This window comes from Phodopus roborovskii, unplaced genomic scaffold (assembly GCF_943737965.1).
Source record: "Phodopus roborovskii unplaced genomic scaffold, PHOROB, whole genome shotgun sequence".
In the NCBI taxonomy this organism is placed as follows: domain Eukaryota; kingdom Metazoa; phylum Chordata; class Mammalia; order Rodentia; family Cricetidae; genus Phodopus; species Phodopus roborovskii.
The window spans coordinates 22,599,672-22,873,278 of NW_026126434.1; the positions used below are offsets into that span (position 1 = coordinate 22,599,672).

Sequence of the window (273,607 nt, forward strand, 5' to 3'; positions counted from 1 at the left end):
CTACCAAAGGCCAGCTGCAGGCTTAGGCAGGACTCAAGGGAGGGGGCTTCCTGGAAAATGACAGCCACACTGCTGCCTCACCACCTGGGTCCCCAAAGCCCACCCTCAGGGGCCTGGAGATGACAGCCAAGCATTCCTGCGAACAAGAGTCACTTCCTGTCCTGCTAACCCTGGGAAGCTGTTGGAGTTGTGGCATGGGGGATGGGCTAAGCAATACCCCAGAAGTTCTGAGGAGCCAGTAGGGACAGAGCTTCAACATGAGATCTTTAGAAGGCTCAGGACCATGTTTGGGACCACCAGGTCTGGTGTCTGACCTCCTTGTCTATCTTCCAGCAATCATAAAAGTGGGTCCACATCCTGAGTCTATAAGTAATGCCCTAGGGACTAGAGCCCCAACCCCACGTTTCAGTGACCCAGATTGCTGACCACAGTCAAGATCACTGCCTTCTTCAGCCATAGTGGGTGGGCTGGGGAGCAGCACTGGGTGTACATCCTGTCTGGGCTCTGTGTCTCTGCAGAGACCCTGGTACTTGGACTCACACTGTCCTCACTGGGATAGGTGTCCTCCCAACTGCCCCCAAGACTGTTGCCTGGAAAGCTGCTACAGCCTGGTCACCTGAGTTCTCCTGGGGACAAACCCATTCAGAGGAGAAATCTTCCTCACCCCACTCTGCTTAGGACTGGAGAGACCAGGGCATTCTCTCCCCTCTGCAGGGAGCCAAGCCCAGGGTGTTTCAGGCCAGTTTATTCACCTCAGGCAGCCAGAGGATTTCCACAGAGAACCTCCATGTATGCAAGGGGCTGCTAAGACCCTTGGTCTCTGCTCAGCCACACTGGGGTGTGGAGAATCTGCAGCCCAGTGCTTTAGGGAGGCCTGGCTGGCAACCTTGTCCTCTCATTGCATGGACCTTACACCCAGCCATGAGAACCCCCAATCCCTGGTCCTCTCTGAAGATGTAGAGGAGATCAAGGGACCCAGGGTTGGCCAGGGCAGCAGGGCAGGCTATAGGAGGAGGAGGTGGTCAGGTCTTTTCTACCTTCTGTGCTCTAAGCTGGGGACCTAGGGACACTCAGATCTGGGTTGGTCCCAGCTCTGCCATCTACTAGCTCTGTGACCCAGGGCCAGGAAAACAAGCAAAAAACTGTTGCCAAATGGGCAGGAGATATCCCTCTTAGTTACTGGGAGTTTGTGATGGAGTTGGAATGGCAGTCTCAGGGCAGGACAATATCAATTCCTTAACAGGAGGCCTCAATCAGCAGGCCCCTGTGCAGACTCTGTCCAGGTAAACACTGGGCAGATGTGTTAGGCCAGTGGTTCTTAGCCTTCCTAATGCTGTGACCCTTTAATACAGTTCCTCATGCTGTGGTGACTGTCAATCATAAAATTACTTTCATTGCTACTACATAACTCATTTTGCTACTGTTATGAATTGTAATATAAATATTTGATTTACAGAGTATCTGATATGTGATCTCTGTGAAAGGGTCATTTGGCCCCCAAAGGGGTCATGACCCACAGATTGAGAACCACCATGCTAGGAGGTACCCTAGGATTTCTTATTTTCATTGATTTTTGCTTGATTTTCATTGCCCCAGCTTCCCTGAGGAGGTCTCTTGGCATGCAGATGTGCACTCTGGGTCACATCTGGGGTTCTTAGGAACATCTGAGTCTCCATGACTTCTCCTACCTATCAAACCCTGGAGCAAGTGTTGCACTCGCTGTTCTGTCGAAAAGGAACCTTGTTCTCACTCCATGATTTCCAGGGACTGAGGGAATGTTCAAGAACTTCCAAATAGGATTATCTTTAAGAAATAAAAGTATTGTTGACATTCATATGCCAACAGAATTAAAACCCATAGGGAGTGAGATGCCATTGTCCCTGTTCGGGACCTGTCTGGAGTCTCTGGGGGGCAGATTCAGGTCCTCCTGGCTACATCCTGCCTGTCTATTGTCTAACATCCTTATTCATCAACCAATAAGAGAAACATACATTCACAGCATACAGAAGGACATCCCCCATCAGCTCAGTTATCATCTGCCCTGGGAGGCAGAGTCCCCTAAATTCAGCACCAGGACTTGGGGTGCATGTGGGTCCTGGGTTATGCCAGCTTCCTCCCCAGCACAGAGTGCAAACTTCATGTTCTGTGGTTAATATCTGGAGGGGGAGAGATGGACATTCAAGCCCCCTCATGAGCCCAGGCCTGCATAGCAATTGTGCTGAGGCCACTAAGGTGACCAGCATTTGAAGCTGAAACCTCTCTGAGAAGGGCCCAGGGAGCAAGCCCAGGGAAGCCTTCATCACCAGGACCAGTAGCCTGAGCATCTCAGCATAGAGTTCAAGGGCACCAGAATGAGTGTGCTGCCAGGCTCTGGGACTCTAGCGGCTCTTAACATAGTGTGAAGCCTTCTGGGAGTTCAGGCCAGCAAACTAGCACCACAGCCTAGCACAAGCAATGTATGGGGAACAGTGGGGACTGCATAGCACCTGAAAGTCTGGTACCTGTTCTTGAGCCTCCTCTCCCTACTCTAGAGTGAGGGGTAAGCTGGAGATACAAAGGCTAGAGCAATGAGGTCCAGAAAGACCAATACACCGGGCTTGGGCGCCCTCTGCTGTTCATCTGGGCACTTTTGCTGGATGAGCCCAGTGGAAGGAGACTGAGCAGCAAAGAATGGTAGTTACTGTTGCCTTCCTCAAGCCTCTGGCTTGCCCCCGGTACCTGGATTGATTGAGTGTAGAAAACAGAAGATGAGGCTTTAAGAGAGATTCATGATGTGTTCTTCAGTCTTCAATCCCACTGAGACACATCATGGATGCCCTGTCTTGACATGGGTAGAGGAAACTTTCCTGTCAGAGGTTAGCCCCTGTCATCTGGTAGGTTCAGGCCCAGATGCAGAACAATTAGGCAGCCTCAACTCTGGGACTAGCCCAGCTTCTCCCAGACTCTGCTTGCCTGTTCCAGAAGTTTCTAATCTGCCTGAGGCTAAGAACTCTGTGTACAGAGGAGATGGCCAATCCTTATGCCTTATTTGAACTCTGGATATCCCAGAGCCTGGACCCATAGTCCTGAGCCATGATAGTGTGTTCTAGCAGCTAGATGGGTATCCAAACATTATCAGGACTTCCTATGGGAACTCCTAGCCCCAGAACTAGAGTCATAACCAAGGGAAGGGAGTCAGGGCTAGGGTTGATATTAGGTAGGTTAGACTTAGCTCTGATGAACACCTTGTTGCTTTGAGAGCCCACATGACAGAACCCACCACCAAGCCACTCCCAGTGGCCAAGTCAGTGAGAACGTACCCACTACTCCTTGGAGCTGCCCCAAGAGCTGAGGGCAACTCATTCAATCTTCTTCCTTGAAGACAAAGGTTTAGGGCCTCAGGAAGGCTACCAATGCCTCAGGGCCACAGTTAGCACCTATCCTGGCCTCTCTTCTGCCCACCTGGTTCTGAGACTCTGGAGCATATAGGCTACCAGGTGGAGGCTTATGCAGGTCAGGTCCTGGACAGCAGTAGCCATAGATTCCCTGAGTGGTGGCTGTGATGGGAGACCCAGACTGCAGGGCAGGCATGACAATGCTTGGCTTCTGGTTGTGTGCTGGTTTGTGGAGGATGAAGGTAAGCAGGGACTGAGTACCCATTGCCATTCCTCCCAATTAGACAGACAAACCTCACCACAGCCAGCACTTCTGTCTTCATGGCAGGCCTAGACATGGTATCATCACTGTCATTCATTTATGAAATCAAAGCACTCAGAGGTAATGCAAGTTGTCCTGGTAGCCAGATCCAGGACTCGGGCAGTCAGGAACACAGTGAGAATATGAGAATCTAGTTTACAGGCCTCCACCAGTAACAACAGGAATACTCAGGGAAGGGGCTGGATTTAAACTGTGGGGCCTGGACCTCCCAGTGTGTAGACTGTCTCAGGCAGTGTTGAGTTTATACCCATAGACACCTCTATCTTCCTGAAGTCTGCTGACTTTATATGACTTTACAACCTTAACAGGATCATGTCCTCCATTACACCCTCTGGATTCTGTTAATTCCCAAATATTGATTTTATAACCTGCTGTATCACAAAAATTGTTTTAATTCCTGCAAGTTTTTTTTTATTGATTCAGGTTTGCAGTGTTATAATTGAGTGGTATCATATATATTTTCTTTCCCAGTTCTCCTCTAGTTTCGTTTTCCTGTCTAATTGCATTGGCTAGAGCCTCTGGCACTATGCTAGGAAAGAGCCAGAGGGGCCTGTGCCCTTCTCTTGGTAGCTTGCATCCACACCCTAGAGTCTGAGCTTCTCATGGAACACCCAGAAAGCAGCAGGAGCAAAAGAGCTCAGTGGTTATGTACCATCCTTGTGTAAATACTCCCCAAATAAATACCTGTTAACTCTTAATCTGGGTGTTCGTGGACTTCCTTTAACGAAGACCGAGGTAGTCATTTACCATCATTGTGTGAGAACGTGTGGTAGTTATCCTTCTGAGCTTGGACCGCCTCACTCATACATCTTTTCAGTTCCATCCATTTCCCTGCAGATTTCATGAATTCTTCTTCTTTTTTAATGCTGTGTAGTACCCCATTGTGGATAGGTGCCATATCTTTATTATTCAATCAGTTGATGGACACTAGTTTTCTTCTATTTTCTAACTGCTGTGATCCACTTGGAGTTGAGTTTTGATACAAGTATTCTGTATGTTGATTCCAGATTTTCCAGCACTTAGTGAACTCATTATTGGTATAGAATAGCCACTGACTACTATATGTTGATTTTGTATCCTGCTGCTTTTCTGAAAGTGTTTTTCAGTCTTAAGAACTTTCTGGAGGAGTCTTATGGTCTTTTAAGTATTGGTTCATGTAATTTGCAAATAGGGATAATATGATATTTTCCTATTTGTATCCATTTTAATTCTTTTTCTTGCCTACTTCTCTAGCTGAGACTTCAAACACCATATTGAATAGGAGTGAAGAGACTGGACACCCCTGCCTTGTTCTAAGTTTTAAAGGAAATCTGTCAGCTTTTGCCTGTATGCTAGCTAGTTTTATCCAACCTGACATACTAGAGCCATCTGAGACAACAGAACACCAACTGAGAAAATGCCTCATTTTCTTAATTAGTGATTGATGTGGGAAGGGCCAGCCCATTGTGGGTGGGGCCACCCCTGGACAGGTGGTCCCAGGTTCTATAATAAAGCAGGCTGAGCAAGTCATGGGGAGCAAGCCAGTAAGCAGCACCCTCCATGGCTTCTGCATCAGCTCCTGCCTCCAGGTTCCTGTCCTGTATGACTTCCTTCAGTGATGAACAGTGATGTGGAAATGTAAGCCAAATGAATCCTCTCCTCCTCAAGTTGCTTCAGTCATGGTGTTTCATCACAGCAATAGTTACTCTAACTAAGACACATTGGTACCAGGATAGTGGGATATTGCTGTGACAGACCGGACCGTGTTGTTTTGGGAAGATTGTGGAAGGACTTTGGAGCTATGGGCTAGAGGAGTCATTGAGTGTTGAGAGCTCAGTGGGCTGTTCTGTTGGATGTTTGAAGAGAGGGGGATGATTGAGGCCTGGCTTGTGAAGCTTCAGAGGGAAGCAAAGACTCTCCTGGGCCTTTGTGTCTGGACAACTGGAGCTGAAGAACCTGCTGTGATCAAGAGACCAGACCACTAAAGAAAAACCTTTATTTTACTGAGACAATTGATGCTGGTCAGCTGGAGCTGAGAAGTTATTGATTGATGAGACCAGCACCACTGAAGTGTAGTCTTCTGGGAAGTGTCTCCTGAGAGTCAGCACACGGAACTTGCTTTTCAGAAGCATCCAAGGCTGTACCTTCTGCTGGCAGCCGGACCTGGTAAGAGTCACCCAGGTGGTGCTGGTTTTGAAGTCATGAAGGGGTCATGGAGAGCAGCTGAGGCTTGGCACGATGAAAAAGAGCCCAGGAGAGGCTATGGGTAAAAGTGCAGCCCAGTTGCAGAAGAAGATGCTAGCATTTTGGAGATGCCAGTATTGTGGCAGCAGCACGGAGCAGAGCCTGACATGTTCAGGAGACAAAGTGTGCGCTGCTGTGGATGGAGCCGGAAGAAGTCCCTTGGAGGAGCCCAAAAATCGTGAGTGAATCCTAGATACTGGCAATTGAATTGTTTGCACTGTTGGGGTGTGGCTTTGCGTTCAGATTGTGAGTGATCCCTGGTTCTTCCTCTTGAGGTAAAAGTTTTTATCATTTTATTTTATTTATTTATTTATTTATTTATTTTTTTGTCTTATAGAAGCCCATAGTTGAGAGACTTTGAACTTTTAAAAGAGGTTTTGGGTTTTAAAAGTTTGGATTTGTACAGAGACTAAACTTTTAAAGTGTTAGAATTGGTGAGATTTGGGGGAGGAAGTTGACACAGCCTAGAGTTATGAGTATTGTGTGTCAAGTTGACAAGGGGTCAATTGTGCTGGTTAATTTTATGTCAACTTGACACAGCCTGGAGTCATCTGAAAGAAGGGAACCCTCACTGAGAAAATGCCTCCATTTTGCCTCCCATCCATAAGATTGGGCTGTGGGCAAACCTGTGTAAAGGATTACACAAGTTTTCTTAATTAGTGATCAATGGGGGAGGGCCCAGCCCATTGTGGGTGGAGCCACACCTGGGCTGGTGGTCTTGGGTTCTATAAGTAAGCAGGCTGAGAAAGCTAGTAAACGGTGCCCCTCCGCCCCTCCTTGGCCACTGCATAAGTTCTTACCTCCAGGTTCCTGCCCTGTATGAATTCCTGTCATTAATGAAGTGTTGTAGAACTGTAAGGCAAATTGACCTCCTCCTCCCCAAGTTGTTTTTGTGATGGTGTTTCATCACAGTAATAATAACCCATTTAGCATACTGTTGGCCATAGGTTTGTTGTATACCGCCTTTTATTATGTTGAGGTGTGTTCCCAACATTACTGATGCTCTCAGATGTTTCATGAGGGAATATTGAATTTTGTTCTGGTTTCTGCATCGACACAGATGATCATGTCTATTTATTTGCCAAATTGCACTTGTTAGTAGATTATATATGTCTTGGATATCTTTAGATTCATTTGCTGTACTGTGTTGTTTAGCTTTGTAGTTTGAGTTTCAGTTTGGGTGACATCTAGAGATGACAATGGGGTATAAAAGCCAGACACCATTATTATTTTAAGTCAATCAGTGTTTGTTTTATGAAATTGAGAGTCTTAGTACTTGGTGTATATGTATTTAAAATTGTTTCATCTTCTTGATAGACTTTATTAATATTCAGTGGCCTTTATTTCTTTTGACTAATTTGTGCTTTGACATCTACTCTATCAGATATCAAGCAGCTTGACAAGCCTGTTTCCAGCTTCATTTCTCTTTTTTTATTAGATTATTTTTAAAACATTTTTACTTACTGACCAAAGTTTCCCCTCCCTTCTCTCCTTCCCCAGTCTCCATTCAGAAAGGGACAGGCCTCTCATGGGCTTGAAGAAAGCATGGCCCATCAAGTTGAGGCAGGACTGAGAGAGAGATGAGGACACAGAAAGAGATGTTGCTGAGTCTGTATCCACACGTTCATGGCTACTGTCTCTGTAACTGCTGTCATTTTTCTGATGATGCAACATCTCTTTAACAAACTGATCCTGGTTAGAGTACAGGCCATCTTGATTCCCCTGATTCCCCCTCCTCTCCTTATCTGTGTTTTAACTTTAGAAATAGATCACATGGTATGTTTGATTGGAACTAGTTGGTCTGTAAGTGCTCATGCAAACTTAGTTGAAATTCCTTCCAATTCATAGTATTTTAACAAACCATTACATTCGTTGGGTAGAACATGTTCCCATGTTTTTGGGACTTTGAACATGGTTTTCTTGTGTTGTTTCTAGATATTCATATTTGCTATGTTTCCTGGGCTTTCATTAAAATATTTTATTTGGAATGAGGAATGTTTTTCTAATATCAAGGAGAAATAAAACAGGAAAAAGTTATACAAAACTTAGGTGTACAGTATAGTTGGGGTAAAGAGAAAACAAATGCTTTTTCTGAAAGTGGGCTATGCATGATAAAATAAAATATTGTTCAACAGGTGTTTTTTCAAAATGCAAAAGGGAAATGAGGACAAAATGAAGACTAACACGCATGTAATAGGAAATTCCATAAAAGATAAAATTTAAGGTGATGTGTGTGTGTGATTGTGTTCACAATAGTTAAAGGTTGTTAAACTTACCTGTGATCCCTGACCTGACTTATTTCACCAGAGACCCCACAGCTGGTATAGACAGGTCCCCTGCTAGGCTTATAGTTACTCACTGGGCTGGCTGAACTGTTGCTTTGTCAGAAAGCTACTGCCTTTGGGGAGGACATGGTCTATTAGTATTATTCCTGGTTAAGAAATTCCTGGTGAACTCTCTAAGTATTGTGAAATCCATTTTACTAGACAAGATTTTAAATCCACTTGTAAAACTTGGCAGGTGGCACAGGACTTTATTGTGCCCACGCCTGCAGCCTCTGGATGGTCAAACAGATGGATGACCCTGTAAACAATCAGCTGGCAAATTAGCTGATGTTTCCTGTTTCCTTAGCCAAAGGCACTCTCATTAATTCTCCTATATCTGAAACCCACTTCTCTTGAGAAGATCGATCATATACTTATGAAATGACCAGGGGCCGAATGAGCCTCCGCTAAAGGGAGATGATATACATGATTGTAAAGAACTTGAAAAAATAGTAACCTCAGACTCAAAATTGGTTATGGAGCCTTTCCACACTGAGTGCCTGGTCAGCAGATGAGCCCTTGGGCTGGGGGGGGTTTTTGGGGGATTCTTTCTCCACCACATAATCCCACCAGGAAATGCTAAATGAACAAGAGCTGAAATGAGCAATTCCATCAACTGGAAAAGATAGAACATAAAAAGGGAAAGGGGGACGTGGGAAAGAAAAAAGAACCTTCTACATTCTTGACAAGGTGTAATTTTTCAAATGTGCCATATATTAAAAACTTGTAATAGAAAGTGAATTTTTCAAATGTCAAGGGGAAAATAACTCTAGACGTGACTGAAAACTTCTGGGCCTGCACTTATGTTCTGGTTTCTTAAGCCAACATCCTGAGGCAGTGGGCCCGGTCCTGACACACTGGTCTGTTGGGTGTGCTCCCTGGTAATGGACTCAGCATCTGTTTGGAAAGTTCTGGAAACCAAACTGGTGAGGAGCCCTTTGCTTACACTGTCCTCAGCATCTCACTGCTCATTTCTGCAGCAGCATGTGGAATGGATGTCTTCCCCCAGCTCTGTGTAGGCCAGGGAGTGCAAGAGACAGGCCTTGAGGTTTCTCAGAGTACATCCCAGGACCAGTGATCTACACGAGGCAGGTACCTTCTCGATGTGAGTGAAACTCTGGGAGCTGCTACCCATGCCCTTGGATTGACCACTACCCATCTCCAAGAGCTCCCTTGTGGACTCACTTTCATTTGCTCTAATGGATTTAGGATACTTTCTCAATATTATTATTTTATAATTTTTAATTATTTAAAACAATTTGTAATTTAACTACATTTTATTATATTCTTTCCCTCTCCTGAGTCCTTCTAGGTCTTCTCCCCCTCCCTACCCACACTTTAGGTTCTTTCTCAAAACAAACAAAATATAACAGAACAAAATATCACTCCAGAGTCGGGCAACACAAACCAACAGAAGGAAAAGAGCCAAAGAGAATGCATAAGAATCTGAGACCCACTCGTTTGCTCAACTGGGAATCCAAAAAAAAACACTGAGCTGGAAGCCATAATATACACAGAGGAGCTGGTGCGGACCTGTGCGGGCTCTGTGCTTGCTGCTTCAGTTTCTGAAAATTCTTATGAGCTTTCCTCGTGTTGATTTAGAGAAGAGGTTCTCAGCCTGTGGGTCACAACCCTTCCAGGGGTTGCTTATCAGATACTGTACATACCAGATATTCGCATTACGATTCACAAGAATAGCAAAATTACAGTTATGAAGTAGCAATGAAAATAATTTTATGGCTGGGGGTCACCATAACATGAGGAGCTGTATTAAAGTGTTGCAGCACTGGGAAGGTTGAGAACCACTGGTCCAGATGGCCTTGTTTCCTTGTTCTCCATCCCCACTGGCTTTTACACTCTTTCCATCGTCTCTTCTGCAGGCATCCCTGAGCTCTGAGGAGAGGGATTTGATGGCAACATCCCATTTAGTGCCAAGTGTTCCACGATGTCTGACTGTGGGCCTCCATATTTGTTCCCATCTGCTAGAGGAGGAAGCTTCTCTGATGATGGCTGAACATTGTACTGATGTATGAGTATAGCAGAATATCATTAGGAATAATTTTATTACTACTCTCTTCCTTTCTTAGACCAGTATTATTTGGTTTTCCCTTAGGTCCCTGAGCTATCTAGTCTCAGATTCTTGGCCACCCAAGCAGTATCAGGTATGGGTCCTTTCACATGGAGTGGGCCTTAAGTCAAATCAGTTATTGGTTGGTTATTTCCACAAGCTTAGTGGCACTGTTGCCCTAGCATTACTTGTAGATAGGACACCGTTGTAGTAGGTAAAGGGTTTGTGGCTGTGTTGGTGTGTCTGTTCCTCTTTTGAGAGTGTGAAGAGTACATTCCTATGCTAAAGATGCCAGAAGGTGAAGGCTCTATGGAGACACCAGCTCAACAACTTCAAGTTCAATGTAGATGCTTTCTTCTGCAATGGGTCCTTGCTACCAGTTTGTGGAGCACAATTATAGTCTTGGCAATGGTGTAGGTTGGAGTTTTCCACATGGCTTCTTTGGCCAAAAATCAATCAGATGTAACCCAGGACCAGTACAAGAAGCTTCATTGGACTGACAAGAGATGGCCAGTTGGGATTCTGTCTCCCCCCATTATTTAGTGATTTCATTTAGATCACCTTCATATATGTATATATTTTAGGAAGTTTCTAGTGTATTAGATTTTCCACACCAATCCTTAAGTGTTCCTTAATTTTAGCTATCTCTCTCTATAATCCCCCCACAAACCCCTTACTTTCCCTTCCCCACCTGATTCTCCCATTCTACCCCTTCCATCCATATTCATCTATTTTGTTTCCCTTTCCTACTGAAATCTACATGCTTTCTCTAATTTCTTGATTATCACTGACTTAACAACTAATACCCACATATCAGAGAATGTATACAATATTTGTCTTTCTGGAACTGGATTAACTTAACTCTGGATGCTTTTTTCTAGTTTCATCCATTTTCCTACAAATTTCATGTCATTTTTAAATGGCTGAGTAATACTCTTGTGTAAATGTACATTTTCTTTATCCTTGTGGGCATCTAGGTTGTTTGCAGTTTCTGGACGTTATGAATTGAGCAGCAATGAACATAGCTGGGCAATCGTCTCTGTGGTAAGATGAAGCATCCTTTGGATGTATGTCCAAGAGTGTGGGATAGCTGGATCTTGAGGTTGATTGATTCCAATCCTCCTAAGAAACCACCACACTTATTTCCACAGTGGTTATACAAGTTTGCATCCCTACCAGCAATAGATAAGTGTTCCCCTTACTCTACATCCTCACCAGCATGAGCTGTCACTTGTTCTGTTAGTCATTCTGACAGGTGCAAAAGGAAATCTCAAAGGTAGCTTTTACTTGCATTTCCTTGATGGCTAAATATGTTGAACACTTCTCTAAGTGTTTCTTAGTCATTTGAGTTTTCTCTATTGAGAGTTCTGTTTAAATCTGTACCCCATTTCCCCCTCCCCCTGAACCTCACTTCAAAGTTGGGTTATTTTTTTTTCTTGATATGTCTAGTTTCTTGAGTTCTCTATTGGATGTGGAGTTCATGAAAATCTTACCCTCATTCTGTAGGCTGCTGCTTTGTTGGAACAGTGGTGTTCTTTGCCTTATGGAAGCTTCTCAGTTTCATGAGGTTTCATTTGTTAAATGTTGACCTTAGTGCCTGTGCTAATGGTGTTATGTTCAGAAAGTCTTTTCCTGTACCAAGGAGTTTAAGGCTATATGTCCTATTGTCTCTTGTACTAAGTTCAGTGTATCTGGTTTAATGTTGGAGATTTTGATTCATTTGAGTTGAATTTGTGCAGAATGATAAGTATGGATCTATTTGCACTCCTTTATATGCTGATATTCAGTTAGACCAGCACCATTTGTTGAAGATACTGTCCTTTTCCAGTGTTTATTTCTGGCTTTTTTTTTAAATAAAAACAAACAGGTGTCCATAGGTGCATGAATTTATTTCTGGGTCTTCAATTCCATTGATCAACATGTCTGTTTTTGTACCATATCATGTTATTTTTATTTCTATAGCTTTGTAGTACAACTTGAAGTCAGGGCTGATGGTACCTCCTGCAGTTCTTTTATTAGTCAAGATTGTTTTAGCTATCCAAAGTATTTTGTTTTGTGTGTATGTGTTTCCATATGGAGCTGAAAATTGCCTCTTCCAGATCTATGAAGAACTGTTTGAATTTTAATGAGGATTGCCTTGAATTTGTATATTACTTTCAGTAGGATGGCCATTTTTACTATATTAATCCTACTGATCCATGAAAACTGGAAATCTTCCCATATTCTGATGTCTTCTTCAATTTCTTTCTTCAATGACTTGAAGTTTTTTAGCATGCAAGTCTTTCACTTGCATGGTTAGAGATACCCCAAGATATTTTCTCTTTTTTGAGGTTACTGTGAAAGGTGTTGTTTTTTTTTATTTTTTTCTCAGTCTATTCGCCATCTGTATATCCGAAGGCTACTGAGCTTTCTGAGTTAATTAATTTTGTATCCAGCTACTTTGCTGAAAGTGTTTATCAGCTGTAGGAGTTTCCCAGTGGATTTTTTTCAGGTCACTTATGTATACTATCCTATCATCTGCAAATAAAAACACTTTTTGACTTCTTTCCTTCCATTGTATATCCCTTTGATCTCCTTTAGTTGTCTTATTGCTGTAGCTAGAATTTCAAGCACTATATTGGATAGAGTGAACAGCTTTGCTTTGTTCCCAATTTTGGTGGAATTGCTTTGAGTTTCTCTCCATTTAAGTTTGTGTGGGCTATGGGCTTGCTGCCAACTGCCTTTATTATGTTGAGGCATGTTTCTAGTATTCCTAATCTCTAGAACTTTTATCATAAAGGGGTGCAGAATTTTGCCAAATAATTTTTCTACTAATAAGATGATCTTGTGGCTTTTGTCTTTTAGTCTGTTTATATGGTGGAATACATTATTAATTTACATATGTTGAACCATATCTGTCTCTCTGGGATGGAGCACACTTGATCATGGTGAATGATCTTTGTGATGTGTTTTTTTAAATTAGATTTGCAAATACTTTTGTTATTTTTGCATGTATGTTATAAGAGAAATTGGTCTATAATTCTTTGTCTGGTCTTGGTGATTTGGGTATCAGGGTACCTGTGACCTCATAAAATGAATGGGGCAATGCTCCTTCTGTTTCTATTTTGTTGAATAATTTGAGGAGTGTTGGCACTGACTTTGGAAGTCTGCTTCATAGGCTGACTCCTCCCTTCATAGCTTCTCTCCTTCACGGGGTGTTTTCTCAGGGAACTCTTCACACTTTCTCTTTCCCTGGTGCTCTTCCTTCTCTTGGCTTCTCTACCTTCTCCACAGGTCTTCTCTTTCATGGGTCGTCTACTTCATGGCCATTCTCTCCTCTGGTGTTCTTCCCTTTGTGGGGTCCCTCCTCCATGGCCATTCTTCACAGGCATCCTCTTTATGAGCTCTATACATTGTAACTGCTGTCTCTTATATCTGCACCATGGTTCAAATGATTTTTAACCCAGGCTCCCCATGTATGGAGGGCACTGCCTTCTGAAGGGGCAGAGGTCCCTAAACTGAGGTCCTTTTTTTCTTGGCTCCAAGATAAATTCCAGGGATCACAAAAAAAAAAAAAAAAAAAAAAAAAAAAAAAAATATGACTTTTCCATGTGCCTGGTTCTACCTTCCTGTTTCTGTTTCCTTATCAAGTTTGACTGGGTGGGGTTGGTGGGGTTGGGTGGTGCAGAACCATAGTAGGAGGCCTCATAGGAAAGGCCAAGCTTGGCAGGAACATGGCCTAGGGCTCAGGACCTGGAGCTATGGTCCTGGCCAGTGCCTTCCTTTCAAGACGGAGCTAAAAAAAAAAAAAAAAGTGAGTTGTGTACTCCTGGCAGAGGCCCTGGGTATCTTTCACAAACATCCTGAGGGACTTTTGTCTAGGGCTTCATTGGTGGTTGTTGTTAGTGGTTGGCATCCAGAAACATTGTAGAGCCAGGACATGAAGGCCAGAATGACCACATACCAGAACTGTCACAGGACTACCTTCAACCAGGAGGAACAAAGTGCACAGCTATCCTTTGGAAGCCCATCACAGTACATAGAGGGCCATTTGTGGCTTTATGTGTATACACAGAGGCTTCAATGTGAAAAGAGTTCTATAGAGTCCTGTAAGTTGAGTCCATGTGAGTCCAACTGGCACATGGTTGTGAATATTCCTGAGGGCATGGGAAGTTAATTCTGTTGCTGATGCTGGGAAATGCAGTCCTGCAGCCTCCTGGCCTGCCTCTTCAATGCTGCACAATTCCCAGGATGGCCCACAAAGCCTCTACTAGGAGTAATCCTGCTTTTCCTTCCTGTATGTAGTCTATTAGGTAAGGCATTGCTGTGAGAACAGCAAGCAGGAAAGGAAGGGTCAGGCAGGGCACACAGGTAGCAGTCCACATCACGACAATTCCTGGGAACCCACAAATACTTCTAGAAATAGCAGTCTTTGGGTACACCACCTTCTCTGATATGGTTTTTGTTGCTGGTTTTTGCACTAGATGCTGGGTAAGCACTCCACCACGGAGCTGTATTTCTAGCTTCCAGGAGGTCTTTGATACTGCCTGGACCAGGTACAGAGGTTGGTTGTAGGTTAATCATTTTACAGCTCAGCAGCCCCCTAAAGCCTGGGCCCAGATAGCCTTAAACTGTTTTTCATCCAAGGCAGGGATCTACATGGGGTTCTGGAAGCACAAGTTCAGTCCCTGCTTCCTTCAACAGAGCTCTCTGGAAGGCTGGAAGCAGGCATGCTTGCTTCTGTAGCCTCTGTAGCTCGACGGAATCACCCGCGGGGGAACCTTGCTTCTGAATTCCCAAGAAACCTAGGGTTTTTTTTTTTTTTGTTGTTGTTGTTTTTTGTTTTTTTTTTTCTTAACAGTAAGAAGCAACGTAGAACCACCGAGAAAATCAGCGGTAACTTGTGGCCATGAAATGTAAAAGCTGAAAGGTCACTGATGGGCCAAGAGCAAGAAGGGGTTTGCCCCTGAAATGTCTGAGCCACAGCCATAGAGGGGAGAACACAGGAAACAGGGAAGGAAAGCGGCCGCAGAGACTTGGACAACCAGACTTTAAATGTTTAGATGAAAAGGTATATTCATAACAATTCCAAACTAAAATTGTAGACAAGGAGAGGAGGGATGATGGAGAAGTCTAATAAACTGCCTGCATTTTACAGCTAGACACATATCGAAATCAATAAGGATAAGCAAGAATTCCATAATTTCAATAAAAATTGAAATAATAGGAGTACGATAATGGGAAATATAAGATAAAATAACTAAAGTTCTAATATTATAACCAATATATTTAACTAAAATAGAAATGCAGAAAATCTTGACCTTAAAAACAAGATCTAATAATCGCCTGGAAGAAAATCCTACCTAAGCTATAAGGAGTTGAAAATGAAACAGTAGATACCAGGCAAATATCCATTCCACGTGGCAGGGATGTCTGGATACTCCATAGGGGAGAAAGAAGAGCGCGAGGTCTCTACGCTGTACCCAAGCTGCAGAGGGGTGACAGCAAGCAGCAACTGTCTGCATCTGATGTTTGACACGTAAGTGTTCAAGTCCCTACCCCATCTGGGCAAGACAAACAGAAACCTATGTGTCTACCTCAGGGCCCTGCTGCCCTAGGACACTGGTTCTCACCCTTCCTAATGCTGCAACCCTTTAATACAGTTCCTCATGTTGTGGTGACCCCCCCAACCATAGAATTATCTTCATTGCTACTTCTTAACTGTAATTTTGAATGTGATATGAATCATAATGTAAATATCTGTGTTTTCGGATGGTCTTAGGTGATCCTGTGAAAAGGTCATTCAAGCCCAAAAGGGGTCATGACCCACAGGTTGAGAACCACAACCTCTAGCAGGGGTCAACACACTTGCAGCTGATACCTATTTCCTAATCAACAGAGGGCACACATTCCTTGTGTTTTAGACATCTTTAGAGCAGCTGGGTCCTTGTGTGACTTACCTTCTATTTCCACCATTAGCTGGTTGTGACATTCTTAGTCAGCCACCCTGTTTGCCCTTTAAAAGCCTGATGATTGAACTGAGCCCACCTGGAAAATCCAGGGTTGTCCCCCTAAAGTCAGTCGAGGAGAGTCATTAACACGACTTGCAATGGAGTGTACTGTGGAATTCACCCCCAAATTAGGCCATCATCACTATGCTCCCAGAGACCAAGTCAGATGAAATTAAGCAAGGATGTTCGAGACAGGACCAAACAAAGCCGACTTTCTCAGCAGGCAGGCAGCCTGTCCCAGCAGACACGTGGTACAGAGGCTCATCACAGGGCTGGTCACAGGGTCCCAAAGTGTCAGGTTCATGTGTTTACAGATACACAACGCAGGGCACTCAGACCAGTAAGGGAACTTCATGTATGAGGAGCTAACATTTTTACCAAGGGCCTCTGGGTAAGGGGGAATCTTGAGGGAAATGAAAAAAACTCTGACTGAATGATCTGTCATGGCTGAATTCATGGGACAGCTAAAGTAGCCCCTAGAAATTTCCAGTATCAACAGGTCAGGTGGGGACTACATCGCAGGAGTCAAGTGACAGAGGAAAGGACAGTGAAGCAAAGCAAATACAGACGAAGGAAAACATACGGGCAAAGAGTAGCAGAGAGTAAGTACTGTTGACAGCAAAAACCGAAGACGGACGACACTTTGAAAAGATCCATAAGATATATTGATCTTGACGAAACAGAGGAGAAAAAAAAGGAAAGGGTTAGATAAAGAGGTTGAAAAAAAGAAATAACTATAAACAGATTGAAAAAAAAAAAACAAGAAAAATGCCAAAATTGGCACCTTTGGGAGTCTTAAGTGCAGGGAGCTGATGTGACAAAGAACAAGTGCTCATGAGATGGGACTTAATTAATTAATTAATTAATATTTATTTTTGTCACAGCAACACAGCCTTTGAGCAACCCACCAGATTATGTTCTTAATGCTTTAGCTTGTGAAACTTGTTCCTGTCAAATAGCTTTGCATGTAATTTATTATTTTCTATAACATCATGCATTCTGGGATCAGGAGTGGACTGCCTGTCTGCATGGCAGCGATAGTCAGCTTGGGTCTTAGCAAACCCGTCCACAGGGTCAACTGTGGTCATTATTCCACACAGCTATGTACCAGGTACCAAGGACTGGGCCTGCAGCATGGTTCCCCAGTCTCCCTACCCTGCTATTGGGAAGATATAACTCATACTTGAGGTCAGTCAGTGCTGACAGAGGATGACATTAGGGCTCCTCTGGGGCAGACTGAGGAGGACAAACAAACTGACCTGCAAGTCTTGGGGAGTTGCCTAAAGTCCAGATGGCAAGGGTAATTCCTCAACTACCCCAGACCCTTTAGTAGACACTGAGAAATGAAAGTAGACACCCAGCAGCCACCCCGGCTGCCAGAGCTCTGTTCCTCTGGGGCCCCTGGCTTCAGTTCTCTACACGTCCCCCACAGGACAGACTGTGCTCAGGCAGGGGGCATGTCTCCTACTTGCTTATCCTCAAGGATGTCAGGTGGCACTGAGATCTCATCATCACGGCCACCTTTTACCTTTGGCACACACCAGATGCAGAACAAGCCTGGCCCAGTGACTTCTGTGGGACTGTGCCCTCTGTGACCCAGATGCTGGAATGTCTCCACAGGAAGGGATGTAGAGTCAAGCTCTGGCTTCTGAGGCTTCACTATCTTTGCCTCTCCTGGCTGACTTGTATTACTATTTGTAGAGAAGGGCCGACTGAGTCTACTACACCAAGCACATCTCTAGCCTGGCAGGTACCAGACTTCCTAAAGCTAGAGTTCTCAAGGGGTGGCCAGTATATGAGGGAGTCAGGCTCCCTGAATGGCACTGCATCCTCTCCATATAATGAATAAGAAGTCAAGCAGTCTCAGCCTAGGGCTGAGTGGAGCTCCCTTACTCCATGGCCTGGCCTTCACTACACATGCCCCTACTGGTGTGCTCTTGTAGCTGAACCCCATTCTGTAGTTCATGCACAGCTGACTCATCACTACCCCCATGCCCATCACCTCTGGGGCCTCCCTTAGGCTCCATCTGATCCTGCTCTTTTGATGACCCTGTGCTGCCTGGGTTTTTTTTTTTTTTTTAAATCCTTATTCACACAATAGCCATTATTTTTTATGGCGTGCGGTTGACGGGTCATCTGCTGCCTCTAGGGGAAGGCTATGTCCTATGAGTCCTTGTCATCTCTCAGACCCTGTGTCTGGGTTCAGTGTGTGGGAATGGGATTAAATCTTAGCCCCAACTTGCTGGGAGTGGAGAGTGGCCAGGGGTGCTAGGTTCATGCTTGCTGCTACATCGTGAACCATCCACAATAGAGAGTAAGGAATGTAATCAGACAGCTGAGTCAGGGACTGCTGGCTAAAATACAGGGCATGGACCTGAGGCATACCTGGTTTTGCCTGGCAGACAGGATGGGGATGTATTCTGCCAAGATGGCTACTGCATACCCCACATCCCAGAGCAGTCCCTGTACCATGGGTGAGGACTGGTTCCAGGACTGATGGCATATGCCAGAGAGCTGAATCTCAAGAAGAAACTGCAGAGTAATAGAGGAATACCTTATCTCCAGGGTTGAGTTGGTCTCTGACAGGGCCTTCTTGCCAGAAACTCCAAGGTCAGAGGTGGGGATAGGTACCAGAGCTCTTGGAGCTAGGCCAGGGGCTACAAAAGCTGCATGCCCTAGGCAGTCTCCACCTCTGCCCTGGCCTGGGTTAATCACCTAAGGGTGGAGTGGAGCTCTGGTTCTAAGTGGCAGTTGTGAAGAAGGAAGCAAGCTCCCTTGGACGGTGGAAGGCTGTGTGAATGGTGCCCTGGCAGGTCAGACATAGGCAGTCTCCATGCTGGGTGGCTTTATAGGTTGGAACCTGGCCCTCTAGAGGACCTGGGCAAGAGCAGAACTCAAGATCTTCTGATTCTGGGGCTGGGTACGGGTGTGTCTCGTGAGTCCGTATGGACACTGAGGACAGAACAGCAGAGAGAAGCCAGAACCACGGGGAGGAACACGACATTTATTGAACTCTGATGGGTGCAGATGAACTTTCTGGCAAGTCCCTGTTCTTAGCCATCTTGGAAGACATATGGGGGCCACAAGTGCCCCCTCCCCGAGATATCCCAGTGAAGCAAGGGTCCCACCCCACCCTCTGGCACTTTGCCTTGCTCCTTGGATAACCCCCAAGTCCCTCCTTTTCAGATGCTCCCTGCAGGTTGCAAGAAAAGTACCTCTGACCCCTGCGTACAACCTAGGGTGGGGATGAGTCAGTAGACCAGGTGAGGGAGGAGGGTCTCTGAGAACAAGGGACAGCAGGACATAGGAAGTGCTGTTAAAGCATCAAACCAACTTTTAAACAGATAGTCACATGGATACTGAGGAATAAATCTCTGAAACATCACATTTGGGAATACGTTGAGCATTAAAGTAAAGAGCTGCATGCCAATGCGTGGAGGCTACACTAATACGGAGCGCACAGGGCCTGAGTGGGCAGACACGCACTATCATCTGTTTGTAAAGAAAACGCTCTATTCATATCTGCAAGGAAGGACAGGCAGTCTGTACAGTGTGCCAGCTGGTGTGGCTGCAGGCTGGAGCCATCCGATGTGTAGAATGGAGGATCTTGGGTAGGTTAGAGTGCACCCATCCCGGTGACCTCAGACGTCAGCCTGGAATGGACAAAAGCACAAAGGACACATCACAGACCTCTTATGAGATGGGCTGGAGATGGGACAGTATGGAGAGGACGCCTCTCCATTTCCAGGTCACCATTCAGTGGCCATGAGCTGGAGGATCCACCACACAGCAGGTGGAGGTCACATCTGTGGAGCTTTACCTGTGCCTGTCACTCCGTCTTGCTGAGTTTGCGTCCCTTTCCTGGCATTGGGCCAGGGGCTAAGCACCCAGCCTACCTCTGGAGGTGGGATCCGACTTTTAAGCAGGGGCTTCATGGCTGTCACAGAAGGATCTGTGACATGGGTGGAAAGTAGCAGTTCGAGGAGTGTAGCTTAGAGTAGATTTGGGGCAGGTGAGGCAGGAGCTAGGCATTTCTCTGGGTCCTACTGCAGACTCACTACAAGTCTGCCAATACCCCTTGCCTGAGGCATATGGGCACAGTCTGATTACTGGCTGGGAGGAAGGAAATGGGACAATGGGGGTGCCTCTCATTGTAGCGTCCTAGTTCCTTGTTGGTGAATGGAATGATGGCCTTTGTCTGTGGAGGCTGACTCCACCATCTCTCTCCCCCGACATACCTGGATTTTTACTGTATCAGTAAGGATGTGGGGCTGTAGGCCATAGCTAGCAAAGGCCCAGATGCCTAAGGATCACTCACCTAGCATTGATGAGATACTGGGCAAGGCTGATGTTGGCTGGGGTCCCTGTGATGGTAATCTGACGCTCTGACGACCCTTCAGTGGCATTGGCGATTTTGATCTGAGCCCCAGACATCTGTCGGATTTCATTGATTTTGGTGCCCTGGCGTCCAATTATGCAGCCTATAAGCTAGAAGAAATGATGGAGGAATCTCTTAGAGAAGAGCCCAGGACATCCCTCTCATGGCATCTATAAGAGCCCTGCAGAGACACCCAGGAGGATAGACCCCCCAACTCTGCCTATAAACTCAGTGCTGTGGAAGAAAAAGGCACTACCAAGTCTTGAACCTGGTCTCTAGGACAATGTGAGAGAGGGCCCAGCTCTGCCTGTTGACAGTCTGTCTTATCGCCTCCACTTAGTGTCCCTCTGGGAAAAGTCCACACAAGACATAGCCACCACCTTCCTGGCTTTTTCTACCTGGTCAGAAGTGACCTAGAGACAGAAGATGTAGACTGAGCGGGGACTCCCACACCAGCTCTGACCTAGGCTGGGTCGGGGCCTTCTGGTGGTGCCCTTACAGGGAGAGCTGACCTACAGGGAGATGAGCATCACAGACACTAGGAGCACCTCAAATTCATTGTTGTTGAAACCTATCCTTTGATGATCTCAGATGAGGCTGAGGACAAATCCGATGTTTGCTTGGTTTAGTGGATGCAGTCAAGGTAGTCACCAGGAGTGAGGGCCATCTCTGAAAGCAGCTCAGGGACAAGTGTGCCCTCTATCCTGGTGGTCAAAATCTAATAGTTGCAGTTGGGTGTGTGCCTCTCAGTCTACCCTGTTCCATGGTAGGAGAGGCCTGGACCCTACAAAAGACTGCAGAGGAGCCAGATGATGTTCCTCAACTTCCATCAGCCATTACATGGAATTCCCCTCTCCACCCACTGCCACTGCACGCTCCCGAGTAAGGAAAGGAACACTGGTCAGACAGGCACCGAGAGCCTGGACGGTAGCCGGCAGTCACCACAGGCCCTAGTGGTCCTGTTGTACCTGGCTGTCTGGGTGCTGGCCTGATGACTAGAAACAAGCTGTTCTTGTGCAGTGAGATGTAAAGCAGAAGGCTGGGCTGGACCTGAGAGGTACAGGAGGGGAATCTACCTCTGGGCCTGCACAGCAGGCAACGGTGCACTTGTGAGATTAGCTCTTAACTTGGAGAGGCCTGAAGGCTGTGCGTTCTGCTCACTGTTAAGGCATTCAGTCTCCTGGTGTCTGTATCACTCAATGAGCTGTGACGATTAATCTTTATGAACACAGAGGACTTAGCAGCCTTCAAGCAGCCCTGTCCAGTAGAGCATGTGTGGGGGAGCCCATGTGCTGGAGGGGCCATTGCACGAGGAGAGAGAAGGGGAGGTACAAAGCAGAGACCTTCTCCATCTACACAGCAGGAGGCAGGTGACATGACACCTCATCATAAAGGCAGCCTGGCAAGTTGGTCCAACCTCCAGTGTTCTGGGAGCTCAAGGCTACACAATGATACCCCCACGGCACTTGAGCTGAATTCTATGCAGGCCTCTACAGACTAGGGGAAGCAGAGCTTGTCAGGTAGCAGGGAAGATGTTTGGGGCCAGTGGCAGTCCCTCTTCAGGATCATCTGCAGCCAGATGGGCTCATGGTTTCTCTCCTGGCCAGCTTGCTTTGCTGCCTAACTGTTGGCCAAGTGTAGCTCCAGTTTTGGATGTCCCCTCAAACTCCAAAATCTGGGTTTCCTGCAACTGGCTCATGCGGGATAGAGCAGGTCTTGGGTCTCCTGCCTTGCTGGTATAAGGAGAGGTCTTCAAAGTTCAATTCTACTGGTCTGGAAAATGTGAGGTGTTTGCCACACAAGATGAGGACCTTAGTTTGACCCCTAGTGTCCAGATATGGTGGCACATGCTTGTAATCTCAGCATTGAAAAAGTAGAGGCGCCATGGCCAGCCGGCCTAGTCTAATGAACCCTAGATCCTGGTAAGAGACTGTCTCGAAAACAAAAACAAAAAGCAGATGGACCTAAGGTTAACCTCTGACCTTCATATGTAAACAGAGATGCACAGGCATAGACATAGGCAGTGTGCAATACACACACACACACACACACACACACACACACACACACACCCGAAGTCTGACTAGCTTTAGGACAGAGAAAGCCTAAATACTTTACAAGTAGGAAAGGGGACATGACCTACATAGAGACTGCCCCTGCCCCTTCTGCTATCCTGGCAGCTATTCTCAAAGTCATGGACTTTCCTTCTCTAGTCTCACTGTTTGGGGGTGATCCACTGATTTGGAGACTGCCCCCACCTCTCCAGGCCCCTGCTCAACCTGGGAGGACAAAGTGTACTGACAGTAGCAGAGACCACAGCTTGTGTTCCCTAAGGCATGGGCAAATTGAGGATGCCAGAGTAAGGAATCCGGACAACCTATGACATCCAATCAACTTCATGTCCCAGAGAACTCAACCCTCCAGTATGGGTCATATCACTCCAGAACCTTCCTGGACCACCCTATTCTCAACATCTCTAAGCCAAGATGCTGCTGCAGTTGCTATAAACTCCTAGCCCAGCCCTGGTAGTGACTTCCGCTTCACCCTGATGTCCTCAGTGCTCCGTTCTTGATTGCATCTTTCATGGACATTCTGTCAGTTCAAGGAAAAGGAAGGGGGAACAGATTCAACTGTGGGGCCAGGGCTGAGGGTATCACTGGGACAGGTTTTGTGAGGACAGGAGGGTGCAGGGGGATACTCACATCATTGGGAATGGTGAGCTCATGAGTGCTGGCCGGGGGGCTGGCATCCAAACCTGGGCACATCAAGGGAACATGGTTAGGCCGGAGGGAAACAGTTCATTGCCATACCCAGACCTGGTCCATATTTCCCTGGGCTGGCTGAGGTGAAGGCCAGCACCACCCAAGGGACCCAGGCCCAGGTGGAATCCACTCTCCGGAGTTCCAACTTCTCTCAGAAGGAAAAAGAGACCCCACACCTTAGATGCATATTCTGGCAGGCCCTGGGCTAAAAAGAAGGCAACCATCACACTTCAGGCCTTCCAATGGCAGCTGAGGCACAGGCAATACAGGTCACATTTACGCAATGCTTGTTTTCCCTGTTTTCAGGGAGACTGTGGGTGCTGTGCCCCACTCTGCTCCACCCTGAGACCTCATGTGGTCCTGCTGCAGGTAGCCAGAAGTAGCAAAAACCTCACTGTTAATTCTGTTCGGCACTGTTCCCTCCAAAGGCCACTGTGCATGGCTGAGCTCAGGTTTTCTCCTTTGCAAGTCTCGCTATGTCTCTAGGTAACAGGCAGCCTCTCAGAGTCTACATGCTAATTCTCTCCCACCTCAGACTGCCACAGTGGAAGGTACAATGGCCACACCTCTGGGAGAGCACATGCTCTGTACACAGCCAGCCCAGATCTGCATGTTCTAGAGCTGATCTCTCACCTCTAGGCCCAGCAACAGCACCCCCTGCATGGGACTGCGGGGTCCAGACCCCAGATACTACCCTTCCAGATGGCCAGTTCTACCCACACCCCTTCAGAACACCCCAGAACCCAGGTCATCGTCTCACTCAGTGATCTTACTGTTCTGCATCTGCTTTTAGTACCATACCCATCCATTTAGCCACGAAACCCAGGATCCTCCCCCAAACCTCAGCGAGCCTCTACTTCTCACGGTGCCTCCTCATTCTCTCAGCTTCCGTCTGGCCTTGTTTTACTCCCTGGGTGGATGGCCTCCTCACAGTCTTGTCTCATGGTTAGTAACTCCTGCCAGAGTGTGACCCCAATGGCAGGTGTCCAGAGGTTAGGGCCAGGTGGAAGTGTTGTATAAACTGATTCATCCCAGCTCTGCAGTTCTGTTCCTACATTGACATCTGACTTTTCTAGCCTTCCTTTTAATAATAGTTTTTAATGCACTTATTTGGCTATTTAGGAACCTATACACATTCCCAGGGCAGAATGACATTTGAAAGACTTCCCTAGTATTACTGGAAAGCTGGACAGGAGTTTCTGGGGCAGCAGGGTCTATCTGTCCAATCTGATATTTGACTGAGTGAAGAGCAGGGATTCTTTCTCAGGACACTGAAGTCAAGTGGGTAGATAAGGGCATATCCACTTGAAGCCCACACTCAGGACAGGGCTTCGAAGCTAGCTGCATTTCACCTGCAGCTAATGGCTGCCTCAGCGCACACCCTTCCCACTGCTGCCATGCGAGTGCACATCCATGTACATGGACTCATGTTGCAGGTCTTGAGGGCTTGGTCAAGTTGTTACACAAAAGCATGGTGGCAGCCAGGAGGCTGCAGAGTTGGCTGTGGGTACTCATGGTGGCCACAGGTATAACGTGCATGATATGGTATTTCCCTCATAGGACCCAGAGAACACTCAGCCCCAGCCTATCTATCACCTTTTCCAGCCACCTCCATCAGTCTCCACACCACCCTGCAGTGTCCCGGGAGCAGGCATTTAAATGAAAACCATTAGAAAGTGTAGATACATCCAGCCCAGATCCATCTTCTAAGTCTGTGCCTATCTCCAGGGAAACCCATCTTTAAAAAGCAGATACCATCCCATGGCCCCTACAGTCATGCTCTCACTATATACCTCTATACACTGCACAGCCAGAGAATGAGTGGCATCTCAGACAGGTCCTCCTCATGTAGGTGCAGACTGCCTTAGACCACCCAACTCTTCACAGGGTGGCTGTGCTGTACGTGCTCAGACCTATCGTTCACCAACAATGGAACCTGGTGGTCCCCATGACTCAGTCCATAGCCTGTGCCCCTGGAAACTGTCTATTGCTAGCAAATTTGGGTGGGTACTAGACACTCAGATGTCACAGGTGTGGGTGCCCTCGTCCTCTGTACGTGTCCCCTGGCCTGCTCACCCAGCACTGTGGTCTGTTTTACCTGACGACTGGCCCATCAGATTTTGAGCTTCTTCGGAGGAGTGTAAAGGCAGCTTTTCTCCTGGAGAGCAAAGAAGAGAGAGGTTTAATGGTTTGCCCTCAAGGAGAGAAGCAAGGTCCCTTCAACTAGGAAAGCTCAAAATATGATTGGTGCATGCGCAGCAACGTGCACGGCCAGCGTGTTTTCACTGGCCATAGCCACCGGGCGGCTCTGCTTCTGTGAGAGGGACACCCTGCTGCAGATGCCCAGGCAGGCTGTGGCCAGTCCCTCTGATTACTTCATCATAGGCCTGGGTGCAGGCCGGCTACCATCAGTGCTATCCTAGGCAGGGCTGCACCAACTAAGGCTGAGGTCACTCCTGCGGTCAGAATGTTGATCTGGGAAAAGATGTGCTCCAAGCGGGGCCAGGTAGAAGCCTCTGTAGGAAAAGCCACCTGGGGATGGACTGTGGGTGACACAGAGCACTGCTATGCACATTAAGACCCTCAAAAGGCAAGAACACGAAAGCCGGGGAGCAGTGAGGTTGCCTGCAATGGGAGGCAGACCAACCCGCCCGGCCTCAGCTGTGAGCAGCCCACTGCATTAACACTGTGAGATTCAGCATTCAGAGCTTTGGCCAGCACCTGTGCTACTCACTACACTGAACAGAGCTCAGAAAGAGAAAGCGAGTCCCCAGGTGAGAAGAGAAGGTCAGAAAAGGGCAGCTGGGTACGTACCGGGGAAAGCGGGGTTGGTCTGTCCGAGGGGAGGAAAGGGGGTTTGCTGCATGGCCAACTGGTGGAGCTTGGTCAACTGCTGGGGGTAGGAGGGACACGAGAGCTAAGAAGGTTATTGTCATCGAGTACAAGTCACACCAAGTTAAAAATGGCAGTAACAGAACTTTGCACAGAGAGGTTCAGAGGGGCCATGCGGACACATGGCAGACACTGCTGCAGGACGCAAGGACTTGGCCTGGGTGGAACCAATGGGCCTGGCTGCCAGCAGCCAAGAGCCTGAATGAGCTGTGCCTTTCCCTTACCAGGCTAGTGAGGACAGGAGGGGCCAGTGGTCCTTGGGGCTCTGAGAGGAGAGTCTGAGGGACATAGAGCAGAGCCAGCTGGGCTCCTAAGGAATGAGCAGATTCAGTCTAGCAGGTCATTAAACCTTGCTGTGGCTCCAGATTCATGCTAGGCTTCACTCACCTCCTGGCCTGCAGGCCTCATTTTAACACAAGCAGTCCATGTGTGCGGTGGGGGAGGAGGGTTGGGGAGCAGCTGGTAGAGCTATGGGCCTGCCCTGCATCTGCCTTCGTGACTTATGCAGAGTGACAGGGCAAGTGAAAGATGCAGAGGACCCTGGGGACAAGGCCATGTCTCAGCTCCCACAAGCCACGTAGCTTCACAAGGCTTGAACATGCGATGCCTCTGTTCATTTTATTTGAGCCTTACTCTCAAACTAATAAAGAGCATCAGAAAACAGAGGGGAATAGGGCTATGAACCACACTACTCTTTTGGGAATCTAGGGCACTGGTACAGGGGCCATGGGCTTCCTCAAGCCTGGCTTCCTGAGGGCCAAGAGCCCATCAGATAGCAGAGCACACCTACAGGGAAGGCAGATTCTTCTTCCTCCAAGGGTTCTAGCAAAGCTGCATGTCATCAACTTGGGCTCCAGAGTCCGGCTGCCTTCACAGTTAGGCGCAGTTAGCAGAGCTGGGAGTAACTGTGACAGAGGACACTATGACTAGCGAGTGGGGCACTCTAGAAATAGAGCTGTTGAGTGTGACCCTCAAACAGAATGAGGGTCCTACTGTAGCTCTCATCAGGATCATGTGGCGTGTCTAGATGTCTCTGTGGGGCTTTCCTGCATTGAGCTTCCTAGGTGCAAGGTACCCTCAAAGTTTAGACCAGTGCCCCGTGGAGACGGGATGGCCGGTGGAGCTGGTGCTGATCTACAAGATGGTTTCTGGGTGTCATCTCTGACAGAACTTTGGCACATAAACCCAAGGCCTTAGAGTTTGTGTAAAAAAGTCAACTTCCTTGGCTTGGTCCTGGGATACCTTTCCTTGTCCAACTCCTCAGAAAGATGGCAGACAGATGGGCACATCCTAATTGTAACTCTACTGGTCTTAGAGGTGCCTGGCTTCTTGGTCTGTACAGGGGAGACCTGGCTGCATCCTGAGTTTGGGGTCAAACTCAGCTCAAAAGTCCCTAAAGAGGTGGTATATGGTTGGCCCACAACAGGGACTGATAACAGTACCTCTAATCCATGCTGTGCTGTGCCAGTGACTCTGCCTAGCCAGACAAAGAGTGCTTTCCATATGGCCTACATCTGTGTCTGTTTTAACTCTGCATCAATGCAGAGTGGGGATGCTTGGCAAAAGGCAGAAGAGCATGTGCAGAAGACCTGTCACCAGGCCACATCTCAAGGATAACACTGTGCCTCCAGGAGGGCTGTGAGCTTCCACATGGAAGGACCTGAGGGGCCGAAGACCCTGCCTGCTCCATTTTGGAGCCTTAGTGAAGGCAGTGTTTCTGATAGACACATACAGAAAGGTACCCTAGAAAGTACAGCCCTATTTGGTTCTGCAAAAGGGCTTGAGTGGAGGTGTTGGGTGTGGAGGTGTTGGGTGTGGAGGTGTGGGGTGTGGCTTGTACGGGTGGATGCCTAAAGGCAGAGTTTCAGCAACCTGTACTCCACTCATATCCACTGTTTCTATGCTTCTGTGTCCATTGGCTGTGATGTTCACCCCAAGGACAAAGCTGTCTTCACATCTGCCTGAATCCCTAGGGACTATGGCGCAGTAGCTGGTTCAAGATGGCAGGGGGGACAGAATGTGGAACAGGGCATATGGGTGAAGTGCCAAGGGAGCGAGCCTGATGGACCTAGTGTGGACCAGCTCTGGGGGGACTCCAGGCCTCAGCGCTCTCGTCTGCATGGCTGTACATATATCCCCAAGGGCTAGTGGTCACTGTGAGTTCCCAAGGATTTCCAGTTGCCCATAGCCCCATGGTTTTGTCTCCTGCTGGTCTCACAGGTGAAACTCATTTAGCCAGGGTGGGCTTCAGAACCTATTGACCAGCAGGGTACAGGAAGCCATGGAACCTATAAAGCTGGTTCTACTCACACCCACACTCTGATGTTCAGAGGCTTAGTGACTCTATGGCCGCTCCCCTACAGACAGACAGATGTGTATATATATATACACACACATATATATACATACACACATATATACAAACATACACAATACATACATACATACATACATACATACATATATATACATACATATGGCTACACTAGCAAATAAATGCAGTGATGTCATAGAACAGGACTACGCCAGTGCGTGACAGTGCTCAGTGGGCGTCTGCTGAGGTGTAGTACCTGTGGGAAGGAAGGTTAGCCAAGATCCTCTTCTTGATATGGCTGTTCTCGTCAGGCTACCTTACAATTCAATTTCTACAACTGTTAAAGGACTAAGTGCTGAAAGGTCTTCCACTTTTGCTTTTTGATAGTTTTGCCATGTAAAAATCAGTCTTGGGGAGCAAGCCAGTGACCAGCAGAGCTGCAGAGGTGAGGCTTCCCAAACCCTTAGGAGCCCAAGATCAATAATGAGTCCCAGCTGCCAGGCACTGAGTTACAAGTTTTAGATTTTCACTGCTGATTTTGGTTTTGCTTTGATCTGATTGTTTTTCTAGCTCAGTTCTTCCCTTTTGGATTAAGAAGTGATATAGCTTGCTTTTATTGGGGGGGGCATTTTATTTTATTTTATAGGGCCCAAAGACTTTGTACTTTGTACTTTTTTTTTTAAATGAAATTGTTGAAAACTTTAAAGACTGTGAGACTTTCAAAAGTTGTAATTTATTCTATATTTTGATAGTAACATGAGATCTTGGGGACAGATAAGAAAGGAAAGGTTATAGCTTAACAGTGATATTTTTGTGTCAATTTGACAAGGAGTAGTGTATTGGTTAGTTTTAATTGTCAACTTGACACAACTTAAAGTCACCTGTGAGGAGGGAATCTCAATTGAGGAACTGTCCAGATTTATAAGAGATTGTCTTGAATGATGACTGATGTGGGAGGGCCCTGCCCATGGGGCTGCACCATCTTTAGGCAAATGGGACTGGGTTATACAAGAAAGTTAGCTCAACATGGGCCAGTAAGCACCACTCTTCCATGGTTTCTATTTCGGTCCCTGCCTTGATTGTCCTTACTGATGGATTGTGAACTGGAAATGTAAGCCAAATAAACCCTTACTCCTCCAAATTATTGACACAGGACATACAGGAAGGAGTGAGAAAGGAAAGATGGGTATCAAGCAGAAGAAAAGAGGCAAGTTGTCACAGAGCAGGAACTCTTTCCACTTTAAGGGTGCTTGAGGATGCAAAACATACTCAAGTGTCCTTAAGTTTGCAGCTCAGTGAATCATGAGGAAATGAAGACAGCGGACCCATCACTCAGGGGCAGATGCACCTACTAATCTGTACTTCATTGCATCTGGGGGAAATAGCTGTGTCTTTCACTCAATTTTCAAACAGGGTCAGTTGTTGCTGATTAGCTGCTGCACAGACCTCTCTGATGTTCCTCTTGAGAGAAGCTGACATTACATCACCATCCCCAGCGCTGGTCTGTGTATTTTCTCTGGGAAACCCTTCCCCGTCCTAGGAACAACAGACCTTCCCCGTCCAAGGAACAACAGACATTTTTCTATGCATTTTTTTCCTAGCCCTGCCACCCTTATCCTCTTGTGGAGTTCTTGATACGTGAGGATGTTGTCATGAAGAACCACTGTTGGATGACTCACCGTTGGGCACTATTTATAGATGGCTCCGTCTCTTTTGGGAGTGTAGTGAAAGCCGGCCAGGACAGGCCTCTTCACCCATTATTGTGACCCTAGAGTAAATCTTTGTATTTACAAGGGCAAATTCTTTATCATGCTCCTTGATGAGACTTTCATGATCATGTTCATTCATGCAACATTTAAAACAGCATAGTTTCCTCTAAAGGTCTTTTGAGGGTCTGGATTTTTATTGCGCTTGTACATCAATCTAGGAAGAAGTGGCACCATTGTAATTCTTACTGTTTCTATCCATGAATGCACTGTATTTCTTCACTTCATGGGATATTTTGGTTGGAACTTTCAACAAAGGCAGGGTTTTTGCTTGGTTGGTTTGGCTTGGATTTTTGAGACAGGGTTTCTCTGTGTAGCCCTGTCCTGGAACTCACTCTATAGAAAGGCTGGCCTCGAACTCAGGAATCTGCCTGCCTCTGCCTCCAGAGCTACAAAAGCAGTATTTTTTGTTCATTTGTTTGATTTTGGACAGGGTCTCAGTTTGTAGCCATAGCTGGCCTGGCTTGAAGTCAGAGAGACCTGCCTACCCACTGCTGCACCCCCCACCTCAAGTGCTAAGGGCAGGATCCTTTTCAAAGCTGCCTTTCCTTATCAGTCTCACACTTAGTGCATTATGACTCCAAATTCTGAAATCTGCTTCATGGTCGAGTATGTGATCAAATTTTGCAAAATTCTCTAGGAATTCTCCAGTTGTGTTGGGCATAGCTTTCAGCATATCATATCACACACTTGATCTGTCACTCACCGAGAGGGAAATGTGCTGCTACTCCTCTGTGGTGGTTGTCAAACACACCAGGTTTCTTTAGAGGGTATTCCCCACAGCCTCTCTCTACTCTTCAGTTAGGGCTTCTCATGCTTTGGGTGTGTCTCTTGAAGGAACACAAATTAAATTTCTGCAGTTTTGCTTGTCTGACAGCCTTTTTTTTTTTTTTTCAGTTAACTGTAATTTTCATTTATTTTCTGCTTTTCTAGGGATTTTTTTTTTTCTCATTTTTCAACTCATCCATTTTCTTCTCTACCACCAGTGTTATGCAACTTACTCCTTCACTGTTAGTGGTCATTTTAAATTTTTAACTCAACATAGGCATTTAAGTTTTAAATCCCCTACCTCAAACCTCCAGTCACTAGAGTCTAGTGGGATGGTACAGGGACCCAACCACTGTTTTAATTCCTCTCACTCACATCCTAATCTTGTGTATGCTTATCTCCTTGTACCCTGGTTCTGAGGGTTATGCCTGGCCCTTGTACATGCTAAGCAACACTCTACCACTACACTACGTCCTCAGTATAAGTGCTTCATATTTCTATATGTTTAGTTCTGTGGTGCCAATCCTATCGATTATAAAGCACTAATAGTTGTAACACTGATTCTGTAGGTTCATGTTTCTCAAATGCCTACTATTTTCTTTGCTTGCCATTCCTTACAATTTCAGCTTCCTCCTGAGGTAGACTTTCTTTTTTCCTGAATGGAATATATCAGGAGGCTGTTGCTGTGGTCCTTCGGCTTCTGGTTTTTTTACAAACAGCTATATTGAAGTCCTTCTCCTGAGTCAGTCAGACTTTAGGACAGTAGCACTTCCTGTTACTACACGATCTCTGGCTGCCAGATTGGTAAGAAGCATCTCTCACTGCTGTCCCTTTTATTACGGTCTTATTCTGTCAGTTGTCTCTGCGGTTTGACTTTGGCCTTTGATGTTAATGAGGAGTTTTAGTTTCTTTCTCCAATGGTATAATGACTGATTATCCTTTTGGAGCTTGTTGGGATAGCTAACTGTGAGGACTGGCTTCTTGTACTGATTTTAGTGTCTTCTGGGCTGCACAGCATCAGATCTGACCTCGTTAACAGTGATTCTTAGGCTTTTATTATGGAAATATGTCACATGGGGACTTGGAAGGCTGTCACTGGTTGGCTCAGCAGTGAAGGGTCCACAAAGGAGAAGAGAGATGGGAAGAAAAGGCTGAGTTTCAGCCAACAGAAGGCTACCTGAGCCTTCAGTTTTGTGAGATTGCCCTGCCTACTAGTAGGTAGAACCAAAAAAGACCAATTGAGCAGCCATGTTCCAGGATAGGAACAGAAGCCAAAAGGCGTGGTGGCAGCTGGTGGCCATGGAGTGCTGTTAGCTCTTTCCTTCCTCACTATCAGTGGTCAGGGTGTTCTCATTCACTCCTACAGGGCTACTGGTACTGATCAAGTTGGAGCAGGGCATGCTAGGCAGCTGTGTAACATTCTGCAGTGCCTGGGATCCTACTCTCTGTTCACCATATTCTATCTCAGAAGGTACCATCACCCTCAAATGCCAGGCTGAAGGGCATTTCCAATGCAGCATCAGGCTACATGCCTCTGCAATTTCAAGATGTACTAACAAAAGAGGTTTTACATTCCCAGGGTGCTTATTGGTTACTGCAGACACATTGGAATGCCAGTTCTCCCACTCACTCTCAATGGCCCTTGTCAAGGGGACCTCTAAGACTAGACCGATGGCCCTGAGGTCCACTTCACAGGTTGGTGCAAGGTGCAGGTTAGCGCAACAAGGCAGAGGAAGCGCACGGGGCTCAGGTGAGAGCGTATAGTCAGGTTAGAGTACAGGCATGTACTCTATCAATACCATCATGCTACTGTTTTCATGTATGTTTGCTTTCAGTACTCCTTTAAATAATGGGGATGCTAAGTAAGGGAATGACCTGGAAGCTGAAGATGAGGTAAGAGATTCATACTTGGGAGGGCAGCTTTGAAGTTCACTATAGACAGTCCTGACTTAGGATGCTCTTGGGCATCAAGAGAAACTGTACTGTAGGAATTTTGATCCTTTTATGAACTAGTAGCAGATGATCCATATTCTCTTATTTTGGGTAGCAGCAATGAGCTACAGCTCCCCAACAGTCCTTCAGTCCTTAGGGTAAGCAGCTGGTATCTGATGTGGCAGAACCCACAAGGAATATTTAGTATGTTAGGGGTAGTCATACTTTTTTTTTTTTTTTAAACTCAGGATACTTTCAAATTGTAATGATTTTATCGGGACAGGACTCCATGTAAACTGAGACCATCTGTGGTTTTTCTTCGGAGGAAGCTAATTTCTCCTTGGTGTGATTGCACTGATGCAAAGAAAGTGACAGAAACAAAAAGTGAGGCTCAAGCGGTCCACCCCATTGCTCACTTGTCTCTCCAGGTTCTGTGTAGCTTCTGCACCACTCCTGTGCTGTTTTCCCTGTTTTATTTCTGAAACCACATCTCACTGAGGCTTATGGGATGCAAAGGTTCCTAGACACTTTCCAAGGCTACAGAGCAGAGAAACGGATGTAAAGGTCCATGATGGCCATTTTCCAAACTTAGTGGCTATTCTAGAGAAATGGACATGAAGGCACCTTCTACGGCCACTTAGTGGCCATCTGAGAGAAGTGGATGTTAAGAAAGGTAGAAGGGCACTCCATAAGGCTTCTGGGTGCAGAGAATTGTACTGGACTGTGCTGGGCTTGGCACCACAAAGTTTCTGCAGTTCAGGGCTGTATCTTGGACTCTTGAGAGCTCAGAAAGCATCCAGAATCCTGAGTAAATCTATCATAAGTGGCATGCAGGAACTGTAGGAGACAGAGTTTTCAGGGTGGGTAATTTCAACATAAGAGTGGATTTAAAACATTGCTTAAAATGGGGTCTGGAAAAGGTGCATGTTTTCATCTGGACAAGAAAACTCAGATCTAAAGATGGTTCTCCTGATAGTTCTCATGTCTGATTTGTGGGCCTGCATATCCAGATAAGTAATTAAGTAGCTAAGTGATCATTGCCACTGCAGTTGATTCCCATTTTCTAATAGCCATATTTGCATTCTAAGAAATTTAAGCTTTAAAAAGTCTCCCCAAGTACTTGGTCCAGATAAAAATCATCCTAGCCTTCATTATCCATGTCACTAAATGATCATTTAATTTTCTTTTATGTGGATTATCTGAAGTCTTCAATTTTGTATGATAGAAAGGTACCTTTAGAAGTTGCACTTTTTGCACACAAATCACACAATCTTGCCAAAGAAAATAGAATAACACTCATTCTATAAGCCATTTTGTGATGAGTAGCCAAGATACTAGATCTTTCTTGCTGTTCTGAGGGATATCTTAGAATGGGAAATTGTCAACAACATAAATATGGAATCCAAATGTCTAAGAACAAGATGGCAGAAAGTTGTGTGTGGTAAGGGCCCCGCTACTTTCCAGAATGGCATATCAGATGCTATGTCCTTATATGATGGAATAGATGCTTTATAAGTCCATCAACCCACTCACTAGGCAGAACCTCAAAGACCCAACTAGTTCATGGCGACTTTGTCTCCTAACACTTAACACCTTGGTGATTAGGTTTGAATATACAAACAGAAAGATACATATATCCAAACTAAAGCATCAAATGCTTCAAACTTTATAGTACACTGGAGGCAACAGCAACAGTTGTATATTAGTTTAAGCTTCAATAATCTATAAACAACACTGTACTGACACAAATCATCAGGAAAACCAGCCATGACCTGTCTCTTGCAAGCATGCCTCATGGTCTGTAAATAAGGTAGACCTGAAATATGCTCCACTGTAGTTTCCTTAGCTACAGAAACCCCACAAGACCCCCTCTCAGGTTGTCCTTGACCATCTGGCTCTGTGGAGGTAAATACCCATAAGCCTGAATCTAGCTCTCCAATAGCCTTCCGGCAGGGGTACTGATGTTTCCCCTTGAGTCCAGAGCTTCACTGAATCCCACAACCTAGTTTTCAGGCCTACATTAGCACATGCATATTTCTCCATGGGTGGAGATGCCCACCCCCAGCACCACAAGAAGACTGGGCCATCCTGGAAGTTATTTCCTGGCCCTCTTTGGTTGCCTTCACTCAGTTCTACCATCCACCCACAAGGGTCACCCTTGTGTGTAATGCGTTCATAGGCTGTACTTCCACTTGGCATCAGCCACTGAGGACAGGATGAACAGAGCCATGGGGGTATAGTTTGCTTGGGGTGAATGTGCTAGTAGGTGCCTGGAGGCCCACAGCCTCAGTCTAAGCAGCCAAGGGCACATCTGCCGTGATGATCAGAGAGCGAGAGACTATGAATTCAGACACAGCAGTTACAGCCAAGCTGTAACCACCAAACATGGCCTCGTGAGTATGGTTATACTACCCAGACAGGGATTTTCATCCTGTGTTTTATCTATTGTTTGTGTGTTGCTTTATCAAAGAGAGAGAGAGAGAAAGGCTGCTTGTGTTTTCTCTACAGGAAATCACCATGCAACAACAGTGAATCCATTTTTCAGATACTTATTTAGTGTTAGTTAATTCTTAAGACCCCCCCCCCCCCCGCCGTGCCCTGCCTGAAAATCTTTCCCTGATACACATCTTGTTCCTGTCCCACCCAAAAGCCAAGGTCTGAGTAAGAGTTACAGCATGACTAGTTCCCTGGCCAGTCTAGCGTGTCTCAGGGCACTGAGCAGTGTACACATGGGCATATCCTAGGTGAGCTGCTAAACCTAGCAAATGTTCACACCAGGTTAAGAGGAGGTGGCTTAGGTTGGAAATACAGGTATGTGGTAGAATACTTGACTAGCAGGCTTGAGGTCCTAGGTTCAACTGCCAATGCTGAAGCTGGACACCTTTCTCCTGCTTTCTCCCCATCTTCCCCAGCATCTCCTAGAATAGCCCCACCCACCAGCATCTCTAAAGCCCCTAAGGAGTGAGCTTCTCTCATGGCTGCTGCCCATCATCTCTTGGTCCCTACAAGCTCAGTGTCGCCATCACTCCAAGTGGCTCCTGTTTTCCCTTTTATACTCAGCTGTCCATTGGAGGTGAGTCAAGGGGCAGACCAGGACTCTCCCTCTGTCCCCCACAGGCTTCCTCAGGAAATTTTTAATCCTCCAAATACAGACCATATATCCACACTGCCATGAACAGACCTAGGCCAAAGAACAGGTGATAGATCTAGCTAGAAAGGTGTGGGTTCAAGCCCAGGAATCCATTTCCACATTTGGCATCTTACTAACTATTGAAGAAGTGAAAGCCTTTTTTTTTTTTTTTTTTTTTTCTGGCTCTCAGCACTTAGGCCTGGTAAATGGGTAAACTCCATGCTTCCATTTTGGGCTCTTGAAAGAGCAAGTGTGCCTTGCTCAGGTATATTTAATGGCACCTTCACAGAATAGTTTTGATAATGTCACCTGACTCAAGTTCGTGTGTAATAAGTGCCTTGCCGGTCCTGGCCACAGATACTAAGCTACACTCTGCCAGGCAGGTGAGCATGTAGCACCCATATTGTGGAGGTGGGTAAGATGTGTGTATGTGGGGGGGGGAGCCCTAGACTGCAGCAATTTGACATCAGGCCAAGTCCTCAACACAAGCAAGAATTAGTGCTAAGAGGTTAAAAAGATATCCAAGGTCATATGGATACAACAGACGTCAGAGACACAGAGAAAATGGATTAATATTATTGTGTAATATTAATATTAGTAGCAATTGATAGCAACATGCAGGAAGGTACACAATAATGAAGAGAAGGCTAGAAGAGAGAGAGAGAGAGTGAAAACTCACATCTGGGTGGGGGATGGCGTACTGTCCCTGGATTGTGTAGGCCTGGAGAAAAGAGTGAGAGAGAGAGAGACAGTCAGCTTGGGATGTGGCAGAACCTCAGCTTGTCAGCCACTGGTGACCCGCCCTAGTATAAAAACCTTCTGGGGACAGTGTTCTCCATCAATGTACATCTCCACTCCTCCTTGCTTGATTAAGATCCAGGGGGCTTAGGAGGTCCTCAATTATAACTGATAAATCCTGTGAAACTGCCCCCTCCCTGAGCTGTGGCCAGGTACTGTTTGAAACCCTGATTTCTTCAAACTTCCTTAACATTATAAACCTACAGATTACCCACTTAATCCCCCAGGAAGAGGGCAACTGATAATCAGCCATTGGAGCAAATACTCGGGCCAGGTTTAGCCCCCAAGATAATCAAATGAAAACAAAAGTTTTAAAAGTGCCCAGAACAGGCTTTGCCAAAGCTGTACTAACAAACCGGTCTAAATCCGTCATAGGACTGACCTAATTTGTTTTTATTACCAAATTTTACGTAGAGTCTCTTCAAATAGGGAACACCCTTGTCTGAGGCCAGTGTGGTCTCCCCAAGGCTCATTTAGCATCATTATTTCCCTTGAGCCAAGCACAGCAACCACCCAGCCTCGCCCTGAACCCCAGGGACAGCAGAGCCCTCAACAGTCCCCTCAGACAACAAGCAGACAACACAGTCAAGGGAGGGCAAGACGACAGACAACTGTCTGGCTTTGGGCAGTATTACACCATCCTGGTGGAGGCACAGACATAAGGACATGGCTTCTATCACCTGGCTGGTCTAGACCTGTGACCACCCTTGAGGTCTCTGGGCTTCTGAGAGAGTTACCTCAGGGGATCATGTGTCAGTCACTTCCATGTCCCAGACCCTCCCACAATAAAAAAAAAAAAAATGTGCTAAGAGGTCTTGTCACAACCAAACTCAGGAGCTCAAAGCCACGTGACCACCTAACAGGGACCCAGCCATAGGGCAGCTTTGAAATAGACACAGTTCCAGCCAAAAAAGGGAACTCTGTGCTAGGATGGCCTGGCTGTGTTAGCAGAGGGAGAAAAATAACTTTATATGATGCAGCAGCTCCATGGAGAAAGAGACAGGTCACTGCTCTGTAAAGGATGGGGCTGGGACAGCCCTGGCTCTTAGAAAACGGGTGCAGGAAATGATCTCCCAGGTGGTATCAGAGGGAGCATCACTCGAGGAAAGGACATGCTATCATCCTGGCCAGGACCACTGTTCTCCCGGCCTTGTATGTCTGAGTTGAACCCAGAAGCTCAGCCATGGTAATTGCTGATTCCGGGCTAGTGTCTAACTGCTTTATGTGGTTGTCACATGTTTCAGTATGTCCTACCTGGGGAGTCCTCAGCTTGGCCAGTATGTAACAGTGGCTTCCAAGTCATCTGCCCCCACCTAAAGTGCCAGACACTTAGGCAGCCTCCTCTGAGTCTATCCCATGTCTTAGAGACATGGGAGTGGGATTCTGGAGGGGCCCTACCCAGATCTAATTTATATCTTCACTTCTGAGTTTGTATTTGGGCAGTCCTACTAGACTGCCTCCTGGCAGGATGACTCCCATATGAGTCTGTCCTCTGTGTATAGCCAAGACAATCAAGGTCAGACCACACAGTCCCAAGGAAATGGTGGTGGGCTTTAAAAGGCTAACACTCTGGGGATAACCTTCACTGTAGTGACTGGAATAGGGAGTACTATTGACAGTGACCCTGGCCATGATCCCTCCTGTAGTGGTTCTGCTCTTGGAATTAGGGCTGTGACTCTATATGCCATGTTGTTTTATAGAACTGACATTCATTTGAATAGGGGCCTTCAGAATACAATTCCATATCTCATTCTATGGGGCTACTGTGGATTTAACAGAGAGATAGTTCACACTGGTTGCTGACCTGTCAGCTAGCAATGAATTTGGGAAGAACAATGGAGACAGAGCTTTGATGGGCTTGGCAATTGGGCTGTGTGACCGTATCTCTGATATCAGCATGGTCCAATGTACTGCCCTGAGCCTCAGTGGCTATGAGACTGGTACCTGCTGTACCGTGGGGTGTGTCATGTGCTGGTCTGTATCAGAGTACAGGGCTCTCTGCCACCAATGGGGCAGAGCTGAGTCAGGAGACTATGTGTGTGTGCACAGTCATGCATGCATATACACACTTTTATGCACATGTGTAAAATAGGGGAGTAGGGAGGGAGATGGAGGCAACAGGTCTGACCCACACATGCTGCTATTGTTTCTCAGAAAGATATAGTTAGACTCTTTTAATAATATGGAGAATGATGAGAAAAAGGTTTTTGATGACTTTTTCTTTTTGAATACTAAAGTAAAACCTTATGTCTATTCTGCCAGCTGGGTCACCTATGGGGGGGTCTCTGACTTAATTCTCCCTTGAACAAAGACACACATCGCGGCCGACAGGACACAGAGCTCTTCTGGGCGGACCCCTGGCTGTCTGTGTTCAAATCATCTATGTGGATGGGTCTCATGGACCTAAGGTGGGTGGGCATCTGAGTTTTGGAGCATGTACGGAAACCATAACAGGGCCTTCTCCAGTCTGTCTCCCTTCCTGGCCAGCATCCCTTATAGACATAAGCTGTCCTCCATTCTCCCTTCCATCCCCCTTCTCTAGGAAACGGATGCCAGCCACAAATCCTTAAGGATGGGTTTGTAAATGTGAGCTCTTTGCCTGTAAGGGTGTCTACTCAGGCAGACAAGGGGATCCCAGTCATAGAGGAACATGGGCTAGCCTGAGGTCACTCATCTCCTCACAGGGATGTGCCTGCCACTCCCTGAATATATGTACTTCAGGAAAATGGAACCCTGGTTCCCACAGCTCTAGAGGATTCAAACACAAGTCATGGTTACCCAGAATTTTTTTTGCATATTAACTACCTAAGCTGTCCAGAAACATCCACAGAGGTTTGACAGGCATTGTTAGGCAGCACCTAAATTGGCATCAGTCTGTAGGTCTCAGTCAGGGATCAGGGAAATGTGCCTATGGATGTAGCTGTGAGCAGCAGTTGTGTCTTCCCAGGGCCCCACCCACTGCCTGGTGTGAGCCAGAGAGCTCGGTGTCCGTCGCAGGGTGGGAGACGTGCACGTGAGAAGGCGAGAAAACCTGAGTGCACTAACGGGCAGCGGCGGTTGCTGCAGTAAAAGGCTGAGGTTGGCAGTGGAGGCCGCGAGCGGGTCGGCTCTTACCTGACCACCTGCAAAAATGACAGGGGTGGAGGCGGGCTTTGGGCGGTAGGGAATGGTGGCACCTTTCGGTGGGGACTAGGAAAAGGGACAGGAGAGGGAGAGAGCGGTTAGAACAGCTTTGCTGTTGGCCTTGGGCTGCCTTCCCATGCCCACCCTTCCACCCCCAGCCTTTTAGATATGGCTCCACAGGCCACAACGGTGAGGGGAGGGGACATCAAAAGGAGATGACCCTGCCCTCAGCACACTGAGGCAGGCTGCATTTTACATCTTCATTGCTTCCTTCCTTTTCCCGGCCTGCACTTGCCACTTGTCCTCAACAGAACCCACAGCTAGCTGGGCAGGAGCAGGGCTCCATAGGCATGCCATGGTAGGTGGACCACCTGCTCGCTGGAAAAGGGACTGCTAGCAGCTGACCCCCACGGGCTAGGCTACTCTCTCTGCTGCCGACCTTTCCTTCCGGTACAGTCCCCATGGGGATCTGACAGTAGATAACAGCAGTGACTTCACGGAGGAGCCGCTTGCATCCTTTGATAAACTTTGAGTCCCTGGAAAAAGCCAACCTTGAGCACACCACTGGCATTGGGAATGATGTCTAGCAACCCAAGTTCTCTGCCTCTCCTATAGCAGTGATCATTAGAGCAGCTTAGGTTCATTCATTCCATGTTACCAGTAAAAAATTAGGTGGCTCGCAGAGGCCAAATGAGATTCTACAATGACGAAGTCAGTGGAATTTTCCTTGAATACCATTGTATCCAGAATAGGTGTCTCCTCTTAGCAATGTGGCCATTGCCTTTAGCAGGTGACAAATATCTACCCTACAGGCCATCCCTGCAAGGACAATGGCTATAGCATCTGAGGGTGTGTGGCCTTGGAATATTCCTTACCCTGGATCTGACAGTAATGGGAGTGCTCATATTCCCCATTGCTGGGGGCCTGAAAAGTTCCCCAAGAGCCTCTGTGCAAACCTGGCTTGCCGAGGCTTCCCAGACAGACCCCAGGTCTGTGGTACAAGATTATGCCAAGAGCTCCCACTGGTTCAGTACAGAGTGTAGCGGCTACATTGTTTCTGCCAAGTACTCCAGATCCTGGCATCGTCATCACCTGTGCTCCAGGGTCCTTCCCTCCCAACATAGGCACTCCCCGTGCCCATCGAAAAGTGACCTTCTGGGCTAAGACCATTAACATCCCCAGATAGGCAAGGTACGCAGGCTGTTCTCATGAGAGCAGGAGGCACCAGAGTTGTGAGGCACAAGGTTCATGAAGGCAACACTTGCTTTCTTTGCAGCCTTCACCCAAGTACATCAGTTGTGGGCACTGCTTTTTGTGACTGGGGGTTACAAAGGGTACCCCTTAAGCAAGCTTAAAAGGCCTTTGATTGACAAGTAGGGCCTGGGCTCCATCTTCTGCCTTTTCTTCAGGTAGAAATGAGGTTGTTTTCGCTGTAATGTCTTCCTGTCTGGTGAGGGGGCCATTCCTTTCAAACTGTGTCATGCAAAGGAGAGTAGGTTTGTCCCTTTTAGGTCAGCCTCTGTTGCTGACATCCACAACTTGCATGTGTGGGCATGGTTTCTCTCACACAACAGCCCCAAGCCATTGGCCCCACTCTCTAGCTGGAAGTCTTCTAGGGACCTCTGACAAGGACTCGTGCCGTCCTGAGCAGCTGGCCATGATGCCCACTACAAAACCACTGTCATCACTCACTGCCACTGAGCTCAGCATGTGTTTCTCGCTGCTTAGGGCAGAAGACAGTACAGAGAGCTGCAAGTCCTTAGTCATGACCCTCAGCCTCTGGTCTCCTGTGATTGGGCCATCCTATCACCCTGACCAGTGTGCAGGGGAAAACTGCATGAGTATAACCCTTTGAAAACTATCTTTAAACTTCAGAAAATATTCCTTAGGGAAATAAAACTACACCAACATTTGTAAAGAGTTGAATGTGAGGTCTGACCATGATGTCGATTACACAGAGCAGATGACACAGCGGCTGGTTAATGGAGCTGGTTTTGTGGAGAAGTGATAATGGTCTTAGCTCGGGCTGTGGGAGGGCGGAGGTCAGCAGTGCTCCACACGGTGAAAGGTGCTGTTTGGGGAAGGGGTCACGGAAGCAGCCTGAGGGAGGACCACAGTGTAGGAACTGCTGTGAATCCTGCTCCACCAACGATCAGAACGAACTTAAGAGGCTGCTGCTGTCCGATGGCTCCTCTTTCTTCTGTCTCTGTCCATACATCTTTCTCTTCAATTGTGTTTTCCTGGGTCTGTACAAGTCGTACCCTGAGCATAGGATAGTAGTTCTTTGGAAGTATGCAGACCTATAGGCCTGCTGTGCTGGATGACCTGACGGCAGGAGACTTCCTCACCCTTCACCACTCCGCCTCTGTCTGGTCAGAGTGGTTACCACTTCCAAGGCTGACACCTCATGATCTGCCCCCACCCCTGCTCTCCCACTCATATCCAGACAATGGCCACAGGCTACCACCAGGTGACACTTTGTAGGATATTCCTTATGCTCACGCCCGCAATCTGCCTGTTCTTGATGTCTGATCCCCTAAGCCCTGGTACCCCAAGCGACTACATGAACCCTCAGGTCAACTGAGGCACAGAAGCCTTAGTGACAAAGTTAGAAAGTCACATGGAGAGTGAGCTCGGCACTGAGCAAGGCCAGCGGTGGCATGCGTTGGCCCATGATATTCATACTGTACCTCTAGCATGACCACACAGATCTGCTTCACACACTGGATGATGGCATCTGGGGTCCCTGAGATAGTCACTGCCCGCTCTGTGGAGTTGGGCAGCATGTCACCTGCCACCTGGACCTGAGCACCTGTGGACTGCAGAGAAGGGCCATTGGAAGGAGAACAGCAGATTGTGGGCAGAACACATACAGGAGGAGCAGCACCTCCAACTCTTGGGTATGCATCCAGGGTGGTCTGCATCATGAAACTCAATCCTTAGACACAGGGCCTTAGCTGTCACAGTGCCTTCCCACACCTTACCATCTGGATGTCATTTTCCTGCCCTCTCTCCTTTGATCCTGCCTCGCCACACCTCTTAGGGAGCTATGACTTCCTGGAAAAGTGCCACCATCTCAGCCAGTGTGCTGGAGGGAGTGTTCTTTCCAACACCAAGAATTCTTCCTCCATTGAAGTAGGTCACATTCAGGCCAGGAAACTGGGACCTGCCTGCTCTTGATGTCTGGTCACCACACCTCAAGTAACTATTTAATCCTCAGGGTAAGCGAGGACAAACCTTAGTGACGATGTTAGGGAGTCACACACATGGTGAACCTGGCATCTTCTAAGTCACAGAAGAGAGCAGAAAGGAATCAAGAAGGGGTGGCCAGCCCCCTCCTGCTTAAGAGAGGGGCTTGGACCAGGTAGGGTGGTGCACAACTTTAATCCCAGCACTTGGGAGGCAAAGCTAGGATCATCTGAATCTGAGGTCAGCCTGGTCTACAGATAGTTACAGAACACCCAGGGTTGTTACACAGAGAAACCCTGTCAGAGAGGGAGAGGGAGAGGGAGAGGGAGAGGGAGAGAGAGAGAGAGAGCACGATTGAGAAGGACTTGGCCTTCCCTAAAGTAACGTTTCAATGTCAAAACCACATCAGGTTCAGACTCCATTACTGTCATCCCAGGATGTAGGACCTGATGGAGATGGACAAAAGGGCATCTCTCAGGCAGAGTGTACCCAGAGCCAGAGAGAACTTGGATGCTAAAACCTGCTTGTCCAATGACCTCCATCCCCATCCTTGGCAGGGTAGGGCTACTCCTGGGACAGGTCACTGTGTGCATGTGTGAATGTGGCAAGGTTTCCCACATCCTATTTTCCACAGGTGAACTGGATTGTCTGTATGTTTGCACACCAGCTTTGAGCCATCAGGCCCTGTGTATCAGCACATACACTATGCTGTGTGGGAGACATGTAATAAGGATAGGCAGTACCTCCCGGATTTCCTTGATCTTAGAGCCACCTTTCCCAATCAGGGACCCGCACTGGCTGGCAGGGACTACTAGTCGCAATGTCACTGGGGGCTTGCTGGTGGCAGGGCTGTTGCTCATGGAATTAATGATGTCCTAGGGAGGAGAAAACAGGCATGTTAGATTCATACCAGTGAGTACAGCAGTGTGGCACACTGGTGAGCACACTGTGAGGACATGTGTGTAGCATCTCTGCCCTTACCTGCTTCACTGTAACTCAAGGAGCCCTCCACATACAGAAGGGACTCAGAAAGTGGGCTTGGCAACCATGGAACCTTCAGAGCCAGGCCAGTCTTAGAAGGAACAGGAGATATGGGCCAGATGGCCACATGTGCCAACTACACACATGGATTTACAGGGCTGGGTGGCCAGTGAGTCACTCAGGACAGGGTATATATCAAGAAGATACATGCTCAGATCTGACCTCAGCATGAAAAATCTATTGGGTATGAGGACTTTGATAGACAGATGTGTGACGTAGACTTGCCTGGAAGGGCATTCCCAAGGGGGTGTTACAAGCTGGTCAGATGAAATTAGTGAGTCCAAAGCCTGTTTCCACAGAAACCCAGAGTATCCTATGCATCAGGGAACTTGGTTATGGAAGAGGCAGCCCAATTTAGGGGAAAGAAGCTAAGACCAACATACACCACCATCCTGGAGAGCCACACCCAAACCTCTGGAGTGTAGGGCTACCTGGCCAGAACTTGGCCTCATGTCTTCCTCATGTCCATCTCCACTTCTAATTCCCAATTACCCCAAAACAAAAACAAACCCTCCTTTTTCCTGGATGATCACCAGGGAAGCTTGCTATGACTGAGCTATTGCTCCTACACAGACGTCATCTGTTGCACCGGGGACAGTGGCTAACCCTTGCCCTATTAGGGCTGCACACACCGATTCAGCTGCTCCATTTGGGCAGCTTGTTTATCTCTCTCCGTTTCCCCCTGTCCTGGACCCAGCCTCTATCAAGGCAGAAGACCCAGAGGCCTCTGTACCTGCTGCTCTGCATCTAGAACCACCCTCTTGGTATTAAGCTTTTCTTTGGTTGCCATCTATGGTAGAGTTGGGGCATTTTTATCAAAACAAGAATGGAAGAAACGAGAAGGTAAGACTTGGCTCAAGCCTTCTGAACCACTCCCAGTGGGGTTTATATATGGTTTCCTGTCTCCTGGATTGAGGGTGTTCTGCAGTTGCTAAAAATGGCTTGGCTTTATTTAGTTTGGGAACATACCAAGTTTTATACCAAATGGCAGGGCACATGCTTTACAGGAGCCAAAACTTAAGAACCCTGGAGGTAGTTACCCATTACTGACACTGCCTCATTACCACAGTGTTCTGGGAAGCTGGAGGGATCAGTGGTAATTAAAATTCCCAGCACTTCAGAGCTTGGAGTGTAGTTCAGTGACAGCATGTACTTAGAATGTATGAGGTTCTCAGCTTGATCCTTGGCATAGAACAAAACCAAGTTTCCAGGATGTCCTGAGAGCCTTAGGCCCAAGACAAATAAACCAATTCTGTGACCACACTGCCTTCTACTTACAGATATTTTTTTCCTGTGATTGGTCAGTCTGAGTTTAGGGATTCCATGTTGACAGTACACTTGTCCTGCTACAGGCAAAGGTGACAACTTATTATGAGAGGACTCAGGCTGCCCTGTCTATCACCTCCAGCCTGAGGCTGCTTCCCAGGCACCTCTTAAAAATCATCCACCAGGAGGAGCTGTCTCCTCAAGAAGAGCAGCTCTGGAGCCTCATAGAAAGGACCATCTCAGACGCTTAACAAAAATGCAGTGATGAAACTCCACAGAGTTTTCCATATAGTAAAGTCATTCCAGAAGACCTCAGAGATTCTCTAGGATCAGCAATAGAGAGCTAAACAGACAAGCACTGTAATCTAGGAACTGTGAATGGTGAACTGTCACCTCCCGAGATGGCATTCCAACATCCTTATCTAATTCATCTGCTGTGGTTTCCATCTGGGACATCCTCCAGAGGTCCAGGTGTTAAACACTTGTTGCTTTTGGGAGACATGAGGGTAAATTTTGATGGTCAATTTGACAGGATCTAGAATCACCTGGGGCACAACTCTAGGTGTGTCTGTGAGGAGGTGTCTAGATTAACTTGAAAAGATTCACTCTATTTCAATGTGAGTGTCACCATGGCCTAGAGTCCCAGACTGAATAAAAAGGAGAATGTGGCTGTAATAGCAGCATCCATTTCTTCTTTGACTGTAGTTGTACTGACTAGATGCCTCCTGTTCCTGCTCCCTGCCTCCCCTGTCATGATGGACAGTGCTCTTGACCTATAAGCCAAAATAACCCTTCCTGTCAGATATTTTACCACAGTGACAAGTAAAGTAAAATAGGAGGCAATGGAACTCCAGGAGGTGGGGCTTAGCGGGCGGCTTTAGTTTTGAGGGTGTGTCTATCTCTTATTTGTATCTTGGTTATGGGGTGAATGGTTTTGCTATATCATAAGTTCTTGCCATGTTATGCTGAAACTCCAACAACCTGGGTCCTAAAAGCAATGGTTACACTAAATTGTGGTGTGAATCCTCTAAGTCTATGGGCCAGAATAAGCCTTTTCTTTATGAGTTGGCTTATCTTCAGTAGTTATGACTGTAATGGGAAACTGACTTGCAAACGTAGGTTTTGAGGAGTGGGGATATTGCTGGACTACCTTAATAATGCAACAGAGGCTTTAGAACAATTTTATGACAGGAGTTTGAGGAACCAGTCTAGAAATGGCACAGAATGACTGAGATGGAGCTTGAACATGATTGGAACCAGGAGTAAAAATAAAGAGCAGGGCTAGGTGCAACTCAGTGCTTGCCAGGCTTAATTTCCTAGTACAAAAGAGATGAAAGCAAAAACAACAATAAGAGGATTTGAAAAAAATCTCCATTTTTTTCCAGGAAGGAGCATGTTCAAAGGCACAGCAAAGGGTGACAGTGGCTAGATAGATTTAACTGCCACGAAATTGAAGCCAAGTTCTTTGAATCAGCAGATGCCTGGAAGACATGTAACAAATAGCATGGCCACTGTCATCATAGGCTCAGAGGTGTACAAGTGCAAATTTGTCTCACTTTCCAGGGCAGAGGGTAAGTAGAGGTCACGAAATTGTGTTCAAGTAACAATAAATAAGTAATTAATTAAATAAATAAATAAATGTGAATCAATATCCCCAGATACAGGGCACGTTTAAAGCATCTTCTAAACTACTTTTTAATTACTGCTAGTATTAATGACAAGTTCTACAAGTTTATTGTAAGCATTGTTTTTAATGTCTATTACTAAGGATATGAAATTTTGGTTCCATAATTAGGAGCTATTGAACTTTTCTCTTGCTATCTAAGCTACCTTGAGCAAAAAGGACCATCAGTCAAACAGCTAGCTACCCTTATACCTACATCAGTCATCCAAACACTCATAGACACTTGAGACTGATGCAAGAGACTACAGCCGATTGCCCTGGCTCCTGAAGGAGGAGCCTTAGCCAGGGTTGTTTGAATAGCTGTAGACGACCTTTTATGATCACTAGTCCTGAGAAACCCCTTGTAACTTGGCCCGAGGGGGTGCGCTCTCCCTGCGGAGGTAAAATTCTACTATCATTACTAGTAATGCTGTGATTAGTTCCAAATATGAACGTTAAGAACTGTGATTGGCTAATCACAGCAATTTGTTTTGGACCAAAGATCGTGAATGGTCCAAACATCCCCTTTCAGACTCTTAAGCAGACAGCTCAGGTTTACTCAGGGACTCAGCAGGGAGTCTCCTGGGCTGCTCCTGGTGCCGGAACGGGCAGGTCCAGTAAAGACTTCTCACCACTAGTCATCCCTTGCCTACTCTCAGCTGTGCAGGCTAAGCTATTAATACAAAGGAGAAAGCAGCAAACACAGTAGAGTATGGTGGTAATGGCAAGCATGGCAATGGGCACAGCTTGGCCTGCAGCTTTGTGGCTGGAGAAGCTCCACACAAACCCAATCTCACAGGCATAATTTGTACCACTCAGCAACTCGATAACTTTAAATGCCATGAATGACATATGAAAATGACACAGTGTAGTGCTGCCCTCAGACACAATACTCTTCAATGCTAAGATCCAAAACAGCCCTATTTGTGACAGGCACCTGGTTCCTGAGCCCTGGGTGCTGGTTTCTCAGCGCTAAATGCCTGCAACCACTGTGCAGCAGTGCAAGCAGCAGAGGCCTGGGACTCACCTACAGGCAGCACCCACTGGCTTGAATCTGCCCAGCAGCATCAGAGTAGCTAGCACCTTGCTATCTGAGGACCACATCTGCTCACAACCTTAGTTACTTTTCCGTTCCCTATGAGGAAGGGTTGCCTATGCCTAAGTGATCCTGACTGCACCCAGAGCCCAGTTCCTGCACAGCCCTCCAAATGTTCTGGTTCCAGAGCAGCAACAGGTGCTGCAGCTGCATCCTGGCTCCTGAATACTGTCCCAGTGTACCCCAAGTCTTAGCAGTGGCCACTGATAACTAAAAAAGCAGCTGAAGTTTGAGGATGACCAGGGAAGGAAGAAGACAGGAAGTATAAATGAGCAGATAGGGACGGGGAGAGTGGGTAGCGAGAGAAGAGAACCTGCCGGTATCAGTTATCAAAAGACTCCCAGAGAACTGTCAAGTCTTCAGGACCATGGGACCTCAGACCCCAGGCTGAGAACTGTAACACTGACAGGCAAAGGTCCTGATACTCAAAGCTGACATGGGGACACGTCCCCAACACCTGTGGCCCATCACAGGATGACTGTGACACTAGAGCTAGCCACTTGTTTCTGTTTCTACCTGACTGCTGCCTCTGCTCACTGCTGGAGGCCAGCATCTGAAGCTTCCTGCCTACCTGTGATCTCATCCTAGCTAAAGCAAAGGAATCCTGAGTACCCCAAATGGCATCATGAGGGGGCTACACACTGCCCATGCTGGCAGCGGTCATTGGGGTCTGTTATCTCTGTGGCTGGTTCTGTAGGCAGGAAACATGAAAGAGCTCTAAAGGAAAGTCTGGTAGCCAGGCAGTATGTAGTAGGGTTATGGTCTGCCTTAGTTACCTTTCTATTGCTGTGATAAACACCAAGACCACAAGTAACTTGGGGAGGCAATGTTTGCTCCAGCTTCTAATTCTCAGGTCACACTCTATCACTGAAGGTGCTCAAGGCAGGAATCTGGAGGCAGGAGCTGAAGCAGAGGCCACGGAGGATGCTGCTTCCTTTACTGGCTTGCTTCTCATGGTTTGCTCAGCCCGCTTTCTTATACAACTCAGGGCCACCAGCCCAAGGATAGCACCACCCACAATGATCTGGACCCATCCATCAAATCAAGAAAATACCCTTACAGACTTGCCTACAGGCCAATCTGATAGAGGCATTTTTCTTAGTTGAGGTTCCCACTTTCCAAATGACTTTGACAAAAATAGAAAAGGAAAAAAATAAAAAAACAGCAACAACAAAAAACCTCCACCGCCACCAACTAGGACACAGTTCTAGTATTTTGCTATTCATGCCCTACCACAGTAACCCTTGGATGCCAAGCATACATCTACAGGATTTAATGCTTGCCCTGCTGGGTGGCTTTATGTGTGTGCGCATGCACACATATACCCTTTGGTTCAATTCCCGATTTCCCACCAATGCCTTCCTTCTGGAATGGTTACAATGGGAATGTTTACACTGTGCCATTATATCTTGAGTGAAACTTTGCTGGTGATATCCTTCAAATGCCCATGTGTTAGGGGCCTAGTCCTCAGCTGACTCTATTAGGAGGAGGTAGGTACCTAAGATGGGCCTTGTGGAGACTTTAGCTCATCAGGGGTATGCTGTCACAGGGCATTGTGGGATCCTGGCCACAAGGTGGATGGTTTTTCTATGCCATGTGCTCCTACCATAACATATGGTCCACTACCACCAGAAGCTGAAAAGCAGCAGACCTGCCTCACCATAGGCTACAAACCCTAGGACTGTAGCACAAAGCATTTTGCTTTATAAGTGGATTGCTCAGGTCTCTCACACTGATAGAAAACTGATCAGTGTACTACTCCTCTTCTCATTTTCAAATTAGCCCCTGATTGTCATCCACTCATGATATGCATTCCTCCCTCATCTCTAAAACAGGATAGAAATACTTACTCTAACACCATTCTTAGATTACCCCAAACTGGAGCTGTAACCCTCACTCTAGTCAGGCTACCACAATTCCAAGAGTGTAGAATAAAACTGGTGAGTCTGGTTTCATTCCAGTGAGACCTAGGGAACTACAGCAATGGTGTTCCAGACATCAGGCCCTACATGGTCATTAATACCTTGGCTAGTTTGTCTTCCTTCTACAGTTCCAAATCATGCTGCTGCCAATGGAGCCTCATCCAGACCTGTCTGAGCAGCTACTCTTTCCTGGCTTCCTGGTGCCTCTGGCAGACATCTGGTCCCATTTGTCTGACTGGGTCTCAGGCACTGCAGGAAAGGACCCTGAGACTTGTCTGGATATGGACCCTTAACTCTTCAAACCCTCATGTCAGATACATCACAGCAAGGCCACCTATCACTCAGCACTTTTATGCTAGTTACCAGCCCACTGCCCAGAGAATGACCAGAGCAGAGCCCCCCCCCCCGACCCCGTGACAGGCACTGTAGGAGAAAAGACTGAGTCCTTAACTGCTTCTGGCAGAAGTGACTAATGGCATCTGAACTCTAGATGTTTGGTGGACTGTCCCCACCCATTGGCATAAGCAGCACTAGATGGCAACTTGCTCTAAAGTTCTGCAGGCTGGTCATGGGAGCATCTGTGCTGTTGTGACTACATTCTGTTACTCTGGGACCAAAGAGCAGCTATGCATCATCTCAAGAAAGGACCTATCAGATCTCTGATGATGAACATCACAGTCCTGGGGGGTGGCTCTCCTGGCCTGGGTGGGCATCAGAGCTCTTGGATTCAAAGCACCTTTCAGGGACTGTAAACAGCTTTGTTTTTGTCGCGGTGGCCATGTGCTTTCTACCAGGACATGATAGTCATGACACAGAACAAAAAGGTCAAGGTGATCTTCAACATTGCTGCCCACTAAGGCAGCTGAGCCCTGCAGAATGAAAGCCTGCTCTTAAGTCCTTTCCTCATCGGCTAGCCTCTTGCAAGGGCACACAAGAAATTCAGCAGCAAACTAGTGATGGTCAGGCCATGGGTGCCAGGAGAATTGCCCATACCTCTATAGAAGCTTCTCTGGTTTCAACTCAGGATGGTCAAAGCTTAGGTACCCATAGTTTCCCTAAGGCTTGCTCCCAATTCTAAGTCAGGGAGCCTGGCTCCAGGGAGGCAGTCATCTCCAGTTCTACCCACAGCCATTCTTAGAGCATATCTAAAATCTGTCCATTATGTGATGCTCCCCCTGCCCCCCAGTGACAAATGATGGAGGCCGATTCCTTGTTATAGCAAGCTCTGTATATACAGTCTGCTTGCTCTCATTTAGAGGGGTCTTTGCTTATACCCACAAAGCCCACCTCAAAATCCGACCATCACCTCTCATTTATGATAGATAAAATCATCATATGTGAATAAACATTGAGTGGAAACATGAAAAACATCAAGTGTGGCTCACTAAGAACACATATAAGTGTTACATATACCTGTGTATGTATCCATCTCCCAACATGAAAATACACTTCTACTCCAGCTAAGACACAGCTATATAATCTCTCTGGGGAGAAGAGTTGCTGCAGTGTATGTAGCTGAGAGCAGAGTTGAGGCAGCTAGGGCTTTGGCTGGGGCCATGTGGCAGACAGAGCAGCTGGCCTCCAAAGGCATGAGTACAGCCTGAGACACAAGAGCAGCCATGTGCCTGGTGGGAGGCCTGTGTGCTGAGGCTCTGTGCGGTGCCTGGGAAACACCCGCGGGGTGGGCTTCTCCATTGTGCACATGGCACAAGTGGCCAACTTTAGTTATAAGCAAGGATGCTGACCCTCACTCGTGGGACAGAAGCAGGGGTGAACACCTGGGGATTGAAGGTGAAGAGAATTCTAAGGTAGCCTTGTCACAAAGCAAGCCAGTTCCTCAACCAAGTGAGACAAACAGATGAATGGGCGCAGGAGCTGGCCCTTGCCTTACCTCCTCAAACTTGTATGCTATCATAGCGAAGGCTTTGAAGATGGCATCAGTTGGGCCTGTGATGGTGACAATTCTCTCCGGGCAGTTTCCCTCTGAGATGTTGATCCTGGCACCACTCTAAGGTGAGACAAGAGGAAAGGCAGCTGGCAGGAGATGAAAGCTGGCCTGTGCAGGCCTGGCTTCTCCAGGGTTGCAGACACTAGTGCTGAGACATGCTTGAAAATCTCATTCAAAACAGCAAAATCTTTGCCAGAAGTCACCAGCAAATTAGAATTTTAAGATTTTGCTGCTGTTGCTCATGTAACCAAGCTGGCCTTGAACTCCAAGTGGAGTGGAGAATGGCACTGAACTTCTGCTCTTTTGCCTGTCTCGTGGTGCTGAGGTTACAGACACATGCCATCATGCCCTACCAGAATGGAATTCCTAGAACCTATGCCCTCTGCAGCTGAACTCTGGTTGCCCCTCCTCCTTGCTTTGCATCCCTGACACACGAGCAGTGCCATCCCCACGTGGCCAACCTGACCTGGGGACAGAGTGACAACTAGAGAAAAGCACACTCACCTCTTCCCGCATCTTCTTCACTGTCTCTCCTTTCTGGAATGGAGACACAGATAAGGAAGTCTGTCACTGCCACACACAGGGGACATGGGCCTGGCCTAGTCCAGCCCTGGGTGCTGGAAGCTACTTGCACAGTGAGGTGCTGCCCGCCTCTAGTTTGCTCTGTCCTTGCCTGTCCCCACGAGTTAGCTGGTCTCTTTATTCATTGGCCACACAATCCAGGGGTAGCTCAGATGAAGAAACGAAGACATAGTCACGCAGTGGCACGGCTGGTCACTGTGGGCAGGCTTTGGTCAGAATCAGCACCACAAATATGGTACCAGGGTGGGTCTATTGCCAGGGGATGCCCAGCAGGGGTTAAGCCTGGCACAAACGGTGTTTCATGAGTAGTGTTGCCCTGAGAAGCCCTTTCCAAAGAAATGTTAGGAAGGAGTCGGGATATTGAGCAGTTAGAAGCTCCCCTGCTGTACAGGTGCAGGGTTACCAGAGATGACCAAAACACTGCACACTGGGAGGGCAGTGCCTGGCCCCCAGCCATTCCTCTCACACAGGCTTCTGACTGGTCCTTTTTCCATGGAAGCATCTTTTGCTTTAGGTGTATAAAAAGGAGTTTATACAGCAGGCACTTCCCAGGGTCTGAAACCCAGAAGTGCCAGTAACAAGATTGAAAGTGACCAGCTGGGGCCCTGCCAGCACCCAGGAAGAATGCTCCCTGCATGGTTTGCCCGGAGCCAAGAACAAGAGCCATGGTATTGTTGTCTAAGGAGGGGGTGTGAACAGGGCAGCCAGGACAGAGCTCCTTGGGGTCCTGACTTCCTTAGCACAGTGTACTTGCTGGGGACAGTCAGCACCAATGGCTACTGCTATCTCTGTCTATTACCTTATAGAGACCCCAAGAAAGGCAGAGTTCACTCAATAATTACCTTCCCAATGATGCTTCCAACTTCCTGTAGGGGAAAAAAAAAAATCAAGAAAGATGATGTTATAGAGTACTGTGGGGCTGAGGCTTCAAAACCAGTCTGACACCATGGGGGGGGGGGAGGGGTTGTAGTTTTTACAATATTGGGGTGGAACTAGAACCTTCTGTATACCAGATAGGTATTCTCCCACTGAGCCATATGCCTGCCCCATGCGAGAGCGAAACTCCAGTTAAGGAGACTTGTCTGTGTTGGGCTGTCCAGCTCCTCTGTGCCTAGCTGACCAGGGCTGATCAGGGACAGAGCTGAGCTTTATCAGCAAACTTCCTGGCAGGAGGCAAGTGACCACGCACTTATGGAAACCCTGCTATAGATAGACAGGAAACACCCCCTCTACTGCTGGGCTTGCTTTACAATGGAGGACACTCGGAGAAGCCCCTGGCACAGCCAGTCCACACCATTCTGCAGTTGTACTTCAATGCCTGTGGAGTTATGAGCACCTGAACCAGTGTTCCCAGCCCACAGGACAGCCTCAGCAAGGCCCTGCCATGGTGAGTCACTTGGGGCAGGGCCAGCCTGACTCCTCGCTAAGGGAAATACCCTCTTTCAAAGTCTGGCCTGCTTTTTTCACTATAACCAAGCCCTCAGAAACCCAGAGGTGCTGTGGTCCAAGTGGAAGGTGTGGCATGGGCTCAGGCAACAGGAGGAGGGTGTGCTCAGCTGTGGCCCTTCTGTCACAGGAACTAGGGGCCGATGGGTAGAGAATCCCATGTGGGAAGGAAAGGACACTGCACCACAGAACAGGGATGCCTGGGTGCAAAAGGACATGCTTTCTGGGAAGCTGGATGTCCCAGAACTGTTGTGGCCAACCCTGCCAGGAAATCTTGCAGGAAAGCTGGGAGCTAGATTTCTCAGGGTAGAAGCAGAAAACACAGCACCAGCCTTGTCTTGCTGGGTGGGGAGGCGGACTACTGGCTATGCAGGACAGCACCCACCTGCAGGACACAGGCACTGCGGGGTACTGAGTTAAAGGCGTAGGGTCAACCAGTCTTGAGTAGCTCTAAAAAGGTATAATTTGGACTGCATGTGCAATACCATTGTAGTTTTGGGATTGTGTAGAATAAGGAGTACAAAGCGGTGCCCTGCTTTCCACCCCACATCACCTTTCCATGCATCAGTAGGCGGATGGTCAGGGTTACGTTCAGGCCACCTTCTGAGACCTTAGATTCCATCTTTCCTCCAAAATGTAGCTCAGGGTGGTGGCTTAAGGTGCTGAGGGTGCCGTGAGGAAGGATGGATGGGGCCCAGATGGCGTCACCTAGAACAAGAAGGCACAGCTGTGACCAGGGGTATGCTCCTCTGCACCTAGAACCATGGGATTCAGCCTCCAGGGCAGGGGGTGTGGCACTGTCACCACCATAGGAGAAGTCCAGAGTTGGGTCCTAATCATGTGGTCCTGTATAGGTCCCATACCCTCTGTTTGCCCCATCATGGCTTCTCTTAGATGCCAGGAAGTCTAGAGAAAGCCAGTGTGCTAGGCTACCCAGCCTGGTGAGTCCCCTCTTCTAGTGTTTCTTCTTCCTACTTTCTATCACATCAGAGAGCAGACTCGGGGAGCATGACCCACCCCCGTGAGAGTCCCTCTTTGCCCACATCTAGAAAGTCTTCTGCACGTATGTCTCTCTAGGCCGTTATTAGCAACCTTCCCCAATGTACAGTCAGTCTCCGGCTGCTGTTCTCCCGTGAAAGCAAAGATGTTCTCCCTGCACAGTGCTGGTCTGTGCTATTCACAGGCTTTCTGTTGACAACCTCTAATGGTTAGCTTTATGGGGGTAAATTAAGGCTTCATCCTATCTGCAGACAAAGATAGATTGATTATAGGTACAAGAGTATTTGTGGGAAAGTAACATGATGACTTTGTGCCAGCATGGGTGACCTGGGATCAGGCCTTCCTGCTAAGTAGCTCTTGTCATTGAGTTCTCCAAAGGCTCTGGGCCAGTACTTTATTGAGGGAGCAAGCTAAAAAGAGGATGGTTCACCCACATCAGGAAAATACCAGAAATGCTGGCTAGGGTAGCACACACACACCAAGGAGTAGCTCCAATAAGGTTTCTAGAAGCAAGAGACACAAGCTGTCCATCCTCAGGAGATGCTCTGGAGATGGCCAGGATGTGAAGAGATGGCAGGTCAGGAAAGTAGCGCCTTAGCATTACAGTGTGGAAGGTGATGTCTTATGTGTACCTGCTTGCTGCTCTGTGCAAAAAGCATAGCAGATGAGTTCTGCTGGCCAAGATATTTGCATAGGCCCTGAGGAATGCTGGACCCCAGCTAGAGCTCACAAAGAAGGATCTCAGGAGGAAAAAAGCACCTGGTGCAGGAGACTGATGTGACACCAAATAACATGCTCACAGACACCCTGTGATAAGTGTGCCAAGCCCTCCTACCGGAAGCCCTGCTTCTGCTAAGGTTGAATTGCAAGAGCTATAAATTGGATCACAATGTGGCTAGTCTGGGGCATCTCCTACCCATCATGGGGACAGCAGGGCCCTGTGGCTGTCTGTTATATAAATGTTTCCAGCTCAAAAAAAAAAAAAAAAAAAAAAAAAAGAAGAAAGTAGGTCAGTGCCTGCCCCTGGTGCTTTCGGCTCCAGGCTGTCAGGAGTGATCAGTCACTTGGGCCAGTGCCTTTCTGCATCAGAGATTAGAAAAAGACACAGACAGACAGACATGGAATGGAGGCACAAAAGCTCTCTGGGAGTGATGAGCTGTTTTGTGGAACAGGTGAGGCTGTCTGGGTCTGGAGAAGTGCCAATCCTGAGCCCTGCTCTCTCGGTCAAAGGGTCAGTAGGAGGCAGCAAGTGTGGCTACACCCTGAAGCACTACCTCCTAGTGCAGCCAAACTCTCCTCAAAGCAGGGCCCAGCAGCGAGCACCTCCTGCCCTCATCAGGGCAACACAGAAGCACTCAAACCCCAGGGACAACAAGTCCTGGCTTAATGGCAGCAGAGGCGGGCTGTGGGGAGCAGGAAGGAGCCATGCTGTTCTGCAAAGCCAGAGGGATAATGAAGGGACAGGGGGAGCCAGAACTCTGGCTCCACAGTAAGGAGTTTCTCCACGCCTGGATGACTGCAGAAGCCCAGGACAGAGCTGCACCTCCACCCTTTTGCTTCCCACCAGTGCACAGTCAGAAGCTAGTGGACAAGGAAAGCCAAGGGCCAGAGCCTTAGCCCTTAATACCCAAATGTTCAAGTTTCAACAGAAATTACCTGCCATGCCAATTCTATGGAGATTTCACAGTGCATGAAGGGCAATCGGCCAATACCAATGCCAAGATGACAGAGACATTAATATTAACTGACATCTGTGAGTCAGCCATCCTAACAGTGCTCCTATGAACAACCAGGAATATTCTTTGTGTGTATGATATGTGTACATGTGAGCATGTGCTGTGCACATGGAGGCCATTGGGTGTCCTCCTCTGTCACTCTCTACCGTGTTCCTTGGAGGAAGGATTGCTGGAACTTGTGTTCATTAGCTGGTCAGGTGACTAGCAAGCCCCAGAGATCCACCTCCCTCAGGGCCAGGTTTGCTGGGCCATCCCCAGCTTCGGTTGGTGCTGAAATTCAAACTCAGGTCCTCATGCTTGCTCAGCACTCTTACCTAATGAGCCATCTCTGTAGCCCAATGAGAAGATATTGGCTCAGTAGACAAACAATATTCTTGCTAAATTAATGAAAGATATAAAGAAGGGGTACAGTGGAAGTAAAATGCCAGTGACGGCACAGGGGTATGCTGCAAAGTCAGTGGTCTAGATGAATGGAACAGCAGATAGTGGCCCAACCATCAGGGACTGTAGCCAGTATGGTTGAGATGGAAGCTCTGAGAAAAGGCTGCTAGATAAGAACTGCAGGTCAGGAAAGGAGAAGATGGAACTCCAAATCGCTGTCAGAGGCCCCACTCCAGGACCAGGGGCCGGAGGTTTCCTCCACAGTAGTAGGAGGGGCTAACCAACACAGCAGGTAAAATGTGGTGAGTGGAAAGAAGGATAGATGGGCATCATCAACACAGACACATTCCCTAAGGGTTCACCATAGGGAATGCCACTAGTTTGTATAATACGTTCTGAGAGTCATAATTTTGAAAAGGAATACTTTTAAATTAGGGTAAATACCATAGGCCTCTGTTCTCTGGTTTCTAAAATTATTTCTGGTGGCTAAAGTAAAAATTACTGTACTGTCTGACATGAATAGTAAAGGAAGGCAAGCTTTCTACCTCCCCTTCAAACTGATAAAATGATGTCATGAATTATTAACAAATCAAAATGGAATTTTTGAAAAAGCTTAATAACTCCAAGAAAGGCAAGAGGAAACCTTAAAAGTCGGATACAAGAATAAACAGAAAACTAAAAATGAAATGACAAACTTGAGCCCTGACATCACAATAATGACATGTATTTACATGAAATGCAAATAGTGTAATTTAAAAAATGACAGTAGACTAAAAACAACTAGTCCTATGCTGGCAACAGGGAACTGACCATGGTTTCTCTGTGAGTAAGTGTTGAGAAAACTGAGTACCCACATGCTGAATGGTGACACTGGGTTCTACCTTATACATGTACACACATATAAATACAAAAACAATGGGTAGAAGACTTAAATGTAGGATCTGAAACTAGAAAACACTAGAGGAAGAGCTCTGTGGCACTGGTTTGGGCAATGATCTTTTAAAAAATGATCCCCAAAGCACAGAAAACAAAAGCAAAAACAGATAACAGGAGTAAATCAAACTAAAAAGCCTCTGCTCAATGAAGGAAACAATTAGCAGACAGGAGAAAATATCTATAAAGCAAATCTCTGATGTAGCCGAATGTCTTAAATAGAGAGTACATTTTATAACAAAATAGGTAAGAATAAGCTCGCAAGCACTTCAGTAGACATTTCTCAATATAAGGAAAATAAGAGTTAAAGACATGCCAATTAAATACTACCTCAAGCCTTTCAGAGTGGCTGTCACCAAGACACTAAAATTCACATGGAAACAGGAACTCCGGACCCAAATGGTAAATATTCTACCATTATGAAAAACAATATGGAAATTCTTTCAAAAATTAAAACCTGAACCACTATAGGCCCTAGCAATTTCACACTTGAGCATAGATATAAAGGAAAGGAATGTGTCAGACACACCTGGACCTCCATGTTCATTATAGGACCATTTACATGACATGAAGTCAGTAAGTGTACAGCAACTCATAGGTCAATAAGAAAAGTATTACATAGATACACAATAGAATACTAATCTGCCATAAAAAATGATGTCATTTGGTCTAGCACCAAAGATCCCACAAGACGTGTAAAGCAAAACAAAGCAAACATAAAAGGATAAACACTGCACAAACTCACTCAAATCTTAAAAAACAAAACAAACACAAAAACAAAAAAAGCCCAAACTCAGACTCAGAGAGGCAGAGACTGGGCACAGAAGGATAAATACTGCACAAACTCACTCAAGTGTGAAATCTTAAAAAACCCAAACCCAGAGAGGCAGAGACTGGAAGGGTGAAGTGGGGGGGGGGTTAGGGAGTTCTGGTTAAGGGGTATAATGTTTCCGTTAGTAGACAAGAGGAATGCCTGCTAATCATGTACCTTTAGCACGGTCATTAGAGTTCATAACTTATTGCTCTTGAAAATCATTCACTTGTAGTGAATGATCTCACCACAAAATTGATAAGTATATGAGTCAATGGCCATATTAATATGATTGAATCATTTTATAAGTAGAACTTAGCAACATATGAAAATAATTATACATAGTAATGATAGGATTTGGAAACCAACCAGTGCAACCTACTAAATTAACAAAAGAGGTACAGTCTTATCAGTGTAAAAAGAAAAGCACTGAACACATTTTAGTTTCAGTACCTACACAAGGTTTTTAAAATGACAAAGTCTACGGACAACTGCCAAAAGCCAAATCTGACCTGTTGTGTCCAGGTCCACATGCATGCTAGAGAGCAGACTCCACGGTGAGGCATGTACAACTCGATACCCAGTGAGTACCCGAGGAAGACCACACCACTCTCTTACTGGAACCCTGACACATCTTCTCACCTCCATGCCACTCAACCTTGAGTTAAGTGCCTGTCCACAAGGTCTTATGTACCACTGCCCCCTGCTCCTCTGACCCAGCTTCCTGACTCCCTCTGGGAGGGCTGGGTTCTCCTACTGTGTCTCGGGGGCTTGTGCAGAATGCACTCTCAGCACCTCCATTTGCCCTGGAGCTGGTATTTTATAAAGCAAAAGAGGCTTACCTGGCTCATAACACTAATAGCCTCTGGCTACCTCAAAATATGTCAACAGCAGAAGGGAATGGCAAAGTAGGCCTCCCTTCATAACCTGCTCTCAAAGACTGAATGCTGGAGGACCTACATCACTCACTGCTGGTGGTGGTACCCGTAGCCTAACTTCCTTGTACTAGGCCCGCTTATTACAGATCCTATCACCTCAACACGTTTCCAACATACGGGTTTGGGAGACTCATTCAGACCACATCCAAACCACAGCAGTCACCTTCACTCACCACTAAATCCTACTCTTGGCCCAAAGGAGCACAGAACATATTTAAGGAACAGACAATACAGCCAATGGACCCAACTCAATTTCTGTGGCTTCACAGAACACTCTGACATCAGAACTTAAGGATTTCTGCTCCTGATACCCATACACCTCCAAGATTATATAGTGCCCCAAACACATAGGTTCTGGGGCCATCCTTGGATTTAACCAACTGCTGTTTGAAACCTCTCATTCTAGATTCCCACAAGGCTCCCTTGAATGTGCCATATGCCTAGCAGCATACTGAGTGCCATGTCTCCAGGTGACCATTCTCTCAACTCAAGGTTCAACCTGAAGTGCAAACCCATCCATTTTCAGGAAGGAGAGGAGGCACACTGAGGAAGGGAAGGCTCTTCCCAAGGCCAGTCTACAGGACCAGTAAAACCGTCATGAACCCAACCCATAAAAGAAAACCATGTGGGAATCTTTCAAGCTCCTGAATGTAATGCCTGCCTTCCCTTCTCGTCTGAGCTGCTCCGGTGTGAAAGCCTTGCTTTCTTTCGTCCCTGATGTCATTGCTTTCATCACTTCCTCCCTTCCTTCTCATGGTTGCTCTCAGCGTCCACAGGTGCAAACTCAAGACTGTGTAACCTTATTTTTCCCCCAGAAAGGCATTTCTTGCTCTTTCTAAAGGTTGAATTTACTGTTTACCCTGAGAAACTTCAATACATTACTTTTCATTGTCCTAATGACCAATTTTCTTTCGATACTTCTTCATCCATTACATTATTGAGAGGTACATGCTTTGATTTTGCAAATGTTTGCATGCTGACATACATTTTAATTCCATTCCACTCTGGCTAGACAGTAAGTTTCAATTATTTAAAAGTAGTAGGCCTTAAAATGTCACCATAGTCTAGACAACAAGCTACCGAGTGAGCCACCACATGCACAGTTTCGCCCATCTGTGCGGTTTACGGGCAATGATTTGTCTTCATGTCATAGACTGGCCCCTGTTACCCTCTGTCTGTTACTGAGTCCACACAATACATTACTTTGGTTATTAGATATTTTAGTTCTAAAACCTTCACTTTTTATACCTTATATTTCCTTGTACATGTACACATTTATTTCAAAAAGGTAAGTTCTGGTGATGTCATGGGGCTATCCTTGGCTAATGTCTGCCAATCATTTCTCCCACCATTTCTCACCCAGGTTGAGATCCTTGGCTTTTTTATGTCAAGTGTGGACATTCTGAACACTATCATATGACCGTAAATGTTGCACAGATCTTAGGTGGAAGTTCCAGGTGGTCAGGCCCAGGGCCTCCTTTATGTGCTACAGTTTCAATGTCAGTGCAACTTTAAGAGGTTTGCAGTGACATTTCAAGCTGGGCACACAAGGGCACAAGAGTAGCACAGCAAAGCCCTGAGGGTGGTATCCCCGGTGGTTATCTTTGTCAAGGTTTTGCTGAGCACAGTCAGATCTGCACATACAGATCCTCACCCCGGGCACTGAATACAACACTAAGGGGTCACTTTCTCAAACTCATCTTCTATGAGAGCCCAATACCTTCTGGGAAAGACCCAGTCTTAGCTTGCCGGCCACTGTATGTGCCTCCAAGGCCAGAATGAGCTGACAGACACATAGAGAAGGGATGCTTGCAGTCCTTAAAGGCTGGGCCTTGTCCTATCTCTCCAGAGGATTTCCTTCCTCTGTGATTAGACCTATTAGCCATCACTGCCTTGGATAAGTCACAGAGAAAACTGAAAACAAGAAAGGAAAGGAAAGAGGAAGTCCTCCCACTGCATCCTACAGGATCTGCCTTGCTGCTCTCAGAACTCTGCTGTGTACCTGGGCTGGGCTGCCTCTGTCCAGGCTGGAAACCAATGACTGAGGTCTAGCTTTATTTTCGGTCTGCCACTGTCCCTGACATCACACTTCTTCAGCAGCTACTATGCACGCCCTGCCCAGAAGGCAAAGTGGGTCAGTTGGTAGGAGAAAGTAGCACATGCTACATTTTGACCAGAGCCAAACCTTCCTTTACATGCTATACTTTTTAAAATGGCAGAACTCTGTTTATAATCAGAAACACTATAGTGAAATTCTGAAAAACCAAATTGGCAAAATCATTCTTTTAAGTAGCATTCAAGCCAACACATGTTAGTCATGTAAGCATTGCTGTAATGGGAAATGCTGTGTTGTTCAGTAGCTGCAGCCAAGTTTGCTTGGTGCACTTGAGTCTTTACATACACCCTTCGCTGTCCTGGCTCAGCAGCACGCTCACCTCTGCTTTGCATTAAGCAAGGAGGTGCTGTGAAGACGGCCAGCAGGCAGACTCCAGGCCAGGCTCTTGATCACCAATGGCCCCATTATGCACTATTTCCGTACAGCTCAAAAATGAAAGCTAGCAACCTGTGTTGAGCTGGAGGAAAGAGGGCTTACATTTTAAATGTTGTTGGAAAGATTTTCTCAGGAAGAAGACTTCAGCCCTGGATCTTGCACCAGCAATCATTTGCAACTTCCCTGAGCCCCTCATGATAAGAGCTCTCACAAAAATAACGGTGCGGAGCATGTCCAGCAACACATCAGTGACCACGCAACCATGGTGAGTGCCTGTCAAGGCCAGTGGCTCTGGCCTGCTCTCATTAGCTGTGCTCTGTCCAGGGCTGCACCCAGGGCCTCAGCTGTCTAGAAGGGATGTGGGATGGGGAAAAGCAAACAGATTTGATTTATTGTGTTTAACAGCTCACTGCCCACATCAGGCTGCATGAGGCAATGGCAGCAGAAGCCGACAGAGCTGATTAGCTGCTTCATTCTCCTTGAGAGACGCACAATGGATGTAGATCCTTGAGGCCATCCAGGCTAAGGGACATTTCTACAATTTAATGCTCTTGCCAGTCGCAGTTAGTATTAGAAAGATGTTTGGGACTTACACAACCCTGACTTCAGTAAGCAGCCTGTTCAGTTGTCACTCAAGTGTCAGGACAAAAATTGACAAGGCTAGGACCAGTGAGCTCAGCTCTTCCGTCTTGCTCTCGAGGCTATACATGGGCCTGGTCTGGAATCTGTGGAACTCCTCTCTTTCTAACAATGGGCCAGGTTTCATAGTGCTGCTGACAGTTCTAAGTCCCTGTAGTAAATAGGGCACACACATCTTTCACTGTCATTTTAAAAATACCCATTTCAAGATCTACAGTATCTTTCAAGTAGAGACAGGGTAGGCCTAAGAGCCGAGTTGAATCTTGTGACATTATAGACACAGCTATAACTCCCATTCATGGTTAAGCCCTGCACCCCATGTAGCAGCTTCCCGGCATGCTCTTCATATCCCCAAACCTCCTAGTAAAAGCAGGAACCCAACCACAGCAGATCTTCCATAGGCCCACAACAAGGGGATTCCAGAACACCCTGTGCCACTCATCTTTCTTTGGTTCTCACCAAGTACCAGGCATGAAGGATGGGTGGATACAGCCAACATAACAAGTGGGGCACAGTTTGGTAGGGAAATCAGACTTTGGGCTAGGTCAGCTTAAACTAATCACCCCTTTCACGCCTCATAAACCTATGTCCCATATGCTTCATATAGAGCAAAACTCTAGGAGAGAAAGGTCAAAGTCCAATACTTAGAGAGCATTTCCTGTGGCTCCAGGGTCCCTGGGGTGAGACAGCCTCTAGTAGTGGTTAAACTGGTCCTTTCCCATTCAAGGTAGTTCCCTGCATGATCTTCAAGACTATCCCTGGCTAAGTCTTGAAGATCATGCAGGGAACTACCTTGAATGGGAAAGGACCAGTTTAACCACTACTAGAGGATGTCTGGGAACAATGAGAATGACAGCAGGAGGGGGTATTCTGGGCTAAGCATTGTGGGACAGAAGCAGCAGAAGCCCCTGGATACTACCCACCATGCAACAGCAAAGAGCCCCATGTCTTCTGATGTTATCTACAGGTCACTGCACTGTGCAGCCCTGCAACCTGGAACAACCTTAAGTACACAGTTGATGGTTTCAGACAGCACGACAGTGGACCAGGGCCTGCAGAGTACAGAGGCCAGCCAGTCGCCAGCTGGGGCTCAACAAGGAATCCTGAGACATCACCAAACTAGATTAGAAGTTCTAGCTAAGGAACTAAATGTCTTCCTCTTGGAAAGTACTGAGCTGGCAACTTGCATACGTTGGGCTACTTTGGAGTGGCCTTCGGGGATATATCGTGAATGGCCCTTTCCACTATGGACATGGCGAGAAACCAGGAAGGAGGAACAACAGTACAGAGGAAAAGTGGGCTCACGAAGCCCAAAGTGACCTACAGGTGACAGCCGTAAGGGATTTCTGTTAGAGCGACTAAGCTACAATATATTTATACCAGCTGGGGTTAAAAGTTAATTTTTAAGAAGATACCATTTGGAGGAATATTTAAAAATTCAGAGTTGGGGAAAAAAACTAAAAATGTGACATGCAACATTTCTACATAGAAAACCAGATCTTAGTTACAGAGAAATGCTAAAGACATAGCACTAGGAGGACCCAAGAGACTCAGATAATCAGAGCTGAGGACACTGATTCCTTCAAACTCATCTATAGAGCCAATTCTTTGGGCAAATTCACTTCAAATATGAAAAATTCCCGGGCTCAGGAGCAGGGTCGCGGAAGCAGGAGCCCACAGACAATGTCCACCATGCAACATAAAGCCCAGGTCTGCTGACCCAATCCTGCAGCTCACTGTACAGGGCAGCACTGATGCTGTGATGCCAAGAAAAAGAGGCCGAGAAGACTGACTTTTTAGTGCCCTACAGTCACAGCAAGTGAGCGTGTGCAGTATGAGCAGAGACAAACTGATGGAGGATCCAAGAGTCAGAAACTGGCACTCAAAAACACGACAAGGCAGAGCACAGATTTTCAGTAGTGGTGTTCAGCCAACTGACCAGCAAGTGGGAACATGGGGCCCAAGCACCCCCTTACAGAGTCTCCCCTCAAATCAATCCCAGTGAGGCCAATGGGAAATATCACAGGAAACCCTGGACAGCACAAGGTATTTGTACAAGGTGGGGAGAAAGACTCCTCACACCTAAAAAGCTATTAGCCACACTAGAATTAAGATTCTCTGTGTCCCCAGCCACTGTCAAGAGAGGGAAAAGCAGCCCATAGGCAGATGTTCACTGCTAAGGCCTCCATAGCAAGGAACATCTCTAAGTGTGTGGAAAGGGGGCAAGAGACTTGAACAGGCATGTCCTGAGGGGACTGTTTGTCTGACTAGTACAGTTAGCCATCTGTGACCACATTCAACCAACCAATAGATTAAAAAAATGGGAAAAGGGGAACTGTATCTGTACTGAATAGTGGACAGAACATCTTTATTATTTCTTAGCACAGTATGACAGCTGTGTACAGAGCATTTATATTGCATTAGATATTATAATTCACTTATTTGTGATTTAAAGAACATGGAACTACACCATCTGACTTGAGCATCTGGGGAATTCTGGGACGTGTGGGGATCTTGGGGAGTTGGGTAGATCTAGGAACCAAACCCTAGGGGATGCAGAGAGATGGCTGTTTCCCAAAAGGTAGTCAGCCTCAGCAGTTAAGAGGAAAAGCAATTTAAAGTCATAGAGGATGTCACCATAGGCCTACCAGGATGGCTAAAATACAACAAGATCTTAACTGGAGGACTAGAAAATGGCTTAGCAGGTAAAGGCCATGCTGTCCTCATTTCTACAGGACCTACATGATACAAAGAGAGAAGAGCATCCTACAGGTTTGTCCTCTGACTCCTGGCTCATCTGCGTCCCAGTGTGTGTGTTCACTTGGGAAAGATGTCAGAAAGACAATGAAATTGACCATGTGTATCAACTAAGCTCCAATCCCAGATTTTGCCTAGACAGAAATGCTAATAGTCCAAACTAAATGCTAAAATGTAGGGTCAACAATTCATTAAGCAGACTGATGTTACACAATGCCTTTGCAGAGTTTATTTTTGAGGTGGATAAACAACTCAAGGCCAGGTATTCTGCCTACATAATCAATAAAGAAGAAAGTCAGTAACCACACACACTTCAGTAAGACACGTCTAACACTGACAGATATTTGACATGTGCCAGGGATAGTACTCAGCATGCCTGAGCAAGGCATGTAACCAGAGTGGGTAGAAAAGTAACACAGACACCAGACAGGATGTGGGCCCTAGACAGGACACTCATCTGGGACAAGCACGTAGCTCCTACACAGGCAATGGAAAAGCACTGACTATATAATTCAGTCTCACTGATCAAACTAAAATGAAGAGAGCAGCAGGAAGGGCTCAAGTCAGGTGAAGGTTTACTAAAGCACCCATGTCCTGCACACATGCTTGGTTTCACATCTGTGTCCTTGTCATTACCTTTACTGGTGGTGGGTAGCAAAGCCCAGGAGCTCCAAATTCCAGCTATATTATCAAAACAAAGAGACACAGATAATAACTTGATGCAGATTCAAAGTGTAGGGATCAAGATATATCTAATGAAGGAGAAGATGCTACCTGTGTGGGGGAAAAAAAAAAAAAAACAGGCCGAGCAGGAAATGAGATTTTTATGAAGACAAAACAAAACCAAAACCAAACTGATGGGAGATGCCATTCTGTATATGTTTCTCATACTGGTTAATGAATAAAGCACTGTTGGCCAATAGGAAAGGAGATAGAAGGGACTAGGAGACAAGGAGGAAAGAGGTAGTAAGGAGGGCAAGATGGAGAGTCTAGAGAGGACAGAACTGCCATTCCTCCGCTCTCGGTAAGACCATGTGGAAATACATAGAAATGGGTTAATAATTAAGATAGAGCTAGCCGATAAGAAACTAGTAACTGGCCAACAGGATTATATCAAATACAGAGTCTCTGTATATTAATTGGGGCACGTCTCTGTATGTTAATTGGGGCTGGTGCAGCGGCGGAACAAGACTGGCGGCGGGAGGAAAAACCGTACTCCTTACACCAAACAAAAACAACAACAACAAAAACCCAGGCAGCTGTGGGAGAAGGAACTATGGGAAGTGTCCATTGTAGCTTGCAGGGTCTCTGAACTGGGCTACAGAACTTGCTCTCGATGAGAGACCCCATCCTATGTCACTGCTGCTCACTGGCTCCTTTGAGACACTTGCCAGGTGGTACAGGAAGCATGTCAGAGGTGACACAAAGCTTCCAGGCAATATCACTGTGGCCTAATGGAATAAACATTCTTCCTGCCCATTGTGTATGTTTAATAATACGGTGTCCCAGAACAGCAATCTCAGGCCCTGCTCCCAGAGTGTCACAAGGGTTCTGTTCCAGGACGGCTTCAGGCTCCGTCCTGTTTCCAGTGCAGTGGTGTCCCTGTGGCAGGAAGCATGGCTGTCCTTCCAGAAGAAAACAGCTGCAGAGGAACACAGGCAAGGATGAGCCTCTTCGCTAAATCCTAGACACAAGCACTGAAGCCTAACCTGAAGTGCTGCTTCCTCTATAACTAGGAACAGTCTACTAGAAGGAAATCAGCTGGGGCCTCTCTGAGGCTTTGTCTCATAGCATCTCAAGTCCCCGGCACACTCTATGCCCAAATGGCCCAGCAAGAGCTGGAGAATAGTCATACTGCCCAGTAGTGGCCTGTTGCTGGCTCTGCTAAGAAGAGTGTCTTCCTCAGTTGAGCTACAGGAGGCATGAAGGGACAGGACAGCCACATATGACTCACCAGCCAGTCTAGAGCAGGGTGCCCTGCCCGCCTCAGGACTGTGCCTCAGGCAGTCTTCCCTGACCCCTCCTAGAAAGTCTCTTCAGAGAATGTGAAGAGGACCTTTGGTGTCCAAAGAAGGCTCATAGTCAGCTCAGCCTCGGGGGAGGATACAGTGGGGGGGGGAGCTGCTGACAGACCACTGCCTATTTGATACAGGGATGAGGACGAGGGCAAAAGGCCTTGTGTGGTGACACAAAGGTCCTTGTGTGGTGACATACCTGACAGTGGTCTGGCACAGGTCCATTGACCCTACGTGGGAAGGGTTTAACACTGTAGGTCAAGGCTTCTAGAACACTTGTCCTCGTGAGGAACATGGCCTCCAGCTTTCCTAGGGGAGGGGTGTTCATGACAAGTCTCCATGGATGTACCCATTAGTAATTTTAGAACATCCATTCACCAACATAGACAAAATCATTGATCATAATTAACCCTGATTGAAAAAACAAGCTAAATTAGATTGATAGGTCATTTCTTTGTGTTGTAAGATCTGGGCAATAATATCTCACTGTTACCCTGAAAAGCATATTACTTCAGATAAATTTTTTTTAAAAAAATCAGAAAACATAACTAAAACCATTAAGAATCTTTCCAAATAATTTTTTAAAAAGGAAAAAAGATGAAAAGCTGAAGTGAAAACAAGATTACAAATAGAAATGACAAATATGAGTACAAATTTAAAGGTAATATACATAAATGATACACAGAAATGATTTGAAAAGCACAGATAATGTGAAGTAAAGAAAATGCAAGATAAACATGCTGAAGAAATAAAATATACATAGAAGTAAATTTAGACAAATCTGAAGCAACATAACAGGTAATAAACCAAAAAAGGGGAAATGTGAAGCTTGCCGTGTGACTAAAAGCTATGAAGGATCAAATTAAGGCGCTAAGCCTGGATGAGCCGACAGCTGGGCTCAGCAGCACTGCTCTGGAAACAGTTCGGTGAACTGAGGGAAAATCAGCATGAGATCCGGGCCCACAGGGCCCCAAAGCCAGAAGCTACAACCAAGACACTCCCTAAGACCCCTGCTCTCACTCTCCACTCACAAAGTCCCTGCACCCAAGTCTCACAAATGTGAACACACGCCAGTATCCTGGTGGTGCCATCTACATGTGTCTAGGAGGGAAGGGTGACAGCATCTCCCTCATGCCACACACTATGTACCAGATGACCCCAGGGCATCTATGGGGCTCCGGCAATGCCCAGGCTGGGCTGACTCAGTAGGGGACTGTGCAAAGGCAGCTCAAGGATACAGCCTCCATGCCACGTGACACTGAGCTGCCCTGCTTCCTGGTACAGCTCAGGATTAGACTTAATCCCCAGGACAGCAGTGCCCCAGAGAAGAGCTCGGGCTCCAATCCGCTCATGGTCTAATCCCAAAAGCCTCACTGCTGCTTGTTTAATTTATTTGGAATACATTTGGCTCATTTTTATTTCAGTGTGTGTGTGTGACAGACAAAGAAATAGATGTGTAGATGAAAAATGAGCGCTGTATTCACTTGCCAAAACACAAATGTAGATTTATGAATTTAAATACTGCCTAGGCAAAATAAGTTTGAAAGCCCCAAACTTGATACCTTAAAGCTGAATTCCGACAGAAAGAGCTAGGTAAGTTGTGGAGGCTGTCAAACAGGAATATTACTGAGCAAGCTCTAAAGGAGACCTCATCTTGTCCCTACCAGAGGCAATGAGGCAGGAAGTTGTGGTGTCAACTCTGGTTCAGCCACAGGCCTTCCCTCCTTTCTTCCTGGTGTTGTGAGCCCCAGGTCTTTTGAGACTAGTTGTCCATTGGGTGCAGTCAGAAAAAATGCCCGATCAGAGTAGGGACCCTTGAGTGTTGTGGCTATACAGCTGTGGGTCCATTGTTGTGCTGATATTATCCCATGGCTCAGCCAACAATAGTGTCAGGAATCCAGACACACTTTTCTAGTTGCTAGCGCATGGGCTTCTCATGATTTGACAGTCATAGCAGGGTCTACCATAAGACCAACAGGAATGCCAGCAGAGCTACTCTGGAAGGGACTCTAGTTAGCCACAAATCATGTCCTGCCTTGCACAAGGACCACACTATATATGTCTGGGACTTACACTTTAAACACAGACACAATCATAGCACACATATGAAGGTCACACAGCACTTACCATGGACTACTAATTCCTAACCTACAACACTCACATCCAAAGTAAGGCATTGCCAGGCAGCCACTAAGGGCTTCACCCAGGACTGCAGTACCCCTCTGTCTCCTCTGTCCTTGGCCCCTTTGACACAGACTCACCCATGATTCTGTGTGACAGGTGCGGGTCTCAGGCAGTATCACAGATCTTATTGCAAGTCAGAACTCCACAATGTGAACACCTCTACAAATGGCTGCCGTGTCTCCTATCAATGGCACCAGCAGCTCCTTGTTTGGGCCAGGGAAAGAAAGCATTGTGGCCATGGGGCCATGTCGGGACTTAACTTCAGACAAGTTCCACATGTCCTGATTGTGCGAATTAAAGCTCTTTCTTATTTAATTATTTTTAATAAACCATAATGTGGTGAATATTCCAGACATAGATCTCTGTGCAATAAGATTTAATAAGAGAAGAGCAAAAAAAGTATGGTTAAGGGATACTTAATGTTGGCAGACATGACCAGCCATGTTTTCACACCTGACAAGCCTGCAGGGTATGAGGGCAGGCTGCCATCCTGGCTCCTGCCAACTTGCACAAGGCTGTCTGTCAGTTCCTTCCTGCTGTGCACACTTATCTGTCCAGCCGCTTGTGACCCTGCGCTTTATTGCAACATTACTGCTATTGGAAAGGTGCGGCCCAAATGAAGAGCCAACAGTGTCCACTGCACACTCACATTAACTTGCTACAATTTAAAGGGTATTTGCCACAACTGACACAATATTCCCCCACCCCACCCCCTAAGACAGGGTTTCTCTGTGTAGCCCCAGCTGTCCTGGAACTCACTCTGTAGACCAGGCTGGCCTTAAACTCACTGAGATCCACCTGTCTCTGCCTCCTGAGTGCCTGGATTAAAGGTGTGCACCACCAATGCCTAGCAAGCATATTCTTATACAGGTTTCTTTTTCCTTCCATCCTCATTGTTTTTAATGACTGTGCCCCACACCAGCAGCTTAAGACGCATATGCCCGTGCACAGGAAGGAAGGGAGGCAAGTGGTGTTCAAAGTCCATCGCCATGAAGCAACAACAGGAAGAGTTTGCGTCTAGGCTGTCCCATTCAGTTCTCAGATGTGCCAGGGCTTATTTCCCAGGCACAGACAGGTCCTTTCTTCACTAAGACCATCTGTCTAGAGCCCGAATGCAGCTCCTGCAGTCTCCTCACCTCTCTAGACTATTCCACTGAGTGGCCTTTGTACACCCTTTCCAGGGTGGGCCTAAGTCAGCAACCGCAGCCTCTGCCATCTCTCTCCTGCTCCAGAACTGGCCTTGGCTTATGCTATAACTCACCTTGAGTTCTAACAAGTGTGTTTATCATCTCCACAAGCCTCAGCTCCAACAGATGCTAGTGGGGCATCCTGTGTCCTTTCCTACAGATAACTCTGGCTGTACACAACTGAAGCAATGCAACTCGCCCTCAAATGCCCCACTAGGTGGGTGGGCCTGCTTGCATGTGACCCAGCAATCCCTGGCAGCATCCTCTGCTCTCTCAGACCTGGTACTCAGGTCTGTACACTCTGCACCCAACTCCAGCTGCATCAGGAAGGAGCCCTGTCTTTAAATTGTCACTTCACAGCTACACCAGGGGTTCTCAGACTCAGAGTGGGCATGACATATACTACCAGGGAAGCCTGTCCTACATGGTCAGGCCAGAGGTTCTGACTCCACTGACCTGAGGCAGGCAACACAGACTCTGTATCTCCATAGGGTCGTTAGGGGATGGTGGAGGTGCAGAGATGACAACTGGACAACCAGAGACCTGTTCTGTTTCATAAATAAAGCACCCAAAATCCAGAAGCCAAATGCTCTGTGGCTAAATTGGAGTACCTGGGAGGCACTGCTGTACCCAACAGTTCTGCAATGGATGGCCCTATGCACTTTGGGGGACCTCCTGATCTCAGCTCCCAGGATTGAGACATTGGTCCTTCGAAGCCTACTCCATCGAAATCAGGATGTCTCTTCCCCAGACAAATCTTCCCCAGACCCCTCTGCTGGGTGGAAGAATGCTTTATTGAGATTTCTGGTCTCTGAGCAGCGCTCAGCAGTCTCCCAGAACATTGCATACCCCTCAGACAAAATAATGGGATGATGACTTGTTTCAAGACACTACCAGACCCAACTTCACAGGAGGCCCTTCAAGTCCCACATAGACCACAGCTCAACACGATGAATATGATGAGGGAGATATGGACAGGAAGGGCCATTCCAGTGTGCATGGGGCAGAGGACAGCCTGTGTTTGGACTCTCCTCTGCACATCATGCCAGGACATGGATGAATTGCTTCTGTATAGCTATATTTGTGCTGTAATCGTTCCCAATGGGTACAGGAGGTGGGGGGAAATGATCATAAAGTGTACCCATATCCCATGAATGTGTTTATTTCCAGAGGCAGCAGCCCTCACCTGAGAAATAGTAGGGAACATTATGATTTCAAATGGCACATGAACATGTATGATTGTCCCAGCTATACACCTCTGTTCACATGCTATGGATAAGTGTTCACACTAAGCCTAGTTTCCAGGATACATGTTATAAGAGGCACAAAGAAAGCTATCAGTGTATGGGGCTTTCTCCAGGCATCAGATTAACAGTTGAAAACAAGGAAAATGTTGCACAATTCTACTGTCTTATTTATAGTCAAACAAACAAAACAAAACCCCCAAACAAACAGACTTAACTGTTTCCTCAAGATTGCACAGTAGTTAAAGAAATGCCCTTTAGAAAACATATAGGATTCACTCTAGGCTGTAGTTTGATTGTATAAGGAGTTCTTGTGAGCCCTGTTTTGTCATCAAGCCTTTGTGTGTGTGCCACACAACAAAGATGGGCAACAGTGCTTATCCCAAAGCGCTTGTGATTCCTGGAGAACTAAAATAAGCACAAATTTCATCTGAAAGGAAAAAAAAAATTTCTGGCGGAACACACTCAGATTAAATTGCTACAATTCTTGATCTGGTACACTATTTCTGGGAGCATTTCCCTGTGTCTGAATATGGCAGATATAACCAGATCCTGCAAACACATACATGCTGCAACTTGCTTGTCAAACACACACATTGGAACATCCTATGGCACACTTAAGCTCATTTACAAGTTATTTATAAGCTGTAAAACATGTTAGTTTTTTATAAACATTTAAAAATTATACAGTCACATACACTTTACCATGTGTGGATCATGTTCAATTGCCTGGCAATAAGGTAACTAGTAAATTGCTCAACATAAATACTAAACGCTAAAGTATAATTTCCATTTACTAATAATGTGTGTGCATAGATATTTTGATATTTAGGTTCTGGATATTTGGGCTTCATAGTGCTCTTACCTGTGGAAGCAAATAACTTTCCGAGTAACTTCAGAGGTTTAAGTCCCTAACAAAGACAGGACTGAAGGAACCAGTTGAGCCAGAGAGCACTGGACACTTGTTCTTAAGGATGATTCATATGGTCAAGGGTAGGGATTATATTCCTTTCCATATCTGGTATTTCTGACCCACAAAACTTCCGTAAAATTGTATGCCTTATTTTTTGCAAATAATGTCACTTCAATAGTGAAGAAAATTAAAATGCCATTGGTCCTCCCCAAAAGAACTGCCTTATGAAAGATGAGGAGCCAATATCGAAATATCCAAAGCCGCTGGTACGCACAACCCAACTCCACTCTTCAGCACCCAGCCGAGCTCTGTGCACCATCATGGCAGTGCATTCGGCACCGTCTCCCCACACATCACTTATGTGACCTTGGCATACTCTGCCATACCACCTGGAGATCTGAGCTAGGACTCTGTCAGTCTTGGCCACCTGTCCTGCTCACTCTGCTGACCGCTCACCCAGGCCCACAGAATCCCCTTACCTCCGAACAAAGCAGCCCCGTGGGGTCAAGAGGATCGAGTTGGGTGTGGGAGCCAGACAGATGGTTACTCTCCCCGTTTAGAGAAGATGAAATGCTAACAGAGAAAAATTAGAGTGATGTTTTGTTCTCAACCGAAAGAGGCCACCCATCCCATTGGCCTGGGGTGGGAACCGCGTGACATCGCCCAAGCACATGTGACCTACTTTTTGCCCAGCTCCCCTTGTGCCCTTGGAGGGGCACCCAGCACTCATGGCTGTCATTTCAATGGCTCCTGCCCCCAACAGGACTGAACAAGCCAGTGTGCCTGCAGGACATATACATAGCAGCTCAGCTTGAGTGGGGGAGGGGATGGCTAGCATTAATGCAGACACAGCTTTTCATATCAGACATTGTCATCATGCTGACCGTCCATGTATAGCTTACGCAAAGGCAGGTCCTTGGCCATTGACTATAAGGCTGCCTTGGATTGACTGGAGACACACTTGCATGTTCTCGAGGGACCAGGTGAACAGCAAAATCCTAACCAAGGTTAGGTACCCAAAATGACAGACTGGAAATTCTTGCCTTCAATATTTTTAATTAAGCCTTTGCATACACTCAGAAGTGGATGAGCACGCTGTCATTTAAGGTGGTCTGAATATGGTCTGTGATGTACACAGCCCTACACAGGCAGGGTGCAGGGACCAGCTCAGGACTCCTAGGCTCAAGAATGTGAGACCTAAATGGAGGGGCAGGCAACATGCCTATTGACCACAATCAAACCGAGCATTTCTGCTACCAAGCAGGAGAGAGCGGCTGTCCCATGATACCTGACACTGATATTAACTTTATCCAGCTACTTATATAATATCAGAGGAGGTTAATGACCAAAACATGAGTGAGCGTACATGAGAAGGAGAAGGCCAGAAGGAGCTATGGGCTGTCCCAGAAGGCAGACTGCACCATGGAAGGAGCTGGTCACTGGAGTACAGTTGTTGCTAGTAACTCTGCAATGCCTACCACAGCACAGAAAGGAAAGAGGAGTCCCAAAGCCTCCCCCAAGCAAATAATAGAAGCAATGGGTATCTAGTATAGCAGAGAAACAACACAACTGAGTGTTCCCCAGAAAGACCACCAGCCTGGGATCTGCAGTGTTGGGAGGTGGGTGTCTAGGTTCCATCACTGTACCTTTTAATCAAAATAGGACCAAACTGCCCGCTGTTTGTCCTCTTTTTTTTTTTTTTTTTTTTTTTTCATTTAGTATTACATAGTAAATACTTTCCTATATTAATGCATTTAGGTTTAGGTGATAGTACCAAATTCCTGATATTTCACTTTATAAATAAGATTTCAGGTACTCCATTTTTATGGTTTGGTATATAGAACTAAAATGAGTCTACAATAGTTGAGTGTACCAGATATTTTGAGTTGGTATATTGAGCAATGTACTAATATTGCTAAGGTTTGGGACATATGTTTTCCCTCAAATATGTAGGTTGAAAATCAATCTCCAGGCTAGGTGTGATGATGCACACCTTAAATTCAGCACTCAGGAGGTAGAGGCATCCACACTTCTGAGTTCAAGGCTAGCCTTGGTCTACAGCAAGTAGTGAGACCCTGTCTTTAAAAAAACAAAACCAAGAAAGATAGCTAGATCAATCTCCACCATGACAATATTGGGGCCTGTGAGGGGGAAAAGGCTGTGACCTCAACCTACTAATCAATTGGTGTCTCACAAGAGCCTTAGGGGGACTAGGTTGGCTTTCTTTGTCAGGTGGTCCTCTGGTCACAGGAAAACAAAGGATGCAATGTTCAAGGAGGCTCCACACCGAAGCACCAGCAGACCTTCTGGCCCATTGACCTAGAGCTTTCGGCCTCTAGAACTGTAGTAAGTAGATTTATGTGGATGTGACTGATCTAGTTCAGTGAATGGGCCCCCTTTGTCTTGTGATCTCCTTGCCATGTACATTAACAACATATTTCTGGGTCAAAAATACATAAATTATGTCAGGATGTATGCCTGCAATCCCAGAACTTGGACTTGCTGCTACATGAGCCTGCATGGCCACTCAGTCATGAGATGAGTGCCTGGGAAAGACCAGGAGCCTTCGCACTGGGCACACCAAGTCCTGGAGGAATTCTCTGGGCAGCGCAGGGACATCACTGTAGGAACCAGGGACTTCAGGAGTTTGTCCCATACCATCTCAGATGGGTGAGCCTATTAGGATCAATCTCCTCTGGGTAGAGGTGGGAAAGGGAGCTCTCTATCTCACCTGGAAATCAAGGCACACAGCAGTGGGAAGCCTAGACAACACAGGACATTGATCTACAGGCACAGTATGGCCATTAACATCTTAAAATCAGAGTATCTATGATTTCCTCTATGGAACCTTTACAAGATCCACAAAATCAGTCTCTTTAACTACCCTTGCCCCTTCCTGGAAGATGTGGAAAGCTCATCAGGTTCTTCTCCCCAAGGAGAAACATAGTAATTGCCCCAGTAAGTACCAGGGTAGGGTAGGAGGTATAGGGAGAAAGCCTCAGTGGTGTGCAGCTGTCTACTCATAATTCCCCCTTGCTCCTGTAATTAACCTCTTATCTATGCTGCTGTAAGTAATTCCAATAAACTCATTAGTTCACCAAGGTAAACGTGGATTGAATCATTCCTTTGGTCCATCACTGCCCTCTTTATCTGGGATGAATAGAAATAACTCTTCAGAAATGTCACCTGACACAGGATGAGATGCACAGACACACCCAGAGCTCTGCCCAGTATAATTCATTCTCTGCAGATCCTCTCACACCTTGACCAACAACTCACAACTTTGCTGCCCAGCTCTGTCTGGCCTAGCAAGGGACAATCCATGAAGTTCCCTAGGGACTGGTAAGGTCTCAAATTTAGGACTGAGGAACAGAGGGGGTGAGTGGAGAAATTTTGTGGTGAGCAGAGTGATTTCCCCAAGTACTAACCCTCCAGTCAGTTGCTCTGTGGCCCCCACTACTACCTGCGTACAGGGCCTAGTGCACGCCTGTCCACACTGTGCACTGAGATCCTTAACTGCTGCGTGGCCCTTTCTAATCCCTTCCAGGGAGTCCACATCAGGCTTCAGCTCAATATGCAGGACTGGGCTGCAGCAAGTCCGGGAGGAGGCACTGGCAGAATAGAGAAGATAACCATGTGTCCTTATCTTTCTCACTGTTATTTGATTTCCAGAACTCATAGTGTCCATGCAAAGTTGCAATGAGGATCAGAAATTTCTCTTTATGACCATGTACCCAATCATAAAGCATTATGAATGCTAATGAACAAAAATAAATCTTTCTACCATGGTATCGGAAAGCAGAAAATAGGACTAAAACCCCATGGCAGCCATCAGTATCCCAGCGCAGCTTCTGTTCTCCATTCCCTAAACCTGTGCTCGCATCCTTGTCATTTCTTGTTTCAGGCAACTTCTGGAGACGTGTGGGTAGCCTCTGGGGGACCTGAGTGAGGGTGTACACAATAACTGGCTCATAGCTCTGGGAAGGAGTCCCAACTCTCCAAAGTATACACAGACCTTGAGGGCCTAGTACAATAGAGCAGGATAGGACAAAGAACTGTCGCACTGCCAGCATGTGTATTCCTCAACAGTGAGTCTGGTTTCGCTTCCACAATGCCTGATGAATAAACCAACAAACACAAGGGGCTTTGGGGCAGCTTACCTTCCCCCATAGGCAGGCTCTACGGTTCAAAGCAGGTCCATAGATCCAAACGCTGCAACGCACTGTGGCTCAGACCTCAAGAATGGAGGTCTCTGGCAGGGCTGGCTTCTTTAGAGCTCACCTACCTGAAAGAGAAACACGGAGTATGAATTCTGAGTGCCACGGCCTTGACCTTAAGACTTGGGCACTTGGCCGCCTTTCTTTGTCCCATACAGCAGAGCAGTAAATGTCTCTGAAATGGTCAAGCCTATGTGGGAAGAATGTTTACCAGCAGAGATGACCTTGGGGTGCTATCTGAAGAGCCCAATAGAGGCAAGAAACTTGAAGTTCTCCATTTCCCAACAGGCATCCCAGAGGATATCCTGTGAGGAATCTGTATAGTGAATCTCTTATAATATTTAGCATATATATCTTCTACTTACAATATTTAGTATATGTATCTTGTACTTACAATATTTAACATATATATCTGCATAGGTAGTATGTTTAAAATGACAGTTGTTAGCTGATACACTAAGTGCATTCATTGCTGGTTTTCTATGTCCACAGTCCACAAAGGCAATCTCTCCAGTCGCTTTAACTTCACCTTGCTACTGGAGCCACTTTCTGCACTGTCTAGTTAGTGTCCTCCTACCTCATGGTAGCCACAATTTGTGCTCTTGACCTTTCACTTTCTGAATTCAGGTTTGGTGCCAACACTAGACATCAATTTCTAGTCACAGGCACTCACTTCACCATTGTCCTCCTTGCTATTTGTTAGATACCCTATGGGTAAATAGCCATGACATTCACGGTAATCAGAGGGACATCTAAAAGGCTTACTTACAACAGCATCTTAGGTTTGGACCTGTGAGATCAATACACCAATAGTAGCCATTACCCAGGCTGTGTCTGCCTTTCCCAGAGCTGTCTAGATCATCAGCTGTGGGAGGTTGTCTCCAGCAGGTGTGTGTTACTAGCCCATAATATAAAGTTCTAAGCCAAATAAAGAGGAAAGACTGGGGCAAAGGCCATGCCAGCCAAGGTGGAAAGAAATCTACCCCACCCTTATTCACAGGTCTTATACCTGGGAAAGCTGATACACAGATGTGGCACTGAGCTCTGAGTGCCATGGTGTGGAGCTGGGCCCTGAAATCAGTGTGTGGGATACCAAGGTCACTTGAATGTATAGATAGTATATGAACTAAGGTAATACTTTAAAAGTTAAACAAGGGGGTAGGAGATGCCTCAGCTGGGAAAGTGCCTACTTTACAAGCATGAAAACCTGAGTTCAGCCCCCAAACACCTGTATATAAAGCAAAATGCAACAGCACACACTTACAATCCCCAAGCTGGGAAAGTAGAGGCAGGATTCCTGAGGATTGTTTGCCAGATAGTCTAGCCAGACTAGTAAGTATCAGTGAAATACTGTCTCAAAAAATAGCATGGACAGTGATTTTGGAACTTACCTAATAGCAATCTCTAACCTTCACATGCACATACATATATGTGTGTGCACTTGTACATACTATGAGCATGCATGCATGCATGCAAACACACATTAACAAAATAATAATCAGGTATGGTATTTTCATCCTGTAATCCTAGCACCTGGGAAAGCTGGATCAGGAAGATCACAAATTCAAGGCTAGCCTACAATACATAGTGAGACCTTCATTCAAATATCCAAGAGCTAGGGACATAGAGCAGTGGTAGAGTATTTTTGCCTAGCATTCACAAAACCCTGGGTTTGGTCTCCAATACTATACACGGGGCTAGGGGCTAGGGTCCAATGATGACATCAGCCTGTATTCATCTTCAGCCTCTCCCCACCCTCAGAGCCACACTGATATGACACTGATGATTAAAGGGCACAACCCTACATGTACTTACATAGAGAGGACAACTGGAGCTGTGGAAGGAACCAGGACTGGAACCTACACATGGGTGAATGGGACAATGCAGGAAAGGAAACTGAAGCTTAAGCCATGAGTGGTGAATGCCACGTGGTCCTGCTCATGTGCCATGTCCAACTGTGCTGCAGGAACAAGGACAGTATCATCCCAAGAGTCACACTGAAACCTTTGGGAGAAAGTGTGTCCCAGTGAGCCTTTGTTCCTCTCGTCACAGCTGCCATCCCCAGGAGGAGGCCTAGAGACCATCTCTCTAAAAGTGACTCATTAAGGTTCTCAACTTAGTGACAAGCATTCTGAAGATAGTGACATGCCAAGATTAAAATGAGGATATCAAAAAGAAGCAACTAAACAATGGGAATCCCCAGTTCCACATCCAAGGCCCCCAGGAGCCTAGAAGCAAGGGCAATGTTCTCAATTCAGAACTGAGAATTCTGTCAATCAGTGTGAAGCAAGAAAATGAGCATCAAGGTGCTGTCCTGATGTCCAGCACTGTGTCATGAAGAACAATAAAACCTGAAGTAGAAAGAATTAGCACTATGGGGCTCTAAGCATCCAGGGGAGGCAGCAGCAGCACGCAACCCCACAAGAGAGGCCACAAGTGAAGACAGATGGGCTTCAGGACCAGAGCACCAAGTCCCAGGCCTCCAGCCAGGGTATGGGGCCGTGAGAATAGAACTGACAGTCACAGAACAAAGGTGCTTCAGGGGAGCTAATGGAGGCAAATGACTGTGTTACAGAAGTAAATGAAGGGCAGGAGAGCAGATCCAGTATCTCAGAAACAAAGGAACTGGACATTGTGTTAGTCTCCTCTCTGGGTATTCCATTTTGTTTGTTTCCTTGCATGTAGCATGTACATCACATGCATGCAAGATCTGCAGAGGCCAGAAGAGGATGCTAGATCCTCTGGAACTGAACTTACAAACGGTTGTGAGCCACTCAGACTAGGTGCTGAGAATTGAACGAAAAATGAAGAAAGACCAGTCTCAAGAACACTGGGACTGGAGCTGTGGCTCAGCATTAAAGAGCATCTGTTGTTCATGCAGAGGACCCAGGGTTCGGTTCCAAGCACCCCATGGTAGCTGACAACGGTCTGTAACTCTGGTTCCAGGGGGATGTGCATGTTGTCTTTTGAGCACCACAGGCAACAGGCACTGGCAGCATAGAGTAGACACCATAGCACATCAAAATGTGCCAACACAGTAGGAGCCAAGACAGTGCGAGACTTAGCGTATCCAGAAATGTTGGGATTGTTGATCAAACACAAAATTGAAAAAGGCTTAGAATGGAGGGGGAGGAAAGCACATCAGACTGTACCAGCAAAGCTAAGCCATCTTCTTCACATATTTGAAACATCCACCTAAAACCCAATGTATCATAGGTCACAGAGAACAGTCCCGTAAAGCTTTATGTGAAATAGAAATGGGACAGAGGCCAGTAGTATCTGGTCATGAGGTGATAAGGTCAGAAAAAAACTTTAGCCAAAGGACATATTAGGAACACTTAGGGAAAGGACCATTTAATTGGTCACCAATAGAAAGTAGTGTGACCCACAGAGTCACTCCTCCCAAGTTATCAACACTCAAAGAAGCCTGGAGAGCCAGTCCTGTAGAGATAGATAGGAGACAATGAAAGTCCAAGAAGCCAGCTCTGCTGTCCCTTCTTTCTGTTCACAGTCCCTTGGTGCACTACATGTTGAGAGGCTGGCATTTGAGGTGGCCTGCAAGACTGCCTACAAGAACATTAAGTGGCTGTTTTTGTGAAGGTCAATTTAGCTGCATTTGGTTTTCCCCCTGCTCCTGGCTGTGCTCAATAGCTGTCAATCACTGAAGAGAATCCCAGAACCATGACTCACCTTACAACATGATATGGTCATAAAAGGCAAAGTAGACTAGACAAAGCTGACTTCCTTTCAGTAAGGCACTTTGAGGCCTGTGTAATAACGCTCTCAGGGTCAGAACTGATAGTCTAGAAAGTTCTGCTACTTCCATGTCACTCTGAGGAAGATTTTCTATGACCAGTCCCATCATGTGTTTAACAAATGTGCGCATGCATGTGTGTGCACGTGTATACACACACCCACCTCAGTTATATTGGTAAATTTATTAGAATAGAAATAAAACCTCTCAAAGTGTTCCATCTTTATCATTTTTCCTAGCCTTGCAGGCCACAAATCTGAGGAAAGGAAAATTGAGTTGGGAAGGGGTGGCTCACTTCCCTCCTCACCAGGGAAATAGAATTTATGCCTCATCATAGTTCTTCCACATGGCGGAGTCTACAGTGCCAAACAAACAGATATCAAGACTCCACAAGAACCCAGGCACTGTGACACAGATGCCATTACCCAATAGGACAAGACCAAAGGGCTGCAGTGAACACATCATTGCTACCACCATTCCATAAGATCACAGGGCCCAGGAAGGTCCCTGGGTACCTTGGGATTACAATGATGGAGCAAGGGTTGTGAGGAATTTTGGAGGACAACAGAAGATTTTTCATAACCTGGCAAGCCCTGGGACATGGTACAGCCTTGGTGAGCCAGAGTCAGCTCCTCAGAGCAGCCTACTGCAAAGAAGCCCTGGGAAGACCTTTAAATGGGGCCAGGAAAGATGGACAAGGCATCAGGGAAGAGATGCAGGCTGGGAAACAGCTGCTGCTGCTACAGAGGTTGGTTGGGGATGCCCACACTGGGGCAGTATAGAGAGGCTGCTGCTGAGCTGGAGAGCTGCCTGGGCCAGGAGAAGGGAGAAAAAGGCAAGAGCTGGTTATTTGTACACAACAGGGACAAAGCAGATGGTGACTCCATTCTTCTGATTCCTCTTCCATTGGGGAAAAGCCCAATTGTGAAATATGTTCAGCACCATGTTAGCATATGTCATTATTTTGCCAAACACTCAACTACTGGTAACTATCCTTTCTCATTAAGAATATGTCTTTCATAAATAACAAAGGACAAGCATTCCATTGGAGAAGAGTTTCCCCATTTTACGGCTTGGGCAAGCTGAGCAAGGCCTTGGCTGTCCAGGGCTACTCTGCTCCTTGTTTGCTCCATCTAACTCAGGGCACTGTTCAGAGTAGAGCCCTTCAGTCTTCCCAAAAGTCCATTCCAAGGCTGGGTGGAGAACATATGCGCGCGCACACGCATACACACACACACCCGATGGACCAGTCTCCCTGGCATCATATTCTGTAAGACTCCCTTAAGACTCCTGTCTTCCCTCTCCTCCCTCTAAATCAGTGTTTCTCAACCTTCCTAATGCTTTAATACGGTTCCTCATGCTGTGGTGACCCTGCAACCATAAAATTATTTTTGTTGCTATTTCATAACTATAATTTGCTACTGTTATGAATTATAAATAACTGTGTTTTCTGATGGTCTTGGGCAACTCCTTTGAAAAGTTCATTTGACCCCAAATGGGTCACGACCCACAAGTTGAGAACCACTGCTGTAATGAATTTGCGGTTCATAAGTTGAGATTCTGTCTTTATATACAGTGACATCAATACATGGCTTGCTGCCATTAGAGGTTCCTGTAAAGCTGTGTGTTCTAGAACTTTCCAGAGAAGGGCTCTTAGCTCTTAGATACAGAGGAGGGAGCCAGAACACCCCTAAGGTGTCAGTACACGTGGGACTCAGGATCCAGATGTGTTGCTTTGGTGTACATCTGCAGACGCTGCAGCATGGCTATGGGTGTGATAAAGTGGTCACTGTCTCAGCACAGACCTCATCTAAATCCAGGAAGAGGTACCTCAAGATCACAGGGCCTCCATGCAGGCCCTGGGAAGATCGGGTGAAGGTGGCCTCCCATTGGCCAGGGCTCAGGACAGTGTCTGGGGCTACAGCCTCACAGTCTGAGACAAACATGAACACTAGAGAGACCGGGAACAAAGGTCCAGAGATAAGAGTGGGGGCTCTGGGCTACAGATGTAAAGTTGGCAGGCAAACCTGAGCTGTTGCCAATTGCCACACCTAGTGAGACAGAGCCTGAAGTGCTCTGGAATACCACTTCCAGTTTGCAGTATATAGGGAAAATAGACTCCCCCCTTTGGTTAAATGTGACAAAAGGGCTTCTAGGACAGCAGGAAGGTGGATTCCACACAACAGAGGCCCAAGGCACGTGAGCCAACTAGAGCATCAGTAGAAGGCACCTAATCAACAAGAACTTTCTGGAATTTGATTCTTTCCACACATGGGTTTTCAGTGAGGAAGCACAAAGACTAAAGATGCACATATAGCTTCCAGTGCCCTAGCTGCTCACCAACATGGCTAACAGCACATAAGGTGTAAAGCAGATGAACAAAGCCCAGAGACGATTTTAAAGAATGGAAGCCATGCGACAGGCTCATGAGAAGGTTATCATGGGGTCACTGCTGAGCCAGGAGCTGAGATGGTCAATAAGGTGCAACTAGCAAGCTCTGAGCAAAGGTATGCACCATCTCCTTTCTCCTCCGGCACCCAAAAATGTTTGTACTCTCAGAATGTGAAGACCACAACTGCATCCCATGCATCCTCACCCCAGAGTCTAGCCACGGGCTTGTAGAAAAGTTGGAGGCTGGATGAACACAGGTAGACACATTTCTTGGCTCTGGCAACCATAGCACATTTGGAATCAAGAAATGTTGGCCACACAGTCTAATGATGAAGCTTCTCCCATTCCAGCTCGCTGAGGGGCTCTTCCATTACCAGAGCGCCGGTAGGCAGCTGGCTTGACCCACTATGTGTTTTCCCAGCTATGCTTGGGTGGGAACTTCATTAGGACAAGCAGCACAGGAAGTGAAGGTGCTTGTGGGGTATGGGGGACCTGCTGGCAGGAGTCCTGGGGCCAAGCATGTGTGAAGTCAGAGATGAATGATGAGCCTGGGCCACATGGCCATGAGCATCTTAGGGAGTCAGCCTGGGCGGGAATCTCAAGAGCTGCTTCCTATGAGCTGTAAAGAGGGACTGGTCCTCTTGCAACAGAACATGATTTCTGGCGTAAGCCCCATGTGAAAGCCATCTGAGGAATGAACTTTCACTGAGTGAACTTCCCTCCTGCTTACTCCGGTCGGGGACAAGGTCCAGTTTGGGGCTCAGTGAAGGGAGGGAGCCAGGAGGGCAACACAGCTAATAAAGCACACTGTGCCTTTCTGAAGAAAGGACTCTGCTTCAGAAACATGGAAAACTCAAGCCAATGAGATGTAGCTTCAGGAAGGTTAGCTCTGGCCATGAGCTGATGGACAGAACACACTAGGGAGTCCACATGGAGAATGACACAGGTCACAGCTATTGCTTGAAACCTTGGCCTGTGAATGGGGATGCTAACCCCAGATGCAGCTCCAACCTCTCCCAAGAAGGCTGGCTGCTGTGGTCAACAGAACTCCCATACAGAAAGGCACACATAACCTGGGTTGCTTCCCCTTGATGAAGCCCAAACTATGAAAACAAAGTATGCCATTGAGTACGTAAAATCAGTGTCACTAGGTGGCAGCAGCGCACCATGGCCTGATCAAGCAGCCAGTATCCTCAAAGACAAAAAAAAAAAAAAAAAAAAAAAAAAAAAAAAAAATGTGTGCAGGGCTTTGACTGTAGCCCAGTGCCAAGCCCTCCCAGAACCTGTCTCTGTGATTCTAACATCAACAGGACTCACCCACGCTTGCTCCCATCATTGTCCACAGCTAATTCTAGTTCCCGAGACAGAAGTGAACTGTACTACAAAACGGAAACTATTTACTTCCAAGCTAGTCTAGAAAGTGTGCACTGGCCTGACTCTAATTCATCGCGACAGGATGTCACAGAGTTTGTGTGACTTCAGACAGTGCCCATTGCCTGTTACCACTTTCCTTGATCAGCAACACCCTTCTGTGAGTGACACAGTTCACTTTCAGAGGCTTGTGTACCATCAAGGCCATCTTGTTATGAACAGGGTTGAACTCCTGAATGCCAGTTTGAGGTTGGGGAGGTTCCAAGACATCAAAGACCAAGTAGCAATGTTCTGACAGTCAGCCCTGCCTGGGTCAGTAGGGTGTGCTGGCCCACAGCCCTGTGGCCGTGGTGGCCTCAAAGCTAAAACACATGGTAATGAGTGCTAGGAATGGGTTTTTATCAACTCAGTCAAGAAGAATAGGGCTTCTTGTTCAGGCTGTAAGTTTCCCACTGAGCAGAACCCTTGATTGCAAGAGAGGCTGAAAGGGAGGCTGGGTGCTGTAAAAAAAAAAAAACCTACACCCTTACAATGTGTAACAAGCATTCTTCCAATTCTATTAGATACTGAGCCTAGCTCTGCCCATTTCAAGGGACCTAAACACGATCAAGAACCCCAATTAAAGTGATAAATGGAACCCTTGCTCTAGTCTGTTTCACATGGGTCATTATGCTGTCAAGTGACAAGCTGGACATTTTCACCAGTTACTAATCACAAAACTGGACAGGCACCAGAACCATCATTTTGGTTTCTTCCCTGGGTCTTGAAAAAGAAAAAGGTCAGGTAGGGTCTCTGAAAACTACTGTCACCCAGACAAATAGCATCTGCCATCAAGGACTTGAGGTCACAAATCAGTTTAAACCTTCGACAATTTCACTCTATCTACTTAAATGAATGGGTAAACGACATACCCACCAGTCTACCTCCACCAACCAAGTGCTACCCCGGATAGTAGTGCTGAGCCAGCTGTGGTTCTCTGTACTGTGCCCGCATGAGTGATGTACCTACCACACAGATCAGCCTTCTTGGGTCCAGCAATGAACATCAGAAGAGTTTGTCTTGGTGGGAAAACCACAACACACACACACAGTCGCTGCCTCCCTCAGTCAAGGGAAAGGTACCTTTTTGTTCTTCTACCACAAGCCAGTGTTCTCGAACTCTGATTGCTTTTGTTATTTTAATAGACCTCTTTCTTTTCTTTCTTGTTTTTGTTTGTTTGTTTGTTTGTTTGGAGGGTGTTTTGTTTTAAGATAGGGTTTCTCCATGTAGCCTTGGCTTTCCTGAAACTCGCTCTGAAGACCAGCCTGGCTCTGAACTCAGAAATCCACTTGTACTGAGATTACAGTGGTGCGCCTTCACTCTGGTGTTTTAATGGACTTTTAAAGATTAGTTTTAGGCTACAAGCAACTGACTACCCATGTACCCCATCATACTCTCACAGTTCTCTCCATTATCAGCATCTCCCACCCGAGTTCAGTGTTATAACTGCAACACCAAGCGTAAGACATCACTCTCATTAAAAACACAGAGTTTACATCAGGGCTTATAATTGTTGTATATTCTGACATCAGGCAAAGGAATAATGATGTGTACCAACTATTACAGCATCACACAAACTATTTTCACTGCACTAAAAAAACCTCTGTCATCTCTTCACCTAGCTTTCCCAACCCCCGACCTCTTGGCTCATCTTTGTTCTGTCTCTGAAGTTTTGCTTTTTCTAAAACTTCATGTGGTTGGAATCATATGGTCTTTGGTCTATTCTAATCAGCTTTCATCCAATAAAACTACTTATGATTTCTCATGTCTTTTCATGGTTGCTCATTTCTCTTTAGCGCTGAATGTTGTATTGTCTGAATGTACCATCATTGACTTATGCCTTCACCCATTGAAATAGACCTTGTTGCATCCAAATTTTTGGCAATTCTTAATGAAGCTGCTGTAAACATCTATGTACGGATTTCTGTGTGGGCATAACTTTTCAACAAATTTGGGTAGATATCAAGGAGTATAACTGTGGGACCATAAAATATGGGAATATGTCATTTGTAAAAAAACTGATAAAATCTTTCTTCACAAATGGCTATTAACAGTTTGTTTCCCACTGGAAGAGGGGAGAGAAGAGAGGAGGGGGAAGGGAGGGAAAGAGCCAGGAAAGGAAAGAGAGAGACTATGAATTCTCATTGTTTCACTTTTGTGCTAGCAAGTGGTGCTGTCAATGCTCTGTACTTTGGCTGTTCTGGTAGGTATGTTATGATAGCTCGTTTTAAATTGGTCCTATGTCCAATGACATATGATGTAGGAAATCTTTCACATATTTACTACATATGTATCCTTTCTAGTGAAATATCTGACTTTTAAAAGTTCTATTTTATGTAGCAGTCCTGTAACAGATGAATCTTCTGTAAATATTTCTCAGCCCTGGTCTTATTTCTTCACCTGACATCATCATTCCGGACAAAACAGGAAATGTTAAACAAAATGCATCACTTCTTTCCTCCATAAATTGGTATTCTAACATCTTGTCAAAACACCAAGAGCCATCTTGATTTTCTAGTTTAGTTTTGTATTAGGCATGTAAGTCTGTGGACTCCAGTTGTCCCAGATGTTGTGTTTAACCTAAGTATTTTCATCAAAAAGCCTGGCTATACTTTGTGGTGATATTTTCTTTATAATCTAACAAATTAAAGCTTGACTAAGTTCAGAGTACAAAGCTAGCCACACTACCTAGCCACAGAGACCAGGCTGTGGTGACACACACCTTTAATCCCAGCACTCAGAAGACAGAGGCAGATCTGTCAGTTCAAGGCCACCCTGAGCTACATGAAATTGATCCAGTCTAAAGAGAAACCCAATATCTGGGTTTTAATTATTCATGCTATGATACTTATGTGACTTACGCTGAGATCTTCTCAGTTATTAACTTGTCTGTTCTTTTACCAATACAACACTACCATGACTACTGTAGTTTAAAGTTTCTAATTACATTTATTTATTTATTTGTTTGTTTGCTTGTTTGGGTGTGTGTATGCACTATGTGCACATTCATACCAAGGCATACATGTAAAGGTCAGATGTGTGCTTGTGGGAATTAGTCCTGGTCATCGGACTCTGGCCATCAGGTTTTGTGGCAAATCTCTGCTGAGCTCTAGTTCTGTAGTTTTACAGTAAGTCTCAAAGTCAGTAACTTCATTTCGCTATTTTCCTCTTTCCTTTATTGGGCTACTCTGGTTATATTTTTTTCTCCAAATACACTTCAGAATCACTTTGTCAAGGTCCAAAATATAACCAGTAAGCATGTCTTTTGTATTGTGGTAGCTCTACATTAAATTATGACAAAATGACATATTGAATCTAACCCTTGAGTTTGGAATATCTCTCCATGTATTTAATTCTCCTTTGGTTCACTAACCACATTTTTTCCTCATAGTTTGCCTCATAAAGATTTTGTGTGGAGTGTGGGCTGTGTGTGTGTGTGTGTGTGTGTGTGTGTGTGTGTGCGCGCGCGCGCGCGTGCGCGTGCGCCCGCACGTCACTTTTGCCTAAGTATTGGGGAGGGGTACTAATGTGGCATTGTGTTCTAATTTTAATTCTGCTAGTTCATTACTAGTATACAGAGCTCTGACTTACTTTGCATATTAATCTGACATTGCTGTACAACTTTGCTGTAATGATCTACTGACTTTGTGAATTTGCCTGCTTCTTTTAATCTTAAATGTCCTCCTAAGGCCCAGATGTCAAAGGCTACACAGGTTGCCAGCCTAGGGCTCTACTGAGAGGTGTTGGCAGTTTTAGAAGTGTTGCTCACTGGGGAGAAATTAGTTCACTGTAGGTATGCCCTTAAAGATAACTGGGACCTGGTTTGCCTGCCTGCCTCTGTCTCTTTCTGTTTCTCTCTGTCTCTGTCTCTCTCTGTGTTTCTCTCTGTCTTTGTCTCTCTCTCTGTCTCTCTGTCTCTGTCTCTCCCTCCTCTCTCTGCCTAACCAGAGTCTAGTTATCTTTTCTAAGAAGTCACTTGGATTTCAATCTTTTCTTGTACTTCATTGATTCTTATCACTGTGATTTCATTCTCATCTAATTCAAAACAATTTTGAATTTGGCTTTGTCATTTTCCTTCTCTCTAAAAAACTTCTAACATCTCTTACAAGGCAGGTAGGTAATCTGGCACAAGTGTGTGGGCTCTGGTTCAGAACAAGAGTCACTCTGACCCCGTGGACCCTCTTCTGCTCCCAAGTCCTTTCCCTATGGCTTCTACCCTTCTGCCCTGCTAGCACAACCAATCCCATGGGCTCAGTGATCATTACTGGAAATGCTTGGCGTAAGAACTACTTTCCAGCCTGAATCCTGAACTGTAGGATCATTAAAATAAATTCTACATAGAGATTAAAAAGTAAAATAATAAATACTACAAGAAACCATTTGCATTAGTGCATGTTTAGGCTGATAATTCATGGTACAGTCCATTATGGCGGGAAGTCCAGGTGGCTGGCCACACTGAATCCCTAGTCTGTGTTCAGCCAGCTTCCCTCTTTTCTATGCAGTCTAGATCCAAGCTCAAGGAATGGTGCCACTCACTTTTAGGGCGGGTCTTCCTGCCCCAATTAACCAAGATAATCTCTCACAAGCATGGCCAGAACCTAGACCACTTCTCACAGATCTATCTAAAAGTGTGTCTCCTAGGAGATTCCAGATCCCATTAAGTTAGTAAGTCTTATTAATTATCACAACATTCAATATTTATAGAGCTTGGCAATGAATGAAACAACTTTATGTCTTAATCAAAAGAACTTATAAATGGAAAGAACACCTAGAAATTAATGTTTAAAATGGAACTTTTCTAAGAGGAAAATTGGCTGTACAGAAAATATATAAAACTCTAAAAGAACAACCAGCAAGGAATTTTTGGGGTCCTAGAGCATGTTGCATCTGTACAAAATGGGATGCCAGTTATAGGGGCATCTGAGCAGAAGGTGATGCCAAAACAGATTCTTGGAGGACAGAGCCTGTCTACAACTCTGGGTCAACAAACAGAAGCAGAACCTGGCACAGATACATTCTAGGAGGTAGTGACCCACTCCTGAGAATGTGGCCATGGGAGGCCTGTTCTGCAGAGACCCTTCCACTCACCCTCCCACTGCTAATCCTGTGACTCAATTCTTCTCAATTCTGGCTCCCTGTTCTAAATGGGGAGTATGAAATATCCACCTTTCAGGGCTATGCAAAGTACTCTATAATTTGCAAAATGTTATACAAATGAGGGAAATTTGGGTTTTGTTTTCCTCACACAATCCTAAAGTAAAAATAGGAGACAAGAGAAAGGCATGGGAAGGCATTCACTATCTTAGTTCCAAATGATACCAGAATGCCACTGCTGGTATAGGGAGAATAAAGGAAGATGTGTGTGGTGCACACTCGATGACACACGTCAGAACCTAACCTCTGTTACCTGCCCTGTAGGTCGAAGGGTAGCCCACAGCAGCCCAAGCTCTCTCCTCTGCCGTAGTTTATAACCACTTGAAGAAGCGCAGACACCAGTGATGAGTCACTGATCCATGTGACTGTCACACTGGCACTGTGGCCTTACCTTTGCCAAGCCTTCCTCCTTCTTCTGCCTATCAGATGGGCCTTGCTTTCTCTGAACAGGTTGACTTAAGCAAAATTACCCAGAGGATGTTGTTCCTGAAGGCATGAGGGGGATTTTCTTGATGTCTCTTTATGTCACCCTGCCAGTTCTTCACTTGGTCTCCTGGCTCCTGAATGTACTGAAAGGCAGAGGGAGATGCCCACCCCGCATGCAAGCAGGACCAGGTGCGGTACTTCTCACCTATCATACCACAGGCGTGTTGCTATTTGTTTCAACTGGTGACAAAAGGGACAAGTAGCATTCTTTCTACGCAGTCCCAGCTGCACACCCATGGGCATGCACTACTCTGCCACCCTGTATGACTGCAGTGGCTACTCTTGGTTGTCAATTTGACTACCTCTGGGATTAACTAAAACCCAAAAATGGAGGGCACACCTGTGATGGACTTTTGCTTAATCTGAAGAAGGAAGATCTACTTCCTTTAAACCTCTGAGGCAAGAAGACACAACTTTAATCCAGATCTTTTGAGCTGAGAAAACCCACCTCTAATCTTGGCCACATCTTCTGCTAGAAGCCTAGATAAGGACATGGGAGAGGGAAGCTTCTGCCAGCTTGTTCTAGCACTGCTAGCAAGCCCATTCCTTCACTGGCATCAGAACCTACTGCTTCAGGATCCAGTGTACACTGAAGGCCAGCTGAGACATCCAGCCTCATGCACTGAACAACTATTGGGTTCTTGGACATTCTCCGTACACTAGCTGGACCATGGTCTGTAAGATATTGTAATAAATATCATATATAATATAATATATATATTATATTATATATGAGAGAGAGAGAGAGAGAGAGAGAGAGAGAGAGAGATTCATTCTATATGCTCTGTTACTCTAGAGAACCCTAATACAATAGCACTAACTCCTGTGGTCCACTACTGACTGAACTGTCTGAAGGATTAAGGAGTCTAGGGGATTCAATTAACCCCCTGGCATCTTCCCATAGACCAATTTCAAACTCCTTCTTGCTAACTACTACCATGCACCCAGAATGTTTCAATTACTTCCCTTCTCTTGATCTACCCTGGGTAGGGGGAGCACCCAGCTCCCCATGCATGCAACCCAAACCCCTAGTGGAGGATACCCTTAAGTCCTGCATTTCCATAAGGGCACAGGCCCAAACTGAGGCAGCTGTGACAAACTTCCAGTGTGATGGTGTCCCATGTGGCCACCGTGGTGCCAGGATAAGGATGCCCAAGACAGTCCAGGGAAGCACGAGGCCTTAGCACAGATACGGTTGGGGAAGGGGAGGATGAAAAGTAATCCCACATAGCGGGGCTATGTATCTTCATGGCCCAACCCAGTCTTTCTTGATGTGAGCTGGGTATACACCTCTGGAGCATGCTGAAGAGAACTTCAGGGTGATGAGGGTTCCCCCTTTTCTCTCCTGCCCCACCATGCATCTCTGATTCCTGTTCTTTATGGCCTCTCTACATTCTCTACAATGTTCACAAGCATTATTTGTTTTAGTCAGTCTATATGCCTGGCCCTCTAACTGCAGGCACCCCCTGTCCCTACTGTAGCTGCTGCTTAAATTACATCTTTTCTGAAGGTTTTTGGATTAAGATGACAGCAGGTGACAGTTCTCTGCAACCTCCCTGTGATAATACATCACCAGGAGACTGGTGTGCACCATCTTTAGGTTCTAAACATCCTTCCTAAAGTACTGATGACATTTCCAGCCCAGAGCACCAAGAAGGCCTACACCCACTTCCAGTCTTAAGAAAGGTGCCACAAAGGCCAGGTGGGGCTGAAGGCTGCTTGCCTAGAAGGGAAGCAGTAGTCCAATAGTGTGATAAAACAAGGGAAAGCTGAGGGCCAGAGGCATGGCTTTGGGCTCATGACAGGTCCAAGGGCCCAGCTCCCATACACAGCTCAGCACGTCACACCTGGGAGCAGAGGCTAACCCATATAGCTTCTCTGTATTTATTCAAGACTTATCCTGCAATTTCTCTGTTGCCTGTAATTATCCTGTGCCACTACTTAACACTTGCTGTGTAGCTAAATGGCAATAACCATGGAAACCAAGTACTGTTCTCTAACTTGATAATGTGTGTGGGGGGGGGGTGCTTAATTTCTTGGTTGTTTTCCACTTTGAGAGCAGTTAAGTTACAACCACCAACAACTGGGACAGAAGCCAGGTGTGACGTTCTGCCTTCTGCTACCCTCTTCTCGTCTCTGCTGTCCCTGCTCAGGTCAATCAACTCTCTGTCCCATCTGCTCACGTGTTGTTCCTAATCAGGAGCTAGCCCCTGCTAAAACATCACTGCTGGTTCAAACACCAGTGGAAAACAAAAGCTACCAAGCACATGGCATAGTCACACAGAGGCCCCACAGCCCATAGGTCGAAACTCTCCTTTCCTGTATGCTCACAATTCCGGACTTTCAAACTTACCCTTTATAACTGAAACTGTCTTTGAATGTGCATACTTGAATTTCAGATGGAGTCCTTTGTCTTATTGCCTCTTCATTCTCACTTTGGACTAATGACCAACTGCACACTTAGGGAAGGACTTCCTTGCTGGACCCCGCTGGTACCCACAGGACCCAGCCTCACTGGGCTGCCTCCTCCCCCTCCTGCCTGTGGTGGCACCTCAAGATGCATGTTGCTGCTCCTCCTGTTTCCACAAGAAACCTAACTTCCTTCTCCTTCCGTATAGTAAAACTCTCTGAAAAGTAGCTTCTACCAGGCCTGCCATCCCTCATTTACATGCACTCTACCTTCACGCATTTTTTAAAGAAATATTTTCTGTATTTTTATTTTATGTGTTTGTGTTTACCTGCATGTATGTCTGTGCACCACATGTTCTCAGTGCCTAAAGATGCTGGGAGAGGACATCAGATTCCCTGGAACTAGGGGCACAGGTGGTTGTGAGCTGCCCTGTGGGTGCTAGAACCTGAAGCCTGGTGTTCTGTAAAAGCAGGAAGAACGCTTATGCATGGAGTCACAGCTGCAGCCCATCACCATCACCCCATCCACACTTCACTCTCATTCCCTGACTCTAGAAAGCTCATGACTGCTTGCGACTCCCCAGACTTCTGTACCGAGTCTTCACTCTCTAGCTGGCAGGGGAGGTTGCTTGCTTGATGTGCCTCAAGGCTCCTCCCATCCTGAGTTTCCCCCCAGCTCAAGCCCTGGGTACTCTCTCTGTCTCCCTACTCTACAGAGGCTGGGATGCCCAGGCCAGGCCCTGAGCCTCTCCTCTGTCTACCTACGCTCCTTCAATGGTCCATACAGTCTTCAGCCATAAACCGGATCTGCCGACCAAACACACGTCTACACTTTCTGTCTTCTCTGCGTGCCAGGCGCCTTTCGGCTTGAAGTCTCGCTGCAGCTGTGTATCAGGACTGATGGCCTTCCTGTTATTCACCCAGAGCCTGGTGGTTCTTCAAGTCCTTTGTCACAGACATTGCTTCTCACTGTTCAGAGAACCTGCCTTACTCTGGGGAGGTGGTGGAAAGCCTTATGCTGCTAGCCCAAGTAAGTAAGTCAACAGTAGCCAAACATGGGCTTTGTGTCAGGCTCTGGGGAAGCTTGGGGCACACTGAACAGTAACAACTAGGGGTGGGGATGGGGTCTGTCCCAGAGATGGCCATCCAGAGTAGACTTCTTACGTGAGGAAAAAGAACAATCAGACACAGAAAAGGGGGCAATCACCTGTTCTAGTCATGTGGGTCTACCGGCCACTGCCTCTCATCTGTGCCGAGATAGTCTCCTAATTGGTCTCTCTTCACACCCTGAGTCTCCTGGGAGTCAACCCTACCCAGAAGCCACAGTGACTTTGTAACAAACCATCAGCTCGGGTCTCTCCTCTGCTTACAGAAAGCAATAGCTCTCACTCAGGCTGGAAGACGCTGCAGTGGCCCACGCTTGCCTCTCAGAGAGAAGCTGCCCCGTGCTCACTGTCCTCTGGCCACACTGGCCCCTGGCATTCCTCCACTCTAAACGTTTATGCTAGCCACTTCTTCTGCATGGCTGCTCTTCATTTCTGGCTCACTCTCTCTTACCTCTCCAGAAGTGTCACCTTCTCAAGAGAGGCAAGTGCATGTGTGCACATCTATCTGTACATATACACACTCATACATGCACACACATGCAAGTGAGCACAAACATGCACACCGTGTGCATATAGACAGACACAGACATTATCACACGCACACAAAACCACACATATGTACCTTCCTTCACATGCATGCACAAATGGAAACGTGTATAGATGCATTCCTACACCCACGTGTGTATGTGCTCATTTATACCCATGTGAACTCACATTCACATGCAGAGGCACTAATATGTGAATAATCATGTATACGTGTGTACATACACACTTACATCTATACTATACTAACACACATGTATGTACCCATTTCCTCTCGACCCCCTTTCTTTACTTCCCCCTTTCCTTCATCTTCTGAATATATCACTGGTTTTCTCAGATGTCAAATCCACCCTGGATGGCCATCCCTAAAACAGATAGATGCCCAGGCTGCTCACTTGTAGCTATGTCCCAAGTCTGCTCAGAGCCTGGCACAGAACCCAGTTTGGTTCCTGTTGAGCTGCTGTCCCTGTAGCCACTCAATCCCTCCAGCATCACTTACAGTCACTTCTCAGGTCAGTGCTATCCTGAAAGCCCTCAGTACCTGCACTGTTTCTAACCCGATGAAAATGACCACAAAGCGAGTAAAGAATTACCAACATTCTGTGTACGTGAGAAGTCACAGCCACCATAGACTCCAGGCCATAATATTTAGAAATAAGCATTTGTTTGCACTTCACTACAAATGACCCTTTGAACAAAAACAAATAGATGAGAAGCAGGCAGCACTGACAGGCTCTAACAGCTCCTTCTTGAGAAGTCCCTGTGATGTGACATGGGAGAAGGGGGTTACTGGGAATTGGGTCAAAGTGGAAAAGCAAGGCAGGAACCAGAAGTCAGGACCGGTCCTAAGTTGGGGTGGGAAGGGTGGGAGTTCCGGATTGAGATCAGGCACAGGCAGGCACAGGTGGGCAAAGCATGTCAAGGCAGGCAGGGTCACAGGTGGCCATTGTCTGGAACAGGATGGGGCTGGGTGGGCAAGTCACCAGCAGGGGTGGACGAGAGTACCTGGGAGCGCCTCCTTCTCCCGGCCTGGGGACGCCTGTCCTGCCAGCCCACCTGCTCCCCGAGGAGAGACTGTCCATCTACCAAAAAGCAAGGGAGAAGTGTCACATTAGCTGAGCAGCCTGACAAGGCCACGAATATGAAGGCACACAGGCCATATCCCACCTGACCCCTTTCAGTCCCTTCGCAGTTTGGGAAGCTCACAGAAATTAGGTATGGGGTCCACCAGCAATTGTCGCACACTGTCCTCTGGCTCACAGTGCACCCCAATAAAGAGGTGCTGTGGAGGCTGGTGTGGCCACCTGTCCATTCCCGACACTGAGCTTTTATTGACGTCTTCCATTTCCCCAGCCCTTTGCTTACAGCAGCACATTGCTGCCAGACCTGGACCCCAAAGTCCACTTTGGCCACTGTTAACCTTCAAAACAGTCTGCAACCTCAGTGAGCACATAAGAGAGGCAGCTTGGAAATCTAATCACACATCTTCAAAAGGCTTCAAAGTACCCGGATTTGCTCTATGTTAACCAAGCCCTCTGTTTGTGGAACACAGTGACAGAAAAGAAAAGCAAAGCCATTAAGTCTTGCCAGGGACACCTCCGCTGCTCTGTATGCAGTAAGTCAATGGGGGGGGAGGGTCTTATTCTTTGGAGTCACAGAATGCTGTCTTCTAGGCATAACCGCCATTACATCTTCTTTTAAATGTTTCATTAGCATATATTAATCATACATAATAATGGGTTTCATTATAACTTTTCATACATATACGTAACGTACTTCAACTACATTCATCCTCATTTTTCCTCCACCAATAAACTTGTTCCCAGGTAGCTCCCCTCTTCCACTTTCATGATCCCCTTGTGGGTTTCCTTAGGATTCTTTGCAGGAGCATGGGCACTAACCAGAGGCTACCCTACTGCAGAAAGTGTTTCTTTCCTCCAATCACCCATTAACTGAATATAAACCCTCAGATAGAAGTAGCTCCCATGAGACCCCCTCTTTTCCATGCCAGAATACTGGCAGGTTCAATCCTGTTCATATTTGTGCCATGAATTCAAGAGTATAACATCCATGTCATGCCCAGATATCAATGTTCTATATTGCTACCCCATCCCAACTTCCTCCAGATGGTACATTCTTTCCATCTCCTCTTCTGCTATGTTGTCCAAACTCTAGAGAGGGTGACACAGATTGTCCACTTGCTGGACAGTTATTCTCAGTACACTGACCAAGGCTGACATCAGCACTAACCTATGGTCATAAACACCATTGCTGAGATGGTGATTCACCAGGTACACCTAACAGCAGTAGGTTCGTCACTGAGGCCTGTTAAGTCCCCAGCCTTAGGCTTTTGACCAGGTTCAGTGTATCAGTCATGAATGCCCTCCCCCTGGAGCAGGCATCAAGTTCAATGCTAAAAAAGCAGAGCTTAGTATATAATAAACATGTCACTATTGCGCCAGTGGGCCCAGCAGGTCAGTACTGTTGCACACAGATCCAAGCTGAGTAAGATGTGATGGTCATTCTTCCTCAGCATTCTGCATAGCAACCTCCACCACTAGGAGAGCGAGCAAGAAGGGAGGAAGCTTCCAGCCCAGTTGTAGCCTGATTTCTCTATATTCTCCGACCAAGGCAAGTTGTGTCTTCAGCAACGGGATCTTACAATCTACTTTTAGTGGGCAACTTTGCCTATATTGGTTTGGGGACTTCAGGAGCCTCCCGACCACAACTCATAAGAGAACAGCCCACCCACAACATCTGGATTTTTGTTTATTAACACATGGCTTCTATGAGAAACTTTGTCCACACACCAAGTCCTTTTTAACTCTTTGATTAGCTTGTTACTATCAGATTTATGACCTTTTATACATCATTCATATTGGATGTCCCTCCCACCTCACTCCCCTGATCTTCCCCTACCTCCACTTCAGTGTCCACTTAGACTTTTCCACTCCCAGAATCCCCTCTTTCAATTTTATACAAGTGTTCTATACAACCCTCCACCACTCACACGCTTAAAGACTCTGTTTACCTGTTTCATAGGCCCCTTTTTTCTACTTTCCTACAAATACTTCCACATAAAAGCAGATTTATAAAGTGAAAATCTAGGACCCATGTATGAGAGAGAAAATTCAGTGTTTGTCTTCCTAAGCCTGAGTTACTTCATTTCATGTATTTTCCAGTTCTATCCAATTTTTTCTACACAATTCATACTTTTGCTTTTCTTTTTGACTGAATGAAATTCTATTGTGTTAATGCACATTTCCATTTATCCTGCTACTTTACTGACGGTATCAGTTTTGAGGGTTTTCTGGTAGAATCTTTAGAGTCTCATATTATCTGCAAATAAGAATTACTTTTATTTCATTACCTATTGTATCATTTTTATTTGCTTCTCCTATCTTAATGCTTTAGATAAGACTTGAGTGTGAATAGGATGGGAACCCTTGTTTTAGTGGAAATGTTTCAAGTTTATCTCCATTTAGTATGATGTTGGCTGTAGGTTGTTTAGCACAAATTCTAATTAGTATTAACAATAAAAACCCAGAGACGGATATTGGGGTTAAAGCTGAAGATCAGAGAAGCAAAGCAGCCATTCACTAGAGAGTTCTCACCTCTACCAATGCTCAGACCAAAGGGAGGATCCACTGAACCTCAGACTGCTCCCAAGTGCACTGCAGCCCAAACACCAATGAGCTCCTCTCTCCTGTTTTATATTCCACTCTAGTGCTGGGATTAAAGGTGTGGAATCCCAAGTGATGAGATCACCTTTGTGTGAGCTGTTTCTTTTAGATGGGATCAATTTCATGTAGCCCAGGGTGGCCTTAAACTAACAAGAGATCCATCTGCCTCTGTCTCCAAAGTGCTTGGATTAAAGGCATGTATAACCTCTGTTTGGTCTCTATGGTTAACTAGTGTGGCTGCTGGGATTAAAGGTGTGTACCACCACTGCATGGGCTCTATGGCTAACTAGTGTGGCTAGCTTTCTGCTCTGATCTTCAGGCAAGTTTAACTTGTTATATCACCACAGGTTTGTCATGTATAGCCTTTATTGTGTTGAAATGTGTTCCATACTAGCTTCATAAATGAGTTTGGAAGCATTTTTTATTTTACGAAATAATATGAAAAGGATTCACCTTAGTTCTTCTTTAAAGACCTAGCAGAATTTTGCAGTGAACTCATCTGGGATTGAGATTTTTTTTTTTTTTTTTTAAGTTGAGAAGTTTCTTTGTTGTTGTTGTTAATGGCGATGATAACTTACAAACTATCTCCTTTATTTTAATCTTTCCATCTAATAAGTTGGCAAAGAGTGCCATTACCGATCACACATACACAGGAGTTCCAGTTTTGTGTGTTTCTGAATGGGCTTTTAAGAACAATTCTGAATTACAACTTAGTCTTAGATCATTAAGAATTAAAAAGTAACCAGTAAATTGCTGGTTTCTAAAAGCATTCTAACTTATAGATCAATTATAGAGAAGTGCTCAATACTCTTTATTTGATATTATACATAGACCATAGTAAGTGCCTTTCAGTGGTAAAAGGCGGCATCCTTTGACTTAGGGAATTCTAATAAAAATGACATCATCAAGTCAAGAATAGACAGTTACTTCCTGACTTTTAGCCATTGCTATAACAGACCAGTGAATACAAACTGAAACACAGGAGAGTTCTCACTTCTGAGACAGTAACAGAATTTTCCCAGTGTTTAAACATGCTCATATGCCTGGTTATATAAACTTAAGTATATAGCCATTCAATAGGTTTGAGGTGATACCCCATCTTTGTGGAAAGTAGAAATTTAATAATTAAGTCCAATCCTATCTTGAGAAAGGACGAGCAGTAATAGCATTTACGCATCTGGAATTGTTATTTTAAGAAAGATCATATCCACTTTGCTACAAGTCATTTTACTTAAATCAGGACTGTCAAAACAAAAAAAAAAAAAACATTGTTAGCCATTCATGATCTGAATTTTGGTGTATGAATTAAATTATAATACACATTCAAAGTCATGATACATTTATTTTGCTTATTATAAGGCAGCAGAATTACTCACTTTTTTTTTTAAAGATAAGCTATTAGGTCCGCCCTCTCTTCCTTCTTAATTCCAGCAAAGTTCATTTCATTCCAGGGATGTACATTTGGGTTTCTCCAAATACTCCATCAGGGTATCCTCTCCCCAGGTGATGCTTCTGTTCTTGTTGGCATCTGTGTATGAAAATCCAGCAGCCTGACCTGTCTTCCTCCCAAACAGACAATGGAGATTTGGTCCAGGCTTATGCTTGCCTACCTTTTCCATGGTGTAGCACTTTCTCAACATTACCCATTTTTAATTCACTCCCAGGTCATCAACACCACAATTGTTGTGACCCAAAGACGGACGTCCCACTCTCTCAGTTGAGAAGTTTTAAATTGTTGTTTTAGGGTTGTTATTTGTGATAAATCTGTTCAAATTACTTATCTCAATGTGGTTTAACTTTAATTAGGTAATATGTGTCTAGATGTCATTTCTTTTGTACTTTCCTATTTTGAATTTCTTTGGTATATCTTTTATAACGTCTCTCTTTTCATCTCTAACAACATTGCTTTGGGACTCATCTCTCATTCTTTTAGTTAGTTTGGCTAAGGTTTGTTGATCTTTTTAATCTTTTCAAAGAACCAGCTCTTTGTTGCATTTATTCTTTGTAAGTTTCTTTTTATATTTTTCATTTCTACTTTACTAACTCCTCCCTGATTTTAACTATTTATAACTACTGCATTGCAGTTTGTCTTGTCCCCCCCCCCCCCGCCAAGGTAGAAAGTACATCAATAAATTGTTTGAGATGTCTCTGGTTTCTTCATGTAGGCAATTAGAACTATCAATTTCCCTCTTAAGGCTTCATTGTATACCATGGGATATGAGGTGTTGTATCTTTGTTTTCACTCAATTCTAGGAATTTTTAAATTTCCCTCTTGATTTCTTCAGTGACTCAATCACTATTCAATAGAGTACAGTTGTGAGTTTTCTGTAGCTTCTATCGCTGTTGACTTCTAGCTTGTTCTACAGTGGTCAGGTAAGTAAAGGAAGTTATGTCACTTTTTCTGTGTTTATTGAGACTTCATTTGTTTCCAAATATATGACCTATTTTAGAGGGTGTTCCATAGACTGATGAGAACATTATTTTTCTGTAGTGCTTGGGTGGAAATTCTGTAGGTATCTGTTAAGTTGATTTGATCTAAGGTATCATTTAACTCCAGTATTTCTCTGTTGATGTCCAGATGGCCTGTATATTACTAACAGTGAGGTATTGAGGCCACCTAGTACAAATGTGTTGGAGTTCATCTATAGCTTTATATCTAGTAGTATTTGCTTTGTGGAATTGTGTATACCTGTGTTGAATGGATATATATTAAAATTGTATTAAAATCTTCATGGTGAATTGCCCCTCTGACCAGTATAAAGTGAACTTCTTCATCTCTTCCGACTAGTTCTGAATGGATGTCTATTGTCAAATGTTAGAATAGTGTTATTTGCTGTTTCCTAGTTCCATATGTTTGTAGTAGCTTTTCCTGTCACTCACCCTAGATGAGCAGCTATCTTTAACAGTGACATGTGTGTTTCTTGAAGATATCAAATAGACACATCTCATTTCTTAAGCCAATCTGCTAATATCTTTAAAATGGGAAATTTTAGGACTATTAACATTTAGAATTATTATAGAAAAAATGTACTGATCTGGTCATGTGGCTGATTTTGTAGTATTTCATAACTCATTTGTTTACTGTTCTAGAATAGTCCCCTGCCCCTGGAGTCTCTTTGATGTGACTATCATTCTCTTCAAGTGAAGACTTTCTTCCAGTATGCTCTGCAGAGCAGACTTTATCATGAATTTTTTTCTACATAATTTTCAACAGTTTTGCTGGATATAGTAATCTGGGTCAGTAGCTTTGGTCTTTCAGAACTTGAAATATATCTTTCAGTGCCCTTCTAGCTTTTAAAGTTTCCACTGAGAAATCAGATGTTATTCTGATGAGTCACCTTTATATGTGACTCAGTGTTTCTCTCTTGTAGCTCCCAATACACCTTTTCCTGTATATTGAGTGGTTTTTAAATTAAGTTTGTGTGTCTGTGAGTGTACAAGCACATGTACAATTACATGCCAGGGCAGTTTGTGGAAGCCAGTGAACAATTTGCAGACTAGGTTCCTTCCTTCTACCACAGGGGGCCCAAGGATCAAAAATCAATGTTTATCAAGACTTATTATCATGATTTTCCATGATAAGCCATCTTGCTGGCCGAATTTAGTTTACGTACTCTATACCTGGGAGCGCATTCTGATCTTATCTATTTGGTATGTTGTATCTTGTGTACTTGGATGGGCTTTTCTTTCCCCAAGAAATTTAAAAAATGTTCTGCAATGAGTATATTAGAAATGCTTTTATGTTCTGAGAATGGAGTTCTTTTATACTCATAATTTGTGAATTTGGCATTTTCATTGTGTCCCAAATAATCTTCTTGCATGTGCATTTAAACTTTTAAAACTTTCATTGTCTTTGACTGAATGTACTACTTCTTCTACCTTGCCTTCAACACAGATGTATTCTTTCTGATAGTTCTGTCTTTGTATGTGACTTGGTGTTTCTCTTGCAGCTTTTAATACATTTCATTTGTTCTGTATATTTACTGCCTTCTTTAGCGCGCGCGCGCGCACACACACACACACACATGGCATCAACCCTCCACACCTATATCCTGCTCATGTCTATGACATTAGTTCTGTACATTTAGTGCCTTCTTCACACACACACACACACACACACACACACACACACACACACAGAGCATAACCCCTGCACATGCATACCTTGCTCAGAGGGTCTTTCTCTGTGGCACTGCTGCCTTGTGAGGGTCTGCAAAACTTGAATCCTGCCTTTGACTTGGCCTCCTACTGCATGGTAACTATACCTTTTGCTTGTTTCTGATGATTTCTGATTTTGTGCTTTTATGGAGAGTGTGTGTTTCTTGTACATTTTTGGTTTTTGCTTTAATTCTTGTTTGTCTTTTTGTCTCTTTTTTCTAAAGAGAAAGAAGATGTGGAGTTGGATGGGTGGGAAGTGGGGAGGGTGTGGGGGGAGGGGAAGGGAAAACTGATCAGAATATATTATATGAAAAACTTCTTTCATATATTTTCTAGTTTTGCTCTGTTTAGTGTCCCACAGAGTTTAAGTAGGGTATCTATGTAACCCTGAGTGTGTGGCTAGGATAGAGAAAGGCAACTAACTTTTAAAGGTTGATCCTGCATCCTCTAACTTAAACTTATTTGTAGTTTGTTTTGGATGTTATATGACAGCATGTGGCTGAACATAAAAGCAGGGTTGCTTCTTCCTTTCCAATCCCAAAGCCTCTTATTTCAATGTCCATTGTATGTACTTGCTAGCATCTCCAGAAGACTAATAAACAGAAGAAGTAAGAGCAGGTTTTTTTGCCCTTAGTCTTGACCATCCAAATTTCTACTGAGTTGAAATCAAGAAATCAGGCAGACAAAGCACTTGGCCCTCAAACTCTAACCCTGAGACACGGATGGTGAGAGTCTCAAGGGCCATCTCTAGCATCCCTTGAAAGGCATATACCATGAAATAGCAGACATGGGAGGTGCTGGGCAGCACAAGGAAAACAGGATATTGGTCCCAACAGAACAAGTGTTCATAGAAGCCACACACAGGTCACACAACCTCTTCACAACACCCTTTGCAGACATTGATGAGGGGGAGGAGCAGGTAGAGGCACAACCCAACTAAATAACCTATACTTCTGAAGTCCTGTAAAAGACACCTAGACAAAAGTAAGACCCAAATTGACTTATCCTTTAGGGAGAAACAACAGAAGCCATGAGCACATCCTGCAACATAGAGAAAGCAGAGAGAGAGGAACATATGCTCAGAAATATGTACAAAATAAGATAAATTGGTTTTGATCAACAGTCTGTATGTGCTTCAGAAAACAAAGCCTCAACAAACAGACTAAAGCCCTCAAGATGGTAGTCTAAAGAGAAGGGGTAGAAGTGCCAAAGACCAATTATAACAATTATAAAACGTTACAAACAAAATAGTCCCAATAATGTCAAGTTTCAATGAAGTGAGAAAAACAAACAAACAGCTTTGCACAGTGTTAGCTTTGAGGCTTTTGATGTGTATGCTTACTAGGTACCTAGTAAGGGACCAGGGGGTAGGGGAAAAAGAGCTCCCAAGGAAGGAGAAATATAATAAAGGGAAACTAGAATAGGAGGACTAGATGAGGAGAGAGAAGGGAGAGCAGAGTAAAGGAGGGACTGTGGACTGGGACAATTAACCCTAAAGCTTCATACATATAATGGAAGGAATCTAAACAGTCACCATATAATAGGTTAACAATGCCCCAACTAGACATCTTATACCACCATGTAAAATGTCCAGTGCCAGTGTTGAGTTATTGATAAAGGGGGTCCCATGGACTTCCCCCCACCTCAAAATATCACAGATTATTGCCAATGAATTGATTGTTCTCCGTAGCCTTATGGTAAGGCCCTGATGATGAAGACAACACTTATGCCATAGAAAATGGAAAAGTCTTATCTAGTACTCAACTAGAAGTTTTACTCCTCCTGACTAGCATCCATGGCGCTGGCAGGTACTCTGCATGCCACCAGAGGAGTAAGGCAATCAGTATCAGCAGCTACAAACCCTGCAACAACAGTCACTTGCCTACAAGATATACTGCTGCAATATTTATGGGAGTTACTGGCACAAATGTTATGGGAATAACCAAACAATTTTTTATTGGATTTAAGGCCCACTTCATGAGATGGAATCCATACCTGACACTGCGAACGTGGCCAAAAACCTGAGTCTAAATAGATCATGGGCCTAGGGTAAAATCTACTACTATTATTCTGATAAAGGAACATAGCAATAAAGTGATTGCTAATGACATTCTGCTATACCCTTATCAGTGCCTCATTCATTCCTCATCACCAAGAAGCTTCTTCTTGCAGTAGATGGAAATTAATATTGACCCACAACTAGCCATGATGAGAGAGAGACTTTGGAGCACTCAGTCATAAATGGGATGTCTTCATCAACACCACCACTCCATCTCAGTGACCTAAGACTGTAAGAGCCCGAGGTGATGGAGGACTCCAAGGAAACTTCTAGACACAACAGGACTGATGCAGCCCACACAAGACCTGTACAGGTTCAAGCCAGATGGGGACCCAGCACTAAGAAGAGGAAGTGGACATGGAATCCAACCCTTTCCAGAAGATCTTTGCAATTAATAGGGTCTGGAAAAAAAGAAAATCCATTTTCTCCAAGGGCATCTCACTGGGTGTACCAACCACATTCCAGGGTAGGTCCCATGGCTAAGAGTAGTTAGCCAACACAAAACAGACCATGTGCTTTTCTGTTTGCTTGTTTTGCTTTGGAAGGGGTGCTTTTATTTCATCTTGTTTGTCTTGGCATCTGTTGCCCTATTGTTTGCTTTTATTTTCATTTTGTGAGCTATTTTTTTAAGAGGGAGAAAGAGAGAAATAAGCTTGTAAGTGAGTGAGGTAGAAAGGCAGAGAGGAGCTGGGAGGAGAAAATAATATATTGCAATTAAAAATTAGTTAAAGTTTCACTCTTCCTAGCCAGAAGAGGTGGAACATGCCTTTAATTCCAGCTCTGGGAAGGCAGAGGCAGGCAAATCTCTGTGAGTTCAAGGCTAGCCTGGTCTACAAAGAGAAACCCTGTCTTAAACACACACACACACACACACCACAAAATTAGGAAAAGACCCATGTAGTTATAAAACAAAACAATCACCAACTCTGCTTTTTGCCTATTCTCCCAGCCTCTAAGAACCGAAACCTTTCCCTTTGCTCAGGGTTTCTTTTATTATTCTCCTATTTACAAGTTGACCTCCACATCCACAAAACCTGAATGAAGCTTCCAAAGGGACAATGCCAAGTGCAAATTCTGGATTCGCAAGGTACCACAGCTTTCTGGTTTCCCCAATCAAATTTTGCATAGACTTTGTATCCTGTCTCTTAGTGTTTGCTCACTGGACCTGTTGGTTAGAAAGCAGAGACCCCTCTGCATGGCTCCATCCAGTAGAGGATATACAAGAGGAGGTATGTGGTCCTCTCCCTTCAGTGACACCCTGCCTGAAGGGCCTTCTACATCCTCTTTTGTGCTCAGAGGGTGCTGAGGAGTAAGGATGGGCACAGCTCAGAAGGCACTACCACAGAGCCATGACAAACAACTGCAACAGAATCTGGGAAGAGCAAGTTCTTGTTTCTTCCTGTTGTTCTCACTGAATTAATTAAGAGAAAAATGCAGGTTTGACTTGGGTGAGCTTTAGATTCAACCACTAGGCTGTGATAAGCTTTCTCTGAGAGATGTAACACCTCACTCACATCACTTGTGTAAAAAGTGCCATTCTCTCTGCTTATCACACACACACACACACACACACACACACACACACCAAAAAGCCCTTCACACACAGACCACCAGCAGATATGAAGTAGAAAGAAGAAACACAGGACTTGAAAATTCAAGAGACTGGTACCATGTGAGGTTAAGAAGGTGACCTGCATCCCAACCCAGAGTAATGAGAGATGTCTACAGCATCCGGATGTGGCTTCCTACCTGTTAGGGGAAATGACATACCAACCTAAAGCTATGGTTCTAGGAATTCAACTAAGCAATGCACTGCCAGCAAAAGTCCATGTGAAGAAAGGAACTATCATCACTTCACAGAGCCAATGCCCAGTGGTTTTCCACACTACGGGACACAGGCTGACCTGCGGGAACACTCAAATCTAGCATCAACACATAACTGCTTGAATTCTATATACAGTCTTAAAGGGACTGCTTTCCCTCCAAGAATAGGCCTTACCAATTGTAACCACTGCAAAGACACTTCTATTCAACTGTAGTCACAGACTAAATGCAGAAGACAGTGTGAAAACTAACAAGAGGCCCCAGCAGCATTCCAGGAACTGAACTTAGGCCTCTGATGGCACTGAGTGAGCCTAACACAGTTGGGGGATGATCATGTGACCCAGCACATGTTGCCAGTGCTGGAGTCAGGCAAAACCCCAATTCCAAGCATAGCCTCTATGGCAGAGGAACAGGAACATCACCTCTCTGGAGCTCTCCACAACAGCCTGGCTCCTGTGCTGGGTTCTCAAACCCTGGCAGCACCTTTGAGTCCATGAAGCAGCTGACGAGGAGAGGCCCAACCCCCTGCCACAGAGAATGACAGCATGCTCTTCATCCAGCCTTCCGCCCTCATGCCCCATTCTTTAAAAGACCCAACTCCCACCCCCACCTAGGCAAGGTTGGCATGCCAGAGAGCAAAAACAAGTAACCAAATGCAGACCAACCAGCACCCCATGATGATGACCATGATGAATAGAAAGGCTGGGAGCCATCTTCCATAGTTCCTTTGCTAAAGAAGCTGGTCTCCACAGCTTATAAAAGTAGTACAGTTGATTTACACCAAATCCACATGGGTCTCCTGGAGACCATCACCCACGATGCAATCATGAGATACCAAAACTGAGAAACAATTTTTAAGCAGCATCTGTTTAGCCACCCATAAGGAAGCAGGATTGCATTGCAGATGCAATGCTAGCTGCAAAGGCTCTGCTAATGATTTCACTGTGTAGCTGAAACGCCTGCAGCAGCACAGTAGGTGTAGAGACAGTATCAAGTACAACACATTTTCAGAAGTGAGTCTGCCAGGGGCACAAGACTTCAGCTCATCAAGTGTTTGAGCTCCGAACACCAGGGAGGCTCCCTGTCACAAAGCAGGGCTCTGGTGACAGTTGGCTATATGTGGCTAACAGCATGGCTGGCCTCTGCTGGCGCAAGAACAGCCCATATCTATGGGGCTGTATCAACAAAGGGTGGAAGGCAATTCTATATTGGGTTTTAGAGTACAGTGGGGGTACAAACAATAAGGAACAGAAACTGCCACACTTGGGAGGAAAAACATTGGTGCCCTGGCTTTGGTCAACCCTTGGCCACAGTTCCAGTCCCGAGACCACAGGGCATATCTATACCCAGGCAAAAACAAGTCAGCCAACCTTGTTTCGCTTCACACTGCACACTTTTATGGATTCCTTTCCCTTTTCCTGACCCCTGGAAGAGTTGGCAAGGCCCTCCTCTCCCTGCCATTGGCCAACAACCTCTAGCTCCAGCCTGCAGTGTTAGCTGATATATGTGACAAGGCAGGACCAGAGTCCACAACAGTTCACTTAGCCACGTGGAGCTAACGCTACAACTGATGGCTCCTAAGCCTTTCTATTCCCCACTCTTAGACCTTCATCTACTACACTGCAGTAACAATTTTACCTTATGAAGATAAAACAGTGTAGCTGGCTAGGGAGGTCAGGTGGTTGGTTCCTTAGTAAGTTAAATGTAGAACTGTCAAATCCACATCTAATTCAATTCTCAGGTAATTGAAAGTATCCAAACCCTCCCCTTCAAAAACACATCCAAGAATCTTCATGGCAGCACTGTTTACAACAGCCCAAAAAAAAAAAAAAAAAAAAAAAAAAGGTGAAAAACCAATGTCCATCAACAGAAAAATGGAGTAAAGTAAGTATGATATATCAGCTACAAAAAGCAATAGAGGTAGGTGATGTAGCTCAGGTATAGTTATTTATATAACATGCACAAGGCCCTGGGATTAATCTCTAGCTCCACAAAAATAATATAATCTAAAGGGATAAAGTTCTGAGACATGCTACAACATGGGTGAACTGTGAAAGTGAACACTTAGTATATAAAGCCCATCAGAGATTGTATTATATGATTACATATAATCACCAGAGCACCAGAGACAAAACAGTAGACCAGTGAAGGTGGGCACTTGGGAATGGAGATGACTGCTTCACAGGATCAGATGTGGAAGCTGTATAGACCACAAACACACGTTGCCACTGACAACAGATCACCCAAACGTGGTGAGTTTTATGCTATGTGAATTATATTTCAATGTGTGGAACATAAAAGTACTTACCCCACAGAGTTCAGTGAAGTTAGACAAGTTGTATGGGGCAAGTGGGAAGGAGGAGAGAGAGGGAGCCTGACAAGGAGAGCTATTAGCCCACGTTTGATGATCTGGTTTTGGCGCTACTGTTAATTATGTGTTGCTCTTCCCACTTGGTTTAAAAAATTTTTAAACTACTAAATAATCTACAAGTTAATTAGCTATGGGACCCAAAATGAGTAGGAGCCATTCTCAGGATAAGCAAAGCCCTGGCAACCACCAGAAATCAGCCTCCGAGTAAGTGGACAGCATCATTTATCCCTGAAGGACTATGCCCACTGGGCAAATGCAGGCTGCTCTCCTGATGTAGATAACTCATGCAAGGGGCATTTTCATCTGTTCAGCTGCCTTAAGTAGCTGAAACAGCAAAGCCTTTCTTCCTGATACTCCTTGGTGGCTGGAGCACATGATCATGTATCAGAATGACCTGGCCCAGGCAAAGGCTCAATTTCCAGTTCACCCATTCTATGAACTTGGAATGTACACCATCCTCTTTGCCGCCTCCTAAGGGGCACCATGGTTCATCAGTGGCGGCACTCATGGCTTTAACTTGGCATCATATCATCATGCTTGCTGTTCCCCACTGCGTGTGCACCCTCTGCCATGCATGGCCTTTTTAATCCATTCTTTGGCTCAGTCCCCAATAGCTACCCTGGACCAGAAACAGCTGCCCTAACTGCCCAACTCCAAGCCTCTGGGACTACTGTCAAGTCAACAAGGCTGCTCCACGCACTTCCTCTTTCCAGGAGCAAAGAAGCTCTGGCACGGCCCTGCTGGCTCCCAGCAAGCCACATCTGTCTCCACACTTGTAATTATCACTTAGCAAGCACACAGATTGATGACACCACTCTTTCCCTTGCCAAAATGTGACAAACAGAAAACATTGTAAAGTTATTTTTGACATTCTATGATTCTATTTAAATTAAAAGCACGAAAACACCCTGAGGTAGCTGACGCTATTCCCGCCCTGTACTCTTAACCACAGCTGTGTGCCCCTCCCTTCTGCAAGTGGTCTGCCCCAGCTGGGTGTATGAGGAGGTCAGTAGAGAGCGGCAGGGCCACGATGCCTCCCACAGAGGTGGTAAGCACACAACTGGCATGTCTGAGCTGCCAGGACCAGTATTCCTGACACTGTATCACAAAGGCAATGACCTTAATAAAAAGCAAGGCTGCCTAGCGGCCAGCTTCACACTTCCACATAAAGCTACCTGGTCCCCATTTATTTCAGAAATAAAAGCCATGCTGTATTAAACACCCCATGTTACTAGGAGCTAAAGTAATCGTTTCATATAGACAATATCAAGTCTATCCTCTAGCAAACAAATCTTGAGCCATACCAGTGACCAGACTAAGCCTCCCCAAGACCACAGCACCAGCGAATGGAGTATCCTAAGATGCTAGGCAGAGGAGGCAGAGCTGGGGGCGGGGATCTGCCTGGGGTATATGGGGCTGCCTGATTCATGACCCACATTGGGTAACCAGACTTGGCCAGTGCACTGACCAAATGCTACATCAACAATGCTAACAATGGTGCACAAAGCAGCAGAGTGGCAACCCCAGGGCTCCACCTCCCCATCAGGGCTCCTCTATCGATGCCCCTCCTCTCTTCCTCTTCCACAGGTAGCTCTGACTTCTACACACCTGCACTCAAGTTAGAGGAAATCAAATGAAAAGGATAAATAACAAACTGTCTCCACTCAGTCTTTCTCACACAATGTTTCCACCTGTAATGGCATTGCAGCACTGTGTCCTCAGTACCTAGCAGCTGAAGCGGCTGCTCTTTGCACCAGACCACACCACCTCTCAGAGGAGTGTTATGCCAGTGACTGTGTAGGCCTCCCAAGGCATCATTCTATGTGTCACTTAAACAAACGGGAACATACCATTGCAACAGATAGAGTAACAAGTGCTCAGTTCTACAGGGCCACCCTGCCCAAGGACAGGCCACTGCACCTGTGGTGCAACAAGTATGTGTCCACCAGAGGGCAGCCTGAGACCCTGGTGCAGTCATCAGACCTAGGACATACCTGGTCTGGGAACTTCAAAGAGGTGTATCAGAACAATACTGAGCACACCACACTAAAGAAGTTAAACACAGTGTCTTTTTATATCACAGGGGAGGGGGCTGTCAGAAAAGTCTATGACAATAACCACAGAAGTTATGAAACAAAAAGGCCAAGGCCCCTGGAAAGTCTGTGGATATGGATTCTTGTGGCACCTTATTCTTATAAGACCACAAGAAAATCTGAGGCATTCCTTTATGAGTGGGTGTAAAATGTTTCCACAAATATTCTATTCCATTTCAACCTTAAAAGTGTGGAGAACATCCCTCCCTGTAAGCAGCCTGCAGATGGGGGAGGTCCTTCTGTACATATATTTCTCTTATTGGTTGATGAATAAAACACCGACTGTCCAGTAGCCAGGCAGGAAGATAAGCGGGGCTACGAGATGAGAATTCTAGGGAGAGAAGACAAAGAGAGGCAGCCAGGAGACACCATGTAGCTACGAGTAAGATAGGATGCACCAGGTGTTCTCTGGTAAGATAAGGCCATATAGAAATACATAGATTAATAGTTGTGGGTTAATAATTAAGAGAGAGCTAGCCAGTAAGAAGCCTGATCCATTGGCCAAAGAATGTATAATTAATATAAGTCTCTGTGTGTTTATTGGGGCAAAGATGCTATGGGGACCAGGTGGAACAGGAACCTCTGTCTACAGTCAGCTATGAGACTCCAGCACCGCCTTACACATTTTGATAACCAAGGGGCCATTTCAGATAATATAACGTATGCCAAGCAGGATGTATGAGTGTATTGGATAAGGTTTGGACAAAGAAAAAAATGCCTGATGGAGGATTTCTCTAAATGCATTCCCATCATTCAATGACATAACATTATCTAGAAAGGAGGCATGCAGAATGAAATCTACAGAGGTAATTGTCAAGAAAAGCCCATGTCAGGGATAACAGCAGGTTCCATGGAAAAGTCAAACAGACAAAAACAGGGGTAACCCATGGGCAGGTGCAGGAAAATCTCCTGCATGGAAAGAAGCTAGGCCCTCTGGTACCTTCCTAGTTGGGCAGCAGTGTCTGTGCCACACTAACTAGGAAGCAAGTCAGAGTGCATCCTGTAGGCATGGGACATCACATCCCATAGCACCCCATAATCACCTGTAAGTCTGTGTCATGGCCCAGAGACAGGCTCATGAGCACCCAACATTCATGGGACAACAGAGAAACTACGCTATTACCCAGTGACAGGCAATAGTGAGCACACGACACTCTCAAAATGCAAAATGCAAACAGGTAACAAAGACATGCCTCCTGGGAAATCAATATATGCTGGTATCAAACAATGTGAAATATGCTACTGGAGGGAACAGAAAGAAAACAGTAATCACCAGGTTAAATGTACCAGGCCTGGACTTGAGACAGGAAACAAGAGGACACATACCTCTAAAGGTAGAAAATGCTGTCAAGATCTAGACCTAACATGCAACCTTTAGAAGAACGATACTGCTCTAGAACAAAGTGGAAAGCTACAGGATAGAGCTATGGGACTCAGCAGTGTGTAGGCAAAGGAGAGAGGTACCAGGGAACAACGAGAGGAGACCCTGACTTCTATGGGACACAGAAAGAGAAAATGACAAGCAAGTCCCTGCACAGACCTGATGGCATTTAGGTAACCCAAGGATGAAAACAAATCTCCACAACCCAGCACAGTGTCACTCACTGTTCGAGGAAATAAGTCACTCATGAAATGGTCCGAAGCATCTAGCCCCTTGATATCGGTAGATGTTTCTGAGATATCTGGATTTAGTTAACATTTTATATTGTGTTTTCTTTGTAGGGGTCTTCTAAGTCTCTTGCCTTGTTTTGCATTTTCCTCCACATTTTACATACTTTTTTCTTCTTATTCTTTCTTCTGGAATTAACTCTTTAAGTGCTTAGATGACCAAAGTCTAATACTTTACTCAAACAATCCCAGGGCCTTTAACCCTCATTGCTCCACCCTTGACCTGCAGGCACTTCCTGATGCATCAGTTGTGGCTGTTCTGGAGGACAATTGCCACATAGTCAAAATTACAGGTCGAAATTCTGCTTCCAACTCCTCAACTTCAGACTGTACATATGGGACAATGTGACTTCCTCCTAAACTTGAATATACAGAAATGCTTTTGCTAAAGGCCCATAACTATCAATTTACCTTTGGTTTTATCTATATTAAAATGTGTTTGGCTTGTTCATTTCCAAAAGATGTATTCATTAAGAATGGAACGACAAACTTCTTTCCATTTGATAAGGTGCTATCATCCCTGCCCCTTACTGTGACATGCAAAGCTAATGCTATTCAGTTCTTGGAAGGTGGTCTTTGCTAAGGGCTCTGCTTGTCCTCGCGTCCAGGGCTTCATCATCACAACAGAGGAAGCAGATTTAGTCTATCACATGTGGTTGGAACTTGTCAGAGTTTTTCAAATTGTACATTGGTAACTTTTAATCCTGGAAAACAGCTGGCTATTATTTTTCCAAATATACTTCTACTTAACCATCTCCTCTTTCTGGAAAAACCAGTTAATCCTGTGAGTGAGGATTTAGGGTCCTCACTCCAATCTGATATGCTCTGTTTCACATCTCTGTGTCTGTGCTGTATCCTGGACATGGCAAAACGCTACAGAAGGAAGATGATACAAAAGGAAGGCAACAAGTACAGAACATGCTGAGGTTGATAATAGGAGCAAACCCATGTTGGACAAGAGACAACATTAGACAGGACATGGTGTCCCACTCTTGTTGCCCCAGAAAATGGAAGACTGAGGTAAGAAGATAGTTCAAGGCCAGCCTGGGCTACCTGGCAAGTGTTAAGCCAGAGTACACAGGATGCACAGGGAAACAGTATCTAGAAAGACATACAGATTGACTGACAGAAAGAAAGAAAAACAGGTTGGTTGTTTTAACAGTATCAACAGAATTGTGGATATATACAAAAATGTTCCTGATAACCATTTAAGGAACTTTATTTATAGTTGAAAATTCTCCACAAAAAAAAACTATAAGCCCAAGTGCTTATGATTCAAAAGCCTAATAAAGATAGAGGACAGATGGAAACAGACAAGGAGATTTCATGACCTCAAGACCACCTTCATGGAAAAACTTCAAACTGCTATTGTAAGTGTCTATTTTGAGAAAGAAAACCACAGGTCAGAATCCCTTGTGGTTATAGTTGCAAAAGAAAAAAGAAAAAAAATCCTCTTAGATAATACTATAATCAAGTAGGATTTGACTCATTTGTTAAGTCAGCAAACAGCAATCAACATGATTTATCATTTTATAAATTAAAAATAAAAAACATACATTTCAATAAGCTTTTGACAAAATAAAGCTTTTGAAAAAAACTAATAGGATCATAAATAATTTGACAAGATTCAACAAACATTCATAGTTCTCTGTAAACTTCTTATCCACAGCTAAAGCCATTTTCCATAAAGCCTGGGTAAATTCACCCCAAGAGCAGGAATGCTGCAAGGTTGGCCAATCTCATCATGTCTAATCATCAACCACACCCACATGCTGGCTCATACTGTAAAGATGGAGAAGAAATAAAGAAGATGAAGAAAGAGCACATGGGTTGGGATCGTGTAGGAAAAAACAAGAACAAAAAAGTAAGGCTATGGGATGCAAGTTAGATATTCTAAAGTCAGTTGTATTTATAGTGCTACCAAGAAAAATTCAAGGTGAAATCAATTACTTTTGCAATAGTATAGAAGAGAACAAAAAATTAGAACTAAATTTAACACAGATGCAAACCTTACCATATAAAAACTACAAAATATCATTGGAAGATTTATAAAAAGGGCTAAACATAAGCCATTCAATCTCCCTGAATTCAAAGACTTCCTACATTTGGCATAGAAATGCTCCCCAGATTATCTACAGATTCAAGCAACCCTTGGCAAATCTACCCCTATTTACAGGAGTGGACAAGCTGACCCCCAAACACACACTGAATTACAAACACACCAGAATAGTCTGAGCACCCTTGAACACTCACCCTGGACTGTTTTAAAGCATGCTCAAAAATTCCCTGGTGCAGAGTATATATGACCTGGCGTAAGAATACACATATGAGTCATGGGTTAGAACTGGGAATCCAGAAATAAACCTCATATCTATAACAAGATCATTTTTTAAACTAGGATGCTAAGAATTTTCAACAGGGAAAGAACAGTCTTTTCAACAAATAGTGTTGACAAACACTACTGCAAGAGTGTTTTTAGATCCCACTTTATACCATATACCAAAGCTAACTAAAAACAGATGAAACAGCTGAGACCAGAAAAAAACCTATGTGTACACATAGGTGTAGATTTAATTTATATATATTATTGATGGCCTGGATTTAGACAACAATTTCTTGAACATGACCTTTAGCATAAGCAGCCAAAGGGGAGAGAAATGAATACATTAGGCCTGGTCAAAATTAAAAGCTTTTCTGTGATAAATAACACTACCAAAAGTTTAAAAAATGGAAAAAATGTCCTAAGAATCTTTTATTTGATAATAGTATATCCAGAATACAAAAAGAACCCTTATAACTTAACAATAAAAGACAAACAGCTCAAAAAATATAATGAGCAAAATACTCCAACTGACACTTCACCACATAAGACATATGGAATGTAAGTGAGCATGCAGGGGGGTTGGAGGGGCACATGACCCAGGGTCACATGTCACCAGGAAATGCACAGAGAAGTACCACTGCATATTCATCAGGAAGGATGAAGTTTTTAAACGGACAGGTTGAGAGCTGTGCATGTCGGATGCAGCAGGACTTCTTCTTGGCATCACTTGAGCCAATAAGAGCAGCAAATGCAAAAAAAAATGGCAGCATCTAATAGAACCAAATGCCCCCCTCACACACACACACATACACTCACACACACAGGACTAGAACCTCATCTGAGAAAAATGTAAATACGCATATGCACATAGACCTGTTCTAAAGGGCTACCATGTTGCTGCAAAATATCTAAACTCCCACCACCCAGAGGATGACAGACCATGGCACATATGTTAAATATCACTACACACACACACACACACACACACACACACACACACACACACACAGAGTCAAAAGCATGACAGAGCCTATGAAACCGAATAGGCTCTAGAAGCCACACAGTGCCTCGTGGAAGACTGCCACTATAATCAACAGAGGGTGGTTGTCAGGAACTCGAAGGCTCAGGCCAAGGGGAAGATGGGGATGGTAAAAAATAGTCTATGTCATGACTGCATTGACAACTGAAACCTCAGTTCATCAAAACTCATAAAGTTACATGCTTAAGTAGAGCAAATTATATATAAACTATACCTTAGTAAACTTGATGTTGAAAAAAATACACTAATTCCAAAAAGGATAAACATAATGAAATCTACACCTAGACATTCCACAGTTGAAGTCTGAAGCACAGGGAACACAGATGCTGTCCAAAGTGGCCAGGGTATTCTTTTTAAAATCTCTGCTGTAAGCATCACTTAGAAAGCTGGTTTCATAACAACAGTGGGACCACAGGCAGTAGCATATAACCTCTGCCACACTCCAAGAAAGCAGCCTGGAGGAATACCTTTTAACACTCAAGCAAAGAAGCCTTTGAAAGTTATTTCAAAACATTTTCATCATATTGCTCTTAGCTTCTCAGTTTCTATCTTTTCTACATCTAATGTAGAATTCAGTGTAATGCCATCAAAGCCTTAGGTGACTATGGATATTTAAGGTGTCTTGCTACATTTGGATGTCTTGAAGGTTTCGAGCTCTATCCAGAGAAGAGAAGGCATTTTATGTGCTGAAAAAAAGATAAAAGGAAAAACAAAACAAAGAAAAAACAAACCAATAATTTCTGGTGGTCATGAATAAAACCATTGGCAAATCCTAGTAGTTAACAAGCTAGGGTTAGGTAATAATAGAAAAAGAAACAAGTCACTGAGAAATGAGTCCCTCAGACCAAAAAGACCCCTTCCACTGGTGAAGATGCAGCAAATAAGTCAACGTCGCTTGTTTCTAGAGTACAGTTTAAAAGTCCCTCGTCTTTCAGCATTGGTTCCTGGGTGCCTGACTTCCATTACATTGTGATGGTATTTATATACTATACAATCACACTAATTATACTAGTATACTAATAAATCATATACTAATATGATGTACTAATAAGGTACATCATTATCTCTACCAACCACATCCTCCTCATTGTACACTTTGAGGGGCAGTACATCTGAAGCTCAGGTGAAAACCAAGAGCAAGAAGCCAGCTGCACTGAACAGAAATCCGGCAGAGGAAGCCAGCACTTGAATAAGAAAAGAAAGCTAGGCACGGAGAACTGAAGGATTCCTGCTGTCCTGAGATGTGCATAAAGGTACTGAGTACTCGTCACTGTGAGACTAAGTACATGCACGCAAGGCAAACACAACAAGAGACACCAAAATTATACAGGGAATGTGAAAATTAAAAGAGGAAAATGTAATCACTTGCTAATCAAAAGACAGGAGAAAATGTTGGGACTGGAAAGATGACTCTGGGTAAAGACGTGTGTTGTGCAAGCCAGGTGAGCTAAATTCAATCCCTGGGCCCACACAGAGGCGAAGAGAGAAAGACCTGACTCCATAAAGTTGTCCTTTTGACCCCCATGTGCACACACGCATCACAGACACACAATATCTTTAATATTTAAAAATAAAAATAAATAGAAAGTTGAACTAACCTTTTAAAAGGGAAGACTAACATAATACTGGCTACTTTATCAAAGAAAACTTTAAGCACAGGAGACACATGGGATCATCAGTTTTCATTCACTGGCCATATACAAAATGTTCAGACCTCAAGCTGCAGGGCAACAGCACTTGGAAACACAAAACCATTTATGAGACAGGACCAGACATATGCCATTCTAAACATGCGTAAAAGTAGTAAGGAGACCACCATGTCCATTAGCCACACCCTTGGAAATTAAAGCACTTAAAACATTTTAACGTGTGGAGTATAATGAGCACACACCTTTAATACCAACACTCTGGAGGCAAAGGCAGGCGGGTCTCTCTGAGTAGCACAGTCTACACAGCAAGTTCCATGACAGCCAGAATTATATAGTGAGACCACATCTCAATAAAACAAAATGTTTTGATGTGTTTTATATTATATACATATATGTACATATAACCTTAGCATTAAGAAATATTTTGATTTCCATACTCTGTAGTACAACTTGAAATCAGGGGTGGTGAAGCCTCAAGAAGTTCTTTTATTGTGCAATGTTGTTTTAGCTATCCTGGGTTTTTGCTTTCTCACATGAAGTTGAGTATTGTTCTCTCCAGGTTTGCAAAGAATTGTGCTGGGATTTTGATGGGGATTGCATTGATTCTATAATTGCTTTTGGTAAGATGGCCATTTTTACTATGTTAATCCTACTGATCCATGAGAATAGGAAATCTTTCCATCTTAGGATATATTCTCCATTTTCTTTCTTCAAAGACCTGAAGTTCTTATCCTATAGGTCTTTCATTTGCTTGGTTAGAGTTACACCAAGATATTTTATATTATTTGAGGCGATTGTAAAGGGTGTTGATTCCCATTTGTATATATAGTTAATCTTGTATCCAGCAACTTGACAAAGGGTGTTTATCAGCTATAAGAGTTTCCTGGTAGAATTTTGGGGTCACTTATGTTCACTATCATATCATCTGTGAATGATGATACTTGGACTTCTTCTTTTCTAATTTGTACACCCTTGGTTTCCTTTAGTTGTCCTTTAGTTTATTGCTCTAGCTAGAACTTCAAGTACAATATTGAATAGAGATGGAGAGAATAGACACCCTTGTCTTGTTCCTGATTTTAATTACATTGTTTTGAGTTTCTCTCCATTTAAGTTGATGTTGGCTGTTGGCTTGCTGTACATTGCTTTTATTTTGTTTAGGGTTAGGGTTATGTTTCTTTTATCCCTGATCTGTCCAAGATTTATATCGTGAAGGGGTGTTGGATTTATCAAAGGGTTTTTCAGCATCCAATGAGATGATTTTTTTTTTCTTTTCGTTTATATGGTGGATTATATTGACAGAGGTGCCTAACAATATTATGCTATACTCATAGATTTGGGACTAGCCCAATTGTCATCAGAGAGGCTTAATCCAGCAAGTGATACAAACAGATGCAGACCCATAACCAAGGATTGTAGGAGACAGAGGGGTCAAGGACACTACAAGAAAATACACAGATCAACTAACTTGGCCACATAAGGTCTCACAGAGACTAAACCACCAATCAGGGAGCCTGAATGACTGACCTAGGTAGGACTTCTACATATATGTCGGTTGTGTAGCTGGGTCCTCTTATGGGATTCCTAACGGTGGGAACAGGGGCTACTTCTAACTCTTTGACTGGTTTTGGAGACCTTATTCATCATACTGGGTAGCCTAGCCCAGCCTTAATACATGAGGAGGTGCTTATTCTTATTGAAACTTGATTTGTCATGTATTGTTGAAATATATGGGAGACTAGCCCTATCCTGAACAGAAAAAGGGGAGTGGATTTGGGGGAGATAACAGAGAGGGATGGAGGAGGGGCTTGGAGGAGAGAAGGGAGGGAAAACTGCAGCCAGGATATAAAATAAATAAATGAAATACTAAATAAAAGAAATACTTTGAAATAACTCATAAGCTGAAAAAGAAACAGAAACAAAGGAACATTTATAAGTTGAGGATTATCTAAATCTATACACTGCAACAAGTACTATTTAGAGTACTTTGCCTAACTTTAAACATTTACTTTTTTAAAAAAAGCTGAATATGGTGGTAAAGGTGTAATCCCAACACTAGAGAGGCTCAGACAGGAGTGTTTCAAGTTCAAGGTTAGCCTGGTCCACAAAGACAGACATGGCCTATATTCACTTTTTTGTGTGTTGCTGTGATAAAGCACTAACCAAAACTAACTCGGGAAAAGGAAAGGGTTATTTGGCTTACAGGTCATAGTCCATCATTGAAAGAGAAGCCATGAAGGGAGGAACTGAAGTGGAAACCATGAAGGGATGCTGCTTATGACTTGCTTTCAATGGCTTGCTCAGTATGCTTTATTTTTATACAACCTAGGACCATCTACCTAGGAAGAGGGTATTTTCTTGATTGCTACTTAATATTGCAGTACCCAGCCCACTGTGGACAGTACCATCCTCAGGCAGGTGGGCCTGGGCTGTTTAAGAAAGCTAACTGAACAGAAGCCAGAGGGAGAGAGAGCAAGTAAGTAAGCAGCATTCCTTCTGGTTTCCGTTGCCTCCAAGCTCCTTCTTGTCTTGGCTTCCTAGATGCTGGGAAGATGAAATAAACCCTTTCCTCCCTAAGCTGCTTTTGATCATCGTGTCTATTACAGCAACAGAAAGGAAACTAGAGCAGTAACCTACTTCCTCCAACTAAATTCCACCTCCCAATGAAGCTATCAAATTATGAGTCCACAGACGAAGGAAATCCACTAAGTCACAGTCGTCACAATCCAGTCACCTCTCAATGATTAGAGCCAGCAGTTGGGGACCCAGACTTTTCAACATAGGAGCTTTAGGGAGGGGCCTGTATATCACAACTGAACAGTCACTGCTGGGAAAGGAAAAATCACTTTTCTTCAATTCAGTGACACTGGGAAAATCAGGCACTCCAGGGCAGGCCTCATGTTCAGGAGTAGTTGACCAACATATAATTGGACACCACAGATTTTTGTTTGGTTTGGTTTGGTTTGGTCACAGTTTCAGGGGGCATTGCTTTGGGGAAGGTGGTGGAAGTTTTATTTTGTTTTCTTGGTTTAAAGAGATTTTGTTTTTGTATTGGGTTTCTGTTTTTTCAGAACTTAAAGTTAGGTGAGTAGGGATGGGGAAAGGATCTAGAAAGATTTGGAAGAGGGGAAAACATCAAAATATATTTACATTTAAAAATTGTTTTTATAATAAAAATAAACCTCAACACAAATATCAGAACAAAACATGAATGCTTTTCTCTAATGACAATATAGAAAAAGGCACGAGCCAAGTTTGGTGGCACATGCCTTTAGTCTTAGCACTCTTGAGGGAGAGGCAGGAGGACCTCTATGAGTTTGAGGTCATCCTGATTTACAAAGAAAGTTCCTGGCCAATCAGGGATACACAGTAGGACTATCTTAAAAATGTTAAATCCAGATGAAAGAATGGATTCATTTAAAATAAAGTGTTTGCCAGCAAACACGATAAAAAATAAAATATAAACAACAAATTACAGAGAATATTTTTAACAGGTCTAGAGAGATAGCTAAGTTAGTAAAGTGGCTGCCACATAAGCACAAGGGCCCTGGGACTCACTGGCCAGCCAGCATGCCTAATCAGCAAGCCTTAGGCCCAGTGGAAAGATCCTGTCTCAAAAAACAAGGTGTTAGCTCCTGAGAAATGGCTCCTGAGGTTAACCTACACACACACACACACACACACACACACACACACACAGTGCAAAGAGAGATGTACAGGCACATGCACACACACACACACACAAAATAGTATTTGTAGCATATATTACAGCAAAAGAAATATTATTTTTAATGTATCCACCACCAATAATCCATCAATAAAATTTTCCTAAACTGAAAGGGCAAAAAGATCAAGAGCTTTACAGAAAAATCTGTAACCGTCATGAAAAAAAGATACTGAAAGAAACAAAGGCCTCACTTCACCGAAGAGGAGTGAAAGCTGAACCATCTGGAGCTAGCGTGCTCACTCCCCACTTTAGGAAAAAACATGTTTCAGGACAGAATCTGCAGGCCCAGGCCTGGCTACAAAGCCACTGACCATGGTGCTGGAGGCTTGGGTCATGGTGACTGTTCTTGAAAGGGTATATGGTGCTGCCATTGGACCCAAGGGCTAGCCTTGCCAGACTTTCCAGGAAGGCTCAGTAACCTGAGAATACAGACGTTCAAGGTCATTATCCATCAGAGCACTGCTTGCAGCTTCATAATACTGTGAATTATTTACACTTCCTAGCACCCCCATAGACCAGAAGGTAGCCTAGGGAGCAAAGAGGAAAAGGACGGGCTGGTGCTGGATGACTTGAGCCATAGGAAGTCCCAAAGCACAGAAGCACAGGCATGGGAGGCAACATGGCACCCTGGGCAAATCTCATTCAATTCTATGCCTGAAAAAGTCAAAAGAGCAAATTTTGTTCTATATGTTCTATAATAAAATAGTGAAAAAACTAGCATATGTAGGAACATATGTTATATATATTCTATGTGAGAACATTTGTAAACATGGATAGATCTGATTTTTACAAGATGTAACACAGAAAAGATAATTAACAAATTTCTAAAATTAACTTAGTGCTATGCTTTGGCCATGTCAGTGCTTAACAATCAGCCCTGGGGCAGGCAGGAAGGCTGCCTTTAGCACTAGCCAGAGGTGTCTTCCTGAGCACATACCCTCCTGACACAGGAGGAAACTACCAAGCCGAGCTCGAAAGAGACACATGGGGACTATTAGGAACAGGTAAAAGATGGTCTTAGAATACACTGCCACCTGAGGGGGCTGGGAAGACTAACTACAAGAGAAGCTTAAAACATTAAATAGGAAAATAATGTTCCCAAACAGGGCAGGTAGACATTCTGTACCCCAAGTGAATTCCTAGCATGGGCATCATCCACACCAGTAACATCTAACCTAGGATGCATGAACTCAATCATAAGGATAAACCCAAACAGAAAGAATTTTTGGGTGGCTTTGCATTGGTTTGGGTTTTGAGACAGTGCCTCATTCTGTAGTCCAGGCTAGCCTAAATTGGCCATGTAATCCAAGCTAGCCTTGAACCAATGGCAACCCTCCCACCTCAGTTTCTCAAGTGCTAGCATTGCAAGTGTAAGACAACATATTCCAGGCTAGTCAAAGAACTTTTATTTCATGAAAGACACTGTATTCTTCAAAATGTCAACATCACAAAAATGACAGGCAACTGTGGGAAACGCTGCACATCAAGAGAGAACACAACACAGTCCCAAGGCCAGTCTAGGCCCTGACTTGGTAAAATGGCATTTGCCATGTGCCTACCTCTCTCTCTCTCTCTCTCTCTCTCTCTCTCTCTCTCTCTCTCTCTCACACACACACACACACACACACACATTTTCATTATATTTAGTTGTTAAAAATTTTCAATTAGCATGCTTCCATGTCTCAAGTTTTCAGAGTCATATATTTTTCCCAGCCACCCACCCATGGCCCTCCATCAATTTTCAGCTTTTTCAACAGAAGAAACTTGAAGCTATCCCATAATGGTGATGACAACCCAAGGACATCTCTCTGACCCAATCTCACTGAGTTTCTAAGCTTCTTGCTAGAGGAAAAAAAAATCCAAGATGAAGGGTCTCATACATGGACACTAATCTTGGCAGTGGTACAAGCCATAGTGAATGCATTCTAGACTTCTCAAGAGTTAACAAGGCAAGGGGCAAAGCTAGGAGCCTGGACTTGTGCCTGTCCAATGCTGACTCACCTCAGGTTTCTGCTACTTCAGTGATAAAATGGGAGAATCAAAACCTTGAAGATTCAGGGAGGAACTTCTGCCTGAAACATTGCACTCATTACAGAAACCATCTGGTCATATATTTATTCCTAGAAAGGAGATGACCCCTGCACCATCTTATAAGCAGCTGAAATAGCCTACAAGTCCTGCCCATACCTCCTCCCTATGGGACTAAGCAGGTATATCCTCTGGATGGGAAAGCAGGGGAAAGGACCTAGCCAAGGTCACAAAAAAGCAGTGTGCAACCTCTATATTCCCAAGCTATCACCTGACTCTTCAGCCCAACTGGGCTCCAATCAGAGAGCTCCACTCACATGATTTACACCCCAACTCGGGATGAACACAAGGGATGGAGAGCCAAGCTTGCTTTTGCACTCATCTAAACAGCTGTCTCCAGCTACAACCTGTCTAGTAGGCCTGGCCTAAGACCCAGACCATTCACAGGATGGGTGGGCTTAAGAGGTAGTCCCCTCACCAACAGGGGGAAAAATCAAACACATTTTCTCAACACGGTGGGCAGAGCTGTAGATAACAGTTTTGCACAGCAAAAGAGAAATAAACCAGGGCACTGAAAATAAAGCTCCCACCGAGTGCACACATGTATACACACACACACACACACACACACACACACACACACACACACACACACACAAAGCCTCCTTTATATAGCCTAGAAATTCTAGGGCATATTTCTGGTTGCCCTTCATATGCAAAGCCAAGGCAGACTCTAAGACATGATTAAGACAGTGGGAGAGTGTGTATGGTGGCCAACAACAGAACAGGAGAGAGCAACCTGGTACATACTACTGCTTTGTGGTGAAAGGAAATGAGACCCAAGATAAGAGGGTGAATAAAGAGAGAAAATGTTATTGGCACTCTGGGCCCATAATGCTGAGAGAAATTACTAGGGGTTGGGAGACCCTGGCTGCCCTGAGCTGGAGTTTAGAATATGATACAATCCCACAATGTCCCTCCTCTATCTCCAACCTCTCACCCTGCCCCCAGAAGCACAGCAGAAAAACTTGTGGAGTATCTATACCAAGCATTTGTCTCAATGTGTCTTAGAGGTAATAGCTCTCTACCCTGTATGCCCTCTCTAGCAATGATGGGCCACAGCGATTCTCTGGCTCCAGTCATTGGCTCTGCCTTGTGTACTCGCCAGACAGTCTGGCAGCAGGCAGCAGAGGGGCACATGAGTCATCTCAGCCTGCAGGGGAAAAAGGAAAATCTGCTCCTCAATGGCTCAATGGCAGGGCTGCATTCCAATCTGAATCTCAGGGAGGAAAGGATGCTCTGGAAATCTTTGATGGGAAAAACAGAGTGAAGAAGGTTCAGAGGACTACTAGAGAAAGAGGAAATAAACTACCATCTGACACCTCACTAGCTGTGGAGCTCAGCCTCCTTGGAGCTCCAGGACACTTCAGGACACCTGCTGGCTAAGGAGGCATCAGTATAGGACAGGACTGCAGCAGTCATGGTTGGCTAGGGAGACCCAAAGCCTTCACAGCCATGCAAGCCTTCCCCTGCTCTTTGAAAGGTATGAATGACCTCCTTGGCATGTTAGGACTAAATAATTTCATTTCTTCACTGGTTTTACAGGTCTGAGGCCTTTTCTACATGGAAGATTCAGGACTCTGTACACATATACACACAGAGACAGAGAGAGGGAGGGACGAAGAGATGAAAAGAGGAAGGGAGGGAGGGAGGAAAAGAAAAAAGAAGGGAGGGAGGGATATTGCTGTCCTGTGTGCAGACAGCAGTTCCCCTGGATAAGTCTATCTTCTAGGTTAGATGTCAGCAATGTTGTGCTGATGTCACAGCTGCTAACAGGCCTTCTCCCAACCCCCCCTTTTTTTCTAAGACAGGTTTTACGGTGTAGCCCGTAATGGCCTTGAAACTCATAATCCTCCTGCCTCAGTACCCACTCCTGTTCCAATGCTGTGATTATAAGGCATTCACCAGTACACCCAGCTATCTGTCTTTCACACAGTAAACTCTGGCTGGTTCTCCGTGCCCACGTGCATGCTTCCATATCCCCCTTTCAATTGAGCACTCTCAGACACCTGAGGCCTCACCTACAGTAGACATTCTTACCCCCCAAGACCTTCTCCCTCCTACATGGCAACCCAGATTTCACAGAACTTAGAGCAGCCCAGCAGAGCACACTTGGCCCGATCACCCAACCACACAGTCATGAACACACTGACCAATCTGAATTATATCTCTTTTGAAGATTCTGCAGACTAGCTGACTAGAATTTCCATGACTATGGGGAGTTAAGAACATTACAGATCACAGATCAAGAGCCAACATTATTTGGGGAGTAAGAATGTTACAGATCACAAATCAAGAGCCGACATTATTCAGGGCTATTTTTACTATTATTTAGCCATTTATTGCCCAATTCTATCTGACCTCACATTGCATCTTGACTATTACAGAAAACCTTTGAGCTGGTTCTTAGCACATCACTAGCCTCCACCAGCACTGAAGCTAAGCATGTATATAGGTAAAATGTAAAACCTATAACAGAGTTTTCTCCCTCACTCAGCTGGGCTGCATGGAGCTGCCTATCTACTGTTACCACCAATGTAATTGTTAGGTTCATTGATTTATGGCTATCTTTGTCCTGTGATGATAAAAGTTTGTGTAACTATTACTGTATAAACATGTCATTCAGAACTATTTGAAACCATGTTCCTGTGGTCACAGCCACTCATATCTGGCTCAGAATAAACTAGCTCTTACTCCCTTTGGAACTACGTTTTGTAGCAACAGTATACTGCTGGTTTTGAATACTGATACATATGACTATATCTTGGACCCCAAGATCCTAGAATGAATTTGCTCTCTGTCAGACCTTCCTCCTTGCCACAAGCAATCCACCTAGACTCCACTCGGCTCTGAGGCTATGACACCTCAAGAAATAGAAACCACAAAGAATGGCAGGCCACCAGAGCTGGGCCAGGAGGGGGAATGTCAGCATTTCCACTCCTAACAGCTCCTAAGAAGAAAACCATCATGGGCTGGTAGTGTGGCTCAGTGGGATGGCTTGGATGGGCCTGCTTGCTACCAGGCCTGCAGCCAGGAGTCTGGCCCTCAGAACACATATAATAGAGAAAAGCAGCAGCCCTCACAATTGCCTCCTGGCCTTCACACCTCCACTGTGGCATGCACACTTATACACACTCACACCTATATAATAAATAAATGTATAAAGGAGATTTTTATAGGAAAAAAGAAAAAGTTTCACTTTGTTGATGTCAGTTGGTTTAGGGAACTCTTTCAGCAGCTTAACCTTCCTAATGCAGTTGCCAGAGGGTTCAAAGTCACACACACCCTTACTACAGCTCCCCTGGGACATCTGGTCATCTGAGAAGTTATGCTGCTCCCCATAAACTCTGGCCCCCACCTCTGTGATCTTCCCACCCCTCCAAGGAGTCATGTCCCCACTACCCTTCAGGACCTGTGACTCACTCTCAGTGGGTGGCCCCACAGCAACTTTCCCAGACCATTCTTCCATCGCTGTTCCCTACAGGACAAGCACAGCCCTAAAGGACCCCCATCTGGTACCCTCCTGATTCATGTGGGCCATCTTCTTCGAACTAAGGGTTCCCATCTCTGGTGCCCTCCTGATTCAACTACATTTTAGAAGGACAATTTCACAATTCTCTAGAAAGAGGATCCTCTCTATAGAAACAAAAAAAAAAAAAATCATTCCATATTTATTTATTAAAGGCTAAAGACAGCTGCAATGTGTTCAAGGAATTGAAAAGGCACTACTAACCTAAAAGGAGAAAAATAAAATCATATAGGTTAAACTAAGAAATTCTGAAATTCTGAATTCCAGGACAGCCAAGATTACCAAGAGAAACCCTGTCTCAAAAAACCAAGAGGGGGAGAAGGAAGCAAGGAAGGAAGGAAGGAAAGAAGGAAAGAAAAAAATAAAAAATAAATTCTGGAATAGTGAACAAAATTATGGAGCTATATATATGAAAGTTATTACAAAGAGAAAATGCTATAAAGACATTTAATAAACCTGCCATAAACAAAAAACATGAGAAATAAAGGAGACAAGGCTAGAGATAGTTCATTTAATAAAATGCTTGCCATGCAAGCCTAAATTCAACACCAAGAACCCATGTGGTGTGTGTGTGTGTGTGTGTGTGTGTGTGTGTGTGTGTGTGTGTGTGTGTTGTTGTTTTGTTTTTTTAAATGGGTATAATGGTTCAGGTTTGTAATCCCAGTTCTGAAGAGTTAGGCACAGATGGGTTCCTAGGGATCCATGGCCAGCCAGCCTTTTCCACTCAAACTTCAAGCAACTGAGGGATTCTGCCTCAAAAAAAGGAGGGAGGGAGGGTGGGAGGAAGGGAGGGAGGAAAAGGGAGAATATTAGAGGAATAACATGCAAGGTTGTCTTTTGGTCTTCACACCCATGCACATATACAAGTACCCGCGCACATAAAAATACACATACATGCATATTCACATGTACACAAAGAAATCAAAGGAAAGGAAACTTACAATGTACAACCACACTAGCCTAATCCTAGCCCTCAAAGGAACTTTGCACTGACCTTGACTTTGAGTTTTACAATAGATCTAGTGCTGTGCACACTCCAGTCTTAGCACTGGACCAGCTGTAGCTTTAACTAACCGTTATGCTAGGCCCTATATAATACTAGGAACATATTACAATTGGAGAAATAGTGAAAAGAGTCAGTAAAATCTAATGTGTGTGTGTGTGTGTGTGTGTGTGTGTGTGTTTTCTAAAATCAGAATTTGAAATTTCATCAGTGGAACTCACTACATTAAAAGGTGAAGTCATTAACTGAATATCTATATACTAGGCTTATAATGTGTATGCCCACATGTGTGGGAGTGCACATGCAAATGAATGTAGAGGCCTGAGGTGAATATCAGGTGTCTTCTATCAATCTTCATCCTAGTTTTTTAAACAAGTCTTTCCTAAATTTGGAGCAAGCCACTTCAGCTGACTGGCAAGCCAGCAAACCATTGGGATCCTCCTGTCTACCTCCCGGTGTAGATATTACAGGTGGGTGCCACCATGCCTGGTGGGAACTTCTGATCTAAGCAGTCTTCACGCTTGCCCAGCAAGCACTTTACCACTAAACCAACTCTCCAGCCCCAGCTGAGTAAAACAGCTGCAACTAGCATGTTTAGGAAACTGCAATTTTCAATTTTCAAAAACAAACAGTAAGTGGCGATAGAAAGAAACTGTAACTTAGTGAAGAATAGCCAGCTACAGCAAACAGCATTTGGGCCAAGTGAAGGATACATCAAAATTCAACCAGAAATCTCCTTGCAACTAAAAACATCTCAACACACAGACATTCAAATATACTATTTTCCTCTATACTATTATGTATTAGATAAATGCAGTATCAGAATCCTAACCCCAATAACCAGGTGACATAATGGTTTGAAAAGGAGTTGAAGAAAGAAATTTACAGCAAAGAGATCAAATGATGGTGAGACAGCATGGCTCCCTACATCCGAAGCTGGAGATCCTTCAACTACTCCCAACTTAAATTATGGGTTTGAAGCTGGAAATGGTAGCACACAGCTGTAATCCAAGCACTCTGAGATGGAAGGATTTCTATTAGTTCAAAGCCAGGCTGAGCTACATAATAAATGTCAGGTCAGCCAAGAATATACAGCAAGTTGCTGTCTCAATCAATCAATGTTTGATCCATTAAGACTCACATCCCAATGTTCTAGACATCAAGAGGCCAAGAAAGCCAGACAGGAATCTGAAAGAGTGGGGTTCTTTATCAGATGTGTAAGGATCCTATAAGGTTACGATAATTCCAAAAAATGAGAGGTTTGATAGCATGAGACAGACAGACCAATGAAGAGACATGTTGTACCATGCATTAATAGTAGCACAAACATTGGGAAGAAAAGTGTTTTCCAAGTGTGAGGTTTTTAATATTTACAAGAAAAAATTACTTAGATATTTACCTTATGTTTCTAACTAAATCAAGTAAATTACACAGTAAATGTAAAAAGTGAACCATGGCATACAGGTGGGTGCCCTTTGCTTCAGGGTGACAGGGTTTTCTAGATGTAAATGCTAGAAGATGGCAGCATAATTGGAATATGAAGTGAGTTGCCCAACATGCTACAGAGCAAATGCAAAAGCAAACGGCACAACTGGAAAAAAAAATCCCTCTCTCAGGAGGACACATACAATGTCTTCAACAAAGAGAGAGCATTTATACATCAGGGAAGGCAGCAGGATTACTGGGTGTTAAAACTGTCCAACTGGGGCCCTGCTTCCCTAGGCTAAGGTGCAGATGTGCACAGGGCCCATTTCCAGGGGACATAAAACTCAGATTTGAAGCCTAAGACTGGGAAGAATGAGCAACCTAGACCACTCTAGCACTTCTATATTGTGGCCACCCTCTCCAACTCAGGAATTCAAGATGCGGGCACAGCGCCCATGCAGAGAGAAGCTATGTGCCAGGGTGCTTACCTCAACACTGTTGGGGAGGAACAGTGTGCAAAGGGATAATGATCCAGCAAACCATGCCTACACCCATACAGAAGGAACAACACAAGCCTCTAAAAAGTCTTTCAGCCAAGATTAGGTAGGACATTTCACAGAACACTAGGCAGTAGAAAAGTACAACACAAAAAATGTAGATCTATTTCAGCCCCCATCGGGTATCAGACCTCAGGCATTCCCTGAGCACTGGGCAAGAACTGTGCCCAACATGGACCCATGAGCACAATAAGGACAGTGAGGAGGAAGTGAGTCCATAAACATGGAGGAAGCAGGAGAGTGACATCTAGGAGCCTAACAAAGAGAACCCTGGATAAAGGGTGTGGGGGCCAGACCCCAGAACTCCAGTGGCCTGAAGAGATCCATGCCCCTCATACTCTGCATGATGGAAGCCAGGCATTGGGGAATGGGAGCGAGGAACCCTCCCCACAACTGTAGCAACAGTGACTGAGATCAACCCTGGAAGGAGATGCAAAGGAAAAAAAACTTAAGGGCTTTAAGTCCATGTTTTTTTTTTTTTTTCTAAAACATTTGATATTGATCAAGCCAGACCGCCTGAAACACAGTACCAGGTGATCCTACATTCAAAACAGCTGGACAAAGCAGCCTTACATACTACAGCCAGGATTTCTGCATCTTCTTAGAATCCCCCATGACAGCGCCCCTTACCAGCAGGAAGTAGTTTGGAAAGAACGATGCCCAAATTCCCAAATATTGTCTATAAATGTTTGTTTTCATTTAAATGGACTTGGTTATATAAAATAAATAAATAAATTTTAAAAAATTATCTCCAAACAGATGAAGTATTTATGTAAAAAAAAACATTTGATACAACCTTTTAATGTTCATTTTTCATCAAGCTATAAACATAGTTTTGTCTCTCAAGCATAGTAAATTTAAACTTTATTTTATTTTTATTCTTTTCTCATATATTACATCCACAGTTTCCTTTCTCTCCACTCCTCTCACCCCCTACCAACCTCCCCTTTCCCCCAAATCTACTCCTCTTCTGTTTCTCTTCAATAAAAAAAAAAAGAGCAGGCCTCCCAGGGCTTACCAACTGAACATGGTATAACAAGTTACAATAACGCTAGGCACAAACCCTAATTTCAAGGCTGGACAAGGCAACCGAATAGGAGAAAGAGGGTCCTAAGAGCAGGCAAGATTTAGAGACAGCCCCCTACCCCCACTGTTGGGAGCCCCACAAGAACACCCAGATACACAACCATAACCTAGGTCAGACCTATACAGAAACCCTGATTGTCCCTTCAGTCTCTGTGAGCCCCTATGAGCCCTGCTCGGTTGATTCTGTGGGCTGTGTTCTTGTGGGGTCCTTGACCCCTCTGGCTCCTACAACCAATCCCTTCCTCTCCCTCTTCTTCAGGGCTACCCTGGCTCCACCTAGTTAAACATAAATTTTAAAATTAAATAACTGTACAAAGCTTCTCATGAACAATAGTGGCCCCAGTAACTGCCTTGCTTCTGTGCATAGATTAACTCTTTCTGGTTGTTTGTGTTTGGTTTTGATATCTATCCTGCTCCACATTTCTAGTTACTAGGTCTGTACTGCTCTCCTGGACTCGAACAGATGATACACTGTTAACTTCCTTCTGCCAAGTTGAGCATGAACTCCCCTGAACCTCCATCCCACCTCTCATCCTTCAACACTGACTATTACTCTGCTCACCTAGTACTAAGTCTTTCCCATACCTCCAAGTTCAGCTTGCTTGTCTTCCTATGCACACTATATAGTTCCTCTCCAAATTCAGCCATTGGCCCAACTGCCTCAGATATACTCAAGACACCAGAAAAACTCTGAACTATGGCATCTTCCTGGGCTATTCCTGGAAGCTGAAAACCTCCACCTGAACTTGTTCACTCTAGAAGCCCTTTCTCTCCTAGGGTTCCAGAATCAGAAACCCACTAGAATGCAGCCCTACTTTCAGCCTGAGACACTCCTTTACCATGCCCATGAGCTCCTGGGTCACTTGTAGACCACAGTCCTCACTCTTCTGCCAGGCTGGAAAGGAGTTAAGCAGGAGACTGTTTTTCAAATAGGTGTTCCATCCATTTCCTCCTTCATCTCCACTCTTACTGCCTCTTCCATTCTCAGAAGTGGACAAGTGAGACTCAAGAGGAGACACACAGTTCCCCTCAGCACATACATATAACAGGAACACACATGAACCACACATGCGCATATAGTAAACACACAATATACATGTATGCTTACATACCTAAATATGTATACTACACCCATGCATACATATATACACAAAGACACCATGTTTTCTATCATTTTAGTGATTTTTTAAAGATTTGTTTTTATTATTCATTTGTGTGTCTGTGTCTGTGTCTGTATGTGCACATGCGTGTGGTGCCCATGGAGGACAGAAGAAAGTGTCTGATCTCCTGAGGTTGGAGGTACAGCTACTATCAATTGCCTGATATAGGTGCTAGGGATACCCAAAAGAGCAGCAAGTGCTCTTAGAGCTGGAGAGACTGCTCAGCAGTTAAGTTAGTGGCTGGTTAGTTAGTTGGTTAGTTGGCTGGTTGATCATTTTTGTTTACTTATGGATGCTGGGATTTGAATTTAGGGCATCACACATGCCAGGCAAGAGCTCTACTCTATCTTTTGTCCCATTTTAGCTGGTTGGGTTTTTAAAAACAAAGAAAAGAAGGAGAAGGCATGGACAGTGACAGGGCTCATAGTAAGTTTCATCTTCCATTTGAGTTTGGTTTTTTCTTTTTTCTTTAGACAAGGAAGGCAACTTTTGATTTTAAGCCTGGAGTACTGCCACATACCTATAATTCGGACTGAGGAGGGGGATAATGAGTCTGAGGCTAACTACCAAAAGGAGCTGGGGGAGAATAGAGCTTGAGCCCTCTTGCGTGCTAGTGGAAGTGGACTGCTGGTAGGCAGGGCATAGGAAACAGACAGCATCAGAATTGTATGAACATATCCCTAAGAAAACAGGAAAGGGGACCATACCCAAGACTAGAGCAGATAGCTCTACAGTATATGCACAAGGAAGCCTGAGCAGTGATTGGAGCCCTTGAGACTGGGTAGAGGACAGACAAGTGCCTCTGTCCTTCACTGTACGTGGAGTGGGGCCCTGAGCAGAGCCTGACATTTGATTCCAACAGAAATGTGAGGAAAACAAAGTGCTGCAGGGACTGGCCAGGTCCTGGGCATTGCCAAACCCAGGCCCAAGAGACTATAGAGCCAGTGTGCATGGCTAAGCAGCCTCCCTGGATCCCTCAATTAACATGACCTACAACACACACAGCAAAGTGAAGAGCCTAAATAATGACGGTAAACAGAAACTGAGCAAGTGACCTCCTGAACCATGACAAGAAGGGGCCACTCAGCGGACTCCATGGCCAAACTCCATCTGTAATAATGAGTTGAGTTGAAACTTTTTTCATAATTTTAAATTTTTTACAATTCTGTTAAGTTCTCAAAGCAATCTGCATAAATAAAAAATGCAAATAAGCCATTTGATATTAAAAGAACAAACGATAAACAAAAACTTTAACAAAGGATTTGTTATTTTTCTCAGTTCTCTGACTTGAGTATAGACAAAAACTCTTAAAAGAGCTCGAAAGTGGAACTAGGAGTAGCTGAGGAGCAGTGAGGATCAGTCTTTGTCTACTAAATACAGCAGATTGTAGCGCATAACCCAGGAAGGGCCCTCCTGTGAAGATGGAAGTTTCTGTCCCACCTGATCCCATAGCTGCTTTGCCCCAAATAAGGAGAGAGGAGGGCAGAGAGAGTCAGCCAAGAGACGCCATGCTGCCAAAACAGTAACATGCCAAATTACGGGTAAGCCACAGCCTCGTGGCAATACACAGATTAATAGGAATGGGTTAATAATTAAGACAGAGCTGGCCAAAAAAAAAAAAAGCCTGAGCCATCAGCCAAACATTTTATACTTAACATAATAAGTCTTTGTGTGTTCATTTGTGTCAAAGCGGCTGTGGGACCAGGCGGGACAGAAATCTCCATCTTCACTCCTGGGCTTCTCCATAGAGGGCAGCATCCATCTGGCTCTAAGGAAATAGGGAAGTTCTGGGGGGGAGGGGGTGTTGACATGGAAGCCTAGTGTTTTCAAAGCTACCACTTCTAGGAAGCATCACTGCAGATGAGCTCTGTTCTCGTTTGGCATACCAGCCAGGAATCCCCACCGGAAGCAACTATAGTGCCCAATCAACATCACCCATGGTGGAAGAGCCATTCCGCTCCCAGCAGCTCAGTACCCCTAACAGTTCCCTCCTGACTGGCAGTAGAGGCCACAGGTGCCCACTAAAAATCTCCAGCCTCCACTTGACTAAGGCCTTTGGGAGCTTCCAGAATCTGCCTGCTGCAGCCCGCCAGAACCCATTTGCTCACAGCCTTGATAGCTCACACTGTGCAGCTCAACCAGCCTCTCAGTGTGGCTGCTTTGTTACCAGCTTTGAGCCCACTGTGCAGAGCAGACGGCTGAGGTAACTATGACGGATTCTGGCCCAGCATCCTGCTTTATTTCCAACATGGGAGGCCAGATCAAAACTCAAGGCCTCCATCTGCCAAGAGGATGAATTGGCATAAAAAATAAGAGGGAAAGGCCTAGCAGATAGAAGGTGTGTGTATTCTCGAGATTCAGAGGCCTTCCCTGGAGATTTCTGTGAAAATTAGATGCAATTGGCACAGTTATAAAGGTGGTCTTCAGGCAATAGGGATTTGTTTGTCCTCTAAGAAAAAAGTATCATTAACAGCACCCATTTGCAAAGCAGATTTCCCAGCCCAGAGAGAAAACAGGCTCATAACACCCTGTTCCACATTCGCCCCACATGTTCTATTCTCAGCCCCTGCTCCATGCAGACCAAGAGCTGGTCCTAGGATGCCCTCCCTGCAAAGCACCTGATAAAGTGCACCAATACCACCTTGACCTCACTTCATGTCCCGTACATACTGCCATAATGTCTCCTTGCAGCCCAGTGTACACACTGAGCATGTCCCCAACAGCCTTTGTGCCAGTTCTCACGGGCACAGAACCCTTCATCTACCAGCACAGTCAGACTCACTCCAGTACCTCCTGCGAGGCCTTCCTCGAATATCCACCATTCCCGAGGCTGCCTTAACAGCCTACTGGCACGGAACCAACATTCCATTCCCCTTCTTTGTTTCCTTTATGGCAGTCTTTACCACCTGACATGTGATATAATGCATTAGCTGATTCCAGCCATGTTCTGTGTCCTCCACACGGATGTCAATATGCTGGAGGACTGCCCAGCCTTTCCCAGGAACACCCAGCACACAAGTGAAAGAATAAAAGGAATCATTGCTAATAAAAATCTCCCAGCGTAATAATCAGGACTCCAGTACTACATGTGACACAAGTCCCCAGCCTTTCATATTCTCTCTCATGGGAGACTTATGAGTAAGTGGCCACTCTCCTGTTGTGACAGCTTGGGGAGGTCTCGATAGCCTCACAGGGCTGCTGTCAGGCCCAGTGGGAGGTAAGCTCTTGGGAGTTCCCATCCCACCACCATGGAGTCAGACTTGGCCTACCCCTTGCAAACAGGAGAATTCTTTCACTCTCAAGCCTCAGGAGGGGAGTGAAACAGCAATATGTACACCTCAAGGAGCAGATGGGGACTGAGCTAAACACTAACAGAGACAGTCAAGTCGAGATAGCTAGGGCCAATCAGGTGCTTCATTAATATCAGCAGCTATTATGGTTATATGAGTTTTCTCTTAAAATCTGCTTAAAAACAAGTCTCCTGTTAAAACTTTGAAAATAACCTTTATAAGCTTTAGGGCAAAAAAGATATCTAAATAAAGCAACTAAGAAATGCTGGGAGCAAGATATGTAGTCTTCCCCAGTAAAATGCCCTGCAACCCCTGCTTGGTTATCCAATACCAGGTGCTCAGCCCTGAGATCATATACATACATCAAGTAACATTGTATGGACTAAGCAGTGTGTGTGCGCATATCAACAAATAAAAAAAAAAAAAAAAGGTCAGAGGACCATGACTTTGAGAGAACAAGAAAGGAGGGCAACAGAGGGGAGTTGGAGGGTGAAGAGAGAAAGGGGAACAATGTGATGATATTTTAATTTCAAAAATAAAAGGCTAACATTTTTAATCATCTCAAGGTAGTTTAAATAGTGGAGTCAGGGCCACAATTCAGAACTCAGGATGAATGTATGATGCTGTGGGCTAGGGTCTTCTTCACTCCTACTACCCACTGGCTATTCTTCTGCAGATGGTATATATATATATATATCATAAGACCCCTGCTGGACCATCCATCAGCTCAGCTGGCTTTGGAGATGGTATCAGAAAAGGACATTGCCTATGTTAAATCATGGCACTGCAGATAGATGGGAAGGACATAACTCACGCTGCCATTGGATCTGGACCAGTCATAGCCTCTGCATGTACCTTGACATGAAGCCAGACATGAGAAGCCAGCAAGCAAGCAAGACACTAGCATGACATGTAAGTGTGACCTTCAAGAGAGAATGAATGAGAAGACTGGAGAGGTTGCTCAGTGGTTAGGAGAACTAGCTGCACTTGCACAGGACCCCAGTTCAGTTCCCAGCATCCCTATGGCAACTAGCAACCATCTGTAACTCCAGTTCCGGGGAATCTGATGCTATTTTCAGGTCTCTGCAAGCTCCTGCACACACTTGGTGCTAAGGGCATCTAGGTGGTACAGCTGAGCCAGGCTCCTGCACTGGTGTGGGTTTACATGTACACTTCAGCACTGATGTGAAACAACATAACAATTTTTTTTTCATCAGGATAATATTTCTAAAACAGAAATAAGGCAAAAGTAAAAATAAAGTGCTATGCCTTTAGGGAACTTGAGAATGGCACAGGCAATCATGCTATCCTCCTTGAGTTCTTAGCTATGGTTTTCCTACTTTAAGCATACGGTTTTGTGGCACAGTGCAGTATCCTAACCAGTGCATGTACCAAGAGTAGACCTCCTTCTGGATATGACTGTCCTCGATGTCCCACCAGCCAAAAACAGACTGTCACCTGCTAAAGAAGAGGATTTCTTCTACACCCTTTGAAATTCCAACCTAACACCAGATTTCCCCTGCATTGGCACCACACTCTACCATACTCTACCACATCACATAACCATACATCTAATATGCCTTTGTTATTTGCACATGTTCAGTGACACAGCTAACATGCACATGGGCTTCTGTGGTCGTGTCATGTTAGATAGAGTAGGATTAAGTCTCCTCTGATACAGTGTGGGCTTCTGGAGCTTTCCCAGTAGGAGGGAACCAAGTGGCACACAGGATAGACCAGCACAGTGAGGGCTGTACTCTGGACTGTCCTGTGGGCAATTCTAGCCTACCACTCCAAAGGCAGACCTGATGACTTGGGATTGGATGAGGTGTACTATGAATGGAAACATCTAAAAATGTGGTACTTAGGCACTCATGGGCTGCATTTGTGATAACACATCTGCAGGTGCAGAGTTTGTCATGGATCTCTATAAAGAAACCCAAAAACTAAGCAGACAGGGTGAGGATCTGACTTTGGGAAGGGGGCAACCTTGACTCCTTTGCAGATCTAGGATGAGAGAGAGGGCTGCAGCACTGACAAGAGTCAGGAGTAGGAAGAGCCGGGCTTCAAAGGGTTTCTATTGGGGGAGGACAGGCAAGGATGTTCCAGCTCAATTCCCATCACAGATTCCCTGGTACAATTACCATTTCTAAATAATTAGCACTCTAAGCCTCGGAGGAACAGAGAAGGAAATAGTTGGGGATGAGCTTGTTTACTCCTCCAGCTCAAAAAATAGCATTGTGAGGACAATGTGTGGCCATGACGCATCTGTGGAGGAGGGAGGGTGCAGACCTTAAAGGACTATCTGATGCCATCCTGGCATCATCCTGTGTGGCCCTTCCTGCCATACAGATATTCAGGCCTGAGAACCCCCACCCCCTCATGGAGAAGTTCAGTGCCTTCCCCAGGCACCTGGCCACATCTAGAGAGGACATTTTTTTTGTTGTTGTTGTGGTTGTTTTATTTTTCTATTTACAATAGATCACACTTTAGGTTAAGTGTGAACATAGATGCGTATACCCATGTCTCAATTTATTAATTATACAGGTGGGGTTTTTATGATAAGCCTCTAGTAATTTAGAAAGAAGTTTGTGATTTGGTGTCAGTGTGTGGACTTAGGTTAAAATAATTTAAACTTGCTCACTTTTAGTTCTCTGGCTTTCCGATTGGGACTTTCTCATTGCCAGACTCAGTCTGTCTGCCCACTTAACAGCCCAGCCTAAAAACATCTGCAGGCAGGAGGTGGTGGCATAGGCCTTTAATCCCAGCACTCAGAAGGCAGAGGCAGGCAGATCTCTGTGAGTTTGAGACCAACTTGGTCTACAAGAGCTAGTTCCAGAACAAGCTCCAAAGCCACAGAGAAACCCTATTTTGACCCCCCCCCCCAAAAAAACTGCTGGATTTTGCCAACAACCTAGCACATGGCAATCAGTGACATCTAAGTCAGCTGTGCACAGGTTGGCCTCAGACCCTCAAAAGCCAGCTGGTTCCCCATGCAAGCAGACCCCACACAGGCAGCAGGCCATATACTCATATCCTGCTCTCCATTAGCATGGGCCATTATAGAATGTATGCCTGTCCTGTGTGTGGGCCTTTGGAACCAGTGGAAAGTACAAGAAATACATTTAAAAGTACCCCCAATTCCCACACAGAAGGGCTGACAACATCGTGGTTTTCCTTAAGTATTTTACCATAATTAACATGTTTTAAAACAAAACAACATCAGCTGTATATCCTCTCCGGGTAATTTACTATATATACATATATGTAATAATCTTAGCATACACCTTTTTAGCCTTTTAATATTTGTTGTGGCTCAAAGAAATATGTTTATGAAAATCAAACATCTGTTCCTTGAGATTGCTTTATGCTTAGAAAAATGTTCCTATAAGGTCTCACAGACCAGGGTAACAGTTACATAACAATACATATTCTAGTGATAAAAAACATGTTCTTTCTCCCATGAATGTAAAAGTAACATGAGTTCATTGAGAAAAACTTAGAAAAGTCAGAAATGTATGAAACTGAGCAACACTGACCCCACCCCTCAACAAGACAACATAACCTTTACCTGTACTACTTAGGCTTTTACAATTCATACCTTCATGCATGTATACCAACATACATAGGCCTGGGTGACTTTATATTACATTCACTTTTTGTTTATTTGTTTTTGTTTTTGTTGGGGGGGGCAGAGTTTCAAGGCAGAATTTCTCTGTGTAGCTTTGGAGCCTGCCCTTAAACTAGTTCCTATAGACCAAGCTAGTCTCAACCTTGTAAGGAGTACGGTTTTCCTCCCGCCGCCTGGTCTTGTCCCACCACCAAGCCAGCCCCAATTAACACACCCTCACAGTAATCCACCTGCCTCTGCCTCCTGGGTTAAAGGTGTGCGCCACCACCGCCCAGCTACATTTACTATTTTTTCCACATACTGTTAACTTATACCAGTATACAAGGTGTATTTTTTTTTCATGTCATGAATCAGTCCTATAAACACTAGTTGTAATCTAATATTCCATTGTACTATAGGAATACAATAACTCATTTACTTAATGCTCTATTGTTTGGGGGGGCATTTGACTTATTTCCAACTGTTAATTATTTAAGTTAATACTATAATAAGTATTTTCTGTACATAAAATTAGTATTCCTCTGATTATATACTAGAGGTAAATTCAAAAGGGTAGAAATTTTAAGTCCATAAACATTGTAGACGAACAATGAGCCTTCTGGAAACCTGATTTTTATAGCCATCCTGGGGCATGATGACACTCTCAGGCTCAGTGCTTCAGTATTACAAATCTTCTCAAGTTAGGAGTCAGTGAGATGGTTAAGAGTGATGCTGTGCACGGACTCTGTCTAGGAATGGTAGGTCCAGCACCACTCTGAGCTTGCTGGTAGCTGGGTTCCTATTGTGAAATACTTGCTCAGCATCTCACAAGATGCACAGACAAGTTTCTTTTTAAATGAATCTTATCGTGGTAAAGTTGGAGCAGGGACGGAAACCACTGTGAACTCAGTATATAAAGGTCTGCCTCCAGTTCTCACCAGAAATACTCATAGACATGCCTGAGCCCAAGACTTTAGGCTCTAAGACTACTCTCTACCAGGTTGAAAGGGTGGGTCACCAGTAAATAAGATGCCCCCCAGATGCCTGATGCTAAGACAAAGCTTCCATTTAAAGGGATCACTTGACTATTACAAGATGCAGGTATCCCAGCATGCAAGATTGTAAGAATCATCCATTTCAACTCTGAAATGTGGATTAGACAGAACTCAAGGTCTGAACCATCTCAGAATATATAGTTAAGTGGTCTAGCTCACCAGCTAGCTGGTCTAACATGTTCAGCCTGCTCTCTGATGAGATGGGATAGAACCTCTGGGTCACTGGGGTTATCTTATATCAAAAGTACCAAAGACATCAAGTGAGGCTACAATGGCCCTATAAGAATAGTTACAACGTGAGGTATGCCAGCATTTTCAAAGATCCAAATTAGCCATAAAGTCTGTGGTCACCACAATTTTGCATGCTTTCACTGCCAATGTATTTAAGAGAATAATTCCCTAACAGGGACACAAATTTCAGATTGGTATATGTATTTAACCTACTGAGTCTTAAAGTACAAACAGAACAAGTGTTCCAGTACAAGTCTCTCAGATACTAAAAAACCTTTGCCATTTCTCATCACTCATTTGCCAAACCATAAGTGTTATGTCTGCTGATCACTTGACTATTACAAGTTACCATTTCCTTTTGCAAGCCTTCTAACTTTGACATGTGGTAAATTTTATCTTAGAAATATGGCCTGCTTTTAGCTCCCAGATGTAGTATCATAATTGTTTCATGATTGGGAAACTCACAACGAAAATATCTGTTCACATGCTCTGCTTCAAGAGTACAGAGTCTCTTGCCACACAGTTCCTGGGTTATCGCAAGTCCCCAAGCAACACAGCAACTCCAGCTACTCCCTCCCTTGGGTATAGATACCCAGGAGCATCCCCCTGCAAAAACAGCCCCTTTCCTCAGCACCAAATACAGGTCCAGACCCAAGGGACAACTTCTTGGAGCAAAGACTTGAATGCTCAGATAGCCATGCCTGAAGCACTGAGGATACTACTGGTCTCCACACCCTGCCTGAACATGGATACCCAGTGCACTGCCTCTCACAGGTGAGCCTTCTATTGAGACTCGACTCCAGACTCTCCAGTAGCTCTGAGAGTAGTGGGCTGTACACTAGAGCCACAGAGTCTTCATTTCCTCAGCTTCTTAGAGTGTTTGCCACTGTAATCAACAGTCCTACACTGCTGTTGTTCCCCAAAATTGGCTAGCAAACTTCATACAATTCATTTCCTTGTGATACTTATAAGCCAGTATAACCCATTTCCATAAAACACCTTATGGTAATCACATTCTTTTTATTAATTCTAAAGTATAAACTACACAAGTAGCTAACACCAGTGGGAATGGAAGAGCAATAGCCACTTCCAGAACTCTCTCTCTCTTAGAAACAAAGCAAAAGTCTCCCCAGTTACCTGTCTCAGAACTCTGGAAATACAAGGCTGGGGGAATCCAAGAGTCAGTTATTTGAGAAAAACAACTGGATCATGGTAAGAACAACACAATTGGTGGCCTTTTTAACTTACCCTATTGTCATCCCCTTCCCAGTTTCAACAAGAACTCAGGGTCAGGAGCCAACAGCCAGCTACCAGAGGCCAGAGCAGGGTTCACCACAGCAGAAACACCTGCATGTGACAAAGAAGAATTGCAACGCAGTTAAGTGTCTACCTCCAAACGCTAGAAAAAGGAGAGAAAAGTAAACCAAATACAGTCATAAGAAACTATAAACATTAGAATAAAAAGTAAATGAAAGGACAAGAAAACAAGACCAAAAATTGGTCCCTTGAAAAGCTCACTGACAAACCTGTCCCTAAACTAACAAAAAAAAAAGGCCTAAAATCAAGAAATAAAGAACAAAAACTACTAAACATACAACAATAAAAAGAATAAGGAAACACAAATAATTTGAAACAACAAATTAGATGAAATTAACAAATTCCTATAAACATGAACTGAAAAAAAAGTTATGGAAAATTAAATAAATTAAAACTTGAAACAAGTAAAGAGATTGAATTAGGGAAGAAAAAAAAAACCTTTCCCCGGGTGGCTTTCTGTAAATTCTGCCAAATATTTTAAAAAGAATGATCACCAGTTAAACTGGCTGGTATGTTTGTCAACTTGACACAGCTAGAGTCCTCAGAGAGGAAGGAGCCTCGGCTGAGGAAATACCTCCTTGAGATCCAGCTGTAAGGCATTTTCTCAATTAGTGATCAACATGAGAGGGCCTAGGCCATGATGGGTGGTGCCAACCTTGGCCTGGTGGTCCTGGGTTCTATAAGAAAGCAGGCTGAGCAAGCCAGGGAAAACAATCCAGTAAGCAGCACCCTCCATGGACTCTGCATCAGCTCCTGCTTCCAGGTCCCAGTCCTGTTTGAGTTCCTATCCTGACTTCTTCTAAAGATGGACTATGGTCTGGAAGTGTAAGTCAAATAAACCCTTTCCTCCCCAGCTTGCTCTCTGGTTGTGGTATTTCACGGCCGCAATAGAAACCCTAACTAAGACACCAGTCCTCCCCAGCTCTTCCCAAGAACAGATGAGAAAAGGACATGTGTGTCCACTTCTGTTCTATATTTTCATGAGACCAGCGATAGCCTGACACCAAAACCATATAAAAACCTCACAGAAGCCTGAGACAAACACCCATAAACACAAATCACAAGGAAACACTAACAAATTAAATCCAGAAATACATAGGTACAGCAAGACCAAGTGACTTTTATCCAAAATGCAAGGTTTAACATCAAGTAACCAGTGTCACAGGAGTGATAGTGCACACCTAACAACCCAGCACTTCGGAGCAGAGGTAAACACAACATGATTTCGACTTCAAGGCCCTCATGGCTCATCTGTCTCTATAACCAAACAAGTGCTCAGTGATCGAGCACTTGTTTACTTGGGGAAAGGCCCTGAGCTTGATTCTGAGTACCTGCTAAGGGGAATTTGCGTTGTCTATCGGCTACAGTGTCTGTATAATGACCACATGACTGAACCTAATATGTCATTAAAACCCTCAGTACTTGTGTGTGAATGTGGTCTGCTAATTACTAAAAGAGGAATACTACAGTAGCTCACATGATTGCATATTTATCAACTTTTCCCTCTAAGTCTGCCAAATCTTCTCTATAAAGTTCAGTTAGTGTGTGTGTGTAAACATTCTATATATTCTGAGGTTTGTTATTAGATACAGTGAGATGCCACCTAACAATGTTTCAGTCAGTGACAGACCATGGAAGCCCCATCAGATTACAATGGATCTGAGCCAGGAGGGAATGACTTGAGCCTAGGATTTCAAGGTCAGCCTGGGAACACAGTAAAAATAAATTATAAAAGAGGGGAAAATTCCTGCTTCCCAGTAGTATAGCAGCCACTGTCACACCACAGCACATTGCCTTACTCATGTGTCACATGCTGGTATAAACAAACCAACTGTGTACAGAATACAGCACTTCACAGTGACAACAGAATATGCTCATTGTACTATAACTTTATCATCCTTTTAATGTATACTGTTTCTAATTGGAAAAAATAAGCTTACTATAAAGCAGCTTCAAACTGGCCATTCAGGGGGTATTCCAGAAGAAACCACAGAGAATGACATGTCCATGCATGTCATTTGCCTTGAAATCCTTCCAGTGGAACAAGATGTAGAAGTAGATGACAGCAACACTGATGACCATGACCATTGAAGGCCTAGGCCACTGTCAATGTCTACCCCTGTGGTGTGTGTTAATGACATTTTTTCCCCAAAAGAGCCAAGAGCTTTCAGAATGGGAACTGAAAGCCCATTTAGTGCGGAAGGAAAACCTTTGAAAAGGCAGTACACTGGGGTGCATGTACACAGACCACTGCCCTCACAGGGACAAGAACCACTCTCATCCCTCTACTCACCAAAGCAAAGGGAAGCAGTTCTTGAGCAAGCGTCTCTGTGCATGTGCCCTTCCTGACATCAGGCAGCAGATGCCCTCCTGAAGCCAATGAGGAAAATACTGACATCTGATGCTAAGCAGGGGAGGTCTAGTTGACTCTAGTTATATCTTGGATGTAAAACTACAGGCATCTATAGGCTTACACATGGTCCCCAGCTGACAGCATTTGGAGGAAAGGAGGTGAGGCCTACCTGTGGTAAGTGAAAATCTAAGGAGGGGGGAGGCCTTAATAGTCACAACCTGGCCCCACTCCATCCTCCTTTCATTTCTTGGTCTGCTTAGATATGAGGAGTCCTAGCAGCATGCTCCTGACACCATGCCTTCCCTATGATGGACTGTGCCCTCCTTTGCTGTCTGTTATGGTAACTAAACACTGAACAAAAGCAATGTGGGGAAGGAAAGGATTTCTTTGGCTTATACTTCCGGGTCGCAGTCCTTCACTGAGGGACGTTAAGGTGGGAGCTCAAGCAGGGACTGAAGCAGAAACCACAGAGAAATGCTGACTGCCTTGCCCTCAGACTCAAGGTCAGACACCTTCTTACACAGCCCAGACCTGCCTGCCAAGGGATGGTACCACCCACAGTGGGCTGGGTTCTCCTACATCAGTTAGCACAGGTATACCCACAGGGCCAATCTGACAAAAGAGATTCTTCAACTGAGGGTCTCTCTTCCCAGGTGTGTGAAATTGACAACCAGGATTAGCCATCCCAAGTTATGAACTGTGAACTAAAATAACTTTTCCTACCACAAAGTTACTTAACCATGGTGTTTTTTCCACAGAAACTGTAGTGGGTAGTATTGTTTATCAGCTTGGCACACTCCACAATTACCTAGGAGACACATCTCCAGGCACATCTAGGAGAGATTCTCTTGAGTAAGTTGGCCTCTGACCATGTCTGTTTGGGATTATGTTGATTATGCTAATTGAGGTGGGAAGATTCACCCTAAAAATGGCAGCACCATTCTTTGGGCTTTGGTCCTAGACAGCAGAAAAAAAAAGGAGCAGGCTGGCTGAGCATAGTGTTCCTCTTCCTCTGCTTCCTGGCTGCAGATGCAATGCCTCAAGCTCCTACCACCATGACCATTAAGCTCCCCACCACGATGCACTGTACTTCTGGATGTGAACAAAAACAAATACTGTCTTCCTTAAGTTTCTTTTGCCAAGTGTTTTCTTGTGTATATGGACGTTTTAGCCATGTGTATGTCTGTATACTACATATGTGCCTTGTGCTCACAGAAGCCAAAAGAGGGTAACAGATTACCTAGGACAGGAGTCACCACTGAGCTCTCTCTCCAGCCCTATTGTCAGCATACTGTATCACAGCCCCAAGAAAAGTCACCATGACAGCATTACAAAACACAACAGAGTCCTCACGAGAAAAGTCTGGAGAGGAGCTGCTGAAGCAGATTACAAACAGGATCCTCAGCACATGAGTCTGCTTATGACAAAAGGGATCACAGTATGTCCACAAAGAACCCCAGTGAAGCTGACAGTCAAATGCCACAGAGCTGTATATCTTCACTATCATCCTTCTGGGTGCTGCTGTGGAAATAAGGCCCAGGGGCCTACCTGAGATGGCAGGGTGGGGTGCACTAAAAAGAGTCTTACCCACCTTCGCCCCCAGTTCAAGCCATGAAGGCTGGACACTCCTGACAGGCAGCAAAGCCAGCAAAGAGTCAAAAGTGCAGGAACATTTTCAAGGAGTCACATAATGTAAAAAGAAGAGACAAGTACATAGATGACTTTGATACAAGATTAGGTGGAAACCTCCACCCTCAAAAAGTGAACACAGTCTCCTCCCATATAAAGTAGAACTATGCAAACACAAGGTGATGTTGACATGTGGACAGAACTAAGCATACAGTCTTCTGAAGGGCAAACTTGGCAGGTGAAAACCAAGAGCAAGGTCAGAGGCTCAGTCCAGTCTGGATGGAACACAAACCAAACTATAGGGACACATGGTCAGCAAGCTGTAGAGGCAGGGGGTACCAGCCAATGCCAGAGACATGAAAAGTGAAGCCAAGGTACCAGTCAATTGGGCTTTGCTTTGAAAGATCAAAGGAGATCAAATACAATGTCAGAGCAATAGAAGCATCCTAAAATCTGGGACCACAGAACTATTGACAGTCTAGATAACATATTCACTCCCCCAAAGTCTCCTGACCTATATGTATATGTCACTGTAAAGGCTCAATAACATGCTATAAATTATGCAGTAGAAGCAACCTCACTAAAAATGTATAATCATAATTATTGTAAGAACATAGACCTCAAAAGCAGATCAAACTAACTGACCACATACCATTGTTTACATTGTCAATAGGAGACTCAGAGGCAAGTCATGTGGGGGAAGAGAAATGGCTAAAAGAACCAGTTTTCAAAGCTGGTTCACCAGACAAAAACCCAGTAAAGTCAGAGAGCTATACATTAAAACAATGAGCTATAACCTCATATGTAGTAGAATTAAATGCAAAGAACTGACAACACCAAACGATGGAAAAGATGTAGGGACTCTTGCCAGCATGTGAGTACAGGAAGGAAGTGAAACAGAATAGTGCAACCACTCACAAAGATAGCTGGACAGTTCCTCACAAACTAAACGTGCTCTGACCACAGCACCCCACCACTATGCTACCTGGAATATCTGCAAATGAGAGGAAAACCTGTATTCACAAAGTCCTATACACAAATGTTAAGACTGGCTTGATTTAGACAGTCAAAAGCTAAAGCAACCAAGGCATCTTTCCATAGGTGAATGGGTAAGCAAGTGGGCTCATTCACAGAATCTTATTCTGCAATAAAAAGAAATGAGCTGACAAGCTATAGGGACACAGATGGATTCATAAATAAATGTGTATCACTGATGTGGGATAATGCTCTTGTTCACTATAAGGATTTGTCACATGTATCGGTTTAATAAAATGATGATTGGTCAGTAGTCAGGCAGGAAGTATAAAGCTATAAAGATACAAAGCAATTATCAAAAATACATAGCATTTCACAGCACTAAATATAAACCCGATTGCATGAAAGTTTTACAGAAATAATCCAAAACATTGGGGAACCCCAAGACAGGATATGGAATTTGACAATACAGCCTTAACTAAAATTAAAATAGTAAAACGTCTAACTGTGTGGGTAAAACAGTGTCCATCTGTCTCATTCTGGAAATGACAATTCTTTTAGGCAAAAGGTAAAATAAAGTCCTTACAACTATTGTGTTGTGGCTGGTGAAGGAACATGAGTTAACAGTTCCTACACTATTCTACATCCCAGTGGCTGAAGGATGCAGACTGGTGGGCAGTGGGAACCCAGATGCTTCACTGTTGGATGCAGGGTTTGCTCCCAAGCAAGAGAAGGAGGCTACAATGATCCACAACAAAGGGCAAGAGTTAGAGGCTAGTAGGCACATATACCTCTGCGAACCTGTCAAGGGAATCCAAAAGCAACAAAACCCAGTAGAGTCAAGGAGATCCAGCAACCTGGTATTGTCTTCTTATACTATTTGCTGATAAAAAAGAAACAAGGATGTGGATGTTCACAGGACAGGCACAGGAAATAAAGTGAACCTAGAACATAAAACCTCGGAAGGAAAAAGTTCTTAACACAGACAGACAGACAGACAGACAGACAGACAGACACATACACACACACACACACACACACACACACACACACACACACTCACTCACGAGGGCATAGGATATAGGATACACAGATACAGAAGTTGATTGAAAGAACTCCAAAAGTCCAACAAAGTCCAACCAAAGTTAGAATAACTTGAAAAATAAAGTAGTATAAAGCAGCTATAAGCCAAAGTATAAAATAAACAACTTCATACCAATAAATAGGGCAGACTACTCTCCAAAGGCAATTAGAAGCCTGCACAAAGATCCTCTGTAGTCAATGAAGTGAAGACCTGGGAACATCCCCAGCATGAGTCCACATCTCAGTGCTGAGTCGAGCTGACTTATGTCCTTCCTAATGTGTGACACAACAGTGCTCCTGTGTGGTCTTCTTTCCCAGGACCCAGGACCCTTACACAGGTCCACTTACAATGGACCCCACCAGATATCAGTAAAGAACATTCTGAAAAAGGCCAAGGTCATCAAAACTAGTAGAATGAAATCTGGACAGGGGGCTCAGCAGTTAAGAGCACTGTTGCTCTTCCAGAGGACCTAGGCCCTATTCCCAGAAGCCATAAGATGGCTCACAAAAATCCCAGAGAACCCTCTGCAAAAAACTGCACTTACACGGTGCAGGCAAAACACCCAAACACATAAAAGGGTGTGTGTGTGTGTGTGTGTATATTTCAACAAAAAGGAGAATGTGAGTGTGTGTGTGTGTTTCAACAAAAAGGAGAATGTGAGTGTGTGTGTGTGTGTGTGTGTGTGTGTGTGTGTTTCAACAAAAAGGAGAATGTGAGAAGTCATCAACTCCAGGAAGACCTGAGATGGGGATTACATATTACAATATGTCTTCCGAGGAAGAGAAAAAGACAAGAAAGGTAAACTAAGGAAACCTGAAGAACAGATAATAGCAGCAGTGCCTCTATGATGGTGGTAATCAGGACAAATGTGCCTTGCCAATGTCAATGACCAATATTAAAGAAAACAAACTCAGGACACTGTCTACTCCTAGAGGGAAAGTGCATTTTGTTCTCAGCAGTATCAGATCCTGGAAACTTGTCACAGATGACAGGGGCAAAGGTGAGGCCAAATGGTAGAATAACCCAGAGCTACCTGCTATCTAGGGCACCGTGTTACTTGTGGTATATTTAAGAAGCAGAATTTCCCCTGCTATAAGTATGGGGCATGCTTGGTCAGTTCTAAGAGATGCAAAGCTAACTCAAAAACAGCCCTTAATTCCAATGTTGAATATTCTACTTAGGACACAGAATGTTCTATAAAAAGGAGAGGCTATCAATTTTGGACACATGAAAACTCTTCACGTTAGTGGGTCACTACCTCATGAAGCCCTTCTCGGTGAGCATCTGTCACGTGTAGTGTCTCCCTGTACACTGTTGTGCTCCTCACACCAGCCCAGCAGATATGGGCCACTGTTTCACAGATTTGGAAACTAAGGCCCGAAAGGCTAAATATTTTGCCTAAAAATTTCACAGCTAGCAAGCACAGGAGCCAGTCTTTGAAATCATGGCTCCCAGGTTGAGACTCCACAGGTCATCTTTGGGGTCCCCTCTGCCCACAGCTATACTGCTGAAGATGTGCCCACAAGACCTGCAACACAGCCACACCCATGCACAAGTGAGTGCTCTAAACAATGCACATTTCCCTGAGTAGTGCAAAGGCCCCCACAGGGACAAAGGGTTCTTCCTACCAGAGAAGGATCAGGCGGTGGCGTCTTGAGTCTGTCTTGAAACAGGGCCAGGGCCTAAAAGCTTCCAGAGGCACATGAGTCACACCCATCAATATGCATTAGCTCCTGGACTACCCCTCTGGGGTGTTTCTGAGCCAGGAAGGGATTAACCCTTTCTGTATCAAACCCTCCCTTCCTCATGCTACACTAGCTAGCTTTTCTTGCTCAAATTAAATGAGACACTGACTCCTTTGACTATGTGTATCATGTTAATAACATATGTTTTACATATGATCTAGGTGAAACAGGTTCCAAAGTCCTATAATGTCCAAAACTCAGGTGCTGCCCTCCCTGACATCTCAAATCCATTCCACAAGCAACTTCATCTGCACAAGACTTTTAAAAGCCACCAAATTCCCTCTGCACCCCTCCAGCCATACCTCCCCCACCAGGTGGCCCACAGCCTCAGGACACTTTCAGGGTGACCAGAACATGACTCATCTCCTTGTTGAGGCAGGCTGCTGCAAACCACAGACACACACACACACACACACACACACACACACACACACACACACACACACACAGCATCCACAATATGGCCCTAAATATGCTCCTTTTCCACAGGACCAGTCTAGAACCCTCCAAACATCAGTCCTTTAAACAGAGCTGCTCATGTGCACAGGGGGAAGCACAGAGCATGAGCACAGTCAGGCTTCCCTGAGCCCTGAGCCAGCCTCATCCTGAGTGCTGTAATTCCTAGTTAACAGGGGCTCTGAGGTTAGAGAAGCCTAAGCTACATCAGTCATTCTAAACCTCAGTGACTATCTCACCTGTGAGCAGCCAGCTGCCCAAAGATGCAGCAGCACTGTCAGGGTGACACTGGAATGGGGTGACACTGGGATGGGGGGGTGACACTGGAATGGGGGGTGACACTGGGATGGGGTGACACTGGGATGGGGGGTGACACTGGGATGGGGGGTGACACTGGGATGGGGGTGACACTGGGATGGGGTGACACTGGGATGGGGTGACACTGGGATGGGGGGTGACACTGGGATGGGGTGACACTGGGATGGGGGGTGACACTGGGATGGGGGTGACACTGGGATGACACTCTGGACCTAAGCACATGGCACAGCACAGGCCTTCTGACATGTCCCCACCTACACCCATCCCCACCTCACAGGAGCCTAACAATAAAAAGACCACACACAGGAAAGCAGGAATTACCCTCCTTCAGAACCTGCATTGCACTGGGATGGCATGACCCTAATAACACAACCTATACTTGGCAGCAACCCTAGAAGCAAATCTAATTATGTCTGCAGAGGATCATGTGTCTGGGCCCAGAGCCTCTCAAAGTTTAGACAGAAAATAAAATAAAATAAAATGAAGACTCCCAACCCTCATGTCTCCTGTATCTACATCTGGATTTTTAAAATTCAGGAGAGGGGCTAGGGCGATGGCTCAGAAGTAAAAGCACTGACTACTCTACTAGAGATCTTGAGCTTGATTCCTGGCACCCATACCATAACTGACCATCATGTGGAACTCGAGTTTCAGGGGATCCAACACCCTCCTCTAACCTTTACAGACAATGCACAAATGTGGTGAACAGACATGCATGCAGACAAAACACTCATACACATAAACTCAGTAGTCTTGTCACACTAGAGTTTGAGAAGCTCTGAAGACAAAACCACGCTCCCTTCTGAGGCCCCTATCAGACTCAATGACCTGCTCTTCAGATGGAAAGCCACTCCTTCCTTCTCTCCCTCCTCCATCTTTCCTCCCTCCCTCCCTCCACTCATCCATCCTTTTTCCCCTCCCTCTTTCCCCTCCCTTTCACTTTTCCTTTCCTTTTCTTTCCCTTCCTTTCCCTCCCCTTCCTTCCTACAACAAGGAATGTGCACATTCAGTTACCAGAGTGAGCAGGGGTGAGCCTCAGAGCTAGCACCAAAGCTTCAGAGACACACAGCATAAGAGCCTCCAGACATCTCTTTCTAGTCTCGGTACCTGCCCCTTCACCATGCACTAAGAGGCCCCCTCATGCCACTCAGAATTTGTGTTCACTGGATGGGTCAGTATTGCTGATGAAGCAAAAATTCATTTTGTAGCATTTACAGGATTTGGAAGAGGAACAAAAAGTGATGGTGAAGAAGAGGGGAGCACAGGGAGGCAGGGAAAGGAAAGCTTGTACCATCAGTAGAGTGACCACGTTCAAGACTCCACCCTAGAAAATAGTGACCTGAAGACACAGGCAGGGAAGACAGACACCAATGCTCCCCGGCATTAAGGATATGGGGCCATATCAGTGGCTCTGAAGAAAACTAATAATGAGGCCCCAGAGATTCTGCCTTTCCAGGCTAGAGGACATGGCAGAACTCCCCACTCCTGGTAGCTTTTCTGTTCCAGGAAATGAAAAGACTTGCTTGATCCCATTGAGCCTGGTGTTCCTGCAGCCACAGGAAAGGTAGATCTCTAACTATAAGACTGTTGGCAACTCAGTGCCAGCATGGTGGAAGTCTATAATACATACAAGTAGGGGTCCTTTCCAAGACCAAATTTCTCATGTTCCCTGGCATGCTTTGTGCTCTCACCTGGGTAGATTTGGTTAGTGACACTGTGGCCAGCAGCACACCATCTTATTTCTGCTTCCTGGACTTGTGGCAAAGGTCAGTAAAGTATGCATTACCAGGTATTTTTATGTGGCCTACAATTAAGAATGGTTTCTAGATTTTTTTAAAAAAAAAAGTTGAAGGGAGAAAATAAAAAGATATATGGACCCATATGTGACCATATATGAGAGCATATGAGAGCACATGCAAATCCCTGGTTCTTGGTAGTCCCACATAACTGATGTCTCCAGCAGAGATTCACTTTGGAAGCCATTTTTTGGAAGCCATTTAGAGAACCCTGCAATGTCTTCAAATGTGAAGTTATGTAGAAGTGAGCTATCCTCTATTTTTTTCCCCGACTCAATCTTCCTGTTCCCCATAATAGAGGGAGCCATTATAGGTTTAAAGAGAAATCTGAACTAGGGAAATGTCCAGAGACCTACAAAGATGACCCCCAACTAACAATCTAAGCAACAGTGGAGAGGCTACTTTAAATGCCCTTCCCTCATAATGGGATTGATGACTACCTTATATGCCATTCTAGAGCCCTCATCCAGTAGCTAATGGAAGCAGAAGCAGATGCCCACAGCTAAACACTGGGCCGAACTCCGGGAATCCAGTTGCAGAGGCGGGAGGAATGATAAGCAAAGGGGTCAAGACCAGGCTGTAAAAACCCACAGAAACAGCTGACCCCAGATTGATAGCTGGGAAAACAGCATAGGACCAACCCAGACCCCCTGAACATGGGTCTCAGTTAGGAGGCCTGGGCAGTCTATGGGTCATCTGACAATGGACCCAGGATGTATACCTAGTGCATGAACAGACTTCGGGAGCCCATTCCCCATTGAGGGATACTCCCTTAGCCTAGAGACAAAGGAGGGCCTAGACCCTACCCCAAATGACTTGACAGATTTTGATGATCCCTCATGGATGGCCTCACCCTATCTGGGGAGTGAATGGGGAAAGGGATAGGAGGGTATGGGAAGGAGAGGAAATTGGGGTCAATATGTAAAATAGAAAATATTAAATTAAAAAAAAAAGAAGTAAGCTATCATTTATCCCAAAAATCTCAAGGTAAAGAAACCCAGCCATTAACTGTTGTCCCTAAGGATCATCTAGAGGCCCTTGTCTCCAAGGCCACCGAGGATGGTCTAGCCAAGTGAGGCTCCAAAAGAGCAAAGGAATCTCTATGTAGTCCAGTGCCACAACTGGTAAAGAGGGCTGACTGTATTTCACCTTCAAAGTCACCCACTGTACCCTCGAATCCAACCTGGGTCCTGAAGAGACCTCACAAGGAAGCCTCTGCTCATAAGGACAGAGCACTGAGCTCAAAGGTATTCCCAAGATAAGTATAAACAGCAACATTATAGGAAATGCAGGAAGGAGCCCCACCTCCAGGAAACAGCCTGAGATCATCCACACCCTATGCCCACACTACACAAAGCAGTGGCTGAGTGCTCGTAAGGAGGACTTGCCAGAGAGCTCCTCACACCCAGTGAAGTAACCCTCAGGACTCAAATCAGTGCTCCAAAGCAAAGAGACACAGGCTCTAACAGCTCAGGGGAGGTTACCTAGAGACAGGGTCCCAGAAACCAAAGAAGGTAGCATTTGGCTATCTTCAAACCCAATCACTGTAATGGATTAAGCAGACAGCTCTCCATGCTGTACACCTGCACTATATCACACAGCTCTGTAGGTCATTTGACTCACAAAATTGATTTAGGAGAGATTATTCAATTCCATTTTACATTTCATGATTTGGAACTATGCCAGCAGCCAACTGTGGTTCTTCCAGAGGTCAGGAAGCCATGGACAAGGCGATTCCTTACCATTGTAAATGGGGCTCCATATTCCTTTTATGAATTTCCTGTCAATCTTCAAATTACTTCAAATACGATTGCCCTTCACTTAAACAGTGTTTTATGTCTCCATGTCTGCCTACATCTGTCCCCTATCCCATTACCTCCTCCATGGCACCCAGCACTCTCTCAGATCTCCTTGAGGCGTCTGTTAGCAACGGCTGAAGGAGGGGCACTTCTGGAAGCCTCACATCTGAAGCCATCTTCTCAGACCACACCAAACAAAAGCTCGTATATTTTACAGTTCAAAAAATTTCTGCTTCAAGGGGTCCAGCAAGATGACTCAGCAATAAAAAGCCCTCACCACTAAGTCTGACAATCTGAGTTCAATCCCCTTAAGCCCACAAGATGAAGAGAAATTTTTTCCACAGGTTGTCCTCTGATCACAAATCCTGGCCCAGTAGATGTAAATTCTGATTGGCATGAAGAAACCTTTTAACACTCAGTTTAAATATCATATGTGATATGATATGGACACACATTGAGTGTGGGGACACACACACACACACACACCACCCTAAATAAATATTTAAAAAGGATTTTTTAAGTAAAATTCTTCCTTTGGAGACTCACACAGAGACAGATGCAGAAGAGACAGACAGACAAGAAAGAAGAACTATATGGGTAAAAGAATGAGACCAGCGTGGGGGATAATGGAGACAAGAAAAGGCAATGGCAGGTTAAATATGGCAAAGTACAGTAATAAATATATATATTAGAAATCATTAGGACACCCATTATTGTGTATGCTGCCTCATTGGGAAAAAAAACTCCACTTGGTCCTATTTTCCTCACTAACCAGCACCCATTTCCTTATTGTGTGTGTGGCACATTCATGTTGTTGCATACTTATCAATATGAAGATGTGGAAGCCAAAGGTTAGTGCAGAGATTCTTCCTCAAGAGTTTGTTTTTTGAAACAAGGTCTCTCACCTAACTTGTTTGGGCTAGATTGTGTGGTGATATCTTGCTTACACAAATAAAGACTGTCAGAAGATCAGAGGGTAGGGCTTACCACTAGCTAACCATAGAGGTCTGGAGGTCTGTACAGATAGACAGTGAGATGGCTGGGTGGGGAGAGGATATAAGAAGAAACAGGAACTCTCTCTTGTCCACTGAGACACTAAGAAGGTAAAGGTGGTTTAGGCTTGTTCCTCCTTCTCTCTTATCTCTTAGCATTTTCTTTGATATATGACACCGGGTTTTTATTATTTGGACCAATTTAGAAGACTGGTTGTCTAGAAAGCCCCAGGTAACCTCCTGCCTCCTTCCCACAGTGGTGAGATTACATGGGCATGTTGTCACTTCTGAGTGCTAGAGAATCAAACTCAGGTCTCATACTTGCTTAACAATCACTTTGCCTAGTAAGCCATTTCCTGGGCCCTCCTCTCTACAGGAACTCAGCTATGAGCTACATTAACAATCACGTCTATGAGCACATGCCTTTAATCCCAGCACTTGGGACACAGAGGCAGGTGGAACTCTGAGATCAAGGTCAACTTGGTCTACAGAGTGAGTTCCAGAACAGCAGGGCTACACAGAGAAACCCTGTCTCAAAACAAACAACAGAATAATCACTGCTGTCATTAGCCCTCCTTCTAGTCGGACTTTGCTTCATCCTAGACCATACCTGCCCTTCTCCAGGCCTCTAGAAACCCCACATTTCCAAGGCCAATGCCTCCTGGAGCTAGCTCCAAAGTTTGATATAGCCTTGTGCCGGGTACTGTTTCTGTTCCCCCTGTCCATCCATCATGTGCTATCATTTGGTGTTGTTGCGATTTTTTTTTTAATCTTATCCAGTCTGTTTAGTTTATGGAGATATATCTTTGCATTCCCTAAATAATCAATAATATGGAAGATGCGCTCATATCTGTATGTCCCTTTTGATAATATGTCTCATTTTATACTGTTTCTAATTAACCCTTTATTTCTACTGATAAGTTTTGAGGGCTCATCATACATTATAGGACCACTCTTTTCTCAGGTATATGATTTGAAAGTGTTCCCCTGTCTAAAATTACCTTTTCATCCTCTTAACATGACCTTTTTAATTCTGATGAGGTTCAATTTATTTTTCTCTCACAGACAGAGTTTGGTGTAAAGTATAGAATTCCTTTATTCTTTTCTTTGGGTGTTGTTAAGTTTAGATTTGAGTCTGGCATCCATTTTGAGCTAACTCTATAATGAAGTGAGAAATAAACTGTGGAGAATTGCTCTAACACCGTTTCCTAGTAAGGTCATCCTGCCTCTACTACTTTTGGATTTGAGAAATATAGAAATTATTCAGGAGGATTCCTGCAATGTACACTAGATCTCCTAATCTGCACCACAGAAGTGTGTGCGTGTGTTGATCTTTTGAACAGTAGCACATAATCTTCACCACACAGCTATAACGTAAATCTTGGATGGTTGTGTTGGTGCATGCCTTTAATCCTAGCCTTTTGGAAAGCAGAGACAGGTGGAGCTCTTGTGGGTTCCAGACCATCTGCGAATACATAGCGAGACCCTGTTTAGAAAAAAAAATCTTTTAAGGTGGATAGATTTACCTATTCTTCAATTTTGTTTCAGCTATCCTTGCTCCTTTGTTCCTACTCCATGAACATTGTATGCCTCTCCATTTATTTAGATTTATCAGCATTTTAAAGTTTCCAGCATCACAGTCTTATGCTTTTTATGTTAAAGCTGTGCTAAACATATGCTCATTTTTCAGTGATTGTGTACTATTTTAAATTCTGGTGCTCATATGTTGATAATTCACAAGAATAAAATTAATTTTTGAGCTTGTCTTATTATAAAAAATGAATTACTAATTATAGTAGGTTTTGTTATAGATCCCATGGATTTTCTACATAATCATGTATCTGCAGATAACCATTTATAGCCCACTTCTGTGTGATCTAACATCCTTGTGATGGTTAATTAGGGAAATGTCTTATTAAAGTTTATAAACAGACCCGCACTACTACTAACTCAAGACTATCTTCACAACAGCATCTAAAACCTACTAACTGAAGTTCCCCTACTTGGTTGTCTCCCACCTATCTGATACCCCACCATATTTTAAAAGTGTCTTTACAACTGTTTTTGTTCTGTTACTATAAAGAATTCATGCATTGCTAACTACACTGGAACACGGAATACAGAGTAAACTAAATCAATGTTACTAAGCCATGAGCACTCATATTTGGCTCAGGAATATACTCTCCTTGGCCTCTCATTGTGGTTAGAGCTCTGTGTGTTTTCTTTTGCAGTAGCCTCAATATAGAACCCCAGAATCAACTTTTCACTAAAGGAGTGACCTGGATCAGAGCCCGTTACCAGCATGGGCCCTGTGTGCCCAACCACCCAGGGTTGTTTCCTTGGATGGTTGCTGGTGACTTCTTTCAGGGTCTATTTGTTTCTTCCATGCTGATGTTTTGCATCCTACTTGTTAGGTACCTTTTTTGGTTTGCTTTCAAAGCATTAGTTTGAAATATCCATGTTTTATATTTGTTTTGAAAAGAGTTTTAGTGTCTGGCCTTTTGCTCTGTTAATTTGCTAATATTTGGTCCTTTACTCTGGCCCCTCACCCATTGTCTTCATGCAAGGGAAGGGATGTGTAGGGGGAAATAACACAGGTACTCAAAAATTCCCCAATTTTATGTTTGATAGGCGTGTCAATTCAACTTGGAAATATTTTTTGGGAGATGGCTGCAATTGGGGGGGGGGGTCTGATCTGTAATGGTGTGAATGGTCCTCCATTGGCTCACTTGGTCCCTAATTGGTGCCACTGTTCGGGGAGGTTTAGGAGGTACAGCCTTGATGGAGGAAGTATATCACTGAAGGTCAGTCAGCATCATCAACAATTTAAAGACTCGCACCACTTCCAGTTTACTATTGCTTACTCTCTGATTCATGCTTGAGGCCAAGATACAAGCTCTCAACTTCTTGCTACTGCCACTATCTGCCACCATACCTGCCACTAGCTGCCTTGCTTCCCCAGTGTGATGGACTGGAAGCCCAAACAAACCCTTCCTTCTCTAAGCTGCTTTTACGTCATGGTGTTTCATTGGTAACAGAGATGTAACTAATACAGGATCTAACTCAAAAGAACTGGGCTTTACAGTTTGGTTCGCTCAACAGGGATTATTTAATATCTCTAAGTTGTTGTTGTATGCTTAAACATCCTAGACAATGCATTTGGCAGGAGGGAGGTCCTAGTCCCTACTCCAAATGACTTGACAGATTTTGTTGATCCCTCCTATAAGGCATCGCCTTCCCTGTAGAGTGAGGGAGTGGGGGGTGGGAGGGGGAGAGAAAGGGAGGGAGGGAAGGAAAGGGAGAGGGAATTGGGATCGATATGTAAAACAAGAAAAAAAATAATAAGAAAATATAATGAACACCCTATTTAACTGGAATTTTAAAACATCTAAAGACAACAAACAATTTATTTGGCAACTTACAAATTTTAAAAAGCTAGAAAGTATGTCTAAGTTTAAAAATGTTAAAAATAAGTAAAAATTAGTTTTTTTAATAATTAGAAGTTACATCAAAACTAAAGATAAATTTTGAAAACTCTGTTCTGTTTTGTTTGGTTTGGTTTTGGTTTTTCAAGACAAGAGTTTTTTCTGTGTAGCTCTGGCTGGGAAACTCTGTTCTTAATCCTCTATTTTCATCTAGCCTTCTGTGCATTTGCCTCTTCCTTCTTATGCCTCTTAATAGAGCAAAGGTAAAATTTGTTACAGTGTTAAAAAAGGCAAATTTTGTTAGGTGTTCTGTAGCAACTGACCTGGAAACTCGTCCTTACTAGCTGGCCTTCACAGTACCAGAAGGCGCTGTGCAGGCTGCTAGGAGGAAACTGTCATCAACATGCCTACTCAGCCATGAATGCTAAAGGCATGGTACCAAAATACCAGGCAACATGCGGCTGCTGGTGCAACTGTGGCAGAGCTATCACGGTCTAACAAAGAGTTTTCTAATCAGCTTCAAGGCCACTTCAGGCACTAGCCAAGACAAAACATATGGCCAGAGGATCACAGGTTCCTGGGTAAAGGCCACTACTATTATATTGTTAAATGGATTTCATGTGCCCATTAAGGTGCCTTGTATACATTTGTGCTTATACTCAGAGATTGTTGATACTGTCAGTAGCAACTGGTTATGAAATGAAATTCCCTTTTGCAATAGACGGTGTATCACAGAGACACACACAACCCCTGGCAAAACAAGTGACTGACTGATGCTGTGGCACAGTGGCCCAACACTTATCCTTAGGTGTCTATATCAACCCCTACAAAGCTCAAGAAACGTCATGGAAGAGAAGGCAGAAAGAACATGAGAGTGAAGCTGACCATGGTGGTACACACCTGTAATCTCAGCACTCAGAAGGCAGAGACAGATGGATCTTTGTGAGTTTGAGGCCAGTCTCTGGCCAGCAGGGGTATACAATGAGGCACTCATTGTCTCAAAAATAAACAATGAGCAAGAGGAAGGGTGACGTGTTGTATAGCAATTCCTTCCTATTAGTGGACCTATCTTGGAGGGCAATTCCCTAAGGCTTAGAAAGTTCTAATTTGAAACATTCCCTCTAAAACAGAGGAGAGAGGCTCTTAAGACTCAGGAAGTCTTAAGTCTCACAAGTACCAAGAAGTTCCTAAAACTAACAGGATTTACAAGACTCCCTCCATGTGGTTCTGGAAGCAGCAAACAACTGCTAGAAGAGGACATCCTCCAACCAAGCAAGCTGCTGGGAGGACACAGCAACCTGCTGAGCTGCCTGAATATCATACAGAGAGCTCCACGGTTGCAGCTTCTGTCATCACTCATGCTTGAGTGGGCTTTTGGGGGATGCATCTGCACTTGAGTTGTCCATTCTTCTGCTAGTAACCCTTCACCGTTATTCCTGTATGTAACGTCAATAAATTCACTGGCTTGATAAATCAGACACAGTGAAATGGTTACTTTGATCTGTCATTGTTTCCTTATCTGGTATCTCCCCAGTAAAAGTTTCATATCATATATGGTCTGATTTAAGATGAAAGCTATAAAAGGGAGGGCTGGAGAGACGTATCTGCAGTTATGATCAATAACTGCTCTTCCAGAGGACCTGGTTTGGATTCCCAATACCATACCATGGCTCACAACCATCTGTAATCTCCAGTTCTAGGGATCTGGCACCCTGTTCTGGCCTCAGCAAATACCAACCACGTATGTGGTTGACATACATTCAAACAGACAAAATGCCCATATGCATAAAATAAAAATTTAGATCAAATTAAATTTTTTAAAGCTACAAAAAATAAAGTGCACACTATATCTGAAATCCCCATTTGCAAAGGTCACTTTCCCTTGGGAAGCCCATACTCGTAAGTATTGGAATCCATTTATAGTCTATCAACTACACAAATGATACTAATAAATTGCAAAATCAATTAAAGCTTTGATTTGCATATAAAATCTTCCCCTTTTGGAAAATTCCACTATCTCCTTATAAAATACAGATTAGGAATCCTACTTTAAAAAGTAAAAACTGTATGATCTATCTCTATTAAAAGAAGTCATACACTATTATAAGGGACTTTTAATGTGAAGACTGAAAATTCAGGACTGATTACACAGTGAGCCCCTGGGAAACAAAAACCACCTTGGTGGTTTTGTCTATTATGAAGAGATAGAGCAGCCAAGACTCCCTTCAGCCTGAAGGGAAGAACCATTTGGTACTTGTAACCAGTTTCTGCAAAACTTAAAAAGAAATAACTTAAATAATGCCCAAGAAAATGCAAACATAAGGCTGACGGGAATGAGGAAGACAATACAGGGCCAGAACAAAATTATTAATTACTAATGGATTTAATAAGGAGATAGAAACATTGAAGAGCACTCAAGCTGAAATGAAAAATATTACAATTTAACAACAAAAAATCTATGAGAAAGGAGCATACAGGAAATGTGCATTCTGAGAAATGCCAAAGCTTTGAATTATAGATATATAAGGGGAAAGAATCCCACGTCAAAGGCAAAGACCAGATCTTCAACAAGATCTTCCCCAAACCAGGGAAAGACACATCCACACAGATATAAAGCACACAGATACCAAATAGACTAGACTAGAAAGAAAATCCCCACAGCATATCATAATTACAATACTGCGTATACATAACAAAGAAAGTGTGTTGAAAGCTTCAAGAAGAAAAACACAAGTTACATATAAAGGAAAATCCATCAAACTAAGAGCTGATTGTTCAATGAAAACTTTGAAATTCAAAAGGGCCTGAAGTGATGCATGCCAAATCCTAAAAGACTATGACATCAGCCTAGACTAATAACTCAAAAGTATTCATAATTAAAGCAAAAGAGAAAAGGGAAAACTTTTTTACAATATAAACAGCCTAAAAAGTTTATATTCAACAAACCAGATGTAAAGACAATATCAAAAGCAATATTTCAGGTTGAAGAGAGGAGCGAACATAACAGAGACACTGTGGAAAGGATGATGAAGCCAAATTCCTAAAGCACAAAGTGCCACTGAGAACAAACCACAACAAAAATCAACACTGTGACCTAAATTAACAGACGTGTTTCAATAACTTTAAATATAAATGGCGTCAATTCTACAACCAAAAGACAGAGGCTCACTGAATGTATCAAAAAACAAAATCCAGCTATCTGTTGTCTATAAGAAAACTTTTAAAGATAGATAAAGGTAACTCAATAAATGGTACCAGGAAGCAAGCAGGCATCACTAGCCTAAAACAGAGAAAAGACTCCAATCTAAAACTAATCAGTACACATGAAAAGATACACTTCATCCTAATCAAGGGAATAGTTAACCAAGAAGTCATTACTATTCTAAATACATATGCACCAAATTCTGGTGCACCCAATTTCACAAAAAATGCACTACTGGATTTGAAGAAGTTAATCTAGTAATAGGTGATTTCAAGACCCACTTTCTCCAATAGACAGGTCATCTGAACAAAAATAAACAGAGAAACATCATAACTAATTGACATCATACATCAAATGGACCTAACAGATATCTACAGAATATTCCATCCAAACACTAAACATAACATTCTCCTCGGCAGCACATGGAAGCTTTTCTATAAGAGATTACATCTTGGGGCATAAAACAAATCTCTACACATTCAAAAAGATTAAAGTAACTCCACATGTCCCATCTCACAATGAAATATAACAATATTGACAAACTAAACCCAGACCCAGATAATAGCATGAAATAATAGAAGTCAGAGAAAAACTCAATGAAATAGGAAAACAAACAAAAATAAAAAGAATCAATGATTCTAAGAGCTCATTCTTTGAGAGGATAAAGATTGCCAGACCCAATCAACCAAAAGAAAGAAATGACCCAAAGTAACAGAATCCGAAACATGGGAAAACATTACAACTGACATCAAAGAAATTCAGAATATTATTCAGAATACTTTTAAACCCTCTACTTTATTAGAATGGAAGAGAAATGGATGAATTTCTAGATTTAGCCAAATGGCCAAAATTACATCAAGAAGTCATCAACAGAAACACAACAAATAAGACTGCAACATTTTAAAATTACCAAAAGTTATCTAAAGATGCTATGCAACCACAAAGACAATCACCATCTCATTCCTCACAAAAACAGAAAGAAAACTATCCTAAAACTCATATGGAATCACAAAAAATCCTGAACAACCAAACAATGCTGAGCAAAAACAACAATTCTGGAAGGACTACCATCCCAGAGCTTAAGATGTATTACAGAGTATTAGTAACAAAAACAATATGGTACTGGGACAAGAACAGACATGTAGACAATGGAACAAACGCAAAGATCCAATCATGAGTACACGTAGCTTCATCAACTTAATATTAACTGAAGATGAAAAATCACACATTGGATGAAAGAAAGCATATTCAAAATATGGTGCTGGGAAAGTGATGTCTACATGCAGAAGAATGAAATTAGACCTCTATCTATCACTTTGTACAAAAAGTAACTTCAAATAAATCAAAAACCTAAATGTGAAACACTGAAACTGCTAGAAGAAAACACAGGCAGTACCACATGATAGAGTTGTAGCAAAGGGCATTCTGGGTAAGACTCCGTTTGTCCAAGAATTAAGGTCAACAACTGATAAGGGGGACTTCATAAAACTTAAAAGCTTCTGCACAGCTAAAGAACAGGGTGGAGAGGAAGCCCACAGAATAGGAGGGGATCCTTGCCAGCTATACATCTGACAGAAATTTAATACCACCTCCCTCACCCCCCCCAAAAAAAAGAAAAACAAATGCAAATGACCCATTTAAAAAAAATTGACCTGGAAACTGAACAAAGTTCTGAAAAGAAGAAAAGAAATGGTTAAGAAATATCTAAAAAATGTGGATAGTCTCTAGGGAAAGAAAGCTATTGCCAGATCCAGATTCCATGAAGATACAGCTGGATTCACCAGTCAAGGATGTCTTTGTTGATCCTGAAAAGATTGTATGGTAGGATAATGCAGCAAAGAGCACTTAAAGTGGGTTCAATAATGAATCACAGAAATGATTAGGAACAGCAACTACAGATACAGAGCTTGGTCTTTAAGTTCTTATGTTGAGAATGCTGATGAGTTTTGTTCTTAGGTAATAATCACTAAGGACCTAACAGTATATACAACAAAGGTAAAAGATCTAAGGTCAATAAGACTTTCAGAAGTATAAGGAGAAATATAAACAAGTACATTTGAATTACAATATGAATGGAAGTGAGGACAGAATTCTACAGTGATGTTACTTTGTGCCCTGAAAAGGAATCTTTCAATAGTAACTCCTAATATTAATGGTCTCGGTCCCCCAGTCAAAAGACACAGACTAGTAGACAGGGATGAAAACAGTGGAAACTATCTATTTGCTGACACCAAAAAACATACCTCACAGCAAAAGACAGACACTATTGTCTTAGTTTGCTTTCTAATACTGTAATAAAAATACTGACCAAAACCAACTTGAGTTTGTTTCTCCTTGCAGCTTCAAATCTATCATGATGGGAAGTAAGCACAGGAACTCAGAAAGAACTGGAGCAGAGACTATAAAGTGGTGCTGTTTCCCATGGCTTGCTCCCCATGGCTTGCTCAGCCTGCTTTAATGCAACTCAGAACCACCAGCCCAGGGGTGGCCACACCCACAATGTGCTGGGGCCTCCCACATCCATTACTAAGAAAATGCCCCTCAGCCTTGTCTATAGGCTAATGTAATAGAGGCATCTTCTCAATTAAGATTCCTCTTTCCAGATTACTTTAACTCTGTCTGAAGGGACCAGACCCTCACCCAGACCCATGCCTTGGCAGCCATGACAAGCTACAGAAAAGACCCAGAAAGACATAGGCCTCTGACACAGCACATGTTGCTGAGTTTCCAGCATTCTGATCTTGCTGGACTTGCCCTAGTCACTAGGAGGTCAGATATCCTCCAAGTGGCAAGGAACCAATCAGAAGTTAGCTGGTGGGCTCTGGACATGCTTTATAGTAAAAGTGGCAAAATAGTGGCATACAGAGCATGGCAACCACCCTGGGAGGGCCTACAGGCCATAGCAACCAGTTGACCAATCAACACAGGGCAGGTCACCCAAGCCCGGAAGTACACCAATCCTGAGACTGCTGTGCACCCCTAGACAATCCCCTTGCTCTCCCCAATAAATTCCCTACCACTAGGCCCCATCACGTCCTTTTCTCCCCACCTGCTGTGTTGGACAGATGAAGGAACCGAGTTAATGCAATTAACTTGTTAAATAATATAAGACTCTTTGCTTTTGCATCGAACTGGGTCTCTTGATGATATGGGGGTTCAGAATTTGGGCACAACACTGTCAAGTTGAAAACAAAACAAAAAACCCTAAACAGCACATTTTCTTAGAGTGGAAGGACAGAAAGAAACACTCCAAGCAATGAATCTGGGAAACAAGCAAGGTCACTTTCCCAATATCTGACAAAACAGACTTCAAACCAAACCCCCTGAGAAGGGCGAAACAGTCCATCAGGAATTTATTATGATTCTGAACATGAATGCCCCCAAACACAAGTCCATCGGATTTCATAAAACAAATTCTACTAGATGTAAAGTCACTAACTAACCCCTGCACAATAATAGGAGACTTCAATACGCCCACCAATTGTCAGGTCATTCTGACAGAAAATAAACTATTTGAATTAAATGACACCACAGAACAAATGGACTCAATAGACATCTACAGAATATCCCATCCAAACACCACAGAATACATGTTCTGAGCAGCCTATGGAATTTTCTCTAAAAGAGATCATATACACGACACAAATTAAGTCTCTACAAATACAAAAATAATCCCTTATATCCTTTCTGATTACAATGAAATAAAACTATAAACTAACAAGAAGAGAAACCCTACAATACATACTCAGAGATTACACACATTACTGAATGATGAGCATCAAACAAAAATGGAAACACAACTTACTAAAATCTATGGGACACAGGAACACAGTCACAAGAGAATTATTTATGACTGAGTGACTACATTAAGAAATTAGAGACCCCCAAATAAATAACCAACTCATATACCTTAGGAACCTTGGAAAAGAACAAGCCAAATCTCAAACCAGTAAACAGAAATAAATCAGTAAGACACTTCGGAAATGAATGGAATGGGAGGGAAAAAAGAATCAATTCAACAAGGATCTGGCTCTTTGAAGATAAACAAATTGACAAAACTTCAGCCAAACCAGCCAAAAGAAAGAGAGTGCACACTCAATTTAATAAAATTAGAGATGAAAAGGGAGCCATCACAACAGAGACTAATAATATACCAAAAACCATTATGTCTTACTTTCACTAAATTGGAAAGTCTAAACAGGTGAATTTCTAGATGCATATGATCTACCAAAATTAAGCCAAGACAAGATAAACCAGTTAAACAGATGGATAACAAACACTGACAATGAAGCAGTAATTTAAGATCATATTCTCTTTTTATGAAGTTATACCAAATGCTGATAAACACAGGGAGCAGGAAGGGAAGGAGGAGGAGAAGGAGTGGAGAGGGAGGGAGGGAGGGAGGGAAGAAGGGACGGAGGAAAGAAGGAAGGAGAAAAGGGGAAGAGAAGAGATAGACTAATTTCCCTAAAGAACTTAGATGGAAAATTTCTCAATGAAATATTTACAAGCCAAATTCAGTAACACATCAAAAAGATAATTCACCATGATCAAGTTGAGTTTATTCCAAAGATGGAAGAACCATCTAATATTTGTAAATAAGTGTAATAAACTATATAAATGGATTCAATAACAAAAATCATGGTCACCTCACTAGACACAGAAAGGGCTCTTATAATTGATAAAGAACTTCATCAAAGTGTCAGGATAAAATCAGCAGCCTTCCTACATGTCAAAGACAAATATACTGAGAAAGAAACCAGGGGCAAAATCTCATTCACAACAGCCTCAAAAACTAAAATGTTTTGGATAAACCTAAGCAGGAAATGGAAAAATCTCTATGAGGAAAACTTTTAAAACAATGAAGAAATATAGGAAAACACTAGCTGGAAAGACTTCCCATTCGTATGGATCAGAAAAATTAATATTACCAAAAACAACCATCCTACCAAAAGTAATCTACAGATGCAATGTAATCTCAATCAAAATCCCAGTACCATTCTTCACAGAAATATATAAAACAGCCATAAAATTAACTTGGAAACACAAGAGCACAAGAGATCCAGGATAGAAAAAACAATCCTAAAGGTGGAAAAAAAAAAAAATACAGCTGGAGGTATCACCACTTCAATCACAATGGAATGTTGCTGTTCTGCCTGATGTGTGTGTTTAGTTTGGAGTATCTGTAGAGATCAGAAAGCTAGAAAAGGCTCAGAGAACTGGGAGTGGAAGAGGCTTACAGTGGGAAGGGATAGTAGAACACATGTAATGGGAGAGTGGGGGATACTGGTGGTTCAAAGCTTTAAGGAAGGGTGGGGAGATGGGGAAAGAAAGAGGTGGCTGCTGGGGAACAGGTAATCCTTTTCTTCAGAGGTGAAGACACTTATAAACTCCCCATAATACAGTAAATAGCTCTACACCCATGCACATGCAGCCAACTAACTAAATTCAGTGTAGTTTTTATTGTTGTTTTAGATTATCATAGGACAAGGATATTTGGGAAAAAGAAGGGAAATAAGGATGCCAGAGGCAGTGGATAAGGGAATAAATGGGCTTGAATGTGATCAAAATATATACACATATAAAAATGCTATATTTTAAGAAGAAAGAGAGGAAGGGGGAAGGGAGGGAGGAGGGAAGAAGGGAGGAAGGGGCAAAAGAGGAAAGAAGGGAGGGAGGGAAGGAGGGAGGGAAAGGGGAGAAAGGGAGGGAAGAAGGGCTGGAGAGAGGGAGAGAGGGAGGGAAGGAGGGAGGGAGGAAGGAAGGACTGGAGAGATGGCTCAGCAGTTAGAGCATTTGCTACTCTTGCAGAGGACCTGGGTTGGAGTCCCAGCACCCACATGACGGCTCACAACTGTCTAATTCCAGTCCCACGGGATCTAATAACATCTTCTGGTCTTCTCCAGCACTAGGCATGCATGTAATGCATATACATACATATGGCAAAATATCACACCCACTAAATATTTTTAAAATGAAAAACTTTTAAAAAGAAAGAAAGGAGAAAAGCAAATTTCCATGAGAGCTTGAGTCTAATGCAGTGAAATCACTAATTCCAGAGACATTCTTGGCCAGGACTCTGAAAGCCAAGGGCTGATTAGCTCATTGCTAAAACACTGGCAATCGGCTGGCTTCTTGGCCCAGCCCCAAGAGAAAGTGATGCGAACATTATACACCATTAAGCTGACTCAGAAAACAAATGACTAACTTTCCGATAATCAAGATTTTGCCATGGCCATTCTTCATTTTGCTTCAACCTAAGTTTAATGCATCATGACTAATGATTCCGGTCTACACTAAAGGAAGTTTCTCTACTGTGGGGCGTTATTTGCAGCCACCCTTCTCATGGAAGGAGCCGGGCATTTTAGTGACTTTCAAATGTTATGTCAGCCATTTAGGGTTATCTGTGAACACTCTTCCTCACAACCAGGCTACGAAGCAGTGCTTCTGCCTACAGGAGCTATGCTGTTTAAGCACCAGCCTGATCACTAGCATCACCTGCCATAACCCTGCATCTCAAGTAGTAACTCAAGCATGGTCCACAAATAGAGGAGAGTCTTCATTCACTAATAAAGGAGGAAATAAAATCAAACAGGCTAGACCACTTAATCTGTACCACTGAAAGTATCAGAAGGTCCCCAGCCAGAAGCAACCCAAGGCTTCCAAGTGGAAGCAAACAAGTAACCATCTCACATCACAGTCAGCACTCTGGTACTCTTCCATGCTGAAGATCTGTATGGAAGGCTTAGGCTCCTCTTAAGCAAGAAATGACGGAACTTTAAAAAATATTTCAAAAGTCCAATTTGTCCTCCTTCCAATTGACTCAGCAGAGACCTCAGCTACACAATCCTCTTCCTCTGGGTGATGAGTTACCCTGACAGTAGGCAGGGTGTCCAAAGTCATGTAGCACTTGTCATGGGGCTCTTGTCCTGACTTCAGAGACCGGCCCCCCTCGACACCAGTAATGGTTCCCTGCAATCCGGTGGGGGATGTTCGGCAGGAAAATCTCTCCATGGATGCTCTTCTCCTGATTTTTAAAGAGGTCCATTCACGTTTCATGTGTTGTAAGAAGTGCATTAGAAAGTTAACCTTACAGAGTTAAGAAATAGTCTAATGATGGTCTAGAAGCCAAAGAGGAAATGCACTCAGTCAGGATTCCTTTTTCCCCAGACCCTACAGGAAGAGACTCACTGTAGTTCCCACATGGAACACCGAGGCTGCCCTTATAGAAAAGGGTGAACACAGTATACCAGCACCAGCCTTGTCCCCATTTCCCAGCACTCCTCGTGGGACAACACCTTGGATGAGTAGTTTACCTAGTATCTTCATTATTTTTCCTGTTGAGATACAATACTGGACAAACTCACGGTTCAAGGTTATAGCTAACCACTACAAGGCAGCACAGCACCTTTTTCATTTTACTCAGTCTAGGATTCCTGCCAGGGGGATGGTGCTACCTACAGTGGGCATGTCAAGATAACCCCCAGCAGGCATGCCCGGGGGCCATCTCTCAAATGATTCTACATCAAATTGACAACTGAGATTAACCATCACACCCTATGACAAGCTCCTCAGTAGCAAGACATGTTCCCTTCACTGTTCTTCTCCACTGCACAATGTCTACATGCACCAGTAAATGCAAGGTATTTGGCTATGCTTCCCAACAACAGGCAATGAAAGGTGACTGCTGTCCAGTGGGTCTAGCCTGCCAGATTGCTCAGTCATTGAGGATAGCTGGCCATTCCCTCCCACGCAGAGAGCCCTTGTACGGAGCAACTGCAGAGTCCAGCACCAACACTCCTATCCCTTCCTCGTCTTCCCTCTCCTGCAGCTTTTCAGTTTAATGAAGTTCATCCTAGCAATGTTCTTCGTTTCCTAAAGAACAAAATTCTTAGGCGTAAAAAGGCCATCCACAGTATCTATGCTCCTCCATGCCTGGCAGAAACATCTAGAGCCTGAGAACTACTAAATGTTACTGGATAACAAAATCATTTGGGTTAGACACAGAGTGGAATCATCTGTGGAGCCTACTGCCTCAAAATTAAGTTCTGAGCCAGGTGGTGGTGGTGGTGGCAGCGGCGGCAGCAGCAGCAGTGCACGCCTTTGATCCCAGCATTGGGAGGCAGGTGGATCTAAGTGAGTTTGAGGTCAGCCTGGAGCTGTTACACAAAGAAACCCTGTCTCGAAAAAACAATCAACAAACCAAACAAATAAACAAATAAAATAAAATTTAACATCAGCTTCTAAAATTACTTACAGTAATTATACGTAAAATGAATCCCTCAGACAATTGCCATTCCGAAAGAGTCACTCACCTAAAAACACACACACAAACAACTCAGTCTTCACTTGCCCCAGAATCAGGTCGGGCGGACAGTTTGGTGACAGTACGCTCTCCTCAGGCTGTGATATCCTAGGCCCTAGACTAATTGTGGTGGGCTCTTTTTGGATTACTTAGCTGCTCCTCTTGGCTTGCTCAGCCTGCTTTCTTATAGACCCAGGAGCACTAGCCCAGGGATGGCCCCACCCACAATGGACTGGGCCCTCCCCCATAGCTACAGGTTTTCCTACAGCCTGGGCTTCTGGAGGCATTTTCTCAGCTGAGGCTCCCTTCTCTCAGATGACTCTAGCCTGTGTCAAATTAAAAAAAAAAAAAAAAAGAAAGAAAGAAAAAGAAAACAAAAACCAGCCAGCACAGTGAGGGTTGGTGCACACCCATGCCACGGTGAACAAGTGGAAGTCAAAGGACAGCTTGTGGGACACAATTCTCTCCTCCCACCAAGTAGGTCCTGGGGACTGAACTCATTACCAGGCTCATCCAGCAAACACCTTTACACATTACACTGTATTGTCAGACCTTTAACTTTCTGAGGAAGGAACTGTCTACTGGTACTTAAATTACTAGAAATTAATGCAGAGATTTAAAAAATATTTATTCAGTAACTCATTTCTAATCAATAATAAACTAATTACAAAATAGCAAAAGTAAATTTGTGAGAAGAAATTTTAAAACTAAGACCAGCAAAAAACAGCCTCCTTGGCCCATGTGCTTCTAAGTTCGGTCTGAAATGCTATATTGTTTGGGTTAAAGTACATGAAATAAATCCAGCCTCACACAGACTCGTGGTAGAACACACACAAGAGAGAATTCAAGCACCATAACAATTCATCCTTGTTTGATAGAACATTAAAACTGGACCAACAGCCTTAAAAGTTAGCTGCAAGGTAGAATCTGAAACACTACCCATCAGTTTTGAAGATACTACGTAGTACTATCTACTGTTCTTGCTCTATGAACAAATGTTTATGCTCTGTATAGTCTCTTCATGATAATATGATTTCACTGAATGGGACATATCTCATAAGTTAACAACATATTTCATTACACAACATCCCAAATTCACGTTGGTTAGTCACACCTGAGTTCAAACCAACTGTGGTAGATACAAGTTCACCAAAATTCTAACTTTTGCCTGAAGCCACAAATTTTGTCATCTGCAACAAATATGGACAGCTTTTCCTTTGAAGTGGCAGGTTCGCTTATTTAATTTCCAGACGGTCTGCCAAAATCACAAGTTGGAGTAACCACAGTTTGCCAGTAGTTTTGTAGGCTCCCCACAAAAGTAAAACAGCTCCGCATGGGAGTCCATAGCTTAATCATCAACCCAACAAAGGCATAAACATTTTCCCTCAAAAGAGCCTTTGCACTTCCACCTACAGAAGTGTATTATGCAAATCCCATTTCCATAACATGCCAGCAATATTAAATATACACATAATACTGAGGATGTTTGAAAGAGCATATGGAAAGCTTAGTTAGGGTGTCTTAGTTAGGGTGTCTATTGCTGTGGTAAAACACCATAACCAAAAGCAACTGGGAGGAAAGGGTTCATTCACCTCACAGTTCCACAACACAGTCCATCATCAAGGGAAGTCAGGGCAGGAAATCAAGGCAGAAATCTGGAGACAGGAGCTGATGCAGAGGCCATGGAGGAGTGCAGCTTACTGGCTTGCCCCACATAGCTTGCTCAGGACCACCAGCCCAGTAGAGGCACATCCACAAAGGGCTGAGCCCTCTCACATCAACTACTGATTAAGAAAATGCCCTCAGGTTTGCTTACAGGCCAATCTTATGAACACATTTTTCTTTCAATTTAGAGTCCTCTTCCCAAATGACTCTAGCTTGGGTCAAGTTGACATAAAACTAACCAAACACAGAAGCATACTATTTTAACACACACACACACACACACACACACACACACACACACACACACACACACACTATAAAGGAGTCTAATTGGAGTTACCTTACACAAAAGCCATAGATAGACAAATAAGAAGCCTAGTACCAGATAGGTATTGGATACCTCCCTTCAAATTGTTAGTGGTGGGAAAGAAGGCAAAGGTAATTATAAGAGCCGGCAGCCTAGGAGGACCAGATAAAGAATCAAAACAAACTCATCTAGAGGTTAGGACTGATGCATTTATGAACTCAGAGCAGCTGTGGCCATCTGCACAAGATCAATCCAGTCAACTTTGTAGCATGGAAAGGGAGGGTTTCACAAGGCCCCATCCCCTAACCAAGGGCCTATTAACAGTTGATGACTTCTGGAAGAGGGAGAAGGAGAGGGAATTTTCTTTAAGGGCCCTGGTGGGTTGACCACACTCCAATGGATGGCTCCATGACCAGGAGTATATTGACAGCACAAATTGGATTCAACAAGGTTATTTTAAAATTGTTAAGAAAGTTGGGGGAGATGGAAGGTGGGAGTAGATGTGGAAAACTGTCTTAGGTTTCCTGTTGCTATGAAAAGAAACCATGACCATGGCGACTCCTTTTTTTTGGAGGGGAGGGGTTTCAAGACAGGGTTTCTCTGTGTAGTCCTGGCTGTCCTGGAATTCACTCTATAGATCAGGCTGGCCTTGAACTCACAGAGATCTGCCTGCCTCTGCCTCCCGAGTGCTAGGTTTAAAGGAGTTCACCACTACCACCCAGCAACTATGGCAACTCTTACAGAGAAAACATTTAATTGTGGTGGCTCACAGTTCAGAGGTTCAGTCCATTATCATGTGTGGAGCATAGTGGCCTACAGGCAGACATGGTGCTAGCATATCCATAAGCCCTGTATCATACAGGCAACAGGAAGTCAACAGACTAACACACTGATGAAGTTTGAGAAGACCTCAAAGCCCACACACTTCTTCCAACAAGACCACACCCATTCCACCAAGGCCACACCTCCTAATAGTGCCACTCCCTTCGGGGGTCATGTTCTTTCAAACCACCACAAGAACTAAAGGGTAAATATGATCAAAAGCATTTTTTGAGATTCTAAAGAATTAATAATAATTTAAGTATATATTTTTATTAGCCTACTTGCATTATAACAATAAAGTACCCAAAGTTAGATAGTTTTGTGATGAAAGAGGTTTGCTTGGTTTCCAGTTTTGGAAGGTGGAAGTTCAAAATCAGGGGGCCCATTTGGACAAGTTTGGACTATGGTGACAGCCTAACAGCAATGGTGTCATGTCATCAGGAACTTGTATAAGAGAAACCACAGCACCAGACAGAGAGCCAGAGGGCAGCTCATGGGCCAGCCTTAGACTTCGCAACAACGTGCTCAGAGTCCACAGGGCTTATCTTTTGATAAGGGCATGTCCTTCACAACCTAAGGACCTATCACTAGGCTCTACCACTTGTACACTGACAAATGATCAAGGCTCCAACATATGAACCTCTGGAAGAAAAAAATACATTTAAACCATAAGTGTGTTCTTATGTTGAAAGTTAAAATATTCTTCATTTTAACTTTATCAAGGGAATTCTTAAATAGTACAATCTTCTAGAGTATACTCAGCACTTTGACTGTGAAGAGTCTATTCCCATGTTTTTGGTATGTGCTGAAGCCCCTACCATCACTTTTAAGCCATAAACACAAATACCAACAAGGAAAAGGTTCTAATGAACCCTACAAGTGTCCTGAAAAGTTTCCAAGTATCCTGAGGGCAACAGATCACAAGCCAGATGGCTGTATGTATATAACAGACATAAGATAGTTAAGTCCCAGCTCTAGCGGTACAGACTTCCTCAACATTTCTACCTTGCCTAACTCAAAGCCCTGTCTTCAGCAAGCATTCATAAACCAGGATCACCCTACCGATACATCAGAAATCATTGTCCTCTCTGAGTTGCATTTAGTCCTCTGTTCAGTAGTGACTAGTGAGCTTCCCTCCAGTTTGGTATTCCAGTCTAGATCCTGAATAATGGATACTGCACAGAAGAGTTCCAAAGCTCTGTGAGTTCCCTGGATAACACCCAACTGTTTATAGGGGTCCTACATACCTTAGCTATGACATAGAAGGAGGGGAAAAGCCAGTGTAAGATGAGCTACAAGATACTGGCAGAATCAAGGGTCAAATTCCACTGTAACGCCCATACATTAGGCAGGCTATTACATCTTTCTCAGTGTAAGCCTTCATACTAGTGACAAGAATGCTACAGGGTCTATTTTTCAAAAGCTCAGTAACCCAAAACTTTAAGCTTCCTAAAGACACTTAGAGAAATATTAACTTTAGGATGAACAGTTTCTCGGCAGGCAAAGTAATCCACTTCATTATCAGTTTAATTAATGAGATGCTTAGTAAGATAGTTCAGTGAAACTGGGGTTAGTGATATACCCCTAAAACCCCAGCACTCAGGAGACTGAGGCAGAAGCTTGTGAATCCAAGGCCAACCTAGGTTATAAGGAGAGCAGACAATTTAGCAACCTTTTAGTCAAGAGATTATGAAGACATAAATAAGAAATATGGTTGCACTGGACATGATGACTGTAATCCCAACACTGAGGGTGCTGAGGCAGAAGGCTAACCTTGAATTCTAAGCCAGCCTCAGCTACAGAATAAGACCATGTCTCTTTAAAAAAAAAAAAAAAAGAAAAGAAAAGAAAAAAGAAAGAAGAAGATAGATGGCTACTACAGTCTAAATACAGTCTATTTGCCTATACCACTGAAAACTTAGTCCCCAGAACAACAGCTCTGAAAGGTGGGAGAACACCAGGTCATTGGGGCATGCCCACCTGGGGCTCTCAGGTCCTCTCTCCTCCCTGACCCCAATTTAAGTGGTTTGCTTTTTTGTTGTTTCGCTTTCTTTTTCAAGACAAGGTTCTTCTATGTAGCCCTGGAACTCTCTCTCTCTGTAGACAGAGCTGGCCTCAAACTAACAGAGACCTGCTTGCCTCTGCCTCCCAAGTGCTGGGATTAAAGGCGTGTGCCACTACTGCCTGGCTTAAGTGGTTTGCTTAATGACAAACTCCTACCATGCTGGCCAGCCTCATCACATGTCCAGAGAATAAAGCTATAAAACAATCAGATTTGGGGCTGGAACCTCCAAAACTATCATCAAAAAAAAAAATCCATTTTCAGTTATAACTGAAATGTCACAGGTATTTTAACCAATGCAAAGCTGACTAATATAGCACGATTCAGTAAAATCCAGGGGGTGCTGGCAGGTAAGACCTCCTCCCTCTGCAACACTGTCAGTCCCCAGGTCTGGCTCAGGCACCAGACAATAGGAGCAGTTGTCCTCAGAGGACGAACTTAGTGAGCTAAATAAATTATTAATCCTCTAAAAGGACTTCTGGATAAAATAATAATGGCCTCCCTACCCAGAAAGCTTTTACTATTGAATATGTTTGCACATCAGTCATCTCACATTGCTTCCATAATGGCCCCAGGAGGAGCACAGGCCAAGCAATTCCATCTGCCTTTCTTCAGAGAAGGGGGCCCAGGAAGCAGCTTCCTTGAACAAGATGGAATACCTACTCCAAAGAATCTACTACAAGTTGGCTTCAAAATTGCTTCCTTCATCAAGTTCATCTACCTTATTTACCTTTACCTCAAAAAAAAGTGGAGCATATTGGGTTCTTTCTCTTGTAATATCAGAAAAAAAGCTTGATTTTTCCCGTGTGGATATGGTTAAAAATAAAAAAGACAGACTACCATCCCTTTGTAATATCTGCCCAGAAAACTGCCAAAAACATACAGCTTCATTTCCAGGCAGTGGAGGAAGACCAAAAAAAAATAGAAAATGGGTCAGATAATTTCCAAAAGAAGAGCTTAAATCAGAAATTTCCCCCTTTAAAACTTTTCTATCATTAAATACATATTATAAGAGACACAAACTAAGACAGAAATGGATTCTTTGAAGAAAAGTGGTACCAGAACAAAACCTATTGTCAGACAGCAATAATGGAGAACAATTGCTTTATACCTCACAAAGTATTGGTGACAGAGTTACCCCAACCACTGGAAGGCAGTCCATGTACAAATCCAACCCCCAGTCAGGGACAGAAGAAAGGAGAATGACAGCTATCCACAAGGCTGTCATCCACATTGTTTAAATGAATCATCACACAGAGTCAAGCTTAGGCAAAAACAGGCCAGAGAAAAGCAGAAACGCATTTAGATACCGTTCTGAAACACAGGCCTCACCAACAAGAAAAGCCACCCCTGCCCTAAAAGTAACATACAAGACTGCAATTGTTCTGAGCAGCAAAGGCCCATGACAAATACTCAGCCAAAGAGACAGCTCATCTAGCCACACAGACAAGCTCACAAGAGCTCCACCCATACCCTGCCTACTTCGGATCATATACTGAGAAAACACCTCCCATTTTGTTTTTGATTCACGAAGTGCTACAGCCTCAAGCTAGAGAAGTCCTGAGAAGCAAGTTAGCCCTCCCAGGCACCACAGCTTTATTCCACTTATCTGCTTGGCCAAAGGACTGAATTAAATGTGTCTTCATTAAGACTAAAGAACTGGAGGCTGGAAAAATGGCTCAGTACTAAGAGTACTGACTGCTCTTCCTGAAGACCCAGGTTCAATTCCCAGCACCCATTTGGTAGCCCACAGTGTCTGTATCTCCATTTCCAGGGGACCTGACATCCTTACACAGACATACATACAGGCAAAATACCAACGCACATGAAAACAGTTATCATGGGTCACAATTATTCCTCCAAGTAATTGTACACATAAAGAAATTAGACACCATGAAAGAAAAACAATAGCCCAATACATACACTCAAGCAGAACCATAAAGACCCACAAGTTAGAATTATCCAATATGTCCTCAATAATAAAAATGCAAATAACTCAAACAATAGGAAGAGATCTCAATAGACATTTCAGAAGATATATTGATGGATAACAGGCACATGAAAAGTTGGTCAGCTTTACTGATTATAGTAATGCAAATCAAAATCTCAAAGAGAAACTACCTTCACCCATAATAATGACTAATACAAGGTTTAAAAAAAACAGAAAATAACAAATGCTGGCAAACTTATGGACAAATAAGAACTTATACTTTGGAGTATGTACTCAAATGAATTTTGCAAAAGCAAAGATTCAGATTTTCATAGATCTACGAGGATGGCATATTCACTAAAGTCAAAAAGCAGACACAGCTCAAAGTGTCAAGGGGCAAATGAACACAGAAAATGTAACACGCTGGGTGGTAGTGGTACAAGTCTTTAATCCCAACACTCAGAAGGCAGAGGCAGGCAGATCTATGTGAGTACGAGACCATCCTGGTCTACAGAGCAATTTCCAGGATAAGCTCCAAAACTACAGAGAAAACTTGTCTGGAGCAATGAAAGAGAAGGGGGAGGGGAGAGAGACAGACAAAAAGACAGAGAGACAGAGAGAATGTAATACAATTATATGATAGTTAGTTTTATGTCAACTTAATACAAGCTATAGTTTTGGAAGAGGGACCCTCAGTTGAGAAAAATGTTTTCATCAGCTTGTCCCATGGGCAAGACTGTAGTGCGTTTTCTTAGTGAATGATGTGAGAGGGTGTAGCCCATGGTGGGTGGTACCACACAGAGACTGGTGATCCCGGGTGCTATTAAGGCAGCAAGCTATGCAAACCAGTAAGCAGCACCCTCCATGGTCTCTGCTTCAGGTCCTGCCTCCAGGTTCCTGCCCTGTTTGAGTTCCTGCCCTGACTTCCCTTGGCAATGGAGGATGACCTGAGAATTGTAAACAGAAACAAACCTTTTCCTTTCCAAGTTGTTATGATCATGGTGTTTTATCACAGCAATAAAAGCCCTAAGACACTATAGAATAGAATATTATCCAGCATTTAACAGAAATGAAATTTTGACACTACAACATGGATCAACTATGAATAAATGAGTAAGACAGTCACAAAAAGACAATACTCTATGATTCCACTTATGTAAGATACCTAGAATAGTCAAATTCACAGAGACATAAAGTAGAATGGTGATTTTAGGAGTTGAAATAAGAAAAGTCCTATTTAACTGGTTCAGAGTTTCAATGTATTACAATAACAGCACTTCTGAAGATAGATGCCTGTACAACAGTATGGGTATAATTAATGTCACACAGCTGTACTTTAAAGTGCATGTATGTTTAAAGAGCTGGAGAGATGCTCAGCACCTAAGAGTGTTCACAACTCCTGCAGAGGACCTGAGTTCAAGTCCCAGCACCCACCTTGGGCAGCTCACAACTGCCTGTAACTCCAGCTCCAGAATAGCTCTGGCTTCTGCAGGCATCTGCATTCATTTGCACAAACTCATACATGTCACATACATATAACTAAAAATAAAAGGCTAGAGAGATGGTGTAGTGGCTGGGAGTGGTTAGTGTTCTCACAGAAGACCTGAATTTGATTCCTAGCAGCCACATGGTGGCTTATAACTACCTGTAATTCTAGTTCCAGGGGATCTGATATCCTCTTCTCCTACATGCACATGGTACACATACAAAACCTCAGGCACACACATATACATTAAATAAATATTTTTAAAATAATGAAAATTTAAAATAAAATAAATATCTAGATACATATGCTTGACAACAATAGAGGAAAATGCATTTGGAATAAAGAAGTAGCTCAGCAACTAAGAGTACTGAGGACCAAAGTTCAGACCTGTGTAACAAGTCTGATGTCTTGAAAACACCTGTTAACTCTAGACTTATGGGTCCCCATGCCATCTCTGACCTCCACACATGTACAGAAGCATGCACCCACATACGCATGTGAACATAAACTCTTAAAGATGTGTATATATATATATATGTATATATATATATACATAAGCAAAAAAAATTTTAAAGAACTATATTACTATTCATTAAAAACAAAAACAGTTATTTAGAAACTATTAACAAGTGACACGGTTATAATTTTTTTAATTTAAAACTCAAACATTACAAAATCATAGGTGAGTTTTAAGACACTAACAGAAGGACTGGAAATTAGACCAAAAGAAAATATTGATCCAAAGTATCTGAAGTTAAAATCAGGAAAAATACATGGTACAGCATCTAAGGCACATTTAATAGGAGTACCAGGAGGAAAGAAGAAGAAAGATAGCAAAGAAGTAACATCTGACGATTGTGGCAGCAAAATTTGCAGACTTATGAGAGATGCTATGCACACCTCAAGCAGCTGTACATCGAACTAACTGAAATTACAGAAACATAAAGGCAGGAAGAACATCCTTTAATGGCACTGAAGACACACAGGTTACAAGCAAAGAAGTTACACAGATGGCTGACTGCTGACCAGGACCAAGAAAAGTCAGACACTTGGGACAATTATCCCCAATGTACTGGTAGAAAACAATGTCAACATTAAATTCAGTATATAGAGAGAAATATTAAGAACAAATGTGAGAGGGTAATAACAGTGAAAACAGGGGGGAAGGGAAGCACATCCAAAATTCCTCTTTCATGAAAGCAATGAAAATTGGCAAAAATTGGAGTAACCAACTTTTCAGGATTCTCAAAATTTGACTAAAAACTTGTCATAAACCAAGACAAATAGTTGAGTGCCCATGAATATCTACAGTGTTATATATAACTTGCCCTTTCCCCATTATCTCTACTCCTAGATCACAGCAGTCTCAAGAAACCAACAGCCTCAAAATAACTACAAAGAGCTCATTTGCAAAGCTCTACTCGCAGATGAGCGTCAGCTGCCACAGCTCATAGATCGTGCTTACAAGGCTACCTTCGTTTGGCTAACTCAGAACTCGCCCAGGGCACAAGGTACTTTCTTCAAGTTTCTGTCAAAACTACAGGCTTCCACAGTTTGATTATGTGACTACCTAAAACACTGGACAGCAGTTTAAACAAATATTAACATAAAAATAACCCCCAAAGCTTACATGCAGAGCAGAGGATGGGTTTGAAGAACCCTAGTGTATTCATAGAAAGCCAGAGAGTCATATCCATCAGAGAGTTCAAGGTTCCATGAATGCCCAAAAAAGAACTGAGGCTTGACTGGTCGGTCCTAAGCACTTATAGAATTGACTTGGAGACGATATACAAATAGGAAGAAAGGGCTAAAGCCAAGCTATAAACTGACAGGTTAAAGGTTGAGACATATGACAAAACAATGCAGACCATACAGCAGAAAGGTCACTAACTGAAAACTGTAATTTGGGAAGGAAAAAAAGAATCCAATGTTTGGAGTTGCTACATTATATTACTTAAAAAGTAGAGTTTATGCCAGGGATGATGGCACATGCCTATAATCCCAAGAAAACATAGCTCATATATGGGGGGATGTACTCACAAGAATTGCTTCTAAGGGAGACTTAATATTGAATCTATAAGATAAATCTTAAATATTTTATGTTAAATGTTTAAATAACAGAATAATCACATTAAGGATATAAAATAATCAGAAATCTACCAAAAGTTATTGTAACTGACAAATCCCTTGCACATAGAAAATATAATATTGTTAAGATATTTTAGTCTTTTTATTTAAATTAGAAACAATCTTATTTTATATATCAATCCCAGTTCCTTCTCCCTCCCATCCCCCACCAACCCCTATCCCATCCCTCTTATGCTCCATAGAAAGTGTGAGGCTTTCCATGGGGGATCATCAAAGTCTGTCACATCATTTGGGGCAGGGCCTATGCCCTCCCCTGTGTGTCTAGGCTGAGAGAGTATCCCTCTATGGGGAATGGGTTCCCAATGTCATTTGTATACTAGGCATAAATGCTGTTCCACTCCAAGAGGCCCCATAGACTGCCCAGGCCTCCTAACTGCACCCACGTTCAGGGGGCCTGGTTCTGAATTATGCTGGTTTCCGAGCTGTCTCTGAGGGTTTTCCCAGCCTGGTGTTGACCCTTTGCTCATCACTCCTCCCTCTCTACAACTGGATTCCAGGAATTTGGTTCAGTGCTTAGCTATGGGTATCTGCTTATGCTTCCATCAACTACTGGATGAAGGCTCTAGGATGGCATTTAAGGTAGTCATCAATCTCATTATCGGGCATTTAAGGTAGCCTCTCCACTATTGCTTAGATTGTTAGTTGGGTCATCCTTGTGGATCTCTGGACATTTCCCTTTTTTTATTTTTTTGAGGCAGGGTCTCAATTTATAGCCTTGGCAGACCCAGAACTCACTCTGAAGACCAGGCCTGTCCCAAATTTATAGAGAACTGCCTGCCTCCGCCTCCTGAGTGCTGGGATTAAAGGCCTCAGCCACCATGTCTGACTCTCGTGTAGTTTGTGTTGCTATTTTAAGAATATCTGGTGTTGAGTAATTTATAAAGAGATTCTTTGACTAATGATTCTGGTGTCTACAAACTCCAACCAGCATGAAGCCAGTATCCTGGCTATGCCCACCCCCCCCACCCCACCCCCACCCCCACACACACACCCAGCCAGGCATGACAGAGGAGCATGACGGAAGCTGCCACATGTATAAAGGGCATGTGTGATAGAAGGTAGGAGACTCATAGGCGTCAGCATCTCTCATAATGACTTGCCTTTTCAGCACTTCCTCTGCGAAAGTGATCCTAGAATAAAAGCATTAACCCCACTACAGACCGAATTACCTGCTGCCAATCATTACTCTTTCAGAGCCCACCATCCTGCACATCACCACCACACTAGGGAATCAAGCTTATAGCATATAACCAGCTCAAAACCCTAACACCTCCACCCTCTTCAGATTCAGTACTCTATTCCAAGCCAAGCCCCCCCTCTTATAGAACTTCATAAACTAATCCTAAAAATCATGGGAAATGTAACGGAAGCAGAATGTAAACAGAAACTATCTTTCCTTGGTTTTTGCTTAGGCTAGGCTGGCTTCAGACTTACTACACAGCCGGAGATGACCTTGAACTTCTGACTCTCCTGCCTCCATTTCCCAATTACTAAAATTATAGATGAACACTACCATCTTGCTTTACATGGTGGGGACAAAAGCCCAAGCTTCATGCATTGCAGGCACTGAGCCCCCAGACCCCCGTTTGAATTCAAAGTCATGGAACTCACATATTCCTGTTTTAAAACTTCAGTAATCAAGGATGTGTGCACCAGGTTTAGTAATACAGACTTTAAATCCCATCTTCTTGAGAAGATGAATTGAAGGTCTACAAGTTCAAGACCTGACTGGTCAACAGTAGAACTCTTGCTTATTAGCATGCCGAAGGCCCTAAATTTAAACCATAGAACCACAAAAAAAAAAAAAAAAAAAAATTAAAGGACTTTTCTGTCCTATAACTAATTTTAAAGAATACTGTTTCCTTCTAACAGCTTTTAAACTGGGATGTTTAATCCACTTGTGAGCTGTCATAAATATAAGATATATGGGTGTAAGGAATAGAATTAATTTTAGAGTCAACTGACTTTTTTTTTTTTTTTACAAAAGTGTTAAAACCATTCAATAGGGGAATAGTCTTTTCAACAACTAGTGCTAGACACTATATTCAATTAGACAGCTGCATGTAGAACAATGAACTGTAACTCCTCTCCACATCATATATAAAAAAGTAACTGAAAATATGCAGGCATATAGTACATACAGGGAACCCCAGTTACTCCACAGGCTGAGACTGAAGTACCAGGAGCTTTGAGACTAACCTGGGCCTGGGGGAGAGGCTGGGGGAGTCTCAGAATGAAAACAGAAATGTAAGTCATTATGACCTGGGATTAACCATTGATGTTTTCTAGATTGGCTGGTTGGTTGCTTAAATCATTATGACCTGGGATTAAACATTACTGAATTTTTGTTTGTTCTCTTATAGTTCTAGAAAGTGAACCTAGGTCCCATGAAATGCTAAGAAGGCATTCGACTACTGAGCTATACTACCAACCCAACATTGGTGTCTTAAGTTGTAAAGCACATGCAACAAAAGAAACAAACAAGCAAACTGAATTTCTCCAAAACTGAAATATTTTGTGGATCAAAAGATGGTATCAGGAAAATACCATTACAGTTGGAAAGATGAGGAGGGGGAAACTTGATATACACATTTGAAAGAATGAATTAGATCCATATCCATCACCCTGCACAGAAAATTGATCCAAGTGGATCAAAGAGCTCAATTTAAACCCGAAATGCTAAAACTGTTATTAAAAAAAAAAAAAAAAAAAAAAAAAAAAAAAACCATAGGCTGTACCCTAGAAGACATAGGTATAGGAAAGGACTTTCCAAATATGCCTCTATTTGCCTAGGAATTAAGGGCAACAACTGACAAGTGGCACTTCACAACTTTCTATACAGCTAAGGAACAGTCAACTAAGTGAAAAAGAAACACACAGAGTGAGACAGAATCTTTGCCAGCTATTCATGTGAAAGAGGGTTAATATTCAAAAACCCAAAACACAAAGCCAAGACTTAAAAAAATAATAATAATGGCCCAATTTAAAAATGGACCAGGCTGAGGGTGTGAAAGTGGGATCACTGGCCACATCCCTCCCATGCCATGTGACGGTGAGGGCAAGGAAAAATGTCCTCCCCTCCTCTCCTGCCACCTGTGGAGGGTGAGGGAGGACCCTCCCCCCTACCAATTGCAGCACTCAGGAAAGTGGATGCTGTACCTCACCTGGGCAGCACAGTAGAGCTGACTCTATTGACAGGGAGTGATCATGGAAGACCTGGCCCCACCTTGTCATATGGTGTCATGGGTGGGTAGAGATGCCCTCCACTCCCCTACTTCAATGCCTGCAGCTGGTGGGAGAGCTGACCCTGATGTCATACGAATAAGTTCAGGATAGCTGCCCAGCCCCCCACAGTTGCAAAACTCAGGAGAACAGGCCCTGCACCTTGCCTAGGCAGCAGAACAGAGCCATTCCTGTTGGCAGAGGTGTGGGTGAGCCCGCCCCAAAGTTGTGAGCATGGCAGAGCTATCCCCTTTATTCATATGTCAAGTGATGGCATGGGCGGGTGTGTGTGTGTGTGTGTGTGTGTGTGTGTGTGTGTGTGTGTGTGTGTAGATCTGTCCTCCCCAACCCTGAATCCCGCCCACAAATGCCTGGAGCAGGTGGGAGAGCAGGCCCTGAGGTCATAAGAGCTGTAGCACTACTGTCCCTGTCCCTCACCAGCTGCAGCACTTGGAGAGTGGTCCCTACACCTCACCTGGGCAACACAGCAGAGCTGGCCTTGAAGTTTAAGAATAGGAGAGCTAACCCTGAGGATGTGAAAGCAGAACTGACCCACCCCTTGCTCACTGTTGCAAGGGGTGAACTAGCCAGGGCAATGAAGGGGAGCTCATCCTGGTGGTGAGGACAGGGGAGAGCTGGTGGGCTGACCAACACTGCAGGTACTCAGGCCCAAAACCAAGGTTATGAGATGGCCCACCCCATCTGTGACCTTCTGGAGCACATGAAGGGATCAGTTCTGTAGACCCAAAGCTGCATGATTTCCACGACACAGGGCAACAACAGGATATCAAAGAGGAGTTCCAGTGAGGGCCCAGCATTGATAGCATAACAGAAACCAGAGACCTTGAACCAGACCATTGACTCTATGAAAAGAACACTTGCAGGTAAAGATATATGGATAAAAGGGTTTACTGCATTACTCACTGTGTCACACTACAGTTTCCATTACAAGATTGTTTTTTCCTTTTCATTTTTTGTTTGTTTTTCTATTCTTTTTTTCTCTTAAATTTTATTTTATTTTATTGGGGGGATCAGCAGCAAGGGCAGAGGATGAATACAAAGAGACAGGGAAATGAATGAGACAGAGATGCACGATGTGAAAGACACAAGATTACATAAGAAAATTAAAAATTAAAAATAAAATAAAATGAGCTAGGACAAGTTAGTGGAGGGGGAAATGTAATCAGAATATACTGTATAACTTTTATTTTTAATGGGCTAGGATTCTGAACAGAGTGCCGTCAATAGAAGAAATTAAAAAAAAAAAAAAAAAAAAAAAAGGTTAAGGAATACCTGAAAAAGTGGTCATCATCCTTAGCAATTAGGAAAAATGTAAATTAAAACAACTTTGAGATGTCATCTCACCCAGTCATGTCTAAGACCAGCAAAACAAATGACAAATGTTGACAAGGCTGTGGAGAAAGGAAAGTCCTCGTTCACTGTTGGGAAGACCACAAACTGGAATAGCCACTCTGAAATCAGTAAGGAGAACCTCAAGAAAGAAATCTACTGTATGACACAGCTAAACCATTCCTTGACATATACCCAAAGGACTCCACACCTAGTCCACCAGTACTTGATCAGCAACATTCATTGCTGCCCTAGTCACAATAATGATGAAAATGTGCTACTTATACATAATGGAACACTATTCAGCTGTAAACGAAGGTAAAATCATGGAATTTGCAGGTAAGTTGGTGGAACTTGAGAAGATTCTATTGAGGAAGGGAAGCACATTCAGAAAGACAAACACTGCATGCTCTCTCTCATCTGCAGTTCCTAGTGCCTTCAGATATAAACATACTTCTCACCCCTCATCAAAGGAGCTTCTTGCCCTGGAGGTGGTGGTGCATGCCTTTAGTCACAGCACTCGGGAGGCAGAGGCAGGCAGTTCTCCACAAATTTGAGGTCAGCCTGGTCTAGAGAGTGAGTTCCAGGACAGCCAGGGCTACACAGAGAAATCCTGTCTCGAAACAAACAAAAGAGCTTCTCTTTACAGCAAATAGAGATCATTACAGAAAACCACAACTGCACAAAACGCAGAGATCATCAGATGTGGGGAGCCCAGCCCCAACAGTTACATCTCCAACACAACTCCAGGACCATTGCAGAATAGAGGGTGAAAAGACATTAAGAGCCAGGGGACCAGAAAGTCTGCTGTGAGACTGTGTCCCCTAGAAATGGCTACCTAGAGGACCTAGACAATGACAGTATCAATAAATATGATAACTCAGAAAGAGGACAATCTCATGGAGTGCCCCCCCTTGAACAAACAACTACAGGCAATTAATGACTGCTGAGAGAGGGAGAATTAGCCTCTCCTGGAGATGAGCCCTGTAATAGATTATCCAATACAAAATGGCAAGACCTGAAATCATATACATACAAACAATAAAAATAGGCTCAGCGGGCTATATTTATATATTTGTATACATGGATACACACACACACACACACACACACATATAATAATTGAAAAAAAAGAAACTAGTAATTTCACAGGGATACAAGGAGGAACATGGGTAGGGGTGTAGGGAGGAAAGTGAAGGAAAGGATATAATTATATTTTAATTTTAAATATATTAAATTATAAAAAATATTTGCAGCACATACATCTGATAAGGGACTAGTAGAGAGTGAGAACTCCTATAATGCAACAATAAGAAGACAAATACTCCAGTTTTAAAATGGGTAAATGTAGAAATTTAGCAGAGTTGCTGTATCTGGGGTAGACATTAGAATAAACAGTTTTCACTGTATCTGAGGTAAACATTATAGTGAATTGTTGTTTTCTAGAAGAACTTTGATCTTGAAGGACCATTGTGGAAAATAGTGAAGAAGAAGAAGAAGAAACAGTGATTGTTTTCTATTTGTAGAATTTCCTTTCTGAAGGGGCATTGCAGCTTTGGCATGACTTTGGTCACACGACATCTCTGGTACACCTGAGGCTCTTGAATTATCATGTATTGTAAATGACACAAAATAAAGGACTAAAGTCATGAGGGCATGTGATACTTTCCTTTAAAGAGACATATAGATTAGGTAGATCCTTGGTATGAGGAAATCCTTCACCCAAAAAACAAGTAGATGTAACAGTCAACAAATATTCCTTTGTATGGGTGTTCAGGGTTCAATTATCAAAATGCTATCCTTCCTGCTGCCACACAGACCCTAAAATTTCATCTTGGAGTGACCTTTTCCTTCCGCCAACCAACAGAACACCCCGACAGGAAAAGCATTGGGCAGCCAGTTCTCCGAAGAAAATGTACAAATGGCTAATAAGTACATGGAAGGGTATTCACAATCATTACTCATTGGAGTGCTAATTAATACCATAAAGTGAGATGCCACTTCCTACCCTCTCAGACACTATGATTTTTTTAAAAAATGAAAAATAAAAAAAGGTTGAAGTGGAGTTGGAGAACTTGGAACCTCAAATACTGCTGATGGGAATGTGAAATGGTGTAGCATTTAAAAAACACTTTAGCAGCTCATCAACAAAGAGCTGACCCAGCAACTCTACTCCTCGGTATAAACCCAAAAAACTAAGGAAAAACTTGCACATGATTAGTCATAATACATAGCTCAGAATGAAAAAAACAGAAGCAAAAAAGAAAAAAAAATTCAAATGTCCACCTAGTGGTAACTGGGCACATAAAATGCTTTAACTATAAAAAAGGAATGCAACACTACGACACACTACAACATGGACGAAGCTTAAAATACTATGCTAAATGAAAGAAAATGGCACAGAGACCCACATGTCATTCGATTCTATCCAGATGAAATGTCTCTAATAGTCACATCCTTAGAGACATAAACTACAAGGTGCCAAAGTCAGGAGAGAAAAAGAACAAGAAGTTAATATTAATGTGTATGAAGGGTCTTTTTGGAGGGGGTTGTTTGTTTGTTGTAGTTGTGTTTGAGACAAGGTTTCTATGCATAGCCCTGGTTGTCCTATAGACCAGGCTGGCCTCAAACTCAGAACTCCATTAGCCTCTGCCTACTGAGTGCTAGAATTAAAGGTGTTCGCCACCACACCTGTTTTCTTAAAGATGATGAAAAGATTGCAGAATTATGGAGTGATGATGGTTAAATACACTGTAAACATACCAAAACTACAGAACTGTAAAAGTTAAAAGGATGAATTCTGTCTGTTGAACCTAAAACATTTTGATTAACTGGAAAAGGGTGAAAAAAAAATATTTTTAGGGGAAAAAAATCTGAAGTATGTAACAACAGCTGACCCGAACTGAGAACACATAAAGAAGACTCGACACAAGGGAAACAGTCCCAGGCAGAAGTGAGAAACGCCAAAGAACACGAAGAACAGAGAATAAACGAACGTGAATAAAAGGTTTAAAAAGAAGTAAAGATTACTACATTATTTGGATAGCCTAGAACACACTATCTAATCATTATAACTACTAAAACAAAGAAAAGCAGAACAGACCTTCCAGTATATGGGAGAGGGTGGGGAAAAACTAAATGTCTTCAACATCACAATATCAACTCTAAATAAGAGGAAAATCAACACTGAAAATGTAAGACAAGATAAATAATAGGACTATGATTTTAAATTCAAATATGTCAGTAATTACATTTAATGTAAATAACCCAAATATTCCAAGAAAATGACAAAAATTGTCAAATTAGATGGAAAAAAAAAGTCTAACAAACTCTAACTTCCTTCCAAGAGAGATATTTAAAGTCTCAGAGCATCAACAAAGATATTTTGTAGATACTAGACTAAAATGATCAGATCTGGCTATATGAACATAATACACACCTACTATAAAGGCAAACACTGGACTAGGGATGAGCAAGGCAGTAAAAGCAGGTCATCAAGAAGACCATGTGTGTGCTGACGGTCTCTGCATCTGCATGGCAGGGCAGAGAAGCAGGGTCAGGATGGGATAAGGCTTGCCTGGACGTCATAAGACTCCGTCTCAAAAGTGAATGGAAAAGTGAACAGACAAAACTATTTTAAATTTGCATGTTCCTAATAATATGATCTCAAATATATATAAGTAACAACTCTGCATGGAGAAATAAGGCCATCCATAATGATAATGAAATCATCTTGGTAACTGATATAACCACCAGACTTAAACTAATAAGAAAATAGCTATGATTAATATGTTTACAACTTAGCTAAGTAGAATGTGTAGCACTTTGAACTTAATTTTTTTAAATACATATGAATGTCTTTCAAAAAGCATATCAGCAAATTTCAAAGGATTAAACTCATAGAAAGTAAGATTTTGGGTTTTTTGTTGTTTTGCTTTTGTTTTGTTTTGTTTTTTGAGACAGGATTTCTCTGTGTAGCCCTGGCTGTCCTGGAACTCATTCTGTAGTGCAGGCTGGTCTAGAACTCACAGAGATCTGCCTACCTCTGCCTCTCTGCTTCTCTCTGCCTCTCTCTCTGCCTCTCTGCCTCTCTGCCCCTGCCCCTGCCCCCTGCCTCTGCCTCCTGAGTGCTAGGATTAAAGGTGTGCACCACCACACCTGAAAGTAAGATCTTGAACAATGTAACTAGACTTGAAAACAAAGTAAGAAAATATATGTGTCTGGAATGTCTCAATAATTTTATGAACTACCTATAAGTCAAAGAAAAATCATAATGCAAATTATAAAATATATGAAAACAAATCAAATGTAAAAGACAGTGGAAGTATTATCTACTAGGAAATATATCACCTTAAGCACATAACTAGAAAAAAGGAAAACTACAGATTAATTAAGTGTACAGCTACAGAAACACTGAAATCTCACGGCTTGGATGCACAAAAATCAAAAAGAAAATTCAAGTCATCGGAATCTAATAGTTATATCTCTACAGTATCATGATTATTCAGATCCTTTTATTCTGCTTTTACTGTTGTTCATTATTTTGAACATTTTCTAAATAAACATACTTTAAGCTTATAAAAATATTTTTAGTAATTAATATTCTGCTGAGGTCAACTAGTTAATAGATGGCAAGAACAAGGCTAGCTCCGAACAGCCATTTTGTCTGAGTAAACCAAGCCCACAGTGCATTATATGACTTAGTGTCTCTATTCAAATGCCCGAAAACGATTGACAAATAGGAATATAAAAAGACTTACAAAGACAGGGAAGTGATAAAAATGGTAAGCTTTTTTCCCAAATATTAAGGGAGTGTCTCATATACACACATCTATAAATAGAATCTATATTGTACTTTAATGAATAATTTAAAAGCACTTTGCAAACAGGGTTAAGAAAATAGGAACCTAAATGCTCAAAAATCAATACTTCTGTAGTATTCCAACCTGGTGAGTTATAGAAACAGGCATTTAAATTGTGCATTACTTTTTTGGAACTGTTGTAAACTAAACAGTAGGGTATCAAAAGGTTTAAAACATTAATAAACTTTGACCTTCTGAACATTATTCTTCAGAAATATTCATCAATACATAATTTTGTATAGATTATTTACCAAAGTTTAAATACTACATAAAGTAAAATAAATTTTCAGTTATAAGAAAGTAGTTCAATAAACCGGGATATCCACTGGAATAGCATGTAGCCATCTATAACCATATTTCAGAAGATTACCCATGATAGGCTGGAAGTTCTCATGATTTAGAAGCAAATGTATTTACTCATTTGTTTGTTTGTTTGGTGTGGGAGCATGAACATATGGTCTCATGAATGCTAAACATACATTCTACCACTAAGCTACAATCCCAGGCCTAAAGGAAAAAAAATACGAATTATGTTATGGAATGAATCACAGCTTTAATATATGCCTGGCATATCATATACCACACACACATATGAGAGAGAGAGAAGGGGGTTATGTTAGATATCTTTTGATAATTATCTCTACTTTTCTCCTTGCTTCGATTTTTCTATACAAAGCATTTGCATTACTTTACAGGTAAGAAAATGTTTTTTTTTTTTAATTAAACATAAACTGCCTCAAATAGATTGACTCTTCAGCAATCCAAATGTATTTCTAGTGAGTCTAACTGGGGTCAGCAGACATTTGCACGTTAGTTCTCTACAGCTGTATAGGCTATGACAAATTTAGATGCTCACACAATATACGCTTATCATCTCACCATCTTTGTGAGTCATGAATTTAAGCAGCATTAACTGGCCCTCATGCTTAGGGACTTACAGGGTCACAATCAAGGTGCTGGTCAGGCTGCCCTCCCACCTGTAGATGTAACTGGTGTGTGTCCTGAGGTTGGGGTGGGGTCTGTTTAAGCAATCAACAGATTTTGTTTCCCTGAATTGTAAGACTAAGTATTCCCTGCTTCTGACTATTTGTTCTGAGTCCACCCTCAGCTCCAACAGGCTCTAACGAATCTCCAGCATTTCCGACCTCCTTTATCAAGTCAAAAAAGAGAATCTATACACCAAATCCCCAACAAGATGGTAGTCTGTAACACAACACAGGAGTGACAACCTGTCACCTTGGCCATATCCTGTGATCTAGAAGAAAGCCCCAGGTTCCATCCACATTCACCCAAAGGGATTTTTCCCTCTTTTGGAGATAAGTGGCCCACCTTAACTATATCCAGCTTCTTGCAAAGATCCCAGGCAAAGGAGGGAAGTATATGCTTGGATCTGAGGCTCTCCACAAAGGAAACAACCCTACTCTGTGCACAGCAAAGGCAGGACAGTACTGTTAAAGGCTGTCACAGGAGAAGTGAGAGCTCACTAAGGGTCAGAGTAAACACAGAGAACGGCAACAGGAGTGCAGAAGGTGTACTCACCTTGAAGAAAAGTTAAGATTTAGACACAGGGAAAGAGAAAGGGACATTTTTCTCTATAGAAATGCAGTATGCCCAGGACAGGTATTAGAAAAAGGAAGAATGGTGTCCCTGAAGGTCCAAACATAAAGATTTAGTCCCCAGAGTGATGGTACAGAAGGTACTGTGGTGGCGATCCCATACAGTGTATTGTGTGAGACCAGGGTCTCTGATTCTCAGCTGGAAGACAAAGCACTGGCTTGATGTGGCAAATACTAACACCATGATAGACTCACTGCAGGCCCAAACCCAAGGGACCACCTATTCTTGGGATTAAACCTCCAAAATTGTGAATCAAAATAAATATCTCTTTACTGCTTAAGGAGCTTATCATGCTGGACATAGGGAGGCAAAGCTGACTAATCCACAGTCATTCACAAAAAAAAAAAAAAAAAAAAAAAAACCACAAATCACAGATGAGGCCTAGCTCCACATTCTAACTGGACTCTTATAACCAACAAACCTGAAAAGCCTATGGGCAAGACCTGGAGGGCAACACATTAATGGTTTGGGTTTGGGTACCCTCTACAATACCAACAACATCTTTTAGTCTTTTCAGGACAGTGAATACTACTAATATTTACCAGGGTTCGGGTTTCTATCCTTGTGAGATATGAGAGATTCCACTCACTGGCCCCATCTGATGTGTGCAGATATACTAGAAGCCCTTCCAGTTGACTGTCCACCCAAAAGTCTCCAGGTTCTAAAAGGAATAGAACCAGAGAATTTGAGTCATTTTGGCACAGGTGTGCTGTTGCATACCTACCCAGCATTTGGGAGGCACAGAGATTTTTTTAGTTTAGGTCTAATCTTGACCACATAGCAAAAGACATCAAGAAAAAAAAAAAAAGTTACTCTAATCAACTTCCTGAGGACAAAGTACATTCCCTTTCAAAATCTATTCCAGAGAGGATGAAGCATCACGACCTTAATACTAAATCTAAAAATGGGCAATGCAGGAGAAGCTCTTCACTGGCCTGTACCCCCTTATTAATGTGTATGATGATTCTAAATGAAATATTAGTATAATTCCAATAATATTGGCTTAATGTAGTACATCGGGACAAAGAAAAGTATATCCCAGGAAGTTAATGATAGCTTAAAATTTAAAGATTTAAACTTTTATTCCAGTGTAAGTGTAAAAAAGAAAAACCACAAAACTATCTAAATAAATATATTTAGAACATTTAATAAAAATAAAGCTATTTCTAGAGTTCTAGGAACTCACTACACGTAGTCCAGGCTGGCCTCAAACTCAAAATCCTCCTGCCTTAGTCTCCTGAGTGCTAGGATTGTAGGCATCTGTCATCATGCCCAGCTGACTTTTAAAAAAGCTTCCATTAAACTAGTTGTAGAGGAGACAATCCATAATCTCACAAAAGGAACCTACTAAAATACAAAGTTCACAATTAAAGCTCCAACAGGATTGTCCCCACAGTAAAAAGCAATGCAAGCATAATCTTACCCAATTTCTAGGAACTCCGTCTAGTGTTTCATATAAAGTAAATAAAATAAAAATAAAAGCATTTAAGGACTATAAAGAAGCAAATTATCATTATGTAGAAGCATATAACAAAAAAAGGGGGGCCAGGTACAGTGGTTCATGCCTTTAATCCTAGCACTTGAGAGGGAAAGGCAGATGGATCTCTGAGTTCAAGGCCAGCCTGGTCTACAGAGTGAGTTCCAGGAAAGCTAGAGCCACACAGAAAAACCCTGTCTAAAAAAACAAAAACAAAAGAAAAACAAAACAGAAAATTCACCCACACCATCTGAGAAATTCAGTGTGTTTCAAAAGTAGCATTGCAGATCACTGGGAATGGGTGGTAATAAATGGCAATGACACAATTAGGCATTTGAAAATAATTCCAAAAGAAAATCTCTACCTCACAATCCGTACAAAAATGAATTCCAAGTAAAATATAAAGCCAAATGTTTTAACTTTTTAAAAAGAGTGTCTTATGACCTTGAAGTTATACAGATTTCTCAAATAAGACCTAATATCCACAAATCATAAAGAAAAGATTGATGAATTTCTCTATATTAGAATTAAATAGCTACCGAAGCAATATTATTTAAAAAATAAGGAATGGGACAAAAGTAGAATAAAAAAATATTATTTAAAAAAAACTTCAAAAAAGTTACAAGGACACAGACCAGACATAAATAGATGAACAACATACGATTACAATTTATAGGAAAGAAAATCCAAGTAGTAAAATTTGGGAGGTAGGGTAGTAAAAATCCTCAAACTTACTAGTCATCAAGGAAATGCAAATTGGAATGGTAAAATATTTCCTACCTACCTGATTGGCAACTAAGTATCTAAAGATTAAAGAATTCCTGAGACTGGGAATCAAGTTTTTAGAAAGTAATTAACAACAACAGGGAGGCTGTGACCCACAGTCTCAGTGTCCTACACAGGATACACTCCCTGGGTGCCCAGCACAGAGCAGAGCCAGTGAAGCATGGCACCAGCAGAAGCAGAAACCGAGCAAAGGGCTAAGGACAGACAGAAAGTGGAATTCGGGTCAGATAAGATTGCATCAGATACCTGTCTTGTCTGGGAATGTATCAAAATCGTGTTTACTTGGAGCAAACTCCCAAACAGTAGAGATTACCTCATCTAAAGCCTGTGTGTGACTGTGTGACTCCCTCCTGAACCATCCTCGCTGAGACAGCTTAAAGCCAAGGCTCAAGCCACATCAGTTTCCTAATGCTGCTACCATGGATTCCCACAAACATATTAGCTTAAAACACTGCCCTTTGCTATCCAACAGTTTGAGGTCAGCAGACAGATATGGGTCCCACTGCACTAAAATCAAGAGCTGAGCCCCTTTCTGAGACTCTTCTCTTGCCTTTTTTGGCATGTCCTGTTCTGTCTTTAAAGCTAACAATGGCATCTAAAACCCTCACCTCACATCACTCTGACACAGATTCTTCTGTCTCCCTCTTACGCCTTTAAGGATGTCTGTGATCATTGTGAGCCTGCCCAGACAACCAGGATCACCTCCCTATTTTAAAACCAATTGATGAGCAACCTTATTCTATCTGCTACCTAATTCCCCTGCCAAGCAACGTAATACATCACAGGCTCTGGGGATGAGGGCATAGTGTCAGGAAGCCATCATTCTACTCAACACACAACCCCTCTCCAACTCACTCCCCACATCCCAACGGAGTCCCAACTCCTTGGTAACAGCCATACATGAACACTTCCACATCCACTCTGTTTTCCAGTTACACTAACCTTCTCATCTTTTTCTAATCAACGTATTCTATCTGTGCCCAGACATTTACAACTCATCCTTTAGGGCTTAACCCAAAGGCTCCTTCCTCTCTGAAGCTTTCTGATGCTCCCAGCTTGCTCTTCCTCAACACACTCAGCAGTCCGTGCATCCCAACCTCATCACAGTGTAGCCACTTACAGCCATCTGTTAACATGCACTTCCTCAGTACAAATGGTAGCCCTTTTGGACACGAACTCGGTTTCACACCCCCAGGGACCTCTAAGATCATAACACAGGATTCATCAGTCCTTGTTTAAAATATCAGAGAATTCCTGAAACCTGGATGAAGGAAGAGGAGGCATCCCTTAGTTTCCTCCACAAAAGAAATGCCATAAGAAACTTAGGCCAGACAACTACTAGTTCATGGTAGTTATTCCAAAAACCAAAACTATCCACTCAGCTTGATATACAACTTCCTGCCATGTGAAAGAATTTATACAAGTGACACATATCATTTTTATTGCGAACCTATGAAACAATTTAAGTAACCAACAAATTACCCACAAGAAAATAAAAACTTTCTCTGAAATGATTTACATTCCTCAAAATGATACACATAAAGGTAGATGTTGCTCCAACATGAAATGAATGCCTGACATTCACCAAAACTCACATTCTCAGCCTCTCTCCAGGGAAGGCTGAGAAGTGTGAGGGTGTTACAAGTGGCACTGTTTAGGGACAAGCTGCCCTGCAAACAGATACCTGTACATATTGCAATCAAGGGTTCTTTTGTTTAATGGCAGCTATTAAGAAAACAGACACTTATTTAAACAATTTCAGTGTTCATTACTTGATGTCCATAGCCAGAAAACTCCCCACCTAGAGAGAAAAAGAAAAAGAAGTATATTTTTTCAAAAGAGTGATATGATTTGTTTTAAAGGCATCTCTCATTCAAGTTCAATAAGATATCCTGTCCATTTTTCTTTAATAATATGATTTCTGAAATTATTTTTAATATAATTCCAAAACCTATTCTCACTGAAATGAAACTTTGAAGGAAAACTGAGGTGGTGAGGGCGAATACTGATTCAGTACCATGGACAGTGCTCCTACAACTTGGCCACTCAGAGTCCTTGCTATAAAGGCTCAGTGCCACCCCAAAATCTACAGCATTTCAACAAATGCTTAGGGGGAGGCAGCTTCAATGTGTGAGCAGGTATTTTTATTATATTCCAAAGCACCATCCTCCTTTGCCAAGGGGATACACAATATACATCTACACCAATCTGCTCCAGTCATCTCCTTTACAATAAAGCTTTGAGGTTTCTGTGCAAATAGATATGACTTTGCCCCTGACACATCAGTACAGATCCAGAACTCACTGAAACCTATACAGAATGGAACTTGAACTGTCTGAACTGTTTCAAGGACCCGATGGGACTTTTACCATTCATACATGCAGCATTATCTCTGGTATGCAACAAGACCAATAGGATAGCCTCTTCAAAACAGCCAACAAGGCCTGGCATGGTGAAGCATGCCTCATCTCATCATTTGGAAGGCTGAGATAGGAAGATGTCAGGTTCCAAGCACATCTAACCTGTGTTTCAGTGCCCAAATAAGGCCAAGAATAGCCATAAATGTGGCTCAACATAGCATCATAAACTGAAAAACATTACAGTTTTTTCAGCGATTACTTTGTCGCTCAGTTGTGAGGTTATTGAGTGTGTAAACTTAGTAGTTGATAACACTGTCTCACAATGACATGCTTAGAACTTTGGCTACAGAACGCAATCCTGGCTCCAAAAAAAAAAAAAAAAAAAAATGACAAAATGTAACCATGCCTCGAATGTTGTATGTTGCATGTGTTTCTCTTATAAGTAAAGACTCATCCTAAATCTATGTAAATTTTCTTCTACCTACAAATGAGCATTACTGTGATAACACCAGCTCTGAGTTCCAGAAACAGCATCCAATCTTTTCAGTTATAAAGACCTACTCCTAACTAACTTATTTTACTGTTTTGTGTATGTGTGTGCACCCACGCATGTGCACACATACATGCCACAGTGCTCCTGCAGTGGCCAGAAGACAACTTTCAAGGATCAGTTTGTTCTTTCCACCATGAATTCCAGGGACTAACTTAGATCACCCAGCTTGCAAGACCATGCTAAGCCATCCCACCAGCCTGCAAGCATTTTTTTTCAATATTTTAAAATATTAAGCACTAACTATGTGTATGAAGTCATATAAACTCCAAAGCATGTGCGCTGTATCAACATGGCACATACACACAGTGAAAACAGCATGGTTGAAAAGGAAGACAACAGCTGAACTCCTAGCTAGAAGACCCAGCTTGCAAGAGGACCTCCCGTCTCAAGACACCATACAGAGCTCCTCCCTCTCATGCTCCAGCCATCTCCACGGAGCACTAATCTGTACACACTCCTCTCTGGAACAAAATGAGCACATCAGATGTTAGGTGATGAACTGTCCTTGTTGTGGGGACTGAGGGTCAGTTCTCAGTATAGACACACCCTACAGTTCCTCTGGAACCCAAATCACAATTAAGTCCAAAGAACAGAAATGGGGTACAAGTTTGCCTCACAAGTTTCAGGAGGGCTGTGTCAGAGGAATGTGTTGAGAGTTATGGTGTATATGCTAGCTATCTAGTCTGGCCTCAAAAGGTCTTACTCCAAGGCCCTGGCATCCAGATTCCTTTTGGTGCAGCACCCACTAAAAACCCTCCTGAACCTATAGTGCTATTGACTCACATATAAAGGTAATGAGACTTGAAAGTCCATGGTGCCGTAAAGAAAAGTAGATGGAGGAAAATAACCAATCCTGGGACCCAACTTCCATTAACTCACAGATTTCCCATACAAACAATATAGGGCAGAGTGAGGAGAGAAACTAGGCAACTAAACCCTTTCATTAAACAAAACTCTTAGGGGAACAATAAGAAACAGGTCTAAGCGCACCTCTTTCCCAAAAAAGAAAAACGCAGTGATCAAAAAGAGGAACCAGTTACTGTCTGGTCTACCTGTTCTGCCTCTAATGGATGGCGCAGAAAACCGAAGGAGATAGAAAAAGAGAAACAGGAGACTGCTGTGGAAGGGAGAGAAGAGGCCGCGCCCTGCCCTCGCCCCACATGCATCCTCTGAGTTTCCTTTTCTCCCTCCTCCCCCCCTCTGTTCATCTCAATCACAAGACATCCGTCCAAGCCTTGCAAGTCCCAGTGAGATCACAGCTATTGTATGCTGACCCGAAAGCCTGCCGAGTTATGTGCCAACTGACAACTTCTGAATTTGGGGAGGGAGTGAAGAGGCCTGTGTTCTCCTGAGTGGCTCCCCAACATGGGCAAGGGCCAATTACCATCAGACTTTCACAAGGACCCTGGGCCTTGCCTGAACCCTCAGGCACGACAATGCAGGGCCAGAGACTGAGCCCCTCGCTGTAAAACTTCTGTCTAGGACCTTGCTCTGGGCCCGGCTCCATGCCCAAGGGCCACCAAGAACCATTCTACTTGGAAACCCAACCCTCAACCCCGCACTCTCTCCCATCAAGGGATTCCCTCCTCAACCTAATACCCCAGCCTCAGCCTGGGAGCCTCATCCCCTTGCTTAGCCTGGTACCCTCGCCCCAAGCCTGGGATCCCCTGCCTAAAGCCTGAAATCCCTCACTCAGCCGGGGATGCCCGCACTCAGCCCTGGAACCTCAGCCTTCAGCTCGGAGATCCTGGGCAGCTCGGAGCCGCTGCCCTCAGTACTGAGATTCCCCACCCTCAGCCTAGAACTTCCATCTCAGCCTGGGACCCTCGCCCTCAGCCTGGTACCCCATCCTCTATCCTGGGACCTAAGCCCTCAGCCTGGAACCTACGCCCTCAGCTTGGGACCTACGCCCTCAGCCTGGGACCCCTCGCCTCAACCTGGGGTCCTGGCCCTGGTCCTGAGATCGCCAACCTCAACCCACCCCTAGGACCTCCAACACCCAAGCTCGGATGAAGTTTTCTGACCGCGAACAGCCCAGTCCTCCGGCCTTTCGCAGGGTCTCGGCTGGCCTGGGACGCGCCGTGCAGGCTAACCCCCGCGCTGGACCCCCCCACTTCAACCGGCCACCACTCACTCACCTGCCCCGCCAGGGACAGCGAGGCCGCGGGCCAGGTGGAGCGGATGCTGCCGATCGGGTGGGGCAGAGGAGGCAGACTCGGCGCGACGCGAAGCCGGAGGCGACCAAGCGGCGGCCGCGGCGTCTCTTGGCTCAGGCGTCGGTAAGCGCCTCGAGCTCTGGCCCGAGCACTGCGCGCGGCGAGGACCCGCCCCCTCCGCGCAGCCAACCACTCCCGCGCAGCCCGCCGGCTCTGGCCCCGCCCCCGCCCAAGGGCAGGGCCTGAGAAAGCGGGCGCGGGGATCCTATCGAACCGCAGGACGGTGACCAGCACGGCCAATCCGAGCGCGGGAAGCTCTCCGGCTAGAAGCCGTTTAGCGTCGAAGGGCGGTTAGGGTTGGGCGGGGCCCCACAGTGGGGCTGGAAGGGGGCGGGGCCTCTGGGAAGGCCAGTCAACTGGTGGGGGCGGGGGCAGAGCAGGGGCGGAGCCTGGGGCGGGGCCTCCAGAAGGCTAGTGGGAAGGGAGTGGATACGTGGACGTGAGATGGCTGCGCGGCCTGCCTCTCGCGTGCGGTCGCCTGCAGGTGCCCGCGCGTGTTTGGCACACGCGGCTAGCGGAAGACTGCAGACACCCGGTCTCGCGCTCTGGTATTCTGGGGCGGTCAGTTGGACCCACGGCCCTTAGCAACCATGCGGGCTTGATCGGTTGACCTGCAGCCCTTCGTGGGTTACCCCTCTTTACGGGAGCCTTTGCTAGCCCACGCAACTCAGACTGCAGAACTTGCGTCCAGGTTCTCCCCATGTGCTGGGCCTGCACACCTATCCACAAATGAAAACCGACAGAGGAACTGACAGTGATGGCTGTTGGAAAACATGTCACTTTATTATTAATTATTACTATGATTATTGTTGTATCATTATTGTCTTTTGTGCACCTTTCTCGGGGGGTTGGCTTGCTCTGTTTTGTTTCTACTAACTATCGTTCTTCATCAGACTAAGCTATCTTTCATCTGATTGTGCTCTATCTACTTAGAATTACTCCTTTCTGCACAACATGAAGGGAAGAAACCAAGCCATATTGTCATCTCAGCACTGATAAGAGCTGGCAGCACTGGGACCGTGCCTTCCACCAGTGCCTAAACACTCAGGCTTCCTAAGGCCTTTCTCCAGCAGTCTGGACCATCTAGGGAAGGCCTCTCTGGACTCAGGGATCATGCTTTGCCTTTCACAGGTGGAGAGAGTGGTCCTCAGATTCCCCTCCAGACATACAGGAAGCATCTCTGGGAAACAGAGCTACTGTCGTATGAACATGTGGGTGAGAAGAAAAGCAGTGAGGGTGATATTCTAGCTAACTGAGGGTGAGATTCTAGCTAACAAAACTCTGCTTTAGCTCTGAGACCTCAAACTCACCAGCAGTTCACTTTATTGGCAATAGTGTTGTTATACATGCAAAAGGGTCTATACATAGCTCTCAACCCTCCACATGTTACAATTATGGCCTCTTTTGTAGAGTCAGGAAGACCCTTGCAGGTCTGGAGTCACAGGAACCACGTGGCCCTTGGGAATGCCCAGAGTCATGCAGGGATGATATTCTGGAATCCACTCTGAGAGAAAAAGTTCTGGACCCCACAGGAGACACATACAGTATAGTCATTTGGGGTCTTATTTGTCTTTACATATCACCTGTGATATTCAATGACAACCTTTTAAAAGAGAGGGCCTGAGTGTGGGCAAGAGGGGGCTGTGGAAAGCCCTACCCAGAGGCTTAAGTTCAGCTCTAGCAAACTGTGAGTCTATACAAAGAAGGAATTCAGAGCAGGGCTATGGGCTCCCACCTGGGGAAGCTAGTGAGCAGTGGACAAGCATTATCACACATTAACCCTGTGCTTGGGAGAGAGAAGAGGAGAGAGGTTTGGAGGAGGGTACCTCAGGCAGCATGCTGGGAGTCAATGAGACAAGGCTCTCCCTGGGGGATGAACACAGTGATTGAGACCAGCCCCCCAGCAGAACCCAGACCTGAGCAAGGACTTAGACTAAGATGGGAAGTGTCTACAGGACCAGTGTGCCATCACCTCCTAGGCCCTACATGGAGGCTCCGGAGGCTGGAACTGAAGCAAGCTCTGCCAAATCACCCCCCCCTTCTCCAGATTACAGGTTGCCAGCCTCCTACTCTGCTCTCCAGGAGCCGGGGGCCTCAGCTGCCTACATCTTCTCCTGGAAGACACACTTAGTCATTAGGAGAGTAATGATAGTGTTTTCAAGGCAGCATGTTGGACCCTAACAACTTTCAATTATTTCCAGTTCCTGCCAGCCCTGGGAAGAGAAAAGGCAGTTGATCTCAGGGGCCCACCCTTGACACAAAAGACAATCGTGTAAGGCTCTTCCATTCCATATCCCAGCAGATCTTGGAGACCCAGGGCAGGCAGCTCCGCCCCTGGCTGTGGCAGCTGCTGACCCATCGCCCTCCCTTCTGTACATCCTTGCATCCCTCCAATTGCATGCCTCCTGTATTCCATTAACACCACTAGTGCGCTGTCAGCGTGGTCCTTCCTGGGAGAAGTGCACCCAGGGGCTTGCATTTATAAATAACTCCATGGTGTCTTGTTGGGGTGTGGAGAGTGGGGAATGAAGGAACCTTGTAATTATCATCTGCTTACAGTGATGTCAGACCAAGCCCTAGGAAGTCTCTGAGCACTTGGCCCTCCAGATTGTTGCACACATCCCTGCCACCAGAGAGCTGGGAGGCCGCAGTTTCCAAAGGCTGGGACATCTGGAGAGGAGGGGGTGGAGGCCCCCTTTAACTCCACATTAGATGGCTCAAAGTGCCGGTAAAATGGTTACACACAGAAAGCAGTCACGATGGTAATTAATGTCAAATCCTCTGAGGCTTGCAGGCCTCCCCCTCCTTCTTCCGCCCTGAAACCCAAGCCCACACCAGCCCTACAGCTGCAACCTTTCCTCTTTGGGTGGGCAGAGGGACAGAGTATGGGGCAGGACTCTGAGTGGCCTCTGTTAACCTTCAGGGGGACTCCACTTTCTTACTGAGCCTTCCTGGAGCCAGCATCCACCTGACCATCAGAACTGCCCTTTCCAGGAGATAAAAAAAAAAACAAAAAACTGAAATATAGCTAGTTTTACCTGGTGGAAAACTGGAGAAGCTGTGCATCTAAGTGCCTCTTGCTGCAGGCCACATCTCTAGCTGTGTCTATTGCTAACTCCTTCCCTGTACCAGGACAGCTGCTGCTCTCTCAGGAAAAGCTGCCTGAGCTAAGCAAGTTGTTCTTAGGGAACTCTGGGAGCCAAGGTGGTGTATGGAAAATCAAAAGGCAAGAAGCCTTTGGATACCCTGTTAGGGAGCTGCAATCATCATCATCATCATCATCATCATCATCAAGACTGGTTCCTCCTAGACAGTAGAATCCTAACACAATAAATTCGCCTCACCTAACTTACCTGGTTGATCTTGAATCTGATTGCTACTGGGTGGGGCAATTAAAGGGCTCATTGCCTGTGTAAGAGGCTATGGCCACATGCTGTGGCAGCCATATCCTTTGTGGCTGGAGATGGGGTGCTTCAAAGATAGCAAAACTGTGGGCACTGAGGGGTCCCCAGCTGGGGTGGCAGAGCTGTGGATAGCAGCATTAATTGGAACCATATTCACCCAGAGACCTCCAGGGAAAAGATAGAGGGCCTCTAGTTGTCACATACACAGTCTTCTCTTGCAGCTGGTGTAGCTTGCATCTCCAGCCTTTCTGGCTCCTAGACATTTCCCAGAACCACATTCTGTGGGAGTTTGTAGTTTCTGCATCCTGAGAAGGCTACGGTTTACCTTTCACCTAGGCACACCTTCCTGTAGTCCTCTGGCCCCGGTCCTAGAAGACCAGGGTGAGCACAAGGACCAGAGACCAGCACTGCTTTGCTGCCTGTGGGTAACTGTGCAGTGGGAAATGTCAGTGTTGATGGATGTCTCTTCTACAGACAAGGAAAGCGTCTCAGGGTCAGTAACTTGGATTCAGTCAAGCAGGGAACTCTAAAAGAAGGGGGGGAACCTGGACATGTGTAGGAGGACCATGTGTACCAGCCCACTGACTTTCGTGGGGCTTCCAACATCTGATTGTGGAAAAGAACCTGGGTTCCACAACCCACTGTCGACAGTGGACTAGAGCTGTTGCTGTCTTCCGGATCTTAGCGCTCGTATCAGAAGGCAAGTGAGTCAGCAGCCTGCCTTGAAGTGGTACCTCTGAAACCAAGATATCTTAGCCCCTGGAGCCTGCATCACTGGGGGGGAGGGGGAGAGAAAGAGAAAGAGAGGGAGAGAGAGGGACGGAGAGAGGCTCTAGCTACTTCCTTGTCCTAGGAGCCTTGGGCCCTCCTCACTTGGAATCAAGCAGCTCCGGTTTTATCACGTCTATAAGCAAGCTTTCTAATGTGTTTGTGTAAACAAAAGAAGAGCTGCATCTTTGTTCATGCCACATGGCAACAGAGCACTGGGGTCAACAGGACTTTATTTCAGGAAGACTTTCAGTGCAGTGGCTGCCAAACACCCCCTCCCCTCCCCTGTGCCTCTATTGGTGCCATTAAGACTAAAATTAGAACCACTCTTTGTTTTAGTCATGAGCCCCGTGGCACCCACCATCCTCCCTCCAAACCTCCTCTACGTAATTAGAAAGATACTAGAAGGGAGATGTGGTGCTTTCAAACTCCAAATCCTGAGGAGAGGTGAGTAGACCGGTGAGGGCAAATGCCCTGCCCTTGGATTACCTGTATACCATTAAGGATTAGAATGGACTTTCACTTTCATTTGCTGCATTTTAAAATTACAGCCACCTTAAACTTCCATTGACAAGATCATCTCTAATATCCACAGAGGATTTAAACGGGTGGCACTAAAGGAACTAGACAGTTCCTATAATAGAATGACGCAGGGAGGGGAGGGTTCCAACCCTAGCAAGACTTTACCAGTTTTCTCAGAAGAGTAAGTAGATGTACATTCTACTTCCGTGTAATCAAAAATCTCCAGAAAATATTTTAAGGTGAAAATTCAACATTATGAATGATGGAAAATATGCCATTAGAGGGTAAGCTAAGAGCAGGGGGAACTCTCTTCTTGAGAAAAAACACACACTGGGAGCAGGGGCCTTCCCTTTTCACAAAAGAGTCTTTGAGTCCTTTCTTTCCCAATCACAATTCCACCACAGTGATCCTGTGGAATCTTCCAAGTCCATGTCTTTATGATCCTGACCTAGCCAGTAGGAACTCATTTGAAACCCATCAACAAGGCTAGGCAACAATGCAAATCATCACGTGTTCTACAGGGTCTCACCCCGGTTCTCTTCCTGGATAGACATCTCAAGGTCCCCTCACTAAATCTCAAGGACAGATTTTGAAGAGCACACAAGTGACAAGGGTAAGCTCCCTCTTCCATATCTGAGGTGGAGATCATATGACACCCACCCTATCCCCATCCCACCGCCACCACCCCTAGTCCCTCACACAGGTAGTGTCCCTTGTACTATGCCAACAAAGACCTGGGCAGCACCAGACCATAGGACCCTGTCTTACAGCCTCTCTTGTCCACTCTGATGCTGGCCCCTGCTCATTTCCAAAAGGAACAGGTAGCAGAGGAAGAGGCATCTCCAGCTTTTTATTCCCAGGTCTCAGTGCCAGCAACTGCTAAGAACCTGGGCTACAGAGACCTCCTCGCTGAGGATGACTCCCTGGAGGAAAGTCCCACCAGGTTCAGATGCTGACCTCTCTCTCTCACGTATGCACACACGCACACACGCACACACATGGCCCAGGCCAGTCTGTATCCTCAGCAACTTCTCCTCTGAAAGTTCAACCCCCTCTTTCTCAGCTGTCAGGTCCCAGACTAGCTCCTCTCTGCTATGAGATAGACAAGCAAGACCTGCCTCTCCCTGGGGAACTGAGCAGGTGCAAATCATTGTTAAAACACTGTTAAAATTTATTAATATTTTAATAGGCTAGAGAGGAGGCTCAGAGGTTAAGAGCACTGGATGCTCTTCCAAAGAACCTAGGTTCAGTTCCCAGCACCCACCTGGAATTCCAGTTTCAGGAGATCTGGCACCCTCACACAGACCTACATGTAGGCAAAATAACAATGCACATAAAGTAAAAAATAATTTTAAAAAAGATTAGTAGCCATGGTGGCAAGTACTTGGGAAGCAAAGTCAGCAGGATCTCTGTGAGTTCAAGACCAACTTGATCTACATAGCAAGCTCCTGGCCAGCCAAGAATACATAGTAAGATCACATCTCAGGAAAAAAAATAACTTTTAATATTTACATCATAAACACTCCTGATGTCCATTTTCCTGGGAATAAAGACAATGGAGATGGGCAACTTGACTCCATAATTAGCAGCTATTGGCCTTTCCTTTATCCCTTTGATGAAAACAATGAGCAGTCTAACAGCTAGTCAGGCCACCCATATCCCAACACCACCCATCCTAAATGCTCTGCAGATGCCTTGACACAGCTATACAACAAACACAGCTGATTGCCCCAGCAACAGAAGGCATGACCTCCACCTGGGCTGTCTAAAACAATTTATACCATACTTTTTACTATCACAACCCTACATAATTCTGCAAGTATTTTATCTTAACAAACAGACAAACTTCCTTCTAGTGGTCTGGCAGAGGGACTGCTGCAACTGTTAAAGGTCAGGCTGTGATTAGCCAAAAACAAAAGCATCCGTGACTGTGATTGGTGCCAAAAAGCAAGACAATGATGATTGGTTCAAACACAGGCCTCTGATTATCACTAAGACACAAGATTGTGCTTGGTCCAAAGCAAACAATTATGATTGGTCCAAATATCCCAGTCTGTATAAGCCGGCTACTCAAGCTCACTGAGTGAGTGCACTGGGAAATATTTCCCATGCTGCTTCCCTTGACACTGCTGCTTTAGGCCCAATGAAATGCTTCATCTAATTCCTTTTTTTTTTTTTAACTTTTTAAAATTTTATGTTTTAAATTTCATTTTATATTCCCACCAAAGTTCTCCCTCCCACCCCTCCTCTCACTCCCCCTCGTCTCCCCTTATTCCTGGTACATGAACTAGCTTGTCTAGAACTCACTCTGTAGACCAGGCTGTCCTCAAACTCACAGAGATCTGCCTGCCTCTGCCTCCCAAATGCTGGGATTAAAGGGGTGCACTACCAATGCCCAGCTGGTCATCCAATTCTTATCCCTATCTACCTTCAGAAATGTGGCGTGAGCTGGAAACCTAAAGAACGGGGGAAGTGCGGAAAGGCAGAGGCAGTGGTGATCAAATCAAGAAACGAAGCTGTGAAAGGATCGAGGCACCCAATAGTGGGACAGCTGGAAAGATATCGCCTGTGCCTCAAGCCCAGTTACACTGCTGTCTGAACGCAAAGGCTGAGAGTGTTACAGACCATCTCTGAAATGACTCTGAAAGATACAACCCAAGGAGATACAGCTGAGGCCTAGAGGAAGATGTGGTTCCAGAAGCAGCAATGAGTCAGCTTTCTTACTATGCTATAGTACACATACATTTGTGTTCAAGGGGCTGTGCACATGTGCAGTTTCACATGTATATGCATATAGACAGGCGAAATCAACATCAGGTGACTTTGTCAATGCCCTGTCACCTTATTATTTTTTATTTAATTCATTCATTGTTGTGTGTATGCATGATGTGTGGGACTCATTTGCCACAGTGTGCCTGTGGTGGTCCAAGAACAAGTTTGTGGAACCAGCTCTCTCCTTCTACCTTTATGTTGATTCTGAGGATCAAATTCAGATTGCCAGGCTTGCACAGCAATTCCTTTGGCACTCCATCTTATTTCTTTCCTAATTTGTACTTGTATTTCATTTTATGTTCAATGAGTCTTTTACCTACATCACAAGCATGCCTACTACCTACAGAGTCCAGAAGATGGAGCCAAATCTGCTGGAGTTAAAGACAGTTGTGAGCCACCATGTGGGCGCTGGGAACCTGGGACTCTTCTGGAAGAGCAGCTATACTTTAACCACTGAGACATCTCTCCCTCCACCTTATTTTTGAGACAGGTATCTCACTGAACCTGAGAAGTCACCAATGCAGATAGGCTGGCAACTGAGGATCCTCCTATGTCCCAAACAATGGGATCACGGACATACACTGTCATGCCAAGATTTTTACATAGGCACTGGGGACCTGAACTCAAGTTCAGGGGGTGACAATCACTCTCGTGACTTAGCCATCATCCCAACATTCCTTGTTTTTGTCAGCAATTCAAAGCTAATACAACACACAAGGGGTTGTGTGATGATGGATTTACCATATAAATCACTTCAGATTGTGTGGAGTAAACAGCCATGGGCAACCAAGAAGGAAGTGCCTGGTATGGGGAATCTAAAAGGGAAGCAGAATGTGATTGTAGAGGCTGGACTGCAGGATGAATCCCCAGGGACTTCTCTTTGCAGTTACCTTCAGCCTCTACCTGAGAGCCCAACGGTGCTAACTAACTAGACTTCCTTACTGTGGAGAAGTGGGTCTGTATCCACTCTCTTAGGGGTACAGACTGTCCTTCCCTACAGATGATCTGATCTCCCCACTTCACCTGCCAGCCCTGTCTCTCTACCACTCCCCAGAAACAGCCTACCTTCACTCAGCCACAGGCCTGGGGAGGGGCCATTCAGCCTTCAGATAGAATGCTAGCAAAGTTGGCAGGGAACTCCAGGACTTGGTCCAGGCACTCAGGCTAGGATCCACAAGGGAACCCAAGAGATCTATGTGGAGATACTGGCTTGGTCCCAATGTCTTGAGGTGTAAGAGAGAGACAGAGTGAGGACAGAGGAGCCCTGAGAGGACTCCCATGGGCGCAGGGACAGGTGTTCTAGGTATGGATATTAGATGGTAACAGTTAAGTGTCCCTCACAAAGTGGGCAGGCTACTTTAGAAGACACATACAACACTAGCACTTCAACATGGGTGTACACAGCCTCTGGACTGTAGCACACACTGAGGCTGTCATGACTCCTGCTCTCAAAGGCCCAACGTTCCTGTCTTCCTGACTGAGCAATGCCACCAGAACTTGGAAATCTTATATACAATCTGCCCCTTCTATGTAAAAATGAGGTTTTCAACAATCGATGAAAAAGAACCTCCCTGCGGAGAAGCAAGAGACACACGGCATCATAAAAACAGACATCCAGGACTGTGTTTAACGTCAAGTGACCTTGTTTCTAAAATCCGTTAAATCTGTGTCCTATGTCAAACACTGGTCATACTTGTTCATTTTAAGATATGGAGACAGTTTTCTAATATACAAAACAGATAGATAAACCTCTTCCAAATGAAAGAGTTCCATGAGTTTTGTGTTAGTTTTTTTTTTTTTTTTTTTTTTAAATTGTACCAACATTGTGCTTTCCAGTTAGCATGCCAGGACAGTGATGTAGGAGGAAATGGAAATTTACCAGCTGAATTTCACCAAAAGCCTTTGCATAATTGATGGATGGTCTGAGCAAAGAATACCATGATTTTTGTAAGTACAGCCAGCAACACACTTTTTAAATTTCAATTTGCATATTTTTCTGAGATGTTCTTTTTAGCTCTGACAGCCAGCTATTGAAGCAAGTGTCGTAGATGAGACCCTTGGAATCACAGTTCCACAAGAAACTAAACTGAGGTGTTTAAAATAATAGAGCATATTCATTCACACTAGCCTCCTAAAATAGCACTATAATTACTAATTTTAAATTAGTAACTTTAAATTAGTAATTGTGTTATATTGCATGCACAATGTTTTTTTTTTTGTAAAATAAGTAGTTTTTGAACTATTCATTTTTTTTTTCCTCAACCCTTTTGAGTTTGGGTGTGTTTTACACCATGCTTAGTAGTTCCAGTTAAATAAATCACACATACTTGAGGAAATCAATTAATGTGATAGGCTGGCTGAATAAAAAAAAAAAAACTTTTTAAAGCAAGCAGACTAGACTAAAAAATTGAACCTGCATGTATACATGCATGCTTGTGCACGCTTGTGTGTTAGGGTATGTGAGTGTATGAGTATGTATGTGTGTATGTGTGTTTGCCCATGCACACGTGCACATATTTTACTGGGGATCAAACTTAGAGTTTTGTGCATGCTAGGCTGCACTTGTGCATGTGAGCTGCCATATGGGTGCTAGGAATTGAACTTGGGTCCTCTGGAAGAGCAGTCAGTTAGCCACTGAGCCATCTCTCAGCCCCAGAAAAGATTTTAAGAGTTAAAAAAAAAATACAAATAACCAAAAGGGACATTGGAGACATGTAGACATATAGGCCAAGTGCAGTTGGTAAGATGATATTCATCTATTTCCTAATGAGTCTTTGAAGCTAACCCTGTCTTGAACTCCTAACTACAAAACAGGAGTGAGAAAAGTCTGGCTTCAGGGCTGGCAGGAGGGCTAAACGAGCAGCCCTGAATCGCCAGTACTTGGCATACAGTAGCTGCCATCTGTATACTCTGCTCTCACCAAGTGGACCTGCATCCACCTGCAGTCAGCCCATCACCGTAATCATGGTGGAGGGGAGGAAAAGAAAGCCGGGAGAAGCTGATGTAATGGTATCTGTGATACAAATGCAGGGGCAACGTTTCTGCCATCTGTTCCCCCAGGACTTGCTACTTGCTTTTGAAGACATAAGACTGAAGCCATTCTCATAGACTTCCCACTCAAAGCATGTTACAGGTGACCCACCAGCCCCGAGTCAGGCTACAAAGGACAGTATTTGCCACTCCGTCTCTCCTGGGCTCTTGGGGTCTGAACCTCTGTGTGAAATCACTAGTCTACACTGCCACGTTGGCAAGGCCTTGTGGAGGTCGACCAAGCCAGAAAGCAGCATTCTTCCAGATTCCTACCTCAAGTTTTCCTGTCTGACTTCCCTTGCAAATGAAAGGAGAGCTGAAGGACTATGATGAAATAAACCCTTTCCTTTCCCAAGTTGGTTTTGATCAGTGTTTTATCACAGCAACAGATAAATTAGAACAGCAACCTTCATTTCTAACTGCTAGGCAACTATGTCCACACACACAACCAAGGACCTTTGTTCACTTCAAGGTAACCTGGTCATTGCCAAGAGTGTTGTCCAGCACAGGGCCATGAAATAGGTATCGAGTTACATTTTACTTGAAAGCAAAAGAAGCATCAATAAAAATGACACTCTGTCTCTGTTCCTTTAATGCATGGTAAAAGCAGAGTCTTAATCAGTCCAAAGCTGGGACAGGTCCCCATAAGCTTGGGATTAGCAACTCAGAACCGTGGCAGCATGAATCCTGTGACGACCATGACCTCGATGCAGGACGACGGGCCTTCAAGTGCCTCAGTCATGAGGGCCTGTGCACCCGCCACCCTGTGTGTTAAGTGTGATAACAAATGACACTCATCGCAGGACAAAACTGGAATTAAAAATGTTCAAGGGGAAAAGAAATCTGTGACTGAGTTTGATGGGGATGACGTGACTGATCCTTCCTGGGAGTTTTTGTCTCAGCATGAGTAGGGCTTTGGATTAAAGTCCTCAATCCTGGAAACAGAAAACATTGCCTTTCTTGCTGTCTGTCACTTGAAACCCAAGTATTTGGCTTAAGCTTATTTTTTTCCCTTTAAGCTGCCCAGTACATACTTTACCTCAAGAGTGATTTTACAAAGCAAGGATACTTATTTCCTAAGTCATGGAAAGTCAGTACCTCTCCATGTGATCTGCATATGTAAGAAGTTAAAGAACAAAACACTCATCTGTACCATGACGCTGATGACCCCAGGGCTCAGACACCACAAAGTTGATGCCAATGCCTGATTCTCTCAAGAAGTGGGCTCTGAGACCATATACACACTTTACAGACATAGCTACATTGTTTCGCCTGGATCTGCCTTAGTTACTCTTCTGTTGTGATAAAACACCCTGAAAAAAGCAACTGGGGAGGGGGGAGGGATCATTCTGCCTCACAGTCCAAGTGTGTAGTCCATCACCAGGGAGTGGGGGAGACAAAGCTGCAGAGGCTTGAAGCCACTGGTCACACTGGATGAATATATGCTACTGCTCAGCTCCCATCTTCCTCTCGCACAGTCTGGGATGGCAGCCAGGGAATGGCCCACCCACAGCTGGGTGGGTCTTCCCACGTCAGTTAACTCTTTTAAGATACTCTAACACAGCATGCCCAGAAGCCTGTCTCATGGTGATTGTAGCTTCTGTCAAGTTGATGATTAAGTGTCCCAAGGTCATAAACAATATCCCTGGGTCAAGTCAGATGACTAAGTAGAGAAGGATTCCAGCCATAGGACTCCCTGCTCTGCTCTTCCTGGCAAGGTAAGGGTCTTGCTCGCTCCCTCCCTGCCTCTTGTTCTCTTTCAGTTCCGTCTTTCCCCTGCTATACTCCTCTTAGCTTTCTGCAGATGCTTGTTCATCATGTGGAAACATGTACTAAAAACCAGAAAGTAAATGCCCCATAAATGTTCTGGCTTGCCCCAGATAGACTGCTGCTTTTGAAATGAGGGTGTCCCAGACTTTGGTATTATGGTGTCCCAATTGCCTCTGCAGGCAGGAATGCTCTGTGCTTGTGACCCTATTGCCCTCCAGTCTGCCTATGGAACCTGCATGGGCACAGCACTTCCTCAGATAGAAGGCCACCTATAGGAAAAGACTATCTGCTGCCTGTACATCTGGGGGCCCACCCCCTCACACATGCTCATGTGGACCTCTAATCTCCCACACCTTCAAAGGTGATCTCACACTGGCACTTCTGGACCCAGAGGAAGGAAGGAAGAATCTCTCCTGCTCCTCTGTAGTATGCTTCGGGAAACTTACAGGTATGTGAGCAACCCATAACCTGCTCTGGAAGGTGCTGTCATGCAGCCAGTTCCCAGGAGGTTTGGTGTTTGAGCCGGGCTTGGTAGCTCTCGTCTTTAATTCCAGCACTAGGGAGAAAGAAGCAGGTGGATCTCTGTGAATTCAAGGCCAGGTCTACATAGTGAGTTTCAGGACAGCCAAGGCTACATGGAGGAAACCCTGTCTACAAGAAAAAGAAGCATTGGTGTTTTAAATCCTGCTTCACTGGGAAGGTCTTAGGAAGAGGACCTGTCGAGTTGAGATGAGTGGGAGTCACCCATGTACTTACAACTTAGTGCTCTCTGTGGGACATAGCCACAGCTAATAACGCTCTAAGGAGAGCTGTGTTATCACCTAGCCCACACAAACAGATGTTCCTAATTATCCAAAGCAGCAGCTGCAGCCACTGTGAATGACTCTACCTCACCTTCCAAGTCAATGTTTCTACACCTGCTTCTGGCATCGATGGGTTACATGGCAAGCAGCAGCTCTACACTTGTAAGTCCATCCAGGAGCATCTCTCTGCTCTATCCTCTTATCCCCTCTACAGCAGCACCGAAAGATGAAGAGAAATGGGAGACTATCTCAGTGGTCTCAGAACATTCAGCTAAGAGGGAACAAAAACAAGCAATGGGGGCCAACATGCATGGAAAGGGCTGGTGAATCAACCAAATCCAAGCTGGGTTCTTCTAAATGATTGATGAAATCAGCAGAGGAGGAAACAAGGAAAGAAAACATAGTTATTTCAGCTGTCAGCCCTGAGAGCTGAACATCTGTAAGAAGTACGGGTTTTCCGCCTGCCGCCTGGTCTTGTCCTGCTGCCGCGCCAGCCCCAAATAACACACATAGACTCTGTATTTGATATAATGCTGTTGGCCCATTATTTGTTTTTTTTATAGGCTAGCTCTGTCTTAAGTATTAACCCATTTCTATGTATTTTTCACGTGGTCTCCTTACCGGGGAGTGAGGCAGGCGTCTGGTCTCCCCGGTCTCTCACATCTCCCATCAAACATCTTTAATGGTTCTTGGTCACTAGTTGCAAACGAAGAAGGTTCAGGAAGGTTGGCACCAGATAACATGGACGCATTCACCAAGACCACCCAAACCAAGACACCAGAACCTTGGAACTTCTTGTGTGTATTTTAGATGCATTTAATCTTCATTACTAGCCTGGTTGGTGGCTTAATAACTGTCACCTTTAAGGAAGAACAAATGCCATCTATGTATGCTCAGCCAGAAAGCAGATGGGAATAAGCATAGTGATGACACCTGATGGCAAAGTCTGTCCTCCACCCCACCCTACCCCCGCCCCACCAGAGTTCCTCACAGAACCTGCATGGAAACCCCACTGAGAGCCACACACACTACAGATGATGTATCATCACCAAATGACAAAATAAAGGAATAAAATATCATATGATCTACTCAATAGCTAGGGAAAGAAAACATTTTAAAATATCCATTGTTTGTGATTTAAAAAAATAAAAACTAACTGGTGTGAACAGAAGTTCCCAGGAAGAAGTCATGGTTTTCACTGGACTTTCTGCAAAAACTAACTCTCTGACTAGCAAGTCAGTGATTACAAAGGGTTAGAGTGTTGCTGGTCCATACTCTATTAAAATTCTATCTTGGGCTATCGTCAGCCCCCTTTGTACCCATTCCTTGTCCACCTCTGTGTGACCCAGTACTCTGTGACTAACAAACAGGGGAACCTTTTGGATTGTATTAACAATTTTAAAAAAGCCCTGTTCTCCACCAATCAAAAGGCTGAGTGTGCCGTCAGAAAGTGTCCTCTGAGGTCTAACGGCTGAGGCTTCCCAGCTTTGCTGACAACCCACCACTGTTGTTAAAACTACCTTGATTTATGATTTTCTTTGTCTTCCTTTCTTTTTCTTGAGATAGGGTCCCACTGTGTGGCCCTGCCTGGCCTAGAATTCACAAAAATCCACCTAGCTCTGCCTTCCAAGTTCTGGGATTAAAGGTGTGCACCACCCCACCTATTTTCATTTATGACTTTCTTTGTTCAGTTACTGAAAACAACAAACAAACAGAAATCCAAAAAACCCAACTTCATCAATTTGTTATCATATTGGAACATGAAAGTTGGGGTAATCTTATGCCACAGTTACTCAATTTTGCCTTCAGAATAAATTATCTATCTTCTTTGAGGTGAGAGCTGTGGTTTTGTAGCAATGCCGAAAAAAAGAAGTGCCCAACACTTGATCCTATCACTGGAGAACATAGCTTGTCAGTGAGACTCAGAGTCACAGTTGCTGGGATGGATAGAGAAATGGCCTCTGTCCAGGGTGCTGCAACACTTGTCAGGAAGGAGCATGAACCATAGCCCAATGGCACACCACACAAAGATTGATGTGAAGTGGGCCATGAATGGGAAGAGGTAGAGGAGGGGCAAAGACATTCCAGAGCCTCCAGAAAGGAGGGCAGGCAGAAACACAGATGCTATTTGCAGAAGTAGAGCATGGTACAGACTGATGAGATCCCCAAACTGTATGTCTATATGATGTATCTATGCATGCATGCAATGCATTTTCCTGCTTGTAAATTATACTATGATTTAAAAGCAAATAGGCAGCCCTCCAAACCCAGGCACAAGAGACAAAGTGAGACTGTCTCTAAATAAATAAATGCTTAAATAAGTACATTTTAAATGGGTTATGTTTACTCCAACTTGTTTGTCGATTTGGGTGTTTCTCCTCCCTGCTTTCCCAAAGCAGAATTGGCACATATGAACTGCACATAGCTAAGCTTTACATTGTGTTGACCTTTGACACACTGCTACATGTTCAAAAGGAAGATGTCCACCACCGTTTTCACCAGCCCCAGGTGGCCCTCCTTTTTGTCCTCTGGTGTCTACAGACAAGCATCACATGCCCCTGCCACTGTGGACATTTGAGTACTTAGTGTTTATGTACACAAAATCACATTCTACCTGATCTCTTTTGGACCAGAGGTGATTATTCTGAAATTCATTGTGGATTGCCTACATTGATAGCATTCATCTTATCTTGTCGTATACCTCTCAATCATTGTTACCTGCTCACTTTTCAATGAACCTTTGGGTGCTTTTCAGTTCTGGGCTACTATGAAGGAAGTTGCTAAGAAACATTCCCGAACAAGTAATTTTTAATGAACACATCGTGTTATTTCTCTCAGGCAGTTATAGAGCTTGAAATAGTTGGACTTTAGGACAGCTATGGCTGTAGCAGGTCCAGGACACACCTCTGGTTCAGCCCACTCTCTGACAGGTCCTCAGCATAGAGCCCTTGCCTCCCCAAACTGCAGATTTCTAATTTTAAGATTTATTTTTCTTTTTGAGACAGTGTCTCACTACATATTCCTGGCTGTCATGGAACCCACTCTGTAGACCAGGCCGACTTCAAACTCACAAAGATTTACCTGCCCCTGCCTCCCAAATGCTTGGGATTAAAGGTGCCACCACACCCAGCTTATTTTGTTATTTTTAATTATGTGTATGTGAAGGTCAGTGTGTGGGTATGTGCATGGAAATACAGGTACCCATAGAGGCCAGGGGTGTTAGATACGCACAGAGCTAGAAGTACAGGCCATTTTGAGACACAGATTTGAGCGCTTCGAGTCAAATTCAGGTCCTCTATAAGAACAGCATGTGCTTTTAACCACTCAACCATCTCTTTAGCTCCCAACCTGCAAATCTTGATGGCTTCTGAGGGAAAGCCAGACCACTTTTGGAGTCCAAAAGAGATTTGAGAGCTAGGGCTTATGAGTTTAAAACAACAACAACAAAAAAGCCTGTATTCTCTTCAACAATTTCTGTCTCTGGGGACGTATCAAGGTCTTCAAGGCTAGTGACCCAGCCTCTCTTGCTCTGGCAGTGACTTGGCAAAGATATTTAAATCCTTTCATAAAGCATTTGTACATAGAACTGGACGGAAAATGACCATGTTTGCATCTATGTGAAAACTGAGGGAGATAAAATGCCATTCAGACTCTTCCGCCCAAGGAGCATTTATCATACAGCTCTCACCACAAAAATCGTGCCATGTTAGTTTTGCCACATTATTCTTCAAAATACACTTTTCTTCCCCTCATTGATTTCTCCCCCTCTACATAATGCTATAAATGATGGCGATAGCTCTGAGAAGACAAGGACCCTGCTGGGGCTGTGGCAAACTCAGTGAAGAATGAGGACCGAGGGAGAGTGACAGGGATTTCAAGCAAAGCCACGCCCTTCAGTTACCAGTTCCTTCTACCTAGCAAACAGCTCTAAGATTGACCCTGCCTCCAATGTTAACCAAGAGATGGTCCTGGGACACAGGTGAGAATATGGGGTGACAGGCTGGGATTGTGTGACATAGCTGCTGGATAGCCTGAAGGAAAGAAGCGCCGTGTGGAGGGAGATGTCTGAACCCAGACAGGACATGACCTCTTGGGATGTGAGGGCAAACCTGGCAGGAGGCACATGCCCTGACTCATATAGAAGCCCTGAGGTTCTAGGTCTGGAATCAGCTTTCTTGCCCCATGGAGCAAGCAGGCGATACCATCAACAAGTTATTGTTCTACCTAGATCCCCATGTAGCTCCCTGGGCTTTGTGCTTGCTTGCTTGCTTGCTTGTTTTAATAAAATGCTACCCATGGACACGTGTCCATGAGTAAGATGGACATCTTACATCTATGTCAGGCTTTCTTGTGAGTTTGTCTGCTCACTGGCAAAAAAATAGCATACATTAGAAAAACAGAAAACCATGCCGCACTATTTTCCAAAATATGGTTGTTTTCCCCTTTTGGAAGTTTCCTTCTATGTAATGCTACCAATGGTAGAAGTAGCTTTGATGGCAAGCAACAGTTTGACGTCTTCCTAGAAAATGCAGAGACACATACTCTACAGGGCAGGGCAATTTTCTACTCTGAGCAGCCTCAGTTCCAACCTCGCTGGCTGTCTGTGCTACACATGGGCTGACAGTGGGTGACAGCTATACCTGGATCTGCCATGACATGGGGATATGATGAAAGGAATCCAGAGCTATGTGCTGTGGTGTCTGTAGGCATGGGTGTATCCATCCAGTACCCCTCCCCTACCATCAGCAAAATCGCAGCCACCCACTAAAATGTATCTGTTGCCTCAGCACCTAGTTTACCTCATAAATATTCCAGATAGGAACAGAGAGCTTGGTCATCCTTTCCAGCACATTCTCTGCCTAGGAGACTACATGGGATCCAGAGCTTGCCCTCACCCATGTCTAGGTCCTATATATTTTATTCACTTGTGCTGTGAATATTTCATGGGTCCTTCTCCCTCAGAGGCCTGTGAGCACTCTCAGAACGGGATGGAAATGCACAGCGTGTCCTTGTCAGCTGTCGGCTGCCCCTTCCGAGAGCAGGATGCGCAGCTTCCGTTCAAATTAGAATGATCTGTCTTGCCAAGCAGAAGCCTGCTTCTAGGCTTTTGCGTTTTTAAAGCATTGCCTTAAAAACATTAAATAAATGTCTGTGCACTGGGAAAGGACAATAAAGAATGGGTCTGTCTGAAGAGCTGATCCTTGTCTTTAGGTTTCTACAATATTGTCAAAATACAGGGCAGGTTCCTTCCTGGGGCTTAGCACATTCCAGGCTCAGAAGGAAGGAAGCTTCAGGGACTCCCAAACTGGATCTTATTGGTTCTCTGATTCTCTGGTTCCTTCCTACATCTGGCTCCTGGAAAGCCCAGTAGAATCTGTTGTTACTGTGAGAGTCAGTCCCCTGGAGAGGACAATGGAAGTGTCACCCACAGCCAGCATTTGCCCAGCCCACTCCTTTCTGTCTATACTGCAGAAGTCTCTAGTACACATCTAGGGGCTAAGACAATGCCCAGTGGTATCTTGGGTGCTTGGCCATGGTTCCTGGAGAGAAAACAAGAGTCACTAGAAACACAGTAGATCACATGCACAAACATTATACCTGCACACTAATCATTAAGGTGTGCGTGCACGTGCAAGCACACACACACACGCACACGCACACGCACACGCACATGCACACACGCACCATGGCATTCATATAGAAGATAGAGGACAACTTCTCTCCTTCTACTATGTGAGTACCAGGGATCTAACTCAGGTCTTGATAGCTCAAAAGTTTTTTATTTGTTTTCTTAATAAAAAAAGAAGGCTGAAAATTTAGCAAATCATAGTGTGTTGCCTAGCATTTGTGGAACCCTATGTTTAACCCCCTGTATTAAAGGAAGGAAAGAGAAAGAGGGACAGGAGGAAGGAGGAAGGAAAAAGGGGAGACGGTGAAGGGAGAGAGGGAGGGAGGAAAAGGGAGGGACAGAAAGAGGGAGGGAATGGCGAGGACTACAAGACAAAAAATCAACAGAGGAAGGTGAAGGGGAAGCACTTGAGAAGAGACCACTGTGTCATCAATGAGATCCCACTCTGAAGGGGGAAAAGTGTCCCAGAAGGAAGCTTTGTGGTGAGGAAGGAAAGGTGGAGCAAGGAAAGACAGAGAAGCGAGCAGAAGCAAACCCCAAGGTGACGCTAGCACATAGGGTAGGTTTGAAAAGTGCTTCTGGAGAGTCCACAGTCCTTGGTGATGACAGGAGTAAGTTACACTAAACTAATGCCACTCCTACCCCATCCCAAGAAAACCACTGTCAGAATCATGATTTATACCTGATTTATATCCAAAAAGATAAACATGAAATAAGAGTAATCAATACAAGAGAGAGAGAGAAAGAGAGAGAACACATGGGGAAAACAAATAGAGCTTTGAGTTAAGCCATGTAGTTAATTAAAATGCAAAAGAACCATGCTTCAGATAAAAGGTGAGGATTCTGAGACTGTGTTGGGCAGGACATACCTCCGGCCAAAAAGGTGTGAGCGAGAGGTGTGAAAGGAGAGCAGGGCAGAATAGGGGTGCATCACACAGGTGGCGATCAGGGCCGGAAGCCCTGGGAGGTAGGGGTTGGGGGTCTTGGTACACTAGGGCAGCTGTTCTACAGGAAAGCATGGTTGAGTCAGTTTGCATGCAGTAGTCTCAAAATACAGAAAGTGAAGTTGCAAAATCCTAAAGGGATAGTTACATTTATAGTTTCGTAGAAAACTCCAAAGCTTTGCTTAGTAACTGGCAGAACGTTAAACGTAGCAAGGGCAGACAGGATATGAATCAGATTCTATTGGCAAAGATTACCACATACAACCACCTCATGGTGGTGGGGACAGCCAGAGCCCCTAGCCCCACCAGGTGCTGCCTCCAACTCTTCCTGACCAGGACCTGCCTTCCATTTTGTGAGGCTCCTGACATCCCTGCATAGAACCATATGGATCCACTCCTAGCATGGCTTTACAGTTAATGAGAACAGAGCTGGGCTCTGAGCATGTGTATTAGTAGCAGGTGCAGCAATGTGCTTCTGTAGCTGGAATGCAGAGACAGGAAGGTCACAACAACAAACATTAGGGAGAAATTCTTATTGACTTCCCTTAAAGTGGCTCAAGTAGATAGACATCTGGGAAGGATTACCCCTGTGGGGAACAGGCAACGGGTTTTGTGCTGGAAGCCCAGAATGCAACATCCTGGGTATGGCCTCAGCCTGTGGGTCGGGGTGAGGTGCACAAGAGCTTCTGAACCGACAGGCTGGTGCCAAGCTCAATTTTAGCAGCTGGAGCCCAGATCTGACTTAAGGTCTAGTAGAAGGCATGGCTGGGTCTGTTCCCCTCCAGGCCAGCCTCTCATCAGGAAGCCGGCAGAGTGCATGCTCTTGCTGTGTCTGGACTCCAACCCCAATGCTGCCTTGCCTCTTGAGTTCCACTGTCCAACACCCAAAAGGGACAAAAAGTAATAATGTTACAGAGGTTCAGGGGCCTCTCCACTCAGGCAACTCTCTAGACACCTCTCTAAGACTGGACACCTCTCTACATCATCCCCACAAGGAGGAAGTTAGAGGTAAGGACATTTTCAGAAATAGTCTGTTTTTTTTTCCTTGGCAAGTTGATTCTCAGACAAGCCATTCCAACAGAGAATCCCTGAATCATCATGGCAGACAAGCTGTTCCCAGTTTCTAAAGCGTAGCTAAGGAACTGTGAGGAAAGAAATCTGTGGGGTCCCAAACTCCTACAGCAACTGAGTTCAGAGGTACAAGGACTCTTGAGAACAAGCTCCCTGATTTCAAAAGACAAGTACTGAGCCCGGAACCTAAAGGAACCTTGAGTAGAGACACTTGGATTGAAAGACCATACCTTCAGAGGAAACCTTTACTTTGGAGGCAGCTAAGTGGTCAGGAAAAGATAAACACAGATAAACAACCGACATGAGTCACTACCGCCCAGAAACCCAAGACAGAACTTGGCTCAGTGTGGCCTAACCTGCCAGTATCCTCTGGAAAGATGCTTAATAAACAAGAGAAGGTATTGGACTGGGGATGTGGCCCAGTTGGGAGAGCTCCTGTCTATCATGGGCAAAACTATTGGGTTGAATCCTCAGCACCACATAAAGTAAATATGATGGCATATGCCAGCTGCTACATAGCAGGTTCAAGGCCAGCCTGGGATGCACGAGACTCTGTCTAAAACATAAAGAAATAAGAAAAGGCACTAAAAGTAGATAGATATAAGACCATCAAAACCAAGGAGGCAAATACAAACACAAAATCAGGATTAAGAAAAAGATGGATGGACTTGAAACCAATGAATAGTTCAGCAACAAATTCTACACAGATGCACATGAAAGCTGTTGTATATCAGTCACTTTCTCCATTCTATGATGGAAACTACCCACGGAGAGGGGATTTGTTCCATCGAATAGTTGAGAGCTTACTGTCCATCCTGGCAGGAAAAGGACAGTAGTTGGAGCAGGTTGTGGCTGTGACAACAGGACAGGGAAGTAACTGATCATAGTGATAGTCAGGCCAGACTGCTCAGCTAGAACCAAGGCTGGGCCTGCCCACCAGGCCTCCCCACCAGGCCTGCATCCCATTGACACATGCCACCGACCTAAAGTTTCCACAGCCTCCCAAAACAGTGCCACCAGCAGAGGACCAAGTATTCCAACTCATGAACTTGTGGGAGATACTTCATACTCAAATAAAAACAACCCAGTTGAAGAGGCCACCAGTCCATAGCACAGAGGAATGGAGCTGAGAAATACCTTGTGTCAGAGATAGCACCTAGTGGATCAAGGATCTGTAAAGCTGGCTGGCAGGAATTAGCATGAGAGAGCAGATGGAGTGAGCAGAGATGATGGCGAAGAGCTGGAGGGAGGAAAACAAATGTGTCAATCAGATCCTAAGCCTTCAATGACTCCAAGAAGAGAAAACAAGCCACACCTGGATATGTCTAAGCAAAACTGGAAACATTTCAAAGACAAAGAGGGTCTAAAAGCATCTAGAGAGAAAAATTAAAGGCAATTTAATTAAATAGCAATTAAGTGCCAGTTAAATGGCAACACAGAAAGTTATGACAGAGTATTTTCCAAGAACTGAGAGGAAATAACTTTTAACTGAGAATTCTTTATTCCATGAAATTATCTCTCAAAAAATAGCAAGACAAAAAAGTCTGTAGTTAAACTAAAACTGTGACTTCCACTAGTAGCCATAACGGAATAATTGGGTCCAGATTTACTCTCTTATTAAACAAGTAGAACTCTGGACAGAGTATATGAACAAACTCTTAGACAATGGACAAGAGGCAACGCTGAACAGAGATTGCCATGTGGCAGGAAACAAGTGACGTGAGACCAATCAGTCTCTAGGCTACATCAAGAGAGCAAACCTCCCTATCCCAAAGCAGCACCAAAGCAAGGCACAGGGGAGGGCTTGCTGAGTTAGAGACAGAGCTAGAATTCTGATGGGGCCAAAGGAACTAGAGTTTGCAAGACAGGATTCAAGGGAAGGGGCTAGAAGAGAGAGAATGGCAGAACGTGTCAGCCATTATCCACCATGTGACAAAGTATCTGAAAAGTTTGCTTCAAGGAGGAAAGACTTAATTGAATGGGTTTCAGCCCATTCAGCTGGCTCCACAGTTCTGGGTCCAGGACAGGCAGGTCATCATGACAGGGAGCATATGAGCAAAGATGCTCACCTCATAGTGGCCCAAAAGTAGAGAAAGCAAGGAAGGATCTGGGGACATGTCTTTCAAAGACACACATCCAATGACCTACTTCTTCCAACTAAGTCCCACCTCCTAAAGTTTCCACTAACTCCCAATAATCCATCAAGTTATAAATCTATAAGTATATTAACTCATTGATGAAGTACCATCTAATTTGAGACCACTGCAGCACTGAGATTAAGCCTCCAAAAGCCTGTAGGAGAGACTCTAAATCTGAGGAGAGGGGAATGGAGAAGGGAAGGCTAAGGGTGTGTGTGTGTGTGTGTGTGTGTGTGTGTGTGTGTAACATGCTGGGTGTGAAACCTGCATCTACATGGGAGTCACTCATACCAACAATGGTCTAAGGCAGCACAGATGGGTTAGTTCCATTAAGCACCCTTCCCATCTGGTACCCAGTGCCCATCTCTGACTCAGGGTATCCCAACCTGGCCCACGTCTCACACATAACAATAAATAACTTGTAGCAAACACAGCAAAACAAGACCTGTGGGTTGAAAGGTAGAGTAAATTCAGGAACAACAACAAAAATCTCTCGGTAAACAAACTACAGATTAGCAGTGTGCTGGAGGTGGCTCGTGCCAACCTCAGGAACTGTGTTGAATTTTCAAGGGCATGTGAACCAGTTATGAATCCCACTTATCACTGTGCACTAAGCTAATATAAACATATACTTAAATCAACTATATTTTTTAAAAGGCAGTAGATACTTATACCATTGCTTTCTAATTATTTCCCATGGCTTACTGCTCTCTGAGGCTATAGACACAGCTGTCTTTAAGGAATCAAGAGGTAGCTGCCCCACTGTGTGGCTGCATCTCCTCCCACTCTGAACTCAACCACAGTATTAAAATTCACCAGGGTGAGGGACTGGAGAGGTGCTTCAGTGGTTAAAGCACTTGTTACTCAAGTGTGAGGACTTAAGTTTAGATTTTCAAGAAGCCACGTAAAATGTCAGGAGAGTGGAATAGCCTACCTGGAATCCCAGCCTCAGATTAGTGATGATAGGGATCCTCCAAGCAAGCTAGCTAGTGAAGCCAACCACACCTTATGAACAATCATAAGATGATTTCCAACATCAAATCCGGACCTCCACACATGACTTCACACCTTCACACGCACTGGCTACACGCATGCAAACATGCACACAGACACATAACTCAACACACACAGATAAAGAAGGAGATCCACCAGCATGGGTATAAATGGAGTTCTTAATTGGTCTAGATAATAAAAAGCCAGAGTCTGAGACAGAGGGAAATGCTGAGAGATCAGAGAGGAGCAGCAAGCCACAGCACACCTTACCTCCTAAGCATCTCAGCAGAGGGGAGAGCGATTTCCTGTTTCTCCCTGCTTATATCTGGTTTCTGCCCAGCTACGTCACTTCCTGTCTGTCTCTACAGACCTCCAGACTTCTATTACTAGCTAGTGGCAAGCTCCATTCTCTGACCTCCAGACAGGCTTTATTTGTGCAAGAAAGGTATCACCACACATGAGTTTTGTCAGAAGTTTGCTGAGCTTATAAATCAGTTCCCGCTCAGAGAGCTGAGTGCTTGACTTCTGTGAGACACTGGTAGGGAGACCAGTGCTCTAGGGACTGCCTAAGTTAATGCTTCTATTGCTGTGATCAAACACCATCATCAAAGGCAACTTGAGGGCAAGGGGGTTTAATTTCAGTTTATAGCTTGTAGTCCATCATCTAAGGAAGTCAAGGCAGGAGCTGATGTAGAGGTCATGGAGGAATGCTGCCTACTGGCTTGCTTCTCATGACTTGCTCAGCCTGTCTCATGTATCATCCAGGACCACCCAACCAATGGTGACACTGGGCTCACCCACATCAATCTGGTGAAGGTGCTTTCTCAACTGAGTTTCTATAAGTTTCAAATGACTCTAACCTGTGTCAAGTTGACATAAAAACTAGCCATCATAGGGATGGACCAGAAAAGCAAGTCACACATGGCTAGAAAAGAGGAACAAAAGAATTGGGGTAAAATGGGCTACAGGAGTTTTATACCCTCCAAATTCCCAGTCACACCCAGTCACCAAAAGCTGAAGAGAAATACCCTCACCCCAGCACATCCCATTGAAGAAACTGAGGCCTCAAATGACAGGGCTTTAAAAAAAAATAAGTGTCAGGGCTGGAGAGATGGCTCAGAGGTTAAGAGCACTGGCTGCTCTTCCAGAAATCCTGAGTTCAATTCCCAGCAACCACATGGTGGCTCCCAACCATCTGTAATAAAATCTGGTGACCTCTTCTGGCCTGCAGGCATTATGTGTACAGGATGCTGTATACATAATAAATAAATCTTTTTTTAAGTGTGTGTGTGTGTGTGTGTGTGTGTGTGCGTGCGTGCAGGCACACATGTTTCATAGCACATGGAAGTTAGAGGACAACTCTTGGGAATGGATTTTCTTTGTGACCATGTGTGATCTGGAAAACAAACTCAGGCCATCAGGCCTATCCATGTCTCTACCCAGTGCTCCATCTTGCCAGCCAATGGCAAGCCTTTCATGAAGGCATTCTGTGAGGCCTTCTAAGCACCTAAGCTGCCACTTATTGCCTCCTCATCTCTTGCCTGGGGTGTGTGCACTGTGTACATACAGTACTGTATATATATGACCTACACTGTTTTATAAACATGTTCTTTAGAAGAGATAACACACAGGAAATGGGGAGCCTGGAAAAAAATGGAACGGTGAGGATTTATTTAAGCAACAATACCCAGCTGGGAGCTGCTAAAGCACTATGACTACCCCCAAACTCAACCTAGAAGCTTAAAGATTACAAGAATGGCTCCCCAGTTAAGAACTGTGATAAATCCATATGTATATGACTCCAAACGCAGAAAGCAAACAAGGACAGAACCACAGCATCAGTCACAAGAGAAATTTCATACATCTTTTCCAATAACCGACAGCAACCCACCAGGGGGGAAAAGTTCAAAAGAATGAGCTAGATTCTAGTCAAACCAATGTATGAGGCTCTCCAATTTGTTATTTACCCAATGTCAAGACACAGAGTTGTATGGCATAGTGTAATCTCACTGATGTTTTTAACTTATTTGTGTAGGCTCATGCATTCTCCTACACCCACTCTTTGAATTTGCAAATCATTTTTTGAAAGACAACATGTGTAAGATAGGGCAGAGAAAGCATGTCTCCAGTTTCTTTTTTATCACCTTTATCCTGCTTAAAATTTATCATGCACATATATTAATTAGTTTTAACCCCATTTTAAGAAAAGGAAGGGAATAAAAGATAGTTTAAAATTTGATTAATTAACTTTCCTTATGAACAGTATCCAGCTGGTTTCCCAATTACTGTGTCAACTCACGTTGATGACAGAAATAATTACACAAAGTTTATCTTTGGGGGAGAAGCTATGCAGTATTTGAGCATCGTCTATTTATTATGAAACTGAAATATGAATCAAAACATGACAGACCTTACAGGAGAAAATGTTCTGTGAACATCTAACACCTCTTAAAGCAGCTGGCTCCACTAAGCTCTGCCCACTTTCTCTCAACAACACAGAGAGGATAGGCAAGATGAAGAGGGGTAGAGGCACTCCCCACACTGAATACTGAACAGACAGGAACCCATCTTGAACTACTACTCATGTGCTCGAGTCATTCGTATTTCATATGTGCCTGCCTCAATACAGGGCAACCCCAAGGATTCATAATGATAGAATGAAACAAAACTGAGTGAATGAATGACTGGATAAGTGAATTAATAAGTAAATGAATGAGTGAATGAGTGTATATGAATGAATGGATGGATGGGTGGATGGATGGATATATAAATGAATGCGTAGATGAGCATTGGCTCACAGGAGGAGCTGGACAAAGATTTGATAAGGCTGAAGCCCTATCTCCCACTGTGATAGTCATTGGTGCCCATGGTTTGCAAACTATTCCCGAAGGATCTCTGAAGATGTTCCAGAACAGAAGCATCCTCAAGCATCCTCATCTACTGCTCATTTCTCCTCTTCCCTCCACCCAATCCTCACACCTGGGGCAGAACTTTGCTGCGTACAAGAGCCTTCACACACACTCAAGGTTGTGACGCCTCCAAAACAGCACCCATGACTGCCCTTGAGAAGGAAGCTGCAGAAGCCCGGAGAGTCCGCAGAGTGGCCTGGAGCCAAGTGGTGACGCTACTCAGCTGGGCCAGAGGCCAGAAGCAGGCATGGTGTCCCCTGGGATCTGTACAGGACTGTGACCCTCGCTCCTCTCCTTCCTCCCGTGGTTGCAGTCATGGGTGGACAGCACATCTGAATGAGTGGGTTTAAGGCGCCACTGATGTATCATGGTTGGGGTGGACTCTGGCAGGTGTTCAGGGAACACCTGAGATGCAGCAGTGACGATGAGGAAGAAAGAAACACAGGGCCCAGCACAAACAGCCAGCCAGTCATTGGGTCAGAGGAGCAGTCTTCCTACTGATAACTCACTGTAGAAGTAGTCATGGGTCTGCCTCGGGTCACAGGATAGACGCAGGAACACTGACATTCAAGCAGACACACACCCTGTAGGTTGCCCTTGCCCACCCAACAACAGATCCAGAGATCTCTCAATCCTAGGTAAGGGTTAGTACTTCATGTGGAAGCAAGTCTTGGGGACTGACGCCCTCCATGGGTCATACACTGGCCTGTCAGTCTTCCCCACACACTTATGCTGTGTGTCTTCTTCCTGTGTGGATTCTGAAGCCCCCATGTCCCATTTCTCACCTAAATTGTCTCCAAGATTTCACCACACTTTTGCCTCCCTTTGCCACCATGCTCTCACAAGAGTTGCAATTACTATTAACATTTTAAGACGAGAAAAGAAAAGGAGCATTGAGGCCAAAGAGATTAGTTCACATACAATATTAACACACTGTTCTCTTTATCAACACATTTGGAAAACAGAATTTTTTCATACTCTTCTGGAAGGAGGGGAACATCAAGTCAGAAATGGCTCCTCTCATGGAGCTCCTGAGGTCATGGACTTAACCTGTAGCTCCATTGCACATCAGTGAGGGTCCCGTGATTCTCAGAGCAGCTCAAAGCTTATGTGTCTTGATAAATATCTCCTATTCTGATTGAAAAGAGCTCAGGAAGAGTGGAATCACACCAGGAATCCCCTAGGTCCCCCTTCTTCTCAACAAAAAGATGAAAATTACTCCCTAGTCCAGGGGGAGACACAGGCAAGCCAAGTGGCCACGTGAGCAAAGCCCAGGTGACTGGTCCCTATTCTGCAAGCCTCAGAGAGACTTTGGACATAGGGACAGCTGGTGGAGGAGACCATAAGAGCCCATACTGAGCCTTGAGGACCTTGAGAAGTGTCTACGGGACAGCATCATGTCACATGGTGGAGATTTACTGCCACTGGGGTCATAAGTACAGGGCCACCACTGTCCTGCTGGGGATAAGTATCCTGGTAACACAGGCCTGTGTTAACTGGGTGTGGGACCTGCCTGCTACACCTCTGCCATCTGGAAGTTTCCTCCAATAGTCTGCCGAGTCTGTCCTCTCACTAACCTTATCTGAGCTCCCAGAAGACAGAGCCTTCTCACTGCTGCCAGCTGCCTTCCTGGTTTCTTAGGAAAACAGCCATCCCACAGGAAGCACTGAGGCACCAACTCTGGCATGATCTGTAAGGCAAGGCTACAGAGCTTAAGGGTGTGAATGTGTGATAAGGATGTCAGGCCAGGCTCTCGAAGGAAGGACACAGCTAGGAGGGTGAAGTCATAAACATCCCAGGCCAGTCGGCCTGATCTATGGGAAGACCAGGGCCAAGAAGCAGGTACACAAATACAGCAACCCTTTCCTGATAGGTCCTCCTGGGTGCAAGGCAAGTACAACTTGGAGGAGTTATATCTTCAAAAGGCATTTGCTGTGAGATAGATTACTTTCCAGTATTCTATGATGACCCACCCAAGTCCATCCAGATGGAAAGGCACTAGAATGAAGAACCAGACCAGTAAGAGTGTCCTCCTGATGGTACTCATCAGTTGTCACCTGATGAGTTGCCCTAGAATTCCCTGGCTCAGCTGGCACTAGAATGAAGAACCAGACCAGTAAGAGTGTCCTCCTGATGGTACTCATCAGTTGTCACCTGATGAGTAGCCCTAGAATTCCCTGGCTCAGCTTGGAACATCTCACCCTGAGGGAAATGGCCAAACATCACAGGGATTGTCGGGTTGCCTCATAGTTCCTACACTGTGATCCCAACTTGCAGGTCATTGGCTCATGAAAGCCAGGAGCCTAAGCTAGGCAGCTCCTGCCTCATTTCCCATCAGGCTGAACAAGTCCAAAGACTCGGATGGTCACCCAAGGAACCTAAGTGCTGCTCTGCTTCTGGTACCTTATTTTGGGGCTGGAGCTGAGCTCTGCTACAATGGTTAATCTTTTCTGTTAGCTTACCTGCATTTGGAATCATCTAGGAGAATTTTTACTAGTGTCCATAAAAGTGTCTCTAGAAAGGGGTGATATCTACCCTGTATATCCTACCTTCATAGCCTAGGGGTTTGGGTAGAATGAAAAAGAGGGGGGAATCTCACAGTGCAGATATGCTCCCTACTTCCTAGATGTTATGATGTGAGCCACCCTGCCATGCCTTCCCTGTCACAGTGGGGTGTGCCTTCTGAAACTATGAGCCAAAATCAATCATTCCTTCCATCCATCTGCTTTTGTCAAGTACTTTTTTTTTTTTTCACAAATATGTGAGCTGTAGTGCACAAGCCAAGGGCAATCATATCCTTCCCAGGAAGGGGAAGAACAGGGTGGGGCCAAGAAGACTGGGACAAGAACTGTTGTCAATAGTGAAGACAAATGAGGGACAAGAGAGTCACTGTGACTTGAGAGAGCTTGGAGAATCCAGCCAAATTCTATTTCTACAAATGAAAGATGATAAGAGGCATAATTAGCTAATGGAGCCAGGACAGGCCATGTAATGCAGTGTGCAGGGCTGGGAGCCGTGGCACTTCTGCATTTAAAATACAAATCAGGAAAAAGGCAGATGATACTGAGCTGTCCACAGGGTCCGGCCATCAGCCCAGACAAGCCAGTGGGACCAGCAGCTCAAGCAAATAAGATGTGCCAAAGCAGGAGGTAGCAGGAATAGCCATGTCAACAGTTCTTTACACAGGAATAAATGAGTAAATCATCTCAGCATGCAAACTTTCTTTCTTCTTTAATAAATTCTTAAATTATATATATATGTATGTATATATATCTATACACAAATATATATATATATATCAAAAGTCACTCAAAATATAATTTATGATTTCTAATCAGTACATGTTTGACTTTTTTATTTGTTTGTTTGTTTTATGAGAAGGGGGTCTCATTTATGTGGCCCTGGTTGGCCTGGAACTTCCTATATAGACCAAGCTGGATTTGAACTTGCAGAGATCCACCTGCCTCTTCCTTTGGAGTGCTAGCATTAGAGGCATATGCCACCACCTGCAGATACATGTTTGACTTGTCTATCTATTGAATGTATCTATACACTCAGGTTGAGGTAACTTGGTGGGAACTTAAACAGGGTCCAGGTAAGCCTTTCTCATTTGGGTTCTTTGGGGTGTGTGTGTATGTGTGTATGTGTGTGTGTGTGTGTGTGTGTGTGTGTTGAGAGAGAGAGTCTGTCTTTGTGTGTGTGTGTCTATGTCTATATCTCTGTGTGTCTGTGTCTATGTCTCTGTGTATGTGTGTATGTGTATGAGTCTGTGTGTCTGTGTCTATGTCTCTGTATGTGTCACTGTATGTGTGTGTCTGTGTCTATGCCTCTGTGTGTCTGTGTATGTCTGTGTGTGTCTATGTCTGTGTGTGTGTGTGTGTGTGTGTGTGTGTGTATGTGTGTGAGTCTGTGTGTGTCTGTTTCTGTGGGCGTGTGTGTGTGTGGGGGGGAGAGAAAGATGGAGAGAGAAAGAGGGAGAGAGAGACATCATTAGTAGGAAAAGGTTTTAAAAGCCCTGCTCCAGATGAGCCCACCACCATCTTCACCCAGGCCAACAGCAGAGAGCGCTTCTCTGGTCCCAGTGGAAAGCTGGTGAAAGCAAACAGCAAGCTGCCTGGCTCAGTTTTTGAGCCAGCTGGGAGGACCCCTCTTGTGCTGTTTCTTGCTGCTACATCATTAGGTCCTTGAAAGGCTTTTCTGGAATGATCTACTTGCCTACTTTTGATCCGTATCATTAGTAGAGTGGGTTGAGCCAGCAACTGAGGGCAGCACCAGCACCAGCAGCCGGGGGCACGGGCAGAAGCAATGAGAGGGCAACTGGTGTCTCAGGGAGCAGCCAGGTCAGAAATGACAGGGAGCATTGATGATGGAGAAAAGGGCCGAAGAGTCTAAAGCACGCAACTGAGGACCCTCGTTTGGGGAAAGCTCTAGGGAGAGGCCAGCTTAAAAGCAAGGATTTCAGCTAGTCCAGGTCTGGAGCAATTGTCCATGTAGAACAGAGAGATGGGATGCTGCAACACTCTGCATTGCCACCTGCTGATGCATAGTGCTCTTTGCTGCTGCTTTTAGAGCTGTTGGGGCCTGAGGATGACAACACCCGCTGAGGCCACTGTAATACATCTCCAAGTCCTAGAATAACAGGCCCCCCAGATGTCAGGGCTCAGAGTGCTAAGTCTCTGCTTTGACAGCCCTTGGACAGTTCCTAGGCCTTGGACCCCGGGGGTTTGAGGTTGCTAGCCTATGCATGATTCCTATCCAGGTAGAAGAATAAGCCGGTTAGCTGAAGTAAGTAGAGGATGAGGCGGGCAGGAGGTAAGCCTGCAATAGCCTAGGGTGGGACAGATGGCCTTTGGGGGGGGCAGGTAGGACATGAACCTCAACAAGTCACAAGCAGATGATAGCAGCTTCGTTCACATTACACCAAAACTGCAGACTCTATCGCCTCTCCCCTAAAATGGACACAGACTGTGATGAACAGAAAGCTGAACCATGGGCCACAAGAACCTGGCCGGGCAGAGCAGGTGGCACAGGAGTGGCCTAGAAAGAGCCTGCACCTGAGCTACAACAGCAGTGGCAGGCAGCCATCCTCACAGCTGTGCATTCCAAGATGAACCAACTAACTTTTTTGATAAATATCGCCTCAAGTCCTGTAGTGAGATAGTCCGACCTCCTTCCACAAAGTCCCATGAACCAAATTTCCACTTACCATCTCTTGGAGCTCCTCAGCCTCATCATGGCCCCCAGGTGGGCTCCCCGGTGTCATGGCAAACCTGTGTGTTCCAGAAAAAGAATGCATTGAGGACAATTCTGATCAACCAGGGTACAGAGTTGCTTCTCCAAAGCTCCTCCCACCTTTCCAGCATATCTGTGAGGTGCCTGTGAGAGAAAGGGTTCCTTGGCTCCTCATGGGGCCCGGCATTGGCAGGTGCTTCTTTCAGGCATAGTCCCACCTTGAAAGCTTAGCTTCCATCTGAGCCTTTGCTGCTCTGAGGATGGATGGTTCTCAGTAGTGTTTATAGCCAGCTGGCTATTCTCTTTAGATAGTCGCTAACCTACAGAAACACTGGGGGGTTGACTATACTGTGATGTTTTAGAGGCAGAGTCTCATGTTACCTATAGCTTGTTCCAAGCTTGTTATGGAGCTGAAGATAATTTTGAACTTCTTATCCTCCTGCCTCCACTTCCCAAGGGCTGGGAATCCAGGCATATACCTCCTACTTAGGGTTTCTATTGCTGCAATGAAACACCATGACCAAAAAGCAAGTGGGCTGGGGAGGAAAGGATTTATTTGGCTCACACTTCCACACTGGAGTCCATCATTGAAGGAAGCCAGGACAGGAACTCAAACAGAGCAAGCTGGGCCTGATGCAGAGGCCATGGAGAAATGCTGCTTACTGGCTTGCTTGGCCTGCTTTCTTATAGAAGCCAGGACATCAAACCAAGGGTGGCACCACCCACAATTAATTAATCACTAGTTAACAAATGTCTTGCAGACTTGCATACAGCCTGATCTTATAGAAGCATTTTTTCTTTTTGCAATTGCGTTTCCCTCCTCTCTGCTATCTATAATCTTTTGTCAAGTTGACCTAAAACCAGCCAGCCCAGCTGGTTTATGATGTGTGAAGATCAAACCCTGGGTCTAATGCAATGTGAGACAAACACCCAGCCAACTGAGGTGCATCTCCTGCCCCCTAAGCATCATAGTAAGACTTTGTATTATACTTCCTGTTTGTATGCATGTGTCTGTCCATGTGTGCATTTGTGTGGCCACCTGTTCCACAGAATATGTGGACTCAGTGACAAGAACATGCACATACTAAGCCATCTCACCAACCCTAAAACAGATTTTTAAAGAGGGAGGGAGCAAGAGAAGTACCCAAACCAAAGCCACAGTCAGAAAATGCCCCGTGACAGAAGAGGCCCTATGACAGGCACCCTGGCTCGGAGCTAGGCATCTCTGATCCTGCAGTAGAGAACAGCCTGACACAGAACCTAGCCTCCTGCTAGACTCTTGTGGGGGAACCAGCAAGACGGGTATGTGTCTATCACCAGATATGAGGTGGAGACCCTGGCTATAGGACACAAAGCCTATCCCCAAGCTGTGTGTCCCCCAAGACAGGTCCTTTCACCCTTACTGGGCAGGGCTGGGTGGCCCTCTACATTGGTTTGACTCTGGGCAATAGTACCTTCACTTGCTGGTCATTAAATGGGGTCAGCAAAGCCACCCCTGACCCTCACCATGTGGCATGTGGATGACAGCTTTCAGAGTCAAATCCTCCTCAGGCTCCAGCATGTGAAAGCAGCAGCAGGTGTTTTGTGGCTTTCTCCTGCCATGAAACAAAGGAAGGAAGAAAGGAAGGAAGGAAGGAGTCAGGGGATGGATGGGAACACACACATGCACACACACACACACACATGTGACCGTTAGCAACTGTTCTCAAGAAAGAAACCCTCTGTAAGTTCCCACTGAGACAAATTAACACAGACAAACAAACACACAGACCTCACTCACAGGCTCTACCTGGAAACGTGGAAAACTAGAGATCGGGGAGTCTAACCATGGCCTCCAGTGGGCTCTAGTGACTCTCGGAGACCCCAGGTCTCCTCACAGAACTCAGTGAGGTTGGAGCATTCCATCACCCTGTTGGAGCTCCAGCAACTGGGGAGCCCATCCCCACCAAGGGCACCCTGATTTATGGACAAGGGAAGGGTAAACATGAAGACAGGAGTGGGGGGAGGGCAGCCAGGAACCCCTGCCTACTGACAGCCCTGGGCAGGCATGGGAGTGGGGGCTGGTGGAGGCTGTGATGTAGATGGGAGCCTGTAACATATCCTGGACAAATCCTGGGATTCCTAGCTCATGTCTTCAATTTCGTGACCCTGTAATGACATCACGCATCACACAGGACAGGCTTTCCCTCAGATCCATGTGGGTAAAGCCCAGACTCCTGAGGCAGATAGAAGTTGCTGAAGGAAGAGGAGATTCAGCCAGTCCAGTGACCTGGCCAGAGCCAGGTCCCAAGATTCAGCCACTGCTGGAGTTTGCTGAATAGGAAAGAGCAGGGCAGAGAGACAGAGGCTGTGGGTGCTAAGGCTCTGCACATCCTCAGGCCTGGAAGGACAGGGAGGATGACTCACCCAGAAGAGCTCAGAGGCAGGAAAGAGAACAATGGGAGAACCTGGGCTCAGCCCAGTGAGGATGTAGCAGGAAGTCACAAAAAGAATGAGCTGGGCAGAAGGTGGGCACCCAGGAGGGTTCCGGAAACCTGAGTACAACACTTCCATGTCTCCTCCTCCCACAGCAAAAGACAGGTAGGGTACAGTCATGAGTCTGATCTGTAAACTGGAGAACAAGGCTGCACATGAAAGATAACAGAGGTGGCAAAAATCATGAGAGAAGACACACATGGGGATAGCCATTCTTTGAAAACTTATAAACAATTAAAATAGAAAAAAAATGCAGACTATGTGATAGGGTTTCCCCTGAACCAAAGCAGACTCTGTTGATGCACAATGAAATGTTATGATGATGCTTTTAAAAGTCAAAGGGAGAAACAAATGCTGCTGAAAATATAGATTTTGAAACTATTCTATGTGACCCATGAAGGGGAAAAAACACAGAGGGAGGAAACAATTGGTTACTGAAACAGCTACGCTACGCCCAGCCTGCCCACTCTCTCCCTCAACAGTGCACCTGCTAGGAAGGTAGTGTGGGAGGAGGGAGAGGGGAAGACAGAAGAGGAGAGTGGGCAGGCCCAGGAAAGTGGCTGAGCTTGGGGTTTCAGAGCTACCACCTTGCCCTTCCCACTGGGGCCATCAGCAAGAGCTCAGTGTCCTCCTCAGACGGGTCTCCATCTCTGCAAGATGGAGATCGGCACAGTTTCAATGGCTACTGCTTCCCACAGTGTTGAGAACAAAACAGCACTCCCAGGTGGCCAGGCCCTGTAATACACCATTATGATGCCATAAAGAAAGATAACTTCAGCAACTAAGGGCTCCGTGGGCTTTGCCATCAGGACTGGTCAGAGGTAGCCTCCAATCTCAAGGATGTCCACAGCAAACTGGGCATTTATTTTTTTTTCTTCCTTACTGTCCTTTTGAAACCAAGCCTTTTAATTATTTCTCTGAAGGTAAACAATATGTGGACCTGGACCCTAAGGCTCAAGAATGCTAGAGCTGCAGGTCCAAACCGTGGTGTGGTCTGAACACTGACTGGAGTCTAGATAATCCAGAAGAGAACAGACGGGTTCTGAGTTATTTGGGTTCCAGTTTCATTTCTCTAATAGGCAGTGTTCCATAAAACATACCCTCGGGGGAGCCTCCCTTATGGCATCAAAGTAGTGGCAGCATTTCAGACTTCATACATATACTCAAGGCCATCCAAGAAAGAGGAGGAACTTCCATCTTTGACTTCCAAACACAGGCCATGAAACAGCCTTGGGGGCAGAAGTGGCTTACCTGCTCCAGAATAGGACCTGAGCAAGGACTGGGCTCTGTGGTTTCACATTACCAAGGGAGACACTCCACTTATAGAGGGTGACTCTGCCTGGGGAAAGATGGACAGCCAGGCAAACAAAGCAGGAGACGGATGAGACAGAAGGACAGCCACAGATGCCCTATCACTCCCAGACTGCTTACAGTCCCCAAATAAGAAAGCAGTCACAGGGCTCCTAGTCAGTGGCGCAACTGGGTATGGTGCTACCTGGGCTCTCTCCCCTCAGCTTCAGCCCTTCCCTGAGTCAGAGCTGCTGCGAAACCCACACCCAGAATTCTTGCCAAGGCCCTGCCTCCCTTACAATCCCCCTGGCAGTCTGTTCTGCATGTGTCAAATGACTAGCTTTGACCTCTGACCCAGCTGCACAGCTTGCTCTGGGGAAGTTTGACCTGTTCTCCCTGGAAGCAAAACAGCAAGACTGAGAAAGATGCCACTTGACATGGGAGGAATGTGATGGTTGGCTGTTTACAACCTTATAAAAATACCAAGAGGGCTCAAGAACGATGGCCTGGAAGGGATTTCTTTGCTGACTACAGGGTACAGGAGGCTGGACCCAGAGAGAATGCTTTGCTTTCTCAAGGTCAGACAGGAGCCAGATTTTACCTCAAGCAAACTGCATTAAGGCAGACCTCTGAGCAATCCTGAGATGCTAGACTCACCTCCACTCCTTTCCAATTGAGATGGGAAGAGGGCGTGTACTCTGAGCAGGCTCAGACTGGAGTCTGAAGGCTCCCCTGGCAAGGCCAGGCTGCAGAACAATCTGATTAGTACACAGCTCGGAGCTGTGATCCGATTAGGCCCTTGGCCCCATCCTGGTTTCCCTGGATGGAGGTGGCTGGAGACAGGCAGATGGCGGATGGAAGAGGGGTCTGGTTTGATGCTGGAGATTAAAATACTTCCCTGGGGAGCTGCCAGCATTCACTTGGCCTTGGCAGCAGAGCTAACCTGGCAACTGGAGAGAGGTCCATTTGAAAAATTAAAGATGTGAGGGAGGTAGAAATATCTCTGGAAATTTCCATCAGTGTGCCACTGGTGGGGACCCAGCCTGGTCACCCCATTAGGTTTTGTTATGGTCCTCCTTCCAAGCCGTCTACCAGCCACTTACCCTGGGTCTGCCAAGGGAGTGAGCAACTCGGAGTTTGTTTTTAAACCCAAACACATTCAAAGGCAGACATCAGCAGATGCACTCAACTTCCAGCCTCTGTTCCACTCTACCTGAACTATGGGCTGTGTAAGGAGAGGGGACAAAGCCTGGCCATTTCAGTGGTAGAGCTTCTGCTATGTAAGCCAGCATGGGTTGTGGGGTTTGTAGATTTGGGGGGAACATGGGCTGAAGTTAGTTATCACTTTAAAATCCAGAAAGAGGGGCTGGAGAGGTGGCTCAGCAGTTAAGAGTACTTCTCTTACAGAGGACCCAGTTCAATTCCCAAGACCCACATGGTGGTACCCAACTGTCTACAGCTCCTGTTGGTGGGGGGGGGGGGGAGGAGATCTGGCCTCCATGGACACCAAGAACACACATATTATGCAGACATACATACAGATATAATGGCCATATACATAAGATAAAATGATTTTAAAAATAAATAATTAAAATCCAGAAAGAAAATGAACATATCATGAGGGACAGAAAACAGCCAAGTACTATGGTCCTGAAAACATCACTATATCATAATTTTCCTCTAAATCCTCATATTCAGTATCTTCTATCCCCCTCAGCTTTATTGTGAACTGCAAAGGGGCATTTTGTTTTTGTTTTGGGGGGTTGTTTTGTTTTTCAAGACAGGATTTCTCTGTGTAGTTCTGGCTGTCCTGGAACTCACTCTATAGCCCAGGCTGGCCTGGAATTCACAGAGATCCACCTGCCTCTGGGGTGCTGGGATTTAGGGCATGAGCCACCACCACCTGGCTTGCAAAATGGCACTTTTAAAATACAGTTTGACATGTCAGCTCTTATAAAACCATCATTAAGATGGATATCATGGGCAGGGAGTTGGCTCATTACATAAGCTTGAGGACCTGAGTTTGGTTCATAGAATCCACATAAAAATCCCAGGAAGTGAATGGCTCACACTTGTAATCCTGGGACTGGGGAGTTGGAGGCAGGCAGATTCCTGGTGCTTGCTGGTAGCTGGGCTAGCCTGATTGCTAAGTTCCAGGCAAGTGAGAGACCCTCAGAAAAACTGAGGGTCCTTGAGAAACAACACTCAAACTTGACCTATGACCTCCACAGGCATTTGTGTCTCCTCACACATGAACACCCTTTCCTCGAGTCCTTCCTGGCAGTGACAGTTTCTCACACTCTCCTTGTGTTTGATGACCTTGACCATTATGTTGCAGAATGTTTTGCATTGACACTTGCTGGTGTCCACTGATTTCTTCTGAGTCATCTGGGGCTCCTGATTGTTGGGACAATCAGGACAGTGCAGCCCGGAAATGGTGATACATGCCTTTAACCCCAGTACTCAGGAGACATAGGCAGGTGGATCTCTGAGTTCGAAGCCAGCCTGGTCTACAAAGTGAGTTCCAGAATAGCAGGGGCTATACAGAGAAACCCTGCCCAAAAAAAAAAAAAGCCGTAGATGAGTATCATTTTCATGGGATGTAAGGAAGCACACAGTAAGCCCAGGTCAGCTGGGCTGCAGGCTGGCTCCTGTTGCAGGTGTCCAGGTCCCTCAGCTGCTCTATTCCTCCTTTCTCAGTCTTCAGAAGCCAGAGTCTCAGCATGAACACGCTCAGAGCGGGGTTTGGTATTCACTCCCTCAAGAATACAGACTCGTCAATCCTGTCTGCTTCTCACTTGCATATTAACTCTATTACCTTGTTATGGACCTTATTTTTCTTTCATTTTATTGAAAGCTTTAAATTGAGCTATATATTTCTCCCTACTTTCCTTCCCTCCTCCCTTCTCTCCTTCTACCCTTCCCCTGACCCCCCACACTCTCAATTTACTCAGAAGATCTTGTCTTTTCCACCTTCCTAGACAGAGCCATATATGTCTCTCTTAGGGTCCTCTTTGTTACCTAGGTTCTCTGGGGTTGTGTCCTGTGGGCCGGTTGTCCTTTATGTCTAATATCCACTTACGGGTGTCTATCTATGACTTCAGCCATCTTTGCATCTCAGGCTTCTGCCTCTATGTCCCCAGCTGGAGAACACCAATTCTCAAAGAGCTCAGGCCTTTCATGGCCTGGTTTATCCTAATCTATATCTATTCCCCACCACCACCACCAGGAAGGGCAAAGCCACATTTTTCTGACACCCAGGTCCCCAGCACAGTTCCAAGTGCTCCACCTTCAGTTATTTGAGGAATTTGAGTTCAGAATCTATAGTTGCCCCTCAGCCAGGGTAGAGAACCTCAGAATTGCCTTCTAAAACCCTCCCAAAGACCACACCCCTTGTCATTACTAGGACTTCCCTCCAAGGCGTGTGTGATCTGTGTGTTGTGTGATCTAGGTGCAGGTGTGGAGCTATGAAACTTCCTTGTAGAAGTGAGGGAATCTTGCTGAACTTGGGGGGTGTGTTTGGAAGTATAACTTCCATATCTGGCCTCAGTTCTGATTTTGTGACCCAGTGGTACAAGCCTGGGAAAGGGGACTGTGATGTCATTTTCACATACGAGGGCAGACACACAGCCCTGCTCTAACTAGAGTCTGATTTCCTCATGCATAATGCCTCAGTAAAGGGGCTAAGGTCACAACCTGTCCCTCCTTGCTACTTTAGTCTTGTGTCTGAGGCCATTTACCCAGAGCTGTGAGTCATTCAGGCCTTGAACATGCTCTATTGCACAAGACTGGCTAGTGTCACCTTCTCTACATGTACAACAGACAAGCATGGCAATAGTAAGGTTGGGAGGGAGCTGAGTTCAACCACTTCCTATCTTTTGTTCTTTCTTCTCTCATTTCTAAGAGGCTGAGAATCAAAGTCATCCCAACGCATAGGAGAGCTCAAAATGACAGGAAGAGCTGGGATCTCTGTTATGCAGCCACCAAGCAGCAGGTCTGCGGTCATTTAGCAGTCTGAGAAGCCAGGCCTTAGAGCAGTTGACTCGATGCCATGGTGTTCCCCTCACTTCCTCTTCCAGAACTTTCCTGAACCCTTGACTCCCTTCTTTCTCATTAGCCTAATACTGATCTCATTTGTGGTGGCCTTAGCTATGGTCCATGGGGTGGGTGCTACCCTATGGTGGGAAACATGGGCTGTGGAATGATGGGGTTAAAACATATTTCTGCCTTGCCCCTAGCCATGAAGGCAGTGAACTCTGTGTCTAGCAATTTACCTTATAAATATCCTGGTGTGTGAGTGAAGCTATGAATATTCAGGCGATTTGTTCCTCACTGCTATTAAAAAGAGCATGGAAGTGCTTTGTGTGCTAGTGTGGAAACAATCTTCAAGATGTTAAGTGAAAACACACAGCAGTGTGGCTGGCCAGCTGTGCAGTGTGTGTGTGTGGTGTGTGGTGGGGGTGTGTGGTGGGGAGCATGGGGGTGGGGCGGTATGTGTGTGTGATATGTGGTGTGTGTGTGTGTGTGTGTAGAAGGATACTATGTATGTGTTTAGAAGTATACTATGTATATGTATAGAAGAATACTATGTACTGGCCAGACTCTGCCTAGTAGCTTATACTTGGGCACTTTGACCTGGAACACCTCTACCTGGAAGCTCTGCCTGGATTCTTCTCTACACAGGCCACATGCTTCTCTCAATGGGAGCTACAGATGGGAAACTATCCACACTAGGCACAGGGTATGGGAAGGAGACTTTGCATTGTGTGTGGGTTTGTGCTTTTCTTTAACCTTTGAATTATGCAAATAAACTATCCATTTAATAGAACAAAGACTTTAAAATTTACCTGGAAAAATCCAGCCACGATGGCTCACACCTATAATCCCAGCACCAGAAGAATCATGTGAGTTCCTGATCAATCTGGACTACATAGTAAGATCACCTCTAAAAAAAAGCAATCTGAATAAAATCTTTCAAACTCTGGAAGCTACTGCCCATGTTTCCAGTGTGTGTGTGTGTTGTGTTGTGTGTGTGTGTGTGTGTGTGTGTGTGTGTTTGTGTGTGTTCCCTCTTGTTCACTGACCTGTGGACACACGGACACACACAAACACATTCCTATCACTATTCCCCTTCTTCTAGACGTGCACTGACAAACCCAGAGCCTGCTCACTGCCTTCTGCTGCAGCCTTATGGGCTGTCTCCATCTACCCATGGGACATGAATGTTGACTGCAGGGAGTGCTGCCCAGGCTGGGACAAGACCTCCATTATGTCAGCAGATCCCTCATATCCATCTTTCTACATTTCATTTCTAAGTATTTCAACCTTTTTATGAGTGTTTCCTGCGTCTCTGCCAGCTATTGCATTTACACCTGTTTTCCCACAGTCCTGTCTCTTGACCAGCAGTCTTCCACTTCACTCTGTGGGTACCGGTCCAGACTAAGAAATCAGTTTCCAATCACACCTCATGTTGGAACACCATCATCCCCCATGTCTTCTCTGCTCACCTCATACTGTATCTGTGTTCTGCCCAGAAGGAGCACCTACAGGCAGACAGGTGGGCAGAGGCATCCTCCAGGCTCAAATCCCTATGATACTCACTAGAGGCATGTCTGGAAGGCTGTGGGGACTCTCTGGGTCAGTGCTACCTGAGGGCTCCCTGGACAATGGGAACAGTTGAGTATTCATTGTCCAAATGCAGCAATCAAGTACTTAGAGTATGCTTAATTTAAAAGGAGTTTTGTTTAATTTAAAAAAGGGTTAGTTAGGCAATGCAGAGGGTAGTTCAGCATGGAGATGCCTGGAACAGCCCTGCCTCATTCCTTGGCCCATCTCAGAGACAAGCAGCCAAGCTAAGCCCTGTCTTTGGAAAGACAGGGAGGGTGAGGTGAAAAAAAAAAAAAAAGTTCAGATAGTCCCACTAGCTCAAGGACCTGGGCACAGGAGGATGGGTGAAAGCTGCTTGTGGTAGGTGAATTGATGAGAGTCCAGGGCCACCAACAATGGCCACTTCATAACACAGTCAAGCCCAGGTCAACCACCCCACACCCCAGCATGACAGTCACCAGAATATGGCTCCTCTACTTGCCAGCCTGCCGAATGAGCCATAGTGGACTTGCCTACCCAGCCCCTCTGTACATCCTCTCCCCTCCCCAGGGGTTCTCAGGGCCCCCAACACTGTGACAATGGAATCAAGTCCGTCCTTCTTCCCTGGGGTAAAATCAGAGAGGAGGTGGCCAGCCACATCTCAGAACCAGTCACAAGGTGGGCTCAAGGCTTACATTCCCACTCTAGTATACCTGTGTAATAGCAGAATTGACAGACAGCCTAGCAAGAAGCCATCCCCATAGCCACCTTCACCAGGCCATCATCACTGTCCCTGCTGTCCCCACTGGTACTTCCCAGAAGCTCCTGCACTTCCAGTAGCAGGAGGCTGGGCATCGCTTGGTTTAGTCTGTGCAGCATTTCAAAAAGAATTCAATTAGTTTTAATTAGTACAAATTTAATCCATTTTAATTAGTTTTAACTAATTGTAAACTCTTAATTAGTAAAAAGTCAGGCTTTACATCCAAGAATCTCAGACTGGAAGCTCCTTTTTACAAGTTGGGAACGACATGGACATGGCAGATGTTGAAGGTGGCGGTCGGGGCCTGACTCCCTCACAAGGCCTATGCCCACACTGGCCGCCTGCAGTATGCCTGTCAGTTTGCATTCCCATCTGGGGATGCCTGTGTGATGCTTGGATCATGGGCACTGGGCCCTAAAGACTTCTCCCTACACGGCAGAGCCATATCACTCCCAACTCTTTCCGCAGCATCTTCAGGGGCTGAATGGCTGCTCCTCCTGGTTCCCCAAGTCCCTGGTCCTGCTTCCCAGTTCTGTGAAATCCTCCACCAGTGCCTGTGTGCTCTGGGGCTCTTTACCATGACCTATGCCCTTTGAAGGATTGTTCTTGGGTCCCAGCCCACAAAAGAGCTGAAAGTCTACTCCTCTGCCACTCTCATCTCATCCACTCGGCCTGAAATATCTGGGAGCCAGGATGCTGAGGTGTGAATGGACTGCCTCTGCCTGGCTTTCTCTCCATTGCCATTCCTCTCCCTTCCTCCATTGCCATACCCTGCCCTTCCCCACCTGTCTTGGTCCGGGGCTCAGAGGACAAAGAATGCAGAGGTTGGATTCTTTGGCGAGAAAGACCTCTAGGTCTGGAGTGAGGGCCCTTCAGTGTCCAGATCAGCAACTCACATTAGCTCAGGGCCTCTCAGGCTGTGGGGTGGTGAGAGCCTCAAGGACCCTGGGCAGGCAGGCAGGCAGGACACCTTCCTACGATGACCACGGAGGGCACTGAATAGCATCACTCACCTCTGTGATCATGGGTCCCAGCTCTGTCTACCACAGCTGTGACCCCCACTAGCTGCGTTGTACCTCAGGAGATACCACAGGGAACCTTGAGTAGAGGAGACAGCTAGAGGCACTCAACACACATGGGCAAAACAGAGGACAGCCTACCATACCTACCATGAGTGAGTATATTTGTTTACATTTCCTCCATCTTGGAAACAACCTAACCTAGGCATGAAGCATATGATCGCATATCCCAGGGCTCCTAGGAGCTATGGTCCCTGCATCTGTCCTGCCTTTTGTAGTTCTGTTCTTGGCTCTCACAGGCTCCGGTGTCCCCGGTCAGTGGGCCTGCCTGGAGCCTGCATCCAACCTCAGCTCCTCCGCCCCAAAGAAAATGCTGAACCAGGGACCCAGTGCAGACTTTGACAAGTGTATCTCAACCTTGAATTTCAGGAAAAACAAGTAGAAAAAACTCAAGTTCCTAAGGGGCAGCATGTGGAAATACTGGTGAAATATCAGGCAAGGCATAGTATTTTGGAAATAGGAAAATGTAGTTCTTTGATTCTTGTCAGGTAATAGGTACCCCAGGCAGAAGAATCTTGCTGTTTCTAGCAGTTTTTACTAGAAAATGAGAGTCAACATGCAGTGTTACAGTTGGCTAAATCAAGAAGGAACACAGAAAAAGCCAAACACTAGGGAGATTCTTACCAATTTGACAATGGTAATAGGGGAAAAATAACACTCAGTACTATTAGCAATAGCCAGAGGCATCCATCGTGGGTGATAGATAAAGGGAATGAAGCCCATCCGCCCATCCACCCAGTGAAATCTTACTCATCCTTAAGGAAAAGCATTCTGGTATATGTTATAGTGTGGAAGGACCTTGAAGACATTGTGCTAAGTGAAACAAACCAGTCACAGGAAAGATGCTGTCTTACTTAGGGTTTCTATTGCTGTGGAGAGACACCATGACCATGGCAACTCTTATAAAGGAAAACATTTCATTGAGGCTGGTTTACAGTTTCAGAGGTTTAGTTCATTGTCGTCATGGCAAGGAGAATGGTGGCCTGCCGGCAGACATGGTGCTGGAGAAAAGGCTGAGAGCTCTACATCTTGATCTGCAGGCAACAGGAAGTAAACTTGCTCACTGCGTGTGACTTGAGCATAAATGAGACCTCAAAGCCCTTCCCTCAGTGACACACCTCCTCCAACAAGGCCACACCTCCTAATAATGCCATACCCTATAGAATTCAAATACATGAGTCTATGGGTAGCCAACCACCCAAACCACCACAGATGCTATCAATTTCATTCATAATGGCCCTGCCATCATCAGATCACAAAAACAGAAAGCAGAGAGGTGGCTGGAAAAAATCTATCTGTTTAATGGGGGCAGAGCTTCAGTTTGGGGTGATAGGGCATTCTAGAAATGGTGGTTATGATTGTACAGCAATGTGAAGAACTTCTGCTTCTTGGATAATTACCTGAAAATGGTTCAAATGGTAAATTTCATGCTACATGTCTTATTGTTCATTAAAAAGAATAAACTCATATCAACAGTGGGGCCCAAGTTAGGATGAGAACGGGGCATGCTATGAGGATGGGGGTCACCCTGATCTTAATCCCTGGGACTTGATCTTGGGTGTTCTCTCAGGTTGGCAGGGGGATGCAGTCTCAGATGGGTTCACTGTACCCTCTTGCAGCCTGGTGATAAGTCTTAGATGAGAAATAATTGGTCTCTCTAGAGCAGTGGTCTTCATCCTTCCTAACATTATGACTCTGTAATATAGTTCCTCATGTCCTAATGACCCCCAACCAGAAAATTATTTTCATTGCTACTTCATTAACTAATTTTGCTTCTACTATGAATTATAATGTAAATATTTTTGGAGACAGGTTTAGAGAGGCGGTCATGATCCACAGGTGTAAATGGAGTTCTTAATTGTCTAGATAATAAAAGGCCAGAATCAGATATAAAGGGAAATGCTGAGAGACCAGAGAGAAGGAGCAAGCCACAGCACACCTTACCTCCTAAGCGTCTCTGCAGAGAGCAATTTCTTGCTTGTCCCTGCTTATATCCTGTTTCTGCCCAGCTACGTCACTTCCTGTCTGTCTGTACAGACCTCCAGACCTCTATGGCTAACTAGTGACAAGCTCCATTCTCTGAGCCCCAGACAGGCTTTATTTGTGCAAGAAAGATATCACCACACACAGGTTGAGAATCATGGCCTTGGAACAAAAAGTGACTGACCCCGTGAGCACTATCAGTTCTTTCCTGGTGTCAAACTGACCTCCCGCACCCTCTTGGGGAAGAAACACCCTCTAGGGAAGGTCTCACGGCCTGCCATCCACCAGCTCCAGCAAAGCTATGTCAAAGGCAAGCTTCCCTGAGTCCTGGTACCTGATTTCAAGCTGAGGCTTCCCCTAGTCCCCAGAGCCATCTTTGGGTGGAGCCAAGTGAACTTTAGGGGTGATGTGTTAGGGTGTTGTGCACACACACACATTTTGATTGAGAAATTCCTACTCTTGGATTTGCTAGGAGTTCTTTGTGTCCCAGGCCAGTGTAGAAGAGACTCAGTGCTCTTTGTCTCCTGTAATGTCTTCCTGCTGTCAGCAGTGTGGTTGGGCAGCTGGTTCCTTCCATCTGGGGGCCCCACAGACACCTACGAGTATAGGACAGCATCAGGCCAAGATTTTGGAGGCCAAAGAGGCTCTACCTTCCTGTCCTGAGCAAAGTGTCACTGTGAATGGTGGAAATGTCTGTCCCTCATCCCGGGAGTGTCAGAACAGTTGCATCCCAGGGTTGGAAGGCAGAGGTAGTAGGTCTCTTAGGATTATTCTGGCCTGAAGTTGGGGAGACATTATCCCCCTGATCTGTTGGGCCCAACCTGACCTGGTAACAACTCTGCTCCCGCCACTCCTAGCTAAGCCCCCAAACCAACATGTGACCACACTGCCCCCTAGTGGCATAACCATGCACTGGCAACCATCTCTAACCAATTCTGTTGGGTTTTGTTAACAACACTGCTTATAGCAGTGAACAGAATGCATTCTGCCACGGTAGGGTGACACAAACACTGAGATTCAAGGGTTCTTATGGGTTCAGTGACACCTATGCACTTTGAATCTGCTTGGGGGACAATCCCTGCCCCCACAAAGGAACCCAGAGAGACCACATGGTGGCAGGGGACCCTCAGGTGAGAGAACCAGAGTACACACTAAACTGGTGGGGGAGGAAGAGCACGCAGGGCCCAGTACGGCTAGCAACAGCAGACAAGCTCCCTCATTCCAGACCCTCGGCTCCCCGGGCGCAGAAAAAACACACTCAGCAGTTGGTTGTCAGCTGCTGAGCTCTTACCATCTGTGCCCATGCACGGCGGCAACAGTGGCTGCTGTGAAGTGGGTCAAGGAGTCTGGCACTCAATTGGAAGCCAGTGGCATGAGAGATGAGAGGATGCCACCAATCTGTGCCTGATGACAACATCTCCCCCAACCGCTGCCATGCACAACAGATGTGGGCCACTGAAGAGCCCCACTTCTCTCTTGAATATCTGGTTCTTTCCTGGCTAACAGGCTCATGTTGTGATTGTTTTGACTGATTCCTTCTTTTAAGATCATTACAGATTCACAGGCTATTGTACAAGATGCTACAGAAAAGACCCCATCTTACAGGTGAAGGGTACCCTGTTTCCCCCGTAGGGAGTGTGGCTGAATTTTATGGCACATCACTGGAATCCTACATCATTTCCTGATGCTAGAGTGTTTCATCACATCGGGTCTAGCCACTCACAAAGTACACCAGAGGGAAAATGAGAAGGCAGGACAGCATTTAAACCATGTCGGGAAGATGGAGACCACACCCCCCCACACACACACACACATTCAGCTTGTATGGTTGGAATGGTTGGCTTGATCACTGGCTCAGCCTTGGTTCAGCAAGGAGGCTCTGAGAACTCTTACTGCCTGAAGCAGATGCCTTCGAGGTGACAGTTCAGTTGGGTGATGATATCATCACAGGTGATGTGACTATGTGGCTGGTTCCTGGAAAATAAGGAGACTGCAGGTCTGGACTATGTCTGGGGCGCACACCGTGGGGTGTGCCAAGGACTGTTCCTGGTTTCTGTGTTCTCTCTGGTGTTTGGTTGGACACACTCCTTGGGTGGTTACCATGCCTGTGTGTAGTGGGCCAAAGTCCAATCCAAAGAGAAGACAAAACCAAAACAAACAGCTCTGCCAGGCCTCCTTCTGCTGTTGTCCTCTCATGACTGAGGCAAGGCTTTGGGCTTTCCACAAAGGCAACTTCTCAGGACTTGTCTGTCACAATCAGACGCTGCCAGCCTTGAGATTTACAGAAAACTGCAGAACTTGAAAAAAAGACCCGACTTCATTGTCAGGACAGCGCTGCCAGGCTGTATCTTGTGTCCCCAGCCCCAGCTGGCTACAGGAAGTGGGTGCACAGCTGAGAGACCCAGGCCAGCTAATTGGAATTCTTAAAGCCCAGGAGGGGTGATCCTGCCCCAAGCTGGTTGTTACTATTACTGGGTCTTACTATTACTGAGGACCGAAATTATTCTTCCTACCCTCTCTCTATTGTGAGCTGTCATGTGGGTACTGAAAAAAATGCAGATTCTGCAAGAATGGCAAGTTCTCTTAACCTCTGGACCATTTCTCCAGTTCCCTAAAAAAAAAAAAAGTAGTTAGACCACAGATCTTAACTCTGTAACACCAAACACTAACCAAACAACAACAAAAAGTGCAATGAAACCTGGCATTAAGGGGCTGGGAAGATGGCTCAGTGGGTACAGTGCTTGCTGTATGTACATCATGAGAACCTGAGTGTGTCCCCAACACCCCGAATAAAAGCCTGGTGTAGCAGTGTGTGAATGAGACCCTGGCACTTGGAGGATGGAAACAGGTAGGTTCTAGAGGTTGTCTGCTAGACAAACTATCTGAAATGGCATGCTGCAGATTCAATGAGAGACCCTGTCTCAAATAATGGAACAGAAGGGTTGGCACGATGGCTCAAGGGGGTAAAGGTGCCTGCTGCTCAAGGCTGGGGGCTTGAGTTCAATTCCTGGGATCCACGTGGTAGAAGGAAAGAACCTACAAGTTGTTCTCTCTCTGATCACTGAATGTGCTCCATGGCATGTGTGTATATACATGCACACGTGAGCACACACATGCACACACACACAAATAAAATACCATTTTTTTTTAAAAAAGGTGGACAGAGATAAAGACACCCAGTGTCAACATCTGATGATACATGAGAAGGAACACATTTGTACATGCTTGTGCACACATAGAAAAAGATCATAGCATTGCAAACATTTTAGTTATTCTAATTGAGTCACAGACCAGAGGAAATCAAACAAAAACAGCATCCTGTTCCTAGACTGATGGCCACGAGAACATATTACACATACTGATGCACCTCACCAGAGAACACTCCAAAGAGAGTTCATCGTTAAGTGTGTTTAGTTCTATTATTCATGTGGAAATCTGTATGGCTGAAACATACCAGACCTGAACGCTACATCCTGGCTCTAGGACACTGTGTCCTGCCTGTGCCCAAAGGCCAGAGTACCACTATCCAGCTGGCCACTTTCCCTATCACCCATGGCCTCCCAGGACCCAGCTTCCTGCTGCTGTCTCCTTCATAGCTGGGTTGGCCTGAATCTAGGAGGATAGGGAAGAGCTTGCAATCTGCCCCAACCACAGGTCTTTCACCCATGTACAGCAGAACAGAAAAATCAATTTTATTGAGGTGCAATTCACAGGCAAGAACCACACACACAGTTGTGTGATTAAAGCCACTATGACTAATGAACATGCCATTCACATTCTGCCTGTCAGAGGGTTCCCACTTAACCCAAGAGTCCAGCCCTCCCAAGTATTCTCTGATAGCCACAGGCTTCCTGCCACAAGAGACCCTTGCCCCTGGACAGCACATACAGGAGGGACTCTTGCCCTGGGCATCCTATCACCAAGACTCAGCATTCTGAGGAGTCACCCAGTGCTCTGGTCAGCACGGAGGCATTGGGTTCTCCTTTATCTCCTGCAGCATGCCTGGGTTGTGGCTAATCATCAGTGATTTTTAATAAAAATGTTAATAACCCTGTGTGCATGAGCACAGTGGGAACTTGTTTTGCTCCTCCTGAGAAGTGACTGTGTGAGGACAGGGGGTTGTACACATTTAACTCTTTCCAAAACAGATATGCCACTTTCAGCCCCGTGATGGCCGCATGTCCTTGCCAGCACTTAGCGTTGTCTGATTTTAAATATTAGCCTTTTTTGAGGACATCTGTGGTCCCCTGCTTATTGGTGATGAATGATAGTGATATCAGACATACTTTCACATGGTCAGTTCTCATGTGTTGAGATCTTGCACAGTTTATTAGTTTTTATTACATTTGTTTATTGTGTTTGCGCACACACACTAAGCTACAACATCTATGGAGGTTAGCAGACAATTTGTAGTAGTCAGTTTTTTGTTTTTTGTTTTTTTTTTTTTTTTTTTTTTTTTTTTTCTACTATATGGGTCCCAGGAATTGAGCTCAGGCTGTCAGGCTTGGTGACACGTGTCTTTAACCCATCTTCTGGCATAGATCTTTCATATTTTAAAAATTGGGCATATCATCTTCTTAGTCTTGAGCTATGAAGGTTTTATGTATTCTGAATATATGACCTGTATGGATATTTTCTCACAGGTTTAGCTTGCTTTGTTGTTCATTAAATGGTACCCTTTGATGTCTGGACTGATAATTCTTCCTTTTGGAGACTTCGCTTCCTGGAAGGACTCTTGCCCTTGGCATCCTGTTTGGGAAGATGAGGTGTCCAATTTTATCCCAGAACTTACTGCAATAGTTTGGATGCTGAATGTCCTCTGCAGGCCCATGTGCTGAAGGCTTTGTTCCCATGGTGCTATTTTAGAAAAGTGTTGGTACTTTCAAAGGATGGGACCTAATGGGAAGTCTTCGGGTCACTGAGCACATGACCTTTAAGGGGACTAAGGGACCCAGCCTTTTCCTGGCTCCTTTTGCTTCCTGGCTGTAAGATGAACAATTGTGCTGTCATACGGCTCCTGCCATGATTCTCTGCCTTGCTACAGGCCCAGGTCAATGGGGCCAAGTGACTGTCACCCAAGATAAACCTCTCCTTTTGATAAGCTAATTGTCTCAGGACTTCCATTCAATGATAAGGTGGCACATGGCTGCCAAGGGACTCTGGCGATGATAGAAATGGGCCACATGCAAGCTTTCCAGTCCTCAAGCACCAGCTGCTGCCAGCCGGCAAGCACAAAAAATGTGGCTAGGGAACTGAAGCTCAGCAAAGCAAGTGTGAATGGTGTTCTCCTTTCATTTTGGCACGTGACCCACTTGAAGATGTAAATACAGATGCATTGCTTTCCCCCACAGGGCTGGGGATGGCATCCCCAGGCTGGGCAAGCTCCTGCCATGGAGCTCCTGTATCCCTGGTGTTTACTCTATTCCCAAAGGGACCCCAGGGGTTCTTGAACTCCTTGAAGTCTTTCTCAGTGAGATACTTTTGCTGAGAGCCAGCCCTGTAAACATTTCTCTTGCCCTATGGTCTCTATTGCCATTTTTAAAACACAGTTTCATGTAATCCTAAGCGGTCCTTGAAATCCCTATGTAGCTGAGGTTGAAAGTGAGATTTGTTTGTTTGTTTGTTTGTTTGTTTGAGACAGGATGTCTTTACTTAGTCCTGGCTCTCCTAGAACTCACTACATAGACCAGGCTGGCCTCAAACTTTCAGAGAGCCACCTGCCTCTGCCTCCTGGGTGTTGGGATTAGAGGTATACAATACCATGCCCAGCATTTAGTTTAGTTTTGTTCTGTTTTTTGACCATGAACTTTTGATAATTTTGTCTCTGCTTGCTGAGTCTTGGGATTACCAATAGACTTATTAGAATTTTTGCACTATGAACTACAGTTTTCAGGAAAGCAAAGAAATCCCACATGCTTGTGTTGAGGATTTCACAAGACTGATCTACTGATTATAACTTCAATGTTGAGAAGGACTGGGGTGTTGTAGATCCACAGCCAATTTATCTGGGGCTGTTTGGTCTCCCGAATAGCAGGCATTGCCCTTGGCTGTGTCTGATGACCCAACACCCTTTAGATTATTAAGTAAAATCTTTAGAACACACACACACACACATAATTTTATTTACATTTTTACCATTGTTTCTCCTCACTCTTCTCCTCCAAACCCCTCCCCTCAACTCCCCTCTGCTCCAACTACCCTGATCCACTCCTCCCACAGATATGAACCAAACATGGCATATCAAGTTACTTTAAGACTACGTGTCCCTCCACCCCCAATACTAAGGCTGGGTGAAGCAACCCAGTATGAAGAAAAGGGTCACAAAAGCAGGCAACAGAGTTGGAGACAGCCCCTGTTCCCAGTGTTAGGAGTCTCACAAGAAGGCCAAGCTACACAGTTATAACATATATGCAGAGGGCCTAGATCAGTCCCATGTAGGCTCCCTGGTGGTTGATTCGGTCTCTGTGAGCCCCTAAGAGCACAGGTTAGTGGGGTTTTGTGTGATGTCCTTGACCCCTCTGACTCCTACAATTCTTCTCCCCCCTCTTCCACAGCATTCCCCTTTAGAATATATTAACAGCTTCTGCCAACTCCACTGCTAAGGATGGCATTGGACAGCATCTGAAGCCTAGAGCAGAGACTCCCCTGCTTTTCTGTTACCTACCTCCCTGATGTTTCCAGCAAGGCATTTGGAAAATACCTTGATTTATGACTTTCTTTTGTTCTGTGAGCATAAAAGCTCATGTGACTGCTTCTATGTTGGAACAAGTTATTTGGAGCAACCCGAATCTGCATTCCTGAGCCATGTCCCTCATATTGGCTCAGAATAAACCATCCTTTTCTCACAGGGGATGAAGGGATGGATGGGGGTACCTTCATACTTTGTATTATGAAGACACACTTGAATTCCACATTGTAAAAACTAGTCAGGGAATATGTTATAAACAGCCCAGTGTGGACACACTGCTAATGGTTTGTTTATTCCCAATTAACCCCTCCCAGCCCAGGTGGCTCTGAGGAGTACAAGACTGACACCAGCAGAAACCAACTCCTCACCATTCCAAGAAATGCCTAAATCAGGTGTGATGACCCATGCCTTTAATCCCAGCACATTGGAGGCAGAGGCAGGAAGATCTCTGTCAGTTCAAGGCCAATGTGGTCTACAGGGTGAGCTCCAGGGCAGCCAGGACTGTTAATACTGAGAAGTCCTGTCTGGAAAAAAATCAAAGCAAACAAACAAACAAAAATAGAAGTGCCCAACCCCAGGCACCCATAGAATGAGAGAAGAGGACAAGGGATGATAACAGGAGAAACACAAACATCACAAGTTCAAAAGTGTGCCTGACCACCCAACCGGAAGGGCAAGGCTGAACTCTGAGAAGACTTGCCATGTTAACTCCCTCTCATTTTCTCCCTATGTAGCTGCTGGCCAGAAATGAGATGAAAGATTAATGTCTAGGAAAAGGTGGAGGAACCCTGAAGTGACACCAAGGACACTGGCTGTGCTGTGGGTCACAAACACGAGACAAAGAGTTTATTGAGAGAGGGGAGTAGCTGGTGGCCAACCGAAAGCAGGAGACACACACACACACACACACACACACACACACACAGAGAGAGAGAGAGAGAGAGAGAGAGAGAGAGAGAGAGAGAGAGAGAGAGAAGAGCAAGAGAGAGCAAGAGAGAGGCCTGCTTGGTGTGCTTGCTTTAAAAGGGGGGCTTGCGCATGCGTAATTGAGTTCTCTGGCAGCCAGGTAAAGCCTGAATTATCGATGACATGGCCATGAGCATCCCGCCCATCGTTAGGGGCAGGGGTCAGCAGGTTGCTGATTCCCAACACCACTCTTCATCTTTCAGGACTTCAGAGGTGAACATTCGTGTGTGTGTGTGTGTGTGTGTGTGTGTGTGTGTGTGTGTGTGTGTGTGTGTGGCACAGCAGGCCCTTCACCAGGCTGCCTGCTATACCCTACTTCCTTGCTGATGGGGTCTAGCTATGTCTTTCCTTCCCACTGAAAGCATACAGGTTTATGCTAGAGAGGAGGCTACCTAAGGGGACCTGGGGATTGGAAGTGGATTGCAGGTCTAGGGTACCCACTCAGAACCATCCTAAGAATCCTGGGGAGGACAGACACCATCCATGGTGACAGGTTTGAGATGACCTGCCCAGGACAGGGGAGCAAGGTCTCCTAAGCTGAGCTTGGAAGCCTTTGTCCCACCAGGGCCTCTCAAACACTGCCTTAAGGATCTCACTAACCTGGAAGTGACTGCAGGGCTCCCAGGCAGGGGAAACAGCTGCCTACTCTTCTGTCCCCATGCCCATGTCAGTGCTAAAAGGGACCATGCGAGGCCGGTGGACCTAGGTGTCCCTATCCTTTAAGCCTTGCATGCTGCAGTCACTGTAACAGGGGCTGTGGAGAATGAATGCATAGCAACATCTCGCTGCCTTTCAGGTGTTCACGATTCATCCTGACCACTGGGATGGTACACAACACGTAGCACCAGGCCCCAAGTGTTCTATCTACCCTGTGCTATGGATACTTCCCAAAGCCCTCCCTCTCTGCTCTTTCTCTCTTCTTCCATACAGCTCCCTTGACTTTCTACCCTAGGCTCAGGGTTCACTTTGCCAAGGTTGGATGGTCACTTTAGCTCCCTTCCCCTCACTGGATATGCTTCAAACTGACCATTGACCCCAATCCTATATGGCAGCGGGACTCAACTCCTCCCCATGCTCCTCTCCTCCACTGGCTGAAGGCCATTTGGCTGCCCTTTGGTGGTAAGGGCTCCTGTAAAATCAAAACTAAATACTTTCTCACTTCAAGAGGGAAGAACCAGGGAACAGACACAATCAACTCGAAGCAAAAGCAAACTCCAACAGTATAAATAACTCACTGTCCAGTGTCTGGGAATCACTCACCATCTTCTGGGCTCCTCCAAAGGGTTTTTCTCTGGCTCCGCCCTCTGCAGCTGCAACACACCTAGCTTGTTTCTAGGCTCTGGTTGGCTCCACCATTCACTGCTGTTCTTGGCAGTCACCCTGTGGCACTGTCATCTCCAAAACTGCTGTAGTCTTCTGCTGCAACTGGGTTGCATTTTTATCAATGGCCTCTCCTGGGCTCCATTCATGACTCCAACCCTGCCACACAGTGCCAAGCTTCAGCTGCTCTCCATGACCCCTTCACACCTTCAAAACCAACACTACCTGGGTGACTCTTACACTACCAAGATCAACTGCCAGGACCAGGTACAACCTCCTGTGTGCTAGCTCTTAGGAAGCACTTCCAAGATGTCACCTCAACAATTCTGGTCTTTTGTTAATCACAGCTGGTTCTTCAGCCCCAGCTGACCAGCATCCATTATCCCAGCAAAGCAGAGGTTTTACTTTAGTAGTTCTGGTCTCTTGGTAATCACAGTCGATTCCTCAGCTCCAGCTGGCCAGTACCACAGATTCTTAGTTCAAATGGCCCAATAGAGTCTTTACTTCCCTCTAAATCTTAACAAGCCAGGCCTCAATAATCTGCACTGCTCACATTCTTATCTTCCAAGTTCCTACAGAACATCCTACTGAGCTTTTAACACTCAATGGCTTTTCTAGCCCAATTCTACACTCCTTCCACAATCATCCCCAAAACATGGTCAGGTCTGTCACAGCAATACTCCACTACCCTGGTCCCAATTTGTCCTAGTTAAGGTTACTCTTGCTGTGATGAAACACCACGAAAGGGTTAACTTGGCTTTCATGTCCACATCACAGTTCATCACTGAAGGAAATCAAGACAGAAACTCAAACAGGGCGGGACCTGGAGGCAGGAGCTGATGCAGGGGCCATGGAGGGGAGCTGCTCACTGCCTTGTTCCTCACGGCTTGCTCAGCCTGCTTTCTTATAGAACCCAGGACCACCAACCCAGAGATAGAACTACCCACAATGGGCTGGGCCCTCTCCACCAATCATTAATTACGATCTAACAGAGGCATTTTCTCAATTGAGTCTCCCTCTTTCCTGATGACTCTAGCTTGTGTCAAGTTGACATAAAGGGAAGAGCATAGTTCAGACTGGGAGGGATAGCCTATCCCACCAGTATGCACCTAGATTTCCACTGTGTGTTGGGATACGTTTTACTGCTTGCTGGTTAGGAAGACAGGCTCTTGGAGAGCAGTCATTCTAATAGACCTTGACCTGGCCCTGGAGCTGTGGAAATGTGAGGTCTGGCTTTTCTGGAGCTGGGCAAAGGCTAGGCCAGCCCCAGGGGCCAGGTCCTTGGTCTGGAACATTATGGACTTTGGGACCATTAACTGTGAGCATGGTTGCCGGGTTTCCTGGCTGGAGTGGACATGGCAGGGAAACCCCATTCTGTTCTTTCTCTTCCTGGATCTGCCCAAGGATGGCCCGAGTGCTCTCAAGTCAGCTTGGGCCATGGGAGGAAGTGACAGCTGGGCTTCTATTCCTCATGAGCCCTGCCAGCCAGGGGCTAGGAAGGTGCCAAGTGCCCATCTCATTCTTCAAACACCTGCACAGTGAAGTGCCACTCTGTCTCACTGGTAGGAGGCTTGGAGCTAAAGGGCTCCCTAGAGGCACTGCTGAGTTGAAGTGGACTGCTTGCTCCTAACCTCAGAGACCAGACCCCACCAGACAGGCTTGCCTCTCACAGACCTGCTGGGAAATGGGCTGGAGAGGTAGGTGTTGGTGGACTGGCTTCAGGTGATGCTGGATGGGCAAGGAATGTTTATTCTCTGGGGGTAACAATGCTGTTATCAGAGACTAAGTCAGGGTTTGATATCATATGAGACTGAGCTGCAGAGTCCACCCACGCTCCTCCAGATGTCTGTGGATCTGCAAACTTCAGGCCTTGCAATGAAAACTGTGACTGGAAGCTAGAAACTGCTGAGGTTGGGGCTTGGCTCCTGGCTAGTCCTGACCACTCCAGCACATGGCACCATCCTGGGTACCATCCTTCACTCCCACAGCCTAGACTGAAGGCAATTACCAGGACTTAAACAAATGATAGGCTATTGTATATTCAAGAAACCAAAACGACTGTCCTGGTCTTGTGGAGCCCTCCCAGTGCCAGCATCTGGTTTCTTAGAGAGCATTCTGGAAGCTTCCTTGCTCTTCCCTAAGTGGTTGTCTCTAAGTAATACAGGGCTCATTATAACCCTAGTCCACTCCAAGGAACAGCTGCTTCAGGAATCTTAATACAGCAAGGGCCAGGCCAAAAGGAGCCCAGTACTCCGGAGTACATGCTGAGTTTGTCAGGGTATATACCTCCATGACATATGGCTCATGTGGCTTGAGTACCACACCTGGTCCTGTGGATAAGATGCCTCTCACTGAGCTCCATGAGGGCACAGACCTGTCGGTCTCACAGATAGTCACACTCTGCCATCCTCCTCTGGGTCCGTGGGTGAGTTCTTATAGACTCCTCTTTGTCATTCAGAACAGGTAGTCTGAGGCCTTGCCTTTCAAGCTGTAAGTAGTGGCCTGAGGGTACACATTGCTGACACAGCCAGTTATGGGAGTGTGTGGACTCACATACATACACACCACCCACCTTCTATCACCCAGACTCTGTTCAAATTCATCAAGCTACCTGACCATCACTTGCAGATAATTTGAGACATGTTCCTATTACTCCAAGGACTCATGTGTTGGATGGACAGTCTGGCATGGCAATGGCAAGGGTCCTGCAGGTTTCCCAGGCAGGCTTGAGACTGATTACCCTCTGCTCACCAGGAAATGGGGCATCAGGCAGCCCCAAGAGTGCATGAATCCACGCTGCCAACATGCAGAAAGGAGACATTGGGCTCTCAAAGACCTCATGATGCCATCACTGCTTTCCACAGATCTGGCCTGAAGCACTCGAGCTTCCTAGTCAATGCCTTGAGCTCAAGGGTCGAGTTCCCCTTGTCCAGTAATTAGGTGGCCAGTACCTTTGCAAGTCCAAGTCCAGAGAGGGGCATGGCCGCCAAAGGCTGGGGGAGGAGCAGTGCTGGTGTGGAGACTGGGCATCCCTACCCAGGACCCCCAATCCCACAGACCACCCCTGCATCCAACCTCCCTGCATTCTACCACCTTGGGATCTGTTAAGCCAGAGTTGCTGTCAGTCATTCTGCTTTGGACTCTAGCCCCTCCCCAATTGTTCTACTTTGCCACTAATACGCATGGTTCTGTGACCCCTGCCCTGCACAAGTGCTCCACCAAAGCCCATTAGGAGAGAGGCTGGCTTCGGGGAGCCGCGCCCCCTCCTAACTCACCACAAACTGCCAGCAGCCTTCTATCTGCTAATCATTATCTTAGTAACCGTGTTGGAAACCAGTTCAAGGGTGGGGACAGTGTTAGAGTATAGGGACAGGGATGAGGTGGGTGGCCTAAAACACTTAGGCCAGCCTTCTGTTCCTGTTAACTGAGTCTGGGTGATAGAAGGGGTGTGTGTGTGTGTGTGTGTGTGTGTGTGTGTGTGTGTGTCTGTGTGTGTGTGTGTGTGTGTAGCGCGCGCGCGTCCAGCAGATGCTCTGTTTCTGGGCCCTGCACAGCCAAGCACACTCCATCGGTGCCTTTGGAACCCAAAGACGCTGATACCCAAACGAGGGGCATGCACAGCTCTTGCAACCAGTGCAACTCTAACCTGTGGTCCGGGGCTGGCCAAAGCTCAGATCCCTGGACCTGCGACTGCGTTAGCAGATGAGGCCCTGGCACAGCTTTACAGACGTGCACGAAAGAGCCCGCGCAGACTTCTGCAGGCCAGCAGGATCAGGGGCGGATCCGGGGAGGGGCCTCTGTCCTAGGCCGGGCATTCACCTCTGTGCTTAATCAGACCAGGCAGTCCGCTGTGAGCCACGACCCAGTGCAGCCGGGTAAGGGTCTCGTTATGGGGCTCAGGCCGGCCAGGCAGCTTGCAAGGCCGAGAGGTCGGGTGAAGAGCAATCGGGGATGAGGGAGGGGGCGGGGAAGAAGGGCAGTATGGAGAGGGTTGGCGTGGGGAGGGAGCAAAGGAGCGGGAACGCGAGGAGAGCGAGCGTGCTGAAGGGGCAAGGAATCTAGAAATGTAAGGTCTGAGCGAACAAGCTGGGAAACGCGCCGCGGGTCGCCCACGCCTCAGGGAACCACATGATCCAGTGACTAACCTCAGTGTGGAGGGCGCGCTCGCGCTCGTACGAGGCTTTTCTGGGATTAGCTGCGGGTGTGGCCAGGTGTTTGCTCCGCCCCCTAGTTGTTCTGAGGCTGCGCTCTCGACTCACCACGATGGCCACTCCTTTGGGGCGTGGTCAGACTAGGTAGTCCCGCCTCTCCGTGCTGCACTTAGGCCTTCGCGCAGGTTTGTGGGTGTTGTAGTGCGCTTGTGCGCGAAACAGACCACCGCTGCTGGCTGAACCAGGTACGGGCTTGTGGGGTGCCTAACTGGGGACACAAGTCAGTTCTGAGTGCCTGGGGGGCAACGGGATAGTGCAAGGCGCGGTTCTGGTCTTTCAGGCGTCCTGACGATGAAAGCAGGGGTCTGGCTGAGTCCTACATTACAGGGTAACGGGGGTTCCCTGGAGAGACTGAAGAGCTATGGGGAAGGTTTGCGGCGTGCTTAGAGCCCGTGTAGTGAGTGAAAGGCGCATGCGGGGTTCTCTGGGTGGACGACCCGCAGAATCTTTGGGATGCATCGGAGCTGTTGGGTGGGTGCGGGACACGGGCCGGTGCCTGTGGGGTGTCAGAATCTTTGTGTGAATGCCGGGCACAGGATCTTAGCGTTGCGAGCCTAGGTTCCGGTGCAATGGTGTGAGTGCTGGCCCGCACCCTGGGAGCATGGTTGCAGAAACCTCGCGAGGGTAAATTCCCCAGGCCGCCTGGTGGACCTCTGAGCGCCATTTCTTTCTTGTCATCACTCTGGAACCGAGTTCTCTTGCCTTCGAAGTACCTTCCTGAGGTCAGGAGTCAACCATGTGCGCCTGCCCCAGCCGCCTTAGAGCACGTGTTGCCTGCAAGGAAACCCCACTACCCACGCCTGGTACGTGGCAGGTCTCCAAGCCCCATTGTTTAGCTCAGAGGTTTTAGGCACAAGACAGCTCTAACAACTTCCCCTTGGAACAAGAGGTGTCTGCAACCAGTCCTTTGTGTGCTTCTAGCATCTCTGTGAGGAATGAGTCCCAGGACTCAGTCCACATTCCCATTGAAAACTCCTGAGGATTCTGGCTAATAGCCTACACATAAACCATACTATTGAAACTCCTTACCCTGTGAAGGCGCCCAGCTCTACCCTGCCTGTCTTGAGTATGCAGGTCAGAACCTACGCAGGCCATTAAGGAGTCCTTCCTTGGCTTCCCACAGTGGAGATAGAACAAATCTTCACAGTTGTTTGCTTGATTTTAAAGAAGTCCCCTCCTGCAAGGGACATTTAAGGACCCCCTCCCCTGAAGCAGCCCAGATGGACTAATCAGAAGAGCAACCCTCCGACTTAGCAGAGACTTAGAAGAGCCTCATGCATCCTCCAGGCCTAGGAGCCAGATATGCCCTCAACAAGGCACTGCCTTTGCACCTGCCCACTCCTGTGTTCCTGGATGGGCCAAGGGAAGGGTTGGTTCTGGACTTCTGAGCCTGCAGCAAAGATATATTCAGCAGTCAGCTTCCACAATGGGAGGCAACAGTGCTCCTCGCCCCGCCCCCACCCCTAGCCCAGCAACATGAGCATTCCAAGATTAAAATGAACCTTTCTGTTTTTAGACAAGATGACGGTGCTGTTTGCTTTGGTTTTGGGGTGCCGTGGAATTTTGTGAGCAGTTGTGTCATGTACTCCCTACTCACTCTTCTCCCATGCAGTTGCTAGGTTGGTCAGAAAGGACTGTGTGGTGCCCCTCCCCCACACCACAACCCTCCTGGGCTGTCAAGGGTGTCTTTCAGGTACCTGGAAGAGGTTGCAAGTTATGGAGCAATGCTGTGTTCGTATGGCATATGGAGTCCAGGTTCAGCTGTGATAGGCCTGCATGTCATGAGCTTCTCTACACTCAGTTTCTTCAATTAATCGGATGCAGGGTCTCTCATCTTGCCTCTCAGAATGGGTTTTGGCTGAGCTGAGCCTTGCTTTGGTAGGAAGAACAGCTTGGGCTCGAATTGCATTATAGCTGGACTCTTGACTGTGTAGGAGTAATGTCACCTATGATAGAGCAGTCTTTGCATAGGTAACAGCCTGGGGCTCTCTTAGCATCCCTTCCTGGAGGTGCTGAGAATCCAGGCTGAAGCCACCTTGCCCCAGGGCACAAGAGACAGTGCCAAACAAGAATTTGGGCCTGTGTTTCCATCAGTGCCAGTGTGGAAGATAGAGTTTGAGTAGAACACTGAACTCTGGGCCACACTATCCTGGATAGCAGCTTCTCTTCTGCCTGGCCTGTGCTGGAAACTGGAGCAGTCAGCTCTGGACCTAGAAGTTCTGAGAAGTGGGCATTTCTATGTTCTCAGCCCCTGCCTGGTTTCATCCAGTGCACTGTAGCCTGAGGGAGGGAAGCAGGGCTGTACCTGCTGCTCTGGAACTGTGGGAGGCAGGTTTGAGCAAAAGTGGCAGCTGGAGGGGGCCACAGGGCCTGGCAGTTCCTGTTTCTGCTTCCTAGCATGAGGGTCACCGGGCTGACTTTGGAAGGAAAGGTTATCATAGAACAGACAAATCACCTTTGTTCAAAGCCTGTTAGCAGCTCCTGGCTAAGATCAGGGAAGAGCCAGAGGATGTCTCAGGAGCTTAGGGTGGGGACTCTATGGCTTTACCGGGAGCCCAGTCCCTAATTCCCAGTCACCAGGCGACTAGGCATTTCTGTTGAATGGATGTTTATGGTGGAAGGCATGAGCTTGGTTGGCAGTGGACTGTAGACTTGGAATTGGTTCCCGAGAGAATAGGAGATGCCCATGTGAGCACCACCCTTCCTTGTCAGTTATGTGCTCTGAGAATAGAAATCCAGAAACTTGGGCTAGTCACTAAGATTTCAGAGGATCTTGCCACGATATAGTCCTGTCCCCTGAACAGATCTGAGTCTGGGCTGGGTGGGTGGGTGGAGCTTTCAGAACCTCAGAGGACAAACAGGAGTCCATTTTTGGGGCCTTGGCCACTAGAGTCATTTGCCCATCTGAGCACAGATCAGGGTAGTACAGCTCTGCCAGTCTGATAATCCTAGATGTTCATGTCACATGGACTCCAGGAGTTCTTTGAATGATCCTCTTCCAGCTGTGGTGGGACACCTGTTGAAGTTCTGAACCCAGATCTTCAGACAAACCACTGGGTAGGGCTATGATGAACTCACTGTGCTGTAAAAGTATAGTTCCCCTAGGTGTAGAGGCCTCAGGAATCTATGAGGATATGTATGGAATAATACGGAGTTTTCTTTTTACTAGTGTTTGATAACTTCTGCTATCCCAGGATACCAAATGACACCAAGTAAAGGTGTTCCTTTTACCTCTGTGGAAGGCAGCTTTCCCATGAGGGCCAATTCCCGGGGATTCCTAAGCCCATACAGGGCACAGAATCCTAGACTTAGCTCCGTACTTGGCCACCACTTAGCCTGGGGGATGCTTTAGTTGGGCAAATGCAGTTGCCATGAACAATTGCCTGATCTTCCCAGCCCTAGCAATGTGTGTTGGAGAATGGCCTTAGCTCTGCTTGCTCTTCCCTCCACCTCTCTGGAAGGGTCAATGTCAAGGGCTGAGCCTCCTGGGTGCCCTGTCCTCCTCAGCTGTTTGTGTAGCTCTGAGGAAGTTTTGAAAAAACAAGGCCAAGCAGAGCAGAGGTCCCAGTCTGTCCAGCTGAGCTGCTGTAGCCTGTGTTTGTTTTCTTCTCCAGCCAGACCCCCTGCCTAGCAGCTAGTTTACATTTGGGTCCTGTCCCAGGCCCTGTAGCTTCCGGGGCCACTTCTTGCCCTAGCATCTTCCCAGACATTCCTGCCTCCTAGACCTCTGGAATTCTACACTGTGGCTCACTCTTCCTCATAGCTCCCAACATGAAACCCCACAAACCCCTGCTTCTTTGGGGGGTCCAGATGTTACCCAGCTTCTGCCTTGTCACAGAAACAGGACTTGAAGGAAGAGATCCTGGGCAGTCTTATAGCTGCACAGTGTGATTCTGAAGTCCCAGTGTGACAGCACACACCGAGGGCCCACAAATCACTTTTCTTTCTTGAATCTCTGTGTTTCATGGGAACTCAGAAGACATCCTAGGGCTCAGTGTAGGGTTCATGGGCTGAGAATCTGGACTTCCACAGTTCTTACATCTAGGAAGTTTTATTTGCCCCTTGCTCAGGGGTTGAAGGGGATTCTAACCTAGTCCAGATCTTCCTGGGCCAGGCTGTAGTTGTCGAGGGCCCATCAATATAGTTCCTCCTCTGCTCTTCTTGGCTGCTCTGAACCACACACACACATATCGCCAACCTGTTTTAGCTTCCTAGCCCCTATATACGACACCCAGCCTCTACTCCAGGAGCAGGCATGCAGATTTATGGCAACTCCCTTTTGACTCATACCAATGCCTTATACAAAAACCCTGAAGCCACATGAACATATGACATAGATAATTTGGAGTCCTGATGAGTGGATGCAGCTCCTGCCTTTCCATTAGGAAATTGGAAGTGCCCACCTATACCAGAGCAGCCTGTGTTCAGGACAGAACCAGGGAGAGAAAAACACACTGAGCAGGTTAGTTCTCTTATGCACCACAAATACTCAGGAGTGCCCTGGGCTATATGGTATGAGGCCAGAGGGTCAGCAACTGGACAGGCCACCAGTGGCTGGACTTGACCTGCCTTTGGGAGGAGTCTGTAGTCATCTGAATGTTACATCCACCTCCTCCTCAGGCTTCAATCTGTTTCACTCTAGGAGTCCTAGAGAGAACCGTGGAGTCCCTCAGGTCAGCTCCTACTCTGTCCCGTAACCCTTCCCAGAGCTTGCTTTGCCTTGCCCGCGGTGGCTGCCAGCTCCTGGCGGACACCTACCTCTCCCACTGCCCCTCCTTTCTATGACAAGTGTCCTTTAGAACTGCATTCCCCTGCTGTGGGGAGAATAGATTTCATATCTGTGTACTCATGGTCACCCCCATTGACCTCCATGTTGTATATTGGTGCATACCTGGTGTCCTCTTCCTCTTCTCTACACCTAGGATACTGCTAGAACAGTAGCTATCAACACTGGCTCAGGCTAACTGCTCCTAAGACCTTAGAGTGAATCTGAGGTGCTCCCAAACCTGAATTTTCAATGTTATTAATTACTTAGTAAAGTAAGATAATCAGTTTATGTGAATTTGATTAATATTTAAACAAGTCTCTTTAAACATTTAAAAAGCTTTGGTTTGCTTGAAGACTCCTGGAAGCTGTGCTGGCCTGATCTGAGGGATTAGGCTCCTGGTAGTTCTTAGGTTGGCAGAGTAAGTTGATGATTTGGGTCTGGGGCCAGCAGCCCCATTCAAGGCTAACACTGGGTCTCAACTGAAAGATTGGGGAGTAGAGGGTTCCTATGGATTCCTTTGCTAACCCCAGACTCTTGGCTTTTCCTTCCAGGTGGAGTGTCATCTTTGGTCACCAGTTCCCATGAGGGCTTGGGCAACATGGTGCCCACTGTCCAGGTGGCAGAGAAGCAGGCATGCGAGGAGCCCAGGCAGGACCATGAACTCAGGTCCTGGAGATGCCTAGTATTCTATCTCTGCTTCTTTGGCTTCATGGCACAGTTGCGGCCCGGGGAGAGCTTCATCACACCCTACCTCCTGCAACGTAACTTCACAATGGAGCAGGCATGTTGTTGTCGGAGGGCAGGGGGTCAGTATTGTGGGCCGGGCTTCTTCCCTGGTGTGATATATGGGCAGCTGAGGCTGTGGAGGATCACGGGAGTCAGAGAGACTGGGTTGGTTGTGAGCTTGGCCCTACCCTGACCTCCCACCCGCTGCAGTGAACACACAAGAGGGGCTTGGCTTTGATTCATTAACCCAGTCAGAGAGTAGTGTGTCACTGGGCTCCATAGAGAGGAAACCTGTCCCTGCTTTGGGACTGGGGAAAAATGCAAATGAAGTTGTGCTGACCCCTACTGCCAGGTGGCTCCTTTGCCATCCTGGTGAGCCAGCCCATGCCCAGTCATGCCCCACCTTGCTTGGCACCTGCCCCCAGCAGAGACTTAGCTGTTTATATAAAGAGATTATTGAAAGCATTTTCTTCTTACTTGGCCAAGGGGACAGAGGGTCCTATTGAAACTCTGCTAATGAGCTTAATTCCAAGCAGACATGGAAGCAGTTTATTTTTTTGAACTTGCACTTCATGCTGTGTAAGATAGGGCTTAGACAAAGAAGGATAAAGGAAAGTCTCTGAGGTCTGGTTCCCCGGTTGCTTGAGGCAGCCTGCAGCTGGCCTGGGGGTGTCAGCTGTTCTTCTTGGCTTGACACCTTCCCTACATACTGACCCAGGTTCTGTTTTGGGTCTTTGATTGTCCATCAGTGAAGTGGGGCTGGACATGGTTAACTGCTGGTCTTTTGGGACAATGGGTCCTTGAGGTGGCTTTCGAGTAAGGCTAGTGGTTGCTAATGCTTGGGCTGAGTTAGCATGAGTAGGACTCAATGGGACCCGAGTCTCAGCCTTTGGGAGCCCAGGAGTGCCCATCCAGCTCCATGAGCTGGAGCTAAAGTGAGGTGTAAGGAGTAGGGTTTTTCCGCTGGCCGCTGGTCTTGATCCGCCGCTGCGCCAGCCCCAAATTATGCACCGAGACTCTGTATTGATATAATGCTGTTGGCCAGGTATTAGTTTCTTATTGGCTAGCTCTGTCTTAATTATTAACCCATTTCTGTTCATCTAATATTTCCACGTGGTCTTCTTACCGGGGAATGGGGCAGGCATCTCATCTCTCCAGTCTCTCCATCTTGACTCCTCACTACTTCCTCTTTCCTCCTTGTCTCCTAGTCCCTCCTCTCTTGCTTTCCTATTGGCCAACAGTGCTTTATTCATTAACCAGTATGAGAAACATATTTAAAGGATGACATCTCCCATCAGTGAGGTCTAAGGTGGCCCTGCTGAAACTTATCCTGACCTAGGAGGAAGTTCCAAGCATGTCCATCTCCCAGGGAGAGGTCAGGTAGACATCTGAGCTTCACTGGGATGGAGGCTTTGCCTGCAGAGCATCCAGGGGGCCTAAGGCACCTGCCTTGGCCTGCCCACGCTGCCAGGTGGGCCCAGACAGCCATGTGGAGTCTGAGGCAATGCCTTCTGATCTTGCCTTGTAGCAGGTAGCTCTCCCATTGTGTTCCCCAGCAGGAGCCCTGCAGGTAAGGGTGGCCTCAATGAAGGTCATAAAGGTCAGATTCTGCAGGCAGCATGCCCAGTTCTGTCTTGTAGGGTGGGTGGAGGGGTGACTTTGTCCTCTTCCTGGCCTTACCTCCTTAGTGTGTCCTGTCTAGTTTTCAGTGTGCTTCCCCCAACCCTTTACCATTCCCTTGCTTTTTCTTTCCCTCCTATCAAGGATTGAAGAAGTCTGTATTGGGGTCTACTGGCCATGGTGCTGTTTTCTGCTCAGGTTTAAGAAGAGTGCAAACCAGAAAGCCTAAGTTAATGTGATCCACTGGCAGTGAATTGTAGCTTCCCCCACAGTTTGCTAGCTCTCTGTGAGTTGTGCCTGGAGTCTGCAGTTTCCTGGACTGCAAGACTGTCTTGGTTCCTAGACTCCCTTCAATCCTGAACACCCGGGTGTGGACATGGAAGGTGTATTTGTGGTTATGAGGGAGACAGGCAAGGTAGACTTGAGTTTGTTCACTTTGCAGTACTCAGTGGGGCAGCCAGTGTCGCTAATAACCTGTGCTTGCCTATCCACAGGTGACCAATGAGATCATTCCGGTGCTGCCCTACTCTCACCTGGCCGTGCTGGTGCCAATCTTCCTGCTCACAGACTACCTGCGATACAAGCCAATCCTGGTCCTGCAATGCCTGAGCTTCATGTGCGTTTGGCTGTTACTGCTGCTGGGCAACTCTGTACTGCACATGCAGCTCATGGAAGTCTTCTACAGCATCACCATGGCTGCGCGCATTGCCTACTCCTCCTACATCTTCTCCCTGGTGCACCCCTCCCGATACCAGCGCATGGCCAGCTATTCAAGGGCTGCAGTACTCCTGGGAGTCTTCACCAGCTCTGTGTTGGGCCAGTTGCTGTGGCCCCTGGAACAAAAATCTATCTTCATGCTCAACTACATCTCCTTGGGCTTTATCATCTTCAGTCTGGGCCTCTCCCTCTTCCTAAAGCGTCCTAAGCACAGCCTCTTTTTCAACCGCAGTGCACTTGTGCACAGAGCCTTGCCCTGCGAGCTGGACCAGATGCACCCGGGCCCTGGCCAACCAGAGCCTGGGAAGCTAGAGCGAGTGCTGCGCAATTGTAGGAACTCCTTCCTGGTGTGCATGCTAAGTGAACTGGTGGAAAATGTACGGCAGCCACAGTTGCGCCTCTGGTGCCTCTGGTGGGTCTTCAACTCTGCAGGCTACTACCTGATCACCTACTACGTACATGTCCTGTGGAGAGCTAACCAAAACCTCAGCTACAATGGTGCCGTAGATGCTGCCTCCACACTGCTGAGTATGCACTGGAGGCCCCTTGCCCTTCCCAGCTGGACTGCAGCAGGCCTGCAGTCCAGCCCTACCCCTTGCCCTGGGCTAGACCTCCAACATAGGCTGTCCTATCCTTTGCCCTGCCCTGCCCTTGTTCCAGAGCCACCCTAACTAAGCCTGACTCCCTACCCATCTCTCCCATTGTTCTACTTGCCCAAGCTCAGCCATGACTGATACCTCCTACCTCCAGGTGCCATCACGTCCTTCTCTGCCGGCTTTGTGAAAATCCGCTGGGCTCTGTGGTCAAAGCTGGTCATTGCAAGTGTTATAGCCCTCCAGGCTGGGCTGGTTTTCTGTATGTACATGGTCTACAACCTCTGGGTACTCTATGTGACCTTCGTCCTTTTCCGTGGGGCCTACCAGTTCCTCGTGCCCATTGCCACGTGAGTAGGATGGTACCGGGAGAGGCTTCTGGAAGGTTCTGTTGGGAAGCATGAGGCAATGTGGGCAGTTATGTGAGAGGTCTGGTCCGTCTAGACACTCTTAGCTGTGTCCACTGCACTGGCTTCCCTGGGCCCCACAACCCCTGTAAGGACAGGGGATCCCCTACCCCGCCTCAGTTCCCTTCCATCTCCGCCACTCCTTCCTGAACCTCTCTACAGTGTTGCTGACCCATAGATCACCTAAAGTTGGCTAGCACCCCACTTCCTCTCTCTGGCTGTCCCTTATCCTCACCTTGGGGACCCTTCCTACATTTTTTTTTTTTTAACCGACATCCCTTCCACTGTTTTTGGCCCCTTTCCTGGTGAGTTTTCTGGTACTGCCCGTGGGGGACCTCTTCAGATTGCACTAGCACGCTTTTCCTGAGACCCTGTCCAGGCTGGGCCTTAGAGAGCACACACTGCTGTGTTTGAGGACACACTCAGCTCATGCCACGTAGGAGTCAGACATCCCTACAGAGCTGGGTGTGGTGGTGCACACCTCTAATCTCAGGATTCAGGAGGCAGAAGCAGGCAAGCCTCTGTGAGTTCCAGACCAGCCAGATACATGGTGAGACCTTGTCTAAAAGAAACCCCAAATATGCTCACATCACCAAACAGATGACACACATACACTACATGTGTAATGGCACTAAATAATCTATGTTTACAGTATCCGTGTATATGGGTTATCATACCACATGATACATATATATCACAGATACACGGATTTTATACACTGTGTACTTAGCATTTGCACTGTACATGGCATATGAACATGTGCTCACACTACTCACACAGGCACTTGCCTTCTTTTGCCTCCCCAACTCTCTAGCTCTTCTGGAAAGACTTTGGCTCCTACCTCTAAGGGTTCCATAACTGCTCCTTTCCCTACTTGGACAGCCTTCGCACATTCTCTGGCTAGACAGCCACTGGCACACTTCTCTGGCACATACTCCTGCCTCCTGAATTGAGAGCACCTTCCTGTTCCCCATTTGCGGGAGTTAGTCTCTCTATAAACATATCCTGAGCCCACTCCTGCCCTGGATCAGCTACTGTTGGTTGGCGGGTGTATGTAGGGAGGGGAGGGGCTAGGACCTGGGGCAGTGCTGTGCACAGGTGGGCTGGGTTGGGTCTGGGGTAGGGGACTTTGTGGCTGTGGATGGGGAGTTTAGCTGTAAGTCTGGTGGTGGGTGGGTTTGTATGACTCCGTTGGTGTATCCCTGAGTAGATGCAGTAGTCTCCCTGGCTTTGTGTTCTTCATTCGTTTGTTTAATTAGATAGGGTCTCACTATGTAGACCTGACTGGCCTGGAATCACGAAGTTACCTGCTTCTGCCTCTTGTGCCAGGGTGAATGACAATGAATGACATTTGTCACCGTGTCCAGTCTGATTCTGTTCTTACCCCTGTGAGTTTGATCACAGTGTTTTTGTTTTGTTTTTCCGGACAGGGTTGCTCTGTGTAGCTCTGGCTGTCATAGAACTCACTCTGTAGACCAGACTGGCTTTGAACTCAGAGATCACCTGCCTCTGCCTCCCGAGTACTGGGATTAAAGGCGTGTGCCACCACCGCCCCGCCACAGTATGTTTTTTACCTCCCAGTTTTCAGATTGCATCATCCTTGTCTAAAGAACTCTGTGCCTTGGTCTTCGGGATCAATACATTCCTTGCCACTGCGCTCAAGACTGCCATCACACTTGTGGTCTCCGACAAACGGGGTCTGGGCCTCAAAGTTGAAAAACAGGTAAGCCCCAACTCTTGTCTTTGGGGGAGGGAACCCCATCATGTGGTCATGGCAGGTTCTCCTGGCATCCACTTTCTGTGGTCCGTTCTCAGGGAACACAGATCCATTGTCACTGGAGTATATAGAATGTGGCCCACGATGGATCAGGAAGTGAGAGACTGTTGGGACAGGCTCGCATTTCCAGGGGCACTTAATGTGGCAAGGCTAGCCACTTTTATCTATCCATGTGCCCATGTGCCCCTGCCCTGCTCCTGTCCTGGTTAATCTCTTAGACTTGGAGCCCCCACATGGTTGGCCTCCAAGGATGACTGAATTATTAGTCATTTTCTGAGGCATCCTTATCAGAACTTGTATTTCCTTACCTGGGCCTGTGTCACTGAACGTGTACTGTCACAACTCCTTGATTTTCATCTCACAAGACCTGATGTCAAGACCTGATGATTGAATGGTAGCTGAAGCGTTCATATCCAGGAGGGAGCTAGGGCAGAGCCCCTTGGTTGGAGTTGGCATCAGATGGCCTTGGCCTACTGACCCCTCTTGGGATGCTTTCAGTTTTCCCACCACAGCCAGCATTTTTCTTGAATCTGAGAAAGCTGACTATTCTGTGATAGGGACACTGTGATAGAGGATCTGCCCAACTACCAAGCCAAAGGTAATCAACACATGAGGAGGGATGGTAACCAAGCTCCTTAGTGGCTGCCCCAGGCTGTGCCTGGCCGTGTTTTGGCAACCTGTGAAAACCGTTGGTCTTCCTGGAGCCCAGGTTTCCCTGGGCTGGAGGCCTGAAGGTTGGTGTATGTCATGGAGAAGTCCCCACTCACTGAGGATTCCTAGTTGGCACAGCCATGTCACTGAAGCTCCATGTTGAGTCTGGCTGGCCACTGAGGACATACAGATGAAGCAGGTGTCTCCACATGCAGGGGCAGACCATCCCACTGGGAAGCTGGCTGGTCAGATCTGAATAGGCTTTTGAAGTGGGGATGCCAGAGTCCTGCCACTTTAAGCTCTGACTGCCTCCAGCCCAGCTGAATCCCTCAGTGCATATCCCCTTAGGCTGATCACAGCCTGGCCCATGGAGTGGTGGATCCAGACTGAGGAGGGTCCATAATTCCTCACTACTACCTGGCTGTTCTGAGTTTGACTCACTTTACTGGGTGGAGGTCAACCGTGGGTTGAGCTAGGAAACAGTTCACTGTCTTGTAAGGGCCTAGGTTCCCCCTGGGGGAGACTGTTTCAGTTCTTAGAAGAGTAGTGGCCCCTAAAGTGGAAGGAGCTCTCCAGAGAAACCCCAGGGGTTACCTCATGTGGCCCCAGCTATTCTAGTGACCTCTAAGGTCACTGTGTTCCCTCTGTCTCCTTCCTTCTCCCTCTATAGCCTGCCTCTCATTCGGCCTTTGGGAGCCAAGTGGGTGGAGCCTGAGGGACTCCTTAGAGACCTGTGCAGCCTCATGCTCCCCTTGGTGCCTATGTCTCCTCCCTCCCCTGCTCTATTCCAGCTATCCTGCAAAGGCACCCTTGCAGATGAGCCTCAGAGGAATGGGGTAGGGGCTCAGTAGGAAGGGGGCTGGCCACAAGAGAATTCCTTCCCTTCTTGCGGACCCTTGGTCAGTCCTACTCACTGGCATAAACTATATTGAGGGGCCCCATGAGGGATGAGGGGCATTCTGGCTTTAGCTCCTGCTTCATCCAGTCAAATTGTGAGATGGGTACTGACTTTTCTCTGGCTAGTTTTCTTTTGACCATTGCATTTTGTTCGGTCAAGAGAGGTGCAGGCTCCTGCTCTGCCCTCTCATACCCTTCTCCCCCGAGTCCAGAGAGGGGATGGGGCAGGAGTCCAGGCAGTGGGAGCAGAGCCAGAGACCACTGAGGACCAGGGTGGAACTTGGGACTGTGGCTGGGAGCCAGCCTGGATGTTTGCTTGGTTTTTAAGTTGGGCTTCATTCCATCCAGTTTATGAACTCATGCAGGGACCCAGGTGCCTTGTGCTCAGTTCTCCTGGCTCAGCATCATAATCAGGGTGCTGACGTTCAGCCAGAACCCAGAACATTTCAACCTCCTGGGGGACCCTTACGGTTATTTCATAGCCATAGCCACGCCCTTATCAGCCTGTGCCCTGGATATGGCTGTTCTCCCCGGTGGTGGTTCCAGGCTCCCGTGCGTGTGTGTGCCCTTGGGCTTCTCCGAGACAAGGGCAGATGGCTGCTATGACTACTGCAGGCTGTCAGTATGCCCAGGGCAGCTGCTGACCTCGGAAGCCCTATGGGCTGTGTTCAGTCCTTGGGTATCACAAGTTCTTTTGTAGGTTTATTTCTCTGGAATGAGGGCCCAGAAGTGGAGACGAGGGTTCCCAGTGGAGGCCATTCCCATCCCACCAGCAGGATATGAGAACCTATTTCCCCAAATCTCCATCAGCTCTGGATGCTATCTTCTCCTATTAGCCATTCTCATGGGTTGTTTTAACTTGTGTTTTTCTCTTGGATTCACTTGTGGAGCCAGAATTTTAGGGTTTTTGTTTTGTTTTTTGTTTTTGTTTGTTTTGTTTTGTATTACTGGAATATTGTATTACTGGAATATTGACACTTTGCTGACCCATGTCATGGTAGTTGCTCTAGAATTTTTCTCAGATGATTTCAGTACCTACTGACTGGCTTTAGTGTCTCCACTGTGTGAGGTCTACAGCCCTGATGTGGCGAGCCGTAGCCGAGGTGAAAGGCCTCTTGGTGTTGTGTGTTGGAGCTAAGGGGTCAAAAGCCTTATCCACACAGCCCCAGCAATGTAGGTTGGTGCCCTTTGGGTAGAGTAGTTCTGGCTCCCTTGGTGGCTCCCTCACTTCACAAGGGCAGGGCATCTTATTTCTGCTCAGTGGCATAAAGTCAATTCCATATGTCCCTCTAATACAGAGGGCAGTGAATACCTCATAACCGCCAGGTGTGTCATGTGTGTGATGGGTCCAGTCACTCTGTGTGTGTGTGTGTGCACGCGCGCGCGTGTGTGCTTATTGCTGACTTCATGAGAACAAAGGTAAGAAATGGGGTCATTACCACCCAATGGGATTCTAGTTTCTTCCCAGGAGTCCTGCCCGGCCTCCCCGATAGGTCCTCCTTTGAGTGTGGTGCGCCTGATGTAGGGTCAGGTGCTTTCAGGGAGATATCTGGGGTTGTATATTCTTGTCCTGGTACCTGCCCTCTAACTGCCTGTGGGTAGAGTGAACAGCCATGCTGGGCTTCTGGCTGCTTCAGTTCCAAGACCCATGTAGCAAAAAGCAATACCCAGCACTTGCCACCCCTCTAATGGAACCTGAGGTCTAGCTGGCTGACACTTCTCTCCACCCACCCCCAGTGAGTGCTGATATCCAGGGGTTTGGCTGACACAGGAAGAATGTGGAAAGGATGTCAATCCTGTCTTCCTGGGAAGCCATTCCTAATGAGCCATTTCTGAGTGTGCCTTAAATGGGATCATGTCTGAAAAGGTTCTAAGGGGCTTCAGGAAACTTGCCTGCCTCCACTGGGATCACTCCAAGTTCTAGAACCTTCATGTACATTTCACAGTAATCAGGTCTTCCCTGGGAGGAAGGTCCTTCAGGAAGGGGCATGACCTGTGTCTGCCTGGCTACTCTTGGTCAGTGCTGTGCAGTGCAGGTCAAGTTATGCTCAGTCTTGACTAAGGATGGGACCTAGGAGAAGCCCTGGATCATTCATTGTCCTGGAGGCCTCCTGGTGACTAAAGGAGCCAGTTCCATGAATTAGAGCCTGGGGACCAATCCCCAAGGACCACACAGATGCCAGACACATGCTGGGTTCTCTGGGGATCTTTGGGGAAGTGATAGGCACCCTTTTTGTGGTCGACTATGCTGTGGGAGACAGAGGACAAGGGACCAAGCACCCTGGTATCTGCCCCTAAGCAAGGCCTATGACTCCTGACCACCTGGAGGCTGAATGATGGGGAAGTTCAGTAGAGTTCTCTGAGTGGGGCATGGGCAGGGGTGGTGGGTACCAAACTTTAGGTCACCCAAACTCTGTCTTTCAGTTCTGCATCTACTCCGTGTACTTCATGGTGCTTTCCATCGTCTGCTTTGTCGGGGCTGTGCTGGATGGCGTGAGGTACTACCGGCGTGGTCGCCACCAGCCCCTGCCCTTGGCCCAGGAGCTGAGTCCCTTGGAGAATTCTGTGCAGGTGCTAAGTGTGCAGGATGGAGGCCTGGAGGGACAACAACCCTCAGCGCCACAGCTGCTCTCAGAGGATGACGTGGAGGACAGCATGGCGGACTTGGGAGTTGAAGCCAAGGCCTGACCCATTTTGACCTTCCTGGCTTCATCCCAGTTCAGTGGGTGGATTCCTGACTCATGCAGCCCCTTCCCATGTGCTCTCCATTCTGAACCAGCCTAGGCCTAATGCCGAAGATGGACTGTACTATCTTGAGTCCCAGGGCCCAAGACATGTGGGGCTCCTTTCAGGAGCCCTTAGAATGTCCACAGGATTCACCTTTGGAGCCACTGTTTTAACTGAGGGACAATAGTTTGTCCCTACTGATAGCCTCTGAGGACCCTAAACCCAGTCTACTTCATGCTTTAGCTGTGGCCAAAGCCTGCTGGGAACACTCAGGGCAGCTTGCCTAGCTGTGTGACCCACATGCCAGGCCACTGTGAGCCTGCATTGCCTGTGGCTTGCCAAGAAAAGCCTGTGTTGGAGTCAGCTGTGTCCACCAGGCTAGCTCCCCCTCAGCCCCAGGAAGCTCAGGACAAATATGTCTGTCCCCAGGGCTAGTGAGGTAGCTCAGACACCAGCCAAGGCACACTGACCCTGCAGGGTGCTTGCTGGTCCTGTGTGGGGTGGATGCCTGTCCCGGCTTCTGGTTATGCTGTCACACTTCCATCATTTTTTTTAAAAAAAAAAAAAAAAGAAAGAAAAACAAAAACAAAATAAAAACCCCCCAAAAAACAAAAAAACAAAACTGACATTAAAATGGAGAACTACAATTGGCCTTTTCTGGAGTCAGGTGGGTACCAGGCACATTTCCGTCTGATGGAGTAGCGGCAGGCCCTTTTCCCCTGCAGACTCCAGCGCAGAGTCCTCCTTTGTTCTGCCCTCCATCCCTGAACAGGTTAGTAATGACCTGATACACATTCAGGCAGCACAGGTGTACCAGCCTTGACTGGAACCGAGGTCCTTCTAGAGGGAAATGCCTTTGGAGGCTTGCACTGGGGAACCATGTTTCCAGGCTCAGCTCCTGAGAGCTATCAGAGCCAGCTGAAAGGTTAAGCCTAGCTATGGTGTGAGCACTTTTCCCGATACTTTACAAACAGACCCGGTATGGTATAAGGGGCTTTCTCATTCCATGCTGGTCTGACCTGGTACATAAGGCTGTAGTTTATTAGCCTCAGCCAAAGCAAGGGCGCATAGCAGACACTAGTGTACACTAGTGTTGACTAGCTCCAGTGCAAGATCTGACCCCTCTAGGGCATGCAGGTAGTATCCCTCCTAGCTGATAGAATTGAGTAACCAGCTCATCAGAGAACAAAATTGCTAGTTGGGGGGAAGGGGGAACTGCGGAGCCAACTGTGTCTCGGGAAGGTCCACTTGGGAAAGGTCATTTTGGGGACCCTGGTCTGAGGAAGAGCCTACAAGCAGGGCTGGCCTGACAGCCAACTCATGATGGTTAGGAGAACACTGGGCCCACTGCATCCACCTGCTAACCACAGCACCCTGAAAGCCCTATTGGGAAGGGCTAGTTCCATCTCTTCTGAACTTGGGGATCTTGTAGGACATAACTGATGGATACAAGGCTTGTCCTTTGCCACAGGCAGAGATGGT

The 273,607-nt window shown here is 45.3% G+C and overlaps 2 protein-coding genes across 12 annotated transcripts; one reads left to right on the plus strand and one right to left on the minus strand.

Annotated features, from left to right (window-relative positions):
- Positions 1-19,285: 19,285 nt before the first annotated feature.
- Positions 19,286-199,140, minus strand: Pcbp3 (poly(rC) binding protein 3). Of its 10 annotated transcripts, none has more exons than XM_051186961.1 (16): positions 198,822-199,135; positions 141,889-141,987; positions 77,706-77,830; positions 54,871-55,025; positions 53,714-53,737; positions 52,794-52,826; positions 52,233-52,349; positions 44,097-44,228; positions 42,855-42,983; positions 40,087-40,230; positions 36,923-36,964; positions 26,256-26,331; positions 25,540-25,599; positions 23,382-23,434; positions 20,620-20,789; positions 19,286-19,954 (listed from the first exon to the last, which is right to left on the minus strand). In XM_051186961.1, exons 3-16 carry the CDS (start codon positions 77,713-77,715, stop codon positions 19,918-19,920), a joined length of 1,182 nt encoding a protein of 393 aa, XP_051042918.1. In that variant the 5' UTR covers positions 77,716-77,830; positions 141,889-141,987; positions 198,822-199,135; the 3' UTR covers positions 19,286-19,917. The 10 variants fall into 10 exon arrangements, with proteins under 10 accessions (XP_051042918.1, XP_051042914.1, XP_051042922.1 ...); XM_051186957.1 differs by having other exon boundaries at positions 26,256-26,334; positions 198,822-199,132; XM_051186965.1 differs by having other exon boundaries at positions 40,156-40,230; positions 198,822-199,119.
- A 57,650-nt stretch (positions 199,141-256,790) lies between these two features.
- On the plus strand, positions 256,791-272,642 carry Slc19a1 (solute carrier family 19 member 1). 2 transcript variants are annotated; one of them, XM_051186968.1, is made up of 6 exons: positions 256,791-256,906; positions 262,562-262,791; positions 264,851-265,601; positions 265,824-266,016; positions 267,655-267,796; positions 271,823-272,642. In XM_051186968.1, exons 2-6 carry the CDS (start codon positions 262,609-262,611, stop codon positions 272,084-272,086), a joined length of 1,533 nt encoding a protein of 510 aa, XP_051042925.1. In that variant the 5' UTR covers positions 256,791-256,906; positions 262,562-262,608; the 3' UTR covers positions 272,087-272,642. The 2 variants fall into 2 exon arrangements, with proteins under 2 accessions (XP_051042925.1, XP_051042926.1); XM_051186969.1 differs by lacking the exon at positions 256,791-256,906 and adding an exon at positions 257,332-257,427.
- The last annotated feature ends 965 nt before the right edge of the window (positions 272,643-273,607 follow it).

Coding starts and splice junctions, on each gene's coding strand:
- Pcbp3 (XM_051186960.1), bottom strand. Junction 44,229..52,232: donor TAGCATACAAGTTTGAGGAG/GTAAGGCAAGGG, acceptor TCTCCTCCCTAG/GACATCATTAATTCCATGAG. Junction 36,965..40,086: donor TGCAGCAACCGCCGCTGCCC/GTTAGTGCACTC, acceptor TCTTTTCTCCAG/GCCTACACAATCCAGGGACA.
- Slc19a1 (XM_051186968.1), top strand. CDS start 262,609: ATGGTGCCCACTGTCCAGGTGGCAGAGAAGCAGGCATGCGAGGAGCCC. Junction 265,602..265,823: donor TGCTGCCTCCACACTGCTGA/GTATGCACTGGA, acceptor TCCTACCTCCAG/GTGCCATCACGTCCTTCTCT. Junction 267,797..271,822: donor GCCTCAAAGTTGAAAAACAG/GTAAGCCCCAAC, acceptor TCTGTCTTTCAG/TTCTGCATCTACTCCGTGTA.